The sequence below is a fragment of the Aotus nancymaae genome, unplaced genomic scaffold (assembly GCF_030222135.1).
Source record: "Aotus nancymaae isolate 86718 unplaced genomic scaffold, 86718_ANA_hifiasm-v0.15.2.pri h1tg000028l, whole genome shotgun sequence".
In the NCBI taxonomy this organism is placed as follows: domain Eukaryota; kingdom Metazoa; phylum Chordata; class Mammalia; order Primates; family Aotidae; genus Aotus; species Aotus nancymaae.
Window position 1 is genome coordinate 37,125,029 of NW_026988441.1, and position 220,059 is coordinate 37,345,087.

At 47.0% G+C, this 220,059-nt stretch overlaps 1 protein-coding gene across 4 annotated transcripts; it reads left to right on the plus strand.

Annotated features, from left to right (window-relative positions):
• Window positions 1-47,360: 47,360 nt before the first annotated feature.
• On the plus strand, window positions 47,361-203,350 carry INSR (insulin receptor). Of its 4 annotated transcripts, none has more exons than XM_064381999.1 (22): window positions 47,361-47,995; window positions 65,499-66,050; window positions 140,944-141,265; window positions 147,419-147,567; window positions 149,884-150,028; window positions 151,600-151,814; window positions 154,153-154,279; window positions 156,616-156,866; window positions 159,524-159,691; window positions 165,628-165,829; window positions 166,730-166,765; window positions 173,932-174,206; window positions 176,327-176,466; window positions 185,595-185,754; window positions 188,657-188,759; window positions 190,610-190,677; window positions 191,730-191,974; window positions 193,535-193,645; window positions 193,754-193,913; window positions 196,271-196,400; window positions 197,763-197,897; window positions 198,192-203,350. In XM_064381999.1, the coding sequence occupies exons 1-22, from the start codon at window positions 47,896-47,898 to the stop codon at window positions 198,544-198,546; spliced, it is 4,149 nt and encodes a 1,382-aa protein (XP_064238069.1). In that variant the 5' UTR covers window positions 47,361-47,895; the 3' UTR covers window positions 198,547-203,350. The 4 variants fall into 4 exon arrangements, with proteins under 4 accessions (XP_064238069.1, XP_064238070.1, XP_064238071.1 ...); XM_064382001.1 differs by having other exon boundaries at window positions 47,936-47,995; window positions 188,660-188,759; XM_064382000.1 differs by lacking the exon at window positions 166,730-166,765.
• The last annotated feature ends 16,709 nt before the right edge of the window (window positions 203,351-220,059 follow it).

A 220,059-nucleotide genomic window follows, 5' to 3' on the forward strand; every position in this document is an offset into this window, starting at 1 on the left:
CACTCACATAGAACCCTCCGGTGCCACCTCACACTCACACACAGAACCCGCTGGTGCCGCCTCACACACACAGAGAACCCGCTGGCCCTCACCCATGTCGGTGGCCGCCTCACGCTCGCGTGCGCGCGCACACACACACAGAATCCGCCGACCTCACCCGTGTCTGGTGCCATCTGACGCTCGTAGGGCTCAGAAGTGTGAATTGGGTTCTGTAGAGCAGAATCAAACGTCGCATCCTTCTGGAGCCACCCGGGGACTCTGCTCCTCACCTGCTCAAGCTTCTGGTGTCCCTGCCGTGCCTGGTTCCAGACGCATAGCTCCCACCAGGGCCTCCATGGTCCACACCTCCTCCTCTGACTCCAAGCCCCTGCCTTCCTCACGTAAGGACACTGGGGATCACGTTGGACCACTTGGATGATCCCAGATCATCTCCCCACCTCAAAATCCCAAATTTACTCACATCTGCAGAGTCCCTTTTGCTACGTCAAGTACCATGGTCACAGGCCCTGGGGACCAGGATGTGGACGTTTTTGGAGGGCGTTATTCATAGGAGGTTTCACTAAATACTGGTGAAGTGCATGAATGAATGACTCAAGAATGAATGAATGAGGTCTCTGAAACCGGGCCCAGTATAAATGGTGACATCCTTCAGACACTGACCCAAGGGGAACCCATTTCTCTTCCAGGAATATGACAGAAATCCTTGTAGTAAGCCCAGGTTGATCCTGATGACAAGGAGCCAGAACTGGCCGAGGCGGATGGACGCTGTGTGTGGGGTCAGAGTCCACCCTGAAAGCCCAGGTGTGCGGCCCCATGGTCCTCAGTCAGCCCTGCTGCCGAATTCACGTCTCCAGCCCTGTAGCGTGGCATAGGTCAAATTCCAGAAACCCAACAATGACTACATACTGCGGGAGTGGGTCCGAGATGTCCAGGGAATGTGAACGTCTTCCCAGATGCCCAGGAGTTGGCTCTGGTTGTCATGGTGCCCGTTAGAACTTCTCAGAAACTGCCAACCACGATGGTTTCCATGAAGCCCCAAGAAGCCTTCGCCAAAGCTCTGTGTTCCAAACTGAAGCGCGGGTTGTGCAGCACAAAGACCCCATCCCTGTGTCTGCGGTTCAGAGGCGTGTGTTCGGGACTGGGGCATGAGACCCTGTTGTGAGCCTCCACTGCACAAAGATCTTCAGACGCTAAAAACAGGCACAGGTGGAAGTCTCACGTGGCCTCTCCTCGGTGTCTAGACTTGTGTTTTACAGGAAATGAAGAAACACCGCTCAGATACCTAAAGGGTGAAACTAATCTTTGTGATTTTCATCGTCCTTGATTTCTTTGAACTACAGCCAAAGACTTACCGACTTTATCGGCTGTGTGCTAAGCCTGCAGGAGGAGTGGATGAAAGATGGTCGGCAGTGCGCACCGGTGGGAGAAGCTGTGGCAGGGCACAGTCTGCATGGACGAGGGAGACCCAAGCTCTCCTGGCTGCGAGGAGGGAGAAGGCCCGGGTACTGCTGATGATACCAGTGCAGATGTAACTGAAGAAATGCCACCCCTCGAGGGCGATGATGACACATCACATATGGAAGAAGTAGACTAGCTCCAGCTGAGGGATGACTTATCTGTTCAATACAGTTCCTCTAATAATATAGTTTCAAGGATGTTTTTATGTATTTTTCTTAACATTAAAGTCTGTATGGCATGACAACAACTACTTTAAGGGGAAGATAAAGATTTCTGTCGACTTCTAAGCGATGCTGTGATACTTTAGGCAGTAAAGCAGAGCTAGTAATGCTTTTTTAGTTTCACATCATTGGCTTATATTAACAGATCGAGGTAATGTGTGTTGTAAGATGTATGTAACATGTTAACTTTGTGGTCTAAAGTGTTTAGCTATCACGCTGGATTCTTTAGTAGACCAAATCTTGTTATCGAAGTGTTCCCAAGCTATACCTTGATGTTTAGAAGAAAAGTATTTGTTATATCTTGTAGGATCTGCTTTCTGAACTTTTCATCCCCTGTAGCTGCCAATTCTGCATGTACTAGTCCTCCAGATGGAACTCTCCATAGGGCTTGTTTTCCCAAGAAAAGTGTTGTTTGGAGGAGCAGTTGTTAGCCTACCTAAGCATATCATAAGCTGTTCAAAAATAACTCAGAGCCAGTCTTGTGGATGGAAATGTAGTGCTCGAGTTACATTCTGCTTAAAGTTGTAACAAATACAGATGAGTTAAAAGAAGTTAAGAAAAATAAAATAAAGGTGTGAGTCACCACACCTGATTGACTTATAATATTTTCTAAAGTTGAACAGATCTTTCAAGCCATTCTCATGAAATATGTGAAAATAAGGTAATTGGCGGGGCATGGTGGCTCCTGCTTGTGATTGAAGCACTTGGAGAGGCTGAGGCAGAAGGATTGCTTGAGGCAAAGAGTTCAAGACTAACCTGGCCAACATAGGAAGACCCCATCTCTTAAAAAAAAAAAAGTGATTAAAAACATTAAAAAGTGATAACACACACTGCTGGCAGTGATGCAGAGAAAAGCTTACTGGCATATTCTGTCATATAATAAAAACTCTCCTCCTAACAACTGTAGGCCATAAAGTTTCTATCTGAGGCTGCCCCTTATTTGCCTTTGTTGTGTCATCTTGTTTGTGAAGCAGAATTTGGGATTTGCCTTTGATTTCCATCCCAATCTCATGTAAGCAGGAAGTAGAGTCTCATTATCTACAGCGAGTCTAAAGTGAGTCTAAAGCTTCATCTTGTTTTCTAAAACATTAATTATTATTATTATTAGTTTTTGTAGAGATGGGGTCTGTCTATATTGCCCAGGCTGCACTCAAGTGATGTGCCCACTTTGGCCTCCCAAACTGCTGGGATTACAGGCATGAGCCACTGCACCTGGCCCATTTTAACTGTTTCTTACAAAGATTGCACCATTTTGCATTCCCACCAGCAATGTTTGAGAGTTCCAGTTGCTCCATGACTTAGTATTGTCATTTTCTTATTTCAGCCATTCTAATCGGTAGTGGTCTCTCATTGTGTTGGGGCCCTTTATAACATCAGAAAACTTTGATGATGCATCATATGATTGCCACTGTGGCTTTTAATATCCTTGGATGGAGAAGGTGGGCAATAGAGTCTGCAGGGGGTGAGAGTGTAGGGAGTCTGGGTTCAACTCCTGGTTCTGCAAATTGTGTTGCGTGTTCTGTTGGGGAAGCTGCACAGCTGCAATCTGTCTGTGTTGCCGCAGGTCTCTCCTTTGGAATGTGACAACATTCCCATCTCATAGGATTAGATGAGATGATGCAGGTGAAGAGCTCAGAACAGGATGCGACCCACGTAGGCACCACCCAGGTTTTCTCACGGCTTCTTTGCTAAACTCTTTCCAGCTTCAGAACTTTTGCCCTTGAAGTTACCTCTACTCGACACTTCTTCTCCTCCCCCTCCTCTCCCTCTCTATCCTGCCTCCCCCTCCTCCCCCTCCTCCTTCTCCTCCCCCTCCTCCCCCTCCTCCTCCTTCCCCTCCTCTCCCTTCCCCCCTCCCCCTCCTCCTTCTCCTTTTCCTTCTCTTTACCCTTCCCCTTCTCCTTCTCCTTCTTCTCTTTCCTTTTCTTCTTCTTCTTTTTTTTTTTTCTGAAACAGAGTCTCATTCTGTCACCCAGGCTGGAGTGCAGTGGTGCAATCTCAGTTCACTGCAACCTCCACGTCCCAGGTTCAAGCAGTTCTCCCACCTCAACCTCCCAGTAGCTTGGATTACAGGCACACACCACTACGCCCAACTAATTTTTTGTATTTTTAGTAGAGACAGCGTTTCACCATTTTGGTCAGACTGATCTCGAACTCCTGACCTCAGGTGATCTGCCCACCTCAACCTCCCAAAGTGCCGGGATTACAGGTATGAGACACAGCACCTGGCTCGACTATTCTTTATCTTTCTTTTGGTCCTCTCAATTATCTCTCTCTCTTTCTCTCTCTCTCTCTCTGTGTGTGTGTGTGTGTCCGTGTGTATAGGCAAAAAACTTAGGTTAGCTAATTAGGCTGGGCACAGTAGCTCATGCTTGTGATCCCAGCACTTTGGGAGGCTGAGGCAGGAGAATTGCTTTAGCCCGGGAGTTCAAGATCAGCCTGGGAGACATAGTAAGATCCTGTCTCTACAAAAAATTTAGAAATTAGCCAGGTATGGTAGCACCCACCTGTTGACCTAGCTACTCAGGAGACTGCGATGGGAGGATCCTTCAGGCCTGGGAGGTGGAGGCTGCAGTGAGCCATGACTACACTACTGCACTCCAGCCTGGACAATAGAATGAGATCCTGTCTCAAAAGAAAAAGAAAAATAGATCTATGTATATGCAGGAGATGTTACTTATTCAGACAAGTGAGAATACCTAGCACACTTGTGGACTCAGAAATAGGGTTGCCAGATCAAATATAGGAACCTGGATGTCTTATACATTTATCTGTTAAATGTGGCAAGCCTATTCAGGGACTCTTTGTGGTCGCCTCTGTATCCCCAGGGGCTGGTTCCTCAATTCTGATAGTAACACGGGGTTGGGGAGCAGGCTGGGTCCTTTCTTTTCCTCATCCAGCTTGTTGGACCCCAGAGAAACCACAAGGGACTTTAGAGGCTCCAACAGGAAAACCGCATCTTAATATAACCCAAGAACTGAATGTTCTCATAAAGAGAAGCACAGCGTCATTACTTTACGTACTTCCAATGGCAAGATGCGTCCTGACGTGGCTTCTGGTGCTGGTTATGAATCATAAAAGAGGGGTCACCCCTCTCTGAGCACTTTCTATGTGGTTTATTTAATCTCTTACAATCTTTACAACCATCCAGGGAGGAAGGCCCCATCGGACCTACTGGCCCCATTCTGTAGATGAGGAAGCTAAGGCTCAGTGAGGCAAGGCTCTGTGGCACACTGTCCCCCAGAGGCTGCAGCGTGCAGAATCCCTTAGAACATCTGCTTTAGTTAAATGGGTGTTGAACAATGGGTGAGAACGCATAGACCCAGGGAGGGGAACGTCACACACTGGGGTCTGTTGGGGGGTGGGGGGGCTGGGGGAGGGATAGGAGGTGGTGGGAGGATTGGGGAGGGTTAACATTAGGAGAAATACCTGATGTTGGTGATGGGGGGATGGATGCAGCAAACCACCATGGCGTGTGTATACATGTGTAACAAACCTGCACAATCTGCACATCTACCCCAGAACTTAAAGTATACTAAAAAAAGAAAAAGATAAAGATAAAAAGACAGTAATGTGGATTCTTGCAAAATATAGTACTTAAGAAAATTAATTCTTCATCACAAACCCTTGTAGCAGAGCACATGTCCCCATACATATGAGCATTGTACCTAGGGTTGATGCGTTCCTCCTCTTGCTTCCAGGAACGTCCTTCTCTGTCTGTGGAGTAGCTGTACTTTCACCACTTTATTTTCTTAATAAACTCATTTTTACTTTGCACTGCAAAAAAAAAAAAAAAAAAAAAAATCTGCTTTGTTAACGGCATGTCAAGACAGCCTCTGGGAAGCTGTGTTAACCACACTGGCCGAGGGTCCGGGCATCCATATTGCTAACCCTGCCTGTCTGACATTGACCTGGACTCATGCAGATGGTGCAGTGGACAACCTCTCCCCACCACTTGCACCTGCAGAAGACACATCAGGGGACACAGGGCCATGCCCCAGCCATTCCCTTCCCGTCACTGCATTCTTCAACAAGCACAAAGCAATATGGCAGGTGTGATAGTTGGAGCCCAGGTGAGCAGCCCCCGAGCCGCAGACTTGGAAGTCCAAGGAGGCTTCCTTGGGAAGCAGTGCCCAGGAGATACCTGAAGGACATGAGGGACCTGGGACAAGCACAGGGCCACAGGTGATTGTACCCATCCACAGCAAGGAGAACCAAGAGGGAAAGTGGCTATGATGGGGGAAGCGAGAGACAGAGGCCATTGTGTCTTGGTCCAATGGCATAGCTTTAGGTTTCATCCCTAAGGCAGTGGGGAGCCATGGGAGGTTTTATGCAGAGAGGAGGCAAAACCTGACCTTTGTTTCTGATGGGAATGGAAAGAATGGATAGAGGGTATCATCCTGGAAGCTGGCAAGGTGGCAGTGCTGTCACTCAGGAAGACAGGACAGTGGCCCAGGTATAGGAGGGAGAAAAGTGGGTGACGCTGGGGGGAATTCGAGAGGCAAGATGAGCTGGAATTTGTTTAGATACGGGAGGATGGGGAGCAAGGATGCCACCCAGCTCTCAGCCTGCTTCTCCAGCAGACAGGGTCTGGGACATGCTCCAGGGTCAGCACTTTGGACTGACAGCCTCAATTCCCAGCAGTCTATGGGTGTAGTGTCCCTGTCCACTTCCCTCCATTCATCTATTTGCATTTCCTGAGCCTGGAACTTTCCAGTTGCTCCTCTGGTTGCCCTGGAAGGGAGAGGGCTGGGAAGGAGGTCTCCCATCCCAGCAGCTGGCCCGCAAGACAGAGGCTGCCCCGGGCTGACGCTTTTCCTTTTCCTCCAGGTAGCACTGTGCCAGAACATCTGGGAACCCCAGAGGAAGGGGCAGGGTGTCCAGCAGGTGGGCAAGGGGTCATGGCCGTGGGCACCTCTCTTCCCATGCACTCATGGGCTCAGCACCCTGCCAGGCGTCAGCAGGAGAGGGCTCAGGAAGCCCAGGTTGCTGGTGGGGGCTGAGAGCCCATGTCTGGGTCATCTGGACAGGTGTGAGGTTGTCACCCTGGGGGCATGTCTGGCTCCTTCTTAATTTAGTTTCTGCTCACACAGCACCTCCTCAAGGGACTTTGCCTCTCTCGATCTCTCTGCTCCCCTCCACGTCTCCCCCATTTTATTTTCTGAGTTGTCTTTATGTTATTTATTTATTTATTTTTCAGACAGGGTCTCACTCTGTCACCCAGACTGGAGTGCAGTGACACAGTCTCAGCTCACTGCAACCTCCGCCTCCAGGGTTCAAGCAATTCTCCCGCCTCAGTCTCTGGAGCAGCTGGAACTACAGGCTTGTGCCACTGTGTCTAGCTAACTTTTGTGTGTGTGTGTGTGTATATATACACAATTTTTTTTTTTTTTTTTTTTTTTAAGTAGAGACGGGATTTTACCATGTTGGCTAGGCTGGTCTCACACTCCTGGCCTCAAGAGATCTACCCGCCTCGGCCTCTCACAGTGCTGGGACTACAGGTGTGAGCTGCCTTGGGCCAGGCCTAGTTGTATAATAATTTCATTATATATTACATTGCAGTAATAATAGAAATAAAATGCATGGCCAGGTGCGGTGGCTCACGCCTATAATCCCAGCACTTTGGGAGGCCGAGACCGGCAGATCATGAGGTCAGGAGTTCAAGACCAGCCTGACCAACATGGTGAAACCCCATCTCTACTAAAAATACAAAAATTAGCTGGGCATGGTGGTGGGTGCCTGTAATCTCAGCTACTCAGGAGACTGGGGCAGGAGAATCACTTGAACCTGGGGAGGCGGAGGTTGCAGTGAGCTGAGATCATGCCGCTGTACTCCAGTTGGGTGACAGAGACTCTGTCTCCCACACCAAAAAAAATTAGAGATAAAGTGTGCGATAAATGTAATGTGCTTGAATCATCCTGAAACTACCACCTTCCAATTATCTTCCATGAAATTGTCCCTGATAGATCTATCTATCTATCTATCTATCTATCTATCTATCATCCATCTATGCATCCATCTAGCTATAATTCTATCTAACCGTCTCTCTCTCTGCCTCTCTCCCTCCCTGACACTCCTTTCCTATCTCCCAGGTTGTCATCCACACATTGCCAGGTTCTACCAGTCAAACCAATTCATCAAATCACAAAAGCAGCCCAGATTCAAGGGTTAAGAGGTAGATTCCACTTCCTAGGAAAATCAGACAGAATGGCAGTCATATTTTCTGTTCAACCAGAGTAGCCCTTCCCAACCTCATAGCCAGGGTTGTGATGCGTCCCACAGCAGGGAGTTCAGTTTAAATGCCTTTACTCTACCATTCAGGGGTTTCTGCCCCTAGTTGGCACAAACATCCATTAAAATATAAATGGCCTCAGTTTCTTTTTTTATTTATTATTTTTTTTGAGACAGGGTCTCATTCTGTCACCCAGGCTGGAGTGCAGTGGCATGATCTCAGCTCATTGCAGCCTCTGCCTCCTGGGTTTAAGTGATCCTCCCACTTCAGCCTCCTAAGAAGCTGGGATTATAGGTGTGCGCCACCACATGTGGGTAATTTTTGTATTTTTAGTAGAGACGGAGTTTCACCATGTTGGCCAGGCTGGTCTCGAACTCCCGACCTCAAGTGATCCACCCGCCTTGGCCTCCTAAAGTGCTGGGATTACAACCATGAGCCACCGCACTGGCCTTCAGTTTCTGAGACCCCTGCCTTGAGCAGCAGCCATTGCAGTGCGCATAGAATCTATAGTCAATACATACACATATTTTGGATAAAAATGACTTTTGAGCACTTTCTTTTTTTAGTTGTTTCCTTCTCCAATGCGACTATTGTGTTTAAAAAAAAAAAAAGCGATCAGCTGTCATCTGACAGAGGTTTCTCAGGAGAATGGGAGGGGTGCTGAGTCTCCAGCCCTCTTCCTGGAAGGTAGGTGGGGGTGACCCCAGGGCTGTGTTTGAGGACCTGAGGAAGAATGACTCGCTGACCGGTTGGGACCTTCCCACGCAGGACTTTCCTGAGCCAGACCCGGGAGAGGTTCCCATGGCAGACGCTTGTTCCATAGCCACATCCGAAGGCCAGGGGACTTCCCAAAGCTCAGCCCCCAGGGGCAGCTACGGAGGCGCCCACCTCTTAGAATGAAGTCCTAACAATTGTCGCACTTAGTCAGCGTGGGCTGGGTGCCAGGCCCAGGACTGAGAAGTTATGAACGCTGCTTTCTATCTTCCTCCCAACAAATCAAATGCACAGGCTGCCTTTCTGTCCTTCAGACAGACCTCTTTCCAGCCTCAGGGACTTTGCACATGCTGTTCCCTCTGCTTGGTATTCTCCCTTCCGGTCTCCCCCTCTGCTTCCCGAATCTTCATGATGTCCCCTTCTTATTCTCTCTCTCTCTCTCTCAGTCTCTCTCTCCCTCTCTATTTTTTTTGAGATGGAGTTTCACTCTGTTGCCCAGGCTGGAGTGAGTGCAATGGCATGATCTCAGCTACTGCAACCTCTACCTCCCGGGTTCAAGAGATTCTCCTGCGTCAGCCTCCCAAGCAGCTGGGATTATAGGTGGCCGCCACCATGCTCGGCTAATTTTTTGTATTTTAAGTAGAGACAAGGTTTCACCATCTTGGCCCGGCTGGTCTTCAACCCCTAACCTCGTGATCCACCCGCCTCATCCTCCCAAAGTGCTGGGATTACATGTGTGAACTGTCATGCCTGGCCGACTCCTTCTCATTCTCTGGACTTCAAGTCACAAGTCACCCCAGGCAGGCCTCCCTCCACGTGCCCCCCACCCTGTGATTTTCTTTATTCTATTCACGACGCTTTTTGACTTATTCATTGTTACTGGGCTTTATTCATTGTTCTCTGTCTGCAGCTGGAGTGGAAGCTTGTACAAACAGGAACCTGTTAGTTTACTTCCAACTCTGTTCCATGCTCCACTACTTACCAGTTGTGTGGGAAAGTCGCTTAACATCTGTGCCTCCTTCGTGTCATCTTTTCACTGGGTATGATAATTATCTATATATATACATAGATAATATAGATCTATATATAGATATATTGTATATTATATATTATGTATATATGATATATAATATATATACATATAGTGTATTATAAAATATATATCTATATATAGGTATATAATATATAACATATCATATAATATAGATATAATATATAATATATATTTTACATGGGTTTGTAAAAGTATATATATACTTTACATGAGTTTGCTCTGAATTAAGAATTCGTAGGCCGGGCGCGGTGGCTCACGCCTGTAATCCCAGCACTTTGGAAGGCTGAGGCGGGTGGATCACGAGGTCAAGAGATCGAGACCATCCTGGTCAACATGGTGAAACCCCGTCTCTACTAAAAATACAAAAAATTAGCTGGGCATGGTGGCGCGTGCCTGTAATCCCAGCTACTCAGGAGGCAGGAGAATTGCCTGAACCCAGGAGGTGGAGGTTGCGGTGAGCCGAGATCGCGCCATTGCACTCCAGCCTGGGTAACAAGAGCGAAACTCCGTCTCAAAAAAAAAAAAGCATATATAAAAATATATATAATATATATAATATATGGTCATATTGATGGTGGTGATGTTGGTGATGATGGTGGTGATGAAGGTGATATTGATGGTGGTGATGGTGATGGTATTGGTGATGGTGATGATGGTGATGGTAGTGATGATGGTGATGGTGGTGAGGAGATGGTATTGGTGATGGTGATGATGGTGGTGATGATGATGGTGATATTGATGGTGGTGATGGAGATGGTACTGGTGATGGTGATGATGGTAGTCATGATGATGGTGATGACAATGATGGTGATATCTATATATATATAATATTATATCTCCCAAAGGACTGGGATTACAGGCATGAGTCACTGCGCTGGCTGATGAGAATAATTCTTGATTCAGAGCAAACCCATGTAAAGTGCTTAGAGAACAGTGTCTGGTGTGTGTGCACTCAATATGTATAGATCTATATTATCTGTATTATATATATATATATATATATATATATATGAATGAATTCTTAGTTCAGAGCAAACCCAGAGTAAATATATATATTATACATATAATTATTTGACTAATTATACATATAATTATTTGAAACAGAGTCTGGCTCTTGTTGCCCAGGCTGGAGGGCAATGGCGTGATCTCAGCTCACTACAACCTCCACCTCCCAGTTTCAAGCGATTCTCCTGCCTCAGCCTCCCTAGTAGCTGGAATTACAGGTGCCTGCCACCATGCCTAGCTAATTTTTTTGTATTTTTATTAGAGATGGGTTTCACCATGTTGGCCAGGCTGGTCTCGAACTCCTGACCTCGTGATCTGCCCTGATCAGCCTCCCAAAGTGCTCACAGGCGTGAGCCACCACACCTGGCCCAAGTTCCACTACTTACCACTCATGTGGAAAAGTTGCTTAACATCTGTGCCACCTTTGTTTGATCTATTCACTGGGTGTGCTAATTATATAGAAACAGAGTCTGGCTCTTGTCACCCAGGCTGGAGTGCAATGGCTTGATCTAGGCTCACTACAACCTCTGCCTCCCAGGTTCAAGTGATTCTCCTGCCTCAGCCTCCCGAGTAGCTGGGATTACAGGCACCTGCCACCACACCCAGCTAATTTTGTTGTATTTTTAGTAGAGACAGCTTTTACTATATTGGCCAGGCTGGTCTCAAACTCCTGACCTCATGATCTGCCCACCTTGGCCTCCCAAAGTACTGGGATTACAGGCATGAGCCACTGTGCCTGGTCAAATATTTTATTTTTTATAGAGACAGGTTCTCACTATGTTGCCTAGACTGGTCTCAAACTCCTGGACTCAAGGGATTCTCCCACTTTAGCCTTCCAAAGGGCTGAGATGACAGGCATGGGCCACTGTGCCTGGCTATCTATCTGTCTATCATCTATCTATTCATCTATCTATATCTATCTATCATCTCCTATGTATCCATCTATCTATAATTCAATCTATCCATCTCTCTCTCTGCCTCTCTCCCTCCCCAATTATGCTTTCCTATCACCCAAGTTGTCATTCATACAACGCCAGGTTCTACCTGTCAAATCAATTCATAAAATCACAAAACCAGCCCAGATTCAAGGACTGAGAGGTAGATTCTACTTTTTTTTTTTTTTTTTTTTTTTTTTAAACGGAGTTTCGCTCGTTACCCAGGCTGGAGTGCAATGGCGCGATCTCGGCTCACCGCAACCTCCGCCTCCTGGGTTCAGGCAATTCTCCTGCCTCAGCCTCCTGAGTAGCTGGGATTACAGGCACGCACCACCGTGCCCAGCTAATTTTTTGTATTTTTAGTAGAGACAGGATTTCACCATGTTGACCAGGATGGTCTCGATCTCTTGACCTTGTGATCCACCTGCCTCGGCCTCCCAAAGTGCTGGGATTACAGGTGTGAGCCACTGCGCCCGGCCAGATTCTACTTCTTAACAAAATCAGACACTGACCCTCTGAGGACAATAAAGGGGAAAAGCACGAACAGAATGTAAATCTCCTTCTGCCTACCTCCCTCCTGTCCTATGATCTACTGTGACCCCCCCCAACGCACACACCTGTTCACCAGCAGGGTTTCTCACGGTTTTTATATTAATCCCTCAATGCCTTACTTCAGTCTCTCTTCTGTAGTGTCTCCTGTGTTGGTTTTGTAGGGAGGAACCCAGCAGCCCACACTAGTGTGCCACCTTATCACAAACTGGATCATTATGAACTTAAAGATAGAACATAGTAACAGCAACACTAATGATCATTATGAGAATGATGTTGGTGATGGTGATGGTGATAATGGTGATGGTGATGATACTGATGATTATGAGAGTGATGATGATGATGGTGATAAGAAGTTAATGATGGTGATGATGATGGTAGTAAGTATAGTGGTGATAATGATTACGATGATGGTGGTGGTAATAATGATGTCACCCTCACTGTCATCACCACCGTAATGATGATCACTGCCACCATCATAAAGATGGTGATGATAGTGACGGTGATATTGATGATTATTATAATGGTGGTAGTGGTGAGGATGGTGATGATACTGGTGATGGTGGTGATGGAGATGATGACGGTGATAGTAATGATAATGATGGTGATGACAATGATGGTGCTATTGATGGTGGTGATGTTGGTGATTATAGTGTTGGAGATGGTGATGGTGAATGGTAATGATGATGGCGGTGATGATGGTGGTGATGACAATGATGGTGATATTAATGTTGGTGATGTTGATAATTATAGTGATGGAGATGGTGATGGTAATGATGATGGTGGTGATGATGGTGATGATCGTGGTGATGATAGTGGTGATGAAGGTGATGACAGTGATGGTGATATTGATGGTGGTGATGTTGGTGATAACGGCAATGGAGATGATAAGGGTGATATGATGATGTTGATGGTGGCGGCGATGATGATGGTGATGATAATGGAGATGATGATGGTGATCATAATGATAAAGATGATGGTGGTGATGATGGTGATGGAGATGGTAATGGTAACGATGATGATGATGGTGATGGTGATGACAATGATGGTGATATTAATGTTGGTGATGATTATAGTGATGGAGATGGTGATGGTGACGATAATGATGATGGTGGTGATGATGATGGTGATGATAATATGGTGATATGGATGGTGGTGATGATGGTGATGGAGATGGTAATGGTAATGATGATGATGGTGGTGATGATGATGGTGAGGACAATGATGGTGATACTGATGTTGGTGATGCTGGTGTTTATAGTGATGGAGATGGAGATGGTGATGGTGATGATAATGGTGGTGATGATGATGGTGATGATGATGGTGGTGATGATGATGGTGATGATAGTGATGGAGATGGTAATGGTAACGATGATGATGGTGGTGATTATGATGGTGATGACGATGATGATGGTGATGGTAATGAAGGTGGTGATGATGGTGATGACAATGATGGTGATGATAGTGATGGAGATGGTAATGGTAACGATGATGATAGTGGTGATTATGATGGTGATGATAATATGGTGATATGGATGGTGGTGATGATGGAGATGATGATGGTGAGGACAATGATGGTGATACTGATGTTGGTGATGTTGGTGTTTATAGTGATGGAGATGGTGACGGTGATGGTGATGATGATGGTGGTGAGATGATGGTGATGACAATGATGGTGATATTAAGTCGGTGATGATGATTATAGTGATAGAGATGGTGATGTTGACGGTAATGATGGTGGTGACGATGGTGGTGATGACAATGATGGTGATGATAGTGATGGAGATGGTAATGGTAACGATGATGATGGTGGTGATTATGATGGTGATGACGATGATGATGGTGATGGTAATGAAGGTGGTGATGATGGTGATGACAATGATGGTGATACTGATGGTGGTGATGATGGTGGTGATGAAGGTGGTGATGATGGTGATGACAATGATGGTGATATTGATGGTGGTGATGATGGTGGTGATGATAGTGATGGAGATGGTGATAGTAATGATGGTGGTGATCATGATGGTGGTGGTGATGGTGGTGGGTAGAGGTAGTGACAGTAATGCAACAATGACGTGCCAGGCACATGATTCGGTGTTTCATCCATTACTATCATTCCTCCAACAATACAGTGAGGAAACAGACTCAGAGATGAAGCATGATTCCTAGTCACAGTCACAGAGCTGAAAAGCAGAAGAGCCAAGATACAAATCTCAAGGTAGTCAGTCTAAAGTGCATGCCCTTTCTGTCTCAGGCTTGTGGAGTTTGGAAATGAGGAAACAAGAAATGGCTGGTTCAAGTTATTCTCCTGCCTCAGCCCCCTGAGTAGCTGGAATTACAGGCACAGTCCACCATGCCTGGCTAACTTTTGTATTTTTAGTAGAGACAGGTTTGCCATGTTGGCCAGGCTGGTCTTGAACTCCTGACATCAAGTGATCCCCCCACCTTGGCCTCCCAAAGTGCTGGGACTTCAGGTGTGAGCCACCACTCCTGGCCTGATTTCTAAGACTTCTTACATATAAAGTGTCCTTTGAAAAATATGTTTCAAATATTATTTTCTTGTTTTTCTCTTCTTTTTCAACATTTTGAAAATGGTTTCTGGTCCCTAGAAGCTTAAAAATTCTATCTAGTCAAATTAATCAGCCTCTTTCTTTGTGACTTATACCTTTGGTTAATATTCTTTTAGTAGTGTGTTTTTGCCAATTTTCTACACTTAACTTTTTTTTTTAATATCCACATGGTATTTGTTTGGTTGTATGGGTTGAAGGTCAAACTTACTTTCTTCCAAATGATTACTCCGTTGTTCAAGACCCACTTATTGAATAAGTAGCTATCTGCATTCTGATGTAAAGTTGTTCATTTATAAATACCAAATAGTTACCTATATTTGAGTCTGCTTAAGGATTTTCTGTTCTTTTCTTTTTAATCTATCTCTCTTTTTGTCTGTATCATAGTGATAGCTTCAAAATATTCTTTCCAACCAGGAATATTTATTTGTTTAGTTTCTTAGATTCCTTAAAATTTTGTGATATCATTCACATAAGTCCTATACAATTATTATTAATTTTATTCCTAGATTATACATATTTTGTGTTGCTATTATAAAATAGTTTATTTCCCCATTATATTTGATGATTATGGGTAGTCCACCAGAAAGCTATTAATATTTAAGTATTTATTTTGTCCTTGTTATTTTCCTAAATTCCTATTAACGCGAATAGTTTTTCAGCTAGAGTTTTCTAGGGCAAATAGGTTAAAAATTGTTTGAGCCCCTTTTCTCTCTCTCTCGGTTTTGTTTTTTTTTTTGAGAGGAAGTTTTTGCTATTGTCGCCCAGGCTGGAGTGCAGTGGCACAATCTTGGCTCACTGCAACCTCTGACTCCTGGGTTCAAGCAATTCTCCTGCCTCAGCCTCCAGAGTAGCTGCGATTACAGGCGTGTGCTACTATGCCCAGCTAATTTTTTTTATATTAGTAGAGGCAGGGTTTTAAGATGTTGGCCAGGTAGGTCTTGAACTCCTGACCTCAGGTGATCCACTTGCCTCAGCCTCCCACAGTGCTCGGATTACAGACATGAACCACCGTATCTGGCCCCCTTTTCTCTTAATACTACTTTTTCTTTGTGTGTTTGTGTGTGTGTGCTATACTATGATGCTCAGGACATCCAAATGTTAGCTGACGACATCAGGAATTCTAATAATGACATGTTACTTCCTTAATTATAACAAGAAAGCTTGTGTTCCCTTGTTATTTTTATTTTTATTTTGAGACAGAGTATTGGTCTGTCACCCAGGCCGGAGTGCAGTGACATGATATCGGCTCACTGTAACCTCACCTCCCAAGTTCAAGTGATTCTCCTGCCTCAACCTCCCAAGTAGCTGTGACTATAGGCACACACCACCACTCCTGGCTAATTTTTGCATTTTTTGTAGAGATGGGGTTTCACCATGTTGCCCACGCTGGTCTCAAACTCCTGACCTCAAGCGATCTGCCCACCTCAGCCTCCCAGCGTGCTGGCATTACAAGCATGAGCCACCTCGCCTGGCCTCCTTGTTAAACATGATACAATGATTGAGTTAGAACCACTTATTACCAAGAAGATACGTTTTCCTATTTTTAACAATTCATAGCAGTAGCTACCATTTACTAGGTTCTTACTGCTAATATTTGCCAGGCATTTTTCTAAGCACTTTACAGGAATTATTTCACTTAATTCCTCTAGATAGCCTTAGGAACTATGATTATTTCATATGCATAGGAGAAAGCTTAGGCTCAGAGAACCCATAAAAAAAAAAAAACAGAAAGTGGAAGAATCAGAATTTAAACACAGGCAATAGAACTTCTGAGCCTTTGTGTTTAACTGGGCTATACTGCCCCCACTGGACGATAAAAATATCCTCCCACTGCTAACTTACTAAGCTTTTATATCAGAAATGGATAAAGATTTCATCAAACAATGGCTGGGTACTGTGGCTCATACCTGTAATCCCAGCACTTTGGGAGGCTGAGGTGGGCGGATCGCCTGAGGTCAGGAGTTTGAGACCAGCCTGGCCAACATGGCAAAACCCTGTCTCTACTAAAAAAACAAAAATTAGCCAGACATGGTGGCACGCGCCTATAATCCGAGCCACTTGGGAGGTTGAGGCAAAAGAATTGCTTGAACTGGGAGGTGGAGGTTGCAGTGAGCCGAGATGGCGCCACTACACTCCAGCTTGGGCAACAGAGCGACACTTGATCTCAAAAAAGAAAAAGATTTCATCAAACAACGATCTGGCTTCTTTGGAGATGAACATGTACATTTTTCTTTCTTTTACCTACAGACAGTGGGTTTCATTGAAAAGATTTCCCAATGTTCAAGAAAGTGCTGGCCAATGGAAAAAAAGAGTGTCCCAAATTTGTAGCATTTGCCAATTCTGGTGGTGTAAATACTTGTGCTGTGCGTGATTCAAGCTACCCAGCATGTTAGCACTGAGGGTAGGTTGGGAAGAGATCCTGCCCATTGACCCATGTGACCCATTCTGAGCCAGTTCCAACACATTGCTGCCCACATTGATTCATACATGTGTTCCTGGTATAAATCTCTAGGGTTATGATGGTTTATTGTTTTAACACACACACACACACACACACACACGTGCACATACACACATTCAATAGAGTGCATATAATGTGTTACTACCTAACACCCCTTATGGTGTATATAGAGCATATTAATATTTGTAATCCAGCATATTATTTCAGCAGAGAAATATATCAATATTTCAACAGAGAAAATTCACAAATATTCATATAGGTGTCATCAATAGTATAAATAGACTGACATCACTTTTAGTGAAGTTAGTTACCAAATAAGTTTTGGTACCAAATTTATGCCAATTTTTTTTTAAGACAGAGTCTTGCTCTTGTTGCCCAGGCTGCAGTGCAGTGGTGCAATTGCAGCTCACTGCAACCTCTGCTTCCTGTGTTCAAGTGATTCTCCTGCCTCAGCCTCCTGAGTAGCTGGGATTACAGGTGCCTGCAACCACGCCCCACTAATTTTTATATTTTTAATAGAGACAGGGTTTCACTATGTTGGCCAGGCTGGTCTTGAACTCCTGGCCTCAGGTGATCTACCTACCTCACCCTCCTAAAGTGCTGGGATTACAGGCATGAGCCACCCTGCCCGGTCTATGCCAAAAATTTTATGTGCCCAGAGCATCCAGGTTTTCAGAATTATGGATAAGAGTCTGTGAACCTTAGCCAGGCATGCTGGTGTGTGCTTACAGTCCCAGTTACTTGGGAAACTGATGTGGGAGGATCATTTGAGCCCAGGACATAGAGGCTGCTATGAGCTACAATCCAACCACTGCACTCCAGCCTGGGCAACAGAGTGAGACCCTGTCTCACACACAAAAAAAGTTAATGGATCTAGTTTTATTTACTTAGCTCGCTCTGTGTATATGTGTGTGTGTGTGTGTGTGTGTGTGTGTCTATGAGAGAGAGAGAGAGACAGAGAGACAGAAACAGAGAGAGAAATTGGTCTCAAAAATTTTTTGGTAGGTTGTCAGGTTTTGTACCAGGATTGAGCTGTTTATAGAATGATTAGGAAATTTCTCATCTATTTTAGAAATCTTTATCTATTTCTTGAACTTTTGAAGTTTAATGATTCCACAAATCCTAGAAATCTTTATCTATTTCTTGAGCTTTTGAAGGTTAAATGATTCCATAAACCATTTGGGATTGAACTTTTTGGAGGTTATTTTTCATAATATCTCAGTTTCTTCAATCATTATTTACTTATCCGTTCACTGCCTCTATTCCTTCTTGAATTAATTTTGGTAATTTACATATTTATCAAAAGCTCAGTTTCATTGAGATTTTTAAAATTTCAGCATAGAATTGTGTATCATATTCTTTTATTTTAAAAAACTCTACATCTGAGTTTATAGCCACCTTTCTGTTATTTAGATAATTGAATTATCTGAAAAACAGTTTATTCAACAGGCTAGAGTTTATTCAAGAAACAGAAAAAGAAAACAAATTTTATTTCCCAAATTCTTTTCTTCATTCTAGTGTTTTTATGTTTTTAATGGATGAAGTTTCACTTTTGTACCCAGGGCAACTTCCTCTCTCAGCTTATTTCTCTAGGACTTCTTGAATGCTTAAAAGGTTTGTTGACTTCCCTAGTGGCACAGTGAAAGGAGGAGCTCATTTTATGAGGTGTAGGAGAAAGGTGGATCGGGGAAGTAAACTTTAAGCTGGGTTTTGACGAATGAATAAGAGTTTTCCAGGAGGAGAGGTTCTTTCTGGTTGAAAGTGGCACAGGAATGAAAGACCAGCTGTGTTTTACTTTATTTAAAAATTGTTTTCTTTTTTTATTTTCTACTCTAAGAGAACTGGAGTGCCAGCTGTGTTTTAGAAAGAGGCACCAGTATGATAGGGTTGAATGAACCAATGAATGGCACAGACTTCCATTTGTAAGAGTATATTTATTTGTGTGGTTGTCTGATTCAACTATAAGCTCCATGAGGGCAGGGACTGTTTTCTAGCGCCATCTCCAGGACCTGGTCTTCCCAGCTCAGCAATGGGAGGAGCACCCCATGGATTATAATGTATTTTAAACAGATAATCCTGTGGCTGCAGTGGTGAGAATGGACTCTAGAGGGCAGGAGTGGACACTGGGCCATCAAGGAGGAGACAACTGCCTTGTTGGTACAGGTGGGAGATGAAGGATTTATAGAGAAGTGAACCAGGATGAGCGCAGTGGCTCATGCCTGTAATCCCAGCACTTTGGGAGGCTGAGGCGGGAGGATCACCTGAGGTCAGGAGTTTGAGACCTGCCTGGCCAACATGGTGAAACCCTCCCTGCCTCTACTAAAAATACAAAAATCAGCCAGGTGTGGTGGCGAGCACTTGTAATCCCAGATACCTGGAGACTGAGGCAGGAGAATCACTTGAGTCCAGGAGGCAGAGGTGGCAGTGAGCCGAGATTGTGCCATTGCATTTCAGCCTTGGCGGGGGGGGGGAAGGGGGGGAGAAGTGAACCAATTTGACATTTGTATATGGGGTCAAATGGAATTCCATTGTTTTTATTTTTTAGTGACTTTGTTGAGATATAATTGGCATACAGCAAACTGCACCTATTTAAAGTTCAAAATTTGATGGTTCTGGTATATTGGTACACCTGTAAAAGCACATCACAAAGAAGGCAATAAACATATCCCATCAGCCTCCCGAATTTCCTACTGTCCCTCGGTAATCCTGCCTTCCTGTTTCTCCCCTCTTTCCCCAAATCACCAAAACCCCATGTATCTGTTTTTTCATTGCTATAGATTAGTTTGCATTTTGTAGTATTTTATATAAATAGAATCAAGGTGCATGTACTAATTTTGCCTGAGCATACAGTATGCCCACTCAACATAGTGATTTTGATATTTATCCATGCTGCTGTGAGAATCCATAGTTTTTTCTCTTTTTTATTTATATATACACATTTTTTGAGGCAGGGTCTCACTCTGTCACCCAGGCTGGAGTGCAGTGGCACGATCTTGGCTCACCGCAACCTCCACCTCCCAGGTTTAAGCGATTCTCCTGCTTCAGCCTCCTGAGTAGCTGGGACTAGGGACGTGCCACCACGCCTGGCTAATTTTTGTATTTTTAATGGAGACAGGGTTTCACCATGTTGGTCAGGCTGGTCTGGAACTCCTGACCTCAAGTGATCTGGCCACCTCGGCCTCCCGAAGTACTGGGATTACAGGAGTGAGCCACCACACCTGGCCTATTCTCTTTTTTAATGGTTAAGTAATGATGTTCCATTGTACAAATATATGATAGTGTTTATTTATTCTCCTGTTGATAGACATAGACATTGGATTTGCCTTCATTTGTTGGTGAATACAAATGGAGCTATGAACATTTACCTACAAATCTTTGTATGGATATATGCTTTTATCTCTCATGGGTAGACAGTCAAGACTAGAATGGTTGATTTGTATAGTAAGTGTATGTTTAACTTCTCAAGAAACCACCAAAGTGTTTCCAAAGTGGTTTATCATTTTACATTCCCCTTAGCTGTGTCGGGGAGTTCCAGTTTCTCCACATCCTTAACAGCACTTGATGGTGTTGTTTTTGGTCCTAGCCATTCTAGTAGGCTTATATAGTGGTGTCTCACTGTGGGTTTAATTTGTATGAATAATGATGGTAAATATCTTTTCAGAAATTTACATGCCATCTCTTTACCTTCTTTGGGAAAGTGCCTGTTCAAATATTTGGTACATTTGAAAAAAAAAACTAGATTGTCAACAATATTAGATTTGTCCTTCTTCCTCTTCTTCTTCCTCCTTTTCTCCTCTTCCTCCTCCTCCCCCTCCTCCCTCCTCCCCCTCCTCCCCCCCTCCTCCTCCCTCCTCCTCCTCCTTTCCCTCCCCCTCCTCCTCCCCCTCCCCCTCCTCCCCCCTCCTCCCCCTCCTCCTCCTTTCCCTCCCCCTCCTCCGCCTTCCCCTCCTCCTCCTCCCCCTCCCCTCCTCCTCCTTCTACTCCCCCTCCTCCCCCTCCTCCTCCTCCTCCCCTTCTCCTCCTCCTCCTTATCCTCCTTCTTCTTCTCCTTCTCCTTTGTCTCCTTCTCCTTCTTCTCCTTCTTCTCCTTCCTCTTCTTCCTCTTCTTCTTCCTCCTTCTTTCTTCTTCTTCCTCCCCTCCTCCTCCTTTCTCTTCCTCTTTTCCTTCCTCTCCTTCTCCTCCTCCTTCTTCTTGGTCTTGCTTTGCCCCCAGGCTGGAGTACAGTGTCGCAATCACAGCTCATGGCAACCTCAACCTCCTGGCCTCAAGGGATCCTCCCACTTCAGCCTCCTGAGTACCTGGCACTACAGGAGTGCACCACTACACTGGCTAGTTTTTTTTTGTTTTTTTTTTTCAGTTTTTAGTAGAGATGAGGTCTCATTATGTTGTCCAGGCTGGTCTTGAACTCCTGAGCTGAAGCAATCCTCCCACCTCCGCCTCCTGAAGTGCTGGGATTACAGATGTGACCCACCAAGGCTGGCCGAATTTGTCCTCTTACTGTTGAGTTGTAAGAGTTCTTTATGTGTCTAATATCCATGCCCTTTGTGGGGATACATGCTTTGCAAATATTTTTTCTCAATGTGTGCTTGCCTTTTAGTTTTCCCACTGGTATCTTTTGAACAGCTTGAGTTTCAATTTTGGTGAAAGCCAATTATCAATCTTTTATAGATTGTGATTTTTGTGGGTCCTGTTAGGATACTGCCATTTTACAGATGTGGAAACTGAGGCTCAGAGAGAGGAAACCTTTTTATTTTTTTTGAGACAGAGTCTCGGTTTGTCACCCAGGCTGGAGTGCAGTGGCACGATCTTGGCTCACCGCAACCTCCACCTCCCGGCCTCAAGCAATTTTCCTGCCTCAGTCTCGTGGGTAGCTGGAATCACAGGTGCCTGCCACCATGCTTGGCTATTAAAAAAAATTTTTTTTTTGTATTTTTAGTAGAGATGGGATTTCACTATGTTGGCAAGGCTGGTCTTGAACTCCCCTCAAGTGATCCACCCACCTCGGCCTCCCAAAGTGCTGGGATTACAGGCGTGAGCCACTGCACCCATCCAATTTATTTATTTATTCATTTATTTAGTTTGAGACAGTGTTTTGCTCTTGTTGCCCAGGCTGGAGTGCAATGACACAATCTCAGCTTACTACAACCTCTGCCTCCGGAGTTCAAGCCATTCTCCTGCCTCAGCCTCCCAAGTAGCTGGGATTACAGGCATGTGCCACTACACAGGCATGTGCCACCACAACCAGCTAATTTTGTATTTTTAGTAGAGACTGGGTTTTACCATGTTGGTCAGGCTGATCTCTAACTCCTGACCTCAAGTGATCCACTGCCTCGGCCTCCCAAAATGCTGGGATTACAGGTGTGAGCCACTGTACCCAGCCAATTTTTGTATTTTTAATAGAGATGGAGTTTCACCAGGTTGTCCAGGCTGGTCTCGAACTCCTGACATCAAATGATCTACCTACCTCAGCCTCCCAAAGCGCTGGGATTACAGGCATGAGCCACCGCGCCCGGCCAGGAAACCTTGTCCAGGTCTTTCTGGCTGCTTGAGCACATCCTAACCCGACGCTGCTGGGACAGTGCCTCTGATTCCCCACCCCCAAAGAGGGTTTGGACCCTGAGATGTCCAGATTCTGCCAAGATCCCATTTGGAGGCTGCACTCCTATTCTAAATTGGCCTGGGCTCTGGGGGATGGCGTGCCTGGTTTCTCTCATCCTCGCTTCCCTAAAAGCAAGAAACAATCAACCCAGGAACATGACAGTCGTTTCTGGCCTCTGTCAGGACTCTTGGAATCTTCATCTCTGGTTCCCATCTCTCCAGAAGATGGAAAGGGGCACCCCTTTATTCTAGAAGATTTGTTTGCCTCTCTGAGATCTCATGTATATAGCTGGAACCTCCAGATCACTAATGATGATTCTGAAGTTTATCAAATATCCCCTTCATCACTTATAGGAGATCCCTGGAGTCATCAGATTCATAGAGAGTAGGATGGCGGGTGCCAGGGGCTGGGGAGGAGAATGGGGAATGAGTGTTTCATGGGGACAGAGTTCCAGTTTGGGAAGAGGAGAAAGTTCTGGAGATGATGGCGGTGATGGCTGGGCAACCATGGGAATGTGCTTAATGACACCAAAATGAGCACTGAAAAATACTTAAAATGATAAATTTTATGTTATGTGTGATTTGCCACAAGTAAAAATTTAAAGACCAGGCTTGGTGGCTCATGCCTGTAATCCCAGCACTTTGGGAGGCCAAGGCGGGTGGATCATCTGAGGTTGGGAGTTCCAGACCAGCCTGACCAACAAGGTGAAACCCCGTCTCTATTAAAAACACAAAATTAGCCAAGTGTGGTGGTGTATGCCGGCGATCCCAGCTACTCGGGGGGCTGAGTCAGGAGAATCACTTGAACCCAGGAGGCGGAGGTTGCAGTGAGCTGAGATCGCGCCATTGTACTCCAGCCTGGGCAACAAGAGCAAAACTCCGTCTCAGAAAAAAGAAAAAAAAAAAAAATTAAAAACATGCTGAGTTGAAAAAAGCAATACATTATACATATAATTTCTATAAATATAATATATACATTATATATATAATTTTTATACATTATATATATATATATAAAATGTTTTTTTCCAAGACTTACTCTGTCATCCAGGCTGGAGGGCAGTGGTGTGATCTCAGCTCACTGCAACCTCCCCTGCTGGTTTCAAGTGATTCTCCTGCCACAGCCTCCTGAGTAGCTGGGACTACAGGCACCTGCCACTTTTAAGCTGCAAAAAAGTAAAAAGCGTGAGCCCATTTTGACAAAACATATGGGTATTATATATTTATTTGGGTGTAGATAGAGAACATAAGAAAATACATATGGAGCTGCCTGTGTGTGTTTAGAGCACGCCAGCAGGATATACAAATGTTCACAGTGGTTGAGAGCACTGCAGGGGACTTCCACATTCTACATTTTTATGTTATTTCTTTTTAAAATATGTATGGTGAAGCCTGGGCATGGTGGCTCACACCTGTAATCCCAACACTTGGTGTGTTCGAGGTGGGCAGATCACTTGAAGCCAGGAGTTTGAGACCAGCCAGGCCAACGTGGTGAAACTTTGACTCTACTAAAAATACAGAAATTGGCAGAGCATGGTGGCAGGTGCCTGAATCACTATCCATCAACCAGGAGCACCCATAACTGAGGCCTAGTCAGAGACTGTCACCTAAGTGGGCAATAAAGATCTAAAATGTTGGGACTGGCTGGGTGCAATGACTCATGCCTGTAATCCCAGCACTTTGGGAGGCTGAGGCGGGTGGATCACAAGGTCAGCAGTTCGAGACTATCCTAGCCAACATGGTGAAACCCTGTCTCTACTAAAAATACAAAAGTTAGCCAGGCGTGATGGTGTACACCTGTCATCCCAGCTACTCAGGAGGCTGAGGCAGGAGAATTGCTTGAACCTGGGAGGTGGAGGTTGCAGTGAGCTGAGATTGTGCCATTGCACTCCAGCCTGGGTGACAGGGTGAGACTCTGTCTCAAAAAAACCCCCAAAAATTAGCTGGGTTGGGTGGTGCACACCTGTAGTCCCAGCTACTTGGGAGGCTAAAGCACAAGAATCAGTAGAGCCCAGGAGGCAGAGGTTGCAGTGAGCCGAGATCGTGCCAGCCACTGCACTCCAGCCTGGGTGACAGAGTGAGACCGTCTCAAAAATAAAAGAAAATGTTGGAGTTTATCTGAAACAGCAGGTAACGTGATCCTAACCTAGTGTTTCTTAATGGGGGGTGATTTTGCCTCCCAGAGAACACTTGGCAATGCCTGGAAACACTATTGTTTGTCACAACTGGGATGTAGCTGCTATTGGTATTGGTGGCGGGGGACAGAGGCAGGGTACCATTCAATGTTCTACCGTACACACAGGATGATCCTATGCAAAGAATTGTGCCATCCTATGAGAAACTCTATTTAAATGAAATGAACTCCATTTGGGGTCATTTTATTTCTTTCTTTCATTTTTTTGTTCGTTTCTGTGCTGTCGAACACATTCCCGTCTCAGGGCCAAGGAGAGGGACATGTCTTTCCATTTGGGGCAGGGCTGGCTGAGTGATAAGCTGACCCCTCTCCACTCAGAATAGAGCCGTCTTATCAGCTCCTGTTTGTTTTGGCCTTGCCTGGCGGGTGGATGGAGGATGTGACTTCAGAAATGACCTTCGGTCCTCTTGGTTTGGAACGTGCGTGCGTTGAGGTCCCTCTCAGCCAGACGCAAGACCTGTCAAGCGGGGGCTGTTTTAGGAGGTTTGTTGGCTCCGATCATCTGGCGGTGATCTCGGAGATGATGATTGTATGATTGGCCTTGTTTATGATTGTCTATTTTTGGTTACAATCTAGAGAAGGCTCTTCCCGCTCCCCCGCCACAACTCCCACTTGTGGGGGTTCTCGAGACATGACCCCTGTTGTTTGCTTTTTTTTAAATTTTAACTTTTAAGTTCAGGGGCAAATGTGCAGGTGTGTTATATAGGTAAATTTGTGTCATGGGGGTTTGCTGGTGTTATATAAGTAAACTTGTGTCATAGATTATTATTATGATTTTTTTTTTGAGGCAGAATCTCACTTTTTGCCCAGGCTGGAGTGCAGTGGTGTGATGTCAGCTCACTGCAACATCTACCTCTCAAGTTCAAGTGATTCTCTCACCTCAGCCTCCTGAGTAGCTGGGATTACAGGTGCCTGCCACCATGTCCAGCTAATTTTTCTATGTTTAGTAGAGACAGGGTCTCACCATACTGGCCAGGCTGGTCTCGAACTCCTGACCTCAGATGATCCACCGGCCTTAGCCTCCCAAAGCACTGGGATTACAGGTGTGAGCCACTGTGTCCAGCCTGTACAGATAATTTAATCACCCAAGTATTAAGCCTAGTATGGGTTCGTCATTTTTTCTGATCCTCTCCCTCCTCCCCTCACACCTCCTTCTCTGATAGGCCCCAGTGTGTGCTGTTCCCCTCTATGTGTCCGTGTGTTCTCATCATTTAGCTCTCACATATAAGTGAGAACACACAGTATTTGTCTTTTTGTTCCTGCATTAGTTTTGCCAAGGATAATGGCCTCCAGGTCCATCCATGCTCCTGCAAAGGACATCATCTCATTCTTTTTTATGTCTGCATAGTATTCCATGGTGTATATGTACCACATTTTCTTTCCTTTTGAGATGGAGTCTCACTCTGCTGCCCAGGTTGGAGTGCAGTGGAACAATTTCAGCTCACCGCAACCTCTGCCTCCCGGGTTCAAGCAGTTCTCCTGCCTCAGCCTCCTAAGTAGCTGGGATTATAGGTACCTGCCACCATGCCCAGTTAAGTTTTGTATTTTTAGTAGAAATGGGCTTTCACCATGTTGGCCAGGATGATCTCGAACTCCTGACCTCAGGGGATCCACCCGCCTCGGCCTCCCAAAGGGCTAGGATTACAGGCATGAGCCACCACGCCAGGCCATATACCATATTTTCTTTTTCCAGTCTATCATGGACATTTAGGTTGATTCCACGTTTGCTATTGTGAATAGGGTGCTGTAATGAACATACACTGCCATGTGTCTTTATGACAGAATGGTTTGTATTCCTTTGGGTGTACACTCAAGCTTTGGGCCCAGGGATGGTAGGAACTTCTTCCCACAAGAAGTTTGCATTAATAGACAAATAAGAGTTAGTTGGGCCAAAGGAGAGACCTTTCAGGCAGAAGAAACAGCACATACAAATGTTAGGAAACTGAAAAAAGTTTGTTCTGTTCACTTCTACAATGGTTTATTGAATATGACACAAAGGTGGCCAGGCATGGTGGCTCATGCCTGTAATCCAAGCACTTTGGGAGGGCAAGGTGGGTGGATTACTTAAGGCCAGGATTCGAGGCCAGTCTGGCCAACATAGTGAAACCTCGTCTCTACTAAAAATACAAAAAAAAAATTAACTGGGTATGGTGGTGTGTGCCTGTAGTCCCAGCTACTTGGGAGGCTGAGGCAGGAGAATCGCTTGCACCCGGGAGGCAGAGGTTGCAGTGAGCCGAGACTGTGCCACTGCACTCCAGACTGGGTGACAGAGTAAGACCTTGTCTCAAATAAATAAATAAGTAAATAAATAAAATATGATACAGAAGTATGGGCAATAAAAGCCAAAAATAGACAAATGGGATTACTTCAAACTTAAAATCTTTTGTGCATCAAAGGACACAATCAACAGAGTGAAAAGGCAGTCTACAGAGTGGGAAAAAACATTGGCAAATATATATCTGATGAGGGGTTGGTATCCATAATACATAAAGATACCTCCTGCAAGTCAACAACAAAAATCCAATACTCTAACTAAAAACTGGGCAAAGGACTTGAATAGACATTTCTCCAAAGAAGATGTACAAATGGCCAATAAGCACATGAAAAGGTGCTTGACATTGGCCAGGCGCAGTGGCTCATGCCTGTAATCCCAATAGTTTGGGAGGCCAAGACAGGTGGATCACCTGGGGTCAGGAGTTCAAGACCAGCTTGGCCAACGTGGTGAAACCTCATCTCTACTAAAAATACAAAATTAGCTAGTCATGGTGGGACACACCTGTAATCCCAGCTACTTGGAAGGCTGAGGTTGGGAGGATTGCTTGAACCCCGGAGGCAGAAGCTGCACTGAGTTGAGATCGTGCCACTGCATTCCAGCCTGGGTGGCAGAGTGAGACTCCATCGCAAAACAAAAACGAAAACAAAAGCAAAAACAAAAAAGGCACTTGTACCTGGTAAATTTACACACACACACAAAGAACCTATGTGACTAATAACACCATATGTGATCTAATATGCAAATATAGTCATACTATATATATGATTTTACATATATTTGATATATATCAGAAAATAAGAAGTGTGGAAGATGTGAAGAAATTGGAAATTCCCATTATCAGTGGGAATGCAAAATGGTGCGGTGGCTGTGCAAAACAATACTGAATTTTCTCAAAAAAGTAGACAGAATCATCATATGATCCAGCAATCCCATTTATGTATATATATCCCAAAGGGTTTAAATCAGAGTATCGAAGATATTTACACACCCATGTTCATAGCAGCTCTATTCACAATAGCCAAGAGGTGAAAGCAACCCAAGTATCCATCCACAGATGAATGGGGCCGGGCACGGTGGCTCACGCCTGTAATCCCACCAGTTTGGGAGGCCGAGGCGGGTCGTTACCTGAGATCACGAGTTTGAGACCAGCCTGGCCAACATAGTGGAACTCCGTCTCTAATAAATATACAAAAACTAGCTGGGCATGGTGGTGCATGGCTGTAATCCCAGTTACTCAAGAGGCTGAGGCAGGAGAATCGCTTAGTGAGCCAAGATCGTGCCACTCCAGTCATCATGCCTGGCCAATATTCCACATATTTAAAAAAAATAAGTTTACACATATAGCGTTATTTTTTTATATGTGTAAATGTATGGGGTACAAGTGCTATTTTTGATTTTGAGACAAGATCTCACTCTATTGCCCAGGCTGGAGTGCAGCGGTGCCATCTCGGCTCCCTGCAATCTCCACCTCTTGGGGTCAAGCGATCCTTCCAACCTCAGCCTCCTGAGTAGCTGGAACACAGGCATGTGCCACCACGTCTGGCTACGTTTTATAGTTTTATAGTTTTTGTAGAGACGGGGACTCGCCATGTTGCCTAGGCTGGTCTCCAACTTCTGAGCTCAAGCCATCAGCCCACCTTGGCCTCCCGAAATGCTGGGATTACAGGCCTGAGTCACCACGATCCGCCCCGCCATTTTGTTATGTGCACAGATTGCGCCATAATGGTCAAGTCGGGACTTTTAGGATATCTGTTACCCAAATAGTGTACGTCATATCCATTAGGTATTTTCTCTCTCTCTCTTTTTTTTTTTTTTTGACACGGAGTCTCATTCTGTTACCCAGGCTGGAGTGCAGTGGCGCGATCTTGGCTCATTGCAACCTCGGCCTCCCAAGTTCAAGCGATTCTCCTGCCTCAGCCTCCTCAGTAGCTGGGATTACAGGCGTCTGCCACCATGCCCAGCTAATTTTTGTATTTTTTATTTTTATTTTTATTTTTTTTTTTTTTTGAGACGGAGTTTCGCTCGTTACCCAGGCTGGAGTGCAATGGCGCAATCTCGGCTCACCGCAACCTCCGCCTCCTGGGTTCAGGCAATTCTCCTGCCTCAGCCTCCTGGGTAGCTGGGATTACAGGCACGCGCCACCATGCCCAGCTAATTTTTTCCTATTAGTAGAGACGAGGTTTCACCATGTTGACCAGGATGGTCTCAATATCTTGACCTCGTCATCCACCCGCCTCGGCCTCCCAAAGTGCTGGGATTACAGGTGTGAGCCACCGTTCCTGGCCACCACATTTTCTTTATTCAGTCATCCACTGAATGACACGTAGGTTGATTCCATATCGTTGCTATTGTGAAGAGTGCTGTAATAAACAGATGCGTGCAAGCATCTTTTTGGTGTATTGATTTCTTTTCCTTCGGGTAGATACCCAGTAGTGGGATTGCTGGATGGAATGGTAGTACTATTTTTAGAAATACTCCGTATCTTGATAGGGGTCATGGTTAAAGGGTGTGTATGCTATCAAGACTCATCAGACCTTCTGTTTACAGTTTACATACACTTATTGTATATAAATAATACCCAATTTAAAAATAGGCTCGGCACGGTGGCTCACACCCCTAATCCCAGCACTTTGGGAGGCTGAGGCGAGCACATCACCTGAAGTCAGGAGTTCCAGATTAGCCTGGCCAACATGGTGAAACCCTGTCTCTACTAAAAATACAAAAATTAGCCAAGCATGGTGGCCGCGTGCCTGTGGTCCCAGCTACTTGGGAGGCTGATGCAGAAGAATCGCTTAAACCGGGGAGGCAGAGGTTGTAGTGAGCCGAGATCACTCCACTGCATTCCAGCCTGGGTGACAGAGTCAGACTCCATCTCAAAAAAAAAAAAAAAAAAAAAAAAAAAATCAAGATAGGAAATTAATAAGATTTTCTTCTGTGTGGGATGGTACAGGTATCATTGATCTGGTGAGCTGGAAGCATGGGTGAATTTTGTGAATTGTGCACTAGGAAAATAGCACCGATTGTTTGTGACAAGGATGAGGAGGCATCATTTTTGTTTGTGTGCTGTTGTCGTTGAGACAAGGTCTCACTCTGTCTCCCAGGCTGGAGTGCAGTGGCATGATCATGACTCACTGCAGCCTCAAACTCCTGGACTCAAGCAATTCTCCTGCCTCAGCCTCCTATGTAGCTGGGACTATAGGCATGCACCACCACACTCAGCTAATTTTGTTTTGTTTTGTTTTTGAGACAGAGTTTCGCTCTTCTTGCCCTGGCTGGAGTGCAGTGGTGCGATCTCCACTCACTGCAACCTCTGCCTCCCGGGTACAAATGATTCTCCTGCCTCAGCCTCCTGAGTAGCTGGGACTACAGGCATGTGCCACCACACCTGGCTAATTATGTATTTTTAGTAGAGACGAGGTTTCTCCATCTTGGTCAGGCTGGTCTTGAACTCCCGACCTCAGGTGATCCGCCCACCTCCGCCTCCCAAGGCGGTGGGATTATAGGCATGAGCCACCACTCCCAGTTCTGAGCCACTGTGCCCAGCCCGGCCCTAATTTTGTTTATTTTTATTCTTTTTTTATAGCAACGGGGTCTCACTATGTTGCCCAGGCTGGTCTCAAACTCCTGGGCTCAAGCGATCCTCCTGCCTTGGCCTCCTAAAGTGTGAGCCACTGTGCCTGGTCTCATGTTTCTTTTCTTATTCCCCATTTTACAGAAGAGGTGTGTCTGCCTCTCACACAGCCGGGATGTGGCAGAGCTAGGATCTGAGAAGGCTGAGTCCACAGCTAGGGGAATGGAGCAGAGGCTTAGGAGAGACAGAATGGCTGGTGGATGCCATCCTGAAAGTTGGAAAGGGAAAGGCCTGGGATAGATGGGAAGGGCTGATCACAGCTGGGAACAGGGAGGAAGGAAGGCCATGAGGTAGGTGTGAATGGAGTTCCGGATGAAGACGGAAGACATGTAGTAATGGACTGCATGACTTCTCTTCCTCTCGGGAGCAGGAAAGGCCACCAGCTGGTGTGTCTCAGGCAGGGGTGGGAGGTCTTGGGAGCTGAGAAGAATGGGAGGGCTTGAATCAGGTTATGGGAAGTGAGTGGGGATGGTTGACCGAGACTTAGGGAAAGGATGGTCCCAGGACCTGGCTATCACCCAGTACGCTGTACTGCAGTGGCTTATGCTAGCAGAAAGCCTCCTTCCCTGGCCATCTGTGACCCAAAGGCATTCAGAAGACTGAGCATTCAGGAGGGAATCTGTGAAGCACAGTGGTTAGGAACCCAGCTGTAGGGCTTGACTGTCCCCCAATGGGGTGCTCTGGAAGCAGACACCAAGAAGATATTGGTGTGCGGGACGTGTGCGCAACAAGGCAAGGATGTGGAAGAATTGAGAAATTTTTGGGCAATGATGGTGGGAATATAAAATGGTACCCCTGCTATGGAAAAGGATACACTGGTTCCTTAAATAAATTAGACACAAAATAAGGCTAGGCCTGGAGTTCCAGGCTATGTCTGACATCCCAGCACTTTGGGAGGCCAAGGCTGGAGAATTGCCTGAGCTCAGGAGTTTGAGACCAGCCTGGGCAATGTGGCGAAACCCTGTCTCTACTCGAAATAAAAAAAAAAAATAGCTAGGCGTGGTGGTGGGTGCCTGTAATCTCAGCTACTTGGGAGGCCGAGGCACAGGAATTGCTTGAACCTGGGTGGCAGAGGTGGCAGTGAGCTGAGATCACGCCATTGCACTCCAGCCTAGGTGACAGAACGAGACTCTGTCTTAAAACTAAACAAGAAATAAAACATAGAATTACCATATGACTTAGAAATTCTGCTTCTGGGTATACGCACAAAGGATTCGAAAGCAGGGACTCAAAGACACTTGTACACCCATGTTGACAGCAGCACGATTCATAACACCCAAAAGACAGAAGCTACCCTAGTGCCCACCAAGAGACAAATGGATAAACACAATGTGGTCCCTCTATAGGGTGGGATAGGATTTAGCCTTCAAAAGAAAGGACATTCTGGCCAGGCGCGGTGACTCAGCCTATAATCACAGCAGTTTAGGAGGCCAAGGCAGGTGGATCCCTGGAGGTCAGGAGTTCGAGACTGGCCTGGCCAACATGGTAAAACCCCTCCTCTACTAAAAATCCATAAGTTAGTTAGCCGGGCATGGTGGCATGCACCTGTAATCCCAGCTACTCGGGAGGCTGAGGCAGGAGAATCACTTGAACTTGGGAGGTGGAGGTTGCAGCGAGCCGAGATTGCGCCATTGCCCTCCAGCCTGGGCAACAAGAGTGAAACTCTGTCTCAAACACACACACACTCCTTGCTTCTTCTAACTTCTGGTGGCTACTGGCATTTTTTTGTTTGTTGGTAAATCACTCCAATCTCTGCAACTATCTTTACATAACCTTCTCCTCTTCTGTCAAAACTCTCTCTGACTCCTTATTTTTTTTTATTTTTTTGAGACAGGGCCTCACTCTGTCACCTAGGCTGGAATGCAGTAGTAGGATCATTGCTCACTGCAGCCTGGAACTCCTGGACTCAAGCCATCCTCCTATCTCAGCCTCCCAAAATGCTGGGACTATAGGAATGCACCACTGTGACTGGCCAATTAGAATTTTTTTTTAAGAGATGGGGTCTTGCTATGTTCAGCCCAGGTGGGTCCTGAACTTCTGGCCTCTAGAGATATTCCCGCCTTGGCTTTCCAAAGTGGTAGATTACAGGTGTGAGTCACTCTACCTGGCTAGGTACATTATCATTATCATTATCATTATCGTCATTATTATTATTGAGATGGAGTCTCACTCTGTTGCCCAGGCTGGAGTGCAGTGGCAATGATCTCAGCTCACTGCAACCCTCGCCTCCCAGGTTCAAGCAATTCTCCTGTGTCAGCCTCCTGAATAGCTGAGATTACCCACCACCATGCCCAGCTAATTTTTGTATTTTTAGTAGAGACAGGGTTCCACCTTGTTGGCCAGGCTGGTTTCGAACTCCTGACCTCATGATCCCTCCGCCTTGGCCTCCCAAAGTGCTGGGATTACAGGCGTGAGCCACTGCACCTGGCCAGGTGCATTCTTAACAGCCGGGAATTATCTTCATATTGCTTGCGGCTGTCCCTTTAAAGGCCGGTCTCATTCCTATTTGGAGAGGTTCATTGGCTGGATGGAATTTGTCATGCTCACTTTTCACCACAAATCCCGTGACACTTAATTCTGTCCTGTGAAATGTCTGGTGCAGCGTTACCATCTCTTACCTCATCACAGTCTCCTTTGCTCAGATGTTTATTGCCTTCTTGATTCCTGTAGAGCTGCTTTGTAATGAGAGATGGATGGTTTCCACTCTGCAGGTTTTTACATCAGATATGATGAGGGCAGCTTTTATGGAATTATAACCCCTTGAATGAGAGTTCCTCAATAGGAAATTCCCACCCACCAGCTCCACCATGGAATAGCAGGTAGCACCAATGTGTTCTGCGGAAGAGACTGGCCTCAATGATTATGTTCTTAAACCTCAGAGTGTGGAGAACAGCAAACACTGTCAGAAGATCATCTGTCTAGGAGGCCGGGGATGGTGGCTCACGTCTGTAACCCTAGCACTTTGGTGGACTCATTGAGCCCAGGAGTTTGAGACCAGCCTAGGCAACATGGCAAAACCCTGTCTCTACAAAAAAATAGAATAATTAGCCTGGTGTGGTGATGAGTACCTGTAATCCCAGCTACTTGGGAGGCTGAGGTGGGAGGATCGCTTGAACCTAGGAGGTCAAGGCTGCAGTGAGCTATGATTGCACTACTGCACTCCAGGCTGGGCAACAGAGTAAGACCCTGTCTCAAACTCATAAAAATAAAATCTTCAGTTGAAACTTGTAAAACATAATTTTTATTGCTTAAAAAAAAGCTTTATTAAAGTGTAATTGACATATAATAAACTAATAAACCATTCATATTTAAAGTGCACAATATGATATACTTTGCTGTATGTCTACACCTGTGAAAACAACACCACCATCAGGACAGCAACATATCCACCACCTCTGAAAGCTTCTTTTTTTTTTTTCTTTTCTTTCTTTCTTTCTTTTTTTTTTTTTTTTTTTTTTGAGACAGAATCTTGCTCTGTCACCCAGGCTGGAGTGCAATGGTATGATCTTGACTCTTTACAACCTCTGACTCCTGGTTCAAGTGATTCTCCTGCCTCAGCCTCCCAAGTAGCTGGGACTACAGGCAGGGCTTCACCATGCCTGGCTAGTTTGTTTGTTTTGTATTTTTAGTAGAGACGCAATTTCACCATTTTGGCCAGGCTGGTCTTGAACTTCTGACCTCAGATGATCCACGCACCTCAGCCCTCCAAAGTGCTGGGATTATAGGTGTGAGCCACAGTACCCAGCTGAAAGTTTCTACATGCTTCTTTGGAACCCCTTTCTCTTTCCCCTCTCCTGGCAGCTTGTGATTTGCTGTCTGTCATTACAGATGAGTCTAATTTTCTTTTTTTCTTTTTACTTTTTCTTTTTGAGATAGAGTCTTGCTTTGTTGTCCAGGCTGAAGTGCAGTGGCACAATCTCGGCTCCTTGAAACCTCCACCTCCTGGGTTCAAGCGATTCTCCTGCCTCTACCTCCTGAGTAGCTAGGACTACAGGTGTATGCCACCACGCCTGGCTAATTTTTTAATTTTTAGTAGAGATGGGGTTTTACTGTGTTGGCCAGGACGGTCTCTATCTCTTGACTTGTGATTCACCTGCCTCCAGCTCCCAAAACGCTGAGATTACAGGTGTGAAAATGGAATCCTGCACCATGTATTTTTTTTGTTTGTTTTTTTTGGCCTGGCTTCTTCTAACTCAGCAGAATTTCTAAGATCTTCTGGAATCCTGTACCATGCATTTTTTTTTGGCCTGGCTTCTCATAACTTAGCAGAATTATTTTGAGGTACATCCCTTTTGTTGCATGTACCAATATTTCCTTCCTTTTTATCTCAAAGCAGTGATTCATGGCATGGTTATATCACAGTTGGTTTCTCCATTCACCTGTGGATAAGCATCTGGATTGCTTCTAGTTTTGAGCTACTACACACAATGAAAGCATGGACTTTTCAGATTTTTATTTATTTAGTTATTTTTGAGATGGAGTTTTGCTCTTGTTGTCCAGGCTGGAGCGCAATGGTGAGATCTCAGCTCACTGCAACCTCCACCTCCTGGGTGCAAGGGATTCTCCTGCCTCAGCCTCCCGAGTAGGTGGGATTACAGGCATGCGCCACCATGCCCGGTTAATTTTGTAGTTTCAGTAGAGACGGGGTTTCTCCATATTGGTCAGGCTGGTCTTGAACTCCTGATCTCAGGTGATCTGCCTGTCTCAGTGTCCCAAAGTGCTGGGATTACAGGCGTGAGCCACTGCGCCTGGCCTCAGATTGTTGTAGTGCAACCAGAGCAGCTCAGAGAGGGAAGGGAGTAGAAACGTCTTCCTCTGATGGGTAATGAGGCAAGGTGATTTAAGAAGTCAGATGAGGCTGGGCGCAGTGGCTCACGCCTGTAATCCCAGCATTTGGGAAGCTGAGGTGGGAGGATCGCCTGAGGTCAGGAGTTCAAGACCAGCATGGCCAACATGGCAATACCCCATCTCTACTAAAAATACAAAAATTAGCCGGGCATGGTCGTGCATGTTCGTAGTCCTAGGTACTTGGGAGGGTAAGGCAGGAGAATCCTTTGAACCTGGGAAGTAGAGGTTGCAGTGAGCTGAGATTGCGCCACTGCACTCCAGCCTGGGTGACAGAGTGAGACCCTGTGTTTAAAAAAATAAAAAAGAACTGGCAGTGAAGGAAAGAGGTAGACAAGGTCTTGCTATGTTGCCCAGGCTGGTCTTGAACTCCTGGCCTCATGTGATCCTCTCACTGGGTCTCCCAAAGTGCTGGGATTGCAGGCATGAGCCACTGTGCCTGGCCTCCAACATTCTGTTCTCTTTCCCAGAAATAATAGGGCATATTTATTTATTCAAATTATAAAGCATTAGTTTTTTAAAAAATATTGGGTCAGAGCCATTCCTGTTAAATGTTGTTGTTTTTTTTTCTGTTTCTTTGTTTGTTTGTTTGTTGTTGTTGTTGTTTTTTAAGAGGTGGGGTCTCCCTATGTCACCCAGGCTGGAATGCGGTGGTATTCACAAACAGGAACATATTTCACTATATCCTGGAACTCCTGGGCTCAAGTCATCCTTCCCCTTCAGTCTCCAGAGTAGCTGGGACTACAGGCAGGGCTTCACCAAGCCCGGCTGTCTCTGTATTTTATGTCACTTTGTAGCTATGGTAAAGCTATTCTGAAAAAAAAAAAATGTGTCTGTCTCATTCTGCTTTTTAAAAAGGGAATTAATATACATGGTTCAAACTCTTCAAACAGACAAAAAAAGATTGCCAGTTTTGCATGTGTTTTTGGAGACATTCTTCAAGATTCTAGAAATATCCATGAATGTGTATAGTTAGTGTGCATAGCTGCACCTCCTCCTCCTTTAAAATGCAAATGATAGTTTTTCAGGTACGTGATTCTTCATTTAATTTTTTTTAGGTATAATATGTATGTATTTTGGAAGTTCTCATCCCAGGACCTGTAGATGTAGCTTGGTCTTTTCTGGAAGCATCACAGTGTTCCACTGAATATCTTTACAGTGTTTATTTATATCGCAAAAACAGTTTTACTTTAATTATAAAATTGTACATAATCATTTTCTACCTAGATTCAGGTAACGACCTCTCTCAGTCAGTGGGAAAGGGTCTCGTACATTTGCAAAACAAATCCAAGAAGCACTTTTGGAAATGAGAATATTTTACATGAATTTTGTCTTCATCTTTCTTGAAAAGTGCACCCGGCAGGGGTGGGGTGGGGTGGGGGGAGGGAAATGAGAAGAGAGAGAAACAAAGACCATTGCTCCAGTATCTCCAGATAAATTGGTAATACTTCCTTTATATCCTTTGCCTGATTCAGGCACAAATAGTTTGACATAGAAGCCCCTCCCTTACTTCCCTCTCCCCTTCCCTCCTCCCTCCCCTCCCTTTCGCTTTTTCCTTCCCTTTTCCTTTCCCTTTTCCCCTTCCTTCCTTCTTTTCCTTCCTTCCTTTCTTGCTTTCTCTTTCTCCCTTTCTTTCTTCTTTCTTTCTTTTCTTTCTTTTTCGAGACAGGATCTCACTTTTTCACTCAGGCTGGAGTGCAGTGGCAATTTTTCATATTTTTTCTAGAGACAGGGTTTCACCATGTTGCCCAGGCTGGTCTCAAACTCCTGAACTCAAGCAATCCACCCGCTTTGGCCTTCCAATCATTTTCTACAAGTTTTGTTTGTTGAGCCCAGATAATATCTACGCGCTCTGAAACTCTTTTAACATGAAGCCTCGATTCTGATCACGGCCCGAGCAGCATAAGAAACTGGAGGAAGCTCATTGTCCAGAAATTCCTGCGGGTTGCACTTCTTGTATTTTTCTTTAAGGTTTTGTTTTTAATTTCTGTGCGTTTATAGTAGTTGATTATATTTACAGGGTACATGAGATGTTTTGATACAGACATGCGACCTGTAATAGTCATATCATGAAGAAAGGAAAATCCATCCCCTCAAGCATTTATCCTTTGTGTTACAATCTAGTTATACTCTTGTAGTTATTTTTAAACGTACAATTAAGCCGGGCGCAGTGGCTCATGCCTATAATTCCAGCACTTTGGGAGGCAAGGCGAGAGGATCACTTAAGATCAGGAGTTGGAGACCAGCCTGGCCAATATGGTGAAACCCTGTCTCTACCGAAAATACAAATATTAGCCAGGCATGGTACTGCACTCCTGTGATCCCAGCTACTTGGGAGGCTGAGGCAGGAGAATCACTTGAACCAGGGAAGTGGAGGCTACAGTGAGCCGAGACAGGGCCACTGCACTCCAGCCTGGGCAACAAGAGTGAGACCCTGTCTCAATCAATCAATCAATCAGCATGGGTTCAAAATAGGTATGTGGAATGGGTCTGATCATTCAAAATCGAAGGAATGATGGAATATTGTTGAGCCATAAAAAGGAATAAAGCACTGGGTTCAGGCAACAACAGGGACGAATCTTGAACACGTTATGCTAAGTAAAAGTAGCTAATCCCCAAAGCTCACATACTATAAAGTTCCATTTATATGGAGTTTCCAGAACAGGCAAGTCCACAGAGATGTGAAGTGGATTAGTGGGTGCCCTGGACTGGGGAAGGGAGGTGGGGAATGGCTGCTGATGGGGAAAGGGTTGGAACGAGATGGTGGCAATGGTGGCATCACATAGTGAATGTTCTGAATATCCCTGAGTAGTACACGTTAAAATGGTTACAATGGTAGATTCTGTGTTATGTGTATTTTACCATGATAAACAAAAACAAGGGGGTATATTTCAATACTCCCACGAGGCTCTCTTAGTCTTAAATTATAAATTTCTGCCGGGCTCAGTGGTTCACGCCTGTAATCCCAGCACTTTGGGAGGATGAAGAGGGTGGATCACGAGGTCAGGAGTTCAAGACCAGCCTGGCCAAGATGGTGAAACCCTGTCTCTACTAAAAATACAAAAATCAGCCAGGTGTGGTGGCGGGTGCCTGTAATCCCAGCTACTCAGGAGGAGGCTGAGGCAGAGAATTGCTTGAATCCGGGAGGTGGAGGTTGCAGTGAGCCAAGATCGCGCCACTGTACTCCAGCCTGGGTGACAGAGTGAGACTCTGTCTCAAAATAAATAAATAAAAATAATAAAGACATACATTTCTGGGGCACAATGGACATTATTTGGGTAATGGAAGCACCAGAAGCCCAGGCTTCACCACTATGCAATATATCTGTGTAACAAAATTGCACTTGTAACACTTACATTTATACAGACAAAAAAATTTCCCATTTCCGACCCTTATCAAATCCATTAGGATTGAACGCCTTTTTTTTTTTTTTTTTTTTTTTTTGAGACAGGATCTTGCCCTGTTGCCCAGGCTAGAGTGCAGTGGTGCAATCAGAGCTCACTGCAGCCTCAAATTTCTGGCCTCAAGCAATTCACCCATTCAGCCTCCCGTGTAGCTGGGACTATCCGTGCACACTGCCACAGCCAGCTAATTTTTACATTCTTTGTAGAGACAAGGTCTCATGTGTTGCCCAGACTGAATGCATGCCTTTTATCTGTTGCATATATTTTCCTCATTTAAAAAATTTGTCTTTTGGACAAATATCACATGTTCTCGCTCCTATGTGGGAGCTTAAAAAGTGGATCTCAGACAGGCGTGGTGGCTCACGCCTGTAATCCCTGCACTTTGGAAGGCTGAGTCAGGTGGATCACCTGAGGTCAGGTGTTTGAGACCAGCCTGGCCAACACGGTGAAACCCCATCTCTACTAAAAATACAAAAATTAACCAGGCATAGTGGCGGGCACTGTAGTCTCAGCTACTTGGGAGGCTGAGGCAGGAGAATCACTTGAACCCAGGAGTTGGAGGTTGCAGTGAACCAAGATTGTGCCACTGCATTCCAGCCTGGGTGACAGAACGGGACTCCATCTGGAAACAAAAAGTGGATCTCATAAAGACAGACAGTAGATTGGTGGTTACCAGGGTCTAGGAAGGGTAGAAGGAAGAGGGAGATGAAGAGAAGTTGATTACGAGGTACAAGTGTACAGTTTGATAGAAGAAATAAGACAGTGTTTGTCAGATCAGTAGGTGACTACAGCTTACAATAGCCTACTGAATATTTCGGAATAGCTACAAGAGAAGAATTTGACTGTTTTAACATAAAGAAAAGACAAATATTTAAAGTGATAGATATCCCAACTACACTGATTTGATCTTTACAAATTATATAAATGTATTAAAATATCACATGTAACCCCAAAACTATGTTCATCTATTATGCATCAACAGAAAAATTTCTTTCTTTCTCTTTCTTTCTTTCCTCCCTCCCTCCCTCTCCTTCCTTCCTTCCTTTCTTTTCTTTTCTTTCTCTCTCTCTCTCTCTCTCTCTCTCTCTCTCTCTCTCTCTCTCTTTCTTTCCTCTTTCGACAGAATTTTGCTCTTTTTGCCCAGGCTGGAGTGCAGTGGTGCAATCTCACCTTACTGCAACCTCTGCCTCCCTGGTTCAAGTGGTTCTCCTGTCTCAGCCTCTCAATTAGCTGGGATTACAGGCATGCACCACCATGTCCAGCTAATTTTTTGTATTTAGCAGAGACGGGGTTTCACCATGTTGGTCAGGCTGGTCTCAAACTCCTGACCTCAGGTGATCCATCCACCTCGGCCTCCCAAAATGCTGGGATTGCAGGTGTAAGCCACTGTACCTGGCCAGGAAAAATTTCTTTAAAAATCTGTCTTTTGACTTGATATAGAGGCTTTTTTTTCCATTCATATATCTTAATTTCTACATTGCCAAGTTTGTTACTTTACAAACTTAAACTTGGGGTTCATGTCTTGCTTGGAGAAACTTTCCTCACTCTGAAATTATAAAATAAAACTTCCATATCATAGTCTTATGGTTTCTTTTTTGAATGGCTGTGGAATTCACCAAATGCATTTTTAGTATCATGGAGATGCAAATCTTTTTCTTTTCTTTCTTTTTTGGAGTCTCCCTCTTGCTCAGGCTGGAGTGCAGCAGGGCAATTGCGATCTTAGCTCACTGCAGCCTCAGCCTTCGCCTCCTACACTAAAGCGACCCTCCTACCTCAGTCTCCTGAGTATCTGGGACTATAGGCGCCCACCACCATGCCTGGCTATTTTTTTTTTTTTTTTTTTTTTTGTATTTTTGGTAGAGACAGGGTTTTGCCTTGTTGCCCAGGCTGGTCTCGAACTCCTGGGCTCAAGTGATCCCCCTTCTTGGCCTCCCAAAGTGTTGGGATTATGATTACAGGCCTGAGCCACCGCACCCAGCCCCAAAGCAAATCTTCACACAGCATATTCGAGGTTCTGCACCTTTTATAGTTGACCTTTCAATAGTGTTGTGGTTACTGGTGCCGATTCACCCCCACGGAATTGGAAATCTGGATATAACTTTTGACTCCCTGAAAACTTAACTATGCATAGCCTGCTGTTGACCTGAAGACTTAATAACATAAACAGCCGATTAACAGGTATTTTGTATGTTACGCTTATTGCATACTGTATTCCTTTCTTTCTTACTTTTTTTTTTTTGAGACAGAATCTTACTGTCTCACCCAGGCTGGAGTGTGGTAGTGGCATGATCTCAGCTCACTGCAATTTCCGCCTCTTGGGTTCAAATAATTCTCCTGCCTCAGCTCTCCACAGTAGCCAGAATTACAGGCATGCACCACCACGCTCCAGCTAATTTTTATATTTTTAGTAGATTTGAGGTTTTGTAATGTTGGCCAGGCTGGTCTCGAATTCCTGACCTCAAGTGATCCATCTACCTCCGTCTTGCAAAGTGCTGGGATTACAGGAGTGAACCACCACACACCTGCCCCTCTACATACTGTACTTTTTTTTTCGAGACGGAGTTTTGCTTGTTACCCAGGCTGGAGTGCAAGGGTGCGATCTCGGCTCACCGCAACCTCCACCTCATCTCCTGGGTTCGGGCAATTCTCCTGCCTCAGCCTCCTGAGTAGCTGGGATTACAGGCACGCACCACCATGCCCAGCTAATTTTTTGTATTAGTAGAGACGGGGTTTCACCATGTTGACCAGGATGGTCTCGATCTCTTGACTTCGTGATCCACCCGCCTCAGCCTCCCAAAGTGCTGGGATTACAGGCGTGAGCCACCGCGCCTGACCTACATACTGTATTTTTACAACAAAGTAAGTTAGAGAAGAGAAAATGTTATTAAGAAAATCACAGCTGGCATGGTGGCACGTGCCTGTAATCCCAGCTCCCTGGGAGGCTAAGGTGGGAGGATCACTGAAGGCCAGGAGGTAGAGGCTGTAGTGAGCCCTGATAGAGCCACTGCACTCCAGCCTGGGCAGCAGAATGAAACCCTGTCTCAAAAAAGAAAAAAAAGAAAATCACAAGGAAAATACATTTACAGTTACAGAACGCTACAATATCTATCAATGCCATAAATTTATGAGATGAACCGTCTCTCTGAAATGGACAACCGAAGCTGTAGAGCTCAATTTTTGTTACATATCAAGCAATTCCACTTTTTCTTGCACTGTCATGACTTTTCTCTGCGTCTTGGGAGCACTTCCAACACCACCAGTGGCACTTCACATGGGTCTGATGACGTTATTCAGTATTTATGGTATTGCGCTAAACACTGTGAAAAATACACGGGAACCACCAGAGATGCCTTTTTACTGGGGCACAATTTCCTGGAGAGGCGAACTGCCCACAGGGAGATAGTTAGCTTAACATGACATTTTAAGCGGATGCTTGCAATGCTTGCACTCACTCCAGCAGCAACAGGAGGTGGCTGTGAAATTCTAACAGTAACACTATATAGTCTACAGTTAATTTCATGCAGTTATGAGTGAATGGTGCATGTTTACATTTATTTACATTTCTCTTAACTTCAAATAACACCATGTGTGGTTTGTAAGTGTGTGTGTTTTAATACATTTAAAAATAATAGATTTATGTATATTTTATGCTAGTAAATGATAAAATAGGGATGGACATGGTGGCTCATGGCTGTAATCTCAGCACTTCGAGAGGCAGAGGCAGGAGGATCACTTGAATTCAGGAGTTTGAGACCAGAGAGGGCAACATGGTGAGACCTCATCTCTACAAAAAGTAAAAAAAAAAAAAAAAAAAAAAAAAAAAAAAAATTAGCTGGGGGTGTTGGTGCTTGCCTGTAGTCCCAACTACTTAGGAGGCTGGGGCAGGAGGACGGCTTGAGCCCAGGAGTTGGAGGTTACAGTGAGCTGTGATTGGGCCACTGTTCTCCAGCCTAGGCAACAGAGCAAGACCCTGTCACTAAAAGAAAATAATAGGCCAGGTGCAGTGGCTTGTGCCTGTAACCCCAGCACTTTGGCAGGCTGAGGTGGGCGGATCATGAGGTCAGGAGATGGAGACCATGCTGGCCAACATGGTGAAACCCTGTCTCTACTAAAAATACAAAAATTAGCTGGGCATGGCGGCGCGTGCCTGTAATCCCAGCTATTAGGGAGGCTGAGGCAGGAGGATCACTTGAACTGGAGGGTGAAGGTTGCAGTGAGCCGACATTGCACCACTGCACTCCAGCCTGGTGACAGAGTGAGACTTTGTCCCCAAAAAATAAAATAATAAAACATATCTACATATATTTTATGCACTCATGACATACCTAACAATTTTTTTGGATATTTCTTGGTCACCAAGTTCATCTGTAAGTATTCTCAAATTGTTGCAGATCTCTAAAACCCTGCAACATATTTATTGAAAAACATTCTGCTTAAAAGATGACCTCATTTTGGGAGGCTGAGGTGGGCGGATCACCTGATGTCAGGAGTTTGAGACCAGCCTGGCCAACGTGGTGAAACCCTGTCTCTACTAAAAATATAAAAATTAACTGGGTGTGATGGCGCGTGCCTGTAGTCCCAGATACTTGGGAAGCTGAGGCAGGAGAATCACTTGAACCTGGGAGGTGGAGGGTACAATGAGCCAAGATCGCTCCACTGCACTCTAGCATGGGCAACAGAAAAAAACAAAACCAAACCCTGCACTGTTCAAACTCATGGTTCAAGGCTCCACTGCAGTTCTTATCCATGGCTTCACTTTCCCCTCATTCTTTCTTTTTTTTTTTGAGACTGAGTCTCGCCCTGTCGCCCAGGCTGGAGTGCAGTGGCACAATCTCAGCTCACTGCAACCTCCACCTCCCAGGTTCAAGCGATTCTTCTACCTCAGCCTCCTGAGTTGGGATTACAGGTGCGTGCAACCACGCCTGGTTAATTTTTTGTATCTTTTGTAGAGATGGGGTTTCACCATGTTGGCCAGGGTGGTCTCAAACTCCTGACCTTCATGATCCACCCACCTCAGCCTCCCAAGGTGCTAGGATTACAGGCGTGAGCCACCACGCCCAGCGTCTCCTCTTTCTTTTCTACAGCTACAGTGAGTGACTGGTTCAGTTGCAAGAATGCCTTGCCCACCCTCCTCTGGGTCTATCCTCATGCCTTTCCCTCTACCTGAAACACTTCCCCATGGCTTCCCTAGGCTGGCTCCTCTTCCTTTTCAGACTTAAGCTGAAAACCACATCCTCGGTCAGATGCGGTGGCTCACATGCCCGTAATCCCAGCATTTGAGGAGGCTGAGGAGGGCGGATCACCTGAGGTCAGGAGTTCGAGACCAGCCTGGCCAATATGGTAAAATGCTGTCTCTACTAAAAATATAAAAATTACCTGGGCATGGTGGCGGGCACCTGTAATCCCAGCTACTCAGGAGGCTGAGGCAGGAGAATTGCTTGAACCCCGGGGGACGGAGGTTGCAGTGAGCTGAGATTGCACCACTGAACTTAGCTTAGGGGACAGAGTGTGATTTTTCAAAATCCAACCAATCAACAAACAAAAGCCGCCCTCAGCAGATCCCTCTCTATGCCCCTCCTATTCCCCTCAACTCATCACACGCTCAGTTATTTTAAGGGCTCTCTCCTAAGCTCAGTTGTGAACTTCATAAGGAAATGGATCATGTTGATTTTGCTCACTGAAAAATCCCATATTACTTATTGCTTGTTGATTCTCCCACTCAACAAATATTTATTAAGCAACAGCTATGTCAGGCACTGGGTTTAATCAGTGAAATGAGACTGTAAAGATTTCCGCCTTCATGGGGAGGGGAGAAGACACAGAACACGTTGAATAAGAATGTCAAGGCCAATCAAAGTGACGCATGTCTGTAATCCTAGCACCTTGGGAGGCCAAGGCAGGAGGACTGCTTGAGGCCAGGAGTTCAAGGCTCCAGTCAGCTAGGATTGCACCACTGCATTCCAGCCTGGGTGACAGCAAGATTCTGGAAAAAAGAAAAAGAAAGAAGGGAAGAAAGAACAAAAGAAAGAAAGAGGAAGGAAGGTGAGAAAGAAGACAGAAGAAAATAATTTCAGGCAGAGAGGTAAGCATGCTATGAAAATGAGAGAGAAGGGGCCAGGTGCAGTGGCTCAGACCTGTAATCCCAGCATGTTGGGAGGCCAAGGCGGGTGAATCAACTGAGGTCAGGAGTTCAAGACAAGCCTGGCCAACATGGTGAAATCCCATCTCTACTAAAAATACAAAAATTAGTTGGGTGCAGTGGTGGGCACCTGTAATCCCAGCTACTTGGGAGGCTGACGCAGGAGAATCGCTTGAACCCAGGAGGTGGAGGTTGCAGTGAACCGAGGTCATGCCATTGCACTCCAGCCTGGGCAACAGAGCAAGACTCCATCTCAAAAAAAAAAAAAAGAAAAAGAAAAAAAAGGGAACAGGGAACTGGGGGGAGGATTTCCAAAATGTGATTAGGGATCAGTCCTTGGAGCAGAGATGAAGCGAGAAGTTTGGCCTGTTGCACGAAGAGTGGGCCCAGCTCTGAACAAACTATTTATTTAATAATGGAAGAATGGTCCAGGCGCAGTGGCTCATGCCTGTAATCCTAGCACTTTGGGAGGCTGAGGCGGGCGGATCACAAGGCCAGGGGATTGAGACCACCCTGGTAAACATGGTGAAATCTGGTCTCTACTAAAAATACAAAAATTAGCTGGGCGCTGGGGGCGGTGGCTCACGCCTGTAATCCCAGCACTTTGGGAGGCCGAGGCAGGTGGATCACGAGGTCAAGAGATCGAGACCATCCTGGTCAACATGGTGAAACCCTGTCTCTACTAAAAATACAAAAAGTTAGCTGGGCATAGTGGCGCGTGCTTGTAATCCCAGCTACTCAGGAGGCTGAGGCAGGAGAATTGCCTGAACCCAGGAGGTGAAGGTTGCGGTGAGCCAAGATCGCGCCATTGCACTTCAGCCTGGGTAACAAGAGCAAAACTCCGTCTCAAAAAAAAAAAAAAAAAAATTAGCTGGGCATGGTGGTGCACGCGTGTAGTCCCAGCTACTTGAGAGGCTAAAGTGGGAGAATTGCTTGAACCCAGGAGGCGGAGGTTGCAGTGAGGAGAGATCAAGCCACTGCACTCCAGCCTGGGCACGACACAGCAAGACTCAAATAAAAAAATAAATAAATAAAAAATTAAAGAGAATGAATGCCTTGGGTCTAAGGTCGTGCTCTGTGCGTTCTTAAGTTTTCTTCCTCTGGTACCTCCCCAGATCTGGTATACAGGTATTATCAAACCCATCACTCAAGCAAGACTGACCCGAACATAGTGAAATAGTGGTCCAAGACTACACAGGAGTGAGAGGTGGAGGAACCCTTTTCCCACTGAGTTCTGTCTTTCCTATACTGAAAGCCCCTTCCTCTCCTTCAGTATGGTGGGTGGAACCGCTGTCCTGCCTTGTTCGTGACTGACATTGCTAGACGTTCAGACACACACAGGCTGGTCTGCTGATAATCAGACATGTCCACCCCCTATTCGAGGTCTCCCGCGTCGTCTTTCCCCTTTCAGAAGCTTCTGCACATTTTCCCTGGTGTCTTTCTCCAACTTGAACACAGAGAGCGCACTGGACGAGCGGGCACGTGGCTGTCCCCAGGGGCCTGACTTGGGTCTTGCCTCTGGGTGGGGGCGCACGGGCAGGCGGGACATCTGGGGGCGTCCACCCGCTCTGGGACGAGTGTCTCTGGCCAGGCCTGGAGGAGGGAAAGGCGGTGAGTGAAAAACTACTCGCCTGGGGTGCAAAATTTAATCCCCCCCCAAAAAACCACACATATAAAACAAAAAAGAAAAACAAAAAACCGAAACCACCTCGAGTCACCAACGTAAATATTTTAATGCAGTATTTTAAAATCATTAACAGGAATCCTCCAAAGCCCCACTCCGAACAAAAGAGCAAAATGGTAGAGAAAGGATTTATGTCGCTGGGTCGGGCCTGTGGGGCGCCTTCGGGGGGGTCTGAGGCTGGAGGAGACTCGGGGCGGTGTAGAGCGCGCGGATCTGGGGCGGCCCCTCGGTCCAGGCGCGCCCAGGGCCTCCAGCGAGGGGCCCGGCTCGGGGAGGCGGGGAGGCGGGGCGGGGCCGGGAGCCACCTCCCTCCCCTGCGCCCCCCCCCCCCCCCCCCGCTTTCCCTCCCTTTCCCGGGCCTCTCCCGGGCGCACAGTCCATTCCCAGGCCAGATCCGCGCCGCCTTTTCCCGAGGCCCGCAAGGGGCCCAGCTGACGGGTCGCGTTGTTTACGGGCCCAAGCAGCCCTCACTCCCGCCGCCCGCCACCAGCCACTCGCCCGCCCAGGTGCCCGCCCGCCCTGCAGCGCGTCCCTCTGTCCGCGCGTCCCTCTGTCCCGGAGCCCGCCGATCGCGACCCAGAGTGCGTGGGGCCGAAAGCCAGGAGACAGTCCGGGGCGCGGCGCAGAGCTCCGGGCCTCGAGATCGTGGGACGGGGCCCGGGCCGCAGCGGCTGGGGGGTCGGGGCCGCCACCGCGGGGCCTCCCCGCTCAGTCTTTGTAGCGGGCGAGGCCGCGCGCGCGCCCTTCCCGGGGCTGTCTCTAGGACCCCCGATCCCAGGCAGGGGGGCTGCGGCCCGCGGATCGCCCGCGTGGAAGAGAAGGACGCGCGGCCCCCAGCGCCTCTCTGGCGGCCGCCTCGCGGCATGACCCCCGCGGGCCCGCACCGCGCGTTCTGATCCGAGGAGACCCTGCGCTCCCCGCAGCCATGGGCGCCGGGAGCCACCGGGGGGCGGCGGCCGCGCCGCTGCTGGTGGCGGTGGCTGCGCTGTTCTTGGGCGCCGCGGGCCAAATGTACCCCGGAGAGGGTGAGTCTGGGGGCGCAGGAGTGGGCGGGGAGCAACGCGATGGGGAGAGGACCCCCCACACGAGACAAAAGAGAGCCCTCCTCCCCGCCCCGCTGGTGCACTGAGACCCTTTCCGAGGGTGGGGGGCGGGGGGCGGTGGCCCAGGCGGTCGCTCCTGCTCCGCGTGGGGGGCGGGAAGCCGCTGACCTTGGCCTTTGCCCGCCCGGACTCGCGCCTCCGCGCCCCGCGTGCCCGACCTGAGCCCGAGGAACCTTGCCCCAGTGCCCGCCCCGCCACGGGCGCCTCTCCGGAGCGCCCCTGCGATCAGAGCCCCGGCCTCTCCGAGGCCAAGTCGCTCTGGAGACAACACACGCGTCCTCTCTGGGTCGCGGCCGCGAAGTGGGGTCACTCGGTCTGGGCAGCTCCGGACAGCCCATCCCCGGAGCGCATACGGTGTAGATAGAGCCAAGCGCCCTGAGTGCCTTAGCGGTGGGAGACGCTGCCTGGGGTCAGGGATTGTAGAACCCCCACCCCCAGCTCCACCCCGATATCTTGGATCTAGGCCAGTGGCCACCCCGGACTCTAGGTCCATGGTTTCCCTTTTGGGTTCTGTTTCCAGATGTCCCGAGGCAAATTCTAAAGCCTTAGAAACAGCAGCAATTGTGGCAGAAGTAGTGGCGTTTTTTTTTTTTTTTTTTTGCCATGTTTATTGTAATTGGTGTCACCACAGGCCACATGCTGGTCTATCTTATCTCTCTGGACTGTCACAGTGGCCCCGGGAGGCGGTTACAGTTATGCATCCATTTCACAGAGGAGTGAACTGAGGCTCAGGTAAAACGCATAACTCCCTTGCCCTAAAGTCAGTGCCAGGGCCAGGACTTGAATCTCTCTGTTCCCTGTTCTGCCCAAGAATCTGGACTACTGTCCTTCACCTGCTGTTTCCTTAACGCCTCCTCTCCCCTCAGCTCTGCCCTTCATGAAAAAGCCTTTCATTCTCCCTGACCCCCACGGGCTCCTCTCCCACGTGTGGGCAGCATTTTCCTCGAAGACGCCTTTGGGGTTGTAGAATGAAGATGAAGTAATCATTTAAGAGAATATAGCCCGGGTTTCCCACTGTAGGATCTAAGACCCTGCTTTAAAAATATCTGTTGAGTTACTGTTGCAGATTTCTCCATAAAAGGAAATCAGTGGTGATGAGGAAGGGGTCGGAGAGGGAAGGAACTGAAGCTCTCTAGTGTATTGACGGAGAACAGGGTAGGTGTAAAATCAGAGGTGCTGGAGTGGACCAGCCGGGTTTGCTGAGTTGACTCTATCAATTACATAATGTCTAAAAGCCCCACCACCCCAGCGCCTGGTAGACAGCAGGTGCTCAATGAAGGGTGGCAGTTAGTTTGGGTTCTTGTTAAGAAAATCCAAAAAGAGTGTTTTAGAACTATGCCAGGCCAGGCGTGGTGGCTCACGCCTGTAATCCCAGCACTCTGGGAGACCAAGGCAGGCAGATTACGAGGTCAGGAGATCAAGACCGTCCTGGCCAACATGGTGAAATCCTACCTCTACTAAAAATACAAAAATTATCTGGGCATGGTGATGCACACCTGTAATCCCAGCTACTATGGAGGCTGAGGCAGGAGAATCAGCCTGGGAGTTGGAGGTTACGGTGAGCCAAGGTCGTGCCACTACACTCCTGCCTGGGCAACAGAGTCTCCGTCTCAGACAAAAAAAAAAAAAAAAAAAAACTATGCCAAATTCTGTGTGTGCCCATGTGTGGTTCCTTGCTCTTCCGTTCCTTGTAGCTTTGGTAATTAATTGTGGATCTGTGCCTGCATTTTCAGGATCGGTAAATGGATTTACCATTTATTTGCACATTTATGGCTTCCATATGGGCAGGGGTTTACGGTTTGTTGTTGTTGTCATTGTTCATTTCTACATTTCTAGAGCCCAGAACAGTGCCTGGCACATAGTAGGTGTTCGGCAAATATTTGTTCAGCAGTGGAGCACAGGTGGTGGAATTCCTGGGTGTGCTGGGCTCCTTTATCATCTTAAGGAGTTCCTCATTCTCTGCATAATACCTTTCTAAGAATCATAAGAGCAAGGCCTCAGCAGGTGCCGTTCTATGTGCTTTGCATATATAATCTCAGTTAATCCTCACCACAAAACCCCACGAGGTGCAGTTTAATCATCTCTTTTCACAAGTGAGAAAACTCCATTTGGGGCCAGCAGGCAGCAGGGCTGGGATTAGAATCTAGCTAGTGTGGCTGCAGAGCAATGTTTTTTTTATTTTCTTTTAAAACAGATCCTTGTTCTTTTGAGTGTGAGCCTCCATACCTCCCATGCTTGGGGTAATGGTGAACAAAATCCTATCAAATAAATGGGCTGTGATGCCTCTTGAAGGCTTGGAGAGGGGCAAAGAACTTTTCAGATCATTAATCTCTAATGTCAACCAATACGGCTTTTTTTTTTTTTTTTTTTGACAGAATTTTGCTCTTGTTACCCAGGCTGGAGTGCAATGGCGCGATCTCGGCTCACCGCAACCTCCGCCTCCTGGGTTCAGGCAATTCTCCTGCCTCAGCCTCCTGAGTAGCTGGGATTACAGGCACGCGCCACTATGCCCAGCTAACTTTTTGTATTTTTAGTAGAGACAGGGTTTCACCATGTTGACCAGGATGGTCTCGATCTCTTGACCTCGTGATCCACCCGCCTCGGCCTCCCAAAGTGCTGGGATTACAGGCATGAGCCACCGCGCCCGGCCCCTAATTTACATTTTAAAAAAACCCTAGCAGGGACCTGGAACCCCAACATTTGGGAGGCACAAGTGGGACAATCGCTTGAGCCCAGGAGTTCAATATCAGCCTGGGCAACCTGGCGAGACCTCGTCTCTACAAAAAATTTAAAAATTAGGCCTAGTGGTGCATGTTTGTAGACCCAGCCACTCGGGAGGCTGAGACAGAGGAGATCCCCTGAGGTCAGGAGTTGGAGACCAGCCTGGCCAACATGGTGAAAACCTGTCTCTCCTGAAAATACAAAAATTAGCCAGGCATGGTGGCAGGCACCTGTAATCCCAGCTACTCGGGAGGCTGAGGCAGGAGAATCTCTTGAACCCAGGAGGAGGAGGTTGCAATGAGCTGAAATCGAGCCACTACACTCCAGCCTGGGTGACAGAGTGAGACTCCATCTCAAAAAAAAAAAAAAAAGGAATTTACCGACATGCTTTTTCAACCTGTAAACACCCAGTACCCCCCCGATCCCCCTTATCCACCACTGACCTCCAGCCTCCACCCTGTCCAGCTTCCCTCTGTCAGCCCTCCCCGCCCTTGCCATCTCACTGTTTACCCACTGTTTGGCCCCCGGCGTCTGGCTTGCGTCTCCGCCACTTCACCAATGGCTCTCAGAGGTAATCTCTCATCTCCCAGTTTCGTCTCCTGTGGCCTCACCTCGCTTGACCCCTCTAGGTTTGCCAGTCCCTCCTCCTGGAAGGCTTTCTCCTGTCACGTTCTCACCTGTGCCTGGGTCCTTCCGTTCTGCTGTTCTCTTCTCCTTCTACCTGGGCTAAGATGTTGGCTCTCTCTTCCCAGAGGGTCAGTGTTTACTCTTCTCTCAGCTCACTTTTTTTTTTCTTGAATTTTTATTTCTTTTTAGAGACAGGATCTTGCTTTGTCACCCAGGCTGGAGTGCAAAGGTTCGGCCCTAGCTTACTGCATCCCCGAACTCATGGCCTCAAGCAATCCTCCCGCCTCAGCCTCCTGAGTACCTGGGATCACAGGCAGGCACCACCACCATGACCAGCTAATTAAAAACTTTTTTTTTTTTTTTTGTTTGTAGAGATAGTCTTGCTATGTTGCCCAGGCTGGTCTTGAATTCCTGTCCTCAAGCAACCTGCTTGCCTCAGCCTCTTGAGTACCTGGGACCACAGGCAATCACCACCATGCCTGGCTAATTAAAAAAAAATTTTGTCTCTAGAGACAGGGTCTTGCTATACCGCATAGGCTGGTCTTGAACTCCTAGCCTCAAGCAGTCCTCCCTTCTAGGCCTCCCAAGGGCTGGGGTTACAGGCATGAGGAGCCATTCAACGCAGCTAAGAAATTTACTATGGTGTCCAACTTCTTCATTTGGACAGGGGTCAGCACACTATGGCCCTCAGGCCAAATCCCACGGTTTTTGTAAACGCTGTTCTACAGTCACACAGTCACACTCATTTATCTACTCATCATCTATGGCTGCACAAAAATGCCCCAACACGGCAGGTTGAGCAGTCAAAACAGGAATTCCACAGCCAAAATATTTACACTTTGGCCCTTTACGGGGAATGTTCGCTGACCTCTGATCTGGAACAGACGCCTTGAGGTTTCATTCATGATAGCATGCCTGATAGCTTGTGTGGTCACTCATACCACTTGAATGCAGTGAGTGAAATGAAATGCTGTGTCTTTCTCTTTACACCGCAAGGTATGTTAAAGAAATGTGTATCATTTGCTGCACTGAATATATGGATTCCAAGGATGAGAAAGATCGCAGTGATGTTTCCTACTTAGCTACGTGTATGATCTTATCATTTATTTAAACAGCTATATTGGCATTGAATGAGGATTTCACGCTTGCAGCCCAGCCTCTAGAACCCAAAAGGAAGTGGTGTATGTCATGAGATTTTTTTTTTCTCAAGCCTCCCTTGTGTTAATTTCTATTAAGAATACTTCTGAGTCAGGTGTGGTGGCTCACGCCTGTAATCCCAGCACTTTGGGAGGCCAAGGCGGGTGGATCACAAAGTCAGGAGTTCAAGACCAGCCTGGCCAACATGGAGAAACCCTGTCTCTACTAAAAATATAAACAATTGGCTGGGCATGGTGGCGGGCACCTGTAATCCCAGCTACTTGGGAGGCTGAGATAGGAGAATCACTTGAACCCAGGAGGTGGAGATTGCAGTGAGTCGAGATCATGTCGCTGCACTCCAGCCTGGGCAACAACGTGAGACTTTGTCTCAAAAAAAAAAAGAAAAAATTCCAAACAACAACAACAAAAAACCCAGTCATTTTAGTGGCTATTTGGTGCCACGTTTTTAGCATTTTTATGCTTTCAGTTGGTGTGGGACGGTCTCAAATGCCCCCTGGAGTGCTGAAGCACTGTTACCTGCTGTTCCTTAGCTCAGGAAGGCCGTGACCACCCTTGTGGAGAAAAGGCAGTGTGTCTGGCATGGTGGCTCACACCTGCAATTCCAGCACCTTGGGAGGCCGAGGCAGGTGGATCACTTGAGGCCAGAGTTCAAGACCAGCCTGGGCAACATGGTGAAACCCCATCTCTACTAAAACTACAAATAATATTACTAAATTATTACATACTAAATCTACTAAAAATAGCCAAGAGTGATGGCGCATTCCTGTAATTTCAGCTACTTGGGAGGCTGAGGCACAAGAATTGCTTGAGTCCCTGGAGGTTGCAGTGAGCTGAGACAGTGCCACTGCACTCAAGCCTGGGCAACAGAGTGAGACTCCGTCTCCAAAAAAACCCCAAAACACACACACACACACACACACACACACACACACAGAGGCATGTGTTAAGATAAACGTTTTCAGGCATGGGTTCTACTGCTGTTGGCTATGAGTTCAGTGTTAATGAATCAACAATATGGATTCAGCAAAGTGTCTTTTAACAGAAACACATAAAACAAGGGTAGGTATTGATTCATGGATAAATGTGTTGTGGTCAGAAGCTCTCAGGTACTTACCCTTGCTTTTTTCTAGGAGCAATGGCTCAGTATTCGCTAATTCAACATTCAAGGTAACTTCACAGAGCCTAACTACCACCAATAACAAGAATTGGCTGCAAGTGTTTTAAAATTGCAGCCGATTCTGTGGCTCACGCCTGTAATGCCAGCACTTTGGGAAGCCAAGGCAGGTGGATCACCTGAGGTCATGAGTTCAAGACCAGCCTGGCCAACATGGTTAAACCCCATCTCTACTAAAAACACAAAAATTAGCTGGGTGCAGTGGCTCATGCCTGTAGTCCCAGCTACTTGTTAGGCTGAGGTGGGAGAATCGCAGAAACCCAGGAGGTGGAGGTTGCAGTGAGTCAAGATTGCACTACTGCATTCCAGCCAGGGCAACAGAGCAATACACCGTCTTAAAAAAAATTGTGACTTTGTCATTTTAGTTTAGAATCCTTTGAATGCAAATGCCATTTTTCTTGTATTTTCATCTGCATGGAAACTGCTGGGTTGATTACGTTTGGGAAAGTTCATGAGATGTCAAAAAACCCTTGGCCAGTGTTTCAGTGAGGGGATTCCTGCCCTCTGCCAACCCTGGTGACAGGGAGAGGCAGCAGGGGCTCTGAGGATTTTATTTCATTTATTCATTTATATTTTTTTGAGGAAGGGTCTTATTCTCTTGCTCAGGCTGGAGTGCAGTGGCAGGATCACGGCTCACTGCGGCCTTGACCTCCTGGGCTCAAGCCATCCTCTCACCTCAGCCTCCTGAGTAGCTGGGACTACAGGCGTGTGCCACCATGACTGGCTAATTTTTGTATTTTAGTATAGATGGGGTTTCATCATGTTGCCCAAGTGGGTCTCGAACTTCTGAACCCAAGCCATCCACCTGCCTCGAACTCTCAAAGCGCTGGGATTACTGGTGTGAGGCACCTTGCCCAGCTGGCTTACAGGATTTTAGAACATATTTTGTTTCCAGCAGAGTAAGATTTGCTATTCTGCGCTGCCACATACAGACTGGCTCTGCGTTCCTGCTGGAGTTCAAAGCAGACTTGTGAGAATGAATGTTTAATTTCAAATCTGGCATTTGCTTCCAGTTCCTTAAAAGTAGGGTGTCTCATCAGGTTTATATAAAAGCTCCCATCTTATGTTCAGGAAGGGCAGGATGTTATCATAAGATTCTTGTTTCTTTTGCCTTTGTGGCAATGCGGAAAACATAGGTACTTTCCTTTTTTTTTTTTTTTTTTTTTTGAGAAAGAGTCTCGCTTTGTCTCCCAGGCTGTAATGCAGTGATGCAGTCTCATCTCACTGCAACTTCTGCCTCCTGGGTTCAAGCGATTCTCCTGTCTCAGCCTCCTGAGTAGCAGGAATTACAGGCTCTTGCCACCACGCCCGGCTAATTTTTGTATTTTTAGTAGAGATGGGGTTTCACCTTGTTGTTCAGGCTGATCTCGAACTCCTGACCTCAGGTGATCCACCCGCCTCGGCCTCCCAAAATGCTGGGATTACAGACATAAGCCGAGACCTCGTCTGGCCAACATAGGTACTTTCTAAAAATTACTATTGTTATCAATGCAGGCAAAAATAGACAGGAGGGGACTCGAGAGTAGGGATGCAACTATTTTTTTATTGATTGATTTTAAAATCTCATTTATAATTATTATTAGAGACAGGGTCTTGCTCTGTCATCCAGGCTGGAATGCAGTGGTGCGATTATGGCTCATTGCAGCTTCGAAGTCCTGGCCTCAAATGATTCTCCAGCTTCATCCTCCTGAGTAGCTGGGACTACAGGCATGCATGCACCACCACACTTGGCTAGCTTGTTTATTTTTACTTTTTGAAGACATGAGGTCTAGCCGTGTTGCCCAGACTGGTCTCAAACTCAATATCTCAAGTGATTGTCCCGCCTCAGCCTCCCAAAGTACCGGGATTATAGATGTGAGCCACTGTGCCTGGTGGGATACAGCTGTTTTCTGACTGCCGTGTGTGTGTGTGTGTGTGTGTGTGTGTGTGTGTATGTGTGTGTGTCCTTCCAGAAGATCAGAAAAGGGAGGATCGGTGGGATACAACTGTTTTCTGACTGCCGTGTGTGTGTGTGTGTGTGTGTGTGTGTGTGTGTGTGTCCTTCCAGAAGATCAGAAAAGGGAGGATCCCATATGCTCCCTCCTAATTGGACTTAGTTACATGGTCTCTATACCACCTGTTACAAAGTGTCTTTCTGGTCTAGCAAGACTTCCTCTTGTTTTTCCTTCTGTCTTCTGCAGGCCTGCCTGCCCCCATCTGTGTAAATTTCAGGACTCCTGAAATAGCGCGGAAGCCCCCTTCTAATCCTGTGATTTGATGTTTTGTTTTGTTTTGTTTTGTTTTTTTAAATAGCTGAAGCTGCCCAAGGGTGTGTATGCTAAGAGGGCAGGGCTTTTGTTGTTAGATAGATTTTCACTGTCCACTACCTTTCTCGGGTTCTAATTAGAGTTAAGTGTGCTTACCTATCTGGTAGAATCCTGCGCTAGCCAGGTTTTTTTTTTTTTTTTTGTAATGAAAGAAAGAGAAAGAAAAAGGGGGAGAGAGAACAGGATTCTTGCTCTATTGCCCAGGCTGGAATGCAATCTAAAAATAGGTATTAAAAACCTCTTTTATGCCAATAATTATGCTTAACAGCGGAGACAGGAAGGAATGAGGGAAAAAAATAAACAAACAGCCAACCAATATTTCATTGAAATCTGTGATATGCTGTGCAAATGCTGAAGAGTGATTTACTTCCAATTATGTGGTCACTTTCAAAATAGGTGTAATGTGATACTGAGAAAAATGAATGTTCTGTGGACCTGGGGTGAAGAATTCTACAAATATTCACTGAGTTTACTTGTTCCAGGTCTGAGTTCAAATCATAAATGTCCCTGTTAATTTTCTATCTCGTTGATCCATCGAATATTAACAATGTGGTGTCAAAGTCTCCTGCTATTATTGTGCGGGAGTCCAGGTCTCTTTATAAGTCATTAAGAACTTATGTATCTGGGTGCTCCTGTATTGGGTGCATATATATTTATGATCATTGACTCCTGTTGTTGCATTGATCCTTTTACCATTATGTAATGTCCTTCTTTGTTTCTTTTAGTCTTTGTTACTATTGAAGTCTATTTTGTCAGAGATGAAAGTTACAACTCCTGTTTTTTTTTTTTTTTTTGGTCTCCATTTGATTGGTGAGTCTTGCACCAACCCTTTGTTTTGAGTCTTTGTGTGTCCTTGCTTATCAGATGGAGCTGGATACAGGGTACCGATGGGTTTTGACTTTTTATTCAATTTGCCTGTCTGTGTCTTTGAGTGGGACGTTTAATCCATTTAAATTTAGAATTAATATTGATATTTATGAGTTTAATATTGTCATTTAATGCTAGCTGGCTGTTTTGCCCATTAGTTGATGTACATTCTTATACTCTTTACGCTTTGGTAAGTTTTTGGGATGACTGATACTGGTCGTTCCTTTCTGTTTGTAGTACTTCTTTCAGAAGCTCTTGTAAAGCAGGCCTGGTGGTGATGAAATCTCTGAGTGCTTGCTTGTTCGTAAAAAATTTTATTTTTCCTTCATTTATGAAGCTTAGTTTGGCTGGATATGAGATTCTGGGTTGAAAATTCTTTTCTTTGAGGATATTGAATATTGACCCCCACTCTCTTCTAGTTTGTAGGGTTTCTGCTGAGAGATCTGCTGTGAGTCTGATAGGCTTCCCTTTATGGGTAACCTGACCTTTCTCTCTAGCTGCCCTTAGAATTTTCTCCTTTATTTCAACCCTGGTGACTCTAACGATTATGTGTCTTGGGGTTGCTCTACTTGAGGAATATCTTTGTGGTGTTCTCTGTTTTACCTGAGTTGAGTATTGTCCTGCCTTACTAGGTTAGGAAAGTTTTCCTGAATAATATCCTGAAGAATATTTTCCAGCTTGGATTCATTCTCTTCATGACATTCAGGTACACCTATCAAACATAAATTAGGTCTTTTCACATAGTCCCATATTTTTTAGAGACTTTGCTCATTCCTTTTTACTCTTTCTTCTCTAATCTTGTCTTCTCGTTTCATTTCATTAAGTTGGTCTTGACCTCTGATATCCTTTCTTCTGCTTGATCAATTCGACTGTTAAAACCTGTGCATACTTCACGGAGTTCTCGTATTGTATTCTTCAGTTCCATTAATTCACTTATATTCCTCTCTAAATTGTCTATTCTCGTTAGGATTTCGTCAAACCTTTTTTCAAGGTTCTTAGTTTCTTTACATTGGGCTAGAACATGTTCTTTTAACTCACTGAAGTTTCTTATTATCCACCTTTTGAAGCCTCATTCTGTTAATGGAACGCACTTCATCCATCAGGCCTTGTTCTCTTGTTGATGAGGAATTGTGATCCCCTGTAGAGGGAGAGGCATTCCGACTCTGGGTATTCTCAGCCTTTTTACGCTGGTTTCCTCCCATCATTGTAAATTTATCCACCTGTTGTCCTTGTAATTACCGACTTTCAAATTAGGTCTCTGAGAGGACATCCAACTTGTTGATTCCCAGCGCCGGAATCTGAGCAACCCACTGCGCTGGCTAAAACAGTGGTGTTAATATTCTTGGTGCTTTTCTGCCTGGGAATCTCCGGTCTGGCTTCCCTCTTGAGTCCCTTTTTCAATCAGCTGAATGGGCGACTCTGCCTTCCTGGAGCTCCAAACATCGAGCAAAAGGGGACCCAGTCCCGTTTACTCTGCACTGAGGACTGCCATGCCGGCCACAAGAGTCGCGCTGGTGACCCGTGGGGCTTCTCTGCTGGGAATCTCCTGGTCTGTGAGCAACAAAAATTCGTCTGAAAGTGTGGCTTCCTCTCGTTCTCTGCGCTTTCACTGGGAGCTACAATCCTGAGCTGCTGGTAATTGGCCATCTTGGATCTCTCTCCGGTTTGATGTTTGATGTTGTTACGATTACAAAACTATGTAATAGACTAGAGGAGTCAGGCACTCCAGAGCTCATAGAAGGTGTTGGTATCAGCGTGGCTGTGGCATACAGGTGCCCTTCCTAGTAGTCCCTGGCCTTTCATACTGTGCCCCCAGGAGCCCTTCTTCCTTCCTTCCTTCCTTCTTTCTCTCCCTCCCTTCCTTCTCTCCCTCCCTTCCTTCCCTCCTCCCTCCCTCCCTCCTTTCTCCCTCCCTCCCTCCTCCCTCCCTCCCTCCTTTCTCCCTCCCTCCTTTTTCTGCTTCCTTCCTTCCCTCCCTCCCTCCTTCCTTCCCTCCATCATTCCCTCCCTCTCTCTGTTCCTCCCTCCTTTCTCTCCCTCCCTCCTTCCTTTCTTCCTTCCTCCCCCTCCATCCATCCCTCCCTCCTTTCTCTCCTTCCTTCCTTCCATTCCTCCCTCCATCCTTCCTTCTTTCCTTCCTTCCTTCCCTCCCTCCCACCCTCCCTCTGTCCCTCCCTCCTTTCCCTTCTTCCTCCCTCCCTCCATCCCTCCTTCCTTTCTCTCCTTCCTTCCTTCCTTCCTTTCTTCTTCCCTCCCTCCCTTTGTTTTGTTTTTCTGAGATGGAGTCTTGCTCTGTTGCCCAGACTGGAGCTCAGTGGCACGATTTCAGCTCATGGCAACCTCTGCCTTCCAGGTTCAAGCGATTATCCTGCCTCAGCCTCCCGAGTTGCTGGGACTATAATCGTAGACCACCACACCTGGCTAAATTTTTATATTTTTGGTAGAGATCGGTCTCTAACTTTGGCCAGGTTGGTCTCAAACTCCTGACCTCAAGTGATCCACCTGCTTTGGCCTCCCAAAGTGCTGGGATTACAGGCGTGAGCCACTGCATCTGGCCTTTTTTTTTGTTTTTGAGATAGGGTCTTGCACTGTTGCCCAGGTGGGAGTGTAGTGGCATGATCTCTGCTCACTGCAACCTCCACCTCCTGGGTTCAAAAGATTCTCTTACTCGGCCTCCCGGGTAGCTGGGATTACAGGTGTGCACCACCACGCCTGGTTAATTTTTGTATTTTTAGTGGAGATGGGGCTTCACCATGTTGGCCAGGCTGGTCTCAAACTCCTGACCTCTAAGTGCTGGGATTACAGGCACACATCACCACGCTGTGCTAATTTTTGTATTTTTAGTGGAGATGGGGCTTCACCATGTTGGCCAGGCTGGTCTCAAACTCCTGGCCTCAGGCGATCCACCTGCCTCAGCCTCCCAAAGTGCTGGGATTACAGACCCGAGCCACTGTGCCCAGCGGATATTTCTACTTTTCTGCTTTGTCTTTTTGCTGCTGCCAGCCAGATCCTGTACCCTGCTCTTGAGCTTGGCTCCCTTGATCCCCATGAGCTCCTGGAGGCTGCGGTTCCTTGGAGTTTCTTGTTCTTGACACCTCTGTGTTTTTCCACACACTTCCTATGTCCAGACACATTTCTTCTTTCTTTTTGCCAATCGACACCTGCTTCTTCCTCACAGAACCGGGTCAGGGGCCTTCCTTCCCTCTCCGACTTTATCACCCACCTGGGCTCCCGCTGTGGTACGGACTCAGCTTATCTGCCTGGGGTTCCATTGCCTTTGGTCTGCTCACTGGGGCGTGTTCTATTGAATCGTGGACTGTATGAACAAGTGTGTGGAAGAAGGACTTAGTACATGCTTGTTCGAAGCAGGAAGCAGGGGCTTACCTAGATGGGGCAGGTCCTGGAGGGGATGACGTGGGGCGGCTTGAGTTAGGAGCAGAATGTTTGCTAGGAAAAGAACCATGATAGAATGAGTTGCATATTCTTGTCACCCGATTCAAATGTTAAAGGCCTAACCGCCAGTGTCACGATGTTTAGAGATAGAGTCCTCAGGAGGTGATTAAGGTTAAATAAACTCATAAGGCAGGGACCTTGGTATGATAGGATTGGTGGCCTTATTAGAAGAGAAGAGGCTGGGTGTGGTGGCTCACGCCTGTAATCCCAGCGCTTTGAGAGGCCAGAGGAGGTAGATCGCTTGAGGTCAGGAGTTTGAGACCAGCATGACCAACATGGTGAAACCCTGTTACTACTAAAAATACAAAAGTTAGCCCAGCGTGGTGGCATGTGCCTGTAGTCCCAGCAGTTTGGGAGGCTGAGGTGGGTGGATCACCTGAGGTCAGAGTTCAAGACCAGCCTGGTCAACATGGTGAAACCCTGTCTCTACTAAAAATACAAAAAATTAGCCAGGCATGGTGGCCGGTGCCTGTAGTCCCAGCCACTCTGAAGGCGGAGGCAGGAGAATCGCTTGAAACTGGGAAGCGGAGGTTGCAGTGAGCCAAGATCGCGCCACTGCATTCCAACCTGAGGGACAGAGCGAGACTCAGTCTCAGTTAAGGGGGGAAAAAAAAATTAGCTACCACTAACATCCTCTTCCTCATTGCCTTTCTCTACCTGTGGATAGAGTGGCCATTAACCAGGTGCCCCTTACGAAGCACCTGAAGCACCCTTCACCTCCCGCTCAGAGACCCTAAAAGCCAGGAGAAGAGCTTGCATCTATTTCTGCATCGTTTCTGACATCCTCTGGGCATGTGCTGTCCCGGTGGGAAATTGCTCTATTGTCTTTCCCTAATAGGGACACATGCGGCTTTAATGAATTAGGAGTTTGATTCATAGAAGATTTAAAAAGAAGAACAATTCTTTATTGTCCCCTCCAATTAGAGCTGTTTAATCTTTACTCATAACAACTTTACTGAGCTACAATTCACAGGGCATACAACTCACCCGTTTTAAGTGTGCAGTTAGGTGGTTTTCAGGACATTTACAGGAGTTGTGCAACTATGACCACAGTCAGTTTTAGAACATTAACATCATCCTCAGAGAAACCCTGTACCTTTCAGCTACCCCTTCCCATCCCCCCTGTCTCCCCAGCTCTTGACAACCACGAATGTATTTTCTGTCACTATGGATTTTTTTGTATGAATGGAGTTGCACACCATGTCGCCTTCTCTGTCTGGCTTCTTTGATGGTGAAGGTTCATACCTGGAATCCCAGCACTTGGGGAGGTCAAGACCGGAGGATCGCTTGAGAGCAAGCTGGGCGACACAGCGAGACCACTATCTCTACAAAAAAATTTTAAATTGGCTGGGCATGGTGGTGCGTGTCTGTGGTTCCAGCTACACTGGAGGCATAGTTTTTTGTTTGTTTGTTTGTTTTGAGATGGAATTTCAGTCTGTCACCCAGGCTGGAGTGCAGTGGCACCATCTCAGCTCACTGCAACCTCGGCCTCCTGGGTTCAAGTTATTCTCGGTTCAAGTGATTCTCGTGGCTCAGCCTCCCGAGTAGCTGGGATTACAGGCACATGCCACCATACCCAGCTAATTTTTGTATTTTTGGTAGAGACAGTTTCACTATGTTGGCCAGGCTGGTCTCAAACTCCTGAGCTCAGGTGATCCAAGCACCCTGGCCTCCTAGAGTGCTGGGATTATAGGTGTGAACCACTATGGCTGGCCTTGTATTTATTTTATTTTGCTTTATTTTATGTTTTTGAGACAGAGTCTCTCACTATTGCCTGGCTGGAGTGCAGTGGCATGATCTTGGTTCACTGCAACCTCCACCCCCCTGGTTCAAGCAATTCTCCTGTCTCGTGTGCCACCATGCCCAGCTAATTTTTTTTTTTTTTTTAGTAGAGACAGGGTTTTACCATGTTAGCCAGGATGGTCTCAAACTTCTGAACTCAGGTGGTCCGCCTGCCTTGGCCTCCCAAAGTGCTGGGATTACAAGCATGAGTCACCACGCTCAGCCTGTATTTACTTTTGAGACAAGATCTTGCTCTGTTACCGAGGCTGGAGCTCAGCAGTGGAGATCACTGCAGTCACGACCTCCTAGGCTCAAACAATCCTCCTGCCTCAGCCTCCCACATAGCTGGGACCAGAGATACGCACCAGCATGTCCCGCTAATGTTTTAATTTTTGTAGAGATGGAGTCTCACTATATTGCCCAGGTTGGTCTTAAACGCCTGGGCTCAAGCACTCCTTCCATCTCTGCCTCTCAAAGTGCCAGGACTACAGGTGTGCACCACTGCACTCAGCCTCAGCTGTGATGAATAATGCTGCTGTAGACATTTGTGAACACATCTTTGTGTGGACGTATTGTGCCATTTCTCTTAGGTGGTTGCCTAGCAGTGGAATTGCTGGGCCCTATGGCAAGTCTTGGTTTAGTATTTTGAGGAACTACCAGAGTGTTTTCCACAGTGGCCGCACTGTTTTATATCCCCATCAGGAATGCAAAAGGATACTCATTTCTCTACTTTTTTTTTTTTTTTTATTCCTTGAGATGGAGTCTTCCTCTGTCACCCTGGCTGGAGTGCAGTGATCTTAGCTCACTGCAACCTCTGCCTCCAAGGTTCAAGTGATTCTCCTGCCTCAGACTCCCAAGTATCTGGTACTACAGGCACCTGCCACCACACCCAGCTAGTTGTTTTTGTATTTTTAGTAGAGACGGGGTTTTTTCATGTTGGCCAGGCTGGTCTGGAACTCCTGACCTCAGGTGATCTGCTGCCTTGGCCTCCCAAAGTGCTGGGATTACAGGCGTGAGCCACGGTGGCTGGCCCATTTCTCTATATTATTTGCACTTGTAATTGTCAGTCTTTTTGGTTTAAGCCATCCTAGTGGAAATACAGTGGTATCTCATTGTGATTTGAATTTGTATTTCCCTGATGTCCAATAGCCAGTTAAGCTTTGTTGTTGTTTTTTTAATTGACACGAGGTCTCACTTTGTTGCCCAGGCTGGAGTGCGATGGTGTGATCACAGCTCAATGTAACCTCATATTCCCGGACCCAAGAGATCCTCCTATCTCAGCCTCCCAAGTAGCTGGGACTACAGACACATGCCACCGTGCCGGGATATTGACTGACTGACTGATTGATTGATTGATTTATAGAGATGGGGTCTTGCTATGTTGCCCAGGCTGGCTTTGAACTCCTGGCTTCAACTGATCCTCCCACCGTGGTCTCCCAAACTGCTGGGATTACAGGGCTGAGCCACTGTGCTTAGCCCTAGTTAATCTTTGAATGCATATTCGTGTCTGATTTTGGTTCTGCCATAGCCTGGGGAGGATGGTGGACAAGTGTTCTTTGTACCTGCAGTGTGTGTGTGTGTGTGTGTGTGTGTGTGTGTGTGTTTTCTTGACTTAGCCTAATTCACTTGCTGCGTGGAATGCGATCCGGGGTCATTGCTACTTTGTTTTTCCCATTTGTTTGCTTTTGCTGTTTTTGTTTGTTAGTTAGTAAGTTTTCTAATCTGTGCTTCTTTTGTGGGTCATTCTCAGGGTGGAGTTTTTTTTTCTTTTTCTTTTTTAAGAGGATTTACTATTCTTCTTTAGAACAATCTGTTTTTCTCAAAGATTTGTATGGAAGGTTTAGTGTTTTGGAACAAAATAAGCAGGGGTTGTATACTGAGCCTTATATTCTAGGTGCTATGTGTGTTGGGGATGTGGGCTTTGTGTGTGTGTGTGTGTGTGTGTCTGTGTCTGTGGAGAGAAGCCATCTAAAGAGTTTGATTCTGAAAAATGTTAACTCAAGTGTAAGGGATACAAAGAGAAGAAATACCCAAATAGGTGTGCCAAGGAAAGGAAATCAGGGAAGACGACTTGGAGGAGGAGGCAGCATTTGCACTGGATATCTTGAAGCATGATGGGCTGGATTTAGAAATAAGGAGCTGGGAGGCTGAGGTGGGCGGATCACGAGGTCAAGAGATCGAGACCATCCTAACCAACATGATGAAACCCCATCTCTACTGAAAGTGCAAAAAATTAGCCAGGCGTGGTGGTGCGTGCCTGTTGTCCCAGCTACTCGGGAGGCTGAGGCAGGAGAATTGCTTGAAATTGGAAAACGGAAGTTGCAGTGAGCCAGGATCGCGCCACTGCACTCCAGCCTGGTGGTAGAGCAAGACTCTGTCTCAAATAAAAAAGGAGCTAAGGTACAAAGCACTTTGCCAGCCAAAAGATAGACTAGCCTACAGATGCCTAGAGATGACTGTTGTATGTTCAGGGGAATAAAGGATGGCAACAGCAATAGCAAACAACAAAATAGCTGACATTAATGTAGCACTTACTGTATTTCAGGCACTGTTTGAGTGCTTGCCCTGAATTATTTCACTTCCTCTATATGAGCCATGGTACAGAGGAAGATAGGAGTCTTGGAGTTGTGCAAGAGTGGTGGGCAGGCTTGTTTTGTGGGGTGCAGGGGATGAAGGGGTGGAATCTTGAGGGGAACTCAGGGTAATGGGGAGCCATGGAGGGTGTTGGAGCCTGGGACAGACCGCCTTCAGGAGAATGAGAACGCAGGGCATTCGTGCAATGGAGATCAGACTCCCTGGAGAGTGTGATCACACCACACCCAGGTGAAAGGTAATGAGGTCTTGATTGCAGGCCAGGAGAGCTGTCCGGGAAGGAAAGTCGGCCAGCGAGGTGGGAGGATTGACAAAACAAATACATTCAGGTTTCCTTGCCCTATTTCTGACGCGGGCACCTTTATCCCCATAAATCATCTCCTGAAGGTCTTCGGTGTTGACGCACTGGAGACAGTTCTCTTTTCGCCTTCTGCACCTGCTGCGTTACCCAATCCCCTGTAATCCTATTGTCACGATTGCATCATTTCAGAGGTGATGGTTTTAAGGATTTTAACAGGGCTTGCCAAAAGAATTATTTTCTTTGCCTTTTGAAAGTAATTACTTAGGCATGGGGACTTTACAGAGACAGTCACTCATCCCAGCTGGCTGCAGAGTGTACAGGGCCCAGGATGAAAACACAGGGCCCAGGTTTCATGCCTATGAAGCCAGCTCTGCCCCGATCCTTCTGAGGCATCCACCATGCATCCACTCACCTCTCCTGTTTCCCACTCATTTTCTCTTCTAGTGTGCCCTGGCATGGATATCCGGAACAACCTCAGCAGGCTGCATGAGCTGGAGAATTGCTCTGTCATCGAAGGACACTTACAGATACTCCTGATGTTCAAAACGAGGCCCGAAGATTTCCGAGACCTCAGTTTCCCCAAACTCATCATGATCACTGATTACTTGCTGCTCTTCCGGGTCTATGGGCTCGAGAGCCTGAAAGACCTGTTCCCCAACCTCACCGTCATCCGGGGATCGAGACTGTTCTTCAACTATGCGCTGGTCATCTTCGAGATGGTTCACCTCAAGGAACTCGGCCTCTACAGCCTGATGAACATCACCCGGGGTTCTGTCCGCATTGAGAAGAACAATGAGCTCTGCTACTTGGCCACTATTGACTGGTCCCGTATCCTGGATTCCGTGGAGGACAATTACATCGTGTTGAACAAAGATGACAACGAGGAGTGTGGAGACATCTGTCCAGGTACCTCGAAGGGCAAGACCAGCTGCCCTGCCACCGTCATCAACGGGCAGTTTGTCGAACGGTGTTGGACTCACAGTCACTGTCAGAAAGGTATGCTGGGGATACAGGGTTCTAAGCAGTGTCTCATGTTTGTTCTTCTAGAAACCTTAAAAGATTTATTAAATATTTTAAGCTTAAAAAGTTAAATGGCCATTAGGTAGGGGACAGGGCACAGCGAGTAGTGGCATTCACTGGCCCAGGGAATGGCAGACTTTTTCTGTAAAGACTCAGATAGTAGATACTTTAGATTTTGCAGGCCATGTGGTCTCTGTTGCAACGACTCAATTCTGCATTGTAGTGGGCAAGCAGCCACAGGCATGCATAAACGTATGAGTATGGCTATGTTTCAATAAAACTTTATTTACAAAAACAAGTTGTGGGCCAGATTTTGCCCAAGGACAGCAGTTCGCCACCTTCTGTGCCAGAGAGTGAATGTTTTTCTTGCTTGGGAGAGAAAAAGGAGTGGGAAACAATAGATTTGGATTTTTAAAACTGTAGTTAAGTTCTTATCTGATTATAGAAGTGATATTGCTCATAACAGACATTTGGAAAAAGAAATGCGTAAAGGAAAAGGAAAGCAAAACATTCATCTTATTCCACGATGCATGTCACTAAGAGTTTATCGGGGTTGTTCTTTCTAGTGGTCTTCAAGAATCTGTTGTGTCTAGTAAAGGTTTCCTTAACCATTTCTGTTATTGGGGATAAAGACGATTTCCAGACTGAGTGTGGTGGCTCATGCCTGTTATCCCAGCATTTTGGGAGGCTAAGGCAGGTGGATCACCTGAGGTCAGGAGTTCGAGACCAGCCTGACCGACTTGGATAAACCTTGTCTCTACTAAAAATACAAAATTAGCTGGGCATGGTGGTGTGTGCCTGTAGTCCCAGCTACTTGGGATGCTGAGGCAGGAGAATCACTTGAACCCGGTAGGCGGAGATTTCGGTGAGCCGAGATCGCGCCATTGCACTCCAGCCTGAGTGACAAAAGCGAAACTCCGTCTCAAAAAAAAAAAAAAGATGATTTCTAGTTTCGACAAAGAGAGTGATGAACATTTTGGAGTGGAAGCTTTATCTAGCAGTTGTTTCTTTAGGCTTGCTTTCCAGAAGTGAAATTTCTGGGTCAGAGGCTCTTGGTGTGGATTGCCAAATGGTGTTCCGGAAATGTTTTACCAATGGCCTCTCCTCCTAGCTTTGGACGAGAGGGAGCACCTTGGCCAGCCTTTGAGTGTTATTTGAAAAATCTTTCATAATTGACTGTGGGAGGGAGGAGCTGACGTGTTGCCATTGTTTCTATTTGCATTTCTTTGATTGCTATCGGGGTTAAACCTTTTAAAACACATTTATTTATCATTTGGGTTTTCTCTTCCTGTTCATATCCTTTGTGCGTTTATCTTTTAGTACCTCAGCAGCTTCTGCAAAATTAGTCTGTGTGTGGTTTCATCAATGACTGCTGCTAACCCTTTGCCAATTGAATTTCATATTGTCGTGGTTAAAATAGCCTGGAATGTGTTTTGCTGGAGAAGCTTAAAATGTTTATGGAGTTCAGAGCTGGATTTCTGCGTGCCACTTCTGTACTTTACACTTAGAAAGTCTTTTTCTACCCATGGAAGAATTTTTTCTCTACATTTTATATTTTAATTATTTTTTCTTTTTGAGATGGAGTTTTAGTCTTGTTATTCAGGCTGGAGTGCAATGGCTTGATCCCGGCTCCCTGTAACCTCCACCTCCTGGGTTCAAGCAGTTCTCCTGCCTCAGCCTCCAAATAGCTGGGATCACAGGTGTGCACCACCACCACGCCCAGCTAATTTTCGTATTTTTAGTAGAGATGGGTTTTCACCATGTTGGCCAGGCTGGTCTTAAACTCCTGACCTCCGGTTATCCAACCACCTCAGCCTCCGAAAGTGCTGAGATTACAGGTGTGAGCCACCGTGCCCGGCCAAGAAATACTTGTTTTTTGAACTGTTGCCCCTGTCTTTGGAGAGCGACTCAGGTTCAGCTTGCTTTCTCCTCTTCCGTTTCTTTTATTGTGGTAAAATACACATAGCATAACATTTGCCATCCTAACTTTTTATTTTTTTGAGATGGAATCTTGCTCTGTCACCTAGGCTGGAGGGCAATGGTGCAATCTCGGCTCACTGCAGCCTCTGCCTCCTGGATTCAAGTGATTCTCCTGCCTCAGTCTCCCAAGTGGCTGGGACTACAGGTGCTAGCCACCATGCCCGGCTAATTTTTGTACTTTTAGGAGAGAGGGGGCTTTGCCATGTTGGCCAGGCTGATCTCAAGCTCCTGGCCTCAAGTGATACACCCACCTTGGCCTCACAAAGTGCTGGGATTCCAGGTGTGAGCCACTGTGCCCAGCCTCATCTTAACCATTTTAAGTGCACAGTTCAGCGGCCTTAAGTGTGTTTACATGATCATGCAGCCATGGCCACCACCATCTCCCAAATGTTATTATCCTCCCGAACTGAAACTCTATCCACACGAAAAACTCACTCCCCGTCTCCCTCTCCCAGCCCCTGGCACCCACCATCCCACTTCCTGTCTCTATGAATGTGATGACTGTGGGGACCTCCTGTGAGTGGAATCAGACAGGATTTGTCCTTTTGTGCCTGGCTTATTTCACTGAGCCTGACGTCCTCAAGGTTCATCCTCGTGGAAGCCCATGTCAGATACTCTTTCCTTTTTCAGGCTGAGTCATATGCCATTGTTTGGAGGGAGCACATTCTGCGTGTTCATTCATCCATCCACGGGCATTGGGCTGCTTCCACATTTCCGCTATTGTGAATCACGGCGCTGTGAATACCCGTTTACATTTGTAGCTGTTCAATGCCTGCATTCATCTTGTTGCTGAGGCTTTCGGAGGCTTATTTGTTTATTTTTTGAGACGGAGTTTCACTCTTGTCACCCAGGCTGGAGTAAAATGGCACAATCTGAGCTCACTGCAACCTCCCCCTCCTTGGTTCAAGCAATTCTCCTGCCTCAGCCTTCCAAGTAGCTGGGATTACAGGTGCCTGCCACCACAGCCAGCTATTTTGTGTTTTAACTTTTAGTAGAGATGGGTTTTCACCATGTTGGCCAGGCTGGTCTCGAACTCCTGACCTCAAGTGATCCACCTGCCTCAGCCTCCCAAAGTGCTGGGATTACAGGCGGGAGCCACCGCACCTGGCGCTACACTTGTAGCTGTTCAATGCCTGCATTAACATTGTTGCTGAGGCTTTTGGAGGCTTATTTATTTATTTATTGAGATGGAGTTTTGCTCTTGTCGCCCAGGCTGGAGTGCAGTGGCGCGATCTCAGCTCACTGCAAACTTTGCCTCCTGGGTTCAAGCCATTCTCCTGCCTCAGCCTCCTGAGTAACTGTGATTACAGACATCTGCCACCATGCCTGGCTAATTTTTGTGTTTTTAATAGAGATGGGGTTTTACCATGTTGGCCAGGCTGATCTCAAACTCCTGCCCTCAGATGATCTGTCTGCCTTGGCCTCCCAAAGTGCTGGGATTACAGGCATGAGCCACCGCACCCAGCCTTAGGAGGCTTATTTAATGTCTGATGGGATTTTTGAATGCAGAATAGATTGAACCTTCAGAGGATACTGCTCTGTCTTAGGGGACAGAGATAGGCTGGAGAAAGCTATCCATCAACCCCTCTTTTCCCCGAGTCTTCTCAGACACTTCCGTGAACATCTGTGGTTGTCATTGTTTTCTTCCACACTTGGCAGCTTCTGGAAGCATCAGGGCAATGGGTAAGCATTTAGGATGAAGGTACTTGTTTGTCCTGTGGACCTAGTTTAAGCAATTCTGTGAAAAGTCCACCCCTTCTTCTACCTGTCTCTTAAGCAATGATGCTTTCTGCAGAAAGACCAAAGGAAGGCTTTCAGTGGTTAAGGGGGCCGGGTGTGGTGGCTCACGCCTGTAATCCCAGCACTTTGGGAGGCTGAGGTGGGCGGATCACTTGAGGTCAGGAGTTCGAGACAAGGCTGGCCCACATAGTGAAACTCTGTCTCTACTGAAAATACAAACATTTAGCCAGGCATGGTGGTTGGTGCCTGTAATCCCAGCTACTCAGGAGGCTGAGGCAGGAGAATCGCTTGAGCCCGGGAGGCAGAGGTTGCAGTGAGCTAAGATCGTGTCATTGGACTCCAGCCTGGGCAACAGAGTGAAACTCCGTTTAAAAAAAAACGAAAAAAATAGTTCAGGGAATTAAAAGAAAAAGCAATAGCAAACCACCGTGGCGTGTGCTAATGATCCATAGCCTGGAATCCCTCTCTCCATTATCCTGCTGTGGATTTGGGGGGAAGATACCGGAAGACGTCAAATGCAAGAAGCTCTGAATGGGAAGAGTGGAGACAGGGTCTGTGTACTGACTGCCTACTAGGTCGTGTTCTGGGGAACTCAGGGCATAGGAAGGGAGCCAGCCTTTGCCTCCTCAGAGCGGCCAGTCTAGTGGCAAATGCAGATGTTGACCACCAACCCAAGTACACTCGGGAGGGGTAGAGTTAGAGGGAGATGGATTTTGGTTCAGCCAGCCAGGCACGGTGGCTCACGCCTGTAATCCCAGCACTTTGGAAGGCCGAGGAGGGCAGATTCCTTGAGCTTAGGAGTTTAAGACCAGCCTGGGCAACCTGGAGATACAATGAAAAAATACAAAAATTACAAACCATGAAAAAATACAAAAATTAGTCCAGGCATGGTGGCAGGTGCCTGTGACCCTAGCTACTCGGAAGGCTGAGGTGGGAGGATCGCTTGGGCCTGGGGATGGAGGTTGCAGTGAGCTGAGATTGCACCACTCCACTGCAGCCTGGGTGACAGAGTGTGGTGGTTTGGGGGTTAAATGAGATGGTGCAGGAGGAGGCACTTAACCCAGCCTCAGGTGCTCCGTGAGTGTTCTGAAAGTTTCCAGTAAGTAAGCACCGTGGGCCCACCCTATCTGGGCAGATCAGCTTCCAGGTGAATATTTACCAGGGTTCAGCCTCATTTCTGACTTTGGCCTTGAGGCAGGCAGAGGAACGTGTATCTTGTGACCCTGCTGATGAGGGGTGGCTGCCCCGGATGAAAGACCACCCTGATTTTCAGGTGCCAACAGCATGCAGTGCTCTGGAAATTCTCAGCTCTGGACATTTTGAGGGGACCCAAAGCCACATGGCTTGCCTGACTAGCTGCTTTAGCCAAAGCCACTGGCATTTTCTTTCTGGGAGGTCACCCCAGCTGCTCACTGCTGATCAGAGAGGTGGATGAGGCTGGGAGACGCTGGGTGCCAGGGGAAACCAGCCTGAGATGCCACATATGGACGTTGGCACCAAAGCAGGAGGAGGAGGTTGAAAGCAGCAAATCCCTCCTCCCTGGGTCTGAGATTACAGCTTCGAGTCTCTGAAAGTGTGGTATTCTGCCTACCACATTAAACATCACGTATTGAAATGCATCAGTTTAAATGCACGCTCTTGAAGGGTTTGACTTTTGGCAGAATTTTTAGCTGCCTAAGGAACGTCTCTGCTTCTTTTACTTCTTCCACTTAAAAAGTTTGCCTTGATATTTTATTTTTATTTTTTACATTTATATTTAGTTTTTATTTCTTTTTAATTGAGATGGGAGTCTTGCTATGTTGCCCAGGCTGATCTCAAACTCCTGGGCTCAAGGGAATCCTCCCACCTCAGCCTCTCTTTAAAGTGCTGGGATTACAGGTGTGAGCCACCATGCTGGACTTGCCTTGATTTTTTCTTTCTTTTTTCTTTTTTTGATATAGAGTCTCGGCCTGTCACCTAGGCCGGAGGGCAGTGGTATGATCTCAACTCACTGCAACCTCCATCTCTCGGGTTTGAGCGATTCTCCTGCCTCAGCCTCCGAAGTAGCTGGGATTACAGGCATGTGCCACCACGCCCAGCTAATTTTTGTATTTCTAGTAGAGATGGGGTTTCGCCATGTTGCCTAGGCTGGTCTCGAGCTCCTGGCCTCAAGTGGTCTGCCTGTCTCGGCCTCCCAAAGTGCTGGGATTACAGGTGTGAGCTACCACGCTGTGCCAATCGGAACCGTCCTTGCAGCAAATGCTGATTTCATGCCAGCTGTGGTTCTAAGTGCTCTGATTAGGGTACTGCATCCCATCTTCCCAACAATCTTATTTATGGTTGAGGCCACTAAGGCTCCGAGAGATTAAGCAACTTCCCCATCCCCAACACCACTCCGCTCCCACACACACACGGGTAGTAAGTAGTGGAGACGGGATTTGAACCTAGGGCCTCCCAAAGTGCTGAGACTATAGGTGTGAGCTACTGTGCTTGCTCCGCTTAAGAATGCATTTTTCACATTTTTGGCTGGGTGCAGTGGCTCATGCCTGTAATTCCAGCACCTTGGGAGGCCAAAGCGGGCCGATTACTTGAGATGAGGAGTTCGAGATCAGCCTGTCCAACATCAAGAAATGCCATCTCTACTAAAAAAAAGTACAAAAAGGGGCTGGGTGCAGTGGCTCATGCCTGTAATTCCAGCACTTTGGGAGGCCGAGGCGGGAAGATCATCTGAGGTCAGGAGTTCAAAACCAGCCTGGCCACCATGGCAAAACCCTGTCTCTACTAAAAATACAAAAGTTAGCCAGACGTGGTGGCGGGTGCCTGTAATCCCAGCTACTCGGGGGAGCTGTGGCAGGAGAATCACTTGAACCTAGGAGGCGGAGGTTGCAGTGAGCCGAGATAGCACCACTGCACTCCAGCCTGGGTGACAGAGTGAGACTCCATCTCAGAAAAAAAAAAAAAAAAAAAAAGTACAAAAATTAACCAGGCATGGTGGCAGGTGCCTGTAATCCTAGCTACTCGGGAGGCTGAGACAGGAGAATCTCGGTTGTAGTGAGTGGAGATTGCGCTGCTGCACCCCAGCCTGGGTGACAGAGCAAGCCTCTGTCTCTCTACATATGAGCAGGACATTCGGCATTCAGGGATAGAAGCTGTTGCAGTGGAACTTGGGGGCACACAGCCTCAGGCTGATGCAGCCCTGCTGCCCCTTGCTGGTTCTGAGGGGAGGGGGCTGCATGGCATCAGATGCTACCCTTGCCCCTTTTGGAGCTCTCTGTTTGGGTGGGGGAGTGCAGTAAATGTACAATACAAGGCCCCCGCTCCACCCGACTCCCTCCTCCCACCCCCGCCTTTCCCTTTCGAGTGAGTCATCGAACCGGTGCTTCTAGATGCCTTTGGAGCAGAGCACCTGGAAATCATGATGTTCTCCAGATAACAGAGGATATTGATAAATTTCCTTGTGGCAATGTCACTATAGTCCATGAAGAAGACCAGAAAGTGTAACGCCTGCACATGAGGATCCAACAACAGAAAAGAGGCCGGGTGCGGAGGCTCACGCCCATCATCCCAGCACTTTGGGAGGCCAAGGCAGGCAGATCACCTGAGGTTGGGAGTTCAAGACCAGCCTGGCCAACATGGTGAAACCCCATCTCTACAAAAAATACAAAAATTAGCCAAGTGTGGTGGTGGGTGCCTGTAATCCCAGCAGGAGGCTGAGGCAGGAGAATCGCTTTAACCCAAGAGGTGGAGGTTGCAGTGAGCTGAGATTGTGCCACTGCACTCCAACCTGAGTGACAGAGCGAGACTCTGTCTTAAAAACATAAATAAATAAATAAGGCGGGGCACGTGATGTGAATGATGGCCCACTTGAATTTCTCATTCACTTTTCTTCCCTTTTATGTTGTCAAAGATCTTAAAAAAAAAATCTAGGAGAGAAACAAACGAAAACAAAGCCCTGTGCTGAAAAAATTCCATAGCAGTTGTGATTCAGTTTTTACTTGGATGATTAGAATTTTTTTTTTTAATGACAAAGATCTCAACTCTGTCCTGCAGGCAGGAGTGCATTGGTGAGGGGTGGGGAGGGGAGAGGGAAAGGAAGGTGAGAGGGTGAGATGGAAGGATATTCAGGTGGATGCAATGGCAGACAAGGCCAAGAGGTGTTTTGTGGGAAAGGGTGAAGAGGGTGCCTCATGGCAGGAAGGGAGGCTTGGACCAGCACAGGGTCATCATGTGCTCCAGTGCCATCATGAAGGTCACACGGGGCCATGTTTAGGAGGGGCTCTTTCCACCAGTACTCAGTGGACAGCCTTGTTGAGCCAGGCTTTTTGTTGGGGCCCTGGAGTCCTTGCTGAGTCAGGGAGGAAGTCAAAGTAATTCTAAGGGCCAGGCACAGTGGCTCACGCCTGTAATCCCAGCACTTTGGGAGGCTGAGGCAGGCAGATCACGAGGTCAAGAGATCAAGACCATTCTGGCCAACATAGTGAAACCCCATCTCTACTAAAAAATACAAAAATTAGCTGGGCATGGTGGCATGCACCTGTAGTCCCAGCTACTCGGGAGGCTGAGACAGGAGAATCGCTTGAACCCGGGAAGCGGAGGTTGCAGTGAGCCAAGATCGCGCCACTGCACTCCAGCCTGGCACCTGGCAAGAGAGCAAGACTCTGTCTCAAAAAAAAAAAGTCACTCTAAGGTTGTATAAGCTGAGTGGGCAGAAAGCCCTTTGGTGGGTGCAAGGCTGCACTGAAAGCTGGTAGACCAGTTGGCCATGTGGTCACTCTGCTGCCCCGAAGATGACTTTGTCTAAATCTGTAATGGTGAAGATAACAAATTTACAATTCCCACAGTTGCCTGGCTTCCTGGAGCCGGTGGGCGGGGGTGGGAGGCTGAGGGATATCAATTGAAATTTAACCTTTTGGCCCACTCCTTTTGGGAGGAAGGCGGAGGGAGCTAAAATCCACCGTTATGGAAAGGCTGCTCTCTCTGCTCTCCTGGTTGGCTGTCTGCTAACTTGGTAACTGGTCTGACAGGTTTTTCTTTTTCTCCCTCCTACCTGATGATATTCATTGACCAGTTATTTCCCATGTCACCCGACCCTTTGTCAGAATTAAAATCTGTTCTTTGTGACTGAACACCTGAAATGCCCCAGGGAGGACCCAGGGACGGCAGTGAGGGAGGGAGTGCACATCAGGCCAGGATTCCAGGTCTCTCTGAATGCGCCTGTGTTAGATAGAACCGTCCATTTCCTAGTAAAGGGAGGGGATGTGTGTGCTGGAGTTTCAAAATCGTACCCCTTATCCGATCTCCTCTTTCCTCTCTGTTTTTGTTTGTTTGTTTTTGAAATGGGATCTTGCTTGTTGCCCAGTCTGCAGTGCAGTGGTGTGATCACAGCTCACTGCAGCCTCAGCCTTCTAGGTTCAAGCAGTCCTCCAGTCTCAGCCTCTCCCGTAGCTGGAACTACAGGAAGAGAAGGGGAGGGGAGGGGAGGGGAAGAGGGGGAGGGGAAAAGGGAAGGGAGGGAAAAGGGAGAGGGAAGGGAGGGGAACGGGAAAGGGAAGGGGAGGGAAGGTGCACACAACCACGCCCAGCTAATTTTTTTGATTTTTTTTTTTTAAGAGATGGAGTCTTGCTGTTTCCCAGGCTAGAACTCCTATCCTCAAGTGACCCTCTCACTTCAGCCTCCCCATTAGCTAAGACTACAGATGTGTACCACCATGCCTGGCTAATTTTTATTTTATTTTTATTTTTGTAGAGATGGGGATTTTGCTATGTTGCCCAGGCTGGTCTTGAACTCTTAGACTCAAGCAATCTTCCCACCTCAGGCCTCCCGAAGTGTTAGGATTACAGGTGTGAGCCACCATGCCTGATCTATATGCTCATTCTTTTTTTTTTTTTTTGAGATGGAGTCTTGCTCTGTCATCTAGGCTGGAGTGCAGTGGCGTGATCTTGGCTCACCACAACCTCCGCCTCCCAAGTTCAAGCGATTCTCCTGCCTCAGCCTCCTGAGTGCTGGGATTACAGGTGCATGCCACCACGCCCGGCTGATCTTTGTATTTTATAGTGGAGATGAGATTTCACCATGTTGGCCAGGCTGGTCTCGAACTCCCGACCTCAGGTGCTGGGATTACAAGCATGAGTCACCGCTCCGGGCCAGGTCTTGGATCTTTAATGAAGACTCCAAGGCTTATTGACTGCAGCCTAGAAAGAATGGCTGTTTAATAGGCTTTATTACGGAGTGTTTCCAAGGGCTCACGTGGGGAAGGAAAGCATTCCTATTAGAAGATCTGATCAGAATGGGCTTTACAGTGCTGGCACCTCGTCATGTTGGCATGCGGTGTGCAAAGCACCGTGTTGCTTACTGACCACTGACCACCTGCTGGAGACCAGCCTGGGCAACATACTGAGACCCCATCTCTACTATAAATAAAATAAAAAATTAGCTGAGCATGGTGGTGTGCACCTGTATTCCCAGCTACTTGGGAGGCTCAGATGGGAGGATCACTTGCGCATGGAAAGTTGAGGCTGCAGTGAGCCGAGATCACACATTGCCCTCCAGCCTGCATGACAGGGCAAGACCTTGGCTTGGAAATAAATAAATGGGTTTGTTTGTTTGGGTCTCTAGCAGTGGTTTTTTGTCTCCCAGGGGACATTTGGCCATGTCTGGAGACATTTTTGGTTGTCACAACTCCAGAGACTGTGTGTGTGCTGCTTTCATTGAGCAGATGGAGGCCAGGGATGCTTTTCAACATCCAGCAATGCAGAGACAGCCCAGCCACAAAGAGCGATTCAGCCCCGAGTGTCGATAGTGCAGAGGGTGAGAAACCCTGGTCTACGGGTTCTCCCTCCACCCCTTTCTGTTCCTTACCTCCTCTCTGTGGAAGAGCTGGGCTCTGGCTTGGGGTGCATCCCCCAGTCTGGGTGTTGCCGATCGCACGTTCCTGGGACGGTTCCGCTTGCCCCTCTGAGCTCCAGACTCAGAGCTACAGTCACGCTCAGGTTCTACCTCCTGGACTGACTGACTTTAATGAGTACCACTCCCATGCGGCACTCCCTGGAGTCAGCTGTTTTCAAAGGCAGTCATTCTTGCTGCTGTTCTTTTGCACGTGAGTCTGAGTGGTGGTGTGTTCTTGGATTTTTAAAATTTTTCTTTTGTTTACACCGTTTCCTTCTTTCCTTCCTTCTTCCTTTCCCTTTCCTCTTTCCTTTCTTTCTCTTTCTTTCATTCTTTCTCTTTATTTCCTCCCTTCCTTCCATCTCTCCCTCCTCCCTTTCTCCCCCTTTCTCTCCTTCCTTCTTTCTCTTTCCTTCTTTCTTTTCTTCTTTTGTTCTTTATTTCTTACCTCCCTTCCTTCCCTCTCTCTTCCTCTTTCCTTTTCTCCCCCTCTCTTTCTCTCTCTTCCTTTCCATCCCCTACCCCTTCCCTTCTCTTCCTTTTCTTCTTTTCTCTTTTCCTTTCTTCTCTTTTCTTGACAGGGTCTTGCTCTATCACCCAGGCTAGAGTACGGTAGCATGATGATAGCTCATGGCAGTCTCGAACTCCTGGCCTTAAGCTATCTTCCTACCTCAGCCTCCCGAGGAGCTGGAAATACAGGTGTCTGCTACCATGCCCAGTTAAATTTTTTGTTTGTTTTAGATGGAGTCTCATTCTGTTGCCCAGGTTGGAGTGCAGGGGTGTGATCTCGGCTCACTGCAGCCCCCACCTACTGGGCTCAAATGATTCTCCTGCTTCAGCCTCCTGAGTAGCTGGAATTACAGGCACATGCCACCATGCCCACCTAATTTTTGTACTTCTATTAGAGACGGGTTTTGCCATGTTGGCCAGGCTGGTCTCGAACTTCTGACCTCAAGTGACCTGTCTGCCTCAGCCTCCCAAAGTGCTGGGATTATAGGCGTGAGCCACTGTGCCTAATCCCAGCTAATTTTTTAAAATTTATTTTTTGTACAGATAGGTTCTCATTATACTGGCCAGGCTGGTTTTGTACTTCCGAGCTGAAGCAGTTCCAGCACCCTCCCCTCCCCCAATTCACTGGGATTACAGGTGTACCCTTTTTTTTTTAAACGGGCAAGACTGAAATATTTGTCTAGAGTTCATACTTGAGTGATAAAGCTACACAGGGATTACATCTGAGAATTTTGTTCTGCAGTAAAATGGTGCCGACGGGCCTCCCGTTTTTTAGTGTCTGACAAACAGGGCACAGACCGAACCTCATAACAAAATTTTGTGTTCCTGACGAGGCAAGTTTTGCTAAGAAAATTCTTTTTATAAGCAAGAAATGTATGAAGGTTATTTGCAAAGGAATTTTACTAGGGTGAGAAAAAAGCAAGAGGTTTATCTTAGGATTCCTGGTGGTACAGAAGATGGAATGGGCAGAAGACATCACCACAGATGTCACCGGGAAAGTGATAGCTGAACCTCTGAAAGGAAAGAGCTTCCCAGGGAGGGATGAATTCGATGCAGTTAAAACAGCTAGAGGATGCTGTTAAGTTTGCCAGTGTAGTTCAGAGGAAGATGAAATTCTTCAAAGACTTAGTTTTGAAAGGGTGGCTTCAAAAGATACCTGGGTGGTGTAGGGGGGGCTGGGAATGGGCATGGTAGGTCACGCCTATAATCCCAGCACTTTGGGAGGCCAAGGCAGGTGGATCACTTGAGGTCAGGAGTTCAAGACCAGCCTGGCCAATCCAGTGAGACCCCGTCTCTATTAAAAATACAAAAATTATCCAGGCGTGGTGGTGCACATCTGTAGTCCCAGCTACACGGAGGCTGAGGCAGGAGACTTGCTTGAACCCCGGAGGTGGAGGTTGCAGTGAGTTGAGATTGCGCCACTGCACTCCAGTCTGGGTGACAGAGCAAAAGTCTCTCAAAAAAAAAAAAAAAAAAAGCGAGAGACTGGGGTGTGGTTTGACTTGAATTAGGGGCATCTGGCTATAGGAACATCATATGTCTAAGTGTCTTCTGTTGGGAATTGCAGATGTCAACAGTGGGCATTGGATATCATGAAAAATAAGCATTGCGTGATGTGATAAAGTGAAGGACATGTCGTCATGTTGACCCTGATTCTTGGGAGGAGAGATCCAGGTGCCTAAAGTAGACCCAGATCATAAGAGCTACAAACTCAGAATCAAATAAGTCAGAAAATGACATGGATGTTTTTTCTTTTGACCCAAAGTACGAACGTTGCCCACACAGTGGGGAACATGTTTCTTCTGCTTCTTCTTCTTTTCTTCTCCTTCTTCTTCTTCTTCTTCTTTCTTTTCTTTTCTTCTTCTTCTTTTTTTTTTTGAGATAGAGTCTTGCTCTGTTGCCCAGGCTGGAGTGCAGTGGCACAATCTTGGCTCACTACAACCTCCGCCTCCTGCGTTCAAGCCATTCTCCTATCTCAGCCTCCTGACTAGCTGGGATCATAGGTGTGCGCCACCACGCCTGGCTAATTTTTGTATTTTTAGTAGAGATAGGGTTTCACCATGTTGGCCAGGATGGTCTCGAACTCCTGACCTAGTGATCCGCCCGCTTCGGACTCCCAAAGTGCTGAGATTACAGGCATGAACCACTGCATCTGGCTTGGTGAACACATTTCTGAGTTTTTTCCAGGTTGACAAAGACCTTGAAAAAAATCTGGCAAGCCAGGAATAGTCAAGGGCAATCCATTCTTCAGAACTTGTTCTTGCTAACTCAGTAAATGTCGAATGGCGTGGGTTGTTGATTGTATTTTAGAGGACATTAGAATATTTACAAAGGGCTTTCCCGGGTTTGGTCATAACTTTATTTTCCTCACGCTATTTTCCCCTAAAGGTCTTAAAGCTTTCAGTTGCCACTTCTGGGTGGGTGGGTATGTATGTTGAGGGTCGTACTTTTTTTTTTTTTTTTTTGAGACGAGGTCTCCCTCTGTTGCCCAGGCTGGAGTGCAGTGATGCAATCACAGCTCACTGCAGCCTCAATCTTTCAGGCTTAAGCAATCCTCCCACCTCAGCCTCCCAAATAGCTGGGACTACAGGCATGAACCATTGTGCCTGGCTAATTTAAAAAAAATATTTTTGCAAAATGAGCCAGGTGTGGTCGTGCATGCCTATAGTCCCAGCTGCTTGGGAGGATGAGGTGGGAGGATAGCTTGAGCCTGGGAGGTTGAGGCTGCAGTGAGCAGAGAGCATGTCACTGCACTCCAGCCTGGGTAACAGAGAGAGACCCTGTCTCAAAACTAAAAAAGAAAAGATGGAAACTTGCTATGTTGCCCAAGCTGGTCTTGAACTCCTGGGCTCAAGTGATCCTCCTGTCTTGGCCCAAAATTCTGGAATTATAGGCACGAGCAACTTCACTTGTCTGGGTCCTGCTTTTGATAGTGATATGGAACCAACTTAGTGACATTCTAGAATTACCCTGTCAGCCACAGCCATATGTGGCAATTTAAGTAGAAATTCATTAAAATTAGATATTTGGACCTGAGTTGTACTGACCATATTTAGACATTGCAGACACAGAATGTTACTATCACTGCAGAAAGTTGTACTGGGTATCTCTGCCTTAGAACGCTTCATTCCGTGATTAAAGATAGTTCTGGAGTCAGACAGGCCTGCATTTGAATCCTGTATCTGTTTTGTGACCTTGATCAAGTTGTCTAGCTTTTCTGAAAGTCTGTTTTCTCTTCTATCATGAGGGCACAGTTCAGGGAACCCGTCTCCAGGGTTTTCCTCAACTTTGAACTAGTATATCCCCTCTTTTGATAAAAATTGAAAATCCGATTTCTCTTCCCTACTTGGAGTTTGCTCTTTTTTTTTTTCCCCCTCTAAATATAAAATACACCATTGGATGTTTTTTCAACCTCTCTACCCCTTGAGAGTCCCTGGAATAGAGGAAGGAGTGGCTTGGGAAAGTTGATCACAACAAAGAGGCCATTATAGGCACATCTAAGCAACAAGAGGAAGGAGGAAGGAGGAGGTGTGTTGACCGAGGCTCAGAGCGTCTTGTCTATGGGTGACCAAGAATGAGGAATGTGTCAGTTCCTTCCTGGCTTCTCCTCTCTGGGAACAGAGAACAGTGCATTTCAGCTTAAGTGGAGTAAAATCGTTGCGGGTATTGAGGAAGTGGATTAAGGATGGGGAAGGGGCTGGGGGATAGAACCCCAGGCTGAGTTTGTCTTCCTGGCTCAGCACTGAGTGTCTCAGTCAACACATGATTGCAAGTAATGGGAATCTATTTGGACTCACTTAAACAATGAGGTGGGGGTAGGGTGTTCATTGGGACAACACAGGGCTTTGAGTTTGTATCAGCTAGCTTTTGCTGTGTAGCAAACCATTCTGAAACATAGAACTTGGAACTTGTATCCACATTCAGTCATTGAGCTTGTATCAGCTAGTTTTTGCTGTGTAACAAACCACCCTGAAACATAGTACTTGGAACTTGTATCCACATTCTGTCAGGGAGCTTTTATCAGCTAGCTTTTGTTGTGTAAGAAACCACCCTGAATCATAGAACTTGGAACTTGTATCCAAGTTCAGTCATGGGGCTTGTATCAGCTACCTTTTGCTGTGTAACAAATCACCCTGAAACATAGAACTTGGAACTCTTTGTATCCAAGTTCAATCATGGAGATTGTATCAGCTAACTTTTGCTGTGTAACAAACTACCCTGAAACATATGGCTTAATCAACATTCATGTACTTAGCTCATGATTCTGTGAGGTAGCTGGGCAAGTTTTCTTGTTTAGACCCACCAGCTGACCATAAACATAGGCTCTGTTCTCACTAATGTCTGGGATCAAACAGTGGGTTGTCTGGTAGCTAAATGGTTTAGCATGGTCTCGCTCACACATCTGGTGGTTGGTGCCGGCTGTCAGCTGGGAGGCCTTGGTTTTCCTCCCTGGAGCTGCTCATCCTCTAGTTGGCTAGTTTGGGCTTAGATTACATGATGGTCTCAGCATTCCAAGAGTGGCAAGAGATCAACTTCCAGTGCACAGTGCCTTTCAAGTTTCTGTTTGCATCTTGTGTGCTAATGTCCTATTGGCTAAGGTGAGCTGGGAGAGAAGGGAGAATATAGTCTTTATCTGTTGATGGGAGGGGAAGAATTTGTGGCCATCTGCCAAAGAACCCTGGGGTGGGAAACACAGTGGGACTCATAAAACATGTTTAAAAAAATCTTTATTTCAGGTTCATGGGTACAAGAACATTTTAACCAGGATTTGGAGCTCAATTGCACATCAGGACTGTGTATGGTGTGACTGAGGACATTAAATGATTTTTTTGAGTAGTAATTTAATTTTTATGAATTCCAATTATTGAATAATGAATTCCTTCCCCAGTAATTCTTGATGTTTTCCTCACCAGATATTACATTCAACCAAAACCATGAATTTGCTTTTGGGATATCAATTCTATTTCAAATCCTCTGTGTCTTAATCTTGCCCTGGTACCATCATGTTTATAGATTCAGAACATGTGGCTTTTACTTTTTTTTTTTTTTTTTTTTAAGACGTTGAGTTCGGCTGAATGCAGTGGCTCACACCTGTAATCCCAGCACTTTGGAAGGCCAAGGCGGGTGGATCACTTGAAGTCAGGAGTTTGAGACCAGTCTGGCCAAAATGGAGGAACCCCCACTAGCATAAATACAAAAATTAGCTAGGTGTGATGGTGTGTGCCTGTAGTCCCAGCTACTTGGGAGCCTAAGGCAGGAGGATTGCATGAACCCGGGAGGTGGAGGTTGCAGTGAGCTGAGATTGTGCCACTGCACTCCAGCCTGGGTGACAGAGTGAGACTCCGTCTCTGAAAAAAAGAATGGGGGTTCACTGTGTTGCCCAGGCTGGACTCAGACTCCTGGGTGCAAGTGATCCTCCTGCCTTAGCCTCCAGGTAGCTGGGACTACAAGCTCATGCCTGATAAGAACATGCTTTATGAAGTGGCAAATCTAGGTTTTATTCCCTATTATACATTTTTAGAAAAGTGTTTCCTTTTCTGGATGAACTAAATCTCTCCTTCCTCTCGTCCTCATATAAAACTCATTGAGATATTGATTTAAAAATTTAATTTAAAATGTAACCCATTTCCCACAGAAAAAAAAGTGCAACTCACTGCCAGTACTCATTTAATTTCACATAAACATGCTCTTTGAAGCTGAAGCAAATCTGCCTGATTTTCAATGTGAGAAAATATAAAAAATGATTCTTGGAGTTATTTCTAAACAGAACTTGTCTCTACTCTTAATGTAACAGAAATGTCTATAATTAGGATTACACTACATTAGGGTTAGTGGACCTCTGTCCACTATTCTTGGGACAAATGGAAAATGGGTTAAAATCCATAAATTAAGAAATCAATACCTTTGTATTTTTCCTTTCCAGGCAGGTATGGGATGTCCTTTTCCATCTGTTCAGATATTTCTTTTTTTTTCTTTGAGATGGAGTCTCGCTCTGCCACCCAGGCTGGAGTACAGTGGTGTGATCTCAGTTCACTGCAACCTCTGCCTCTCGAGTTCAAGCAATTCTTGTGCCTCAGACTCCGAAGTAGCTGGGATTACAGGCGCCCACCACCACGCCTGGCTAATTTTTGTATTTTTAGTAGAGACAGGGTTTCACCATGTTGGCCAGGCTGGTCTCAAACTCCTGGTCTCAAGTGATCTGCCCACCTCAGCCTCCCAAAGTGCTGGGATTACAGGCGTGAACCACTGCACCCGGCCTATCTGTTCAAATCTTTTATGTTGCCCCTTTTTCGTCTTTATCCTGTATATTTTTGTTATGGTGATTCCTGATTTCTGTATCACAGAGTTTTCTTGTGTTAGTTATGGCTACTGTTAATAGCATATTTACACTGAATCCAGGTCCTTTAGTGAAATTGATTGGTAGGTTTTTTAATCGTTTTATTTATCGTATGCAATTTTGTCCTCTACAAATTATGGTCATTTAAAAAAGTTATGTCTGCTCAGTTATGGAAGCATAAAAAAATGATGTCTAAAAGTCATACCTCTCATTTCAGTTTTAAATCTTATTTTATCGACCAGGGCTTCTAGACTAATATTAAATATTTAACAATGGTATTATCTGACATCCATGTTTAATAGACTTCCTAATAGAAAATCATCCTTGCTTTCCTGTGGTAAACCCTACTTGGTGGCGATGAATTATTCTTTCAGCATAATGTTGAATTCGATTTGCTAGGTCTGCTTTGTTTCATTTTCTGAATTCTTGCCATCTGTGTTCATGAGTGAAACTGGGCCCTTTTTGGTTTATTTTGCAACCTCTTCATCAGTTTTCATTATTTATTATGTTCTAGCCATATAAAATGAAGTAGCAGGTAACTGAGTATTCATTGACAAATTTTATGGTGCCATAATTTTTTGGGGAAAGTAATTATTTGATAACTTAAAAAAAAATGTAGGCGGAGTGCAGTGGCTCACGCCTGTCATCCCAGCCCTTTGGGAGGCCAAGGTGGGTCACTGGAGGTCAGGAGTTTGAGACCAGCCTGGCCAACATGGTGAAACCCCGTCTCTACTGAAAATACAAAACTTAGCCAGGTGTGGTGGTGGGCACCTGTAATCCCAGCTACTTGGGAGACTGAGGCAGGATAATTGCTTGAACCCAGGGTTGGGGATGGAGGTTGCAGTGAGCTGAGATCACGCCACTGCACTCCAGCCTGGGCAGTGGAGCTAGCCTCTGTCTCGAAATAAATAAATAAATAAATAAGAAAACAGTGTGTGACTGGCTGTGACGTAAGGCAGTCAGACTTTTCCTTCCAAATGGCCATGATTCATCTTTATTTTTATAGGACTGTATCACATTAGAAGCACTACAGCAGAAGTTTTCATTGGAAATCTAATAATGTTTTTAAATCTGCCATCTGGAGTCTGCGTTCCTTGTATGTCTTATTGCTCATGACTAAGAGTGGTGTGTGGGTCTGTGCTGGGGGGGTTGGCTTGGTAATATTGCTAACATTGGCCCGAGATCTGTCCCACTTCCCGAGACCTCATTTTTCTCTGCTTTAGCAGTAGACCAACGCAGAAAACACAGTGCTGCTTTTTAGATTGGTCCTGATTTGAATTCTTTTTCTTTCTTTTATTAGGTCAAATTTTTCATTTATAAATAGCTTCTGTGGTATACAACATGCAAATATTTTTGGTTTCACATATTACACCATAGATGTAGCTTTTTTTTTTTTTTGACAGAATGTCACTCAGGCTGGAGTGCAGTGGTGCAATCTCGGCTCACTGCAACCTCGGCCTTCCGGGTTCAAGGGATTCTCCCGCCTCAGCCTCCTGAGTAGCTGGGATTACAGGCGAGCACCACCACACCTGGCTAATTTTGTATTTTTAGTAAAGATGAGGTTTCACCATGTTGACCAGGCTGGTCTCAAACTCCTGACCTCAAGTGATCCACCTGCCCCAGCCTCTCAAAATGCTGGGATTACAGGCATGAGCCACCACACCAGCCAAACTTTTATTATTTTTTAAAACATTTTTATTTATGGTAAAAGTCACACATAACATAAAATTTGTCGTTTTTAGAAAGAATGTTTGAAAAGATATGTACCATGTTGCCCAGTACAGTGGCTATTCAGAAACACAGCCATAGTACACCACAGCCTCGAACTCCCGGGCTGAAGGGATCCTCATGCTTCAGCCTGCCAAGTAGCTGGGACTACAGGATGCCAGCACATCCAGCTTGTTTTCTTTTTCTTCCCCTCCTTCTCCTTCCTCTTCTTCCTTGTTTCTTCTTTTTTGAGATGGAGTCTCAGTCTGTCGCCCAGGCTGGAGTGCACTGGCATCCTCTTGGCTCACTGCAACCTCTGCCTCCTGGGTTCAAGTGATTCTCCTGCCTCGGCCTCCCGAGTAGCTGGGACTACAGGCATGTGCCACCACGCCCAGCTAATTTTTGTATTTTTAGTAGAGACGGGATTTCACCATGTTGGCCAGGCTGGTTTCAAACTCCTGACCTCAAGCAATCCTCCTACTTCAGCCTTTCAAAGTGCTGGGATTACAGGCGTGAGTCACTGCACCTGGCTTGTTTTCTTCTTTTTTAAAGTTAATGAACTTAGGCAGGGTTTCTCAGCCTCCACAGTATTAGCATCCCGGACTGGATCCCTCTCTGTGGTGGAGACTGCCCTGTACCTTGTAGGAAGCTTAGAAGCGTCCCTGGCCTCCACCACTCAACACTAGTAGCAACCCCAACTCATGACAACCAAAAATGTCTCCAGACACTGCCAAGTGTCCCCTGGGCAATAATGCCCCCTCTTCCTTTGTTGAGAACTCCTGCTCTGGGGCGAATCCTTGTTACCTTCGTTCATTTCAAGAAGTAGCGATTTGCTGCTGCTCGCGCATGGACCTCCATGGAGAACCAGTCCCAGCCTTCCTCTTTCCCCAAATTAACCACTGCTGTCACTTTTGTAGTAATCACTGTATAGTTGACAACCCAAAGTTCCATTCCTAGATACTACAGTTTGATCTTGCACCTTCAAAAAACATTTAAATGTGCCCATAGTCCCAACTACTCAGGAGGCTGAGGTGGGAGGATGGCTTGAGCTCAGGAGTTAGAGGCTGCAGTCACCTATGATCACACCACTGTTCTCTAGCCTGGGCGACAGAGCGAGACCATCTTTAAAAAAAAAATTAAATTGGCTGGGCACGGTGGCTCACGCCTGATATCCCAGCACTTTGGGAGGCCAAGGCAGGCAGATCACAAGGTCAAGAGATCAAGACCATCCTGGCCAACATGGTGAAACCCTGTCTCTACTAAAAATACAAAAATGAGCTGGGCGTGGTGGAGCCCACCTGTCGTCCCAGCTACTCGGGAGGCTGAGGCAGGAGAATCCCTTGAACCCAGGAGCTGGAGGTTGCAGGGGGCCGAGATCATGCCACTGCACTCCAGCCTGGGTGACAGAATGAGACTCCATCTCAAAAAATACAAAATGAAATAAAACAAGGAAAATGAAGCTCTGTGATGCTTAATACGCCTATGTTGCATCTGCCCTTTCCTCTTGAATCTATTAACACTCTCTTTTGACTGAGCTTGGTGACTCATGCCTGTAATCCCAGCACTTTGGGAGGCTGAGGTAGGCAGATCACTTGAGGCCAGGAGTTCGAGACCAGCCTGGCCAGCTTAGCAAAACCCCATCTCTACCAAAAATACAAAAATTAGCCGGGCGTGGTGGAGCGTGCCTGTAGTTCCAGCTACTCAGGAGGCTGAGGCAAGAGAATCACTTGAACCCAGGAGGCAGAGGCTGCAATGAGCCGAGATTGGGCTCACAATATCCTGGCTGGCAGAGCAAGACTCTGCTGAAAGAAAGAGAAGAAGGAAGGAAGGAAGGGAGGGAAACAGCTGAGCACCTTGGCTGCTTAGCTGCCTGTGACTGACTTGCACCTACCAACAAGGCTGTCATGGGAATCCACTGAGATGTGCAGCCTGAAGCTCCTTTGTCAGCTTTGTGAAATCCTATGCAAATATGAGCTGAAACCAGCAGGGCTCTGGTCCTCTTACTTCATTCGTTTTCTTCTTAATAGCACAAAGTACAGATTGCATAAGCCCTCGGAGATGGAGGTGATAGACTCTGAAAGCAGATGTTTGGGATGTCACCTGGTAGCAGGGCCCAGTTACCAATGACCTGGGCTCTCGGGATGGACTTCCAGAGCCTGCATTTGGGTTTGCTTGCCTTGCTTTCTGTATGCCTGGGGAGTCCTTGCTGGGAAAATGCAGAGCAACAGGGCTGGGGGGTGGGAGCAGGGTGCTCATTGGGTTCATGACAGGCATTTTGGGTAAACTGAGTCAGGATTTTTCATGGGCGCAGTGCATGAGTCTGGGCAGGTGACTCATTTGGAGAGCAGATGTCAGGGGACCAGGATAAACACCCAAGTCACATGCCTTTTTATCAGACCTGTGTCTCATATAAAGAAAAAGCCAGGCATGGTGGTACACACCTGTACTCACAGCGATTCAGGAGGCTGAAGTGGGAGGATTGGCCAGGCTCAGTGGCTTATGCCTGTAGTCCCAACACTTTGGGAGGTGGAGGTGGGCAGATCACTTGAGACAAGGAGTTCGAGACCAGCCTGGCCAACATGGTGAAACCCTGTATCTACAAAAATACAAAAATTAGCCAGGCATAATGGTGTGCGTAATCCCAGGTACTTGGGAGGCTGAAGCAGGAAAATCACTTGAACCCAGGAGGCAGAGGTTTCAGTGAGCCAAGATGGTGCCACTGCACTCCAGTCTGTCTCAAAACATAATAATAATAAATAAACAATAAAATAAAATGAAACAAAATCCTAAGTAAATAAGTGAAGGTAATAAAATGTAAGATACTGTCGCTCTCTGTCATCTTCCCTTGCCATATTCTCCTCCCTTCTTCCCAGAGGTAACAACTGTCTTAAGTTTGGTACATAAACTTCCAGCCCTGCATGTATTTTTGACACATAAGCTTGTATGCATCAATGCCGTACACAGGTTCAGTATTGCTTACCCAAAATGCTTGGGACTAGCAGTGTTTCCAACTTGGGATTTTATTTCAGGTTTTGGAATATTTGCCAATATGTAATGAGTTACTGTGGGGCTGAGACCCAGGTCCAAACATCAAATTCATTTATGTTTTGTTTACACCTTATACACATAGCTTGGAGGTAATTCTTTTTTTTTTTTTTTTTTTTTTTTTTTTTTTTGAGACGGAGTTTCACTCTTGTTACCCAGGCTGGAGTGCAATGGCGCGATCTCGGCTCACCGCAACCTCCGCCTCCTGGGTTCGGGCAATTCTCCTGCCTCAGCCTCCTGAGTAGCTGGGATTACAGGCACGCGCCACCATGCCCAGCTAATTTTTTGTATTTTTAGTAGAGACGGGGTTTCACCATGTTGACCAGGATGGTCTCGATCTCTTGACCTCGTGATCCACCCACCTCAGCCTCCCAAAGTGCTGGGATTACAGGCGTCAGCCACCGCGCCCGGCCCACTTGGAGGTAATTCTATATAATATTTTGAGTAACTTTATGCAGGAAGCATGGTTTTGACTGTGCTGACTGTGACCTGTCACATGAGGTCAGGTATGGAATTTTCTTCCACTTCTGTCATGTCAGCACTCAAGAAGTTTTGAATTTTGGAGCATTTAGGGTTCCAGATTTTGGGATATCTTTGGTTGTTCTTTACATCTTTAGAATTATTGATTGATTGATTGACATGGAGTTTTGCTCTTGTCGCCCAGGCTGGAGTGCAGTGATGCAATCTCAGCTCACTGCAGCCTCCACCTCCCAGGTTCAAGCAATTCTCCTGCCTCAGCCTCCCAAGTAGCTGGGATTACAGGTGTCCACCACCACGCCCAGCTAATTTTTGTATTTTTGTAGAGACCGGGTTTCACTATGTTGGTCAGGTTGGTCTCAAACTCCTCACTTCAGGTAATCCACCTGCCTCAGCCTCCCAAAGTGTTGGGATTACAGGCGTGAGCCACGGCTCCTGGCATAAATCTTTCTTTAAATCGTTTATTGTTGTAATAAAATATACATCATAAAATTTGCCATCCTAACCCTTTTTAAGTATACAGTTCACTGGCGTTAAACACTGCCATTTATATTGGAATACACTTTTGAGTATTCTCAAGATCTGCATGTATTGAGAAGCTAAGCAATATGATCCCTGGGGAAGCCACTGTATATTTTGCACTTAAAGCACACATTTCAGTTCTGACTGACCACACGTGGCTGGTCCTACCGTAATGAATCTAGTCTTTAAAAATACTCAGCGATCCCCCTCACCATGCACGCATACGATATTTTTTTGTGTGTAATTCAGATGTCTACACCTGCTGCATGAATTCAGCCAGATGCTTTTTTTCCCTCTCAGCCAATATGTTCCCTAAGTTTATGCTTCCTGATTTGGTAGTGCTAGTTCATTCATTTAAGTGCTATGTGGTATCTTGCGTGAATAAGCCACATGCTACTCACCCTCCTAGTGGAAGAAGGCATTGAGATTGTTTCTAGTTTGTTTCTTTTATAAACAGTGCTGAAATGAACATCTTGGTGTCAATCTCCTCCTACCTGTTTGTGAATGGTTTTCTAGGACTGATGTTCAGGATTGAAGTGACTGGGAGATGGGGTATGTGCACCTTATCCCTAGGATATACTTCCCAAACGATCACCAAGGTGGCTGTAACACCATACAGTTTCACCATGGTGCATTAACGTATAGGCCAAATGTGAGCAAGGCTGCAGGGAAATTATGTTAATTCCAGCGCATGGAAATTGGTATCCCACGGCTTTCTCTTGCATCTCCTTGATTCCTGGTAAGACTGAGAATCTCTCTGTATGGTTCTTAGCCATATCTTCTTCCTCTTCCTCCTCTTTCCCTGGGAGCTGTTTTGGCGTGGGGGCTGGGCCTTTTTCTTCAGGGACTCTGCATTGGCAACTGTCACAAAGAGGTGCACAGGGGATTGAAATGTTGGAAACACTTTGCTGCTGTTATTGAATTTTTTTGTTTTTGTTTTTGAGATGAAGTCTCACTCTGTTGCCCAGGCTGGAGTGCAGCAGTGTGATCTTGGCTCACTGCAACCTCCACTTCCCGGGTTCAAGCGATTCTCCTGCCTCAGCCTCCCAAGTAGCTGGGACTACAGGCACACACCACCATGCCTGGCTAATTTTTTTGTATTTTTTTTAGTAGAGACCGGGTTTTACTATGTTGGCCTGGCTGGTCTTGAACTCCTGACCTTGTGATCCACCCACCTCGGCCTCCGAAAGTGCCAGGATTACAGGCGTGAGCCACCACGTCTGGCCTGTCATTACATTTCTTTACCCAGCATTTCAATGTGTACTTTTCTTTTTTCACTTGAAATAGTGACTAGATAGAAACCCAGTTAGACCAATGGGTGTCCATTTTTTTTTTTTTTTTTTTTTTGAGATGCTGATGTTTGGATATCTTCAGTGGCTCTTCTTTAAATCTCTAATTGGTTTTTTCTCTGTTGTTGTAATAGGACATGCATTATAAAATTGACCATCTTAACCTTTTTCTTTTTTCTTTCTTTTTTTTTGAGAATTCATCTATTGATGGACATTTGGGTTGTTTCCACCTTCTGGCCGTTGTGACTCATGCCAGGACACACAGGGTAGTCCTATGTTTTATAACCAACCTTTACCCGTCAGTAGCCACGGGACCCTGAGCAAGTTCACTGGAGTTCTCTGCAATCGCTATTTCCTCTTCTGTAAAATGGGACCTGAAAGGTATCACAGGCCGGGCGTGGTGGCTCATACCTGTAATCCCAGCACTTTGGGAAGCCGAGGCCGGTGGATCACTTGAGTCAGGAGTTAGAGACCAGCCTGGCCAACATCTACTAAAAATACAAAAATTAGCCAGGCATGGCACCTGTAATCCCAGCTACTCTGGAGACTGAGGCAGGAGAATCGCTTGAAACCAGGAAGCGGAGGTTGCAGTGAGCCGAGATCCCACCACTGCACTCCAGCCTGGGTGACAGAGGGAGACTGTCTCAAAAATACCACAACCAAACAAAACGCAAAATGTATCACAAGCTTGTTGTGAGGTTGGAGAAGAGGATGTGGGAATGAGACACAGGGTAGTTATACACATGGTGGTGACATTGTTGCTAGTTATACATTGTGATACTGTGGTATCTGCTGTTATTCCTTTGGTTATGTTTAACAAGTTACATTGTTGCTAGTAACATAGCTACTGTTGCAATTATACATTGTGATCCTGTTGTAGCTGCTGCTGTTGTTTTAACAACTGAAATATTTAGCTCGCAATAAAATGCCCATGGCCGGCCTTGGTGGCTCACGCCTGTAATCGCAGCACTTTGGGAGGCCGAGGCAGGAGGATCACTTGAGGTCGGGAGTTTGAGACCAGCCTGGCCAACATGATGAAACCCCGTCTCTACTAAAAATACAAAAATTGGCTGGATGTGATGGCACATGCTTGTAATCCCAGCTACTTGGGAGGTTGAGACAAGAGAATCACTTCAACCCAGGAGGCAGAGGTTGCAGTGAGCTGAGATCGGGCCACTGTACTCCAGCCAGGGCAGCAGAGGGACTCTGTCTCAAAATAATAAGATAAGATAAGATAAGATAAGATAAGCACAGATCTTAAGCATTCAGTTCAATGAATTTTGACAAAAATTACATGCACGCGTGTAACCACCACTGAAAACAAAATGGAGAGCATTTCCCCATCCCAGCTCTTGCCAGTGAATTCCCAGTGCCCCCAGGAATGAGGTGTTACTATGATTATTAACACCATTATTGACGAGTATTGTTTAGTTTGGTTTTATTGAAGAAGAGAGTAGGGAAAGAAATCATTAGCTTCATTCAAAAGGTAGGGCACATGAGAATGTGAGACGTGGCTTAAGAACAGTAGTGCTTGAAAAGTGTGACCGGGTGCAGTGGCTCACGCCTGTAATCCAAGCACTTTGGGAGGCCGAGGTGGGAGAATTTTGTCTCTATTACAAAAAAAAAAAAAAAAGAGAGAGAGAGAAAAGTTTAAGGGATGCTGGCAGGTTGTCCTAGATGGGGTTTACTGCCAGGGGCAGTTAGGATCCGTAAAGGATGCATGGCAGTTTGTTGGGTGGTGGATATACAGCCCCAACATCCAGTGACTTTGAACTCTGTCAAGACAACACAGGGCTGGGTGCCGTGGCTCACATCTGCAATCCCAGCACTAGGGGAGGCCAAGGTGGGCAAATCACTTGAGGTCAGGAGTTCGAGACCAGCCTGACCAACACGGTGAAACCCCGTCTCTACTATAAATACAAAAATTAGCCGGGTGTGGTGGTGCATGCCTGTAATCCCAGCTACTGGGGAGACTGAGGCAGGAGAATCGCTTGAACTTAGGAGGTGGAGGTTGCAGTGAGCAGAGACTGCACCACTGCACTCCAGCCTGGGGGACAGAGTAAGACTCCATCTCAAAAAAGACAAAAAACAAAGAGAGAGAGAGACAACACAAAGTGTTTGAACAAAAACAGCATTCACAGATGCAAATTCAGGATCCAAAACTCATTTTCCCTCCCTCTTTGCTGAGCTGCCAGAATGTTCCAGGGACATCCCTCCTTTCCAGTTTCCTCCGTGGCATGCAAGTTGTACCGAGTAAGTGGGCAATTGTGAGTTTCTGGAAATCAGTGAGCTGGTGTGGCTCCTGGCTCCTGGCTCTGGCCAAGGGAGTAGGCTTCCCTGTGTACGTGCCAGGAGGGGAGGCTGGAGGCTTTTAAAGGCCACAGCTCCGCTGTAGACACGTGCCTCCTTGGCACTTGCTTTGTTGAAAACGCTTTCCCTAGATAGTCTGTCTTCTGCACAAACCTCTGAAGTTCTTCCGCATGCTGGAGGGCCTTGCTGCAGGAGGAACGGTCTGACCTCATCTCTCCTAGAGGAGGCCTGGAACTAATCTATCTTTCTTTCTGTCTCTCTCTCTCTCTCTGGAGGCCTGGAACTAATCTATTCTCTCTCTCTCTCTCTCTCTCTCTCTCTCTCTCTCTCTCTCTCTCTCTCTCTCTCTTTTGCTTAAGCTCAGGAGTTTGAGACTAGCCTGGGCAACATAGTGAGACCCTGTCCCTATTACAAAAAAATAGAAAAGAGAGAGAAGAGAGAGAAGTTTTAGGGATGTTGGCAGGTTGTCTTAGATGGGGCATACTGCCAGGAGCAGTTCTCCTGGGGAGAGCAATTCTCCCGCCTCGGCCTCCCAAAGTGCTGGAATTACTCTGTCGCCCAGGCTGGAGTGCAGTGGTGCAATCTCGGTTCACTGCAATCTCCGCCTCCTGGGTTCAAGCAATTAATTATCTTGCCTCAACCTCCCAAGTAGCTGGGATTGCAGTTGTCTGCCACCACACCCAGCTAATTTTTGTATTTTTAGTAGAGATGGGGTTTCTCTGTGTTGAGGGGAGGCCAGGCTGGTCTCGAACTCCTTACCTCAGGTGATCCACCCACCTTGGTCTCCCAAAGTGCTGGGATTACAGGCGTGAGCCACCTCTCCTGGCCAAGCTAATGTTTCTGAAAGGTGGAGTACCATGCTGTGAGCTAGATGCTTGGTATGGTTTGAACTGCCATCTCCTCAGTGACCTCATCAGATGAACACTGTTAGGATTCCTCATTTGCAGAGGGAGAAATTGAGGCTGACAGAAAGGTCAGCACTGTGTTTACAGCGATGCAGCTGCTCCCAGGATGAACTGCAGCCTTTGCTCTGAGCTCACAGCCTGACCTCAGTAGAGCTGGGAAGCTTTCTCTCTCATTGCTACACCTGATCAATGACTGAGTCCCATCCCTTTAACTCCTTACATGGCCTTCAAATCCATCTTCCCTACCTAAGCTGCCCATTCACTGACTTCCGAATGCATTCTGTCAATCTCCTAAGAGCCAGGTGCTGTGCTGGGCTCTGAGAATGTGACCGAGATAAAACTTTTATCCAAAAAAATATGGATAAAAGTTCTCAGCCAGGTTTGGTGGCTCATGTCTATAAACCCAGAGCTTTGGGAGGTTGAGGCAGAAGATTTGCTTGAAGCCAGGAGTTAGAGGCCAGCCTGGGCAACAGAGCAAGTCCCTGTCTTTACCAAAAAAAGAAAAAGAAAAATTGGCTGGGCATGGTGGCACTCACTTGTAGTCCCAGCGACTTGGGAGGCTGAGGTGGCAGCATCACTTGACCCCAGGAGTTCGAGAATGCAGTGAGCCATGATTGTGCCACTGCACTCCAGCCTGGGCAAGAGCAAGACCCTGTCGCAAAAAAACCCAAAAAACAAAAAACAAAAGACTGTAACTATATCCTCCAGAGTAATTCTTTTCCATTTTTCAAAAGTACTCTTGCTTTGTTTACTCCTCCAAAAGTTTAAAAACTGTAGCCAAGTTCCAAGAAAGAAAAAGGGAAGCAGAGGGGAAGGAAAACACAGACCCAGAGGCCCTTTGTGGGTTTTATTTATGTGAAGTCTGTAAACTGGTTTGGAGAAAAGGAGCATCTTGACAGTATGTACTTGTACTATCGTATGTCATGGATTTCCTCTCCATTTTCCCAAGGGTTCCTTCCTATTCTTAGAATGTTTTGTGATTTTGCTTCAGGCACAGTTTGTCCACTTCTTTTAAGCTTTCTTCTTAAATTGCTGGCTTTATATTTATCTCTCCCTCACTCCATCCACTCACTCATCTCCCCATCCATCCATCCATCCAATCCATCCATCCACCCACCCATCTATCATCCATCTATCCGTTCCTCCATCTGTTCATCCACTCACCCATCTGTCCATCCATCCCTCTATCCACTCACTCATATGCCCATTTATCCATCCATCCATCCATCCAGTCCATTCATCCACCCACCCATCTATCATCCATCTATCCATTCCTTCATCCATTCATCCCTTACCCATCCATCCATCTATCCCTCCATCCACTTGCTCATCTGCCCATTCATCCATCCATCCAATCCATCCATCCACCCATCCATCCATCCCTCCATCCACTCGCTCATCTGCCCATCCATCCATCCATCCATCCATCCATCCAATCCATCCATCCACCCACCCATCATCCATCCATCCATCCTTCCATCCACTCGCTCATCTGTCCATTCATCCATCCATTCATCTAGTCCATCCATCCACCCACCCATCTATCCATCCATCCCTCTATCCCTCCATCCACTCACCCATCTGTCCATCCATCCATCCATCCATTCATCCCTCCCTCCCTCCCTCCATCTACTCACTCATCTGCCCATCCATCCATCTATCCATCCATCCATCTATTCATCCAGTCCATCCATCCACCCACCCATCTATCATCCATCCATCCCTCTATCCACTCGCTTATCTGCCCATCCATGTATCCATCCATTTATCTAGTCCATCCATCCACCCACCCATCTGTCATCCATCCATCCCTCCATCCACTCACCCATCTGTCCATCCATCCATCCATCCATCCCTCCCTCCATCTACTCACTCATCTGCCCATCCATCCATCCATCCATCCATTCATCCAGTCCATCCATCCATCCACCCATCTATCATCCATCCATCTGTTCCTCCATCTGTTCATCCACTCACCCATCTGTCCGTCCATCCCTCTATCCACTCACTCATATGCCCATTTATCCATCCATCCATCCATCCAGTCCATTCATCCACCCACCCATCTATCATCCATCTGTCCATTCCTTCATCCATTTATCCCTTACCCATCCATCCATCTATCCCTCCATCTACTCGCTCATCTGCCCATTTATCCATCCATCCATTCATCCAGTCCATCCGTCCACCCACCCATCTATCATCCATCCATCCATTCATCCATCCATCCATTCCTCTACTCACCCATCCCTCCATCCACTCACTCATTCATCCACTCACCCATTCCACCATCCACTCATTCATCCACTCATCCATCCATCCATCCATTCATCCATCCACCCATCCATCCTTCTATCTACTCTCCCAACAATCCACACACCTGTCCCTCCATCCCTTCCAACCACTCATCCACCAGTCTTTCTCATCCATCCATATACCCACTTATTCATTCATCCATCCCTCCACTCACCCACCCACTCATCCACCCATCTCCATGTTTCCATTTATCTCTCCATCTATCCATGTGTCTATCTAATATAAGGGAGATGTTTTGAAGCATTAAAAGTGATTATTTTGTAGAATAGGGGACAGGAATTGTGTTTTCTTTACTCACTGCTCTCTTATTAAATGCTTACTAGTTCTAAAAGCCCAACAATTGAGTCCCTTCAATTTTCCAACTCTATAATTGCAGGATCTGCAGATAATGATGATTTGTTGCCTTTTGCCAATAATTAGACCAGTTATTGCTGTTAACCTTTTTACGACAGGAATTTCCAGAACAGTGTTTGGTGACACAGCTGAATATGGTCAGTGCAGTCTCATTTCTGATTTGAGTGGAATGCGTCAATTGTTTTACTGCAGAGGATAATTATATAATTGTTAATACTCTTGACCTTCCTGTCTTTAGCCTTACTGAGTAAATGGGGTGTGATCATGAAATCTTGATTGTCTCATAGATGCAAGAGACACAAATGACATTTGTCTGTTTATAAAGACGGCAGATTTATTTTGTTAAGCTGTTAAATAAGCCTTTAAGCCCCCACCTCGATTTTCAAGGGGAGTGGAATATTGTTTTGTTGCCTCTGGCCAAATGTCGATATTCGTTTTAGGAATGAATGGAAACTTTGGTGGACTGTAGGTCTGGAAACTCTCCAGACCCTGTGTCGTCACTAAAGTGAGGATGGGTTTCAGAACCATCCAGCACCACAGTGAACAGAGACAAAGGGCCTTAGTGAGCAGTACCCATGGGGGCCCTCTGGGGCTATTTCTTGTGCCCTGAGACAGGTCCTAGATTTGGGACAGTCTGATTTATCTCTTCTTTTTTCTTTTTTTCTGGGTGATGCTACCCCGATTTCTGTGTTGAAATATGACCTCAGTGTGAAGGTCCCAATCTCAGACCGTCTTGTTTCTGGTATGTTAAGAAACAGAAAAACACCTTTTAGGACACAATATTGACCATTGGGAATACATATCAGTGTTCTGGAAAAAAACAAAAACAAAACAATTTGTACCACGACTGTGGTTTTCATCAGGGTGGTCAGCCTTTCCCATCCGTAACCCTGTGTGGCTTGATAGAGAACTTGTTTTGTAATTTGCAAGGACATCTGCAATAGCTGCTGGTCCTCTTGGTGAAAGGCGAGGACCTGCTGAATAAAGGTCTAAGCTGGCTGGAGTTGATGCAAAGCTCTCATGCTTTGGGAAAAGCAAGTGATCTTCAGGCAAGAATGCAAATGTTGACCCGGCGCAGTGGTTCATGCCTGTCATCACAGCATTTGGGGAGACCGAGGCAAGCTGATTGCTTGAGTCCAGGAGTTCGAGACCAGACTGGGCAACTTGGTGAAATCTGTCTCTACAAAAAATACAAAAACTAGCCAGGTGTGGTAGTGCATGCTTGTAGTCCCAGCTACTTGAGAGGCTGAGGTGAGAGGATTGCTTGAGTCCAGGAGGTCGAGGCTGCAGTGAGCCGTGATTGTGCCACTGCACTCCAGCCTGGGCTACGGAACCAAACCATGTCTCTCCATCCCTCGTCCAAAACAAAAGAATGTAAATGTTTGCTCAGTTATTCAACTGGTATTTGTTTGCTCCATTATTCAAGTGGTATTTTTTCTTTCTTTTTTGTTTTGAGATGGAGTCTCACTTTGTCGCCCAGCCTGGAGTGCAGTGGCACGATCTCGGCTCACTGCAACCTCTGCCTCCCGGGTTCAAGCAATTCTCCTGCCTCAGCCTCCCAAGTAGCTGGGACCACAGGCATGCACCACCATGCCTGGCTAATTTTTGTATTTTTAGTAGAGACAGGGTTTCACCATGTTGGTCAGGATAGTCTCGAACTGCTGACCTCATGATCCGCCCGCCTCGGCCTCCCAAAGTGCTGGGATTAGAGGCATGAGCCGCCGTGGCTGGTCTTTATTCAGCTGGTATCTAACACACAGTTCTTTGTTCCAGAGCGACTGTCGGACAACAAATAGTGAATTTGTTAATTTTTTACACCAAACCTATTGAAAATAATTGGAAAAGGTACATCCTGGAAAACTCAATGTTCTAGAAACATTTGTGTTTGCCACCCCAAGAGCAAAAGTCACAGAATGCCTGGTGTTTAGTGTTAAGAGGAAGGAATTCCACACAGCCTGTGGCTAGCTCTTCTCATTTCATTGGTTTCCAAGGTAAGATTTGAACTGTTTACTACAGGAAATTAGCGTAATAAGTCTCCTCTGGCATATATTTCCAGCATCCAAGCAGAGTTGCTGAGATCTTGCTCAAGAGTAGCAAAATTGGCCGGGGGAGAAGGGCACTGGATCTGAGTCCAGGAGTATTTGGAGGATAATGGGTATTACAGACGCTGGAGTGAAATGCATATTTAAAAGTCATGAGAGTACTTGTAATAAATGTTGATAGCATTATGCCTTCTAGGCATAATAGGGGTAATATTAGGTGGGATTGATAGACAAATTCTTTAATCAAATTATTTTGATTTGATTTTTTAATCAAAATTCTTGATAGGCAATTTTTGCAATTTGGAAACCTGTTTGGAGTAGGGGTATATGGAGATGGAATTGGGCTGTTTCTAGGACCCATCTCCTCCTTTGGGCATTTTTTTTTGAAACGGGGGCTGGCTCTGTTGCCCAGGCTGGAGTGCAGTGGTGTGATCATGGCTTACTGTAGCCTTGACCTCCTGGACTCAAGCGATTCTCCAACTTCAACTTCCCAAGTAGCTGGGACTATAGCACCCACCATCTTGCCTGGCTAATTTTTTGTAATTTTAGTAGAGACAGGGTTTCATCATGTTGGCCAGGATGGCCTCAGACACTTCTTAATTTTCCTGTTTTAGTGTTATAGCCAGCCGTTTGAAAAATGAGACTTCCCTCTAACTTTGCGTCAAAGGCAGAGACGTTGTCATCTTGGGTTTCATGTGGTAGAGAAGAGAGACTTCCCATTCTGGGACAGGGTTTCTCCACCTGGGTCCTGTGGACATTGGGGCTGGATTGTTCTCTGGGGTGGGGCCGTCCTGGGCACTGCAGGGTGCTGAGAAGCATCCCCTGGCTTCCACCCACTGCATGCCAGGCGCACCCCCCCAGGCATGGCAAACACAAATGTCTCCAGACACTGCCAGCTCTCTCCTAGTGAGCACAATTGCCTCCATTTGAGGATCCCTGGACCAGGGTGCTGGAATGGGGGTGGGGGGTAGTCCCAGCTACGCTGGAGGATGAAGCAGGAGGATTGCTTGATTCCAGGTGTTTGATGCTGCAGTGAGCTATGGTCACACCACCACACACCAGCCTGGACAACAGAGCAAGACCCTGTCTCTTAAAAATAAAAAAATAGGGAAGCCAGATGGGTGCTGGGGTTGGGGGACACATGTCAAATGTCAGAGGGGTACTCTGCAATTATTCCCTGCTCTTTTTGAGGGGGCAAAAATGGAAACCAAGAACCCATTGTCAGCCATGTGGCTCGGTTGGCTTGACTCTGGAGTTTTACTGACAAAAACCACATCCCTAGTCTTGGGGGCCAAGGAATCTGGGGAAATATGATTTAGGCATTTATTTTTTTAAATTATTTATTATTATTTTTTTGAGACAGAGTTTTGATCTGTTGCCCAAGCTGGAGTGCAATGGAGCGATCTCAGCTCATTGTAACTGCCTTCCGGGTTTGAGCAATTCTCCTGCCTCAGCCTCCCAAGTAGCTGGGATTACAGGCATTTGCCACCATGCCTGGCTAAGTCTGTATTTTTAGTAGAGACAGGATTTCTCCACGTTGGTCAGGCTGGTCTCGAACTCCTGACCTCAGGTGATCTACCCACCTCGGCCTCCCAAAGTGCTGGGATTACAGGTGTGAGCCACCATGTCCGGCCTCTCATCCCCTTTTCTTTCCTCTGTTCCACCATCCCTACCACTGACACAGTTTGGACCAAGCTTTCTATTTTTTTTTTTTTTTTTTTTTTGAGACGGAGTTTCACCCTTGTTACCCCAGGCTGGAGTGCAATGGCGCGATCTCGGCTCACCGCAACCTCCGCCTCCTGGGTTCAGGCAATTCTCCTGCCTCGGCCTCCTGAGTAACTGGGATTACAGGCACGCGCCACCATGCCCAGCTAATTTGTTGTTTGTTTAGTAGAGACGGGGTTTCACCATGTTGACCAGGATGGTCTCGATCTCTTGACCTCGTGATCCACCCGCCTTGGCCTCCCAAAGTGCTGGGATTACAGGCGTGAGCCACCGCGCCCGGCCTGGACCAAGCTTTCTTCAGCCAGCTAATTGAGAGAGAAGCAGAACCTGGCTATTTAATGGGGGTTTGGGGAGCATCCTTACAGCCCCAGGTCTCTATGAAAAGTGCCCTGGATTATCTCTGCAAAAGCCCACCTGCCACTGGTTAGCGAGGATCATCTCCACTTTCAGACACCAGCTTCGTCAAAACACTCTTTGCTTGTGTTTATAACCATGGTGCATTTCCTCGGGACGCACATCTTATGGCTTCTCGGCCCCTTCGCCCAGGGTGCACTGCCTGGGCCATCGCCCTCCGGCAGAGACAGTGTATCCCTTTGTGTGTTCTCCTTCCTCTGGTCAAGATGTGGCTTGGTCACCTGGAGTGGGGCCGTCAGCAAGTCGCCTCGGCTTCATGGAGGCTCCCTGTCCCCACGGTGGAAGGCTCGGCCACACACCCTGACGTCTCGACACCTTTGAGCTGCCCGTGAATGGGTTTTCAGAGCTTCCCGTGTTTACTTCGAGGCACGCCTCTGTTTGGGCTCTGGGGAAATTCTTGGCAGAGGAAAAGCCAAGTGGAAAATAGCCCTGCTTGGTGTCAGAGCTTGAGGTGGAGGGAGAGAGACTGAAACGGAGATTTGCATGAACTGGTTTGCACATGTGACAAGACTTGGTCAAAAAAAAATTGTGTTCCAGTCTGTTCTGGTGGCTTACAGGAGGGCAGATGGGAAATCTGGGGTGTAACAGAGTAATGTACATGTGGTTAAGGGCTTTGAAGCACCTGAGAACATCCACGACTCACTATTTATTGAGCACCATCTGTATGCAGTTATTGAGCATGTATTGTTTCCCAGGCACATGGTCCTCATGACAGTCTTTTCACAGAACTAGGATTTGAACTCACAGTCTCTCTGGCTTCAGAACACTAGCTTTTCCTGCTATACTCTGCCTTACAGAGGAAGGGAACTTTTTTACTGGGTTTTGAAGGGTGAATAGGAGTTCAGTGAAGAAAAAGTACACTCTGTGCTAACCTTGGCTTCCTACTCCTCTTAGAATTGACCAGAAGCCGATATCTGGAGGCCAAAATTGGGTCACTAAAATAACCAACTCATCACAGTGTGTCCAGGTCACCCTACATTTCACTCAAAAGCAGAATTTTATACCGGAGCCTGGACACCGATTGAATTCTCTTTAACTCATTTCTGTCAGGGGTTACCTCCCTGAAGTAAAGATGTCGATACTCCCTTGCATCTTTATGCTGGGCTTGTTTCTCTAAATACTTCCATTTCTTGGTTTGGGTAAAGATCTAATAGGTAATTAATGCTTGTGACGTGTAAAGTGTAGTGCGTGGCACGTGTAACCTCTTTAGTTTTAGCCCTTTTTTTTTTTGAGACAGAGTCTCATTCTGTCCCCCAGGCTGGAATGCAGTGGCCCGATCTCAGCTCACTGCAACCTCCGCCTCCCAGGTTCAGGCAATTCTCCTGCCTCAGCCTCCTGAGTAGCTGGGATTACAGGCGCCCACCACCATGCTCGGCCAATTTTTGTATTTTTAGTAGAGACAGCATTTTACCATGCTGGCCAGGTTGGTCTCAAACTCCTGACCTCAGGTGATCCGCCCGCCTCGGCCTCCCAAAGGGCTGGGATTACAGGCGTGAGCCACAGCACCCAGCCAGTTTTCGCCAGTTTTCATTGGCTTCCTTCTTTGCCTTTTTTGCAAGGGAGCTGGCCTCGCTGTCCCTGGAATAAACAGGCTTCCTCACACCTGTAGCCTCCTCTAAGGAAGCGCAGTTACCTTTAGCCTGGCCCTCCCCAAGGACATAGCTAGGTCCCCCACCAAGAGCAAGGAGCGGGCATAATGACTGCCAAACAGGGAAGCCAGGCTGGGTGCAGTGGCTCATGCCTGTAATCCCAGGACTTTGAGAGGCCGAGGTGGGAGGATCGCTTGAGGCCAGGAATTCAAGACCAACCTGGGCAATGTAGCAAGACCCTGTCTCTAAACACAAAAAAATTAGTCAGCTGTAGTGGCCCATGCCTGCAGTCCCAGCTATTCGGGAGGCTGAGGCAGGAGGATCGCTTGAGCCCAGGAGTTCGATGCTGCAGTCAGCTATGGCCACACCACTGCACACCAGCCAGGACAACAGAGCAAGACCTTGTCTCTTAAAAAAAAATAGGGAAGCCAGATAGGTGCTGGGGTGGGGGATGCATGTCAAATGTCAGACCTCTGTCTGAGTAAGGAAACAGGTTCAGAGTTGGGAGTCAGGGCCAAGACAGCTTGAGGTCACCAGAGGCCAGGGATTTGCATACAGGCTGCAGTCCAAAGTGCCAAGCTGGGCTAGATAGATGTTGGCAGAGTCTGTTCTCTTCTGTGCACTGCCGCCCTCTTTCCTTCCCCGTGAATGCTGTCAGCTGAGCATGGGTCACTCCTGCTCATTTACCGAGGATGTAGGCTCAGAGTGTCTTCTAGCTTTCAGTCCACCCCAGACTCTGACCCAGCCTTTCCCAAATGGTGTTCTGCAGAAAAATGAAAAGATTGGCCGGGCAGGGTGGCTCACACCTGTAATCCTAGCACTTTGGGAGGCTGAGGCGGGCAGATCACAAGGTCAGGAGTTCCAGGCCAGCCTGGTCAATATGATGAAACCCTGTGTCTACTAAAAATACAAAAATTAGCCAGGCATGGTGGCAGGTGCCTGTAGTCCCAGCTCCTTGGGGGAGCTGAGGCAGGAGAATCACTTGAACCTGGAAGGCAGAGGTTGCAACGAGCCAAGATCATGCCACTGCACTCCAGCCTCGATGACAGAGTGAGACTCCATCTCAAAGAAAAAGAAAAAGAAAAAATGGAAAGATTGTTACAAGGATCATGTGTCTGCCGAATTGTGCGTACTTGATAACTGTAAACAAAACAGTTGGTGCTCAATAAATCATGGCTTTATGAGGATCTTCCCAGCTGCTTCCCAGCCCCGAGTTTGCTGTATAATTGCTCTTGATCCCTACAACAGACCTATCAGGTGGATGTTGCTATGATTCTCGTGTCCTGGCAAGTCAACAGGGGGGTCTGGAGTAGCTGAATTGCCTAGAGAAGGGGACACAGCTTGGAAGGAAAAGTTGAACTCAGTGTGATGCCAGAGCCATGCAAACTTTATCTTAAAAAGTCAGATAGTATTTTTGGCTTTGCAGGCTGTGGGATCTCTTTTGTTTCTTTTTTCTTTTTATTTTCTTTTTTCTTTTGAGATGGAGTCTTGCTCTGTCACCCAGGCTGGAGTGCAGTGGTGCTATCTCGGCTCACTGCAACCTCCACCTCTCAGGTTCAAGCGATTCTCCTGCCTCAACCTCCCAAGTAGCTGGGATTACAGATATGTGACACCACACTCGGCTAATTTTTGTTTGTTTGAGATGGAGTCTCACTCTGTCACCAGGCTGGAGTGCAGTGGTGCAGTCTCAGCTCACTGCAACCTCCACCTCCCAGGTTCAAGAGATTCTTCTGCCTCAGCCTCCTGAGTAGCTGAGATTACAGGCGTGAGCCACCACACTCGGCCAGTATTTGTATTTTTAGTAGAGATGGGTTTCCACCATGTTGGCCAGAATGGTCTTGATCTCTTGACCTTGTGATCCACCCAGCTCAGCCTCAAAAAGTGCTGGGATTACAGGCATGAGCCACCGTGACCAGCCGATTTTTGTACTTTTAGTAGAGACAGGGTTTCACCATGCTGGCCAGGCTGGTCTCGAACTCCTGACCCCAGGTGATCTGCCCGCCTTGCCTTGCCAAAATGCCGGGATTACAGGCGCAAGCCACCACGCTGAGCCCAGGGTCTCTATCTTGACTACACTACTCTGCTGCTGTAGCACAAATGCAGCTACAGACAGGAAAATGAATGGTGTGCCTGTGTTCCAATAAAACTTTACTAAACAGGCAAAGGGCTGGAGTTTGCTCACCCCATCCAGGCTTAAGAAAGAAGCAAACCAGCGGCCTCAGGACTTACATTATTCCTTCCTTTCTTTTTTTTTTTTTGTCTTTTTGGAGACAGTCTTGCTTTGTTGCCTAGGCTAGAGTACAGCGGCTCGATTTCTGCTCACTGCAACCTCCGCCTTGCAGGTTCAAGTGATTCTCCCACCTCAGCCTTCCGAGTAGCTGGGGTTACAGGCACACAGCACCAAGCCTGGCTAAGTTTTGTGCTTTTAGTAGAGACAGGGTCTCACCATGTTGGGCAGGTTGGTCTCAAACTCTTCACCTAAAGTGATCTGCCTGCCTTGGCCTCCCAAAGTGCTGGGATTACAGGCATGAGCCACCGTGCCTGGCTTGATGAGGACCTTCTTCTGGGCGGGGACTCTGCAGAGTCCTGACAGGGCGGGGCATCACTTGGTGAGGGGGCTGAGAGTGCCAGTTCAGGTCTCTCTTCCTCTTCTTCCAAAACCACCAGTCCCACTCCCATGATTACTCACTAATCCATGAATGGATTAATCCACTTATGAGGACAGAACCCTTATAATCACCTCTTAAAGGCCCCACCCCTTAATACTTCCACATGGGGGATTACATTTCAACATGAGATTTGGAGGGGACAAATATCCCAATCATACTATTATGTTACCAGTAAAATTTATAATCTAGGAATAATGATGGCCAATGTGTGGCGGGCTTACCAAATACTAGATCCTGTGTAAGTGTTTTATATCTATTATTTTTAAAATTTTTTTAGTTACTGCATAATGTATGCTCTGTCAGTTTCAGTTTTTTGAATGAGCATAACAGGACTGAACCTACTTAGAGTTGGCACAAGTTGTAAAAATAGGTTCACGGCTGGGCGTGGGGGCTCATGCTTGTAATCCCACACTTTGGGAGACCGAGAAGAGAGGATCACCTGAAGTCAGGAGTTCGAGACCAGCCTGGCCAACATAGTGAAACGCCATCTCTACTAAAAATACAAAAATTAGCCAGGCGTGGTGGTGGGCACCTGTAATTCCAGCTACTCAGGAGACTGAGGCAGGAGAATCACTTGAACCCAGGAGGCAGCGGTTGCAATGAGCTGAGATGGGGTCACTGCACTCCAGCCTGGGTGACAGAGTGAGACTTTGGTCTCAAAAAAAAAATATATATATATATAGGATTTACTTTTGCCACCAACTTGAAAAGGAGGCAAACACAAGACTACCCATCTCTGGAGAGGAGACATTCAGTTTTGCCTATTCAGCATTCCTGGAGATAGGAGCATATTTGCATGGGTTAGAACCATATTTTGCATGGGAAGGCACTCAGAACACGTTGTATGGACTCTATTTCCAGAACCAGCTTCCTTTATTCCTTCAGACTCTCTGATTGGCTCAGGGGAAGGCACGTGACTCAGGCTGGGCCAATCAGTTTTCCTCATTCCTCCAGCCTCTATGATTAGGTCAGGGGTGTGCATGTGACTCCAGAGGGTTTCATAAGATTCAGTTCTAAGACGTTGGTGGGAGTAATTGAAAGAGAGATTTTTCCTTGCTAGGTCTTCTTTGCTGTGAAGCTATAATCCAGGTGCCACCATGTGGAGACTACTTGTCTCAGACTTCTGACACCACAGAGGGAAGCAGTACTGAGAAAAGGAGAGGGAGAGAGACGGGGTCCCCATTACATCAGTTGACACCTGGATCTAGCTGTACCTGAAAGCATCCTTGTCCTATGACTTGTTAGTTACATGAAGCAGAACCTAACCTTACCTTTCCTTTCCTTTCTTCTTTTTTTCTCTATCTCTCCCTCCCTCCGTCCCTTGTTTCCCTCCCTCCCACCCTCCCTTCTCTCTTTCTCTCTTTCTCTTGCTTTCTTTTTGTATAACTGAGCTTTCTGTTTGTTCTCACAAACTGAGAGAGATCTTGCTAATCCAAGGCACGACAATCAAAGCAACATGTGAAGCCCAGAGAGCTGCAGAACTGCCCTCCGTGGCTTCCAGCCCCTGGGGTGGTCAGTGGAAATAACTGGAGCCCAGAGCTTCAGACGCCAGTGTAGAGGCTGGGAAGGTTGTGGTTGGGAGAGAGTGATATATCTGGTCCCTGCAACCGACACCCCAGCAGTTTTATCCTGGATTCTGGGTAATTTCTTCAGGTCCTGGGAAGCCGAACAAAGCCCTTACTCAGATGTTGGATTGCAGGTCTTCTATTTTATTTTATTTTATTTTCAAATCCACTTTAAATGTGTCTGAAAACCACACACAGAGTGACTGCTGCACAGAAGAGAGAATGGTTCATGCCTCCTTCTTTGCTGCCACCAACAAGCCAGTTGCCAGTTTCTCTGTCGTGGGACCCGTGGCAGGAATTCACTGGCTGATTTCCTGTTGCCCCTGAGCCTCTGCACTTGCTGTTCCCTCTACCTACATGCTTTTCCCTGTGATCCTTCCTCATATGATTTCCTCAGATTGTCTTTGCTCAAACAACAGGCAAGGGCTGGGTGCGGTGGCTCATGCCTATAATCCCAGCACTTTGGGCAGCCAAGGCAAGTGGATCACTTGGGATCAGGAGTTTGAGACCAGCCTGGCCAACATGGAGAAACCCCATTGCTACAAAAAATACACATACAAAAATAGCCAGCTGTGGTGGCGGGTGCCTGTAATCCCTGGTACACTTGGGAGTCTGAGGCAGGAGAATCACTTAAACCCAAGAGGTGGAGGTTGCAGTGAGCTGAGATCGCGCCATTGCACTCCAGCCTGGGCGACAGAGAAAGACTCCGTCTGAACAAAACGAAAACAAGAGGCAAGCAGTTCAGTGCGCCCGATCTCTGAGAAAAAGCCACGGTTGTTCGCCCTAGATCGGCCCCTTTTGAGCAGGGTGATGTTAGGTAACCGATTTGATTTCTCTTAGATGAAATTGCCTCACTCGTAAAATAATAGAGTCTACTCCATGCTTATTCAGCCACAGTACTGAGGAGGTTTCAGGCTGGATTAGTCTTTCTGGTGGGCGATGTCCTGGGCATTTCAGGGTGTTTAGTAGCATCCCTGGCTTCTCCTCACTAGATGCCAGTCGCACTTCCACCCCACACCAGTTGCGACAAGCAGAAATGTCTCCCAGACACTGCCAAGTGACCCCCAGGGCGGGGTGAGGTGAGTCAGAATTTCTCCCCCTTCTCCCTGTGTTTCCTTATGGAGACGCAATGTGTTGATTTCTTTGCTGACCATTTTGCAATCTCTCTTGCCTCACTGCAAGTCTGGGACTCTCCTAACTCCGTCACCATCCCATCCTCCCACGGTGAAGAGAGCTTTCAGGACTATCCCAAGCAACAGATGCTTGGGTGCAGGGTTCTGTTTCCTTCCGGGGGTTGTATCTCTGCTGAGTGATGGGCACATGAGAACGCTCTGTCTCAACCTTGCAACTTTTCTGTTTTGTTTTTACAAAGAAAAAAGGAAAAGGTGAGAGATGTCACTCGATGTCTGCTACCGAAACGTTCTGTGGCTGGGAGAGGAAAATACCGGGAAGGGTGAATGTAGTCGGTGGAATGATGCCCGTCCCTGCCCCCAGAGATGACCACGTTGTAATCTCTGTCACCTGTGAATTCAGTACCTCACTTGGCACAAGGCTCTTTGCAGATGTTGTGATTAAGTTGAGGCTCTTGAGATAGGGGGATGATCCTAGATTATCTGGTGCACCAGATGTCATCACAGGGATTTTTTTCAGGTAAAGAGGGAGGCGAGAGAGTCGAGTGCTATCACTATGAAAAAGGGGCTGCCTTAAAAGCTGGATTCTTTCTGGAGCCTCCAGAAGGAACCAGCCTTTGTGACACCTTGATTTTAGCCCTGCAAAACTCGTTTTGGGCTTTGTGTGTGTGTGTGTGTGTGTGTGTGTGATGGAGTCATGCTTTGTTGCTTAGGCTGGAGTGCAGTGGTGCGATCTCAGCTCACTGCTGAGATCAACCTCTGCCTCCTGGGTTCAAGCGATTCTTCTGCCTCAGCCTCCCAAGTAGCTGGGACTACAGGCGTGCACCATCATGCCTGGCTAATTTTTTTTTTTTTTTTTTTTTAGCAGAGACAGGGTTTCACCATATTAGCCAGGCTAGTCTCAAACTCCTGACCTCTTGATCTGCCTGTCTCAATCTCCCAAAGTGCTAGGATTACAGGCATGAACCACTGCGCCTGACCTCATTTTGGGCTTTGTAACCACCCAAACTGTAAGAAAATAGGCAGGGCATGGTGGCTCATGCCTGTAATGCCAGTGCTTTGGGAGGCCAAGGTGGGGTGAGTTTTTGAGGCTATGAGTTTGAGACTAGTCTGGGCAATATAGCGAGACCCTATTTCTACAAAAAAATAAAAATAATAAAATAAAAAGAAAAATTAGTCAAGCTTGGTGGCACACATCTATATTCCCAGCTACTTGGGAGATTGAGGTGGGAGGATTGCTTGAGCCTGGGAGTTTGAGGCTGCAGTGAGCCATGATTGCACCACTGCGCTCCAGCCTAGGCAACAGAGTAAGATCCCGAGGCAAGAGAAAATAACAAATGTATGTCATTTTACATTTGCAGGAATTTGTTACAGCAGAAATGGGGAATGGATACAGTGAGAAACCCATCATCTGGGCCTGGACACCCCCTCTGGGCAGGTCTTTAGCCTGGGGCCAACAGGAGTTGGAGCAGGGACTTGGCGAGAGGTGGATAGGGGTCCCCAGCATCCTGATGGCCTTGCTGTGGCTTCTGGGGATCCCTGCAGTGGTTCCCTACTGGGATTCACTCAGGGTGGCTGGCAGAATATTAGGGAACTATTAGGGAAGGTTAGAAGATTATAGTCTCAAACCTTGTGGAAGGCCGAAAGGTTTTGATGTAACGGGCTGAAGGCAGCCGGTTCATTATGTTAGAGTATTAAGTCATAGGGTAAAAGATAGGGACAAGAAAGCTTCCCCAGTTGGGTCTGTTACCCCACACCCCTTTGTCTCTCTGTTTGCTCATGTAAACTGTGCTGGATGGTCCTCTCAGGGGGAGGTCAAAGGGGAATTACCTGTTAATGGTGTTTACTCTGGGCCCTGGTACCTAAAGCTTTTATCATTCATAAACCCACTCTTTTTTTTTTTTTTTTTTTTTTGAGATGGAGTTTCACTCTTGTTGCCCAGGCTGGAGTGCAATGGCACAATTTCAGTTCACTGCAACCTCTGCCTCTCAGGTTTAAGTGATTCTCCTGACTCGGCCTCCTGAGTAGCTGGGATTACAGGCCCCTGTCACCATACCTGACTTTTCTTTTTTGTATTTTTAGTAGAGATGGGGTTTCTCCATGTTGGCCAGGCTGGTCTCGATCTCCTGACCTCAGGTGATCCTCCCACCTCGGCCTCCCAAAGTGCTGGGATGACAGGTGTGAGCCACCGCACCAGGCCTACTTCCATCTTCTTAGCCACTTTACCCTGAAGTGAGACCATGAGATTAGGAACCTGTTTCAATTCCTGTCAAAATTTCCCAACAGAGCTGGGGCTTTGTGATTCAAATATGTTCAAAGAAGGAAGCGGAAATGAGGGATGGTATCAAAAAAGGAGGCTCGAGGCCGGGCGCGGTGGCTCATGCCTGTAATCCCAGCAGTTTGGGAGGCTGAGGTGGGCAGATTGCCTGAGGTCAGGAGTTGGAGACCAGCCTGGCCAACATGGTGAAACCTCATCTCTACTAAAAAATACAAAAATTGGCCAGGCATGGTGGTGCATGCCTGTAATCCCAGCTACTCGGGAGGCTGAGGCAGGAGAATCGCTCGAACCCAGGAGGCAGAGGTTGCAGTGAGCTGAGATCGTGCCACTGCACTCCAGCCTGGGTGACAGAGTGAGATTCTATCTCAAAAAAAAAAAAAAAAGGAAGCTCAGTAGTTTTTAGGGACTGCTGGCATTTCCAAGCTATAGGCATTTTGCTTTGCGTCTTTTTCTGTCTTCAGAGTCATCCTGAAGTGGAACCGGGAGGGGACTGAGTGGGTGGAGGGGGTGCTGGCGGGGACGGCTGTCTGCTCTGTGGGAAATGAGAGTCTGGGAGATCACTGTGGTGTTTCTGGAGTGATTCTTAACCCCAGATATAGAGAGTGACACAAGGGGCATAAATACGAGGAACAATAACCTTCCCTGGTGTCCTTGTGTGAAGCATTTGACCATCTGGGCGAGGCCTGGGAGCGCCTGAACTGACTGGTGCTTCCATGAACAACACAGACTCAGAGCCTGTGGTCCTGCATTCAAATTCTGGTTCTTCCACTTCTTTGCTGTGTGACCTTTGTCTATAAAAAATAAAAAAATTAGCTGGGCACAGTGGCGTGTGCCTGTAGCCCCAGCTACTTGGGAGGCTGAGGCAGGAAGATCCCTTGAGCCCAGGGGTCAAGGCTGCAGTGAGCTATGATTGCACCACTGCACTCCAGCCTAGGCAACAGAGCCAGACCCTGAAGAAAGAAAGGAAAGGTGGGAGGGGGGAGGGAAGAAGGAAGGAAGGAAGGAAGGAGGGAGGGAGGGAGGGAGGGAGGGAAGGAGGGAAGGAAGTGGGAGGGAAAGGAGTGGGGAAAGAAGAAAGGAAGGAAGGAAGGAGGAAGGGAGGAAGGAAGGAAAGAGGGAAGGAGGGAGAGGAATGAGGGAGGGAGGGAGTGGGGAGGGAGGGAAGGAAGAAAGGAAAAATGGACGGAGGAAAGGAGAGAACAAGAAAGGAAGAAGGGAGGGAAGGAAGAAGGAAAAACGGAGGGAGGGGGGAGGGGAGTGGGGAAGGAAGGAGTAAAGGAAGGAGGGAGGGAGGAAGATAGGGAGTGAGGGAGGAAGGAAGGGAGAGAAAGGATAGGAAGGGAAGGCCCTTCGGAACTACTACTCTCTTTCCTCGTCTATAAGAAGAGAGATAAATCATCATAGTACCTTCCTCTATGATCACGGAGTGGATTAAATTAGACAACATTTGCAAATCCCCTCACGCATACCTGGCCCCCGATTTAGTTCCTTGGGCTGTAGCTATGATAGAAGTTTAAAACCCCCAAACCACTGTGTGGAAATCTCTCACGTGGACAACCAGCCCACCAGCAGAGAAAGTCATTTTTCCATCCTGGGTAAATAGAGAAGAATGAGGACCCGAGGCCAGGTTAGAGAGGCCTCGCTCTGTGACCTTGGGAAGGCTTGTAACTTTTCACTTGAATGCTAACGTCTGGTTCCCTCCGGTTAGGCTAGGCAGTCGGTCGGAGGCCCAGCCGTCTTGAAGTTTCTGTTACCTTCAATCATTGGTTTATTTGTTCAGCAAATGTTTATGGAGGGCCAGCACCGGGGGGGGAATAAGAACGGGAGTTCTGGGAGGACGTGCAAAGAAACAAGTTTTGAGCTCCAGGGAAGAAAGAGGTCATTGCCTCTCTCCGGGAAAGTGTTTCTTCTCATACCTGGTTCACTTCTTAAATGGAATTGCCCCCTTCACATGAGGAAGGAGTTTAATTACAAAGAGAAAACACCTTCATCACGTTGCCACCCTTAAAAGACATTTATTGAGAAGCTGGTTCATAGACTCCTCACCCAGATTGTTAATAGCCAACCCGTCTGGGTTTTGGGAAGTTCATCTATATTCCTTTTCTTTTCTTTCTTCTTTTTTTTTTTTTTTTGAGACAAAGTTGCCCTGTCGTCCAGGCTGGAGTGCAATGGCATGATCTCAGCTCACTGCAACCTCCACCTCCCGGGTTCAAGCAATTCTCCTGCCTCAGCCTCCCAAGTAGCTGGAATTACAGGCACTCACCACCATGCCCTAGTAATTTTTGTATTTTTAGTAGAGATGGGGTTTCACCATGTTGGCCAGGCTGGTCTTGAACTTCTGTCCTCAGATGACCTGCCCACCTCGGCCTCCCACAGTGCTGGGATGACAGGCGTGAACCACCACACCCAGCCAGTTCTGACTTTGTAACTTGTGATTTGACTTTTCCCGTCTGAAGTCTTTCCCTGCTGATCTTGGGTTGTTGAAGGTCTTGCTTTTCTTCGTAGACAATTAGAGCAGCGCATGCACTGGGCCATGGATGATAATACTTTGAAGATGTGCAAATGATTTGCAACCTCTGCTGCAGAAATCATCCTTCTGGGATGATCTTCGACTCGATAAATAAAGGACCTGCAAGGGAGAATTTATCTTGAGTATTCCTTGGGGAGAGAAGCAAAGGGAAGATGAATGCTGCATAACCATTCTTTGCACACTTTATGGAGGGTGGGTTCTCGCAGTGCCCTGTGGGGGCTTAAAGCATCTTCACTGTTGCTCTAAGCCTCACATTTTAGACGGAGCTGAAAAGGGACCCTGATTGCTGGCCTGGGATCCTTGTGTGCTGTAGGAATTCACTGAGGGGCTGAGGCTGAAGAGGTCTGCTAGACGGTGGCACAGAAGCAGATGGAAATTTTTCTCTGGCTGGGCACAGTGGCTCACACGTGTAATCCCAGCACTTTGGGAGGCTGAAGTGGGTGAATCACCTGAGGGCAGGAGTTCAAGACCAGCCTGGGCAACATGGTGAAACCCCGTCTCTGCTAAAAATATAAAAAATTAGTGGGGCATGATGGCAGGCACCTGTAATCCCAGCTACTTGGGAGGTTGAGGCAGGAGAATTGCTTGAACCCGGGAGGTGGAGGTTGCAGTGAGCCGAGATTGTGCCATTGCACTACAGCCTGGACAACAAGAGTAAAATTCTGTCTCAGAAAAAAAAAATATGGCCAGGTGTGGTGGCTCATGCCTGTAATCCCAGCACTTTGGGAGGCTGAGGTGGGCGGATCACCTGAGGTCAGGAGTTTGAGACTAGCCTGGCCAACATGGCGAAACCCCGTCTCTACTAAAAATACAAAAATTAGCCAGGCATGGCAGTGCATGACTGTAGTCCCAGCTATTCGGGAGGCTGAGGCAGGAGAATCCCTTGAACCTGGGAGGCAGAGGTTGCAGTGAGTCGAGATTGCACCACTGCACTCCAGCCTGGGCAACAAAGACCGAAACTCCGTCTCAAAAAACAGAAATCCAAAAATAAATTAAAAAAAAAAATTCTCTTTGATTCTGCCTGCCGGCCAGGCTGGAAGCACCATGAGGTCAATAACCACAATGCCTTGTTGCTATTGAAGTGGCCCCCAAAACATGGCAGACCCTCAGCAAACCTTGGACAGGTGGATGTGCATTCAATTCAACGTGTCTGCAAGGTGAGAGCTGAGAGGGAATCGCAGGGCTTGGGTCTCAGGGATGATGGGAAACAGCAGGGTGATGGAGGGGAAGCCAGAGCAGTGGGGTGCTGGAGTCCCCAAAGCTGTAAATCAGGGTCTGATGGACAGACAGACAGATGGGCCAACTCAGCCATTTCAGCGTCATCCCCTTTGATGATTTCCCTCTGGCTTTGGTAAGGGTCTCATTCACCAAGTGGCTCTCACCCTAGGGTGGGTCTGGATATTTCTGGGGACATCCGTGGTTGCCCCACCTCGAGGTGGGGGTTGCTTGGCATGGAGTGGGTGGAGGCCAGGGATGCTCCTGAGCACTGCAGTGTACAAGACAGCCCCACCCCAGACGAAGATCCGGCTTCGAATACCACCAGTCCTGAGGCTGAGAAACCCTACTTTAAGATAACAGTGGCCGGGTATGGTGGCTCACGCCTGTAATCCCAGCACTGTGAGGCTGAGGCGTGTGGATCACCTGATGTCAGGAGTTCAAGAGCAGCCTGGCCAACATGGAAAAACCCTGTCTCTACTAAAAATACAGAAAAATTAGCCGGGCATTGTGGTGGTTGCCTGTAACCGCAGCTATTCGGGAGGCTGAGGCAAGAGAATTGCTTGAACCTGGGAGTTGGAGGTTGCAGTGAGCCGAGATTGTGCCATTGCACTCCAGCCTGGGTGACAGGGCGGGACTCTGTCTCAAAAAAGAAACAAACAAATAAACAAACAAAGATAACAGTGATGGGGGAATTATCCACCCCAGAGGCTGAGTCCGTGACTTAGAAAACGGTCCCGGCATTAACAGGCGCTGGATTCGTGAGACTAAAGGGAGAAGGGGTGTCGCCTGTGACCCCATCCTGCCCCAGACAAACTGATCTTCCCGCCAAAGCTCTATTTGGCAGAAGAAGTGTTTTTGTTGTCTCTTGCCCGGGGTAGCTCCCTGATAAGCCTTGTGGATTGTTCCAGAATGCTTGTGGATTGTTCCAGATCGCGTGGATGGGGACGGCTTCCTACCCCGCGGCTGCCTGCCCTGACCTGGCGGCTTTCAGTGTGTGGGAGCGGAGGCAGCTGTTTTGCAGTTTACTCTGCCCCTGTGTAAATGAGGTTGTGCATGTTTTGGTTCACGAGGGGTCACTGATTGTGCACTTTTCTTTTGTTGTTAGTCAATTTAATTTGTTACTAATAATAAAATCCAGAACTTACCTGGTCCTGGAGTCCCAGGTCATTTAGAATGCTTGGTGGCATGCAGGTCCTTTTCAAACACCAGCTCCTTTGGAAAACACGGGATGGAGTGAAATCCTCACCTGGATTTGACTGGCAGTTGGATGACAGCATCATCTCCTGAAAACTCAATTTAGCTTATTGCTAAATAAGACAGCACAGGCTGGGCATGGTGGCTCACACCTGTAATCCTGGCACTTCGGGATGCCAAGGCGGGTGGATCACGAGGTCAGGAGTTTGAGACCAGCCTGACCAACATAGTGAAACCCTGTCTCTACTAAAAATACAATAAGTTAGCACCTATAGTCCCAGCTACTCGGGAGGCTGAGGCAGAAGAATCGCTTGAACCTGGGAGGTGGAGCTTGCAGTGAGGTGAGATCGTGCCACTGCACTCCAGCCTGGGTGACAGAGCGACGCTCAGTCTAAAAAAAAAAAAAAATTAACTGGGTCTGGTGGTGTGTGCCTGTAATCCCAGTTACTGGAGAGGCTGAGGCAGGAGGGTCAGTTAAGCTTGGGAGGTTGAGGCTGCAGAGAGCTGTGACAGGCAGCCTGGGTGACAGAGCATGACCCTGTCTCAAAACAAAACAAAACAAAACATGATTTTTATGGAGTTGAGCTCAACGTTTGCATACACATGAAGAGCCAAAGCTGGAGATTTCAAATAAATATCTGGCTTCTGCAGGCTGCCTGGAGTGAAGTGAGAGGGAGGCATTGGTCACCCAGCCTGGAGTGCAGTGTGTGATCACAGCTTGCTACAGCCTTGACCTCCTGGGCACAAGCAGTCCTCCCACCTCAGCTTCCCGAGTCGCTGGGACCACAGGCATGCGCCGCTATGTCCAGCTAATTTTACTTATTTATTTATTTAATTGTTTGTTTATTTATTTAGAGACGGAGTCTCTGTTGCCCAGGCTGGACTGCAGTGGCACAATCTTGGTTCACTGCAACCTCCGCCTCCCGGGTTCAAGCAATTCCAGTGCCTCAGCCTCCTGAGTAGCTGGATCACAGGCATGTGCCACCATGCCCAGCTAATTTTTGTATCCCTAGGGAAGATGGGGTTTTGCCATGTTATCTAGGCTGGTCTCGAGCTCCTGGGCTCAAGCGACCCACCCACCTGGGCCTCCCAAAGTGCTGGGATTATAGGTGCAAGCCACTGCACCCGGCCACAGCTGTTGTTTTCTCACTGGCTTGAGAACTGTTTCTCTCAGGCTGGTCAAGGTTATGATAATGTGTGTGCTGTGTGCACGTGTGTGTGGTCAGATTCCATTTTTCTAACGCAAAGTTTCTATTTGGGTATCTGCTGTTTAATTTTTCAAGGATTTTCTTTCCCGGTTGCTAAGGAAAGTGCATTAAATTTTATCTTTGCATCCTGTAGAACTGTTTGTGAATAATACACAGCCAGAGGGATGATTGGCTGAGAAAACATATAGGAAGGAAGTTGGGGGGGGTGTGGGGATTTCTATGTGAGACCCAAGAAACACCTTTGATCTTTAGATTTCAAAGTGGGAAACTCAAGGTGAGGTGGGAGCGGAATTAGGAGTAAACCCAAGAAGACCGACGGGGCAGTTCCTCCTGGCAGCCACAGAATGGCTACGTGGCATGCGATCAGTGATATCTCAGAGGGGGTTGTTGTCTTTGCCTTAGACGAGTTCCAAGAAGCAGAAGTTCGTGAGCCAAACACAAGGTGGTTTTCTGGCGGGTACCAGGGCTGGAAGAGGGGCCAGTTCTTAACCATAAATCCCTTTCCATGCCCAAGGCCAAGCTCCTGTAAGTAACTCTTTTCTTTCTTTTCCTTCCTTCCTCCCTCCCTCCTTCCCTCCTTTCTTTCTTTCTTCCTTCCTTCCTTTCTCTCTTTCTTTCTTTTTTCTTTCTCTTCCTTTCCCTCCCTCCCTCCTTCCCTCCTTTGTCTCTCACTCTTTCTCTTCCTTCTTCCTTCCTTTCTTCATTTCCTCTTTCTTTCTCCTTCCATCCTTCATCAGACAAGGTCTCACTCTGTCACCCAGGCTAGAGTGCAATGGCACAATCATAGCTCATTGCAGCCTCAAACCCTGTGCTCAAATGATCCTCCCACCTCAGTCCCTCAGGTAGTTTTTAAACTTGTTTGTAGAGATGGGTCTCGCTATATTGCCCAGGCTTGTCTCAAACTTCTGGTCTCAAGGGATTCTCCTGACTCAGCCTCCCAAAGTGCTGGGATTATAGGCGTGAGCCTCTGCCCTGGCCCACTCTCCTTTGTTTAGCCAGGCTAGGGGGACATAAGTGGAGAGACTCACATTTATTTGAGTTGCTTGCTTTATTCTCTATGTGATAATTTCCTTCTTTCCAACTTCCTCATGCCCTCCTCAGCCTCCTCTCGGCTTCTGTGTGTGAGTGAAGGTGCTTCACTACACCTTATGCTTTGGGTCTCATTCATTTTATTTTTTTTGTTTTGTTTTGTTTTGAGATGGGGTCTCACTCTGCTGCCCAGGCAACAGAGTACAGTGGCACCATCTCAGCTCACTGCAACCTCCTCCTCCCAGGTTCAAGCAATTCTCCTGCCTCAGCCTTCCGAGTAAATGGGATTACAGATGCCTGCCACCATGGCCTGCTAATGTTTGTATTTTTAGTAGAGATCGGGTTTCACCATGTTGGCCAGGCTGGTCTCCAACTCCCGACCTCAGGTGATCTGCCCGCCTTGGCCTCCCAAAGTGCTGGGGTGACAGGTATGAGCCACCGTGCCCGGCTGTGGGTCTCATTCATTTTACTTGGAGCCCAAATCCACTGGTGGTTCAGGTTCCCAGTCATTCTCAGCATTCTATGATCACAGGCCTCAGAGAGCAGTGCACCCAGTGGCCCTCAAATTATGGTTTCCATAGGAGGCTATTAAAACTTGATTTCTGAGAGGAAAATTGGGGATTTTGTGTTTTCCCTTTTAGACTTGAGTGTTCTGTTACTGTGGGTGAGCTCTTCTAGAAACTTCCAAGCAGTTTCAAAGGGCATTTAGGTGTCATCAGGAAGTGTGATTATTTGATGACATGATATTTGGGCTTTAGAAAAACAGCATGTCATCTGTTTTATTTATTCCTTGATGACTTTTTTTTTTTTTTGAGATGGAGTCTCACTCAGCTGCCCAGGCTGGAGTGCAGTGGCACAATATCTGCTCACTGAAACCTCCTCCTTTCGGGTTCAAGCAATTCTCGTGCCTCAGCCTCCCCAGTAGCTGGGATTACAGGCACCCGCCACAGTGGGGACAAACACCATTTTCCCCAAGAATGCATCAAAGAGGGGAAAAAAAACTACAGTTGCTTGGTGCACGCTTTGAATTCCATCGTTTAATCCTGAGGTCAGCAACCTTTTTGACACCAAAAGACTGGTTTCGTGGAATGGAAGACTGAAGACTGTCTCCAGAGACGGAGCGCAGTGGGGGTGGGGGGGCGGTTTCGAGATGAATCCAATGCGTTACATTTACTCTGCGCTTTTTATTTCTATTACATTGTAATATATAATGAAATAATTATACAGCTCACCATAATGTAGCATCCGTGGGAGCCCTCAGCTTGTTTTCCTGCAAATAGACGGTCCCATCTGGCGGTGGTGGGAGACAGTGACAGATCATCAGGCATTAGAGTCTCATAAGGAGCGCGCAACCTGGATCTTTCGCATGCGCAGTTCACAGTACGGTTCACGCATGCGCAGTTCACAGTACGGTTCACGCATGCGCAGTTCACAATAGGGCTCACGCTCCTACGCTGTTGATCTGACAGGAGGCAGAGCTCAGGTGGCGACGTGAACAATGTGAACAATGAACAATGTAGATACAGAGGAAGCTTCGGTCGCTCGCCCGCTGCTCACCTGTGGCCCGGTTCCTGACTGCCTGGATTGAAACCAGACTGGATAACATGGCAAAACCCCATCTGCACAACAAATACAAGAATTAGCTGAGTGTGCATCACAAGTGTGTGCCTGTAGTCCCAGCTACTTGAGAGTCTAAGGTGGGAGGATGGAGTGAGCCCAAGAGGTTTATTCCTTGATGACTTTTTTTTTTTTAAGATGGAATCTCACTCTGCTGCCCAGGCTAGAGTGCAGTGGTGCAATCTCTGTTCACTGAAACCTCCTCCTCCCGGGTTCAAGCAATTCTCCTGCCTCAGCCTCCCAAGTAGCAGGGATTACAGTGTGCCACCACACCCAGCTAATGTTTGTATTTTTTAGTAGAGATGGGGTTTCACCATGTTGGCCAGGCTGGTCTTGAACTGCTGATCTCAAGTGATCCACCCGCCTTGGCCTCCCAAAGTGCTGGGATGACAGGCGTGAGCCACCGCACCAGGCCTTCCTTGACGACTCTTTGAGTTGTTTCCTTTTGGGAAAGAGGTGAATGCAGGGTTGATGGGAATGTGGGGAGACTGTGGATTCAAATGCAAATGCACACATACCGGTGTCTGGCCGTGATCTTCCTGGACTCAGCTGTGGGATCCTGGAGGGCAGTTTCTGCTTCCTGTGCAGCTGCAGTGAGTTATGATGGCACCCACTACACTCCAGCCTGGGTTACAGAATGAGACTCTGCCTCTCAACTCCCTGGGTGGGAGGGGGAAGTGTGGGGAACCCCTGGTTGAATCCATCCAGCCCTGTCTTCCCCATGAAATATAGAAAGTTTTGAGTGATGTTTGGGAGGCCGAGGCGGGTGGATCACGAGTTCAAGAGATCGAGACCATCCTGGTCAACAAGGTGAAACCCCGTCTCTACTAAAAATACAAAAAATTAGCTGGGCATGGTGGCGCGTGCCTGTAATCCCAGCTACTCAGGAGGCTGAGGCAGGAGAATTGCCTGAACCCAGGAGGCGGAGGTTGTGGTGAGCCTAGATCGTGCCATTGCACTCCAGCCTGGGTAACAAGAGCGAAACTCCGTCTCAAAAAAAAAAAAAGAAAGAAAGAAAGAAAGTTGTGAGTGATGTTTTGTGCATCATCCCCTCCAGAACTCAAGTTAGCCCAAGGGGCCGCAATGGTTCCCTTCTGCACGTGGGGAAACTGAGGCACATAAAGCCGAGTCACGTGACCAGGAAGTAGCTGTGTCTGCTTGAAACTCAGGTCTGTCTGATGCCATGATTTTTTGCACTCCACATGCTGGTGATTGAAGCTGTGGCTCGAAGGTCTGATGGGAGAGTCTCAGGCAGTGTCTCACTCTGTCACCCAGGCTGCAGTGCCGTGATGGGATCATAGCCCACTGCAACTTTGACTAATCCATCCTCCTACCTCAGACTCCCGAGTAGCTGGGACTACAGGTGTGTACCACAATGCCCTCCTAACTTTTGTATTATTTGTAGAGATGGGGAGGTCTTGCCGTGTTGCCCAGGCTGGTCTTGAACTCCTGACCTCAAGTGATCCTCTAGCCTCAGCGTCCCAAAGTGCTGGGATTACTGGCATGAGACAGACACTGCAGGAGGCTTAAGAGAGCAGATTTGGACAATGTAATATTTCTCTGGACTCCTCCTACTGTCCCCATCTTAGGCCTGGCTGCTGTGGGACTGACAGGCATTGCAGGCTGTCCATCTCTTCCTTAGCTTGATTGCATAACAGAGATGAGAAAGGAAGGCGAGAACTCAGTTAGAAAGTTGGCATTTGGCTCTCTGGTTGTTCAGTGCAAGAAAGTAAGGGCCGGGCGCGGTGGCTCAAGCCTGTAATCCCAGCACTTTGGGAGGCCGAGGCGGGTGGATCACGAGGTCAAGAGATCGAGACCATCCTGGTCAACATGGTGAAACCCCGTCTCTACTAATACAAAAAAAATTAGCTGGGCACGGTGGCGCGTGCCTGTAATCCCAACTACTCAGGAGGCTGAGGCAGGAGAATTGCCTGAACCCAGGAGGCGGAGATTGCGGTGAGCCGAGATCGCGCCATTGCGCTCCAGCCTGGGTATCAAGAGCGAAACTCCGTCTCAAAAAAAAAAAAAAAAAAAAAAAAGAAAGTAACATGTTGGCTTTTATAGAATAACCTTCTGAGGAAATTAACAACCCAGGTATTTCAGCCCCCTGTGAACTTGCTTGGAGCATGGTAGCAATTTGTAACGAAATGTTCTTGCAGGCCCAGTGCTGAGATCTCTCTGTCTACCCTTTAGGCTGTGGAACGGTCTGTTCTAACCATCAGGTTGTATCTGGAGCTCAGATACTGCCCGACACTCCATAGGAGCTCAGATCTGTTGACAGGCGACTAGAGGATTCTAGAGGATGGGACTAGCAACCGGAGGTGTTTTGCTGTCTAGTAAACTTTTTCTTTTCGTTTTTTTTTGAGATGGAGTTTCACTTTTGTCACCCAGGCTAGAGTGCAGTGGTACAATCTCGGCTCACTGTAACCTCCGCCTCCCAGGTTCAAGTGATTCTCCTGCCTCAGCCTCCCAAGTAGCCAGGATCACATGCACTTCCCATCACGCCCAGATAATTTTTGTATTTTTAGTAGAGATAGGAGTTTTATCGTGTTGGCCAGGCTGGTCTCGAACTCCTGACCTCAACTAATCTGCCCACCCTGACCTCCCAAAGTGCTAGGATTATAGGCGTGAGCCACCATGCCCAGCTCTACCCATCTTTCTTACATGATGATATCCAGCAGCCAGTCTGATAGGAAAGCATCGTTTGTCTTTATTATCCTTCTTGGATTTTCCCTGCAGAGGTGCCCGGACTCAGTAGCATAAATCCAGGTGGAGCTGGGAAGTTCCAGGTGTCTGGGCTATTTGCTCCCGTGGACAAAGAGCTGCAAAGTGGGGCTGAGTAGCCAGTGAAGTCTGAGGATCCAGAGGGAAACTTACTCCTTTCTCTTGCTGAAATACACATGGGCAAGAAATGGACCTCACCCCCAATCAGAGAACTTCACACTTTTTTCTAATAGAGTAGCAGTGTCTGAAGTGTATACGCAGGGAGTACCCGCCCTGGGTAAAGAAGGCCTTGAGGCTTCTGGCATGGAGATGACACACAGAGCCTCTCATAACTTCTGGAGTGGAAAATAAAGCAGTCATTCCAGGCTGCGTGCTGTGGCTCACAGCTATAAACCCAGTAGATTGGGAGGCCGAGGCAGGTCGATCACCTGAAGTCAAGACTTCAAGTCCAGCCTGGCCAACATGGTGAAACCCTGCCTTTACTAAAAATACAAAATAAAATAGAATTAGCTGAGCTTGGTGGTGGGCACCTGTAATCCCTGCTACTCAGGAGGCTGAGGCAGGAGAATTGTTGAACCTGGGAGGCGGAGGTTGCAGTGAGCGAGGAGCCTGTAATCCCAGCTACTTGGGAGGCTAAGGCAGAAGAATTCCTTGAACCTGGGAGGCGGAGGTTGCAGTGAGCCAAGATCGCACCACTGCACTCCAGCTTGGATGACAAGAACAAAACTCTGCCCCCCACCCAAAAAAAAAGAAAAAAGAAATTAGAGCAGTCATTCTGGCTTTTAGGAACCCACAGAATCAGTGGGTGACTTTTGTCACGATGGCATTTGAAATAGGTGCATTTCCGTCTGACTTGCGATTCTGTTTCATGGTGTCCCTGCAGACTTTCAGTACGTCCTCAGGTGGACTTGTGTCCTTCAGGAGTTGAGGAAATTTTCTCCATTCCCTGTCTCTGTTCCTAGACTCTGCCAGCTCGTGCACGCAGCAGCTCCCAGGAAACCGTCAACCTGTGCACTTTCAAAACCACCATATCCTTGTTATTGAAAAGCCATCAGTCATGTGAGCTGAACTTTCTTATGGTTGAGACTGTCCCCAGGGAAACCCGCCTTGCAATTCAGACCCTCTTCGGAGATCAATTCCAAACTCTCTCATCCTGTTCCCACTTCCTTGTTCCCACGGAGGCTGCGGCTCTCTCTCTCTCTGCCACTTGGAAATTGTCAAATTGTCATGCCTAATTCCAAAAATGACACAGAAAACTTAAACACGTGGCTAAATTTAAACAGAATTCAAAGGCACAAGGCATTTTCAGGGAGAGAGGGAGAGCTTTAGCATTGTTTGAAGGGATCTTTTTTTTTCTTTTTTCTTTTTTTTTTAAATTATACTTTAAGTTCTGGGGTACATGTGCAGATCGTGCAGGTTTGTTCCATAGGTATACATGTGCCATGGTGGTTTGCTGCATCCATCCCCCCGTCACCCATATTAGGTATTGCTCCTTATGTAGCCCTCCCCAATCCCTCCAACCCCTGCTATCCCTCCCCTAGCTCTCCCACCCCCAGACTGGCCCTGGTGTGTGATGTTCCCCTCCCTGTGTCCATGTGTTCTCATTGTTCAACACCCACTTATGAGTGAGAACATATAGTGTTTGCTTTTCTGTTCTTGTATCAATTTGCTGAGAATGATGGTTCCAGCTTCATCCATGTCCCTGAAAGAAACATGAACTCATCCTTTTTTGTGGCTGCATAGTATTCCATGGTGTATATATGCCACAATTTTCTTTATTTAGTCTATCTTTGGTGGGCATTTGGGTTGGTTCCAAATCTTTGCTATTGTGAACAGTGCTGCAATAAACATACGTGTGCATGTGTCTTTATAATTGAATGTTTTATAATCCTTTGGGTATATAATCAGTAATGGGATTGCTGGGTCAAATGGTATGTCTAGTTCTAGATCTGAAGGGATGATCTTTAATGAGTTGAGGGTCACCTAGAATAGAATTAAACTGTGGAGAGCAAATGGTTGGAAACGCAAGGAGAAACCTCGGAGAAGATGCCAACACATCCTTGATCTTGTAGATAAGACGCAGGTAAGAAAAAGTTTGGATAACATGGTTAATAAGATTGTGGTAACAGATAGGACTGAACTTTGCACTCTGCAAACAGTGTACATTTTAAAGTGCTCTTGGAATATTTAGAAAAATTAATCATCTGTTAAATCTGAGAAAAAAAACCCAAACGAATGCATTCCAAAAAAGCAGACATTGTACTGGCTGCAATCTCTGGCTTCAAGTAAGCATAACTGAAAATTAATTTTTAAAAGCTTAAGTGAACAACCATGCAAGAGAGACTCCTACCACTTGATAACTAAAAAGAAAATAAAAACCAAAAAAACAAAAACAAAAAACCCCAAAAGGGCTGGGAATGGTGGTTCACATCTGTAATCCCAGCACTTTGGGAGGCCAAGGAGGGCGGATCACCTGAGGTCAGGAATTTGCGACCAGCCTGGCCAACATGGTGAAACCCTGTCTTTACCAAAAACACAAAAATTAGCCAAGTGTGTTGGCACATGCCTGTAATCCCAGCTACTTGGGAGACTGAGGCAGGAGAATCGCTTGAGCCCGGGAGGCAGAGGTTGCAGTGAGCTGAGATCACACCATTGCACTCTAGCCTGGGCGACAAGAGCTAAACTCCATTCAAAAAAAAGAAAAAAAAAAACCCGAAAAACCAACCCCTAAGTCTTAAGTTGGAGTGCTGCCAGAATACACTATTTTAAGATGACGACGACGTGGTCATGGAGACAAAGGCAGAAGTTTAAATGATTACAGAGAAAATGTGCTTGACATTTTACTATAAAAATATAGAGAGAAATCACAGAAATGAGATGATGAATATTGGAAATAATAAATTAGCACAGACAAACTGAGTAGAAAACAAATAGAACTGACAAAGTAAAACAGCTGGATCTTTTAGAGCTATGCTGCTCACTAGGGTGGCCCCAACCCATGTGAAAATTAAATTAGAAATTCATTTTCTCAGTCACAGCAGCCAAGTTCCCAGTGCTCAGTGGATGGTTAGTGACTACTGAATTGGACAGTATAGATACAAAACTTTTCCATCATTGGGCCAGGCGTGGTGGCTCATGCCTGTAATCCTAGCACTATGAAGCTGAGGCAGGCAGATCATGAGGTCAGGAGTTCAAGACCAGCCTGGCTAATGTGGTGAAACCCCATCTCTACTAAAAATACGAAAATTAGCCAGGCGTAGTGGCGGGTGCCTGTAATCCCAGCTACTCGGGTGGCTGAGGCAGGAGAATTGCTTGAACCTGGGAGGCGGAGGTTGTAGTGAGTGAGATCATGCCATTGCACTTTAGCCAGCCTAGGCAACAAGAGCAAGACTCCATCTCAAAAAAAAAAAAAAAAAAAAAGAACCCTTCAATCACTGTATCACTGCTGTAAGTTTGTTGGACAGTGCTGTTTTAGAGGGAAGAATCAATAAAATAGAATAACTAAGACAAAGGAGGAGGATAGAACAAATATTGTATATTGTATATAAAATTAAGATTGAAAACAGGTATAATTGATTTATTATTGATTGATTGAGACAGAGTCTTACTTGGTTGCACAGGCCAGAGTGCAGTGGTGTGATACCTGCTCACTGCAACGTCCGTCTCCTGGGTTCAAGTAATTCTCCTGCCTCAGCCTTCAGAGGAGCTAGGATTACAGGCACACACCGTCATGCCTCACTAATTGTTGTACTTTTAGTAGAGAAGGGGTTTCACCCCATTGGCCAGGCTGGTCTGGAACTCCTGACTTCAGGTGATCTGCCCACCTTGGCCTCCCAAAGTTCTGGGATTAAAAACAGATGTCATTTAAATCCATAGAAAATTGTAAAGACAGCTCTACTAACAATTTTGGAAATATTAAGAATAACTTCATTTACTGATTTAAGTGTTACTTTTATTTAGATTGTTTCTCGTTACCCGAAATTGAGGCTCTGAATTTGCCTCAGAGAACAGCTATGCCTATCTCTCATAAGCTGCACTCTCTCATTATCAATAATTTCTAAATAGCCTATAAAATGTATATGGACTCAAAAAGCAGCAAACATAAGTAAGTTGAAACTCAACAACCTTTAAAAAGTTACTCCTGTACTAAATTGCATAAAATGTGTACTACCTACATGAATGAGAAAAACAAACAAACAAAAAACTTCCAAAATGTGCCCAACAAGCAGGGTTTTTTGCACCTTACCACGAGTAGCTTTCTGGAGCAAGCTGGGGTGGTTTGAGGTGTGACTTGGCAATCACAAACACAACCATTTTTTATGTAGAAGTGTTTTTTTTTTTTGACAAGGTCTCATTGTGTTACCCAGGCTGGAGTACAGTGGCACGATCCTAGCTCACTGCAGCCTCAACTTCCTAGGCTCAAGCAATCCTCCTGCCTCAGCCTCCCAAGTAGCTGGAACTACACTCGTGTGTCATTATGCACAGCTAATTATTATTATTATTATTATTATTAAAAGAGATGAGGTCTTGCTATGTTGCCCAAGCTGATCTTGAACTCCTAGGCTCAAGCAGTCCTCCCACCTCAGCCTCCAAAGAGCAGCCTCTGTATCTTGAACTCCACACCTCAAACCCAGGTTGTCCACATCTAAGCACCTGTCTTTTCGGTTTGCTGTTTCTCTCACGAGTCGTATCCAGTTGCCCCAGGTGGAAACTTGGGCATGATCCAGTAGATAAGTCCCGACAACTCCACCTCCCCGATGGCTTCAGAAGCCAGCCTCTTCTTTTCTGTTTCCTCTGCCTCTCACCTTCCTCATCCATCTACCATAAGCCAGAAAAGTGACCTAAGTATGAATCTGATGATGTTCTTTCTGCCTGGCGTCTTTCTTTGGCGTCTCCGTTGGGGTAAAGTCCAAGCCCCTTGGCTCCCTGTCTTTCCTCTCTGGTCTAATCTTCTGTTCCTCTCACCCTGTACTTTGCCCTTCATCAACTCTGAACTGTTTATAGTTCTCTGAACGGAGCCTGAGTGATTCACACATTTGCACGTACTGTTCCTCCCCTGCTGTGATAAAGCAACAGTCACCTAACCCCCACACCACCCCACTGCATTTTTTTTTCTATAAGATTTATTATGCGCCTACTGTGTGTACAGCTCTGGGATGTCATAATAAGCAAGACAGACACCATCCTTCCCTTCATGGGGCATATGTGTCTTGTGCATACTAGAAGGGCAGGGACAGGGTCTCCATCCATTTCTGCATTCCAGTGCCAAAAGGGTGCCAGATCTGGGTGGCCTGGGGTAGGGAACAGGTAAACATAACTCACAGTGTAACGCCATGTTACAGCCAGGCGGGGAACCTCAGGCCTGTGATCACAACACATCTGGAAGCCAAGGTGGGAGGACTGCTTGAAGCCAGGAGTTTGAGACCAGCCTAAGTAACATAGAGAGACCCCCCCAACACCTACAGAAAAGGAAAAAAACAAAATAAAACAACAACAACAACAACAACAAAAAACCTGTGCACAGCACATACTGCTGTAGTCCTAGCTCCTTAGGAGGCTGAGGTGGGAGGATCACTTGAGCCCAGGGGTCCTAGAGTGCAGTGAGCTATGATGGCACCATTGCACCCCAGCCTTGGCCACAGAGCAAGACCCTGTTAAAAAAATAAAAAACACCAAACCAAATCAAACAACCCCCCCCCACACCAAATTCCATGATATCACACCCTGTTCCCAGTCTGTCTGGGAGACCTGGGTTCAAGTTCTGGCAGAGCTGGTTGTTGGCAAAGTAGCCCTTGTATGCCTCAGTTCCTTCAACTCTAATGGGGATGATTGCTTGAATAATTGAGTTAATATGACCTCACGGATGAATTGGACCATGTGTGCTGCAAACAGAATACACATTTTAAAGTGTATTCAGGCTGGGGCAGAGGCTCATGCCTGTAATCCCAACACTTTGGGAGGCTGAGGCAGGAGATCACTTGAGGCCAGGAGTTCTAGACCAGCCTGTGCAACATAGTGAGTCCCTATGTCTACAAAAAAATAGAAAAAATTAGCCAGGCATAGTGATGCACGCCTGTAGTCCCAGCTACTCGGGAGGCTGAAGTGGGAGGATGGCTCGAGCCTGGGAGTTTGAGGCTGCAGTGAGGGATGATCACTCCACTGCACTCCAGCCTGGGGCGACAGTGAGAACCCCTGCCCCCTGCCAAAAAAAGTGTATTTATGGGGGTGAATGTTAAATGAGAATGTGCACTTGCTGCCTTGGTTTACTGGAACTGCAAATTCACTGGGGACATACAAGTTTTCAAATGCATGGGGAACATTTGGCTGGAGGTCACCCCAAAAAGGTAGCCTGTGGATTTTAAGAATGTATTTGTGAGTATGGTTCTCGTTTTTCTGGGCGAGTGGTGGGTGAGAATACAGGATGCACTGGCCCGGGGAGTCCAGAGATGCGGACCCTCCCTCCTGCAATGTGGGGAATTTTTCTGTGTGACCCTCGTGAGCCGCTGCCCCTTTGTGGGCCCCTCCCGAGGGAGGCCTGGGGTCAGGGCGCCCCTTGGCCGTCCCGGGCGCTGCCACGCAGTGACCCGATCTCCTCCCGGGCACACGCCCAGCGCCTCGTGCAGCCTCAGCCACCCCGGTGCATGCTTGATGCGCCCTTGCACTCTCGGTTTCTCCTTTTCCGTAGCTTTTTCCAAAGTTCCAACCGTGGCAGGCTCGCCCTGCAGGGTCTGCAGCCACGAGGGGCCCTCCCAGGGCGCCCCCTCCTCTGGCCCCAACCGCCTAAAGGCGGCCACTGCCAGATAGCGAGTCCGGGTAGCTGGGCCCCCCGACCCCGCACACCCGGGGGGCGGGGCCAGCGCCGCGGCAGCACGCCCGCCCATTGGCTGAGCGCGAGGGCGGCTCTGTGGCCGCCGCCACTGCCGGGCCTGGATTCTCCGGAGCGGAGCGCGCCCCGGCCTTTGAGCTGCGCGAAGGCCTCTAGCTCGAGGGGGCGGGGCCTTCACTGCTCAGGGTTCCCTCCCTCGCCCCTGTGCACACAGACACACTTGCAGACACACACCCCCATCATGGACACAAACACTCCCACTCCCACACTCCCGCCATGGGGACACACACACACACACACACACACACCCACTCCCACATTCCTACTCTGGAACCGACCAATCCTGGGGCTGTTCTAGCGAGGTAGCTGGGAGGCCCCTGAGACCCCGTCTCTTTCCGGGCCTCTACGTGCGCGGTATTTCTCCGAAGACATCCGCAGCATGCAAAGGGTCCACAGGGACTCACTCTCTCCCCACTCACTCACTCGCTGCCTTACTCACACACTCTCTCTTGGAAAGAGCAAGGCTGCGGCTCCCAAAGCGGGAAGGCCCCCCCGGGACTCCGTTCCCTTTGTAGCCTCTGCACGCGCCGTATGTCTCCAAAGACCTGCGCGGTTGGATTCCAGAGGCGTGCGCGTGTTGGGCGGTATTGTCAGGTAAGGAAAAGGGGCGCTTCCTCTTTTCAAGGACACGTGCTCCTGCGGTCGTCGCTGCTGACCACCCAGCTGTCAAAAGTTCACTCCTTTGCCTGCCCCCAACCCCTGCCCCTCCGCCATTAAATCATTTACTAGATTCCAAGGAGAGGAATTTGGCTCTGGGGACTCGAACCGCTGAGGTCAGGGTCCGGAGCAAGTGTGGGAGAGAAAGGCCTTGAATGGAAACAAAATAAATTACTTTAAGGAGTTTATAAAATTCACACTCATAGGGAGAGCCGCGAGGCCCTGTGGTGAATGTACCAGCAGGCCCATGACGCAACTGTTCCGTTTGGAAATTTCTGGAAAGCAGTAATTTTTGAATCATAAATCTTGAGTGTTTTTTCTTTCTTTCTCCTTTTTTTTTTAAACGACAGGCTCTGGAAAGAATGTAACAAAATGTTATTAACTTATGTGGGACTATGGAATCATTTAATGGTGGTTTCTGGTTTCTGTTTTGTTTTTACCACATACCTTCTTAATTAAGGAAAACTCAGACTGATTTCAACTTAAAAAGGGAGGCAAAGAAAAAAGTGTCATGAGTGTCTGCATTTTTGTTCGCAAGTCATTTAACAACACAGCGCTGCATCTCATCTGCTATTTTTCTGTCTTTTAACCTTGCTTTGGATAAATTGGTCACTTTTTGTTTTTGATGTAGTTTTAAGCTTACAGAAAAATTGCAAGATTATATCTAGATCGATCAATTGTTTACCTTTTATCCTAGTTGTTCTATTATCTCTAATATATATATGCACACACCTTATATACGTTTATTTCCCTGAACTATTTGGGTCAGTTGCAGGCATGATACATATAGCTTAATTCTTCAGTGGATATTTCCTAAGAAAGTTCTCAGGCTGGGCGCAGTGGTTCACGCCTGTAATCCCAGGACTTTGGGAGGCCGAGGCAGGTGGATCACCGGAGGTGGGGAGTTCGAGACCAGCCTGGCCAACATGGAGAAACCCTAACTCTACTAAAAATAAAAAAATAGCCGGGTGTGGTGGCATGGGCCTGTAATCCCAGCTATTCAGGAGGCTGAGGCTGGAGAGTCTCTTGAACCTCGCAGGTGGAGGTTGCAGTGAACCGAGATCGCGCAATTGCACTCCAGCCTGGGCAAGAAGAGCGAGACTTAATCTCAAAAAAAAAAAAAAAAAAAAGAAGGAAAAGAAAACAAAGTTAGTTCTCTTATACAGTGAGGGTATTAGTACCATGGTCAAAATCAGGAAATTAATATTGATAGTCTTTTGATCCAGTGTCTTCTATAATTCTCATAAGTTGTCTCAATATTACCTTACGTAGATATTTTTTTCTAGTTGAAGGTTCCAATCTAGGATCACACTTTGCTTTTGAATGCTGCTGACTCCTTAGTCTGCACAGTTCCTCAGTTTTCTATGTCTTTCACAACTCTGGAATTTTTTTTCTTGAGTAGCAGACTCACTCTCTGTCACCCAGGCTAGAGTGCAGTGGCACCATCTTCGCTGACTGCAGTCTCCGCCTCCTGGGTTCAAGCGATTCTCCTGCCTCAGCCTCCCGAGTAGCTGTGATTAACGCCCGGCTAATTTTTGTATTTTTAGTAGAGACAGGGTTTCACCATGTTGGCCAGGCTGGTCTCAAGCTCCTGACTTCAAGTGACCTGCCTGCCTCAGCCTCCTAAAGTGCTGGGATTGTGGGCCAGAGCCACCACGCCCAGTTGGCAAAGACAATTTTAAGATAAACTTTGTAAAAGCTCTCACCGATGGCTGTCAGCTGTTTTATGCGGTCATTATTAGAATATTTGGGAGTAGAATCATGCAACTGATCAATAAGATTGTTTATTGTCTAACAGAGACTTTTAAAAAATGTATTTCCAGGCTGGGCATTACAGCTTATACCTATAATCTAAGCAGTTTGGGAGCTTGGGGAGAGCAGATCACTTGAGCCTAGGAGTTCGAGACCAGCCTGGGCATTATTGTGAGGCCTCATCTCTACCAAATACATACGTATATACATACCAAAATTAGTCGAGCATAGTGGTGGGCGCCTGTAATCCCAGCTACTCAGGAGGCTGAGGCAGGAGAATTGCTGGAATCCGGGAGGCAGAGGTTGCAATGAGCTGAGATTACACTATTTCACTCCAGACTGGGTGACAGTGAGATTCCATCTTAAAAAAGAAAAATCATCCATGCCGTTATGGGATGAGCATTTAATTTCTTTTTATTGCTGAGTGGTGTTTCCTTGTATGGATGTGCCACGGTTTATCCCTTCTCCAGTTGAGGGACATTCCTTGTATGGATGTGCCACGGTTTATCCCTTCCCCAGCTGAGGGACATTCCTTGTATGGATGTGCCACGGTTTATCCCTTCCCCAGTTGAGGGACATTCCTTGTATGGATGTGCCACGGTTTATCCCTTCCCCAGCTGAGGGACATTCCTTGTATGGATGTGCCACGGTTTTATCCCTTCCCCAGTTGAGGGACATTCCTTGTATGGATGTGCCACGGTTTTATCCATTCCCCAGTTGAGGGACATTCCTTGTATGGATGTGCCACGGTTTATCCATTCCCCAGCTGAGGGACATTTGAGTTGTTTCTAGTTCTGAGTGATTATGAATGTAGCCATTATCAGCATTCAAGTACAGGTTTTTGCATGAACACATGTTTCCATTTTACCTGGGTAAAACCCTAGGAATGAGATTTCCAGGTTGTGTGGTAAGGATAAGAAGCATATGCTTAACTTTATTTTTATTTTATTTATTTATTTTTGAGACCGAGTCTCTCTCTATTGCCCAGGCTGGAGTGCGGTGGTGCAATCTCAGATCACTGCAGCCTCTGCCTCCTGAGTTCAAGCTATTCCTCTGCATCAGGCTCCAGACTAGCTGGTGTTACAGGAGTGCACCACCACACCTGGCAATATGTTGCATTTGTAGTAGAGACTCCTGAGCTCACGTGATCCTCTGGCCTCTGCCTTCCAGCATGCTGGAATTACAGGTGTGAGCCACTGTGCTGGCCCATATGCTTAACTTCATTTTTATTTTATTTTATTATTATCATTATTTGAGATCAAGTTTCGCTCTTGTCACCCAGGCTGGAGTGCAATAGCACCCAGCGATCTGCGCTCACCGCAATCTCTACCTCCTGGGTTCAAGAGATTGACAGCTTCAGCCTCCCGAGTAGCTGGGACTACCCACCACCATGCCCGGCTAATTTTGTATTTTTAGTAGAGAGGGAGTTTCACCATGTTGGCCAGGCTGGACTTGAACTCCTGACCTTTGGTGATCCGGCTGCCTTGCCCTCCCACAGTGTTGGATTACAGGCGTGAGCCACCATGCCTGGCCCATATGCTTAACTTTATAAGAAACTGCCTGGCACAGTGATTGACACCTATGAGCACAATGTGAGGCCAAGGTGGGAGGGTCACTTGAGGCCAGGTTCGAGACCAGCCTGGGCACCAAGCGAGACTCCATCCCTACAAAAAATTACAAAAATGTGAACTGAGTGGGCTGGCCCATCCCTGTAATCCAGCTACTTTAGAACTGGGGCCACACAACGAGAAAGAGAGAGAGAGAGAGAGAAAGAGAAGGAAAAAAGAATGGACTGCTGGGGCAACACATGAGAAAGAAAGGAAGGGAGGAGGGAAGGAAGGGAGGGAGGGAGGGAGGAAGGAAGGAATCACCAAAGAAAGAGAGAGAAGAAAGAAAGATAAAAATCCTCAAAGAAAGAGAAAGAAAGAACGAAAGAAAGGAGAGAGAAATAAAAATTGCCAAAGAAAGAAAGAGAGAAAGAGAAATTGCCAAACTGTTTTCCAAAGAAAGAAAGAAAGAGAGAAATGGCCAAACTGTTTTCCAAAGCAGCCATCCCATTTTGTATTCCCACTGTATATGTCTCTTTCCCTTCTCCACAAATGAATTAGACTCTTTAGACGTCGTGGTTCACCCTGATGCTTTTCAAGTGAATGCTCTCTGAGTAGCGATTCCAACTTCACAATGCATAGAGCAATCTCCGTTTCCACAGCTGCATCTGATTCCCCTGCCGACCCACAGGAATTTATTTACCCAGTCTTCTATGTCGGATCTTTAGGTTGTTTTCTGTCTTTTGCTCTTGTAAACACAAATGGCTCAGGTCTGACAGGGCAAAGAATATCCCTGTCCAGGCATCAACGTGTACATTGCCTCTGTTGTCTGCAGGGTAATTCCAAGGAGCAGAAATACTGCTTCAAATTGCACTTGCCTCTCAGTGCAACGTTTCTTCCTTTGCTTTGAACCGAAAAGCAAAGGAAACTTTGCTCCCTGAAGCAAACTGGTGTTTCTGTGGATCCCTCTGTCTGGGGAAGGTGTCTTTTAGTGGGGACATTGGGACATTGTTTTGCCTTGGGCGGGTCCACCAGAGAACTCTGACAGCAATCTCCTTTTCCCTCCATCGATTTATTTAGCTTTGAGTCTCTGATCTTCTCAACAGTGTATAGTGAAAAAGCCACTGGCAGGTGAATGTTTCAGGAAGGCGATGGTCGCTTCTATTTGCTCACCCAGGAGCTTTTGGGACGTTTAGGGAGAATTGGGGGAAAATTGGGACCAGCAGCTCAAGGTAGCTCTGAAGGGGAGAAGACGGATGGACACAGAACTTGCATTTCTGGAGAGAGGAGGTCTGGGGAGATGTTCCCTACACACAGCATGCACGTGCGTGCAGGTGTGAAGCGGTGACAGCTCCCGGGTGGCTTGGCATTTTCCTGAAAGTCTGCCGTCTTCCCGGGCAGACACAGCCTGGGCTGCTGATTGTCCCTACCCCAAACTAGAATCTGGGCAGGAACCGACACTCGGGCTTGATAAGTGTCAATGTAGGGGATCAGGTCAGGGACACAGTTAGAGGAAAGTCAACCCCGTCCTCCTCTGGGGCTGGCTCTAATCTTGCATGACACGTGGCTCTCACCATCTTCACTTTGCGGTCTGTCTCGCCAGAAGAAGCTGCTGGTTTGTGGCTGTGACCTGGGCTGGTGTCATGACCTGGGCTGCTTGTGACTCCCCTTCTTTCCTTCTTTCTTTCCTTCTTTCTCTCTTTCTTTCTTTCTTTCTCTGTCTCTTCTTCTTTTTCTCTTTTCTTTCTCTTTCTCTCTGTCTTTTCTTTCTTTATTCTTTCTATCTCTTTGTCTTTCTTCTTTCTCTGTTTTTTCTCTTTTCTCTTTCTCTTTATCTCTTTTTCTTCTTTCTTTCCTTCTTTCTCTCTTTTTTCTTTGTCCCTTCCTTTCCTTTTTTCTTTCTCTATCTCCTTTCTTTCTTTTTGTTCTCTTTTCTGCTTTCTTTCATTTTTTTCTTTCTCTTTCCTTATTTCTTTCCTTCTCTCTCTTTTTCTTTCTTTCTCCCCCTCCCTCCCTCCTTCTTTCTTTTCTGTCTCTCTCTCCTTCTTTCCCTCCTTCTTTCTCTCTTTCTTTTCTCTCTCTCTTCTTCCTTCCTTTCCTCCTTCTTTCTCTCTCTTTCCTTTCTCTGCCTTTTTCTTCTTTTTAGAGATAGGGTCTTTCTCTCTTACCCAGGCTGGAGTGCAGTGGCACAGTCATAGCTCACTGCAGCCTCAAACTCCTGGGCTCAAGCCATCCTTCTGCCTCAGTCTCCCAAATAGCTGGGACTACTGGCATTTGCCATCACATCTGGCTAATTTTTTTATTTTTATTTTTGTAGAGACAGGGTCTGGCTATTTTTGCCCAGGCTGATTTTGAACTATTGGACTTAAGTGATCCTCCCACGTTTGCCTCCCAAAGTGCCATGACATGCTCAAGCCACTGCACCTGACAGGCTCGTGATTTTCATGTGGAGTTTTTCACATTCTCTCCAACAGTTCATATTCAGAGGAACCAGCATGGGGAGCAAGAGCACTTGGGAAGATCCAGCGCCAGTTTAGAGACCTCCCGCTCAGCTAGGAGGTGCAGTGTATTGGAAAGACCAGCTCCCAACATATCAACGTGGGTTTAAGATCTCTCAAAGTGATCGCGTGGTCGGTCAGAAAGAAAGAGAGACAAGGACAAAGTTTTCCTTAAAGCTGGGCCAGGGGAGACACCACGTAAAGCCGCTCCGTAGATGTCTAAAGTTCTCCTGAAAACCTCAGTTTTTTATTATGCTCTTTCAGTAGGGGAGGGGGAGCGAGGTTATACAATGTTCCAGTGATAATTATGCAAAAAGAATACATTTGCCAAAACTGGTGCACAAAAATCACAACGTGGTATTATAGAAGCAGAACAATGTAAAGATAACTTTCTGTGTGTCAGCATAGAAATCATACACCTTAGCAAGATTGTAGGTTAAACACAAACTTATGATCGTCAGCAAGAACATATTGGGCTCACAGCTATGGGGGAACGGGATCTGACACAGGACAACCAGCCTGACCACAAAGCTGCAAGAGGAGGGGGCCTCCATGCAGGCCTGGAGGAGCGGTGGGAGAAGGACATTTTCATCCTTATCTCAACCACAGAGACAGACGCCCCTCATGTGTCCATTTATAGGCTCTCCATAAGGGTCGCATTCCCTTTCCAGGGCCATGATCAATATGCCTTTCCTGGGAAAGGCATCTGGGTAATGAGCCTCTCCATTACACGTCCGTGTATAGGCTTTCTGCAATAAGAAGCCCATTACACGCTGTCATCTCTCTCTGGCAGTCAAGCTACGTGGTTAGTCCTTTCACAGAGTTCCTGTTTTTACCGGAACAGCTCAGCAGAGCCAGAGTTACAAGTAACATCTCAGCATTTCACATTATTCTTCATTTTCTCAAATATAATCGATAGAGTAAGTAACAAGCATCGCAAAGCAAATAACTCATTTCGGGGAAACCAAATTCTAACAGAATTTACAGGTTAAAAATCAACAACAATTTCTTCTTGTTATATCAGATTGCTTGGGTTTTGCCAATTCTTCCAGAAGGCTGGGGTCACTCAGTCACCACCAAGGGGTCCACAGTATTCCCAGCAGCAGTGGCCACCCTGAGTGGCTTTTTTTCCTCTTTCTTTCCTGTCTCTCTCTCTCTCTTTCTTTTTTTTTTTTTTTTTGAAATGGAGTCTCACTCTGCCTCTCAGGCTGGAGTGCAGTGGCACAGTCTTGGCTCATTGTAAACTCCACCTCCTGGGTTTAAGAGATTCTCCTGCCTCAGCCTCCTGAGTAGCTGAGATTACAGGCATGCGCCACCACACCCAGCTAATTTTTATTTTTAGTAGGGACAGGGTTTCTCCATGTTGGTCAGCCTGGTCTCGAACTCCCAATATCAAGTGATCTGCCCGCCTCAGCCTCCTAAAGTTCTGGGGTTACAGGCATGTGCCACCATGCCCAGCTGAGATTATCTTTTCTCTGAGATGAAAATAATTTGCAGCATATCTGTCTGTAGGTTAGCACTAATTTCCATTAGTCTAGGCTCTAACAGAAATAGTAAAATCGGCCAAGTGTAGTGGGTCATGCCTATAATCTCATCACTTTGAGAGGCCAAGGTGGGCAGATCACTTGAAGTCAGACCAGCCTGGCCAACATAGTGAAACCCCGTCTCTACTAAAAATAGAAAAATTATCCTGGCATGATGACAGGTGCCTGTAATCCCAGCTATTCAGGAGGCTGAGTCAGAAGAATCACTTGAACCCCAGGATGCAGAGGTTGCAGTGAGCTGAGATCGCACCACCATACTCCAGCCTGGGCAACAGAGCAAGACTCTGTCTCAAAAAATAAAAATAAATAAAATAAATAAAATAAATAAAATCAATTACAGGTACATTTCACTAGAGCAGGTTGGTAAACTATCTGGCCTATTGCTGGCTTTCATTTATTTTTCATTATTATATTTTAAGTTGTGGGAAATTAAAATATATTTCATTATTATATTTCATTTATTCATTTATTTTACATTATCATATTTTAAGTTGTGGGAAACTTACATGTGCAGAACATGCAGGTTTGTTACATAGGTACACATGTGCCATGGTGGTTTGCTGCACCCGTCAACCCATCATCTACATTAGGTATTTCTCCTAATGCTATCCCTCCCCTAGCCCCTCACCCCACGAAAAGCCCCAGTGTGTGATGTTCCCCTCTTGTGTCCATGTGTTCTCATTGTTCAACGCCCCCACTTGTGAGTGAGAACATGCGGTGTTTGGTTTTCAGTTCCTGTGTTAGTTTGCTGAGAATGATGGTTTCCAGCTTCATCCATGTCCCTGCAAAAGATATGAATTCATCCTTTTTTTAGATACATAAATAAACTTTTATTAGACTCAGCCATCCCTCTTCACGTACGTACGTCTGTAGCTGCCATCATGCATCATGGCGGAGTTGAGTAGTTTCAACAGACACCACGTGTCCTGCAAAGCCTCAAGTATTTGCTTGTGGTCCTTTACAGAAAAAGCTGACCAACTCCTGTCTTGGAGAATGAAGGAGCTCAGATGGACCTACCAGACAGGGCTGTAACACAGGATCGCAGTCTCGAAGCCTCTGGCCTTGTTTGCAATGGTCGGATAATTTTTCTTCTTCGCATTGTCTAGGCCGGAAGGCTTATGTGTTTGAGAGGTTTTGTTAAGGCAATTGATGACCCTCTGAAGTGGCTCCAGCCTAGGAAATAAGCCCCTTCCTGTCCTAGTGTGTGTCCTTGCCAGAGCGCTGGGACTCCGTGGGCCCAGATTATTGTCGTCTGCTTTGTAGATTGCTTCCTTCAATTGAATTTCAACCCGAAGTTTCCCACAGACAGACCAGCGCTAACGATGATAGTTATGATAATTATAGGTACCCCTTGTCGCTGATTTCTATCAAGCCTAAAAATATCTGTATCAAAGAATCTGATGTGTTACTGACATCCTGTTTATTTTTTGCAACAACTGTAAGAAGGAAACAAGGGACTCTTATTAACAATCCCCCGCTTTCTTTTGGAGACGGAGTCTCACTCTGTCGCCCAGGCTGGAGTGCAGTGGCACAATCTCGACTCACTGCAACCTTTGCCTCCTGGGTTCAAGCGATTCTTCTGCCTCAGCCTCCTGAGTAGCTGGGATTACAGGTGTGTGCCACCACACCTGACTAATTTTTGTGTTTTTAGTAGAGATAGGGTTTCACCATGTTGGCCAGGCTGGTCTCGAACTCCTGACCTCAAGTAATTACCCACCTCAGCTTCCCAAAGTGCTGGGATTATAGGCGTGAGCCACTGCTCCCGGCCCCAAGATAATTTTCAAGAGTGATCCGTGCCATAAGGAAAATGTAATGAGATAATGTGTTAGCTCATGAATTCAGAAGGAGGGGCAACTTCTGCTGGAGAGGTCAGGGAAGGTCTGTGTAAGGTGTCGAGACTTGAAGGGTGCAAAGGAGCCAGTCATGAGGGGACAAGGGACCAGGGTGCTCCAGCCAGGACAGCTTACGCAAGGTCCTAAGGCAGGGCTGAGCCTGGGTGTGTGTGGGTGGGGGGAGCAGAAAGGAGGCCAGCATGGCTGCTGCCTGGGGTTGGGAGAAGGATTTAGCAAGACTGGCAGGGATTAGACCCACAAAGCCTGTAGGGAGGCTGGTTTTATTCTCTATGCCTGTACTGTCTAGTGTGGGAGATGGTAGTCATCTGTAGCTAATTAACATTGGAACTGTGTCAGGCACGGTGGCTCACACCTGTAATCCAGCACTTTGGGAGGCTGAGGTGGAAGGATCACTGGAGCTAGGAGGTCAAGACCAGCCTGGGCAACATAGGGAGACCCCGTTTCTACAAAAAATTAAAAACTTAGCTGGAGATGGTGGTGCATGTCCATAGTTCAGCTACTCAGGAGGCCAAGGTGGGAGGATCACCTGAGCCCAGGAGATTGAGGATAGTAATTGCATCACTGCATCCTAGAGCCTGGGCAACAGAGCCAGATCCCATCACACACACACAAAAGAAATCATTACACATTTTATCCCTGTGACAAAATAGCACATGTACCCCATAAATAGGTAAAATATTATTGTATCAATTTAAAACTTTTTAAAAATGTTAAACTGAAATTAAAATGAAATACAGTTAAAAGTTTGGTTCCTTGGTAAAAATTGTAACCCTGGTACACTGTTGATGGGAATATAAAATTGTGCAGCTAGGCCAGGCGTGGTGGCTCACACTGGTAATCCCAGCACTTTGGGAGGCCGAGGCCGGCGGATCACCTGCGGTCAGAGTTCGAGACCAGCCTGGCCAACATGGTGAAACCCTGTCTCTACTGAAAATACAACAAAATTAGCCAGGCGTGATGGTGGACACCTGTAATCCCAGCTACTCAGAAGCTGAGGCACAAGAATTCCTTGAACCCGGGAGGTGGAGGTTGCAATGAGCTTATATCTAACACTGCCCTCCAGCCTGAGTGACAGAGTGAGACTCCATCTCAAAATAAATAAATAACAAAGAATAAATCCCATATTATTCTAGTTACAGGAGGTCCCTAGAGTCGTCAGATTCACAGAGACAGAAAGTAGAATGGGAGGTGCCAGGAGCTGGGGAGGAGGGTGTGTGCGAGTGTTTCATGGGGACAGAGCTTCTTTTGGGAAGATGAGAAAGTTCTGGAGATGGGTGGTGGTGATGATTGCACAGCCATGTGAAAGTGTGTAATACCACTGAACTATACACTTAAACATGATTACAATAGTGAATTTTATGCTATGTGTGTTTTACCACAATTAAAAAAAAATCGGATTTCCTAGTTGTACTAACCACGTTCAGTAGCCACAGGGGAGAAGTGGCTACTGTGTCGGACGGCCCAGATAGAGAACGTTTCTGTCATCGCAGAAAGTTCCATCGGACCGTGCTTCTTGTATATGGATGTAGCTTCTGGGGCCACTTCTGTTCCCTGAGTTTGGCCAGTGGGATCCACTGTGCTGAGACTCACAGTCTGAGGATTTGGGGTAAAGAACACTCCCCAGCTTTCTTTCTTTTATTTTGTTTTTGTTTTGAGACAGAATCTGGCTCTGTCACCAAGGCTGGAGTGCAGTGGCATGATCTTGGCTCTCCCTGCAAACTCCACCTCCAGGGTTCAAGTGATTCTCATGCCTCAGCCTCCCGAGTAGCTGGGATTACAGGCGTGCACTACCATATCTGGCTAATTTTTGTATTTTTGGTTGAAATGGGGTTTCACCATGTTGGCCAGGCTGGTCTCAAACTCCTGACCTCAGGTGATCCACCGACTCGACCTCCCAAAGTGCTGGGATTACAGGCATGAGCCACCGCATCCGGCCACATTTGCATGTTTCAGTAATTCACAGGTCTCCTCCATTAGACCTTGTGCTCCCAAAGGCAGGGGCTGCGGCCGCCTCTTCCCCCATGCTGGCTGCAGTGTCTAGCTTAATGCAAGCAAGTATCTGTCGAAGCAATCAGTGGTTTGGGGGCAAGTTACTTAACCTCCCTGTGCCTTGGTTTCCCTTTTTGTAAAATATTTTTTTTTAATGAGATAACAATATATCTAGTTCACATTTGGGGTGCAGCAGCATGCTGGAGTTGGCTTGCTAGAGCCGATGGTGAAATTTCCAGGCCATTTTTGAGCTACTTGTTAAACATAGATATTCATAAAAATTACATAAACCTACAATTAAACAAATTACATTAAAATCAAAGGTTTTAAAATTAAAGATGTTTAAGGGTTTTAAAAAATAGTAAATACTCAACTTACCACCTCCTAATACATTGGATGCTTTCCTGTCATTCATGCTGTTGAGGGTATTTACTCCTTTGGTGTCAATAGTAGCGATACTTTGTATGTGCTTATAAATACTATTTAGAAGAATGCTACTCTGTATCTCTTGCCAGCTCTGTGTTTAGTAACTTTATGTTGGTAGCCTGAAATCCACCACTGGCAGGAATATTTACACCATGGAAATTGGCAAATGCTGTATAAATCTGGGCCCCTCTGCCCCCCTCCCCCAGGCAGCAGTTAAACATTTACAGGCACACCAATCGTTCGGAGGCTTAAACCAGTGAATAGATGGCTCTGGCACGTGGCTAATGATGTAGAAGAGCCGTTTTTATTGTTAGTATTTTGCTTGGCTTTCACTGTCTGGTCCAGAACTGCTGCATAGGCAGACAGGAATTAGACAAAGCCACTGACCAGCTGTTTTATTTTTTCTTCCTCCCTCTCTCTCTCTCCAGTTTGCCCGACCATCTGTAAGTCACACGGCTGCACCGCAGAAGGCCTCTGTTGCCATAGTGAGTGCTTGGGCAACTGTTCTGAGCCCGGTGACCCCACCAAGTGCGTGGCCTGCCGCAACTACTACCTGGACGGCAGGTGTGTGGACTCCTGCCCGCCCCCATACTACCAGTTCCAGGACTGGCGCTGCGTGAACTTCAGCTTCTGCCAGGACCTGCACTACAAATGCAAGAATTCGCGGAGGCAGAGCTGCTACCAGTACGTCATTCACAACAACAAGTGCCTCCCCGAGTGTCCCTCTGGGTACACGATGAATTCCAGCAAGTGAGTCCTGCATGTGGGTCTCGGGGTGCAGCCAAGAGAAGAAGGAACATGTGGTTGGTTGTGAGGGTACTGCCTGTTAAAACTGTGTGCAGGCCGGGTGTGGTGGCTCATGCCTATAATCCCAGCACTTTGGGAGGCCGAGGTGGGTGGATCACCTGAGGTCAGGAGTTCGAGCCCAGCCTGACCAACATGGAGAAACCCTGTCTCTACTAAAAAAATAAAAAATTAGCCAGGCGTGGTGGCGCATGCCTGTAATCCCAGCTACTCGGGAGGCTGAGGGAGGAGAATTGCTTGAACTCGGGAGGCGGAGCTTGCAGAGTTCAGATCACGCCATTGCACTACAGCCTGGGCAACAAGAGTGAAACTCTGTCTCAAAACAAAAACAAAAACAAAAAATCTGCGTGCAAACCCAGGATTCACTGGCTGTGGGTGAGGTCTCTGCTTTCAGATGTTACTTTTGCCCTCTGTTTTGGTCCTGGGCTTGGGAGCAGGAGTTGACTACCTTTTTCTCTAAAGGGCCAGATAGTATATATTTCTGGCATTATACATACCATTCTTTTTTTTTTTTTTTTTTGAGATGAAAGCTTGCTCTGTCGCCCAAGCTGGAGTGCAGTGGCATGATCCTGGCTCAGTGCAACCTCTGCCTCCTGGTTCAAGCGATTTTCCTGCCTGAGCCTCCCAAGCAGCTGGGACACAGGTGCCTGCCATCATGCCTGGCTAATTTTTTGTACTTTTAATAGAGACGGGGTTTCGCCATGTTGGCCAGGCTGGTCTGGACCTCCTGACCTCAGATGATCCACCTGCCCTGGCATCCCAGAATGCTAGGATTACAGGTGTGAGCCACCGCACCCAGCCTGGCATTGTGCATCCCAGTTCTAAGCTTTCTGTGCTTAGCTTCAGAACAAGAAAAAAGCATAAGGTCAGAGTCCTCGGTTTTCCCTAAAGTCCTCCACGTGGCCTGTCCTCACTGAGGTCGCTTCATCATTGTCACATCAAGGATATTGCCAAGGTCTTTCGTTCCTTCCCTGACCTGTAGCCTGGTAGTGTGCCAAGATTAACCCAGAACATGCCGTCTCTAGGAGGAAGAGACTCACTTCTGCATAATTGTCAGGGCTTTGCTGTTCTCTGAAGGGCAGTAAAATCAAACCATTTCCTGCCTTTTGGGTGAGAAATAGCAGGATTTTCTCTCTTCGGCAGTGAGTCAGATTTTCTACGCACATCGCAGACTTTCTGTTCGTGTTGTTAGCTTCTTCCATGAGCTATTTTGGGGCCATAACTGAGTTTCAAAAATCTGTTTCCTGGTTTTCGTATTGAGGCTTTTTGTTTTGTTTTAAACACACACACACACACACACACACACACCACAAAACAACACAAAAACAAATCAGAAACAGACACACACCAAGAGGCCTTGAGCTGACCTGCTTACGTAAAATATCTTCCTCTTCAGACTTGAAAATTGGCCAAGCGAGAGTGTTGTGGTGGGAAGTTTTATTTCCCTGGGTGGAGAGGGCGGGAAGGAAAACAAGTTTTCATTTAGGTTCTTATGACTCTTTCTTGTTTGCAAAAACTGCAAGTACAATATGTTTTGTTTTGCTCATTTTTGATACAAATCCTACCAACAAAAATCTTTTGGCTTTATTGACTAAAAGTGTCTATAAATCACCTTTTGCATACCAGACAGAACATTCTCTCTCTTTTTTTTTTTTTGGCCAGTGTGTTCCCAAGATTGGGAAAATGGCTGTATTCCTTTTGACTTATTTCTTTCTTTCTTTTTTTGAGACGGAGTCTTGCTCTGTCGCCCAGGCTGGAGTGCAGCAGTATGATCTCAGCTCACTGCAGCCTCCGCCTCCCTGGTTTAAGTGATTCTCCTGCCTCAGCCTCCTGAGTAGCTGGGATTACAGGTGCCCGCCACCATGCCCGGCTAATTTTTGTATTTTTAGTAGAGATGAGGTTTCACCATGTTGGTCAGGCTGGTCTCGAACTCCTGACCTTGTGATCCGCCCACCTCAGCCTCCCAAAGTGCTGGGATTACAGGCAGGAGCCACCGCGCCTGGCCTCTTTCTTTGTTTTTAAAATCACATTTGAAAATTTTTTAAAACATGGGTTAATATCCCCTGGAAAGATGCTTAAGACATTGGCCTTATGTAAAAAGTGTTTTTCCCTCACCTTAACTGTGGCCTGAGAAATATAGCAACCTTCTTTGATTTTCTCACTGATGGTGCAGTTGATGCTAAAACAAAAACCCCCAGAAATTGACAGCATATCTTTGGCATCTGGGACCGTTCCTGAATGGAGAGAATGGTTCATTGTCACAGTGTTTTATTTAGTAGGTTTAAAAAAATTAATATTTCTATTTCTGAAGCTTTTATTTATTTTTTTATTTATTTTCTGAGACAGAGCCTCACTCTGTCACCCAGGCTGGAGTGCAGTGGTGTGATCTCTGCTCACTGCAACCTCCGCCTCCCGAGTTCAAGCAGTTCTCCTGACTCAGCCTCTCGAGTAGCTGGGATTACAGGCACCCACCACCAAGCCCAGCTGTTTTGTTTTTGTTTCTTTAAGACGGAATTTCATTCTTGTTGTCCAGGCTGGAGTACAATGGCACAGTCTTGGCTCACTGTAATCTCAGCTTCCCGGGTTCAAGCGATTCTCCTACCTCAGCCTCCCAAGGAGCTAGAATTACAGATGTCCACCACCACTCCTGGCTAATTCTTTTTTCTTTTTTTGTATTTTTAGTAGAGATGGGGTTTCACCATGTTGGACAGGACGGTCTTGAACTCCTGACCTCAAGTGATCCGCCCACCTTGGCCTCCCAAAGTGCTGAGATCACTGGTGTGAGCAACCACACCCAGCCTGAAGCTTTCATTTTTATCTTATAAAAGTCTTTATAGTATTGTAGCATTTTCTAATGTGGTTTGATATCAAATATGGCCAGATGTTTTCTTCTATTCTGGTGCCTTATCTGGGAAAGAGTTCTTGATGTTTTCAGAGCAGAGTTCTGGGAACTCATGTGGATTTGTTAAAAGGTCTTGGCCGGGCACAGTGGCTCACACCTGTAATCCCAGCACTGTGGGATGCCAAAGTGGGCGGATCACCTGAGGTCAGGAGTTTGAGATTAGCCTGGCCACCATGGTGAAATCCCGTCTCTACTAAAAATAATTTTTAAAAATACAAAAATAAAAACAGCTGGAATTGGTAGTGACTGCCTATAATCCCAGCTACTCAGGAGGCTGAGGCACGAGAATTGCTTGAACCCAAGAGGCAGAAGTTGCAGTGAGCTATCACACCATTACACTCCAGCCTGAGTGAAAGGAGTGGAACTCCATCTCAAAACACACAAACAAAGGTTTCACCATCTACTATCATCCCAAGTACCTGCTAGGATGTAAGAGCACAGTACTGCTTCCTGAGATGAGGCGGACCAGATATTTGTGATGAATAAATTTTCAAAGGGTATGGGGCATCCATTGGGAAGGGGAGAATTACCTAAAATCCTTGACTCTTCTTGGCCTTCCTCACTTCTTCCTATTAAGCTGAGGTCTTAGATTTGTCTACAGCTCCGTCTATTTCACCGTCATGTCTGATCCAGTCCCCTTGAACAGTCTCTTTGCTCCTGCTTCCATTCTAGTGACCCTGATTAAAAGTGGCCATCTGGGCCGTGTGCGGTGGCTGACACCTGTAATCCCAGCACTTTGAGCAGCCAAGATGGGTGGATCACCTGAAGTCAGGAGTTCACTACCAGCCTGACCAGTATGGTGAAACCCCGTCTCTTCTAAAAACACAAAAAATTGCCAGGCGTGCTGGTGCGTGCCTGTAGTCCCAGCTACTTGGGAGGCTGAGACAGGAGAATTGCTTGAACCAGGGAGGCAGAGGTTGCAGTGAGCTGAGATCGCGCCACTGCACTCCAGCCTGGGAGACAGAGCAAGACTCTCTCAAAAAAAAGGACTCATGGTCATTTATAATTTCCCACAAGGAAAGCACATTATCTGCTTTGTTCACTCGTATATACCTGCAGCTGGGAACAGAGATTGGCCAAGGGCCAGACAGTAAATATTTTCAGCTCTCAGGGCCATATGGTCTCTGTTGGAGCTACTCACCTCTGCCTTTGCAGCGTGAAAGCAGGGTGAAACCATATACTAACCATTAAGTGTGGCCATATTCCAGTAGGAATTATTTGCAGAAACAGGTGGCCAACTGGCTTTGGCTCCTAGGCCACTGTTTGCCAAGTCCAGGCTCAGAGCATCGCCTGCCACATCATAAGAATAGAGCCAATAAAAGAAGTCAAACATTTGGTCACTATTTTGTTTCTGCCTCAGCTGTTCTGCCACTACCTGGGTGTACCGCAACACCCTTCTGACACCATCCTCCTCAAAAGTTAGCATCAGACTCCACAAGTCTAAGGCTCAGCCCTGGGCCGGGCGCGGTGGCTCACGCCTGTAATCCCAGTACTTTGGGAGGCCGAGGTGGGCGGATCACGAGGTCAGGAGTTCAAGATCAGCCTCGCCAGCATGGTGAAACTCCGTCTCTACTAAAGATATAAAAAATTAACCAGGCGTGGTTGTGGGCACCTGTAATCCCAGCTACTCAGGAGGTTGAGGCAGGAGAATCACTTGAACCCAGGAGGTGAAGGTTGTAGTGAGCAGAGATTGTGCCACTGCACTCCAGCCTGGGCAACAGGGTGAGACTGTGTCTCCAAAAAAAGAAAAAAAGACAGCCCTTCATGAGATTTCCCTTACTTCAGACACTGGCAGAATCCTAGGGATCCCTCAGCCACCCACACTTCTGACCAGCTGGCTCTAAATTGGAGGATTACCACAAACTCTAGGTCTGATAGTTTGCTGGAACAACTCACAGAACTAAAATAAACTTGGCCAGGTGTGGTGCCTCCCAGGTAGCTGAGACTCCAGGCGTGCGCCACCACGCACAGCTAATTTTTGTATTTTTAGTAGAGACAGAGTTTCACCATGTTGGCCAGGCTGGTCTTGAACTCCTGACCTTGTGATCTGCCTGCCTCAGCCTCCCAAAGTGCTGGGTTACAGACGTGAGCCACTGTACCCATCCCAGTGTCCAGAGTTTTAACTGGAGTCTCATTCCTTAGGTGTCATTGATTGAAATCCTTGGCTATGTGGTTGAACGCTGCCATTTCCAGCCCCCTCCCCTCCCTGGAGGTCAGGTGACTAAAAGCCCCAACCCTCCAATCACACAGTTGATCTTTCTGGTGACCAACCCCCCACTCTAATGTTATCTAGGCCCCACCACCACAAGTCACCCCAACATTCTTAACACTCCTAACAAAAGCATTCCTATGACTCAGACAATCCCAAGGGTTTCTGAGGCTCTATGCCAAGAACCGGGATGAAGACCAGATACATTTTTTATGATGCTACAGCCACAGAAATCATTCTAAAGAGTTGAACACACAGGGGTGTGAGAACAACAGCAGCAGCGGCAACAGTGATGCACTAATAACAAGTGACCATCGGGCCGGGCGCGGCGGCTCACGCCTGTAATCCCAGCATTTTGGGAGGCCAAGGCGGGTGGATCACCTGAGGTCAGAAGTTTGAGACCAGCCTGACCAACATGGTGAAAACCCGTCTCTACTAAAAATACAAAAATTAGCTGGGTGTGTTGGTGCACACTTGTAATCCCACCTACTTGGGAGGATGAGGTGGGAGAATTGCTTGAACCTGGGAGGTGGAGGTTGCAGTGAGCCGAGATTGTGCCACTGCACTCCAGCCTGAGTGACAGAGCAATACTCTGTCCTAAAAAAAAAAAAAAAAAAAAGAGGAAAGGCTAGATTGTTTTCCTAAGTGGTTGAAGCAGTTGGAGGCTGTTATATTTCCACCAGCCATGTATGAGAGTTCTAATTGCTCCACATCCTCAGCAGCGCTTGCTATTTATTGTCAATCTTTATTATTATTAGAATTGCTTGAACCCGGGAGGTGGAGGTTGCAGTGAGCTGAGATCCCAACAGAGCAGGACTCTGTCTCAAAAAAAAAAAAAAAAAAAAAGAAGGATTAAAAAAAAGAAAAGAAAAATACCATATCAGACGGAAAGATGCCTGAAATGTCTGAAGGACCTTGAATACCCTTATCCTTCTCTCTCTCTCTCTCTCTCTCTTTTTCTCTCTCCCTCTCTCTCCTCCATCTGTAGCTTGATGTGCACCCCGTGCCTGGGTCCCTGTCCCAAGGTGTGCCACCTTCTAGAACGCGAGAAAATCATCGACTCAGTGACGTCTGCCCAGGATCTCCGAGGATGCACCGTTGTCAATGGGAGTCTGATCATCAACATTCGAGGAGGCAGTGAGTCTCTCTGTGGGGACGTGGGGGCAGCCTGCTGGGCTCCACGTCCCTGTGAGCTGTGAGCGGGGAGGAAAAGCAGCGCAGACTCGGATGCACGCTCCTAAAGCACTTTTGGGGTGATCATTCCGTGACTTTCCCATGGATAGAGCCATGCTGGGAGTTTGCCTCAAAACCTGAAATGAACAGCCCAGTCGTGGCCTCACTCACCTCGATATTCCCATTTTCTACGTTAGGAGTTGAGGCATCAGGAATCTGCTTTAAAATCAGTTTTATTTTTAGAGATGGGGTCTTACTCCGTTGCTCAGGCTGGAGTACAGTGGGGCAACCCTAGCTCACTGCAGCCTCAAACTTCTGGGCTCATGCAGTCCTTCTACCTCAGCCTCCCAGGTAGCTCGGAGGACAGGCAGGTGTCACTGTGCCTGGTTAATTTTTAAAAAAATTTTTTTTCCAGAGACAGGGTCTCACTATGTTGCCCAGGCTAGTCTCAAACTCCAGGGCTCAAGCAGTCCTCCTGCCTCAGCCTCTCAAGGTGCAGGAATTACAGGCAGAAGACACCCCACCTGGCTTTGGAATTGTCATTTTTTACAATTGGGCAATATGCCCTACTGCAGATCTGCAGACTATGGTTTCAGAAATAAATCTCAGGGCCAGGTGCAGTGGCTCATGCCTCTAATCCCTTTGGCACTTTGGGAGGCCTAGGTGGATGGGTCACTTGGGGTTAGGAGTTTGAGACCAGCCTCGCCAATATGGTGAAACCCCATCTCTACTAAAAATACAAAAAATTGACCCGGCGTGGTGGCGAGCACCTGTAATCCCAATTACGCAGGAGGTTGAGGCAGGAGAATAACTTGAAATCAGGAAGCGGAGGTTGCAGTGAGCTGAGATCGAGCCACTGTACTCCAGCCTGGGCGACAGAATGAGACTCCATCTTAAAAAAAAAAAAAAAGTCGATTCGATGTCTCATGCCTATAATCCCAGCACTTTGGGAGGCTGAGGTGGGCGGATCATTTGGGGTCAGGACTTTGAGAGCAGCCTGGCCAACATGGTGAAACCCTGTCTCTACTAAAAATACAAAAATTAGTCAGGTGTGGTGGCACGTGCCTATAGTCCCAGCTACTCGGGAGGCTGAGGCGGGAGAATTACTTGAACCCGTGAGGTGGAGGTTGCAGTGAGTCGAGATTTTACCACTGCACTCCAGCCTGGTGACAGAGCAAGACTCCGTCTCAAAAAACAAACAAACAAAAATAAAAAATTAGCCGGGCATGGTGGCACGTGCCTGTAATCCCAGCTACTCAGGAGGCTGAGGCGGGAGAATTACTTGAACCTGGGAGGCGGAGGTTGCAGTGAGTCGAGACTGCACCACTGCACTCCAGCCTGGGTCACAGAGCAAGACTTATGTCTCAACAATCAATCAATCAATCAATAATAAGCCATCTCAGGCAAAAAAGGCATTCCTTTGTTTATTTCTTTAGCAAACATTTATTGAATACTGACTGAGCAAGGCAAAGTCCTTGCCCTAATGGATTTTTGCACATAAGCAAATCAACAGATGATGTAAGGTCAGGTGAGGGTCTGTGCTGTGAAGGGAAATGCAGCAGGGTCATAGGTGGAATGGAAATGGGCAAGTTTTCCCTACAAAGGGCTGTTTTGTAAATATATGCAGCCCTGCAGACTGGGCAATCTCTGTCATAACCACTCAACTCTGCCGTTGTAACATGAAAACAGCCATAGACCCACGTCAGCTAGTGGGCATGGCTTTGTTCCAGTGAAACTTTATTTACGAAAAAGGTGGAATTGAGCCAGTGGGCTGTCATTTGTCAACCTCTGAAATACAGAATATCAGGGGTTGCTTTAGTTTTTGTTTTTGTTTTTGTAGTATTAGTCAAGAGAGGGTTTCTCCATGTTGGCCAGTCTGGTCTTGAACTCCTGACCTCAAGTGATCTACCTGCCTTGACTTCCCAAGGTGCTGGGATTACAGGTGTGAGTCACTGTGCCCAGCCTGGGGTCGCTATTTTAGAGAAGTCTCTGGTGTGGGGCAGGAGGGTTTGAGATGATGATGGAACAAGCCAAGCAGATACATGGTGGAATAATATTCTGAGCGACAGAGACAGCCAGTGCAAAGGTCCTGAGGGGTAAATATGCTTTGCCCATTTAAGGAATGGTAAGGACTTCAGATTGTGTTCTAAGCATGATGAGTTTTAAGCTGGGTATGTCCAATTGTTTGCAGCCTGAGGGTTATCTTCTCACCATGGAGAATCATGAAAAGATTGAAATATTTTCTGTAGAAACCCACTGCATATTCTCTCCTTTCCTTAGACAATCTGGCAGTTGAGCTAGAAGCCAACCTCGGCCTCATTGAAGAAATTTCAGGGTATCTAAAAATCCGCCGATCCTACGCTCTGGTATCACTTGCCTTCTTTCGGAAGTTGCGTCTGATTCGAGGAGAGACCTTGGAAGCCGGGTACGTGGGCCTGATTGTGTGTATGGCCTGAGCGCTAACTAGGAAGTCTGTGCATTAGAAAAACTTAAGGATGATTTTGGCCAGGCGCGGTGGCTTATGCCTACAATCCCAGCACTTTGGGAGGCTGATGTGGGCAAATCACTTGAGGCCAGGAGTTCGAGACCAGCCTGGCAAACATGGTGAAACCCCGTCCCTATTAAAAATACAAAAATTAGCCGGGCATGGTGGTGAACGCCTGTAATCCCAGCTACTCGGGAGGCTGAGGCAGGAGAATCGCTTGAACCCGGGAGGCGGAGGTTGCAGTGAGCCGAGATCGCACCACTGCACTCCAGTCTGGGTGACAGAGTAAGACTCTGTCTCAAAAAAAAAAAAAAAGGGAAAAGAAAAACTTAGGGATTTAAAAAAAAAAAACAAACAGAAGTCTATCCAGCAAAACCTCTGCAGAAAAAAGCTTGGAATGTGCCTAAAGGCCCATCCAGCCAAAATCTGTAAAAACTGTTTGCTTCATAGTCATTCTTGAGAAAAGTGGGAGCGGCCCCCTTGGTGCCCACCCTCCAAGGGCGAAGGCTGGAATTTTTGCTAAGTAGGTCGTCGGGCTATCTGGGCTGCATTGTGAGTAGAGTTTAACATGCATAAAATGGAGCTTCAGTCCTAGTCCCAATTGTCCATCCTGATTTCTGGGATGGACTCCATCTCAGTATATTCCAGTACATTCCAGCGTTCTCCTTGAGGTCCTAGAAACTCTGTTTTAGTTAGAGTCAATCTGGAGCTGTGTAAAGCACAGCTTCGCTGAAGCAGCAGAAATTCAGATGAGCTGTGCTTCACGCAGATCAAGATTGACTCATAGGCAGGAGGTCTGTGGAAAACCCAGGTTCTTTCCATCTTTGTGCTCCTCATGGTCACAAGACGGCTGCCTCAGCCCCAGCCTCACACTGTAGGATGGACAACAAATAGGGAAAGGGACGGAAGGACATGCTAATCAGTGTGAGCTGGTAAGTGATCCGAGAAGGCGGGCTAAACAGTAGAGTTTAGACTATATTGTCTGCACTCTAGCCTGGGAGACAGAGTGAGATTCTGTCTCAAAACAAAAAACAAACAAAAAAAGCCCTTCAATGGCTCCTTTCTGCTTATTGAGAATTGGTCACATATTCTTGGTCTTGGTCTGGCATGTAGTACACTAGAGGGTCTGGTCCATTACAACTCCAGCTATTTCTTGTCACCTATTGGCCAAAATAGGCTACTTTGCTCTTCCCTGAGCTCAGCTTAGGTGCCTCTGTGTCATCCATATTTCCCCTATTTGCAGAAATAGGTTTCTGCAAAACCTGTTTCTCAGTCCATCACAGACTCACCACCCCGCTTCACAACTGAGTGGAGCCTCCTTCCTGGCCATGAAAACTTCCTCAACTTCCCCTGTTACTCCCATTTGACAAATTATGTATTGAGTATGTGCCAAGCAAGTGGGTAGGATTAGGGATGTAGCACCGAACAAGATCAACCCCAGGCATAGCCACACCCTCTTGGAGTTGTAGAAGACCAGCCGTGGAATGACTGGATGTGTGTTATTTCCGCAGGAACTACTCCTTCTATGCCTTGGACAACCAGAACCTAAGGCAGCTCTGGGACTGGAGCAAACACAACCTTACCATCACTCAGGGGAAACTCTTCTTCCACTATAACCCCAAACTCTGCTTGTCAGAAATCCACAAGATGGAAGAAGTTTCAGGAACCAAGGGGCGCCAGGAGAAGAATGACATTGCCTTAAAGACCAATGGGGACCAAGCATCCTGTAAGTCGGTGGTCTCCAGCCTTTTTGGCACCAGTGACCTGCTTAGTGGAAGGCAATTTTTCCACAGACTGGGAATGGGGGTGGAGGCGGGGATGGTTTCTGCATGATTCAAGTGCGTGACATTTATTGTGCGCTTCATTCCTATTATTATTATATATATATTTTTTGAGACGGAGTCTCGCTCTGTCTCCCAGGCTGGAGTGTAGCGGAGCAATCTCGGCTCACTACAACCTCCGCCTCCCGGGTTCAAGTGATTCTCCTGCCTCAGCCTCCTGAGTAGCTGGGATTACAGGTACACACCACCACGCCCGGCTAATTTTTCATGTTTTTATTAAAGACAGGGTTTCATCATGTTGGTCAGGCTGGTCAAACTCCTGACCTCGTGATCCACCCGCCTCGGCCTCCCAAAGAGCTGGGATTATAGGCGTGAGCCACCGCACCCGGCCAATAACACATTCTTATATGTGTATCAGGCCAACACTGAGTTCAAAGTTGAGTAAAATACCTATCAGTCTGCATCTCCTGGGATGTAACTGCCAAGTTAAAGTTACAAATGCAGAAAATATATTGAGGGTGATACCCATGAAATATGAAAGAGGAAGACTTTTTTTTTTTTTTTGAGACTGAGTCTTGCTCTGTCACCCAGGCTGGAGTGCAGTGGCACGATCTTGGCTCACTGCAACCTCCTCCTCCTGGGTTCAAGTAATTGTCTCGTCTCAGTCTCCAGAGTAGCTGGGATTACAGGCACATGCCACCATGCCCAGCTAATTTTTTTGTATTTTTAGTAGAGACAGGGTTTTGCCATGTTGGCCAGGCTGGTCTCGAACTCCTGACCTCAGGTGATCCACCCACCTCAGCCTCCCAAAGTGCTGGGATTACTGGTGTGAACCACCACACCCAGCCAGGAAGAGCCTTTTGACAACAGCAGGGGTCTGACCTCTGTGAACAGAGAGAGGGAAGGAAGGAGCATAGGGCTGGGAGAGCCTCAGACAGTAGTGCATCCCTGAGTCTTTGACAAACCCAGAAAGAGCTCAAGGCCGTGGTTGTCTGCAGAGTTCTGCATTGCAAAGGGACAGCCAGGCATCCACCAAGCTCAGTCATAGGTAGGGGCTGCCCAGGGAGTCAGGTCTTGGCTGGGATGCTATAGCGGGTCCTGCAGTTTCTGCAGCTGCAGGCTGCCTGCTGACTGCATGCCCTTGATAGATTCTGAGCAGTGAGCTGCCAGGGGCTTCTGTGACACCTTCATGAGGAGTTAGTTCCTTCTGTCAAAATACAGTGCGAGGGCCGGGCAGAGTGGCTTATGCCTGTAATCCTAGCACTTTGGGAGGCAAAGACGGGCAGATCACTTGAGGTCAGGAGTTCGAGACCAGCCTGGTCAACATGGCGAATGAAACCTCATCTCTACTTAAAAAAACATAAAACCTAGCTGGGCGTAGTGGTGGGCACCTGTAATCTCATCTACTTGAGAGGCTGAGGCAGGAGAATTGCTTAAACCCAGGAAGCGAAGGTTGTAGTGAGCAGAGATCGTGCCACTGCACTCCAGCCCTGGTGATAGAACAAGACTCTGTCTCCAAAAAAAAAAAATTGTAGTGCAAAGAGAGAGAACGAGGCTGGGGTGAGGTTTAGGAGTGGGTTCGCCTTCTAGGCAGAGAGAATTACTTAGATGTGTCTCTCCAACGTGTAATGATCTGCAGGCTCTCTAAACTCACTCGGCATGGGTTTATTTGCACTGGAGTTGCATCTCCTTCCATCTCATTCTTACCAGAAAATGTGCAAGGCAACATTCCGTTCAAGACCAGCCTGGCCAACATGGCAAAACCCTGTCTCTACTAAAAATACAAAAATAATTAGCTGGACATAGTGGTATGTGCCTGTAATCCCAGCTAGTCCGGAGGCTGAAGTGAGAGAGAATTACTTGAACCCAGGAGGAAGAGGTTGCAGTGAGCCAAGACTGCGCCACTCTGCACTCCAGCCTGGGTGACAGAGCAAGACTCTGTCTCAAAAAAACAAAAACAAAAACAAAAGAAATCACCCTTGAACATCCCTTCTCCCAGTAACTGTTGGCCAGACGTCCTTGCGTGGCCACAGATTGCTCTTACTCAATTGAGTATCTGGCCAAGTAATTGGCTTATGTGAACGGTCAAGTTGCAAAACTGGTTCTTGCCTTTGAATCTCCCCGGTTTCACACTTAGCAAGGCACATGGGAAGGAGACCCGTAAGGGAATAGCAGACTGACCTCTCCCTTCTCACAGACCCTCCAGGAAGTGTGGGGTCACATCCTTTGGTCTGAAATGATACTGAAATAGCTCGCTTTTGCCTTTTGTTTTAAATTTTCCAGGTGAAAATGAATTAATTAAATTTTCTTCCATTCGGACAAGTTCTGACAAGATCTTGCTGAAATGGGAGCCGTACTGGCCCCCTGACTTCCGAGATCTCTTGGGGTTCATGCTGTTCTACAAAGAGGCGTAAGTAGAAGGGTTAGACCCGGCGGAGGCGAGGGCCAGCTAGCTCTGTGCTTGCTACATTTGTGCTCGAATCTGTCCCTCTCAGCTTCCTCTCTAGCTCCCTCCTCCTCCTGGAATGAATATCTTAGGTTCCTTTTTACAATCTCACCAGTCGATGGTACTCAAAGTCAATGGCATCCGCTTTTATCAAATGCCTAAAATGGAAGTCGATAGCTTTCCTGTAGAAACCCAGACAATATTCCTGGGGCACTATTCCATTGTGCCTTTCCTGTATATGTCTCATCAGACATCCTTAGTAGCCAGGAGCTCAGCCCACCGAGTGGATGTTATCAAATGTATTGCTTATCTATTTTTCTTTCTTCCTTTCTTTCTTTTTTTTGAGACAGAGTCTTGTTCTGTTGCCCAGGCTGGCGTGCAGTGGCATGATCTTGGCTTCCTGCAACCTCCACCTCCTGGGTTCAAGCAATTCTCCTGCCTCAGTCTCTTGAGTAGCTGGGAGTAGGGACGTGCATCATCACACTCGGCTAATTTGTGTATTTTTGGTAGTGACAGGTTTTGCCATGTTGGCCAGGCTGGTCTCAAATTCCTGACTTCAGGTGATCCTCCCACCTTGGCCCCCCAAAGTGCTGAGATTACAGGCATGAGCCACCACAGCTGGCCAGTAGTAATATTAATAATAGTTCTGGCCAGGCATGGTGGCTCTCGCCTGTAATCCCAGCACTTTAGGAGGCCAAGGCAGGCAGATCACCTGAGGTCAGGAGTTCAAGACCAGCGTGGCCAACATGGTGAAACCCTGTCTCTACTAAAAATACAAAAATTAGCCAGGCATGGTGGTGGGCGCCTGTAATCCCAACTACTTGGGAGGTTGAGACAAGAGAATCGCTAGAACCCGGGAGGTGGAAGTTGCGGTGAGCCAAGATCGGGCTACTGCACTCCAGCCTGAGGAACAAAGAGCGAAACTCCGCCTCTTTCTCTCTCTCTCTCTCTCTCTCTCTCTCTCTCTCTGTGTGTGTGTGTGTGTGTATGTGTGTGTGTGTATATATATGTGTATATATGTGTGTGTGTGTATATATATATATATATATATATATATATATATATATATATATATAAAAAATAGTTATGCCGAGTGCAGTGGCTCATGCCTATAATCTCAGCATTTTGGGAGGCTGAGGTGGACGGATCATGAGGTCAACAGATAGAGACCATCCTGGCCAACATGGTGACATCCCGTCTCTACTAAAAATACAAAAATTAGCTGGGTGTGAGATCACACCACTGCACTCCAGCTTGAGCAACAGAATGAGACTCCGTCTCAAATAATAATAATAATAATAGTTCTAGCTCTCAAGATTTACCTGGTGCCTTGCTGAGAACTTACACAGTCTCTCATGTAATCTTATCAATAACTTGTGAGGGAATTCCTGCTATTACTATTATTACAGGTTTAATATCCCTAATCTGAAAATCTGAAATCTGTAATGCTCCAAAATCTAAAGCTTTTTGAGGGCCAACTTGATGCTCAAAGGAGATGCTCACTGGAGCATTTCAGAAGTCAGGTTTTTAGATCAGAGATGCTAAACCAGTTCAATGCAAATAAACTGGTAAAATGCAAATATTTCAAAACCCAAAAATATCCACAATCCAAAACACTTCTTAGCCAGGTGTGGTGGCGTATGCCTGTAGTCCCAGCTACTCGGTAGGCTGAGTCGAGATAGCGCCACAGCACTCCAGCCTGGGTGACAGAGCGAGACTCTGTCTCAAAACAAACAAACAAAAAGACTTCTGGTCCCAAGCATTTATTTATTTATTTATTTTGAAACAGTCTCCCTTTGTCGCCCAGGCTGGAGTGCAGTAGTGCGATCTCGGTTCGTTGCAACCTCTGCCTCCCGGGTTCAAGCGATTCTCCTGTCTCAGCCTCCCAAGTAGCTGGGATTACAGGCGTGCGCCACCACACCCGGATAATTTTTGTATTTTTAGTAGAGATGAGGTTTTCACCATGTTGGCCAGGCGGTTCTCGAACTCCTGACCTCCAGTGATCCACCCACCTGGAACTCCCAAAGTGTTGAGATTACAGGCGTGAGCCACCTCCGTGCCTGGCCAAGTCCCAAGTATTTTGAATAAGGGATGCCCAAGCTGTGTTTCATCATTGAGATGTCAGAGTTGGGGGTTCCTTTCTCTTTGGCTGGTCCCGAGTTATTTTTTTCCGGTGGCTTAAGATTGTTGGGTGAATAGGATGTGACTCTATGGGATATAGCTTCCCGGGCCCCATCTGCACTGCACTCAGTGTGATGGTCTTGTCAGGGTAACCACCTTCTGCTGTTTTGTCTGGAAAGCCCTTATCAGAATGTGACGGAGTTCGATGGGCAGGATGCTTGTGGTTCCAACAGTTGGACGGTGGTAGACATTGACCCGCCCCAGAGGTCCAGTGACCCCACATCACAGAGCCACCCAGGATGGCTGATGCGGAATCTCAAGCCCTGGACCCAGTATGCTATCTTTGTGAAGACCCTGGTCACCTTTTCCGATGAACGCCGGACCTATGGGGCCAAGAGTGACATCATTTATGTCCAGACAGCTGCCACCAGTGAGTGTGTCTTGGGAATGTGAATTTGTATGTGAATCGGACCTCTTGCTTTTAAGAGGCTGACACAATGAGGTTGTTTAAAATGATCCTTGATATGGTTATTCGCTTTTTTTTTTTTTAGATGGATTTTCACTCTTGTTGCCCAGGCTGGAGTGGGAGGGCGTGATCTCGGCTCACCGCAACCTCCGCCTCCCGGGTTCAAGTGATTCTCCTGCCTCAGCCTCCCGAGTAGTTGGGATTACAGGCATGTGCCACTACACCCAGCTAATTTTGCTTTTTTTTTTTTTTTTTTTTTTTTTTTAAGTAGAGACAGGGTTTCTCCATGTTGGTCAGGCTGATCTTGAACTCCCGACCTCAGGTGATCTGCCCACCTCGGCCTCCCAAAGTGCTGGGATTACAGGCGTGAGCCACCGTGCCCGGCCATTTTTGTATTTTTAATAGAGATGGGGCTTTACCATGTTGGCTCTCGAACTTCTGACCTCAAGTGATCCACCCACCTTGACCTCCCAAAGTGCTGGGATTGCAGGCGCAAGCCACTGGGCCTGTTCTAATTATATTTTTATAAAACCTAAGTCCTTCTGTTATAGCAGTAGTTCCCAAATGGGGGTAACTGCTCTCCCAGGGAACAGTTGCCTGTCGATATCAGGAGACATCTTTGGTTGTCACAGCTGTGGGGATGAAACCACTGGCATTTTGTGGGTGGAAACCAGAGAGGCTGCTCCATGTCCTGCATCACACTGGATGCACCCTCCCTCATGACAAAGAATTATCCAGCCCTAAAAGCCAATAGTGCTGAAGGTGACAAACCCCGTCCTATCGGCTCAAATTCAAACTTTTTTTCTTTTTGAAATGGAGTTTCACTGTTGTCACCCAGACCAGAGTTCAAGGGTGCATTCTCGGCTCACTGCAACCTCTACCTCCTGGGTTCAAGCGATTCTCCTGCCTCAACCTCCCAAGTAGCTGGGATTACAGGCATGCGCCACCACACCTGGCTGATTTTTATGTTTTTAGTAGAGACGGGGTTTCACCGTGTTGGCCAGGCTGGTCTTGAACTCCTGACCTCAGGAGGTCCACCCGCCTCGGCCTCCTAAAGTGCTGGGATTACAGGCGTGAGCCACGGTGCCCAGCCATCAGCCCTATCTTCTTCACTTAGTCCCCTCTCATCCTGTAACCTTTAGTGACACCAGGAGACTTAGCGTTTTCAGAAACGTCCAGCTCCTGGATGTTTTGACCCCTTCTCCAGCCCCAACTCCCTCAGCCACCTCCATTATTTTGGGTTTTGGAGTTTCATTTGTTTGGTTGGTTGTGTTTTTTTGTACTTTTTTTGTTTGTTTTGAGAAAGGATCTTGCCCTGTTGCCCAGGCTGGAGTACAGTCGTGCGATCACGGCTCACTGCAGCATCAACCTCCCGAGTTCAAGCGATCCTCCCATCTTAGCCTCCCAAGTGGCTGGGACCACAGGCGTGCTTCCCCACGCCTGCCTGATTTTTATGATTTTTAGTAGTAGAGACAGGATCTTGGTATGCTACAGAGGCTGGCCTCAAACTCCTAAGCTCAATTGATCCTCCCGTCTCAGCCTCCCAAAGTCCTGGGATTATGGTGTGAGCCACTGAGCCAGCCACCTCCATTCTTGAGGGGAAGTTTTTATAGAGTGAATACCAGCTCAATGACACGATCCAATGGCTTCACGTCTGCCCCATGACTGGGTTTAATTAGGAACAGTTGTTAATCGGAAAATGTGAGTTTATTGGTTTCTTCCCACTATCGTCTCTTTTCTGAGCAGGATCTACCAGTTCCCAGAACAGAGAGAGCTTAGTGCATAGTCAGAGCCCATTGATGTTTGTTTCGGAAATTGATACATGAATGCTCATATAATCTGTGATGTGAATGGGCTATAGCTTGGTAACCCGTGCACTGATTGGGTGAGGATTTCCTGTGTGTCTCCAGTTTTCACCGATGTTAAATAACACTGCAGCGGCCGGATGCGGTGGCCCACACTTTGAATTAAAATGTCGGCCAGGCTTGGCGCTCATTCCTGTAATCCCAGCACATTGGGAGGCCAAGGTGGGAGGATCACTGGAGGCCAGGAGTTTGAGACCAGCTGGACAACAGAGCAAGATCCTATCTCTCAAAAAAATTTTTTTAAAAATGGTGGTGTACACCTATATTCCCAGTTACTCAGTAGCCCCGTGCAGGAAGATCTCTTGAGCCCAGGAGTCTGCGGTAAGCTATGATTACTTCATTTTGGGAGGCCGAGGGAGGGAAGATCACTTGAGGTCAGGAGTTCGAGACCAGCCTGGTCAACATGGCGAAACCCCGTCTCTACTGAAAAGACAAAAATTAGCCAGGCCTGGTGGTGCACACCTGTAATCCCAGCTACTCGGGAGGTTGAGGCAGGAGGATCACTTGAACCCGGGAGGCAGAGGTTGCAGTGAACCGAGATCATGGCACTGCACTCCAGCCCGGGCAACAGAGGAGACTCCGTCTAAAAAAAACAAAACAAAACAACAACAAAAAACAAAACAACAAAACACTGCAGCAAACATCCTCCTGATGTCTTTAACTGGTGTGTCCCGCCCCCCACCTCCCGCGTTCCGCCCCCTAGCTTTTTTTGCACGTGCTTTCTCATGATTGACCCATTTCCTTTCTCCTTGGCAGACCCGTCCGTGCCACTGGATCCAATCTCAGTGTCTAACTCATCATCCCAGATTATTTTGAAGTGGAAACCCCCCACAGACCCCAACGGCAATATCACCCACTACCTGGTTTTCTGGCAGAGGCAGGTGGAAGACAGTGAGCTCTTCGAGTTGGATTATTGCCTCAAAGGTGAGTGCAGGCGGCCGTGCTGGGATCAGTGGGGTTGCCCATGTGTGTTTCATGCACTTTGCTTCACGTCTAGGAAAGCAGCCATCCCTTCTCGTGTCTCAGTGTCGGGAGACACACACATGTACTCCATTCTGTCTCCTACGAAAACATATGTACGTGTTTTTTTTTTTTGGAGATGGAGTTTCGCTCGTTACCCAGGCTGGAGAGCAATGGCGCGATCTCGGCTCACTGCAACCTCTGCCTCCTGGGTTCAGGCAATTCTCCTGCCTCAGCCTCCCGAGTAGCTAGGATTACAGGCACGTGCCACCACGCCCAGCTAATTTTTTGTATTTTTAGTAGAAACGGGGTTTCACCATGTTGACCAGGATGATCTCGATCTCTTGACCTCGTGATCCACCCGCCTCAGCCTCCTAAAGTGCTGGGATTACAGGCGTGAGTCACTGTGCTCGGCCCCACATACATGTTTTTATCTATTTATTTATTATTTATTTTTTTGAGGCAGAGTTTTGCCGTTGTCACCCAGGCTGGAGTGCAATGTCGCGATCTCACCTTGCTGAAACCTCCACCTCCCGGGGTTAAGCGATTCTCCTGCCTCAGTCTCCCAAGTAGCTGGGATTACAGACATGCGTCACCACGCCCAGCTAATCCTGTATTGTTAGCAGAGATGGGGTTTCTCCATGTTGGTCAGGCTGGTCTTGAACTCCCAACGTCAGTTGATCAGCCCACCTTGGCCTCTCAAAGTGCTGGGATTACAGGTGTGAACAACCACGCCCAGCCCAAAATAATTTTTTAGCAGCGGGGCTCTTGATATATTGCCCTGGCTGGTCTCGAACTCCTGACCGCAAGCAATCCTCTGGCCTCAGCCTCCTAACATTCTGCTATTACAGGCATGAGCCACTGCACTGTGCCCATTTCTTTCTTTACTTTTGGTTTTCTTGTGTGTCTTGATGTCTTTTTCTTGAGATATTTTTGGTTCGTGATAGCCTCAGTCCATGACCCTGGAGGAGAGGGCCAGGGGGCCTCTGGTGAGATGTGGCTGAGGCCGGGAGCCCAACATCAGCTCTTGGCTCTGGCCCTGACCTGCTGAAATGCTTTTGCCAAGTTCCTGATCAAGTCACTGTCTGCCTCCTTTTTTGGGAGAAGGGGCAGGAGGACAGATGACCTCTGGGAGCTGTCCCAGCTCTGAGCTCATGTGCTATATGTATGTGTGTGACATCATCCCCACCCGAGCTGAGGGCTGCAAACGTGATTTATCTCCTCCGATGCTTTATATAACTCCAGGGCGAGTCCAGTCATCAGCTCTGCCGTAAGCTGTTGGCCCTGCGTCCAGGTAACCAGAACCACCCGTGAGAGCTGCCACCAGCCACGTCAGTCAAAGCTTTCTCTCTCTCTTTTTTTTTAATTCTGAAAGTCTAAACCTCTAATTACCATGAGACCATTTCAACATGGTTTTATTTGTAAATGTCATAAAGTTAATATCATTAAAAGTAAAGTTGGCCGGGCACGGTGGCTCATGACTATAATCCCAGCACTTTGGGAGGCTGAGGTGGGTGGATCACTTTGAGGCCAGGAGTTTGAGACCAGCCTGGACAACATGGTGAAACCCCATCTCTACTAAAAATACAAAAATTAGCTGGGCGTGGTGGTGCACGCCTGTAGTCCCAGCTACTCGGGAGGCTGAGGCAGAATTGCTTGAACCCAGGAGGCGGAGGTTGCAGTGAGCCGAGATCGAGCCATTGCACTCCAGCCTGGGTAACAAGAGCGAAACTCTGTCTCAAAAAAAAAAAAGAAAAAAAAAGTAAAGTCACTCAGGACAAATTGTGTGTGATTTCATGCCTAGGCAGTCCCTGGAGTCCTCAGATTCATAGAGACAGAAAGTAGAATGCGGGATGCCAGGGGCTGGGGAGTGGACAGCTTGGGGGCAGAGTTTCAGTTTGGGAAGATGAGAAAGTTCCGGAGATGAAGGTGGTGATGATTGAACAACATTGTGAAGGAATTTAATACCACAGAACTGTGCGCTTAAAATGGGAGAGATTTGCCGGGCACAGTGGCCCACTCCTGTAATCCCAGCACATTGGGAGGCTGAGGTGGGTAGATCACTTTGAGGCCAGGAGTTTAAGACCAGCCTGAACAACATGGTGAAACCCCATCTCTACTAAAAATACAAAAATTAGCTGGGTGTGGTGGCGCGTGCCTGTAATCCCAGCTACTGGGGAGCCTGAGGCAGGAGAATCGCTTGAATTCTGGAGGCGGAGGTTGCTGCTAGCCGAGATAGCACCACTGCACTCCAGCCTAAGAGACAGTAAGACTCTGTCTCAAAAAAAAAAAAAAAAAGTCCAGGTGCGTTGGCTCCTGCCTGTAGTCCCAGCACTTTGGGAGGCCAAGGTGGGTGAATCACAAGGTCAGGAGTTCGAGACCAGCCTGGCCAACATAATGAAACCCCATCTGTACAACAAATAGAAAAAATGAGCTGGGCATGGTGGCACACACCTGTAATCCCAGCTACTCGAAAGGCTGAGGCAGGAGAGTAGCTTAAACCTGGGAGGTGGAGGTTACAGTGAGCTGAGATCACGCCACTGCACTCCAGCCTGGATGACGGAGCGAGACTCTGGCTCAGAAAATAATAATAATCATTAAAAAAAGGAGCCCTGCATTTTTCTACCATCTGGAATGCTGTAACTAGCTCCCATCAGAGTTAACCCACGCAGGTTATTCTATGTCTATTTATAAACATAAGAAGTATTCTCCAGTCTCTCTTAGGCTTTTAAAGCTGTATAAATACTTGGGTTTCCGAGTTGATACTCACCATTCATGAGAAAGTACTTGATACATGATTTAGAGCTTATTATCTACACTTGAGGCATTAAAGGGAGAAAAAAATGGAATTTCCTGTACTCAGCAGTCACCAGGCACCAGGCAGGCTGGCAGCAGGGGAGGTGAATCTCCAGGGACTGTAGTGGATTTTGCTTGTAAAGAGCTGTATCTGTCTTCGTGGCCGTAGCAGAGGTGTAATTGTGCATGCACCAGGGGTCACAAGAAACTTTGAAGTCTAACTTCAGGGGTTAAGACATGACCAGCTGTGGTACTTAAGGATTGTAGGCTGGCTCGGTGGCTCATGCCTGTAATCCCAGCACTTTGGGAGGCCGAGGAGAGCAGATTGCTTGAGCTCAGGAGTTTGAGATCAGCCTAAGTGACATGGGAAAACTCTCTCTATCAAAAAAATACAGAAATTGGCCGGGGGCAGTGGCTCACGCCCGTAATCCCAGCACTTTGGGAGGCCAAGGCAGGTGGATCACCTGAGGTCAGGAGTTTGAGATCAGCCTGGCCAACATGGTGAAACCCTGTCTCTACTGAAAATAAATATAAAAATAGCCAGGGATTGTGGCTCACACCTGTAATCCCAGCTACTTGGGAGAGCTGAGGCAGGAGAATTACTCAAACCCAGGAGGTGGAGGCTGCGGTGAGCCAAGTTTGCACCACTGCACTGCAGCCTGGATGACAGAGCGAGACCCCATCTCGAAAAAAAAAAGAGAGAGAAAAAAATTGCATTTTTAGGACTGCTACCTTTATAAGCTAATGGTGTTCTTCTTCATTTATTAATTTTTAAATTCCCTTTTCTATGCATATTTGAAACATTCCTTCCTCTCTTTCCTCTCATGCCCTTAGCTCACAGTTTCTCTACCTTGGCATTTTTGATATCTGGCATTGGATCACTCTCTGGGGTGGGGCTGTCCTGGGCACCTTGGGGTGCTGAGCAGTATCCCTGGCCTCTATTCATTCCATGCTGCAGGAGGATGCCCTAGCCAGGATTACAGGTGTGAGCCACTGTGCTTGGCCATATTTTTTTGTGTGTGTGTGACAGAATCTCGCACTGTCACCCTGGCTGTAGTGCAGTGGTGCGATCTCGCCTCACTGCAATCTCCGCCTCCTGGGTTCAAGCAATTCTCCTGCCTCAGCCTCCTGAGTAGCTGGGACTACAGGCATGCGCCACCATGCCCAGCTAATTTTTTTGTATTTTTTAGTAGAGAGGGGGATTCACCATATTGACCAGATTGGTCTCGATCTCCTGACCTCGTGATCTGCCCGCCTCAGCCTCCCAAAGTGCTGGGATTATAGACGTGAACCACTGCGCCCAGCCCCACTTGGCCATCTCTTTAATCTTTTGAGACAGGGTCCTACTCGGTCACCCAGGCTGAAGTGTAGGGGCACAATCATGGCTCACTGCAGCCTCATCCTCTTGGGTTCAGGCGATCCTTCTGCCTCAGCCTCCCAAGTAGCTGGGACCACAGGTGTGAGCCATAGTGTCTGGCTTTCTTCCAAAGCAGAACTTGAATCTAGGCTCTGTCTCAGCTCAGCCTCTTGGGGAAAGCCCGCTTCACTGTGTGTATGTGATATGTGTGTGTGTGTGTGGTGTGTGTGTGTGTGTGTGTGGTATGGTGTGTATGTGTGTTTGGTATGTGTGGTGTGATGTGTGTATGCGTGGTGTGTGTGGTGTGTGTGGTATGTTTTGTGTGTTGTGTGTGGGGTGTGTGTGGTATGTGTTGTGTGTGTGGTGTGTAGTGTTTGTTTTGGTGTATGTGGTGTGTGTGTGGTGTGTGGTGTGTGTGGTGTGTAGTGTATGTGGTGTGTGTGTGGTATATGTGGTGTGTGTCTATGGTGTGTTTGTGGTATGTGTGGTCTGTGGCATAGGTGTGTGTGGTGTGTGTGTGTGGTGTGTGTGATGTGTGTGGTGTGTGGTGTGTATGGTTGGTGTGTGCTATAGTGTGTGTGCATGTATGGTGTAGTGTGTGGTGTATGTGGTGTGTGTGTATGGTGTGTTTGTGGTGTGTGTGGTGTATGTGGTGTGTGTGTGGTGTGTGGTGTGTGTGTGGTGCATGTGGTGTGTGTCTATGGTGTGTTTGTGGTGTGTGTGGTCTGTGGCATGGGTGTGTGTGGTGTGTGTGATGTGTGGTGTGTGTGGTGTGTGTGGTTGGTGTATGCTATAGTGTGTGTGTGTATGGTGTAGTATGTGGTGTGTGTGTGGTGTATGTGGTGTGTGTGTGGTGTATATGGTGTGTTTGTGGTGTGTGTGTGGTGTATGTGGTGTGTGTGTGGTGTATGTAGGGTGTGTGTATCATGTGTTTGTGGTGTGTGTGTGGTGTATGTGGTGTGTGTGTGGTGTATGTGGTGTGTGTCTATGGTGTGTTTGTGGTGTGTGTGGTCTGGCATGGGTGTGTGTGGTGTGTGTGGCGTGTGTGATGTGTGGTATGTGTGGTGTGTGGTGTGTGTGGTTGGTCTATGCTGTAGTGTGTGTGCATGTATGGTGTAGTGTGTGGTGTGTGTGGTGTATGTGGGGTGTGTGTATGGTGTGTTTGTGGTGCGTGTGTGGTGTATGTGGTGTGTGTGTGGTATATGTGGTATGTGTGGTTGGTGTGTTTGTGTTGCATGTGTGGTGTATGTGGTGTGTGTGTGGTGTATGTGGGGGGTGTGTATGGTGTGTTTGTGGTGTGTGTGGTCTGTGGCATGGGTGTGTGGTGTGTGTGATGTGTGTGGTGTGTGTGGTTGGTGTGTGCTGTAGTGTGTGTGATGTAGTGTGTGTATGGTGTGTAGTGTATGTGGTGTGTGTGGTGTATGTGGGGTGTGTGTATGGTGTGTGTGTGGTGTGTGTGATGTGTGATGTATGTGGTGTGTGGTGTGTGTGGTTGGTGTGTGCTATAGTATGTGTGCGTGTGTGGTGTGTGTGTGGTGTGTTTGTGGTGTGTGTGGTCTGTGGTATGGGTGTGTGGTGTGTGTGTGTGATATGTGTGATGTGTGGTGTGTGTGGTGTGTGGTGTGTGTAGTTGGTATGTACTGTAGTGTGTGTGTGTGTGGTGTAGTGTGTGTGTGTGTGTATGTGTCTGTGTGTGTGTGTTTTCAGCCACAGAGACCTGAGCCCCCTTTTCTGCTTCTTTCTCCAGGGTTGAAGCTGCCCTCGAGGACCTGGTCTCCACCAGTTGAGTCTGAAGGTTTTCAGAAGCAGAACCAGAGTGAAGAGGAGGATTTGGCCGGCGAGTGTTGCTCCTGTCCAAAGACAGACTCTCAGATCCAGAAGGAGCTGGAGGAGTCCTCGTTTAGGAAGACGTTTGAGGATTACCTGCACAATGTGGTTTTCATCCCCAGGTCAGGACTGGGCATGGCGCTGGGCTCCCTTAGCAGGTGTCAGTTGGCTTGGTGTTGGTGGACGGTCCCTTAAGTAAGGGACCCAGAGGCGGCAGAAGGGTGGATGGAGTCTGAATGGAGCCCTTTCCCGGGTGGAAGAGATCTTGCTATTTCCAGGAGAATTTTATTAGGAAGAGCAATAATCACACACAAGGGGAAAAATGGACAAAACTCAGCATTTGCCTTTCTTACCTCTCCTAAGCTGGTCTGAGTTCTCCATTAGATGGTTAAGGCTTTTTTTTTTTTTTTTTTTTTTGCCAGAGTCTCACTCTGTCACCCAGGCTGGAGTGCAGTGGTACAAGAAAGAAAAGAGGAAGGAGGGAAAGAAGAGGGAGAAAAAAGAAGGAAAGAGAAAAAGGAGAGAAGGAAAGAGGAAGAAAGAAAGGAAGGAAAGAGGAAGGAAGGAGAGAAGGAGACAAAGAAGAAAGAGATAGAAAGAAAGAGGGAGAGAGGGAGAGAAAGAAGGAAAGAAATAAAGGAGGGAAGAAAAGAGAAGGAAGGAAGGAAAGAAAGAAGAAAGAAAGAGAGAGAAAGAGAGAAAGAAGGAAGAATGGCAGACTTGGAGAAGTGTTGAGTCAGTTGTGGTGTCTGCACATAGTCACATTTGCCATCCCAGGGCCACCTCAGCAGGCTGTCTCTGGGGAGAATCTTCTCTGCTTTCTTCCCCTTCCCTTGCTGGATCCGGGCACCTGCTGGGGAAAATGTAGCTCCCTCCCTCCAGCAAGTGATGGAAACCAGTGGGCCCCGGGTCAAAGCCAGGCTGCCCTTACTTGGACGCAATGTGCCTCTGAGTGTCAGAGCCCAGTGGTCTGTCTCACGAAGTTCCCTCTGTCCTCAAAGCAGTTGGTTTTATTTCCACAGAAGAACCTCTCCAGGCCCTGGTGCGGAGAACTCTAGGTATGGCTCACCCATGTGACCCCTTATGTCTGCTCGGTGCAGGGCTGGCAGCGTGCCAGGCAGACGCCTTGAAGATTCCAGGGGTTTCTGTGGCTTTTTGCATGTGGCGGGCTGCTGGGCTGGAGAGCAGATGCTTCACAAATTCAGATATCCAGTGCCTTCGCTCTGAAATGAAATCTGGGCATGAATGTGGTGGAGGGGGAATCTTCACTAACACACTCTTGCTGAAGCCTAGAATCACGGGAGGACTTCCTGGGCACCCCCTCTCTGCCCTCTGTTTGCAGCCACCCTTTGCTCACTAAACATCTCTTTGCACCTCCTGAGTGTGTCTACAGAACTGGGTCAGGGTCCCCAGGGTCGGAGCTCCCCGCAGCTGGATGCCCTGACCCAGCAGCTCCTACTCCATGGTGGGCAGTTGATCTGGAAACAAAACATTTTCCTGGAAGGGCGACACGGTATGAACACAAGAACCCCATGTCGCTCACTGAATTCCACGGAGGAGAGTCAGGGACGTTTCCTTTCAACTTGCATCCTAAGAGAAAAAAGAAGTGCGGTCCTGGGAGAAAGAGAAAGGCAAGGAGATGAGATTTTGGGAGGAACAGGAGGTGAGACTAGAAAGTCAGTTTGGGACCACTTTGAGAGATTTATTTTTTGTATTTTTTATTTTTTTTGAGACGGAGTTTTGTTCTTGTCGCCCGGGCTGGAGTGCAATGGCACCATCTCGGCTTACCGCAACCTCCACCTCCCGAGTTCAAGTGATTCTCCTGCCTCAGCCTCCCGAGTAGCTGAGATTACAGGCGTGCGCCACCATGCCCGGACAAATTTTGTATTTTTAGTCGCGACGGGTTTTCACCATGTTGGTCAGGCTGGTCTCCAACTCCCAACCTCAGGTGATCCGCCTGCCTCGGCCTCCCAAAGTGCTGGAATTATGGGCATGGGCCACGGTGCCCGGCCAAGGAATTTTCTTCTTTTAGCAGAGTGTTTGTTTGTTTGTTTATTTTCTGGGCACTTGTGTGGCCTGATCTGACCTCTAGTGGCCATTTGCAATACTATCTGTAGCCAAGAAGCGTCTAAAAATGTGTGGGCTTGGTCCAAAGCGGATCTCAAGCTCAGTCCTGCTATTAATAATATTTGGGACCAAGGCTGGACGTGGTGGCTAATGCCTGTAATCCCATCACTTTGGGAGGCCAGGGCGGGGCGATTACTTGAGGCCAGGAGTTTGAGACGAGCCTGACCAAGATGGCGAAACCCCATTTCTACAAAAAATAAAAATTAGCCGAGCCTCGTGGTGCATGCCTGTAGTCCCAGCTACTTGGAAGGCTGAGGCAGGAGAATCGCTTGAACCCTGGAGGCGGAGGTTGCAGTGAGCCCAGATCTCGCCACTGCACTCCAGCGTGGGTGACAGCGCAACACTCTGTCTAAAAAAAAAATAAGAATAAATAATATTTGGGGTCAGATTATTCTAGGGCGTGGAAACTTTCCTGGGCACGATCCAACAACACGGGACAGAATCCCTGGCTTCCACTCATCTGATGCCAGTAGTGTGTCTGCCTCCCAAAGTTGTAATAACCAAAAGTATCTTCAGACATTGCTAAATATCCCCCTGAGGGATGGGGGCAGAAGGACCCTTGGTTGGGCCCACCAGTTTAGTGTGGGATTGTTGGATTGTCAAATGCTGCCTAGAATAGGCACGGTGGCTCACGTCCGTCATCCTAGCACTTTAGGAGGCCGAGGCAGGTGGATCACCAAAGGTCAGGAGTTCAAAACCAGCCTGGCCAATGTGACGAAACCCCGTCTCTACTAAAACTACAAAAATTAGCCGGGCATGGTGATGCGTGCCTGTAATCCCAGCTACTTGGGAGGCTGAGGCAGGAGAATCGCTGGAAGGTGGAGGTTGCAGTGAGCTGAGATCGAGCCACTGCACTCCAGCCTGGGCGATGGAGCAAAACTCTCTCTCTAACAACAACAACAAAAAATTCTGCCTATGTAAGAAGTAGAACGCTCAGTTGATGCGTCGTCTTTTGCCCCTTCGTAGTCTTTTTGGTTATAATCTTTTCGATATGTAAACTCATTTGGCCTATGCGATGCGCCCATTTTGCATCTCTGGTTGTTCAGATACCAATTTCTCGTAGTTATTCATGAAGCACCAGTGTCTTGGTTATTTTCACAAGACCCATCTGTGCCTATGTAGAAACTGTCTGAATCTTGCTAATCAGGACAATCTCTGGCTTGGTAAGTGGTGGGGCTGTTTTTTTTCCATCTTAGAATGTTCTTGGTCTTTTAATACAAGAAGACCACAAATAAAATCTTAACGAATGCCCCCGAAGTAGATTTGTTTTCTGACCACACGTTTTTCTGACAACATTGCAATAAAAACTAAACGTTAATTTCAAAAGTTTGATTAGAAAACTTAACTTCTTGGTGGTTAAAAGTTAATCACAGCCGGGCGCAGTGGCTCACGCCTGTAATCCCAGCACTCTGGGAGGCGGAGGCGGGTGGATCACGAGGTCAGGAGTTCAAGACCAGACTGGCCAACATGGTGAAACCCTGTCTCTACTTAAAAAAAAAAAAAAATTTAGCTGCGCATAGTGGCTCGTTCCTGTAATCCCAGCTACTTGGGAATCTGAGGTAGGAGAATTGCTGGAACCAGGACCCGGGAGGCAAAGGTTGCAGTGAGCCGAGATCACACCACTGCACTCCAGCCTGGGCTACAGAGCGAGACTCCATCTCAGAAAAAAAAAAAAAATGTTAATCACTTATGTATCTATTGGCCAAAGCAGAAATGGAAACTTCCATTGAAGTCCTTTTGGAAAATAATGAAAATGTGAATATCATGTACCTTAACTTTTAGCGTATTGCCAAAGCTTGGCTTTGATGTTAATTAGCATATTTAAATGGATTGGTAAATTAAGAAATAAACTTTAAACTATAGAAATATAAATGTATTAGGAAGGGAAAAGCGATAAGAGCCAAGCCTATGGCAAACATAAAGTGAAAACACAGACAAAATAGCCTTCTATTTCAGATGACATGAAACTAGCATCTGAAGAACATTTTAATGTGTTAAGGTATTTGGACAACGGTGCACACTCAATTCGAAAGCCTCAGTAAGCCAGGAAAATGTAACTTGTCTAAATGGATTTAAAAAGAAGCAGAAAAATTAAGTGGTTATGAACCTTGGAAAAAGGTATGTGTCAAATTAATTTCCCCAAAAAGTCCCAGAGAGGTTTATAGACACATTAAATTCTGAAAAAGCAACAATTTCCTATAATATAAAAACTATCTTAGGGCATAGAAATATATAAAAAGTATCCCAGCTGGGTGTGGTGGCTCATGCCTGTAATCCCAGCACTTTGGGAAGCCGAGGCAGGCAGATCACGAGGTCAGGAGTTCAAGACCAGCCTGGCCAATATGATGAAATCCTGTCTCTACTAAAAATACAAAAATTAGCTGGGCATTGTGGCACACACCTGTAATCCCACTACTCAGGAGGCTGAGGCAGGAGAATCACTTGAACCCAGAGGTGCAGGTTGCATTGAGTCAAGATTGTGCCACTGCACTCCAGTCTGGGTGACAGAGCAAGACTCCATCTCAAAAAAAAAAAAAAATTATCCCATTTCATTTTATGAAATGAACAGAACACCCTTAAAAAACTTGACAAAGATACTGCACTCAATAAAAGCCACGGACCAAGCTAATATGTGATGTTAGGTTCAAACATCCCAAATAAAACACTGCACTGCAATATTGTTTACCTCCAAAATACAAGGATGGTTTAAGATCAGAAGATCTGGTAACATCATCTATGCCATCAAGAGGTGCAATAAGGTAGATCAAAGCTGTTTCAATAACATTAATTTAAAATTCCTAACTTAGAGAAAGGGGAGGAAAAAAAGAGTCCTCTCATAAAACTAGTAGGGGAGTATTTCTTCTACAGGGTAAATGTTACCTAGAGTAAACCAACAGCCAAGCTAACGTCATTCTTAAAATTATTCTCAGCTTAGTTAGGAACAGAACAAGGAAGCCCAAGCTCATCATTACTAATTAACATTTCTCTGGGCATCCAGCCAATGTAATAAGACAAGAAACAGAAATTAGAATTGTAAAGAATGGAATGTGGGAAATAAAGTCATTGCTATTTGCAGAGCGTCTAGCTCAAGGGTAGGCAAACTATGGCCATGGGCCAGCTGCCTGTTTTTGTAAATGAACTCTTATTGGAATGTAACCCCACCCACTTGTTTACACAGCATCTAGGGCTGCTTTAAGCTACAATGACAGAGTAGTTGTGACAGAGGTCATTTGACTTGCAAAACCCAAAATATTTATTATCTAGCCACTTACGGGAAAATTTTGCTGACCCCCTCTTCTAGTGTGGTTGGAAACCCAAGAAAGTCAATTATGAAACTTTTAAAATGAGTTAGAGTTTGGGAAAGTAGATCCAGTAGAAATAAGCAAAAAAACAGTTTGATATCCAAGCAATAATTAGAAGATAAAATAGGGGGAAAGATCCCTTTCAAAATTGCTGTAAAACCTTAGCACACCTCCTAACAACCCCATCTAGAAGGACTTGTAAAGGAACAAATTTTAAAAATGTTACTGATATATTAAATTGTACAGATAAACATAAAAGCCTGCTTGGAATCATTTAAAGAAAGCTTAATGGCAAATGGAAAGCAGTAAGTTGTATAGCACGATACATAAAAGGTTAATATCCTTAACCAATAAACAACACAGAAGTGAGGAAAACACGAAAAATTCATGGGAAAATAGACAAAGGACAAAGAAGGACAATTCTTTGGAGAAACACAGAGAATCAATAAAGGAAAAATGAAGTCATGCTCAGCAACATAAAGATCCACAAATAAAGTAGTTGAGTGATCACATATTTTTAATCTCTTGGGTTAAAAATCTAGACAAACAAAGCAAACATAGGAAAAAAAAAAACCTGTTAAGCCTTAAGGTTGCTGAGATTGTTCTGGATTGAAATTTCATGGCCTGCTGGTTGAACCACAAGTCAATGTAGGGTTTCTGGATAACTATTTAGCCAGAAGCTTAAAGAGTTTCCTATCTCATTGAACCTAGTGATATTTTCCTCTACGTATCTACTTTGGGGAAAGTAATTAGACAGTCAGACAATGATCAAAGGACTATTTATAACAGCACACATACACAAAAATGAGGGCCAGGCTCAGTGGCTCATGCCTGTAATCCCAGCACTTTGGGAGCCGAGGTGGATCACCTGAGGTCAGGAGTTCAAGACCAACCTGGCCAACATGGTAAAACCCCATCTCTACTGAAGCTATAAAACAATTAGCCTGGCATGGTGGTGGACGGCTGTAATTCCAGCTACTTAGGAGGCTGAGGCAGGAGAATCACTTGAACCCAGGAGGCAGAGGTTGCAGTGAGCCAAGATCATGCCTGGGTGACAAAGAGTGAAACTACATCTCAAAAAAATAAATAAGGAGGATGGTTAATTGAGTGATGACTGATGTAGTAAGTGGAATATTTCACAGTCATTCATTGTTTTCCAAGTTTTCTGCAGAAAGCACAGGTGTTGGGGGAAAACACTGCTATTAAAAAGGAAAAAATCCCGAAATTCTCTCCTAGTTAAAATGTTAGGTTGTAAGGAAAATATTTAATAAATGCTTACAACACAGCAAGTAAACCAAGTTTACTTATAAAACAGGCTTGATCTTCGTCATGTTCACACACAATATTTACAGAAAAAAAATTGTCCAAGGAAGCAGTGGGCTGTGAATTTGAGTAATTTACATTTTTTCTTTTCTTTTCTTTTCTTTTCTTTTTTTTTTTTTGAGATAGAGTCTCAGTCTGTCAACCCAGGCTGAAGTGCAGTGGTACGATCTCAGCTCACTGCAACCTCTGCCTCCAGGGTTCAACTGATTCTCTTGCCTCAGCCTCCCAAGTAGCTGGGATTACAGCTGTGCACCACCACGCTCAGCTAATTTTTGTATTTTTAGTAGAAACAGGGTTTCCCCATGTTGGTCGGGCCGGTCTCGAACTCCTGATCTCAGGTGATCTGCCCGCCTCAGCCTCCCAAAGTACTGGGATTACAGGCATGAGCCACCTGGCCCAGCCTACATTTTCTTCTTTATCCTTTTTCCTTTGTGTTTTAAAATTTGTTAGCTATCAACATTTGTTGTTTAATACATGTCTTTACAGGATGGGGAGAAGTGCGCCAGTTGCATAGATGTTTCTTGGAGTTACCCTTCCTGACCTGAGTGATGTGATTCCTTTCATAAGAATTGCAGCTTAATCACTCAAATTATGCAGGTGCCCTAAGCAGTCATAAAAAGGAGCAGATGCATTTTTCCTGTTTAAACTGATGATGTCGATCAGCAGCTTGGGCCATTGAGCAGATGCCATTTGGCAGGGCTTCCTGAAAAGCTAGACTCTTACTTGCTTTTGGTGTTATTTTTGTCACTGTCCCTGGCTGGCCTATGTATCTGCAAAATGAAAAACCGGAAATCGAGCATGCCCAGGGGGAATATGGGTGTGTGTCTACTATTGACGGCCTTGGAAACACTCATCCCTCACAAGGTGGGCCTGCTCTAATCCTTTCAAGAGGGTATCTTGAAAGCTGCTCTGGGTGATAATTCCTGGCAGTCTGCATTTTAATCCATGTTCCCTACCACTGCACCCTCCTGCACTCGTTCTTAATCAAGCCTTGTATTCTCCAGTGTCATGATAGACTGGATAAAGAAAATGTGGCACATATACACCATGGAATACTATGCAGCCATAAAAAAGGATGAGTTCATGTCCTTTGCAGGGACACGGATGAAGCTGGAAACCATCATTCTCAGCAAACTGACACAAGAACAGAAAACCAAACACCGCATGTTCTCACTCATAAGTGGGTGTTGAACAATGAGAACACATGGACACAGGGAGGGGAACATCACACACCAGGGCCTGTCGGTGGGGTGGAAGAGCTAGGGGAGGGATAGCAGGGGTTGGGAGGACTGCAGAGGGATACCATTAGGAGAATTACCTAACGTAGGTGACCAGGATGGATGCAACAAACCACCATGGCATGTGTATATCTATGTAACAATCCTGCACGATCTGCACAGGTACCCCAGAACTTAAAAGTATAATAAAATAAAACGATGGTGATGGTGTGATCACACATATTGTCGTTCTAGGCCGACTCGAAAACGCAGGTCCCTTGACGACATTGGGAACATGACGGAGGCCGAGCCCACGGTGGCAGCTCTCCCCAACACTTCCTCGACCATGGAGTCCATGAGTCCGGAGGAGCCCAAGCCCTTCGAGAAGGTGGTGAACAGAGAGTCGCTGGTCATCTCTGGCTTGCGACACTTCACGGGCTATCGCATCGAGCTGCAGGCTTGCAACCAAGACACCCCCGAGGAACGGTGCAGCGTGGCAGCCTATGTCAGCGCCAGGACCATGCCTGAAGGTAGGGCTGCTGCCCTGGGGTCTGAGTGTTATGGAGTGGGAGATCTAAGCTGACTGAGGACAGATTATTGGCCTTTTTTTTGGGGGGAGACAGAGGCTTGCTCTGTTGCCCAGGCTAGAGTGCAGTGGTGCCATCTCGGCTCACTGCAACCTCTCTGCCTCCTGGTTCAAGCGATTCTCCTGCTTCAGCCTCCCGAGTAGCTGGGACTACAGGTGTGCGCCACCATGCCCAGCTGATTTTTGTATTTTTAGTAGAGATGAGGTTTCACCATATTGCCCAGGCTGCTCTGGAACTCCTGAGCTCAAGTGATCTGCCCACCTTGGCCTCCAAAGTGCAGGTATTACAGGCATGAGCCACTACACCTGGCCTTTTTTTTTTTTTTTTTTTTTTTTTTTTTTGAGATGAAGTCTCACTCTGTTGCCCAGGCTGGAGTGCAATGGCGCGGTCTTGGTTCACTGCAACCTCCACCTCCCTGGTTCAAGCAATTCTCCTGCCTCAGCCTCTCAAGTAGCTGAGACTACAGGTGTGTGCCACCAAGCCTGGCTAATTTTTGTATTTTCAGTAGAGATAGGGTTTCACCATGTTGTCCAGGCTGGTCTCCAACTCCTGGGCTCAAGTGATCTGCCCACCTCGGCCTCCCAAAGTGCTGGGATTACAGAAGTGAGCCACCACGCCAGGTCATATTCTTAAATTACAAGAGTCATAGATAACCATCATGTAAACTTTAGAGAATACACAAAAGCAATAAGAAAACTGTAGTAAAATTAAGAAGTTTAATACGTATCGGTAGTGTACTAGCCAGGGTTCAAGAGAGAAACAGCCAGCAGGGTGAGTGTGTGTACACATGCAGTTGATCCTCAGTATCCACCGGTTCTGCATCTGTGGGTTCAACCAGCCTCAAATTGAACATTTAAAAAACAAACAAAAACAACACAGCAATAAAAGATTGAAAATTTTTAAAAATGCAACAATAGGCTGGGCGAGGTGGCTCACACCTGTAATCCTAGCACTTTGGGAGGCAGACGTGGTCAGATCACAAGGTCAGGAGTTCAAGACCAGCCTGGCCAATGTGGTGAAACTCTGTCTCTAATAAAATTACAAAAATTAGCCAGCGTGGTGGTGGGCACCCATAGTCCCAGCTACTCAGGAGGCTGAGGCAGGAGAATCGCTTGAACCCAGGAGGTGGAGGTTGCAGTGAGCTGAGATGGCACCACTGAACTCCAGCCTGGGCAACAGAGCAAGACTCCATCTCAAAAACAAACAAACAAATAAAATGCAACAATAAAACAATAATACACATTTTACAACCAACCTCAGATTGAAAATAAAAATTTTTTTTTTAAATGAAAAAAATACAGTGTAACAACTATTTACTTAGCGTTTGCATTGTATTTGGTATTATAAGTAATCTACAGATGATTTAAAGTATATGGGAAGGGCCAGGGATGATGGCTTACACCTATAATCCCAGCACTTTGAGAGGCTGAAGTAAGTGGATCACCTAAGGTCAGGAGTTCAAGACCAGCCTGGCCAACATGGTGAAACCCCGTCTCTACTAAAAAAAAAAAAAAAAAAAAAAAATAGCCAGACATGGTGGCACACACCTGTAGTCCCAGCTATGGGGGGGCTGAGGTAGGAGAATCGCTTGAACCCAGGTAGAGGTTTCAGGGAGCTGAGATCCCACTACTGCACTCCAGCCTGGGTGATGGAGTGAGACTCCATCTCAAAAACAAACAAAGAAAAACCAGTAAGGACTGCAATTCAGTTAACAGTAGTATTCTAGCTTTAAAGGAAACTTCAACATTTAATAATGTACAAGACTTAAGTGAGGTGTTACCATTGGCAGAAGCTGGGTGAAGCCTCCATGGGAACTCTCTGTGCTATTTTTGCCACTTCTTGTGAGTCTGCAGTGACTTTAGCATAAAAGTTATATGCAGAAAGTAACCCATTTAATCTTCCTAACAATCCCGTGGGATGAGTTTCAGATGTCCATTCTCCAACAAGGAAAATGGGACATGGGAAAATGACACCACCATCCCAAGATTGCTCCACGGGTAGGTGACAGAAGTGGGATCTGATCCAAGAGTTACACCCCTGCCTCTCACTTCCTCTCCTTACAGCCAAGGCTGATGACATTGTCAGCCCTGTGACCCATGAAATCCTTGAGAACAACATCGTCCACTTGATGTGGCAGGAGCCAAAGGAGCCCAATGGTCTGATCGTGCTGTATGAAGTGAGTTATCGGCGATACGGCGATGAGGTAAGGCCCCTTCATACTTGGGCACGCCCCTTCTGAGTTGCCCTTGGTACGTCCTTCCTGTGCTTAAATTCTGATTCCAGTGCTCCTATCATCAGATACCGTGTTATTAGCACTTAAAGCCTTGATACATGCCTTCCCAGGGAGCTGGGTCAGAGATGCCAACCTATGAGCTTGTTCCTTTCCTTAGTTTCTCACATTGCTTTTCAGCTGTGTCATCTGGATGGCGTCTGCTGTGACAGGAGACTCATTTCACTTTAGGAGTTATTTGAGTCTTAAAATCTTGTAAGTGGCTGGGCACAGTGCCTTACACCTGTAATCCCAGCACTTTGGGAGGCCAAAGCAGGCAGATCACTTGAGTCCAGGAGTTTGAGACCAGCCTGGCCACCATGGTGAAACCCCATCTCTACTGAACATACAAAAAATAGCCGGGCATGGTAGCAGGCACCTGTAGTCCCAGCTACTCAGGAGGCTGAGGTGGAAGAATCACTTGATCCTGGGAGGCGGAGGTTGCAGTGAGCCGAGACTGCGCCACTGCACTCCAGCCTGGTGACAGAGCGAGACTCAGTCTCAGAAACAGCAGCAGCAGCACCAACAACAAAACCTTCTAAGTTGCTTTTCATTAGATCCTTCCATTCAGCCAGACACCGTGCAGGCTGCTGGGTGAATGCAGAGATGCACAAAACACAGTCCAAGACAAAGAACCCAAAAGAACCCAACCGTTGCTAAACTATTCCCAGGGCTCACTGTATCTCCCAAACACATCCAGTACGTTACACACAGCATCTCATTGATCACATTTTACTACCTCTAGGACATTTTGAGAGGCCCCTTTATTTTTTTTATTTTATTTTTTTGAGACGGAGTTTCGCTCTTGTTACCCAGGCTGGAGTGCAATGGCACAATCTCGGCTCACTGCAACCTCCGCCTCCTGGGTTCAGGCAATTCTCCTGCCTCACCCTCCTGAGTAGCTGGGATTACAGGCACACGCCACCATGCCCAGCTAATTTTTTGTAGTTTTAGTAGAGACGGGGTTTCACCATGTTGACCAGGATGGTCTCGATCTCTTGACCTCGTGATCCACCCGCCTTGGCCTCCCAAAGTGCTGGGATTACAGGCATGAGCCACCGCGCCCGGCCAGGCCCCTTTATTTTTATGAACAGCTAGGCAGAAAAAAAGGTGCTGTTAATTCTAATTTTATTTTTATTTTTTCCTAGAATATAGACTCTGAGCATTGTTAATTCTCATTGTAAGATGGCATTGCTTGTAAGATGCATTCCAATTTCAGAAATGCCAAATGCCAAAATGCAAAAATAATATACCTCTCAGGACTGAGGAAGTACAGTATGTCCTCAAATTATCCCAGTGAGCCGGGTACTGAGGCTTCCAGAGTTAAAGTTGCTGCACAAGGACTCATAGAATCAGGATCCAAATGCAAGACTGATATTCCAATCTGGAAATTGCCAATTTTTCTTTTACCATAAAGGTCTGGATAGTAAACATGTTTGACTCTGTGGCCAGATGATTTCTGTTACAACTACTCAGTTCCACCATTGACCTGAGAAAGCAGCCAGGGATGATATGTAAATGAGTGGGTCTGGTCGTGTGCCAATAAAACTTTATTTACAAAAACAAGTGGTGGGCCAGGTTTAGCTAGTGGGCCAGAGTTTGTCAACAACTAACAGAGGTTACAGCAAAACGTCTGATTTCCTGGAACTCTGATCAGAGAGTCCTCCTATGACCAGTTGGACCTCCCTCTACTTACCCCTCCTGGGACCATATCTACTCTTGGCACCCAAAGATTTTGGCTTTGACAATAATTTAGAATTGAGATCCGTACACCATGCCTTGTGGGCCAAATCTGGCTTGCAGAGCATTGTAAAGACTGTGCAACAGGGCTGGACGGGGTGGCTCACACCTTTAAGGTCAAGGTGGGGAGATCACCTGAGGTCAGGAGTTCAAGACCAGCCCGGCCCAACGTGGCAAAACTCCATCTCTACTAAAAATACAAAAATTAGCTGGGCGTAGTGACGGGCACCTGTAATCCCAGCTACTCGGGACGCTGAGGCAAGGAGAATTGCCTGAACCCAGGAGGCAGAAGTTGCAGTGGGCCAAGATTGTGCCACTACACTCCAGCCTGGGAGACAGAGCAAGGCTCCATCTCAAAAAAAAAAAAAAAAAAAAAGTATGCAACAGAGACTTTCTTCTTATTTTCTTCTGCCTTTTGTTGTGGCCCTTCATAGAAAAAGTAAGCTTTCGAAAATAGAAAGAGTCCAGCTGGGTGTGGTGGCTCACGCCTGTAATCCCAGCACTTTGGGAGATTGAGGCAGGCAGATCACAAGGTCAAGAGATTGAGACCATCCTGGCCAACATGGTGAAACCCATCTCTACTAAAAATGCCAAAAATTAGCTGGCCGTGGTGGTGCTCACCTGTAGTCCCAGCTGCTCGGGAGGCTAAGCCAGGAGAATCACTTGAACTCAGGAGGTAGAGGTTGCAGTGAGCTGAGATCTGGCCACTGCACTCCAGCCTGGCGATAGAGTGAGACTCCATCTCAAAAAAATAGAAAGGGTCCTTACTGAAATTGTCATTCTGGGCCTATTTTGAGTCCCTGTTTACTAAATGAATGGCTTGATTTGCCTTTTTTTTTAACATTTGTTTTTAAAATAAAATTCCTTATCATACAGAGCTCAGCTAGTTTTTAATTGGCACAAACGTGCCCATACATGTAATCCATATTCATGAGTTACTTTCTTCTTCCTCTTGATGTCTCTGTCTGCAATAGCCTTTGGGATTATGATTTATACTTGCTGCATAGGACTTAATCTCATGATTGGGCTATCATTTATTTTTGGAGATTTTGGTTGCCTAGTTTTTACCATTTTAGGCAATACTAATTTTATCTGGAAAGCAGTTTAGCTTTTTGGATTGACAGCTTTAGTTATTGTTTCAGTCAGTTTTTGCTGCGTAACAAACTGCCCCCCAAAAGTACTGGTTTTCTAAAAAGGACATTTATTCTTTCTCTCAATTCTGCAGGTTCACTGGGTGATTCCTTTCCCCTGAGCCAGTTTGGCTGGAGCTGGATGGCCTCATTCACATGGCCAGGGCTCAGCTGGGGGCACTTGGAGCTTTTTCCCTGGGCATTCTCTTACTGCCCAGCGAGCTAGCCCAGGCAAGGAAGGACACGCCCCATGTACAGACACTTCTCAGGGCTCTGTTTACATCCCATTTGCTAGTGCCCCTTTGGCAAAGTGAGGCCTTGCCTAAGTCCAGAATGAGGAAGGACAATATGTCCTCTGAGCATTTCAGTGAGCTGGATACTGAGGCTTCCAGAGTCTCATAGACACAGAAAGGCAGATTCCCTGAGGGCCATAATTGCAAAGTTTATTAATGTATTGTCCCATATGTATTAATCCTATAGGTCCTAAGGAAATTGTTCAAGTTTGGGGCAGGGAACAAAACTCTATGCACATTCATCAGTAGCAAAAAATGCAAACCACTGGATGTCCATTCACTGGAGAATGGACACATGGAAGACAGTGCATCCATAAAATTGGTGGATGAAGAGCCATTTAAAACAATGTTTGGGGCTGGGCACGGTGGCTCACGCCTGTAATCCCAGCACTTTGGGAGGCTGAGGCAGGCAGATCAGGCGTGTGCCTATAATCCCAGCTACTTGGGAGGCTGAGGCAGGAGAATCATTAGAACCTGGGAAGTGGAGGTTGCAGTGAGCCTAGATCACACCATTGCACTCCAGTCTGGGCAACAGAGTGAGACTCCATCTCAATAAATAAATAAATATTTTTTTTAAAAAAATATGCCCAATGGTTTTCAGTACATTCTCTAAATGTTTTCTTGTGCCACATCACCACAGCCAATTTCAGAACGTTTGTGTCACCCAAAATGTCACCCCAAAATCCAAAAATGCACCCTAACCCCCGTACCTGTCACTCCTTCCTGCCAAGCTTCCCTGTCCTTTCTCCCCTGAGAACCATTAATCTACTTTGTTTCTCTTTGGGGACTCTGTCTCTATTGCCTGTTTTGGACAGTGCAAGTGGAATCAAACACCGGGTGGCCCTTTGTGTCTAACTTTCACTGAGCATCATGTTTTTTTTTTTTTTTTAAATTTATTTATTATACTTTAAGTTCTGGGGTGCATGTGCAGAACGAGCAGGTTTGTTACATAGGTATACACATGCCATGGTGGTTCGCTGCATCCATCCCCCCGTCATCTACATTAGGTATTTCTCCTGATGGTGTCCCTCCCCAATCCCCCCATCCCCTGCTATCCCTCCTGTAGTTCCCCCAACCCCCGACAGGCCCTGATGTGTGATGTTCCCCTCCCTGTGTCCATATGTTCTCATTGTTCAACTCCCACTTATAAGTGAAAACATGCGGTGTTTGATTTTCTGTTCTGGTGTTGGTTTGCTCAGAATGACAGTTTCCAGCTTCATCCATGTCCGTGCAAAGGACATGAACTCATCCTTTTTTACAGCTGCATAGTGTTCCATGGTGTATATGTAACACATTTCCTTTGTCCAGTCTATCACTGATGGGCATTTGGGTTGGTTCCAAGTCTTCGCTACTGTGAACAGTGAGCATGTTTTCAAGGTTTATCCACGTGGTAACCTGTGTCAGAGCCTAATTCCTTTTTTTTTTTTTTTTTTTTTCTGGAGACGGAGTCTCACTCTGTTGCCCAGGCTAGAGTGCAATGATGCAATCTCAGCTCACTGCAACCTTCACCTCCCGGGTTCAAGCGATTCTCCCTGCCTCAGCCTCCCAAGTAGCTGGGATTACAGGCACCTACCACCATGCCCAGCTAAGTTTTTGTATTTTTAGTAGAGACACGGTTTCATCATGTTGGCCAGGCTGATCTCAAACTCCTGACCTCAGGTGATCCACCCGCCTCGGCCTCCCAAAGTGCTGGGATTACAGGGGTGAGCCATCGTGCCCAGCTGGGAAATGTATCTTCTAATGCCAATCATTCACCCCAGATACCTCGAGGAGTGAAAAACAAGAGAGATGCATGTGGGAAGGATCTAGAACCTCTGTCAAGCTCAGAATCACCTTTAAGGTCGGGAGTTTGAGACCAGCCTGTCCAACATGGAGAAACCCTGTCTCTTCTAAAAATACAAAATTATCCAGGCGTGGTGGTGCATGCCTGTAGTCCCAGCTACTTGGGAGACTGAGGTAGGAGAATCTCTTAAACCCAGGAGGCGGAGGTTGCAGTGAGCTGAGATGGTGCCACTACACTCCTGCCTGGGCAACAAGAGCGAAACTCTGTGTCAAAGAAAAAAAAAAAAGACGCATTTCCCCTTTGTCCTGGATAGCAGCTACCTTGGGTTTCTATATTTGCTTATTTGTCCCTCTCTACTCAGTGACTCATTCCACTTGGAAGAAACTTTGGACTGCAGTTCCCTGCCCCCGCCCCCGCCCCTGCCACCAGACCGATTTGTTTTCTTGCTGTTATTGTCACATGACAAGCACAGGGGTACTGGCTTTTTTTTTTTTTTAACATGTCTTTCTCTTCTCCACTCTCCACCCGCCTGCGCCGCCACCCGCCCTCCCCGAACCAAATATTCCAGCCCGGTTCTCTGCGTGCACTATTAGCTTGGAACTGTTTCGAAAACTTTTCAGAGTTTTGGCTCGCCGCTTGCAGGTTTCATGGTCTTATTCCCCAGAGAGTGTCTTCTCGTAAGTTCCGGGTGTATCTCTAGTTACGTGCTCATCACCGGTGTCTTCCACACTTTGCACATCTCCTCTTCTTTCCACCAGATATTTGGGTGGATCTCAACTGTTTTCATAATGAATTTTTTAAAAAATCGAAGGGCAGCACCATGGCAAAGAAAAAGCTTTTTTATTTGTCTGTAGACATGAAGCCCATGTGTGCATTTGGTCCTGATGTGCAGAGGCCGGGAGTTGCAGGGAAAGGCTGGAAATCTCGCTTGGGCCATGCAGATCCTTCATTTCCACCCTTTTCTCATTTTGCTGGAGACCTGCAAAAATATTCTGCAGGGGTCTGAAGAAGATGTTTCCGCGCCAGACAGGTCTGAGTTCAAGAGCTGGCCCTGCTGCTTTGCAGCTGTGAGATCTCAGACAAACCGTGTAATCTCCTAAACCGGGGCTCAGTCAGCAAGCTGCATCCCGTAGGCTACATGTGGCCTGCTGCCCGATTTCTAATGATTCATGAGCTAGGAGTCACTTTTGCATTTTATTTATTTTTACTTTTACTTTTATTTTTTTGAGACAGAGTTGCGCTCTTGTTGCCCGTGCTGGAGTACAATGGTGCAATATCGGCTCACCACAATCTCCGCCTCCCAGGTTTAAGCGATTCTCCTGCCTCAGCCTCCCGAGTAGCTAGGATTACAGGCATGTGCCACCATGCCCAGCTAATATTTGTATCTTTAGTAGAGACGGGGTTTCTCCATGTTGGTCAGGCTGGTCTTGAACTCCTGACCTCAGGTGTTCCGCCTGCCTTGGCCTCCCAAAGTGCTGGGATTATAGGTGTGAGCCACTGCGCTTGGCCCTGCTGCCTGATTTCTAATGATTCATGAGCTAGGAGTCACTTTTGCATTGTATTTATTTATTTTTGAGACAGAATCTTGCTCTGTTGCCCAGGTTGAAGTGCAATGGCACAATCTCGGCTCACTGCAACTTCTGCCTCCTGGGTTCAAGTAATTCCCCTGTCTCAGCCTCCCGAGTAGCTGGGATTACAGGCATTCGCCACCATGCCCAGCTAATTTTTGTATTTTGGGTAGAGATGGAGTTTCACCATGTTGGCCAGGCTGGTCTCGAACTCCTGACCTCAGGTAATCCGCTGACCTCAGCCTCCCAGAGTGCTGGGATTACAGGCGTGAGCTACCGTGCACCACCCACTTTTCTATTTTAAAATGGTTGGGAGTGGGGAGCAATCAAAGGAAGGAGAAGGAGAGATGTGAATCACAGGGTGCAAAGTTTCAGACAGGAGGAATACATTCTAGGGATCCACTGCTCTGTAGAGGAATGGGGACTGTGGCTGATAACACATATTTCAAAGTTGCTAGAATAGATTTTAAATGTTCTCACAACAAAGAAATGATAAGTACGTGAGGGGATGAGGATTTAATTAGCTTGTTTTAATCACTCCACAATTTATACTGCATCATAACTTTACACTGTACCCCATACATGTATACAACTATTATTCTTATTTTCGTTTATTCATTTATTTTAGAGACAGGGTCTAGCCCTGTCTCCCAAGCTGGAGTGCAGTGGAGCGATCATAGCTCACTGCATCCTTGACGTCCTAGGCTCAAGTGATTTTCCTGCCTCAGCCTCCTGAGTAGCTGAGACTACAGGTGTGAACCACTGCGCCCAGCTAATTGTTCTATTTTCTGTGGAAATGGGGTCTCACTATGTTACCCAGGCTGGTCTCTTAACTCCTGGGCTCCAGCGATCCTCCCATCACAGCCTCCCAAAGGGCTGGTGCCTGATCTATAATACTATTGTCAATTAAAAATAAATGATTTTTAGAAATATGATGTTATAGAAAATAATATTAGTAGAAAACAGACCATAGGTCCTGGCACGGTGGCGCACACCTGTGATCCCAGCACTTTGGGAGGCCGAGGTGGGGCGGATCACTTGAGATCAGGAGTTGGAGACCATCCTGGCCAGCATGGTAATACCCTGACTCTACTAAAAATATAGAACTTAGCTGAGTGTGGTGGTGGGTGCCTGTAATCTCAGCTGCTCAGGAGGCTGAGGCAGGAGAATCGCTTGAACCCAGGAAGCAGAGGTTGCAGTGAGCCGAGATTGTGCCACTGCACCCCAGCCTGGGTGACAGAGTGAAACTCCAAAAGAGAGAGGGAGGGAGAGAGAGAGAGAGAGAAAGGAAGGAAGGAAGAAAGGAAGAAGGGAAGGAAGGGAGGGAAGGAAGGGAGATACTAGAAATAGATAATAGAAATTGATAATAGAAGAATAATATTCCAGAGATGAAAATTATATGAAGTTCAACTTCTCAGTGTCAACAAGTTTTGTTAACATACAACCAAACCCTTTTGTTTACGGATGTTATGAAATTGTCCGTGAAATATAACAGCCAAATTGCATCTGGCCTAAGAAGCTGCGAATAGTTACTATCTGTCCTTGACGGCAGAAGGTGGCCAGTCTCCATCCTAAGTCTCAGTGTCTTCACCCCTAGCGTGAGGCTAATGTCATGTTACCCGAGCCACGGGCTGCAGGAATTAGATGAAGGCTGGTGTGGTGGCTCATGCCTGTAATCCCAGGACTTTGGGAGGCTGAGGCAGAAGGATTGCTTGAGGAGTTCAAGACCAGCCTGGGCAGCGTGACAAAAACTCTGTTTCTACAAAAAATACAAAAATGAGCTGGGGGTGATGGGTGCCTGTAGTCCCAGCTACTCAGGAGACTGAGGTGGGAGGATTGCTTGAGCCCAGGAGTCAGCAGAGGTTGCAGTGAGCTGAGATCATGCTATGATACCACACCAGCCTGGGTAATAGAGTGAGACTCCAAAATAATAAATGAATACATAAATTAATTTAATTTTAAAGAAGTTTTTTGAGATGGAGTCTCAGTCTCTTCCTCCAGGCTGGAGTGCAGTGGCTCAATATTGGCTCACTGCAACGTCTACCTCCTGGGTTCAAGCAATTCTCCTGCCTCAGCTTCCAAAGTAGCTCCTGGAATGGCAGGCATGCGCCACTACACCAGGCTAATTTTTTATTGTTTTAGTAGAGACGGGGTTTCACCATGTTGGTCAGGCTGGTCTTGAACTCCTGACCTCAAGTGATTCACCCGCCTCGGCCTCCCAAAGTGCTTGGATTACAGGCCTGAGCCACTGAGCCAGTCGAATTTAATTAAAAATTTTAAAAAGGATTAGATGAAACCGTCAGGGTCTGATACTTGGCTTCCGGCTTAGGAAGTCTGGCTCTTACCAATAACGACAACCCCTGCATCTATATCCTCATCCATAGCACTATGGTTATAAAATTCCCAAAGCCAATTGTGTGTCTTCGTCTGTGCTTTGCTGCCTCGGCGTCATCTCTGAGTGGGATCCTGGCTGTGAGCTCCCCGCTAGGGGTGGACACTCACAGATGTGCAAAGCTCAGCCACCCTCCTCCTCCTCCCTTCCTTCCAGGAGCTGCATCTCTGCGTCTCCCGCAAGCACTTCACTCTGGAACGGGGCTGCAGGCTGCGCGGGCTGTCACCGGGGAACTACAGCGTGCGAGTCCGGGCCACTTCCCTAGCGGGCAACGGCTCCTGGACGGAACCCACCTATTTCTACGTGTCAGACTACTGTAAGTCTCCGTGGCAGCCTCGGGGGGCTGGGGCCGCGCTTAGCACCGAGCATGGTGGGACACTGCAGAGGATGACATGGAGAGGCCACAGGTGCTGGCCCTGGCCTTGACCCTCGGGTCCATCAGCTGCCACTGTGTGACTGGGGCTAGGTGCTTGCCCTCTCTGATCCCGCATTTTTTTTGTTTGTTTGTTTGAGATGAAGGATCGCTCTGCAGTACAGCAATCTTGGCTCACTGTAGCCTCCACCTCCCAGGTTCAAGTGATTCTCCCACCTCAGCCTCCCAGTAACTGGGACTACAGGAGCCTGCCACCACGCCTAGCTAATTTTTGTATTTTTAGTAGAGACAGCATTCCACCATGTCGGTCAGGCTGGTCTCCAACTCCTGGACTCAAGTGATCCACCCACCTCGGCCTCCCAAAGTGCTGTACCAAAAAATACAAAAATTAGCCGGGCATGGTGATGTGTGCCCACAGACCCAGCTACTTGGGAGGCTGAGGTGGGAGAATTGCTTGAACCAGGGAGGCAGAGGTTGCAGTGAGCCGAGATCACGCCACTGCACTCCAGCCTGGGCAACTGAGCCAGACCCTGTCTCAAAAAAAAAAAAAAAAAAAAAGAAGAGAAAAGAAAGAAAGAGAGAGGGAAAAAAAAGGAAAAAAGAAAAGATAAAGAAAGAAAAAAATTAAGGAGAAAGAAAGAGGAAAGAAGAGGCCTGAGACTGGGACTCTGCAATTTATAAAGAAAAGAGGTTTAATTGGCTCCCGCTTCTGCAGGCAATAAAGGAAGCATGGTACTAGCATCTGCTCGGCTTCTGAGGAGGCCTCAAGAAACTTTCAATCATGGCGGAAGGCAAAGTGGGAACAGGGTGTCAAATGGGGATGGTGCTACACACTTTAAAATTAAACAACCAGATCCCATGAGAACTCACTCATCATACAGTAGCGAGCAAGGATGTTGCTAACGCATTAGAAACCGCCTCCATGATCCAGTCACCTCCCACCAGGCCACTCCTCCAACAACAAGAGCTTTGGGTGGGAGACACAGATCAAGCCACGTCAGCCCCGCTGTCTCTTGTTCCCTCCTTTCTGCCCACATGCGCTCAGCGTTTCATTCTCACTTACGGGGTGAGAACATGAGGTAGATGGTTTTCTGTTCCTGTGTTGATTCACTTAGGATAATGACCTCTGGCACCATTCATGTTGCTGCAAAGGATGTGATCTCATTCTTTTTTATGGCTGTGTAGTATTCCATGGTGTGTATGTATCACATTTTCTTTAGTGATCCTGCACTTCCTCATCCGTACATGGAGATAATAACAGAACCACTTCTGGAGGTGGAGGGACATTTTAATGACATAAATGTTAAGTGCCTGGCACCTCTTGCTAGTGTCTCCATCTTTGTTATCAGAGTTTTTTGGCTGGTGCAGTGGCTCCCACCTGTAATCCCAGGACTTGGGAGGCTGAGACAAGAGGATTACTTGAGGATACACATTACAGACCCACCTGAGCAAGTAGAGAGACTCTGTCTCTACAAAAAAATACAAAAATGACCAGGCACAATGGCTCACACCTGTAATCTCTGCACTTTGGGAGGCCGGGGCAGGTGGATCACCTGAGGTCAGGAGATAGAGACCATCCTGGCCAACATGGTGATACCCCATCTCTACTAAAATACAAAAAATTACCCGGGCATGGTGGCGAGTGCCTGTAGTCCCAGCTACTCGGGAGGCTGAGGCAAGGGAGTCACTTGAACCCGGGAGGCAGAGGTTGCAGGGAGTTGAGATTGCACCACTGCACTTCACTTTGGAACGGGGCTGCAGGCTGTGCAGGCTGTCACCGGGAACAACAACAACAACAAAATAACAAAAATTAGCCAGGTGTGGTGGCGCATGCCTGTAATCCCAGCTACTTGGGAGGCTGAGGCAGGAGGATCGCTTGGGCCCTGGAGTTTGAGGTTGCAGTGAACTGTGATCATGCCACCACAGTCCAACGTGGACCACAGAGCAAGACCTTGTCTCTAAAAAATAAAAATCAAAAGAATTTTACATCTGCCAAAAGTCGTGCTGGGATAGAGACTAGCTATGTAATTTGCAAGACCCAGTGAAAAATGAAAATGTAGAGCTCCTTGCTTTAAAATTATTAAGAAGTTGGCCAGGCACAGTGGCTCATGCCTATAATCCCAGTACTTTGGGAGGCCGAGGCAGGAGGATCACCTGAGGTCAGGGGTTTGAGACCAGCCTGGCCATCAAGATGAGGTCAGGGGTTTGAGACCAGCCTGGCCAACAAGATGAAACCCTTTAGTCTCTACTAATAATATAAAAATTAGCCAGGTGTGGTGGCACATGCCTGTAATCCCAGCTACTTGAGAGGCTGAGGCAGGAGAATCGCTTGAACCTGGGATGAAGAGGTTGCAGTGAGCCACGGTCACACCACTGCACTCCAGCCTGAGCATCAGAACAAGACTCCATCACAAAAATGAAGAAGAAAAATAAAAGAAAAAAACAAAAATAATAAAAATAAAATAAAATACAATGAATAAGAATTTCAGAGGGGCAACAGCAGAGCATCAAACAGCAGAGTGACTAGGCATGGTGGCTCACGCCTGTAATCTCAGCACTTTGGGAGGCTAGGCAGGCGGGTCATGAGATCAGGAGATCGAGACCATCCTGGCCAACATGGTGAAATCCTGTCTCTACTAAAAATGCAAAAATTTAACCAGGCGTGGTGGTGCGTGCCTGTAATCCCAGCTACTTGGAGGCTGAGACAGGAGAATTGCTTGAACCTGGGAGGTGGAGTTTGCAGTGAGCCAAGATTGCACTCATTCCAGGAGTGGATGTGATTTTTGGTGTTAACTCTGTTGGGAACACACTGATGTGAAACATACATTTTCTTATTCTATTTCAGTAGATGTCCCATCAAATATTGCAAAAATTATCATCGGCCCCCTCATCTTTGTCTTTCTCTTCAGTGTTGTGATTGGAAGTATTTATATATTCCTGAGAAAGAGGTGAGTGCAGTGGTGTGCTGGTAACCATCAGCTCTCTATAGGTATATTTAAGTTTATTATGAATTTTACTGATATAGGATATGTAACATGCAATTTACAGGTAATAATCATAATATGATATACACAACTTTATTGTAAATTTTCTCTAGCCAGTTGATTCTCGTGGAATATTTTTGTTGATTTTTTTTTTTTTGCCCAAATCTTTATATCCGAAGCCAACCTTTTATTGCAATTGATAAACAAGCATAGCTCCAATGTGAATGTTGATTGATTTTTCAAAATTTACATTAAAGAGTAGGACACGGCTGGGAGCAGTGGCTCACGCCTGTAATCCCAGCACTTTGGGAGGCTGAGGCAAATGGATCACCTGAGGTCAGGAATTCGAGACCAACCTGGCCAACATGGTGAAACCTTGTCTCTACTAAAAATACAAAAAAATTTACCCAGGCATGGTGGCATGCACCTGTAATTGCAGCTACTCAGGAGGCTGAGGCAGAAGAATTGCTTGAACCCGGGAGGTGGAGGTTGCGGTGAGCCAAGATCACGCCACTGCACTCCAGCCTGGGCGACAAAGCAAGAGTCTCAAAAGAAAAAAGTGTAGGACAAAAATGAAATAAGACATATTTGTTCATCAATGATACGAGTGACATCTTTGCTGAGTCAGACAATAATTCTTAAAGACCGGAAGAACATTTTCTTTATGTTTTGTGTTGTGTGTAATGTCATGGTTGCAGACGTGACATGCTTTTAAGTTTAATCTGCATTATTAAACATTTTTCTCATCACTTTCTCAAGCCTGGACAAACAACAAAACAAAAAATCCAGTCCTGGGTTATAGCATTTGCCAGTTTCCGTGGTGTAAATATTCCCAGCATGGCTAATTTCAAGTTGTAGACATAATGTTACTGAGTGCAGTTTTGGAAAGAGATACATAACAGCTCCCTGTTGTATCCACCCTATGGATACAATATGGTACATAAGTGATATAACGTACATAACCTCAACTGCATTGATCATAGAAAAACGTAGTATGAGAGTTAGGAAGTGGTCAGTTTTGAACATGTATTGTCTTTGCTTTTAGGATAACTTATTTAATTGTAAGCCTCTATAATTTAAATTTTTTGTTCTATTTGGAAGGCATTGTATAATTTAATCTTTAAGGATGGTTTTATTTCACAACTGGATCACTAGTTTCCTGAAAATGTAATAATTGTTTCTCATCAGCTGGGACAATCTCACTCTAGAACAGTACTGGGTGAGTGGTTTTTAAGTGTTATGTGGACGGCCATAAATTATAATAAGAGCCACCCACCCAGAACCCGGCATGGTGGTGCACATCTAGAATCCCAGCTACTCAGGATGCTGAGGCAGCAGGATCTCTTGAGATCAGGAGGAGTTCAAGACCAGCCTGGGCAACATAGTGAGACCCTGTCTCTACAACATTTTAAAAATTAGCTAGGTGTGGTGGTGAGTACCTGTATTCCCAGCTACTCAGAAAGCTAAGGTGGGAGAATCTCTGGAGCCTAGGAGATTGAGACTGCAGTGAGTTATGATTATACTGCTGCCCTCCAGCCACAACACAGCAAGACTCCAACTCTGAAATGTAAAAGAAAAACCATCCAGGGAGGGATGAGTGCTCTCATGCTGTTGCACTTAAGTACCTGTCTGATGGGCTTCCATTCAAAATATAAAGGTCCCCCATCCCTGTCCTAGAGTGCATCTAGGATTATGGGGATTCTGCTGGCAAGGGCTGCCATTCACTTTGGAGAGTCTTGTATGTAACCCCTTTGTGGTGACTCTCAAAGTTCCATGAGAATCTCAAGCTAATGTGCATCATTTTTCTCCTCCAGACAGCAAGATGGACCGCTGGGCCCACTTTATGCTTCTTCAAACCCTGAGTATCTCAGTGCCAGTGATGGTGAGTACCATCCCTTCCCTGTGGGTGGCCAGAACCCTACTCATCAGCTTCCTTTGCTTTCACCATTGAGTGAGAGTAAAGGATGGGTTCCCCAGGGAGGCCAAGAAAAGCCCTCTTATTCATTTGAGTTTGCCAAACTGCCCTTGCTGCAGAAACCTCATTACTGTGTGCATCTGGACACACGGTATCTGGCACCTGCCTGAATGGGCTCATGTAACTGGTCTGGGATCCTTGGGTGGGGTCAACCACTTGGGCTGGGCTCAGCTCGGTGGTTCTTCTGGTCTTGCCCGGCTTCACCCACGTAGCTACATTTTGCTGGTGTGTCGGCCAGTGCTCAGTAGTCTAAGATAATTTCACTCACATGTCTGGTGGTCGGCAGGCTGGGTGTTCCCAAGGTCGGGGGGCCTAAGCTGGGGGAGGCTGAGCCTCCTCCTGTCCATGTGGCCTCTTAGGCTCCAGCAGGCTGGCTGAGACTTCACTGCATTGTACTCTGTTGGTGCCTAGTAACGAGGGAGGGCAAGCTCCAGGGCATTAGTCCATTCCAAGTCTCTACCTGGGTCATTCCTGCTGATTCCCATTGACCAAAATAACTCACAAGGCCATGCCTAGGGCCAAGAGGTAGTGAGAGTGACTTCACCTTTTCCTGTGAAGAGCTGCCAAGCATCCTGGCTTTTTAATTTTTTCTCACTTGTTATAACCTGTCTTCCATCCTCTTGGCACTTTGCAGAAACAGTAGTCTCAGGTGGGAAGTAGCATCACTCTGTAGCAAGGGTCTGAAATCAGACAAGAAGGGGGATGCAGGCTTGCCTCTGGACATATTGGGCAGGATCTTGGACCTGTTATGGCTCCTTCCTGAGTCTCTGCCATGCCCTCCATGGGTGCAGACGCCCATCCTGTTCTCAGCCATATACCTACTGCCTGGCATGAGCCCTGGATCACAGAACTCACTTCATGAGTGTTTTTGAGGGGATTTGGGTGAGGGCTTGGGCGGAAGGTGGCTGCAGACCCCCAAGGGATCCACCAAGGATGCTGTGTAGATAAGTGAGAAGTAGTGTTTCCATGCTCTGTGTACGTGCCGGACGAGTGGGAGGTGCCTCGAGAGAAGATCACCCTCCTTCGTGAGCTGGGGCAGGGCTCCTTCGGCATGGTGTATGAGGGCAACGCCAAGGACGTCATCAAGGGTGAGGCAGAGACCCGCGTGGCGGTGAAGACGGTCAACGAGTCAGCCAGCCTCCGAGAGCGGATTGAGTTCCTCAATGAGGCCTCGGTCATGAAGGGCTTCACCTGCCATCATGTGGTGAGTCCAGCAGGGATGGGACACAGGCTTGCCTTCCTGCCCTTCCCTCTCTCTGCCTCTTCCTCCTGCACAGAGCAACAGAGGACACTGAATGTAACCCTCTGCCCAACCCTTACTGCACTAAGCTTCCCATCCTAACTGTGTGGGGAGGGATCTTTCCCTTCTCAAATCCCATCCTCTCCCACTTCGCCTGGAACCAGACTCTATCACTGTCCCATCACTTTCTGGAATCCTTCATTGCTTTCTGGAATCTTCCATCATTTTCTGAAATCTTCCACCACTTTCTGGAATCTTCCATTATTTTCCAGAATCTTCCATTGCTTTTTAGAATCCTCCATTTCTTGCCTTTTCCTGGCTCCTTTGTAATCATGGACCACACAGAGGTCCACCCCATATCACCTGCCCTCATTCCTACCCTCCACTGAAGGCAGCACAAACTCTTCCTGCCTTTCGGCTCCAATAACCCCTTTGTTTTTCTTTGGGTCCCATGTGCTTTCATCCTTGCCACACATATTTATGTGGCATTTAAAGCTCTGCTCTTGTCCCTGTGATACAGTGGATTTCTGCCCCTGTAGAGCTTCCAAAACAACACATGGAGACAGACTCCAAAACCTTTATTTTTATTTTTATATATTTTTAAGGCAGTGTCTCCCTCTCTGTCACCCAGGGTGGAGTGCAGTGGAGCAATCTTGTCTCACTGCAACCTCTGCCTCCCGAGTTCAAGAGATTTTCCTGCCTCAATCTCCTGAGTAGCTGGGATTACAGGCACCCACCACCACATCTGGCTAATTTTTGTATTTTTAGTGCAGTCGGGGTTTCACCATGTTGACCAGGATGGTCTTGATCTCTTGACCTTGTGATCTGCCTGCAAAGGCCTCCCAAAGTGCTCGGATTACAGGCATGAGCCAGCACGCCCGGTCTATTTTTATATATTTTTTAAGACAGAGTCTCACTCTGTCACCCAGGCTGGAGTGCAGTGGGGCAATCTCAGCTCACTTCAACCTCTACCTCCCAGGTTCAAGCAATTTTCCTGTCTTAGCCTCCTGAGTAGCCAGGATGACCAGCGCCCACCACCACACCCGGGTGATTTTTGTATTTTCAGTAGAGATGGGGTTTCGCTATGTTGACCAGGCTGGTCGCAAACTCCTGACTTCAGGTGATCCACCTGCCTCAGCCTCCCAAAGTGCTGGGATGATAGGCATAAGCCACCGCCCCCAGCCTACTCCAAACCCTTTATGCGTTAGGAGGAAATCTATGGAAACATGGAGAAAGGGAGGAAAGCAGGGCTGGGCAGGGGTGTCTTTGAGCAAAGACTTAAAGGACATGAGGGGCTGGGTCCTGTGGATGTGGCACGGAACAGAGAGCCAGGCGGCGGGGAACAGTTAAAATACAAAGGCCTGTCTGCTGTCTGGGCAGGCCCATCTGCTCCCCTAGACCAGGGCTCAGCTCCCTGCATCCAGGTCACAGGGTGCTGTGTGTGACATGGACACCAGGCAGGGAGAACCTTGGGGAGTGGAATCATGGACCCTTCTCCAAGAGCCCTGGTTGCTTGATCTGCAGGTGCGCCTCCTGGGAGTGGTGTCCAAGGGCCAGCCCACGCTGGTGGTGATGGAGCTGATGGCTCACGGGGACCTGAAGAGCTACCTCCGTTCTCTGCGGCCAGAAGCTGAGGTGAGCTGCCTCGGGGGACCCAGCAGGGTGCTCAATGGGGCACTGGCTCCCACTGGTATCCTTGGATACCAGTGCTGCTGAAACACCAACCCCATGTTTCCGTTTTAGAACAATCCCGGCCGCCCTCCCCCCACCCTGCAAGAGATGATTCAGATGGCAGCAGAGATTGCTGACGGGATGGCTTACCTGAACGCCAAGAAGTTTGTGCATCGGGACCTGGCAGCCAGAAACTGCATGGTCGCTCATGATTTCACTGTCAAAATTGGAGGTTGGTGCAGCTTTCCACTTTGAAAACATAACGACTCAGGCCAGGTTTGATTCCAGAAGGAAGCTGTCTATCTTGAGCCGCTAGATCTTCCTGATAGTATAAAGGGGCAAGTTATTTCTTTTTTGTCTGTTTTTTTGTTTGTTTGCTTTTCTGTCGCCCAGGCTGGAGTGGACCACCCCCCAGCTGTCATTTAATTGCATGTGTTGATAAACTTACCCATTCACTTTCTGGAATCTTGCTTTGCTTTCCAGACTCTTCCATCACTTTCTGGAATCTTCCATCATTTTCTGGAATCTTCCACCACTTTCTAGACTCTTGTATCATTCAAAAGATGTTTCTAGGCCCAGGGCTCCCACCTGTAATCCCAGTGCTTTGAAAGGCCAAGGTAAAAGGATTCTTGAGTCCGGGAGTTTGAGACGAGCCTGGGCAACATAGTGAGACTCCATCTCTATGAAAAAATTTAAAAATTAGTGGGATGTAGTGATGCATACCTGTGGTCCCAGCTACTCAGGAGGCTGGGATGGGAGGATTGCTTGAGCCCAGGAGGTGGAGGCCACAGTGAGCTATGATTGCATCACTGCACTCCAGTCTGGGCAACAGTGAGATGCTGTTTCAAAAGACAAACAAAAAAGGAATACAGAGGGGACCAGGGCAGCATGAGATGTGAGGTTGAGGAGAGAGACAGAAACCAGACCCAGAAGCACCTTGCATGTCCGGGCAAGTCATCTTGACATTATCTCACATTCGCAAGAGGCAGCAGGAAGTGATATGATTCTATATATGACTCAAAAAGACATCTCTTGGCGAGGCTTAGTGGCTCACACCTGTAATCCCAGCACTTTGGAAAGCCGAAGCGGGAGGATCACCTGAGGCCAGGAGTTCAAGATCATCCTGGCCAACATGGTGAAACTCTGTCTCTACTAAAAATACAAAAATTAGCCAGGTGTGGTGGCGGGCACCCATAGTTCCAGCTACTTGGGAGGCTGAGGCAGGAGAATCACTTCAACCTGGGAGGCAGAAGTTTCTGCCAAGATCGTGCCATTGTACTCCAGCCTGGCAACAGAGCGAGACTCCATCTCAAAACAAACAAACAAAAACACATCTCCTGACCGGGCCCGGTGGCTCAAGCCTATAATCCCAGCACTTTGGGAGGCCGAGGCAGGTGGATCACGAGGTCAAGAGATCGAGACCATCCTGGTCAACATGGTGAAACCCCGTCTCTACTAAAAATACAAAAAATTAGCTGGGCATGGTGGCGCGTGCCTGTAATCCCAGCTACTCAGGAGGCTGAGGCAGGAGAATTGCCTGAACCCAGGAGGCAGAGGTCGCGGTGAGCCGAGATCGCGCCATTGCACTCCAGCCTGGGTAACAAGAGTGAAACTCCGTCTCAAAAAAAAAAAAAGAAAAAAAAAACACATCTCCTACATTAGCAATGGGAAGCAGGAAGTGACATGGGGCAATGGGTTGTGAGGGTCAAGGTGAAAGGAGGGTCTTCCAGGAAAGAGATGGGGGGTGTGGGTCTGTTTGAAACCAGAGTAGTAGATGGATTGGATAGCAGAGACACGTGGAGAGAGAATGGGTTGAATGAGATTTAGGCTGAGAGGAAAGGGGGGTGGTCAAAGGAGGGGCCACCTCTGGGTTTCTGGGGGGCAGCTGGGTGATGGCATGGCATATCCAATGGGCAACTGTAGGTTTGCTGGAGAAAGGCAGATGTTCAGTTTGGGATGCCTGTAGTGGTAATCGTGGGAAGGAAGCCTTGTCAAGACTGGGATTCCCAAGCTGTTGGCCAAAATGTAGCTTCTTTGGCCGGGTGCGGTGGCTCACACCTGTAATCCCAGCACTTTGGGAGGCCGAAGCAGGCAAATCAACTGAGGTCCAAAGTTCAAGACCAGCCTGGCCAACATGGTGAAACCCTGTCTCTACTCAAAATACAAAACATTAGCTGGGCATGGTGGTGGACACCTGTAATCCCAGCTACTCGGGAGGCTAAGGCAGGAGAATCGCTTGGACCCAGGAGGTGGAGGTTGCAGTGAGCTGAGATCACACCACTGCACTCCAGCCTGGGCTACGGAGCAAGACTCTCTCTCAAAAAAAAAAAAAAAGAAAGAAAAATGTAGCTTCTTTATCACTTGGTACCTTCTTTCCCCAGGCTTTAAATAGTGGCCCATCCTTCCCCTTCACTTCCCCATGCATACCCTCAGAATCCATTCTTACCGGATTTGGCCACCACCCACTCAGGCACACACCTGAGCCAGGTGAACCCCTCTTAGGGCTCTGTGAGAGGTGGGACAGTCAAGATGGCAGGTGCTAGGACCAAGGCTGCAGCTTAAGAGTGTGTGAACCGTTTGTGTTGTCAGACTTTGGAATGACCAGAGACATCTATGAAACGGATTACTACCGGAAAGGGGGCAAGGGTCTGCTCCCTGTGCGGTGGATGGCGCCAGAGTCCCTGAAGGACGGGATCTTTACCACTTCTTCCGACATGTGGTGAGTTGTGCGTGGATGGGTGGGCGGTCACTGGGCTTGAATTCCAGGTGCCCTGCCAGTGACCGCCAAGAGCAGGAGAAGGTAGCCTGCCTTCCTCGTGGGCTCCCCATCAAGGAAAAAAAGTCAACCTCCTGTCTGAGGGCCTTCCCACGGCTACTGTTATGTCCTGACCAATCCTGTGGGCATTGTGAACCCGAAAATCTGAGACAGGTCTCAGTTAATTTAGGAAGTTTATTTTGCCAAGGTTGAGGACGTTTGCCCAAGGTGACGACACGTGTCCACGGTGACCAGAGCACAGCTTGGTTTTATACATTTCAGGGGAACATGAGGCATCCAACAACTTATGTAAGATGAACATTGGTTCTGTCTCGAAAGACAGGACAACTCGAAGCGGGAAGGGACTTGTGGGTCATAGACAGATAAGAGACAAGTGGCTGAATTCTTTTGAGTTTCTGAGGAGCCTCTCCAAAGGAGGCAATCAGATATGCATTATCTCAGTGAGCAGAGGGGAGGACTTTGAATAGAATGAAGGCAGGTTGGCCCTAAGCAGTTCCCAGCTTGACTTTTTCATTGAGTTTAGTGATTTGGGGGCCCCGAGATTTATTTTATTTCACAGCATTTATGAACTGCAGATGAATTGTTTCGTTAGCTGGCCAATCATGTTCAAGCAAACCAAGAGATGTGTTTGCGTGCGTGTATGTGTGTATGTGTTTGTGTGTGTTTGCATGTGTGTTTGCATGTGTGTTCGTGTGTTTGTGTGTGTTTGCATGTGTGTTCGCATGTGTGTTCGTGTGTTTGTGTGTGTTTGCATGCATGTGTTGTGTGTGTTTGTATGTGTCTTTGTGTGTGCTTGTGTGTTTGTGTTTGTGTGTCTGTGTGGGTTTGTGTTTGTGGGTTTGTGTGTCTCTGTGTGTTTGTGTGTGTCTGTGCCTGTGTGTGTTTGTGTGTGTACTGTATTTGTGTTTGCATGTGTGTGTGCATTTGTGTGTTGGTGTGTGTGTCTATGTGTTTGTGTGTCTGTGGTGTTTGTCTGTTTTTGTGTGTATGTGTACTGTGTTTGCATGTGTGTGTGTTTGTGTGTGTTTGCATGTCTGTGTGTATTTGTGTCGGTGTGTGCGTACTGTTTTTGTGTGTCTGCGTATTTGTGCGTGTCTGTGTGTGTGTCTGTCCCTATATGTGTGTGTGTGTCTATGTACGTGTCTGTGTGTGTGGTGTGTGTGTGTCTGTCCCTGTATGTGTGTCTATGTATGTGTCTGTGTGTGTGTGTGTCTGTCCCTGTATGTGTGTGTGTGTCTATGTACGTGTCTGTGTGTGTCGTGTGTGTGTGAATGGCTTTGTTTCTACCCTCAACTGTCACCGCAGGTCCTTTGGCGTGGTCCTTTGGGAAATCACCAGCTTGGCCGAACAGCCTTACCAAGGCCTGTCTAATGAACAAGTGTTGAAATTCGTCATGGAAGGAGGGTATCTGGATCAACCTGACAACTGTCCAGAGAGAGTGTAAGTGTAGAAAGGGGTTGAGGTGTGTGAGGTGTTCATTAAAAGGGTATTGCCCCTTACACGTGTGCTTGGCTTTGCCTTTCATATGTCTACATGTGCACTGCATTTGCAGGCTACGTGTTACAGGCGTGTTTGTGTTTGCAGAGCTTGTCTTTACATGCGTGCTTGCGGTTGCATATTGCATTGTGGTACTCACACTTGAGTTTCCATATGTGCTACATGTGGGTGGGGGGGTTGGGAGGATGCTTCGCTGGGCCCCCAGACTCACCCAGGACGTTTCCTTCTGCTCCGCAGGACCGATCTCATGCGTATGTGCTGGCAATTCAACCCCAAGATGAGGCCAACCTTCCTGGAGATTGTCAGCTTGCTCAAGGATGACTTGCACCCTAGCTTTCCGGAGGTGTCCTTCTTTCACAGTGAGGAGAACAAGGCTCCCGAGAGTGAGGAGCTGGAGGTGGAGTTTGAGGATATGGAGAACGTGCCCCTGGATCGTTCCTCCCACTGTCAGAGGGAGGAGGCCGGGGGCCGGGATGGAGGGTCCTCGCTGGGTCTCAAGCGGAGCTACGAAGAACACATCCCCTACACCCACATGAACGGAGGCAAGAAGAACGGGCGGATTCTGGCCTTGCCTCGGTCCAATCCTTCCTAACGGTGCCTACCGCGGCGGGGGCGGGCAGGGGCTCCCATCTTCACTTTCCTCCGTTTTGAAACCTCTGGAAAACTCAGGATTCACACAACTCTACAGTGTCCAGTGGAGCTCAGAGATCGTTCCTGTACATTTCTGTTCAGCTTAAGATAGAATCGTTTGGTTGCCAGTTTGACGAGTCCTGCAGGGGATTTAACTGTGAACCCGGGGCGGGGCGTTTCCACGGCTGCCGCCTCTTTGGGGCAACCACGATTTCAAAGCAGGATTTTGTGTTTTTTGTTTTCGCCTAGTAGATGGAAAGAAAGCACTTGTTTTTACAGATTCTTTTTGTTTTTGTTTTTTGCTGGTGTCTGAGCTGCAGTATAAAAGATGAAACTTCTTGTTTGTGGAACAAAAACTCAAAAGACAAAAAACAACAACAAAAAATACCCAGCCCTGTTCCAGGAGAATTTCAAGCTTTACAGGTTGAGCTTCAAGAAGAAGGTTTTTGTTTTCCTCATCCAGGCTGAAGGATTTTTTTGTTTGTTTTCTTTACAAAATCAGTTCCTCAAATTGACCAATAGCTGCTGTTTTCATCCTTTGGATAAGGGTCTGTGGTCCCGGCGTGCGCTCACGTCTGTATGCGCGTGTGTGTGTCCGTCAGACACGGCTGATGCGTATGCAGCATACCCACGCGGAGTTGATGCTTTGGGGATCGGCTCATGAAGGCTTTTCTCAAGTGTGCCAGCTCATGTCCCCCACTCCTTCCTTCTTACTGACTGGGAGACTGTGCTCTCGACAGACACTTCTCATGTCAGAAGGTTAGCCTCAGGTTCCTACCCTCCCTTCACGTTGGTGAAAAAAAATGCTTTTGGGGAGCCAAGGGAGGAATATTTCATTTGGAGTGATTCTGAAGCTTTTCAAGACCAAACCAAGCTAGGACATTAAAAAAAAAAAAAAAAAAGAAAGAAAGAAAAAAAAAACAAAAATGGAAAAAGGAAAAAAAAAGAGAACTGAGATGACATAGAGGTTTGAGAATATATTTGTAGCATATTTAATTTTTAAGAAGTCTCCAGAATTAGCCTCATAAGTTATTGACTCTTCCCCGGGGTTGGTGGGGAGTGGGGACGTGAGTAGCTTTGCCTGTTGTGGGGCCGGGAGGGGGAGGGAGTGAGGCACGAGTGGCCTCTTTGTTTGGTCTTAAAGGCATCCATTTCTGGGAATGAAGCCACGTTCGCTGCTAACACTTTTGGACGTTGTGAGGCCACGTGGAGTGTGCAGGAGATGTGGATGGTCTGGTTCAGGTACCAAGCTGTTCAGATAAAGCTGGTAGCTGCCTAGCTCTGAGCCTGCCTTCCTCTGGTTCATCCTCTGGTTCTCTGTGTGTACCTCGTGTGGCGTTTCCTCTCCTGGGTGTGCACATCCTACCATTATTGTGCAAATGCAAGAATATCAGATCCCAAAGAGCCAGCAACCCAGATGGACTTTGGGAACATCTAAGCAATATAAGAGAGAGGTGCACTGAGACTACGTCTTGGTCCCCTCCAGCCTGAGGGCACCTGGCGGTCCTCTGTACTGAACTCCCGGAAGCTGCTCTGAGCCCGGTGACCTCATCTGGGCCAAGTGTAGTGCCTGAGCACAATGCTCAGGCGCTTACGATGTTGCAATCCCTAAGACAGTAGAGTCTGGAGGAGAAACCGTGAAAAAAGACCTTCACACCACCAAGAACTTCCGACGGGGCGTCAATCCACCGTTTCTTCTCTTTGCGAAAAGAACCACCACAGCTGCTCAAAGAACACAGTGAACTCATCACTTTGGTTCATCAAAAAACTCATCACCCATGCGTTATTCCTGAGTGCATTTTCTTACAAGCTTTTGACTGCTTCCTTTTCTTCTTCTCTTAAGAGTTATGGGCTTAAGAATGGGATAGAGTCATAATGGCAAACGCCAAGCCCTCTCAATTCTTGATTAAGAACACCGGTAGACACAAATCCCAATGGCCTATTGCTATCTTATTTATATGATTCGGGAAATTACAGCATGTAAAAATATTGCCAAGGAGCCTCAGTGATTGGGTACAAGAAGCAACAGCACAGAAATTATTTTTGCCAAATTTATTTTGCAAATGTGAGGGTCTGTACGTAAATTTAAAAAAAAAAAAAAAACCACACACGTAGATCTAGGTATTTTGTTCTCTTGTAAATTTGTAGTGGTTGTAACTACACTAGCTGCAATTTTCACATTTTTCTAATTCAGAAAGGTTTTTCTTATACTAGGGGAAAACGTATTTATTTTAATATATAAAATCACTCTGAAAATCACTCTCGTAAAAAATGGAGCGCATGTCAATTTTTATCAAAGAAAAATAAACAGGTGAATGGGGGATAATAATTTTTTTTTCAGCACAGTCTACCTCAGTGTATTGTTAAGATGTGATTCAATAATGGACATCTTTGCGATTTCAAAATTCTACCTGGAACCAGCCTGAACCAGGGAAAGTGTCTATTAGCTGATTCGAATGCCAGGGACCATTAAGAATTTTGAGGGAGGGAGTTGGGATGGAGAAGGTGTGGCCTTCATCTGAGCATAGATCCTTTTCTTTCTGGCTGGTAATATTCTTCTCTGAATTAAATCTTCCTTTAAAAAAAATCCATCTATTGTCACTAAGTTCCCCAAACATAAACTAAGTTCCAGGATGTCATGATGTATCTGATATATGGGGTGCCCCAGCATGCTGTACCTTCCTTTGAGATGGCTGCTGGGGCAAAGACAGGCTTTGATTCAGAACGAGCATTCCCACCTGTTCATGGAATCCCCCTGAAGTGAGCTCGAAGGTGCCCTGGACTCTCTGATGTCTTGTTCCTGCTTCTTTCAGTCTGCTGCTGCACCTGACACACAAACACTTATTGCAGTGTCTTTTTTAATTCTCCAAGTGGGATGGGAGTATGTGGAGGAAATTCTAATCCAAAATCCATTAATGGGCTGAATGCTTTTTTTTTTCACTTTGTTTTGTTTTTGTTTTTGTTTTGCAACACCTTAGACCTCTGTGTTGGGGTTTGATTGACCTCAAGCTGATATTGTTGGACACTGTGCAGCTTTGATAACACATGTGAGAGTCTAGGCAGGGCCAGGCAGGGCCAGTGGGGCCCAAACCTTGCTGCTCTTGTACTTTTAGGCGCTGCCCTTGCAGATTCATCTTTCTCCACCTGCCCTGGAGAAAGGTACGGTGCTGGGCCTGCCCCTTGCAAATGAGGTGCACCAATCTCATTTATTTGACTCCACTGCTGCAGTGAACAGGGCAAGCAGCTGTTGGGTTGCAAGAAAGCCTCCTTTGACTTTAGGAAATGTTGACTTTGTAACAATAGAACTTTGGTCCTAGAAAGACATGGTTGTCCTGGGAGTTTGTAGTGTTAAGTTAAAAAAAAAAAAAAAAGCAACAAAACCAGCTTAGGGTAATACTTTTTGTTGCTTGTTTTTAAAGATGTCTCACTATGATTAAAGCCCTTTTCATTAATGTAGTAAAATCCACACAGTCGTTTCTTCTTCCAGGAGGAGAATACTAAGCACGTCACTTTCTCTCTGCATCAGCGATGTTAAATACTCGTCCGAAAATGTTCGGATTCTGGGAGCTGTCCTAGGTGCTATTCTGTCATTGGAAGTGGTGAGAAGGAGAAGCACTGTGGCTTGTCTGGATGTAGGCTGAGGACAGTTGAGATAAACTGTGGGAACTGACACAAGGGGTCTGCACAGGTAATCCTGTGACCCTGGGGACTATGTTGCCAACTGATGGACAGATCTTTCACTGTATCCTGTGGCAGATAGTCCACCAAGAAATGTGCTTATTGGGTTAGGAAGTGTTTATTTGTATTCCGCTGTAACACTTGTGAAAGAGCAGAAACATCATCAGGTTTTGACTTGTGCTGGCCATCCTGGTAAATGGACATGCTATAATCCCAGTGATGATCACTTTTCTACTTCACATGAGTGGAAGTTTAGGATTAAATGTCCTTTGGATGCCACCTGATGAGTCCTCGACACCTTAGGCTCTTCAGAAACAATGGTTTTGTTGGGGATGGGAAACAGGGAATGCCAATTTTATATACATGGTACGTGTAGCGTGGTGTCACTTTGAAAATCTTCCAGCATGTTCTTCAGAATATTCATGTATATGAGAGGTGAGATTGGGAATGAAAAGAACAGGTCAGAATTTTTTTTCCCCCTAGAACATAAAAAAGAACATAGTGGACTTTCAGGGGCTACAACAGAAGGTGAAGAGTTCCTTAGGGGTCCCCAAGAAACGGGTGGGAGAAGGGGACACAATGACTTTTTGAGCTTACCATTACCTTCTGATAACAGTCAAGGTCCAGAACCAGACACCAGCCATATTTCTATCTGGGTGGGTGTGGGCCATTGAAAATCCTTGTTAAAAAACATCATAACTCTGGGGCTCTTGGTCCCATTTGAGAAGGAAGGAAGAGCCTCAAAATGAGTGTGCATCTGTGCACATATTCAGGAACGGCTTGTTCAGTCTTTACACTTTGCCTCAAAGTTGCTGCTCCTCATCCCTTGGTGTGCCTGGGTGGCCTCGGCCCTGCGTTTTGGCAACAAAGGGTCAAATGTGCCGCAGCTTTTGTAGAAAACAACTCAGAAACACAAAACCCACCAACAGCTCAATTATTATTTTTTCAATGTTTTCCTACAAGAGCCAAGTAGCACCATGTATAGAAGATGCCTTTTTTTTCTTTTGGAATATTGAAATCGTTTTGCATGTAAAATATGGGATAATGACCTGTTTATATTAAAATTCTGATTAAATGATCTGAGAATACACTCGTTTTTGTGTGGTGTCCTGGTAAAGACCTGTTGTGTGGTGGGGGGATGTGGCTGTGGGTTGGGCTGTGTTAAGGAAAACCTCTTGGAATTTGTGGGTACCATTTTTTTTTTGAGATGGAGTTTCACTCTTGTTGCCCAGGCTGGAGTGCAATGGTGTGATCTCGGCTCACTGCAACCTCTGCCTCCCAGGTTCAAGCAATTCTCCTGCTTCAGCCTCCCGGGTAGCTGGGATTACAGGCACCCACCACCACACCCAGCTAATTTTTGTATTTTTAGTAGAGACGGGGTTTCACCATGTCGGTCAGGCTGGTCTTGAACTCCTGACCTCAGGTGATGGGCCCGGCCCACCTTGGCCTCCCAAAGTGCAGGGATTACAGGCATGAGTCACCACGCCTGGCCGTGGGCACCTTTTTTTAGAGGGGAAAAACACCTAGATTCTTCCATACATCAAGAGGGAGATTAAATAATTGCTACCAGCAGAGTTGATGACTCACGGGGACATACTGTTAGACAAAACTGGTGGTTTCAATATTGCACTATTTCCATGCCATTTGGTAATTAAGCACCTCGCCAAGGGCTCCCAGACCTCCCCATGGTCCAGCCACTGAAGGGTTCACTCCAGGAATGCCAACGAACCTTCAAGATCTTGCTCTATTCTGACATGCGGGAAACTCAGATGTTAAATATTTTCAATGTCATCCTGGGAGTGGAGACCTTTTCCCAGGTTGGGTGGACAGGTGGGCGACCATGGGTTAGACCGTGGGATTGAAAACCTTTTGAATAGCCGTTCTTGAGCTACTCATGCACGGTGCACAGTGTAGTGGGTTAGGAGACAGACTCCTCACCTTCGGTTCCCTGAGTGGCTTTGAATGAGTCACATCATTTCACGTGTTAATTTTTGCTAAGTAACAAACAGCCCCACAACTTAGTGGCTTAAAGCAGCAACATTTATTTCTTTTTGTTTGTTTGTTTTTTGAGATGGAGTCTCACTCTGTCGCCCAGGCTGAGGTGCAGTGGTGTGATCTCGCCTCACTGCAAGCTCTGTCTCCAAGGTTCAAGCAATTCTCCTGCCTCAGCCTCCCAAGTAGCTGGGATTACAGATGTGCGCCACCATGCCTGACTAATTTTGTACTTTTTGTAAAGACAGGGTTTCACTATATTAGCCAGGCTGGTCTCAGACTCCTGACCTCAGGTGATCTGCCCACCTCGGCCTCCCAAAGTGCTGGGACTACAGGCATGAGCCACCACCCTCAGCCTTATTTTTTGTTGTCGTATTTTTAGTAGAGAAGGGGTTTTGCCGTGTTGCCTAGGCTGGTCTCAAACTGATTGGCTCACATGTGTAATTGGTGATTATTGTTTTCATAAGATGCACATGTGTTAGCCATCAGGGCAATCATTTGGAAAAGATCTTAAAGCCATTGAGGAATGAAAATGAGATTAAAGCCGGGCAGGGTGGCTCCTGCCTGTAATCCCAGCTCTTTGGGGAGGCCAAGGTGGACAGATCACCAGAGGCCAAGAATTTGAGGCCAGCCTGGCCAACATGGTGAAACCCCATCTCTACTAAAAATACAAGAATTAGCTGGGTGGGGTTGCGAGAGCCTGTAATCCCAGCTCCTTGGGAGGTTGAGGCAGGAGAATTGCTTCAACCCGGGAGGTGAAGATTGCAGTGAGCTGATAGTGCCACAGTACCACGACTCCATCTAAAAACAAAAAGGGAATAATTGTATAGTTGCATTCTAGGACACCAATGTATTGTCCTCTCTCGTAAGCCATTCTGTGCCCTAAGAAGGATCAGTGTCTGCTGGTGTGAACCCCAAATGTCTGAGACAGGTCTCGGTCAATTTAGAAAGTTTATTTTGCCAAGGCTAAGGACGTGCCCGTGACACAGCCTCAGGAGGTCCCGATGACATGTGCCCAAGGTGGCCAGGCACAGCTTGGTTTTGTACATTTTAGGGAGACAGGAGCCATCTATGAATATATGTAAGATGAACATTGGTTCCGTCCAAAAAGGTGGGACAACTCAAAGTGGGGAGGGGGACTTCCAGGTCATAGGTCAACAAATGGTTGCATTCTTTTGAGTTTCTTTCTTTTCTTTTCTTTTTTAAGACAAAGTCTCACTCTGTCACCCAGGCTGAAGTGCAATAGTGTGATGTCAGCTCACTGCAAACTCTGCCCCCCAGGTTCAAGCAATTCTCCTGCCTCAGCCTCCGGAATAGCTGGGATTACAGGCGTGTGCCACGATGGTTGGCTAATTTTCTGTATGTTTAGTAGAGATGAGATTTCACCAAGTTGGCTAGACTGGTCTTGAACGCCTGACCTCAGGTGATTCATCTTCCTCTGCCTCCCAAAGTACTGGGACCAAAGGCATGAGCCACCACGTCCGGTTTTATTTTGAGATGGAGTTTCGCTCTTGTTACTCAGGCTGGAGTGCAATGGCACGATCTCGGCTCACTGCAACCTCCGCCTCCTGGGTTCAGGCAATTCTCCTGCCTCAGCCTCCCGAGTAACTGGGACTACAGGCACGCGCCACCATGCCCAGCTAATTTTTTGTATTTTTAGTAGAGACGGGGTTTCACCATGTTGACCAGGATGGTCTCGATCTCTTGACCTCGTGATCCACCCGCCTTGGCCTCCCAAAGTGCTGGGATTACAGGCGTGAGCCACCGCGCCTGGCCTATTTTTTATATATTTATTTTTGAGATGAAGTTTCACTCTTGAATGCCAGGCTGGAGTGCAGTGCCACGATCTCAGCTCACTGCAACCTCTGCCTCCCAGGTTCAACCGATTCTCCTACCTCAGCCTCCTGAGTAGCTGGGATTACAGGTGCCCACCACCACACGCAGCTAACTTTTTGTATTTTTAGTAGAGACAGGGTTTCATCATGTTGGCCAGGCTGCTCTCAAACTCCTGACCTCAGGTGCTCCTCCCGCCTCGGCCTCCCAAAGTGCTGGGATTACAGGTGTCAGTCACTGCACCTGGCCTCTTTGGAGCTTCTAATTAGCCTTTCACTGAATGTACGATTTACAGGAATAGTCACTTATGCCTTAGTCTGGCTTCGTGAAACAATGGGAGACAGGAAGCCACCAGCTACACATTTGTCTCATATGAACAGAGGGATGACTGGTTCTGCCTGTGCTCTGTCCACAGGGAATTTCCTGGTGGGCAAATTGTGAGGGAGGTATGCAGCTTTTTTTCTTTTCTTTTCTTTTCTTTTTTTTTTTTGTAAATCTTTGTAGCTATCTTATTTAGGAGGAGAATGGAAGGCAGGTTTGCCTGATGCAGTTCCCAGTTTTTCCCTTAGGGTTAGTGATTTTGGAGGGAGATTTATTTTCCTTTCACAGTGGCCACAAAACACAAGGTATTGATTGCTTTACTGATTTTTAGCCTGGGCTCAAATGGAAGAGAAATCATGTTGGTTTGTGGTTTTAGGGTGGTGTAATACTGCCATCTACAGGGCATATTTTGAAATAAAAAAAGAAAGGCAGACTGAGGAAATACAGATGAAAGTATTAGAAACTCCTCATTGCAAGAGGCCAGGAAAGCCAGGTGCGGAGGCTCACGCCTGCAATCCCAGCACTTTGGGAGGCCGAAGCAAGTGGATCACCTGAGGTCAGGAGTTTGAGACCAGGCTGGCCAAAATGGTGAAACTCTGTCTCTACTAAAAAACACAAAAATTAGAGGGGCGTGGTGGCACGTAATCTCTGCACTTGGGAGTCTGAGGCAGGAGAATTGCTTGAACCCAGGAAGCAGAGGTTGCAGTGAAGCAAAATCACACCATTGCACTCCAGCCTGGGTAACAAGAGTGAAAATCCATCTCAAAAAAAAAAAAAATTCTTATTTCTGACAAAGGGTTCTTTTTAAGAGAGTGGGTGTTTTCCAGTTTAACCTTCCCCGCTCTTTCAGTATCCCAGCTTGATTGCCTCCTATTACAATAAAATCCCAGGTCTGGAGATTGGTGGGAATTCTCAGGGAGGCTGCAATCTCTAAGACTAGCTCATTTCTTCGCATTCTTAAGCTTTTGTTTTTGAGTTTCCCTTTCTTTCTTGACACTTCATAAAAGCATTTTCTTTTTCTTTTTCTTTTTTTTTTTTGAGATGGAGTCTCACTCTGTCACCCAGGCTGGAGTGCAATGGTGCGATCTCAGCTCACTGCAACCTCCGCCTCCCAGGTTCAGGCAATTCTCCTGCCTCAGCCTCCCGAGTAGCTGGGATTACAGGCGTGTGCCACGATGGCTGGCTAATTTTCTGTATTTTTAGTAGAGACGGGGTTTCACCAAGTTGGCCAGGCTGGTCTTGAACTCCTGACCTCAGGTGATTCATCTACCTCCGTCTTCCAAAGTGCTGGGATTAAAGGCATGAGCCACCATGACCAGCTTTTTATTATTATTATTTTATTTTTGAGACCCAGTTTTGCTCTTGTTGCCCAGGCTGGAGTGCAGTGCCATGATCTCGGCTCACTGCAACCTCTGCCTCCTGGTTCAACCGATTCTCCTACCTCAGCCTCCTGAGTAGCTGGGATTACAGGAGCCCACCACCATGCCTAGCTAATTGTTTTGTATTTTTGGTAGAGACAGGGTTTCATCATGTTGGCCAGGCGGGTACCAAACTCCTAACCTCAGGTGCTCCTCCCGCCTCGGCCTCCCAAAGTGCTGGGATTACAGGTGTCAGCCACTGCACCCGGCCTCTTTGGAGCTTCTAATTAGCCTTTCACTGAATGCACAATTTACAGGAATAGTCACTTATGCCTTAGTCTGACTTCGTGAAACAATGGGAGACAGGAAGTCACCAGGTGCACATTTGTCTCATATGAACGGAGGGATGACTGGTTCTGCCTGTGCTCTGTCCACAGGGAATTTCTTCACCGGAAAATTGTGAGGGAGGGATGCAGATTTTTTTTTAATCTTTGTATTTATCTTATTTAGGAGTAGAGTGGAAGTCAGATTTTCCCAACGCAGATCCCAGCTTGGCTTTTCCCTTTGGTTTAGTAATTTTGGGGGGAGATTTATTTTCCTTTCACATTGGCTACAAAACACAAGGTATTGCTGATTCTTAGATTCGAATGAAAACCATGTTGGTTTGTGGATTTAGGGTGGTGTAATACTGCCATCTACAGGGCATATTTTGAAATTTAAAAAGGAAGGCCCTCTAGATGTATCCGCCTTAGGAAAAACAGATCAAAGTATTAGAGACTCCTCCTTCAATGAGGCCAGGAAGGCCAGGTGCAGAGGCTCACACCTGCAATCCCAGCACTTTGGGAGGCCAAGGACGGTGGATCATCTGAGGTCGGGAGTTCCAAACCAGCCTGGCCAACATAGTGAAACCCTGTCTCTACTAAAAATACAAAAAATAGCTGGGCATGAGGACACATACCTGTAGTCCCAGCTACTTTGGAGGCTGAGGCAGGAGACTTGCTGGAACCCAGGAGGTGGAGGTTGCAGTGAGCTGAGATCACACTACTGTACTCCAGCCTTGCAACAGAGCAAGACTGCGTCTCAAAAAAAAAAAAAAAAAAAAGAGGTATAAATAGGACTGTCAAAGTGCCCTGAGCTGCTACGCTCCGCCTGTGGGGTAGCCCTGCTCTGCAGGCAGTCCCAGAGCTGTAACACTGTTGCTTCAATAAAGCTGTTTTCTTCTACATCTGACTTGCCCTTGAAATCTTTCCTGGGCAAAGCCAAGAACCATTTCCGGCTGAGCCACTTACGGCTTCTCTGTCCTGCCTCAACGTCATGTGACGTTTTCTCAGCTGTGTTCTGTTCATTGCAACTTCACTTGTAGGTTTTTGGTTTTGCTTTTTTTTTTTGTCTTAGATTTCTCTGACAGTGTTGCTCTTGTTTAGGCCCGTGTGGGCACTGCTGATCCGGGGCCACCTGTAACAGAATTCTTGGCTTAGGGTCTTTGAGGTCTGCTGATAGATTTAAGTCAGACCTTAATCCCATGTTAGTGCTTGCCCGTGGTTTTGAATTCTGAGGAAGATCTCACCCCCACTGCCAAGAGGCATTAAAGAACCAGTGTTCCGGCCAGGTGTGCTGGCTCAGGCCTGTAATCCCAGGACTTTGGGAGGCTGAGGCAGGTGGATCAGTGAGGTTGGGAGTTTGAGACCAGCATAAACAGCATGGAGAAACCTCATCTCTACTAAAGATAAAAAATTAGCCAGGCAAGGTGGCGTGTCCCTGTAATCCCAGATGCTCGGGAGGCTGAGGCAGGAGAATCGCTTGAACCTGGGAGGCAGAGGTTGCAGTCAACTGAGATCACGCCACTGAACAGAGCAAGACTTCATCTCAAAAACAAAACAAAACAAAAAAAAAAAACCACAGCTGGGCGTGCTGGCTCCTGCCTGTAATCCCAGCACTTTGGGAGGCCAAGGCGGGGGTGGGGGGCGCAGATCACCTGAGGTGGGGAGTTCAAGACCAGCCTGACCAACAGGGAGAAACCCCATCTCTACTAAAAATACAAAAATTAGCTGGGCATGATGGCAGGTGCCTATAATCACAGCTACTTAGTAGGCTGATGCAGAAGAATTGCTTGAACCTGGGAGGCGGAGATTGCGGTGAGCCGAGATTGTGCCATTGCACTCCAGCCTGGGCAGCAAGAGCAAAACTTGGTCTCAAAGAAACAGAAACCAACCCTGATGATACCTTGATCTTGAACATGAGCCTCCAGAAATGTGAGTAAGTTTCTGTTTTTAAGGCACACAAGCTGTGATGTTTCATTCTGGCAGCCCTAGCAAGCTAGAGCTAGTATGATAGCTCAGAAGCTCTTTTCTTTTCTCCTTTTCTTTTTGTTTCTTAGAGACAGGGTCTTGCTCTGTCTCCCAGGCTGGAGTGCAGTGGTGCTTTTATAGCTCACTGTAGCCTCAGCCTCCCAGGCTCAAGATAACCTCCCGCCTCAGCCTCCTGAGTAGCTGGGACTACAGGTGCACGCCACTGTGTCCAGTTAATTTTTTTAAAAAAATTGTTTCATACAGATGGGGTCTGTCATGTTGATCACAATGGTAAAACCTGGTTTAAAAAGGTATTTGTTGATGGTCAGGTGCAGCTGATCACGTCTGTTATCCAGCACTTTGGGAGGCTGAGGCGTGAGGATTGTTTGAGCCCAGGTGTTGGAGATCAGCCTGGGCAATAGAGTGAGATCTCCTCTCTACTAAAAAAATAAAATAGCTGGGCATAGTGGCACGTATCTGTAGTTTCTGTAGTCCTAGCCACTTAGGAGGCTGCGGTGGGAGGACTGCTTGAGCCTGGGAGATTGAGGCTACAGTGAGCTGTGATCACCCCACTGCACTCCAGCCCGGGCAGTGGAGCAAGATCCTGTCTCTCAAAACAACAATAATAAAATATATTTGTTGAATGCTGCTACGTATCAGTGCTGTTCCTGGTTCCACCCATGAACAAAATAGCCCTGAAAAAATGGGTCTCGGTGGCTCACACTTGTAATCTCCGCACTTTGGAAGATCAAGGCAGGCGGGACGCCTGAGGTCAGGTGTTCGAGAACAGCCTGGCCAAAATGGCAAAACCCTGTCTCTGCTAAAAATATAAAAATTAGCGGCTGGGCACACTGGTTCATGCCTGTAATCCCAGCACTTTGGGCAGCTGAGATGGGCAGAACATCTGAGGTCAGGAGTTTGAGACCAGCCTGGCCAACATGGTGGAACCCCATCTCTACTAAAAATACAAAAGTGAGGCAGGTGTGGTGACAGGTGTCTGTAATCCAAGATACGTGGGAGGCTGATTCAGGAGAATTGCTTGAACTAAGGAGGTGGAGGTTGCAGTAAGCTGAGATCTCGCCATTGCACTCTAGCCTAGGTGACAAGAGTGAAACTCTGTCTTAAAACAAACAAACAAACAAAAAAAAAAAATTAGCTGAATGTGGTAGCACATGCCTGTAATCCCAGCTACTCAGGAGGCTGAGGCACAAGAATCACTTTAATTTGGGAGGCAGAGGCTGCAGTGAGCTGAGATCGCGCCACTGCACTCCAGCCTGTGCGACAGCAAGATCTTGTCTCAAAACAAAAAAAAAGAAAAAGAAAAAGAAAAAAAGGCTGGGTGTGGTGGCTCACGCCTGTGATCCCAGCACTTTGAGAGGTCGAGACCAGCCTGGCCAACATGGTGAAACCCCATCTCTACTAAAAATACAAAATTAGCCAGGCGTGGTGGTGCATGCCTGTAATTCCAGCTACTCAGGAGGCTGAGGCAGGAGAATTGCTTGAACCTGGGAGGTGGAGGATGCAGTGAACTGAGATCACACCATTGCAACTCCAGCCTGGGCGACGGAGTGAAACTCTGTCTCAAAACACAACAAAACAAAAGAACAAAAAATGGGGGCCGGGTGTGGTGGCTCATGCCTGTAATCCCAGCACTTTGGGAAGCTTAGGCAGGTGGATCACGAGGTCAGGAGTTCGAGACTATCCTGGCTAACACGGTGAAACCCCGTCTTTACTAAAAATACAAAAAAAAATAGCTGGGGGTGGTGGCAGGTGCCTGTAGTCCCACTATTCAGGAGGTTGAGGCAGGAGAATCGCTTGAACCCGGGAGGGAGAGGTTGCAGTGAGCCGAGATTGTGCCACTGCATTCCAGTCTGAGCAACAGAGGGAGATTCTGTCTCCAAAATTAGAAAAATGGAGAGAGGGTGTTTCTGGCTGCAGTGGGGAGAACGGAGCCTGCAGGGAGCAGAGAGACCAGGGAGGGGAAAACTGCACTGATCCCCAGAGGTCAGGAAGTGGCAGAACCTAGCTGGCAAGTGCAGGAGGTCAGGCCCTGAACCCTTGGGTTTAAACTGGAATGAATTTGGTAGTTGTGTTACCCCCTTGTGGTACAGGCCGGGAAGGCTTTGGACTCTAGTGTTTGGACTGCAATGATGCATTTGGGAGTTGTGTGTTGCCCCGCTTGTGGTAGAGGTCGGGAAGACACTGAACCCTGGGTTTGAACTGGAATGATGCATTTGGGAGTTGTGTGGCGCCCTCTTGTGGTAGAGTCCGGTAAGGCACCGGATTCTTGTGTTTGGACTAGAATGATGAATTTGGGCGTTCTGTTGCGCCCTCTTGTGATAGAGTCCGGGAAGGCATTGGACCCTTGGGTTTAGACTGGAATAATGAATTTGGGAGTTGTGTGTCGCCCCCTTGTGGTAGAGTCCGGGAAGGCATTGGACCCTTGGGTTTAGACTGGAATAATGAATTTGGGAGTTGTGTGGCGCCCTCTTGTGGTAGAGTCCGGGAAGGCACTGGACCCTTGGGTTTGGACTAGAATAATGAATTTGGGAGTTGTGTGGCTCCCCTGTTGGATTCTGGGTCTGTTTTGGAGGAGAAGGTGATGGGGCTGCAGGATTGGTAGGCACATCGGATGCAGGTGGGAGGAGGCGCAGATGCCTCAGAACTGTTAGAGCAGAGCCTCAGAAGATGGCGCTAACCGTGAGGGGGAGACGATGGGACAAGGCTTCAGTGGGAAACTCCTAGGACACCAGACTAGAACCTGCAACACTGGAGAGGCCTGCAAGGTCGCCTTGTGGTAGAGGCCAGGAAGGCAGTGGACTCTTGGGATTAAACTAGAATAATGAATTAGAGAGTTGTGTGTCGCCCCCTTGTGGTAGAGGCCGGTAAGGCACTGGACCCTTGTGTTTGGATTGGAATGATGAATTTGGGAGTTGTGTGGCGCCCCCTTGTGGTAGAGGCTGGGAAAGCACTGGACTCTTGGGTTTGGACTGCAATGGTGAATTTGGGAGTGTTGTGACACCCCCTTGTGGAGAAGCCAGTAAGGCACAGGACCTTAGGGTTTGGCCTGGAATGATGACTTTGGGTGTTGGTGGTGCCCTCTTGTGGTAGAGGTAGGTAGGGCACTGAATCCTAGATTTTGGACTGGAATGATGAATTTGGGAGTTGTGCCAGGCTCCTTTCTGGTACAGACTGGGAAGGCACTGGACACTAGGGTTTGGACTGGAATGATGAATTTGGGAGTTGTGTTGTGCACCGTTGTGGTAGAGGCCGGGAGGGAACTGGACGCTAGGGTTTGGAGTGGAGTGATGAGTTTAGGAGTTGTGAGAGGCCCCTTTGTAGTACAGACTGGGAAGCACTGGACCCTTGGGTTTAGACTGGAATGATCAATTTGCGAGTTGTGTGGCGCCCCCTTGTGGTAGAGGCTGGGAAGGCACAGGACCCTATTGTTTGGACTGGAATGGTGAATTTGGGAGTTGTGTGGTGCCCCCTTGTGGTAGAGGTCGGGAAGCCACTGGACCCTAGGGTTTTGACTGCAATGATGAATTTGGGTGTTGTGTGAGGTCCCCTTGTGTCAGAGGCTGGGAAGGCACTAGATCCTCTGGTTTGGCCTGGAATGATGAATTTGAGAGTTGTGTGAGGCCCCTTTGTGTTGGAGGCCAGGAAGGCATGGAACCCTTGCGTTTGGACTGGAATGATGAATTCGGGAGTTGTGTGGTGCCCCCTTGTGGTAGAGGCTAGGAAGGCACAGGACCCTATTGTTTAGACTGGAATAATGAATTTGCGAGTTGCGTGTCATCCCCTTGTGGTAGAGGTCAGGAAGGCACTGAATCCTGGGTTTGGTCTGGAATGATGAATTTGGGAGTTGTGTGGCATCCCCTTGTGATAGAGGTCGGGAAGCCACTGGACCCTAGGGTTTTGACTGCAATGATGAATTTGGGAGTTGTGTGAGGCCCCTTTGTGTTGGAGGCCAGGAAGGCACGGAACCCTTGGGTTTGGCCTGGAATGATGAATTCGGGAGTTATGTGGCGCCCCCTAGTGAAAGTGTGTTTACTTTTGTTTAGGCACATGGGGGCACTGCCGATCTGGGGCCACCTGTAAGGGAATTCTTGGCTTGTGATCTTTGGGGTCTTCTGGTAGATTTAATTTAGACCTTAATCTCGTGTTAGTTCTTGCCTGTGGTTTTCAATTATAGGGAGATTTCACACCTACTGCCAGGAGAAGTTAAAGAATCGACATTCTGGCCAGGGGCGGTGCCTCACACCTGTAATACCAGCACTTCGGGAGGCCGAGGAGAGGGGATCACCTGAGGTCGGGAGTTTGACACCAGCATGACCAACATGGAGAAACTCTGTCTCTACTGAAAATACAAAATTATCTGGGTGTGATGGTGCCTGCCTGTAATCCCAGCTACTCGGGAGGCTGAGGCAGGAAAATCACTTGAACCCTGGAGGCAGAGGTGGTGGTAAACCGAGATCTCACTATTGTACTCCAGCCTGGGCAACAAGAGTGAAACTCCATCTCAAAAACAAAACAAAACAACAACAAAAAGGATATTCTTTGCTTCTGGTGAAGGGTTCTTAGGGTTCTTTTTAAGAGAATGGATGTTTTCCAATTTAACCTTCCCCTAGCTCTTCCAGTATCCTAGCTCAACTGCCTCCTATTACAGTGAAATCCTAGATCAATGGAAATTGGCAGGAATTCTTAGGGAGGACGCAATCTTTAACACTTGCTTATTTCTTAGCATTCTTATGCTTTTGCTTTTGAGTTTCCCTTTCTTTACTGACACCTGATAAAAACTTTTTACTATTGTTTCTTTTTCTTTTTCTTTTTCTTTTTTTTTGAGATGGAGTCACTCCGTGGTGCAGGCTGGAGTGCAGTGGTGTGATCTTGGCTCATTGCAACCTCTGCCTCCTGAGTTCAAATGATTCTTCTGCCTCAGTCTCCCAAGTAGCTGGGACTACTGGTGCTCACCACCATGCCCAGCCAATTTTTTTTGTTTTTTTTTTTTGTGTGTGTGTTTTCAGTAGAGACGGGGTTTTGCCATTTTGGCCAGGCTGGTCTCCAACCCCTGACCTCAAGTGACCCGCCCACCCTGGCCTCCCATGTGCTGGGATTACAGGTGTATATTCATCTTTTTAAGTTTTCTGTAGTAGGAGTGTTTTTCAAGATAGTCTGCCATAAACAAGTCTCCTTGTCTCACAGTGATCTCTCTTTTTTTTTAATGGGCTTCTTCCCAGCTGAGTCAAGTGTGCTTTACATTCCAGAGAAGAAAGTGAAGACTTCCGATTATGAAACTTCCATTGCTCACTGTGATCCATCATCACAAAGGGAGTGGCTGTCCAGTCTACTGAGTTGAAGAGATTTCCCTTGTTCCAAGTGAATAGTTGTAAGTTGCCTTCTAGGAACCAATGCATTGTTCTTAATGGAAGGAGTAAATGCTAACTGGCTCACCTGTCTAATTGTGATTATTGTTTTCAGAAGACAGACATGTGTTAGCCACCATGGCAATCATTTGGAAAAGAGCTTGAACCCATTGAGGCATGAAAAGGAGATGATGCTGCTGTTAACACCGACATGCACTGCAGTTTCTACGTTTTACTGTGTTGTGTGCGTTGTGAGCAACCAAACCAACCTGGAAGGTAACTGCTTCCCTTTAAGTCCAATACGCTGTAACCAGTTTTCAAGGCAAGCCGACGCCACTCTAGGATCCCAGTTTCCTCTTAGGCGCCTCATGTCTATCAGGATCTCCTGTTGTCAGAACCAATGCAAATACACAGCCCTCATATTGATGGCTCTATGGAGTTTCTGTTTTTTTTTTTTTGCTTTTGTTTTGTTGCTGTTTTGTAAGTTTCCATGAATATTCTGGTACCAGCTTGGTGTACATGGTATACAGGGGATGAGAATTTTCTTTGGCATTTTGTAGCTCTGGGTTTGGGACCTCTGGTTAGATGGTATGTAGGTGAAGGAGAAACAAACTCCTCTCTCATAAGCCATTCTGTGCCCTAAGAAGGATCAGTGTCTGCTGGTGTGAACCCCAAATGTCTGAGACAGGTCTCAGTCAATTTAGAAAGTTTATTTTGCCAAGGCTAAGGACGTGCCCGTGACACAGCCTCAGGAGGTCCCGATGACATGTGCCCAAGGTGGCCAGGCACAGCTTGGTTTTGTACATTTTAGGGAGACAGGAGCCATCTATCAATATATGTAAGATGAACATTGGTTCCGTCCAAAAAGGTGGGACAACTCAAAGAGGGGAGGGGGACTTCCAGGTCATAGGTCAACAAATGGTTTCTTTCTCTCTTTTTCTTTCTTTGTTTCTTTTCTTTTCTTTCTTTTTCTTTCTTTCTCTCTCTTTCTTTTTTTTTGAGACAGAGTCTCACTCTGCCACCCAGGCTGGAGTGCAATGGTGCGATCTCAGCTCACTGCAACCTCCACCTCCAAGGTTCAAGCAATTCTCCTGCCTCAGCCCCCCGAGTAGCTGGGATTACAGGCGTGTGCCACGATGGCTGGCTAATTTTCTGTATGTTTAGTAGAGACGGGGTTTCACCAAGTTGGCTAGGCTGTTCTTGAACTCCTGACCTCAGGTGATTCATCTACCTCTGCCTCCCAAAGTGCTGGGATTAAAGGTGTGAGCCATCAGGTCCAGCTTTATTTTTTATTTATTTTTGAGACCCAGTTTTGCTCTTGTTGCCCAGGCTGGAGTGCAGTGCCACGATCTCGGCTCACTGCAACCTCCGCCTCCTGGGTTCAACTGAATCTCCTACCTCAGCCTCCTGAGTAGCTGGGATTACAGGTGCCCACCACCCCACCACGCCCAGCTAAGTTTTTGTATTTTTAGTAGAGACAGGGTTTCATCATGTTGGCTAGGCTGGTCTCGAACTCCTAACCTCAGGTGCTCCTCCCACCTCAGCCTCCCAAAGTGCTGGGATTACAGGTGTGAGCCACTGCACCCGGCCTCTTTTGAGTTTTGCCTTTCACTGAACACACAACTTACAGGAATAATCACTGATGCCTTAATATGGCTTCGTGAAACAATGGGAGACAGGAAGCCACCAGGTGCACATTTGTCTCATGTGAACGGAGGGATGACTGGTTCTGCCTGTGCTCTATCCACAGGGAATTTCTTCACAGGGAAGTTGTGAGGGAGGGATGTAGCTTTTTATTTTTATTTATTTTTTTAATTGCATTTTAGGTTTTGGGGTACATGTGAAGAACATGGAAGATTGTTGCATAGGTTCACACATGGCACTGTGATGTGCTGCCTTCCTCCCCATCACCTATATCTGGCATTTCTCCCCATGCTATCTCTCCCCAACTCCCCACCCCCACTGTCCCTCCCCTATATCCCCCGACAGACCCCAGTGTGTGATGCTCCCCTCCCTGTGTTCTCATTGTTCACCGCCTATGAGTGAGAACATGCGGTGTTTGATTTTCTGTTCTTGTGTCAGTTTGCTGAGAATGATGGTTTCCAGGTTCATCCATGTCCCTACAAAGGACACAAACTCATCATTTTTTATGGCTGCATAGTATTCCATGGTGTATATGTGCCACATTTTCCCTGTCCAGTCTATCATTGATGGGCATTTGGATTGGTTCCAAGTCTTTGCTATTATAAACAGTGCCTCAATGAACATTCGTGTGCATGTGTCCTTAGAACAGAACTATTTATAATCCTTTGGATATATAACCAGTAATGGGATTGCTGGGTCAAATGGAATTTCTATTTCTAGGTCCTTGAGGAATCGCCACACTGTCTTCCACAATGGTTGAACTAATTTACACTCCCACCAACAGTGTAAAAGTGTTCCTATTTCTCCACATCCTCTCCAGCATCTGTTGTCTCCAGATTTTTTAATGATCGCCATTCTAACTGGCGTGAGATGGTATCTCAATGTAGTTTTGATTTGCATTTCTCTAATGACCAGTGATGATGAGCATTTTTTCATATGTTTGTTGGCCTCATATATGTCTTCTTTTGTAACATGTCTGTTCATATCCTTCGCCCACTTTTGAATGGGCTTATCTCTTGTAAATCTGTTTTAGTTCTTTGTAGATTCTGAATATCAGCCCTTTGTCAGATGGGTAAACTGCCAAAATTTTTTCCCATTCTGCTGGTTGCCGATTCACTCTAATGACTATTGGTTTTGCTGTGCAGAAGCTGTGGAGTTTGATTAGGTCCCATTTGTCTATTTTGGCTTTTGTTGCCAATGCTTTTGGTATTTTGGTCATGAAGTCCTCGCCTATGCCTATGTCCTGAATGGTTTAGGAATAGAATGGAAGGCAGGTTTGCCTGATGCAGTTCCCAGGTTGACTTTTCCCTTTGGCTTAGTGATTATGGGGGGAGATTTATTTTCCTTTCACACTGGCTACAAAACTCAAAGTACTGCATTAGTGATTCTTAGCCTGGGTTCAAATGGAAAAGAAACCACGTTGGTTTGAGGATTTAGGATGGTGTAATACTGCCATCTTCAGGGCATATTTTGAAACAAAAAAGAAAGGCACTCTAGACGTGTCAGCCTTAGGAAAAACAGATGAAAGTATTAGAAACTCCACATTCAAAGAGGCCAGGAAGGCCAGGTGCTGAGGCTCACGCCTGCAATCCCAGCACTTTGGGAGGCCGGGGCAGTGGGTCACCTAAGGTAGGGATTTGGAGACCAGCCTGGCCAACATGGTGAAACCCTGTCTCTACTAAAAAACACAAAGATTAGCCGGGAGTGGTGGCATGTGCCTGTATTCCCAGCTACTTGGGAGGCTGAGGCAGGAGAATCACTTGCACCCAAAAGTCGGAGGCTGCAGTGAGCCAAGGTCGCGGCATTGCATTTCAGCCTGGCCAACGAGAGAGAAACTGTTTTTTATTTTTCTTTTTTTTTGTTTGTTTGTTTTTTTAAAAAAGAGGCTAGGGAGACCACAAAATCAAGATAAGGTGTTCTTTTGGAGGTTGATTTGCTTCTCTCATTGTCTCTTTCCCTCATAGCAGAATGGTTAAGGGTACTGATTCTGCGTTAAGACTCTCCCATTTAAACCTCTTCCCAGCTGTGTAGCTTTGGGTGAGTTACTTAACCCCTCTGTGCCTTCACGTCTCAGTTTCCTCATTCCTAAAACAGTGTCATAATTCAAGCCCTCAGAAGGCTTTATCTTCCCATGTGAAGATAAACCCCCAGAGGGTCTCAGCGCAGTTCAGAGAAAGTGTCTGCCAGGCCGCTGGGGTGTCCCTATGCCAGTGTCCCCGATGAGCATTCACAGGGGCAGAGAATGGGCAGTTGCTGCCATGGGGCAGCCCTGGCAGGGGATGGTGGCAGCGCCCGAGCAACAGGACCAGGAGCGCAGGGGACCTGAAACCAGCAGAGAAGTTCATCTTGCTCATCAATATACAGCTGATTTATCAAGGCAGGAGAATTGCAATAGAGAAAAAATTCAAAACACGTACAGCCGGCCGGGCATGATGGTTCACGCCTATAATCCCAGCACTTTGGGAGGCCGAGACAGGCGGATCACAAGGTCAGGAGTTCGATACCAGCCTGACCTACACAGTGAAACCCAGTCAATGTATACTAAAAATACAAAAATTATCTGGGCGTGGTGGTGCACCCCTGAGGTCCCAGCTACTCAGGAGGCTGAGGCAGGAGAATCGCTTCAACCCAGGAGGCGGAGCTTGCAGTGAGCTGAGATGGCGCCACTGCACTCCAGCCTGGGCAACAGAGTGAGACTCCCTCTCAAAAAATTAAAAAAAAAAAAAAAATGTACAGCGGTCTAAATGGGGAACCTGAAAATTTGGAGATCTGGAGGCTAGAGTTTTTCAAAGATAGTTTGGTGGACAGGGGACTAGGAAACGGGTGCTGCTAATTGGTCCTGGATGCATGGAAATAAAGGGTCCTTATGTGCTCAGTTTGTTTCTGGGTGGGGGCCACAGGAATCATCCGGTTGTCAGGATGCAAAAGTTCTTTTCTTTTTTTTAGACAGAATCTCTTGCTCTGTAGACCAGGCTGGAGTGCAGTGGCGCAATCT

Coding starts and splice junctions, on each gene's coding strand:
- INSR (XM_064381999.1), top strand. CDS start 47,896: ATGGGCGCCGGGAGCCACCGGGGGGCGGCGGCCGCGCCGCTGCTGGTG. Junction 190,678..191,729: donor GTATCTCAGTGCCAGTGATG/GTGAGTACCATC, acceptor AGTGAGAAGTAG/TGTTTCCATGCTCTGTGTAC. Junction 193,914..196,270: donor TTTCACTGTCAAAATTGGAG/GTTGGTGCAGCT, acceptor TTGTGTTGTCAG/ACTTTGGAATGACCAGAGAC.